This window comes from Platichthys flesus, chromosome 11 (assembly GCF_949316205.1).
Source record: "Platichthys flesus chromosome 11, fPlaFle2.1, whole genome shotgun sequence".
Lineage (NCBI taxonomy): Eukaryota > Metazoa > Chordata > Actinopteri > Pleuronectiformes > Pleuronectidae > Platichthys > Platichthys flesus.
In genome coordinates, this window is record NC_084955.1 from 15,633,826 (window position 1) to 15,922,183 (window position 288,358).

Consider the following 288,358-nt stretch of genomic DNA (forward strand, 5'->3'; position numbering starts at 1 on the left):
CCCTGCTCTGGCCAGCAGCAGTGTTAACAGGATAAAGCTGAAGTGCGTGCATGCGCCCAGCTGTGTGCACAAATGCTCTCGGCAGCATTCCCAATCCAGGGCAGACTTCCTAGCAATTCTACTCAGCATGTAATCTCCTTCTCTTGTGGTAAAGCGGCAAAATGTAGATTCAACACGTTCTGCGTTTACAACTGAGGCCGTTTTAAGCTGCACGCACAGCAATAACATTAACGATTGGGAGGTTAATTTTCCATGAAGCCCTTAACAAAACGCAGCTTTAAAATATACACAGAACAAAGGATTGTAAATTACGCATGTAAAACGGAGGAGACTATTTCTAGAAACTATCTTCAGAACTCATTCAAAAAAGAAGAAAACAAAATGAAAACGAGATGAAAGAGGAGTTAAATGAAAACAATGACATAAATTCAAGACTACAGCTCAAAAGAGATGATGATAATGATAATAATAATAATAACAATAATAAGTTCTCTTCACTGTTAATCTTTTTTCTTTAAAAAAAACAAAAACTGCTTATCGCATTACTACAGGGAAAATCCACAGCTTTTTTCAGTCAATAAAACCAACTGTGACAGTCAATAAAACCAACTGTGACAGTTGGTTTTATGCATTATGTTTTAGAGATTGGAAAACAAATTGCTGAAAAGGAGAAAAACAAATTTGTGTGAATAAAAGAAGAACTTGTTAACATTTACAGCCAACAGTGATTATATTAGCATTTTAAAGACAGAGGTTTATCTCTTGGAGTAACATTGGACTTGTGGACGGATAGTGACTGTGTATTCATTAGCAGCTGGAAACTTTCCAACATGTGTACAGTGTTTATGCAGCGTTTCTTTTTTACTGCTAATCATCACTTACCTGGTCCTCAATCAGTTCACATTTGATTTTACACTGTTCTTCTATGACCCCTGCAGCAAGAATTCACTAACTACTTTTCTGAGAAATTGTTATGCAGTTCAATTTTTGTTGATGTTGTTATTTGTCATTTCCAAAAGCTGCAAGGCTGTGGCAATTTTTTTTCCAAATGGAGCTTGTTGGGAGTAATCCAGATCCTGAAAATATGCTCTTGTGGCAAGACAAGGAAAGGCAGAGACGCAGGTACTGTTTACTGTCGTTTATTCAGTAGCTAGGAAGAACAAGCACATGTTCCCCATACGGGAAGTATATATAGCTACAGCCTCTAACATTACCCATCAACCCACTGGGTGAGAGGACACACCCATGAGTGCACGCCACACAGCCCCCCCCCGAACACCCAGAGGGAAAAAAATGGGACAACAGTCAGTACCTCTCAGGGGGTTTAACGAGGCGGCCACAACGGCTACGCCGACCCCCGTCCGCAAACGCAGGGGTGGAACAGGCAGAAGGGACATCATTCACAACAGGCACAGGATCAGGAGGCACAACTGGAGAAAACAACACAGGGGTCCTAGAAGGGGGGCGACCACGACGGGGAACCCGGGCCGGTAGCACCTCTTCGCCAGCCAACAGATGAGCTGGCTTAAGCCTGTCTAACGAAACGCGCTCCCTGCGTCCGCCCATGTCCAGAATGAAACTTTTAGAACCCGCCTCCAACACTCTAAACGGGCCGTCATACGGGGGCTGGAGGGGAAACCGGTGAGCATCGTGACGCACGAAAACAAACCGAGTGGTCGCGAGATCCGTTGGCACGAAAGACCGAGGAGAAAAATGATGCACGGGCACCGGTGCACAAGCGGCCTGTGACGCAGGACGCGCAACAGGAACCGGAAAGGGGGCCGAGCTCTGAGGCAGAAACTCCCCTGGGACGCGGAGCGGCTGACCGAGCACCAACTCCGCAGGCGAGGCATCCAGGTCAGCCTTAGGAGCCGAGCGCAACCCGAGCATCACCCACGGCAACCGATCCAACCAATTTGCATCTGAGAGCGCAGCCCTCAATGACGCCTTAAGCGACCGGTGAAAACGTTCACACAAACCGTTAGCCTGGGGGTGGTAGGCAGTGGTACGGTGAACCTGTGTGCCCAAAGACTTTGCTAGCGCCGACCAGAGATCCGAAATGAACTGCGGGCCTCTGTCAGAGGTGATATCAGACGGTGCACCAAAACGTGAGACCCAAGCTGAAAGAAAAGCGCGTGCCACGTCCGCAGATGTCGTGGAAGACAGAGGAACCGCCTCTGGCCACCTAGTGGTCCGATCTACCATGGTAAGGAGATGTGTAAAACCCTGGGAAGGGGGAAGAGGCCCCACAAGGTCGATATGCACATGATCAAAACGCTTGGCCGGAATCAAAAATGGCTCGAGGGGCGCCCTAGTGTGCTGGTGAACTTTTGCGCGCTGACACGCCACACATGTGGCCGCCCACTCTTTGACCTCTTTGCGAAGGCCAGGCCACACAAACTTCGAAGACACCAACTTCACCGACGCCCGGACACCCGGATGAGAAAGAGAGTGCACCATATCAAAGACCCGACGGCGCCAAGCAACCGGCACCACCGGGCGGGGGCGGCCCGTGGAGACGTCGCAAAGGAGGGCAGGCCCACCATTTTGCACCACTACCTCCTCCAGCTCCAGACCGGTACTCGCAGCTCTCAGTGCAACGATACCCGGGTCCCCAGGTTGGTCGGCAGCCAGTGCTGAAAAATCAACCCCAAGATGCACAGGGCACACCAGCACCCGTGACAGGCAGTCTGCCACCGGGTTCGCTTTACCCGCCACATGTTGGATGTCTGTTGTGAATTCGGAGATCGCAGCTAGATGGCGCTGCTGGCGAGCAGACCATGGCTCTGTCACCTTCGCCATAGCAAACGTCAATGGTTTGTGGTCAACATAGGCTGTGAAAGGGCGGCCTTCGAGCAGGAAACGGAAATGACGCGTAGCCAGGTACAACGCTAACAGTTCCCGGTCAAACACGCTGTATTTTCGCTCACTGTCTCGCAAACCGCGGCTAAAAAATGCAAGGGGCTGCCACGCACCCGCAACACGCTGTTCAACAACTGCACCTACAGCCACATCCGAAGCATCGGTCGTGAGGGCGATAGGCGCCCGAGACGCGGGGTGCGCCAGAAGCGCCGCGTTAGCCAGGGCAGCCTTAGCCCCCTCAAAAGCCTGGATCCTCACAGGGGTCCAGTCAACCTGGTCCTTAGCTTTCTTAAGCTTCAAAGCACCATACAACGGTTGCAGGAGTTGGGCCGCACGAGGCAAGAAACGATTGTAAAAGTTTACCATGCCCAAAAACTCCTGCAGCGACCTGACCGAGACTGGACGGGGAAAATCCGCAACTGCATGCACCTTCGAGGGCAAAGGAACCGCACCCTGCGACGAAATGCGATGGCCCAAAAAGTCTATGACAGACAGCCCAAACTGGCACTTGGCTGTGTTCACAATGAGACCATGCCCATCAAGGCGCTGGAAAACCTGCCTAAGGTGCGATAAATGCTCATCAACCGACGGGCTGGCCACCAAGATGTCGTCCAAATAGACGAAAACAAACGCGAGGTCACGTAGCACCGAGTCCATCAAGCGCTGAAATGTCTGCGCTGCGCCTTTAAGGCCGAACGGCATTCGCAGGAACTCGAAAAGACCAAACGGTGTAATGACTGCAGTCTTGGGCACGTCCTCTGCCCGCACAGGCACCTGATGATAACCTCGCACCAAATCGATTTTAGAAAAAATTGTCATGCCCGCCAGACGAATTGAAAAATCCTGAACATGCGGAATGGGATAACGGTCATGGGCCGTAATGTTATTTAAACGGCGGAAGTCACCGCACGGCCGCCAAGACCCGTCCGCCTTGGGCACCATGTGGAGCGGCGAAGCCCACGGGCTGTTGGACCGCCTAACGATCCCCAAACGCTCCATGGTAGCAAACTCCTCCTTCGCGGTGGCTAACTTCACGGTGTCGAGGCGACGCGAACGTGCGAAAACGGGCGTACCCGCAGTGGGAATGAAATGTTCCACGCCGTGTTTAGTAACCGCGGCAGAAAATGCGGGCGTTGTCAGCGAAGGAAATTCCGCCAGTAAGCGCTGGAAGACATCCTTTGACGCCGCGAAATTAGCATGTGTTAACGGCCCGGGCCCCCCTGTCTGACACGGAAAAGACGCAAAAGATACAGCATCAATGAGCCTGCGATTAGTTACATCCACTAACAACCCATTAGTGCACAGAAAATCTGCTCCGATAATAGGAACCGTAATGGAGGCTACAACAAAGTCACACAGAAATTTGCGTCCATTGAAACACACAGTCACAGACTTGGTACCAAACGTCTCTATAGCCGAACCGTTAGCCGCTGTCAGACGCGGACCACTGCCACAGGCCGAGAGGTCCGTAGCAACCGGAGGGAGAAGGCTCTTCTGCGAGCCGGAGTCCACCAGGAACTGATTACCTGATATGGAGTCATAAACGAACAGCAACTCCTCTTGATCGCCAGCGCCCACGGCTGCTACCGAGCGCCGGCTCTTCCGTTTCCCGGTGCCTCGAACGCGCACGGAGGAACACAGCGGCGCGCCTTGCTGCCGAAGCGCTGATGGAAGAAACACAGCTGTCCGCGCTGTCTGCGGGTGGAAACTGCAGCCGTCAATGCCGGAACCTCGTTCTCCAACGTCGGCTGCGAGGACTCCACGGCCACACTCTGCACGGAGACGTTCCTCGAAGTCAGCAGGATCCGGTCCGCCTGCTCAGCCAATCCACGGAAGTCGCCGGCCGCCAAGCAAGAAGAGTTGGCGAGGGCTGCGCGCACCTGCAGCGGGAGCTGGCGCAGAAAGATGTGCGGGAACAGGAAACCATCATCCTCGGAGCCCAGCAACGACAGCATCTCGTCCATCAGGTCCACTGCCGAACCATCGCCCAAACCGGGAAGCGACAGTAGCTTGTCCGCTCTCTCCGCGGCTGACAAGCTGTAGCGCCGGAGGAGAAGCTGCTTGAGGGCGGAGTACTTTCCGCGCTGCGGCGGGGCTCGCAGGAGCTGCATCACGCGCCGGGTGGACTGCTGGTCCAAAGCCGCAACCACCAAAAAATACCTGGAGTCGTCTGCCGTTACTCCTCGCAGATGGAAAAGAGCCTCGACGTGCAGAAACCACGGCGCCGGGTCGTTCTGCCAAAACTCCGGCAGTTTAACGTGCTCCGCGGAGCTGGTCGGTCGCGGAAGCTGCGGCGCCATGGACGTTGAGGAGACACGGTCCGCGGGCGCCGGGGAAGAAAATACGTCCTCCCCCGATGAGGAAGGGACACCATCCTCCTCTACCTCGAACATGTTCAAAAAACGGGGTCACCAATGTGGCAAGACAAGGAAAGGCAGAGACGCAGGTACTGTTTACTGTCGTTTATTCAGTAGCTAGGAAGAACAAGCACATGTTCCCCATACGGGAAGTATATATAGCTACAGCCTCTAACATTACCCATCAACCCACTGGGTGAGAGGACACACCCATGAGTGCACGCCACACTCTGACTGAATTAGTCCCATAGACTGTGGCTGGCTGCCAGGATGTTGGAATGTTGATGACGAGGACCACTGGTTAAACCTGGGTTTGTGATAATCCTTCTGGATTAGATCATTTTATGTAGAAAAAGGTGGTGATTGAGAAGAGACGCCAGGATTCTTTCAATTTGATATTATTTGCATTCTGTTTTAGAGTTGATGCATAACCACTGCCTCTTAAAGACACAGGGTGTATTGAAACACTCTATTGGAGATTCCAGAAATCCCTGTCTGTCTGCCTGTCTGTCTGTCTGTATGTGGGTCACATATCTCAAGAACTGTTCATTTTATCAGCTCCACACTTCACATACTGTTGAGGCGGCTGGGACTCATCATCATAAGGGAAGATGTCGTTCACAATATCAACACATTCACAGGAGCCTGTTCTCGGCATTGACAACTGATTCTCTAGTTCTGGCTTCTTTGCTTCACCAAACTTTGAATAAACAGGTGAACAGCTTTATGTTAAACAGCCCATTCCAAACAGACAGGTTTTCTAATGAACTACAAATTGAAGTTAACAACAAGCTTAACTATATGTGTATGTCTGTTAATGTTTGGTAATCCCTCTCTTACTTAGAAATATAAAATACTGATAATGTAGGGAAAGCTGTGAATTGCAGGTTTTCTAGATGCAGGCCATTTCATATACATGAGTTTGACAGTTTGGGCAAAAACTACTGTTTTTCAAGTAATTGCAAGAATTTCATAATTGTGTCAATCGTGCAACCTGATATACGCAGCTGCAATGTAATGCAGTGGAAAACCTAAGAGAGCCATTAATGTAACACACCTTCAATCGTCTCCAAAGATAAAACAGTCTAATTCATGAGAAGGAAACATCTAGAGAACCCATAATCACATACCTGGCAAGCTAAGTGTGCTGAGTCACTGCAGGAGAGTAAAGTATCCACTGCTTCAGCCTCCTTTCACAGGAGAGCGACACTTTTCATTTCACTGCGAACACAGTGCCATTAAAATGACTTCCCAACAAATGGAGACACCTGCTATCTCCAGCTGTCCTTCACAAGACGGTCAGCAGCATCATGCAACCTGCGTGTTAGCAGCCTCGCTCCTCATTAAACCTGTTATTTAACACTTCTTGTCCCGAACAAGTGGTTTGGTCTGTGGGATCACATATCAAAAATAATGGACACTCAACAGCCTATTGGCTGCCGCAAAGTGCCCAATCAATCACCGGCAAAATCTAAATATACAGATACTACTCAACTTACACACACAACAATATAACATTAACTGATGTAATGACAAGCACACCCACATACATACATACACTCACACAAGCTTTCTAACAAAGCTAACACTGTCAATATTTAATTTAAGCAGCTCCGTCAAAACCTTGATAGCCTTGAGACAGAGACAGAGACAGAGACAGAGACAGAGACACACACACACACACACACACACACACACACACACACACACACACACACACACACACACACACACACACACACACACACACACACACACACACACACACACACACACACACACACACACACACACACACACACAAATGTTCAGCAATAACTTCATCTTAAATGACTGCAGGTGAAATCCACAATGATCCACCCGCATGACTAATCTGGCCATCCTCTTTCCAATCTAGTCACACGTTTTTTTCTTCTCTATTTCTATCACTGTGGCTCTAAATATCATATTGTAATAGAACTAGGTCCACACAGTTTTAGATGCCCACGTTTGATATGTTGACCACATATATTTCTGAGCGTGCAGGCAAAAAGGTATGCATGACTAAAATAACCAAAGCACAGGGTGGCTCGTTTCCTTTTGCATTGTTGTGAAATCTTTTTTAAGTCCACCTACAGTAAGTACAGAGGGCAGTATCCTGATGTTGTCTCTCCCTGCAGAGATGCAGCCACACTGACCCACATTCCAAATTCTGGGAGATTACACCGCAGCACATACAACACACGCATAAACACACACACACATCCCATAAACCCAGTGCACCTGACATTTGTGGCTCATAGAAATGCAATTTCTAATGGCTTAGCGCACACACACAGACAGACACAGACAATGGGGTCTGTTGTTCTGCAGTCCATCAGCTAGTGGTAATCCTCGATATGTTTATCAGTGTGACTGGGGACTAACAACTGCACTCGAGGAGTCACACAAACAAAGAAGCAGAAACATGCTCAGACACTTAGAGAGGCTGCCTGGTTGCAGATAAGAGCCAGAGGTGGACGAGTGTGTGTCTGTGCGCCCTCAGTGGAGCGCTGCACCTTCAGCACTCGGGCTGAGCCTGGGGCAGATGGGTTGCTCTGTCACACATCACACATCTGCCAGAGCAACGGAATGTCTTCACTGTTGTAAAGAACAAGGAGTGGAGAGAGCTGAAAATAAACACTATGGATTGAGACAATATATATGAATATAGAAGACTAATTGTGCACATTGATTGTTAAATAGAGATGACACAAACACACACGATTTGAACCATGAGGGTTACTGACTTATTTTTCTCAGCACCTTTTCTTGACCACTTGACCCCTTCACTTGACAAGCCACAATCACCTTACACGCAAAAATGAAAGTAATAAACCAACAATGCCTGCTGCTCCGGAAGAGTAAGGTTGAGACTACATCCATAACAATACGTTTTTGTTTTAAAGCTGCGTTCGAAAACGAAGGACTGAATCAGTAACTTTGCATTTTGCACTGTTGGATCTTAGGAAGGTTCTAAGTAGAGCTTCAAAATGCAAAAAGAAGAAATGGGAACAAGAGACCAAAAGTTGTGAGCAGGCAATTTATTGAAAACAACAATTTAACTCTAATAGGCTGTTATCAGCTGATCAAAAGTTTAAGACCACAGCCTTTAAAAGCCAAAATCTGTGCAAAAATGTGGATTCCATGTCATTTCCTGTCAAGTAATCACACTGTGAAGATCTCTTGAAGGCAAAGGCAAAAAAGCTCACCGTCTTTGAAAGTGGTAGGATTGTTGAACTGCATAAACAAGGCCTCTCACAACGTGCCATCGCTGTCATTTTGCATTTCTTAAAAGATCCTCAGGGTTATGGAACAAAAAGTGGTAGACCAAAAAAAATCTCACCGGCGCTGAGCCGGAGGATCCGAATGGCTGTCCGTCAAGGATGGATGGCAAGGGAAGTTTACAAAAATGGATTTCAGTTCCAGACAGTGGATGCCCTTCGTGAAGCCATCTTCACCACTTGGCGCAACATTCGCACTAGCCTTTTGGAAACACTTGCATCAAGCATGCCAAAACAAATTTTTGAAGTGATCAACAATAATGGTGGAGCTAATCATTACTGAGTCAGTTTTTGACACTTTAATTTCAGTTTTAGGAGGGTTTTTTTTATTTTTTTATCTGTGGTCTTAAACTTTTGATCAGCTGATGAGCAGCCGACTTCAGTTAAATTGTTGTTTTCAATAAATTGCCTGCTCACAACTTTTGGGCTCTTGTTCCCATTTCTTCTTTTTGCATTTTGAAACTCTACTTAGAACCTTCCTAAGATTCAACAGTGCAAAATGCAAATTCATGCATTTTTTTAACTGGTCTTAAGATTTTGATCAGGAGTGTATTACTACAGCATTCACTTGGAGCAGTTTCTCTTCTTTGCAGTTGGTTACATAGTAAGTTGTGACAGTTGTAACTATAAGTACCAATCATAAAGCAAAGGCAGACTGTTCATCTAAAATGGGACCAGTAGAGTTTCCAAACTTGTGTGGACGACAGGTGTAAACATAGCAGTCATGATGCCTTTTAAAGCTAAAATATAGTAGTGTTGAAGTATCCTGCCTTTAACTGACAGGAACTGCATAAAGTATTCTTTTTTAGAAACCAGCAGCAAAGAAAATTCCCATGACATAAAATTGTCACAAAACAAACAGGTGTAGCAGCTGGATGGAGAAGCCAGCGTACACTCTCAGAGTGGAACACATTAAAAAAGACCACAAAAACAATCAGGCCAGAGTAAGGAGAAACATCTGTGTTTAAGTGTGTCACACAATTGTTTCGCTATGAGTCAGCAGAAATTGGACATATTCCACTTCCTCCTATGGTGGTTGAGAGGGGTGGGGTGGACAAGGAGCACGGCTGTCACCATGGAAACTATGCCTTTTCCTGTCGAGTCATATCTCAGACACAGACAGATGCTGTGAGCAACATAGGGATGGATCAGCAGCACAGATAATCGTTGGAGTGAAGCTTAACACTATATAGAGTTACACAATGATACCACGGGAGCTGTATTCAGGTGTTCAAGGTGACTCTTAGCGCATCTGTTTATGAAGTAAACCATGTATTACAATAGCTTGCAGTCCAATTGGCCCAAGACTTATAGACATGCAACTTCAAGTCAGTTCAAATTTCAGATCTAATTTGATTTTGTTCAAGCTAAGAAACTTATATTGACAATTCTAGGTGTAAAAGAATTGTTGGGAATGGGATTTGCTTGTTATCATGGCAAGACAAATTAAATCCACTAGAGCCATTTTAATGAGTCTTCAACAGTTTCGATTGCCAGGAGTTAATACTATGCACATACTGTCAATAAATCAACCTGAATTTAAATAAGATTTTTTTAAGGTGCCTCATAATGACATTGCTTTTACTTCATGAATGGACCCACCATACAACCAGTGATCCCCACGTGACGGGCCATTGGCTCCCCGATCCCAATTAATTGGTCATCCTCAAAGCAAATCATTGGTCTACTGGTCAAGTAAAACAAAACAGTGTCCTCCCCCTCTCTGGGATGATCAGCTTCTCACCTCCTTCAAGGGTCAAAACAATTACAAACACTCAGATATGGTTGAACAACAATTCCGAAGAAATCATTCTAATTTTATCCCCATGGTGTTGATCTCTCTCTTCCTCTCTCGCAATGGGGGCAAAAGGTTTGATATCCAGGAACAAAAACTGGATAGCAGGCAGGCAAAGAACACAACATGTCCTCTCTGTGTGTCTGTGATCCCTGCTCCATTTCAGTAGCCTAACAGCAGGAGACCTACACACAACAACCGGTGCAGTCAGAGTTCAGTGTGTGTGTGTGTGTGTGGGTTTGTGTGTGTGTGTGTCTGTGTGTGAACATGTGTATCACTGGATTACTGTTACATATAACCAGCAAATAAGGGATATATTTAGGAGATGCAGATGTGAGACTATAGCAGGATAAATTAAAAGTAATACTGATTTAATACATTATTGTTTGGACATTGGGCTATCAGGGGTAGCTCTGACTATCGTCAATCACCAGGATCATTTATTGGCACAACCCTGACCCGACTGTTGCTGAATACTGTTGCCAAATCTGATTTCCTTATCATTCAGTGAGCAAAAAAACAATGTATATCCAGCTGAGACACACTGGGGGCTAGAGGCTCTGAATCATCTGTAGCGGCACTGTGAGCAGTATAAACATCCTGAGAAATGTAGCTCTTATTCCTTTAGATTTACAATATATCTGTCTCCAGTAAATCTGTTTACGAGGAGTCAAAGTACAGTTAAGTAAACATGTAGTGTCAATAAATGACAGACCACAAAAGAGAAAATCACAGTCTTTACACATCACCTGTGTATATGCACACACATGAATAGTAAATACTCACAAACAATCTATACAAATATACTGAAAATATGCACACAGCCAAGGTTTATGTGTTGGTGTTGGCCTTTGGTTGCTTCGAGCCCTGGAGGGAGCAGGGATCTGGCAAGACTCCCTGGTGGCACTGACTGACCCACTTCTATGGCGCTCTATCCCTAATGTGACCCGTTGGAGAGCAAGAACGCAAGAACACACACACACACACACACACACACACACACACACACACACACACACACACACACACACACACACACACACACACACACACACACACACACACACACACACACACACACACACACACACACACACACACACACACACACACACACACACACACACACACACACAACTGCTTAACTACAAACCCGAAATGACTAAGACTCTGAGAGGGGGAAAACCTCCAAGTACTGCTTTTGCTATCTCCCGCCCTCTCTCTCTTTCTCTTGCTCGCTCATCTCTCTCTGTTTTCTGATTCTCTCACTTTGTCTGAAGATCAACCATTTAGGTCACAGCTATCTGATCCTGCTAAAATGGCTACAACATCCGGAGTGATTATCCATAGGATCTCTGATAAAACTAGGCTGCAACAAACCCAAGCTTTTTTCAAATTCAGTTAGTTATAAATGAAGCCAATAAATAGAAGTAATATAGAGTCACTGGTTTGAGTCCAACAAAGTCCAACAGCCCAGATAACAACACAAATTGATGCAAAGCGTAGAGATAAGTCCAGTATTTCTGCCAGGGTAGAGTGTGCCTCTGTGTGTGAGTGTGTGTGTGTTGAGGGGGGGGGGGCTATTTCATCTGGATTTATCCCAGTATGGCGGGGAATTTGGTGGTGCGCATGTGTCGTACAGCAGCAGTTGCAGTGAATGTCAATAGGTCATTAAGATCTATGTAACTTTTAACTGCTAGCTAGTAAAATTGACCTTTCTGTCTCCTCTCTTTCTCTATCGCTCCCTCACTCTATCTCCCATCTTGCAGAGATGAAACACTGTACGTGAGTCTGATACGGTTTGTTTTGCTTCCGTGTGAAAGGAAGATTTCATTAAAAAGACAAACGCCGGAGTGAACAAAGTCAAACTGATATTTCACCGGCATGAACATATATGGCAAGGTGTAATCTCTCTCTAGTGTTCAGTCGGGTAATATGAATCCATTTCACAGAGCTTTAAATGACATTTGAGGTCACAGGTCTTCATGCTAGGTTGTTGTGCTTTGAAAGCAGATTGTTTTATTATCAATTAATGATTTTTTGATTAATAAGTTAATTGTTTGCTGGAGTCCAAGGTGACATTGTCCAATTTCTTGTTTTGTCTGACCTACAACCTAAACTCAGTTTGCCAAGATGCTTGACAAAGCACTAAAATGATTAAGTGCTTCTCAAATTTGCAGTTAATTATTTTTCCGTCAATGAATTAACTGATTAATTGACCAATTTGTCTCAGCAGTTATGACAACTTCTCAATCCCTTCACATGCTTGTTAACGCTGAGGCAGGTTGCTAATCATCAGCTGAGATAAATAACATAACAAAGCATGGAACTACAGTAAATACAGCTATTGACTGTGCTTTGAAGCTAAATAGAAAAACCAAACAACTCAGACAAGTATATCGTCAGAGGGTGCACCAACCTGATGGTACACTGTCTATTTACGTAAGCAGTGACAACATAGCAAAACAGGGTGACTGAACTTTTTAGGGTCAGTAAAGTAGGTATGAGCTCCTCATGCATATTGTGCACTAATCGTGTGTATATGCATGTGCCCGTTTGTGTGCATGTGTGTGTTTGCATGTGTATCTGATCCGGCCATAGTCTGGAAGGAGGAACAATGGCATTCCTGTGCTCTGAGCTCCAGGTGGCTGTGGAAACCCAATCCCAAACCAAGCCTCGCTGGCACACAGAGTGCCGGGAACGCCGAACGCTGCTGCCTCTCTCCGGAGACAGGGGCCAGAATAGAGCTATTGTTCCAGACCAGCTCGGAGAGCAGCACATGCACTGCAGCCACCCTCAATGACAAACACAGACGAGCACAAATACTAATACACACATGCAGTGGATATCTTCACTTTCATTTTTACTGATGTAAAACTTAATTATGGGGCTGGGGACATATCTAATTTATGACCATGATTAAAAAGATGTAACAGTAAAACATCTAGGTTGCATTTGGGCACTTTTGACTGGGATTTTAGCAAAGATCAAACAAAACATATTCCAAAGCATGCTGTTACCTGAACCACCTGTATTACCATTACATAGAGGAGGCATACAGCTCATTACTTACACATACCCTCCATATAAGCTACAGCCACATTGATGCATCTACACTACACACATTTATATCTCATACATGTTGATGGATATGATTGATGCCATTCAATTCATTCGTCGGATTTTATCATAATCCAAATGCTTATCTCTGATATAATGATCCTCACTAGGCCAAAATGTTCCCAATTTGCTAAAAAACGGTAATAAACCCTGACAAAAATAAATGGGACACGTATACCAAAGCAGGCACAGCTGCTGAGGCCTGAACACACAGTTAACACACACAGGGCAGGAAACGCATCACACAGACTCCACGGCCTTGAAATGAGGAACATGATTCATTTCCTTTCGGTTCGAGACAGTCAAACCCTAGCACAGCAATGAATTCAGATACACAACTCTCAGGCAAGGTCCGAAACATGACACTTACAACAACCCAGTTCAGGAAACCGTTCATGTTCCGTTCAAGGCACCAAGAGCCGATGCTACAGGTAGCACAAAGGTTCAGCAGCTTCCCTCCAGCGACGCAGCACATTCTCCATCTGCACGTGCACAATCAACAGCACACACACTCACCAGGGATTAATAATACATGGTTCCCTTTTCTCCCCCTTTGAGGAACATGACAGATTAATTTAAGCGGTTCTCTGTCAATCCCAATTCTTCATCTGCTCTGCTCCACAGCTGCTGCTTCTTGCAGGATTGATACTGAATCCATTTTCTTATCTCGCCAGATAATTACAGCATTGTTAATGCTCACTCGCTCATGCATTCTCTCCTCTGTCACTCACTCAGGGTGTCTCTTCCGCTCACACACAGATAGACTCACACACAGATAGACTCACACACCGTCATCCGGCACATGCTTCAACCAGGTGACTGAATTACAGGAAATGTGATTACCCTAGTTTAACATGGGAGGACCCTCTAAATCTACAGCCCAAAAAGCAAAAGGGAACAGATCGATTGAGGTCCCTCGCTTATCTCTCCCCATTTGTATAAAGGCAAGTCCAAGTCCTCTGATCGTGGATAACGCCTGCAAGTATCTAGTCCAGATTCACATAATTCCACTTTTCTGTGAAAACCAGGATTGTGATGACTGGGAGTCTTCACAGGCATCATGCTAAGCGGAATCACCTGACCTCTATCAGGACACAGGGGACACACCAAGCTGTGTGCAGGGGTTAAATTCCGAGTGCACAGCTCATCTTTCCAGGCTGTGATGCAACACTGGAGCTCTGAAATGTCCAGGGGACAAACACAGATGAGGAAGAGCGTACCTCCACTGTGCACGTCCACCACGATGGTCCATTTAAAGCACGAGCTACGGTATGATACAGTGCACGGATGCAGGCTGTATGTTAACGGTCTCCACACACACACACGCACACGCCATTCGAACTGTCAGGGAAACTGACTGCAGGCATATGCGGCAAGTGTGAGATCATATTATTCTGGCAGTGGCCCATTCTCCACACATCGACATTTTATCGAGTGTAAAAGTATTTATGAGCCTCGCTATCGACGAGATGTGTTTTATTCCTGAAAGCACGATTCTGACCCTGTGCGGAGGAACTGGTGCTGACCCATTACCGAGCCAGTAAAGTGACCATTTGTGTGTTTTAGCGGTGAGTCGCATCACATCTCGGTTGCTTGGCTGCTTCTGTCAACAAGAGCCGCTCCGCTGTAGGGGCGCCAGCCCGCTGCCGCTAGATAACCTCACCGCTCCGCCGACCAGAAACAAGGCTGCGGCGGTTGGCGAAAAAGAACACAGACGACAACACAATGGCTCCCGCACGCTTTGCTCGCTTACCCGGGGTGACGGGGCTCCTCGGGTCCGCCTCCGAAGAGAAGAGACGACGGGCAGAAGGCAGCCGCGGTTACAAAGTATCGCAGCTAAGTTAGCGGGCTAGCTAGCTTAGCCGGCTAACGGTGATGGTAGAGGGAGGAGGGAGCTGTGTGGTCCTCTCTCCCCGCGTCGACGAGACAAACCTCGGCGGGGGAAAAAAATAGCCGGGGTGTTTCTCAAGGCGAACGCGACCACCGTGTCAAAAAGTCGGCGGAGGAGGAGACATCCATCGGGGAGGGAAGCGAGACTGGGAGTGCGGGTTCAGACGGCGGCAGCAGCGCTATGCGGTGTGAGCTCCCCCTCTCTACGGACGGACGTGCTGCCTCTGCCTGGGTCTGTCTCACCTACTGAGGGAGAGGAGAGGAGCTCGGCTGCTGATGTGCGAGGCGAACCCGGGCAGCATCACCGCTCATCCCTCCCTCCACCAACCCGGAAGAAATACTACAACAGATCCCATCCTGTTTTACCAAAAAAAGTGCTACAGCTGCATTCGAATGTTTGCACCGTGCAGGATTTAGTCTGGACAAGAGGTTTGGACCAAATGACTGAGGGAGGAGCAACAGATCTCAATATATAGACGATATACTGAATAATAAATGCATGTATTTGACATAAAAGCCATATAAATTAGATAATGTCGCCTTGTAGAGATTAACTGCATAGGTACGTAATTATTATTAATATGGGCTCGTAATTTAACTCGAATCAGACCGAGGAGTGAGTCATAATAAAGAAGAATTCATCAAAGTCAAAGGGCAAACAGTCAGACAGTCTTTGCCTTAGAACGATAATTATACATCACACATTATAATTCACCAGAGGGTAAATCTTTTACACTGCAGCCGTATATTAACCCTCAGGGAAACTGCGGCTGCCTCACATTCACAAGACAGGAATTTTAATTAGCACCCTCTGTACTTTAGCTGATTGTTTCATATGAGAGAAGATTATGTTGAATAAGCTGTTCAAAATGAAAGGGGAAACGCTCATGTTGTTAAACTCCATTGGTAACCGAGAAATGTCTTCATTTAAGACCAATCAATTATCAGTCAAAATGGATTTTGTATAGCCCATATTCACAATTTGTCAATTTGGTACGACATCCTCTGCCCTCAACCCTCAGCAAGAGTGAGGAAAAACTACCAAAAACCCTTAATAAACGTTAATAAAATGACAATTATTTACAACATCCATGAGTAAAGACAGTGTCCAATATGAATGGATGTGTGTTAAGTATTTATGCAAAAGAAACTGTCTGACAGAGATTGAGGGAGCATCAAGACAAATAATGATATACTCATCCATTTTTATCCAAGTCAAGAGCCTTACCATCAGCGGTGTGAGGTTTTAGTGAATAACTCCATGGGAAAAAGCTCCTGGCCGAAAGGCATCCATTATCCTGGTTTAACCAAACAGCGACACTTTGACCCTTAGGGAAGTGACTGCTCTTCCTGCAGAAAACCAGAATTTCAACTCACAAACTACAAATTAAATAGAAAACGCAGACAGTATTGAGGCCAATCGTCATTAAAACTTGCCCTCTGGTGCTGCTGTCGCCTTCATCAAGTGGTGTCACTTTTTTGCCTCTGTTTTTGAACAAGCCATGGAAGTGAAGGCTTCTTTTTTTTTAGGTTTGAAGGCATTCAGACTCAAGTTTTTAGTATTTCACTGCCTTCAAAAACAGGATATGAAACTGGCTCCTGTATTCAACATCCCTGTCCTCTTTTTCTATTTTTAGTGATCCAGCAATCTGTTTCCTGAACTTATCCGACTGTATTCATCAAAGCTGCTTTGTGTTCCCAGATGCTTATCAGGTCAATTGATGCAATTCTAAATGATGAGACAGTTATCTGCAAAACATTATTTAAAACAAAACATTTGCTTTTTTTCTGTCAAAGAGGAAAAACGGCTGATCCTTGACGAGTTTAATTTACCGTGAAATATACCTGCGGCATGCTCAATAAACTGGTTAGGTCAGTTTGACAGGGGGCCATAACTTCTGCCTGCTTTCATTGGCCACCACTTTCAAACATACCATCCATCCTGAATGACCTCAGATCCATTTAAGGACTTGTCATTTAACGCTTAGAACAGAGAGGAAAAAGACAAAAATGTTGAGAAAAGAGAGTGGCGAAGAAAATTGTCTCCTCTTTTCCACCACGAGCAAACGGCGAAATCTTTACGGCAAATGGGAGACTCTCGGCTACAGGAGGCTATAAACAAGATGTCAACAGTATTGCTCACTATTACCTGTTCCATCAGGGGAGTGTTTAAATGTCTTCACTGCGGGCATAACCTTTTTTTCATCACGATTTATTACCAGAATAAGAGAAGCACTTGGGAGTGCTCAGGCTATTGCCATTGCCAGGCAGAGCGTAGCTGCCTGACTCAGTGAGTTCATTTTCTTCACTTGATACTAATTTATTGACTGCTCATTCACAGGGAAGGTAAATTCTGTTTTTGATTGGCGGTGCAGTCCAGGGGGCAACTCTGAGAAAGATTCACTGAGGCCAAAATGTGAGGAGCACGATACGGCGTCCCTCTACTATCTTAGAGAAGCACATGCAAATTGGCTGGTGTCCGCGTCACTGCCAAACTCCTGTTGCACAAAATGAATTCAGCCCGGAGCCATGTATCATTTTTATGACTCAACGTTCTACCTGCACAGACAAAAACCACTGTGCCGACTTGATGAGATGTGAATAGCAATACAGCTGCACTTCTAGGTCAGGTCGGGCTGAACGTATTCAGGAAGCAAGAAACGCCACAGTGAAAGATTGAATATGTGATACACACACAGCCTATTTGCATTCTCCCCTGACAAGCTTGCCTTCTTGTATTAGTCATTATACATCTGCAAAAGGCTTTCACAACCTTGGCTTTCTTTTCTTTTTTTTTACTTATTACTTTTTCTACTTACAGTCTGTAATTATATCGTTGGAGGAGAAAATCCACTGTAGCTTCACCAAATCCACTTTAAAGCTGTGAAGGATTGGATTTGATAAAGCAGTATGCTCCCTGTTATTCTTTTTAAAATAAATAAATAATAAATATATCCTTTGTGCAACATGCTGGTAGAATAGAGAAGCAGGCCTGGGACTTTGAGTTGTAGTTTAGGGAGGCCAATACTTCACAGATACACCCTTGAGCAAGGCATCACTGTACAAATTTGTTTAACAGTGGCGTAAGGCTAAAGTGAATGACACCAGGTTCGCTCAGTTATCTGTCTATAGATTTTCTTTCTGCTTTGACGTATAGAGTTTGCACATGCTTTAAATGTTTCAAATTCTTTGACTACTACGAGTGAAATGCCCTCACATGCATCTCTCTCTTACCACACACACTAATACATATTCAAGTAATCTTTCTATCAATTTAAAAGGTCCTCACACTTGGCCTTGCACATGCATGCACTCGCACACGTGAGATATCCATTCCCATCAAAAACATTGACACATATCCAACACCAGTCTATGGTTCGCTGACAACGATCAATAAAGTGTTGCTGGGGGCTGTGCCGGGCTTACATGTTTGGTTCGACTCCTACCCCGGAGTCATTAGAGCAGAAGACTCCACCAACTGGCTCACATAATGTGCTTTTAAATGACACCCCTAAGAGCATGTATGCATATGTGTGTGTCGGGTTGAAAATCCGCTGCCGAGAGCAGCTTCCCCTCGTTTGACAGATGAGCTGTGTGTAGCAGCCAGATGTGTTTAGACTATAAGTTGCTGTACAGGTGGTTGAAAAACTCTTACTTTGATGTCACTGGTCCCAGCCGGCTGTCGGCCTCGTACAGTAAAGGATGTGTTCATAAGGAAGGGGGTGTGTGGGTCCGGTGCCTCACAGTTACCGCTCATGGTTTAACTTCACCCATAAAACATTCATATCTGTTTGCAATTGAGCTCGCACACAGTCTCTAGATATACTTTATTCATGGAGCTGGCAGCGGCGGTAGGCCAGTGCTGAAATATAAATGAGACATTTGGAGAGACCTTCCTCTGAATCAGCATTTCCCCCAGCAAGTGTGGTCCTCTAGTCACCATCAGACACGACAAGGACAGTAAAGATGCCGTAAAGTGACTGTGTGTGTGGCTCTCAAACGCACACCAAACACCAGCATCCTCGGTTCACCAAGGTCTCCACAGCAGCAGCAGCCGCAGCAGGAACAGCTCAGAGGGCACCGTGTTGAATTTGAATGTGGTACATCTTTGTTGTGTGGAGATGTGTGGATGCTGACAGGGCCCTCCCTGGTGGGCCAGTGCAGATTGATGGATATGCTAGAGGCGCGCTCCCCTTTAAGGTGTTTGTGCGAAAACCTGTGACTGAGAGACAAGAGAATTACCATGTACCTCCCAAGGCCTGGGATTCTACTCTAATCAAAGAGCAGATAACCGGAGGCCACTTCAGCCTGCAGTGACGCTGACAGGAGAGCGTGTTCAACTTCACCTGAACTACTTTATAGATCCCTGTCATGGACGCTTTTTCACATTCAATGATTCACACGAGGTCCTAGCAAGTTCCGTTGTTGTTATAAATGTATTTAAATAGTAAATATTTGGCCGTACAGTGTTCTGCTTCAGGATATCACAACCTGTGGGGTTGCAGGGATCAAGGAATTTATCTGAACTGGATAAGGACTAAGAGACTTCTCCCTCTTTTGACTATGGCAACTTTCAGATTCAGAAGAAATAATATGTGTGTAAATTAAATTAAGACTGGACCTATAATCTTTAGAGTAACAGGTTTCAAGCTGTTGGATGATGCGCCAATATCATTACACTCTGAATGGAGAATACATTTATTATTTAAAACACCTGACGTGCTCCTGGATCACAATGCAGGTCATCTGAAGAAGCTCTTCTGCACTTCAACATCTCTATGTCTGTGTGATCTACTGAGCGGGCCACATGGCTTTCATAGTGCTGCCACAGATAGAAATATTTTCAGGGAGCAAAACTCCATCATGAAGTAGAACTTCAGATTCTTTGAGAAGAAGCATATTATTCTAAAAAAAATTGGTTTCAAGTATTGGAAAGGTTGTGTAATCCCATGGGTGAGATTGGAAAAATAGTTTATTTTTAAAAAAAAATTATCCCGGTCCTAATTGTGATATTTACTGTATATTTAGGATAAAACATATAAAAAGGCACATAAATTAGAAGAATGAGATTCAAAAAGGATATGGGCTCCATGGAAAAATTTTAAGATCATAATTAATCAAAAAGCGATCAATAAGAGGCTGTAGGCACAGAAGTAAGATACAATCAATGTTGAGTATGAAGAAAAAGTCCACCCTGTGCAACTTTAGCGGACGGTGAAGCAGCTTTATCATCAGCATATCAAGTCCCACGAGGAACTAAAAAAGTAATTGTCTTTACCTCAATTATATGATCCTCCTTTTTTCAGTTTGCATAGCTCTCTGGGTGCAGAACCTCCCCTGAAGCACGAGGTGGCAGTAGCACTCCACTAACAGTCATGCCTGAGCCTGCAGGTTGTACTTGCTTTACAGATGACAGAGACTCAGGTTAGGGTTAGTTTAAGTTCCCAGGAACAAATATGTGGAGTCCCTGAAAGTGTGTTGTGTGCAACATATAACAGTGTAATATAGTTACATCACTGACATGTTTATTAGAGACCTGATATGCACCTGATGGTCGAAAGAACATTAATTTGTCTTTCTGCGCATTTTCAATAGCCTTAACATGCCATAAACAAACAAATATAACTAAACCCCAATAACAATACACACACAAGCAAAAACAATTTAAAAAATAATTTAATTCAAATAGATCTAAATAAAGAACACTACATTCACTATTTTCTTGACCTTTAGCAACTGACCACAAAAAGATGCATGTTCCGATGATTATATAAAATATGGCTCCATTATTAAATTCACATATGAATGTATCCTTGCCTGCATGCTGCAATGATGTAGCCTTAAGGTATGAAACATGGAATAAAGAAATAATGGTCTAAAATAAGATAATGATCTTGAAATCAAGAAATCTAATACATTGCCCAAATAGATCCTATATTCCTCGTGGACAAGTGCAATGTACTGTTTTCTAGAATGAGTTGACTATATCTAATTAGAATTTCCCCATGGGATCAATAAATCATATTAAGAAATCAAAATTAATTTGTATATTATGTTTTACATTAATAATTTGCATTGGCAAATAACTAAAGTGATTGCGTAAAATCGCATCTGAAATTATATCGTAATGTAAGTGTAAAGTTTAAATAGTATTTAAAAAGTACAGGAAATGTATGACCTGGTGTTTGTAAGTCTCCTTATATTAAATAAATAAAAACGTCTGTATTGGTTAAAAAGTGGTGTCAGGTGCTTTATGTCCAGCGTTGTGAAAAGATAAATCTCTTTGTCAACGTTGCTGTTAAAATGTAATCGATCTCTAAATTTAATCTCTAAGAGAATGAATAAGCTCTGACTGACGAGTGAAGGAAACACATCACAAATGCGTTCAAAAAAACAGAAAGTCATGCCACACATATATGACGAATTGAACCACTGGATTGGTTAAGGATTAGAACGTCATCAATTTGCTGACAAGAAAGATATTCTTACTTTTTTAATGCAGTGTTTTTATTTTTTAAGTAATTCTGGAAATCTTTCACTTGACCCAAACATCCAGCAGCAGGGATTGCCTCCTCACCGACCAATGAGGATTGCCAGAGAGCAGGGCAGCTCACCTGCATGTGGATATAAACCCAGGATCTTGGAGAAGTCCTGTCATCGACTCGATCAAACAGCAACCATGAGGTCTCTGGTCTTCGTTCTGCTCATCGGAGCTGCTTGTAAGTGTCCAATTGACTTGCTTTCTAATAGAAGCCAATTCTTCTCCTTATAGTAAGAACAGCCTTGGAGGACGACAAGATCGTCGGAGGGTATGAGTGCACGCCTTATTCCCAGGCCCATACGATGTCTCTGAACTCTGGCTACCACTTCTGTGGAGGCTGCCTGGTCAACGAGAGCTGGTTGTGTCTGCTGCTCACTGCTACAAGTCATAAGTTTCTCCTTGATGCTATGAAGACAACATTTTTCATGCAGGAATCATTGTGTTTACACAGTATCATGAAACTTGCATTTAAAACCCTCATCTCTCTCCTTTGCAGACGTGTGGAGGTGCATATAGGTGAGCACCTGTCAGGGTCAATCAGGGAACCAAGCAGTATGTCAGCTCCTCCCGTGTCACAGGCCTACCCAGCTACGACTCCTGGAACATCGACAACGACATCATGCTGTTCAAGCTGAGCAAGCCCGCCACCCTCAACCAGTACGTGAAGACTGTGGCACTGGCCAGCAGCTGTGCCCCTGCTGGCACCATGTGCAAAGTCTCTGGATGGGGCAACACCATGAGCTCCAGTGAGTAATATTCCTGCATTGTTCTTTCAATGTCTGCAGTGCAACTCCTTCTAAATCTGTCTTGTTTTTCAGCCGCTAACGGCGACAAGCTGCAGTGCCTGGACATCAACATCCTGTCTTTTAGCGACTGCAATAACGCCTACCCTGGCATGATCACCAATTCCATGTTCTGCGCTGGATACCTGGAGGGAGGAAAGGACTCTTGCCAGGTGTGAAATATAATGGTCAGGCAGAATGACTATATGTATACTTGGAATTACATAATAAACTGAATCCTCTTAATCTCTGCTTGTGTCCGGGTGACTCTGGTGGCCCTGTCGTGTGCAACGGTGAGCTGCAGGGTGTTGTGTCCTGGGGCTACGGATGTGCTGAGATGGGTAATCCTGGTGTCTACGCCAAGGTAACTTTCCAAAGAGAAAGATATTTAATCCACAGTGAGACACTGTTGAGCTGATCTAACTCTGATTCTTCTTCTTCATCAGGTCTGCCTCTTCAACGACTGGCTGGAGACCACCATGGTTGAGCTACTACTACAAAGTTCAGTAGAGCAGCTCAACATCATTTGCTGTGCTCCTTCTTTTGCAATTGACAAATAAAATCTTTCAAAGCTGAATATTGAGTCTTGTTTGAAATTCTTGAAATGTTCTTCAGAAAATAGTTGTTGAACACATCCTTGTTAAAAATGTATTGTAAATCAGTGCAATTACAGAAGAGTCAAACACACTGAAGTTAGAGATGAATGTCTGGTTCCTTTGAAAAAATAAATAAAGAATTACTATCATTGGAAAAGTATAGGAAATGTATGACCTGGCGTTTTTAAGTCTCTTTACATTATATTTATCAAGAATTATTGACAAACATCACATAATTCAAAAGCAAAGCTAATAGACAAATAAAAACCAAGCCCAGAAACAGTTTTCTAAAACTGTTAACCAATAACCTGGAATAAATGATGAGGAAAATATAAAAGTGGTGTCATCCCTTTCCATTTTCTAAAATATTGTTTTATAATTTTTTCCAGCAAACATCGGCCGCTCAGAACAGCTGACGTTGCAAAACAGATCCAAAATATATTTTTTATAAATCAACAATCAATCGAAATTAAACTCCATAACATCCAAGGTATCTATGGATCTGTATCATATTAAAGGGAAACTTTTATAATAAAACAAAATAAAACAAAATAGAACAAATATCTCCCGGTGAAAAGGTGGCGACACACGCAACACAGCAACGTGGATGACGTTGCTGTGGATGACGACACATGTGAAAGGCAAACTCCTTACATATACAAAGGCACAAACACATTAATAAAATGAATATATATTCTGTCATATAATAGACATATTCTTTTATATAATAGACATCAGAGAGCCAACAGCATAAAAGGATGAAAACCCACTGTAGAGGTGTAAAGCACCTTGCAACACCAGTAACCAACTAGAGTCTACTCTAATTGAGTAGACTCTAGTTGGTTACTGGTGTTGAAAACAAAGTCTTGTCGGTTACTGGTGTTAAAAACAAAGTCTTGTCCACACTAAAACCTGAGGTATCATCAGAAGACACAAGCAAATCTACAGTGATGACTTCACATAATTTCAGAAGCTATAGTCTTCAGGACACTGAGAAGGCAATTAATAAGAGACCTTTTCAGGAATCTCACTCGGACCTGGCAGAGGTAAATGTGTTTCTTAAGATACTAAAAGATATAAACAACTCGTACAAGACACACCTACAGATTTAGAATTGAAATGACAACAATCTGAAAATGTATAAATTATGAAAAAGTTTATAAAACAAATAATTAATGAGAAAATTATTATGTTTTGTTAATTTTGTCGAGTTTGTTCCGCTACACAAGCAGACGAGTAAAATAAACATGTTAAGGATTTGATAAATAACAACTTTACAAATGTTCTTCAAGAATGAACATGAATGAACAACCAACTAATTATAAGTTTACGTTTCAGGCTTCGCTGAGCTCGCCAGACTCTCCTCTTCAGGACATTATGAATGAAAGTGAAAAGGGAATTTTGAATGAGACTGAAGAGGAACGTGAGGAGGAGATTGCATATGAATCTGAGGAGGACATCGAAGAGGAACGTGAGGAGGAGATTGCATATGAATCTGAGGAGGACATCGAAGAGGATCTTGAGGGGGAGATTGCATATGAATCTGAGGAGGACATCAAAGAGGATCTTGAGGGGGAGATTGCATATGAATCTGAGGAGGACATCGAAGAGGATCATGAGGGGGAGATTGCATATGAATCTGAGGAGGAGATCCAAGAGGAATTTGAGGGGGAGATTGCGTATGAATATGAGGAGGAGATCAAAGTGGAACTTGAGGGGGAGACTGCAGATGAATCTGAGGAGGAGATTGAAGAGGATCTTGAGAGGGAGATTGCATATGAATCTGAGGAGGAGATCAAAGAGGAACTTAAGGGGGGGATTGCATATGAATCTGAGGAGGAGATCAAAGAGGAACTTGATGGGGAAACTTTGCAGGAATATGACTATCCCTCTGACTTCGAGGAGGTAAGCTTGTGACATCAGATACAAAAAGATTTAACAACTCCTACACAAGAGTGTAGAAAATGTAAATTTGAATTAATTATTAATTCCTTAACAAATAATTAATGAGCAAATTATTATCTTTTCTTAATAACAATCCGTTTTCCTTATATGTGTATCTCTTCTCATTGCATTCAATGTATTATTCATTCAAATTCAATAATTTTGTGTTGTCTGTATCATTTACCTGTAATCTTGTCAAGTTTGTTCAGCTACACAAGCAGACGAGTAAAATCAACATGTTAATGATAAATGATAAATAACAACTTTACAAATGTTCTTCAAGAATGAACATGAATGAACAACAAACTAATTATTAGTTTACGTTTCAGGCTCCGCTGAGCTCGCTAGACTCTGCTCTTCAGAACCTTACGAATGAAATTGAAAAGGGAATTGTGAAGGAGACTGAAGAACGTGAGGAGGAGACTGAAGATGAACCTGAGGAGGAGATCCTAGAGGAGTTTGAGGGGGACACTGCAGATGAATCTGAGGAGGAGAACAAAGAGGAACTTGATGGGGAAACTTTGCAGGAATATGACCATCCCTCTGACTTCGAGGAGGTAAGTCTGTGACATCAGATACAAAAAGATTTAACAACTACTTCACAACAGTGAAGAAAATGTAAATGTGAATTATTTATTAATTCATTTAACAAATAATTAATGAGCAAATTATTATCTTTTGTTAATAAAAATCAGTTTTCCTTAGACGTGTAACTCTTCTCATTGCATTCAATATTATTCTTTCAAATTCAATAATTCTGTGTTGTCTGTCTCATTTACCTGAAAATCTGTAGAGTTGGAATGTTTACATTACAGTATATTACATTTCATTTATCTGATGCTTTTATCCAAAGCAATTTACAATAAGTGCATTCCACCATGAGGGTACAAACCCAGAACAACCTATAATTTTGTCGAGTTTGTTCAGCTACACAAGCAGACGAGTCAAATCAACCTGTTAATGATTTGATAAATATGCTAATTTAACAAATCTTCTTCAAGAATGAACATGAATGAACAACAAACTAATAATAGTTTTATATTTCACAGTTCACTGAATCGGAGCCATCAAATAAAATTGATCTCCAAAAAGACCTCCTGAAAGAAGGAGGCGCCAGAACTGCTCTTGAAGTGAACGTGAACAGTGTAAAACGAGTTCGATCTCAATTGGAAGATCACCTAAAGAAGGTGGAAAGGGCTGATAGCAGGTCAGGGGAAGACCACCAGCATCATGAAGATCAACAGCTGACTTCTGAGAGCAAGACGCCAAGAAGCAGACTTGAAGATGCCCTAAACCAGCAGCAGAAGGATGCAGACAAACTGGACAATCTGACCCAGGAAAACCAACAGCTGGCCTCTAAGAACAAGAGGCTACAAGGTGAACTGGAGGATGCTCTAAGAGAGATGAAGCTCGCTGGTGACGTTGCCTTATCGGAGCAATTGGTGACCAGAGATAAACTAGACTCTCTGATGCGTGAAAATCAACAAGTTGCCTCTGTGAACAAAAAGCTACGAAGTGAACTTGCCGATGCTGTACGTGAGAGACATGTGGCCGACATCCCCAAGCAGCGTGAACTGGACGATCTGACTGAGAAAAATCATCACCTGGCTTCCAAGAGCAAGACGGTACAAGGTGAACTTGAGGATGCTCTAAAAAATATAAGAGTTGCTAGTGAAGCTGCAATGATCAAGCACCAGGAGTACTCAGCTAAACTGGAAAATGTGAAGATGGAGAAAAAACAAGTTGTCTCTGAGAACAAGAGGCTACAAGCTGAACAGAAGGATGCCGTACAGCAGCACCAGGAAGACAGAGAAGCTTGCAGCAGACTTGAGGAACAAGTGAAGAAGGAGAAAGCCAGGTCCTTGCAACTAAAAAAGAAATTAGAGAGGCTAAAGAGAGGCTCAGCGGACATAGAGTCCCTGAAGTATGACAAGGAAACACAATGCCTGCAGAACAACGATATCACGGTTAAACTCGAGGCCATGGAAGCAAAATATAAAGAAACTATGTCGCAGAAAGATGAAATTAGATTTAAGAATCAAGCCATCATTGTTAAAAACCAACAGCTGGCTTCTGAGAACAAGAGGCTACAAGCTGAACAGAAGGATGCTGTACGGCAGCACCAGGAAGACAGAGAAGCTTGCAGCAGACTTGAGGAACAAGTAAAGAAGGAGAAAGCCAGGTTCTTGCAACTAAATAAGAAATTAGAGAGGCTAAAGAGAGGCTCAGCGGACATAGAGTCACTGAAGTACGACAAGGAAACACTATGCCTGCAGAACAACGATATCGCGGGTAAACTCGAGGCCATGGAAGCAAAATATAAAGAAACTGTGTCGCAGAATAATAACATTTTCTCTAAGAATCAAGCCATCATTGTGAAAAACCAACAGCTGGCTTCTGAGAACAAGAGGCTACAAGGTGAACTGGAGGAACATGTGAAGAAGGAGAAAGCCAGTCTCTTGCAACTAAATAAAAAACATTTATATAATATAGCGAGGCTAGAGAGAGGCCCAGCAGACACAGAGGAACTGATGTATGACAAGGAAACACACAGGATGGAGAACAAGTATATCACGGTTAAGTTAGAGGCCATGGAGGCCAAATATGAGCTATTAGTTGAAAGAGACAGAGCTCACTCTCGGCGGAATGAAGAACTCCTTGCACAGAAATACGATGTCCTCTCAAAGAATCAAGCCATCAAGCTCCAATATATAGTCGATGAGCTCAGGACACAACAGTCAGAGAGCAAGAAGAAATAGGCCCAGCTCGAAGACACCAAACGTCAGGAGCAGATACAAAGGGCCGTCTTGGAGGAGAGACTTAGTAACACCACCTCCACTCTTGAAATAGAAAAGAAGAAAACCATTCAGTTTGCCTATGCTCTTAAAACAGAAAGGGCCAAAAGTAAGAGATACAGTTTTGAGCTCACGGAAGCCAAGATCAATCAAGTAAAATTGCAGGAGCGGCAGCATTTGAGTCCATCCCTCCACAACCTCTGACAACCTGCACAAGAAACATCTTCCCCTACGAATTGGGACTGCCCTTCAAGAAACCTGCCACGTCAGTAGTGGTCATTGTAAACAGATGAGTCAAACGTTTTGCCTTGAATGTCATTGTAATAAAAATGGTTGAGATCTTATATAAACCTATGTTATGTTTTGAAGTTACTAGAGTCACAAATCAATAATTTCCAAATAAAATCTTTGCAAATGCAGGTGAATCAATAACATTTGAAACTGAAAAGTTTGGCTGCTCGGCCTTATTTCACGTCTGAATCAACAGCTCACAGCTTCAGGCTGCGAGCAGTGGTCTGTAGAGAACATGCTTTGTTATTAGCGGAGCAGTTAGGTTCAGTTCCTTGCTGCTATACGCTGGTTCTATCAAGTGCATCATGAGTCTTCCAAGAGGGCTGGTGCGATATGAAATTATGTGAAAATACGGGATTATAATGCAAATAAAAAAGATCGCTAGCATGCTAAAATTTGCGCATCGCAACCTTTTGTTTTAAGGTTGTTGGGAAATTACCATAATACATTGAAATGATATCAAACTTAAGACATTATATTCAACCTTATTAATGGAGGAAATACTACACTTGTGGGTACCTCTCCCAGCTTGCCGGTGATTTACGAGGCATTGTGGGTACCCCTGGGTTTGAAGTGAGGGTCACAAAAATATCAGTTCTAACGCCTCAGTCCCAACAGGTATTGGGACAACCTACCCATTCACCTTAACACAGGAATACGAAGGGGAAGGGCTAAGGGGTGAAATGCGATTGGGCCTTAAGAAGATGTTTTTTTTTAGTCTATTGCCTTTTTAAATGAACTTGTCTTCCATATCATGACTGACAACAACGGAATTTCCCTGTTGTGTGGAACAGTAAACTTTTATCTAATTGTGTCTTATCTTGAATTAATTTTGGATCACCTGAAAGAAATTGCTTGAAAACAAGTTTCAGCCACGTCACACCGACTCAATGTTTGATTCTAAAGCTTTAAAGCTCTTCATGATTATATTTTAGATCTTATAAAACTGAATGAGCTTTTAACTCCTCGACCTCCGTCATGACCGGATGAAAGTGCATCCTCACTATTGATGAAGAAAACGTGATATTTACTCTTTAAACAATAAATCCAGGTCTGAATCTGGGTAATAGACTGGTAGGAATCTGATAAATCTGGGTTAATACCAAGAATATCGCTGTATTGAAGTCAGAGAAGCGATGGTTTGAAGCATCAATCAACTAACTTATGTCGAAATAAACAATTTGTTTTACAGAATAGTCACAAATCTGCATAAGAGCCTGAATAGCAGGGATTTTATTTTTGATAAATATGAGTAAAATATGTCTAACACGATATATTTGTTTACAAAAAGGCAAAGATTCCGAAGATGAAAGTGTTCAGTTACCCATAAACTTAATTTTAAATAAATATTCATGAAATACAACTAACATACAAGCAAAGACATTTTAGTTAAATCTACAATATAAATAAATAAACATTAAATTAATACAAATATATAATTAAATTATATCCAAGTATGCCTTCCAGTTGCTGCTTTCCGTTACAACAGTCTATAAGAAAACTTAGGAGGGATATAAGATGAGATGAGCCCAAACCTAAGCCTTTAATTTCAGCTGCTAAATCAGTAAGATTGGCTCCCACTGTTAGCAGACATGCTACATGCTCTGACTTACTAAAGGCATGCACGTATCAGTATGCAAGATACAACAGCAAAATCCTTCTGACAATTAAAGCCAAGCAAGACAATCTCCTTGTTAACAAAGTGGAAGCTATTTCTGCAAGCTAGTATGACCAGACAGGCAGCTGTCGAAATAGCCACTCTTAAATTGCCACGCGAGGATGAAAAACCTCAATCAGAACTTGCAGCTTTCCAAATAACTAAGGGAATAGTCATTACTCCAGACGTTTTCATATTGTAGCTTGTTCAAGCTATGTCCTATGTGCAATGTGGGAAAACGAGTTCAGGTCAAGTCTGCTGGATGCCTACAACGTGCCAGGGTTTATCAATGCAAGGCAGTGCAGCGCTGCTGTCCAAACCGGGACAGTTAAAATAGGATGCTGTATATAATATACATATTATAGTCCTATTATACATTTATGAGTACACTGAAATAATGTTTTGTTTTGTTTGTCTATTTTTGTAAATCAATATAATCAAAATATAATGAAAATGATTTTAAATTTTAAAACATTATTATTATTGTGACGCTCTCTTATCCGGAAGTGAATTGATTGCACATCCGGTTGAAGTGTTGTTTACATCCGGATGGTGGACGCTGAAGTCTGAAGTGTTTTAGTGAGAAAACTGGATTCACATCGAGGAGATCCGCAGTTTTGATGTGTTATCGGTACAAATGGCTTCTCAGATCCCCATAACCGTCAGAGCCCAGCCGGCAGCCGCCTCCTCTGCCGCTCTCCGGGGGAAGAAACGTCCCGGCAGCCCTGCGGTCTCAGCCGCTCCACAGGCCCCCGGGTGCGGCAGCAAGAAGAAGAAAGCCCCGCTGATAGTGACACCGACCGCACCGACACAGGTACAACACCCACTACCACCAAAGAAAGAAGCGAGAAAAAAGACTGAACCTGAATATGTTCGTGTTATCGTCTAAAACACGTCGTATTCGTCATGAAGGCAGTCACAGAAGGCACAAGAAGTCAATAGTCCTCACTTTTAAGTCAGTTTGTTTCAATGCGATTATTGTATTTCGATAAATTATCATTTGTTTAATTTCTCCAGTAATATTTAAATTTATAATATTTGGAGATATATGTACAGAGAGGGTAATAATATGATAAGTCTATGACTATTGTAGTATGGTAAACTGCAGTATAACTATCGAGTATTGCATCGAACTCAGAATAACAATATTGATAAAATAAAAACTTAGGGTTAGGGTTACATTTTGTATTGTTGCATGGTTTGGAAACCAATATGTATGCTATAAGAATAGTAGACCTGTTAAAATGACCAGAAATACTCCCTTTGACTGGGCTAAACAATAAACACCTTGGGAAACACAGTGCATATTTAAAACAAGGCTCAACAGTACACACCATTTACATTATAAACATTTAGTACACATCTTAACCCGATTCAAGAATAGGCAGATACAAACAAAAAAATGTTCTATTTTACTTTTCTATATCTTGTTGATGTTTTGTGAAAGTCATGCCAATGTTATGACATTTTTTATTATAATATGATCATTTGTAGACAGTTCCTAAAGAGGGTCAGGACAGTGCAGACCACTCACTCCTGGCTCCAGACACTCCTGAGTCTAATTCAGGGATTCATAGGCTTAATTTTTGTTTTATCAGTATCATTATTGAGAAGCATAACTTTGGATGCATTCTCTGCAAACCTTGTTTATTTGCACAGATTTTTTTTTGCGTTAGTGTTTGGTTGTTTATTTTCCGTGTGTACTAAATTCTGATTAGAGCTTTGCACAAGTCTGTAAAACAACAATATTGAAATACTTCTAAATAACCTTATTCTCTTATCCCCAAATGTGACTGTAAAGCACCGTTCATGCAATACAATATACATTAAATTGAATCTTTAGGTTTCAGCTTACACTGTGTGCAGCCCAGCTTTGGCTTTGTTTACCTTGAAAACACGTGGATGAAGAGCAATGTCAGATCAAATGTGTGAGGATCTGCTGTCTCATGTTTCATCAGATCACCGTAGTAGAGACGGTGCCAGAGGTGAAGGCAGCGGCATCAGTCGACAGTGTTCCGCCACCCGCCACGGAGCCCACTGTAAAGCCTCCTCCATTCAAAGACCCCTCGTTCACGGTCAGTGTCTACGTCCATCTTGGTGTAGGATTACCTGCTTCTATTGCTTCTCAGTCAGTTTATGTTCTCTTGTTCTCTGTCTCTATCTTGGCAGCACTCAGGTATAGGTGGAGCAGCAGCAGGCAAAAAGAATCGGACCTGGAAGAATCTCAAACAGATTCTGGCTTTAGAGCGGACTCTACCCTGGAAGCTCGATGATCCCAGCTGTGAGTGATTATATCCTAGCTGCTACATGTTGTTTATATAGTATGGAAGAATTTAAAAGTAATGCCGACAAACAAATCCATTCAATTAGTTGTAATCAAAGTAAGATTGTTTTAAAATTTTGATTTAAAATCATCTTTTGGTCAGTTGCGGGTTCTGTGTATTGGATTTGAGTGGCATCTAGTGGTAAACAAGCATATTGCGACCAACCCCATGCGTCCCCTACCTGCTGTTACATTACAGGTAACATGAAAGGCCCTCTCTAGTGCCAGTTGTTCTGGGCTACATGGTTGACAACTATGGAGGAACCTGCTCCTGAGGTAGACATAATGGGCTCATTCTAAGGCAGTGAAAACACAATGATACTCAGTTTCAGGTGATTAGACACTTGAAAGCTTAATTATGAGAATTATATTCAATTTCTTCCAATTGACCCTTAAATCTTAGATACTGGACTTTTAAATATGAGACTCGGCCCATAATTGTGTTTTTGTCTGTATACAAAGTATTTCAATGGATGATCCTTTTGTACTTACAGACTACAGCATAGATGCCCCTCCCTCCTTGAAGCCAGCCAAAAAATACTCTGACATCTCTGGACTTCCTGTGAGTATAGTGGTAAAACTGTGATTTAACAATGAACATTATTATTTGAGCCAAGTCGTGAAATGTCTCGTCTTTCCTTAGGCAAACTACGCGGACCCACAGACAAAACTACGCTTCACATCCTGTGAGGAGTTCTCGTACATCCGCCTCCTCCCCACTGACGTCGTCACAGGCTACCTGGCCCTTCGAAAGGCATCGTGCATCGTACCCTGACGGCAGAGTGAGCCCTGAACCCGAATCCAACCAGAGCTGAACTCTGTCATTTGAGGCAGCTGTCAGGGAGGCCGGCAGACTCTGAGAGCTCACAGAGGGGAAATCCTCCGCTGAGAGATCCACTGGAAAGATTGTTTCTCACAGTCACAAGTTGAACATCTGCATTGCTGTCGTGAAAAAAGCAGCTTGAGTCATAATTGTTTCTGTGTGACAAGATACACATAAGACAAATGTGTATTTTTTTTCAATTAAGAAAAAAAATAATTGAGTGTTGCTGATTGCTGGAGGTTATAATGTCCCTCGATCAGAAAATGTCCAGTGAACTGGACAAAACCTTACAGGGACAGAAAGTTAATTCTTATTTTTTAAGTTAATTGAAAACACAGCAGTAGGCAATTCCTTTGCATATTGGTTCAAACATATTTCTCGCTTTTCAGGATATTTTTAATTAAGTGATCCTACAAACCCTGCAGCCTGTTAGGGACCGTCTCATTCATTGTGGAGTAGACTGTTGTTTCTCAGGTTCCTAATAGAAGAGTCACTTGTAAGGATTCTGTGTTTCCTCTTGTGGTAGAATATCTGCTTCCAGTGGTGTAAGTGAGTTTTTTCCCTTTCAGAAACAATGTGACTACTCTCATTGGAAATTAATCTGATTGGTTTGGAGAAGAGTCTTTGTCCTTTTTTTTCATTTCGGTTTATTTTGTATGTAAAATTTCATAATAAAGACAACTTGATTTTTCGGTATGTTTCTTTTTCTGTTTCTGTTTCTTTTACAGATCGAAATTGAAAAAAATTCTGTTTTAACAAGTCTCCACTTTCTATTTTGATTCTATGACATTTTGTAAGAACGAATGTTGAACACTGATATTAAACGATTCTCTTGATAACAGAAAACCTCCACATCTGCTACAGCGCTCAGCGTTATCTTGGACCGTCTGTTTAATGCAGCAGCCTGTCTGTATGCAAGCTATGCAAATGTGCCGGTCTCCTTTTATAAGATACACCAAGCAGGCCTTATTTTACATGTGTATGTTAATGTAAAATTGGTTCCACACGGTTTTTAATTCCACTGCTGCATTTGATGTATGATTTGCTCTCCAACTGGTAGAGTGAGGACGTCTCATTAATCACTGGTGGCAGGCGTCCAGGATCCTTTCCATGGTATATTTAATGCTATTCTTCACAAATTTGATGAATGAGGCCCAATGTCTTTCGTATGTGAATGGTCCATATTATGCAAATGCTGACAATAAAGGCACCTGCACGTCCCCTGAGGGATCGACAAGCGTGCAACCTTCTCAAATCCACTGCTCTAAGTGCTGAGCTGTGAGTCCTTACCTGTTGAGATGGTAAGACTTACTTATCGATCAAATCACTTTTGCTCGATTCATTCTTGATATGTTGTGAATACACATTGCCCAATAGTCTGTGTTGGCACCAATCCCTCTGATCTTTAGAGGCTCCCTCCTGGGAAAATCAAGTTTATAAACATGTTGAACATGCCTGTGCCTTTAATATATTAAGAGACAGTTTGAGCGGATTAAGCAGTCAACACCATGGCTCAGTATTCTCACCTCAAGTGCACGGTCACACTAACGTGAATGCAAAGCAAATATGTCAGGTCAAATTTCACCAAATTTCACCAAAGTGAAGACACACTGATATGCTTCGCCACAGGAAGCAGATGCTTTATTCGCCTCCTCACTCGCACAGATTGGATGTGAACTGGAGGCGAAGGTTCGGCACTGAAACATTCACATATGTTAGACAATGCCCTCATTCAGTCCCCGGTCTGAGTGGCTGGAAAATACTTCACAACTGCAGGTGGTGCTGTGAGGGGAATGGGGAGCAGGGTCTGGGTTATATCAGCAAACTCACAGGTAGTTGGAAGGTTAGATTTAAGCCATTTTAAGACCACAGGGAACGTTGTTCAAAACAAACCTCTTAAATATATAATTTTGAGGAACAAAGAAGAGTTTACGGGGCTGTAACAAGCTACTGGAGTGAGATGTTAAGTGGAATACAAGCAGTAGATCAGCTGTGCTTGGTATTTATAAAGGATGCTAAGGGATGTGTCAGCATTAAAGCTCAAAGCTGTTATATTTGGTCTGATACATGTTACTCCTTATATGACCTCCTGATTGACACTGTTGCACTGGGCAGCAAGTTCCACAACTATTCTCATTTGTGCAGATGGCTGCTCTTACTCATGCCTGAATATAACTTCTCTCAGCTCTGGACTCTGGTGAAGCTGATGGAGGCAGTATAGTATATCTATGAGAGTCACAGCAGCATTTCCATTCCTGCTGTGGCATCAAAACCTCAACATAGTGATTAATGAACGGCGCCGGGGCTTTCTGCTACACAAGCACACCATCCAGTATAGTGTGTCTGTGTGTGCGTGCGTGCATGTGTAGGTGCTTTCGCAGTTTTTTGGAAATCTCTGCACTGAAAAAGAGAAAGGCAAAAAGAAGTGGGTTTATCTGTTTGTTTAGGGTTCGTACAGAGTTCGATAGATGAGCAGTGAAAACTTGCGGCCCACACGTCCTGCAGCGCCACCTGTCTCTGCAGTCACACGTTACCGCCACCTGGGTGCACCAGAGTTCTGCTCACTCTGATATCCAACCTCCCTGAGTGTGTTCGGTGTCCTGCTGTGAATCAGTAACATCGCAGATTCGAGTCCATCGCTGAACAAAGCCGAGGATGCATCCACCTGTACTGAGGATGGAGAGTCTGTATCCGCTCCGTCACAGGTCTGCCTGCCGTCCTCAAATTAGTGCTGTGGGATAAACACTGCCAACTAGTACAAGGCTGCCATAACAAGTCAAGAGAACACAGACGATTCATGTAATTGACTGCATTAATATTAATATGACTGCTACTGTTGCAGTGAAGCCGACAAACACACATTCACAAAAGTGACGGTGCACACCGACAGTAAAATTCATGATACAATATAAAAAAACATGAGCACACTGATTCAAACAGGCTGATGACAATCATTACTAATTCCAAAGTGGGCATGGAAATGGATGCAAGTAATTTGGCTACTCTACAGCTCAACCATATAATAACCATCATTAAGAATTTGATTAGGGGGGGGAGTAAAATGACTCATCTATCTTTGATGGAAGCCTTGGCACCTGCAGCACCGCACAGGATGTGTTTTCAGAGAGTGAGAAAACCAATCAGCGAGTGGCTCCTCTGTCGGTTTTGTTTTCATGTTTATACTTTGCTGAACTTCTGCGGGCAACTTTCTGCTCCACCAGGGAGACACACTCTGTGAACTAATGTCATCTGGGTGCTCATTTAGGTGCTGTCTGCCCTCGGGTTTTTGTCACTGTCACATTTTGGTGATGATGGAGGTGGCGTGGTGTGCTGTATTATGCCTACAGACAGTAATTATAGAGCTTCTCTCACTTTCCCAGTGCAGTGCATGCAGGTTTTTCCCTGGATTACTTTCTACCAATGTCATTGGACAAATTAAAGTTTTGCAGAAGTATGTGGGGGACACGCAGGTCACACTTGATGCACCTTTGGCTCAGTGAACCATCGCAACCAGGGAGAAGCTTTTCCACTCACAACAAGTTGGGGAAAAGCTGTTGATGGAAGCCGTCTTGCATTACTCATCCGACATGTCTTACTCCTTAAAATATATGAGAAAAATGAGAGCTATTGCAAAATCTGAGAAATGGACTCCACCACCAGCTCTGGTAAACTGATCGATAGAGCAGCTCCAGTGCCTGCTGAGCCAGCAGGGGAACTTTCATATTTATGGTTTTGACCTATTGGAAAAGGCGAACTACAGAAGTGAACTTCTTTACTGCCCGTTAACACAGATATAACATTCTGGATCTGTTAGACGCTTCTTCACCACATAAATAATTTTGCTCCAGCAGCTGAGGCACAATATATGGTGGTTGTCAGATCTGCAGTAGCTTCCGTTTAACTCTGAACACCAAGTCACAGACAGGGATCAGAGTTAAACACATGTAGAATGATTTTATTTCACAAAGATTATTCCTGAGCTCACAGACGTGCATCTCCAGGCGAATGTTCCCGGGGAATCCATCAGTGACGAGCTGTTTGCACAGTTGAGGTCTGAAAAACTTCCTGAAACCAACTGTCACGACAGTCACATTCACTTTTTGCAGCAAAAGCCAGTGTGCAGGTATTTGTGACAAGAGGGTGAAGAGCTATCCAGCAGTCTCCACAGACCTCACATAACCTCTGTGTTAGCGATGGGATGGAGTGCAGCTATAATCTGAATCAACTTCATTAAAGCAGCCGGGACAGATCCGCCTCGAGATGAGGGAGGGACCCTCCCGGCGAACCCTTACTCCATGTCTCCCAATTGCATCTGTGGACTCTGCCTGTAAAATAAATATTTTAACGTCTGCAGTGTGTTTATGGATCTCTTGTACCGAGAACCACTTCCACTTTAGAATTCACTTTGCTAGAATTTTGTTCAGAGTACATTTACTATGATTCAGTGTAACAGCATAGACAGCCTCTCCCCTCGAGTGGAGATTTATTGGGCTACAGGCTGGTGTAACAGGCTCCACAATCCCTCCATCTCTCATGCCTCCAGTGTTCGATGCTCACGTATCATTTTCAATGTTTGCATCGATAATTAGTCTTTTATACAATGTAGGAAGGTTGATGTCTGAGTTGTATAGTGAAGGCTTGATAAACTTCATGATTTGTAATAGGATGTAATTTGAATTTTTTTTGCTTATTATTTTAATTTTTGTATCTTTGTATTAATTTATTATGTTTTTTATGCAATCCTGGTTTTATCCATGGACGATGTACTTCTCCCCAATATCCCAGAATGAAGACATTGAATACAATCGTTCCATCTTGGCCCAAAATCATCATCTGGAGCCAGAGTTAGTGGAGAAGTGATCAGGGGATGGAGCTGTGGTACAAGGGTCCTGTCTATCTATGTGCTCGACCCATCAAACTGCAGTCTCAGCTGTCAATCATCCTATTTCTATAGCATCATAAAACGAATTAAAACCAAACTTGCTGGACAAAATTTGCACTCTCATGTAGAGGAGGAAGGACGTATGACCTGTACTGCAGCCAGCCACCAGGGGGCAATCAAGATGCTTTGGCTTCACTTTTGGGGGAGCAGTCATGTCGTCCATGTCTATTTACAATCTATGGTTTTATCCGGCTGTGCAACTAAACTCTGAATACATTTCATGTGGTTTTCAATCTTCATCTGTATGGACTTCAAATTATTTTATTTTAGGATTAGAAGATTTACCTCCTCCTTTTCAATATTATAATATTCAATACTGTCAAGAAAGATGACAAATAGTCTGGTTCATTACACCTAAAAACCAAAGCTTCTCTGAGGATTAAACCAACATATACCATGATTAGCTGAGCTTTAAAGTTGCTTGTATGTGGATTTTGTTACAAATAGATCCCTCTAGCCGTTTCCCCCCATTTCCAGTCTTCATGCTAAGCTAAGCCAACCAGCTCCTAGTTAATCTAACCAGCTACATCTAACTCTCAGCGAGGAAGCACATATGTCTGATCCAAAACTATAAAAGTATCCCTTTAACGTTTTATCCCTTCTTGTGGTTTATCATGTGGTCAACACCAGCAGTGCTTTTAAGCTGTGATTTGCCACCAAACCCTCTTTTTCCCCTCAACATCATCTCAATTTCTTTGTGTGTCGATAATCGCTGCTTGAAGCTATATTTGTTCTTGTATTCTTTCCTTCTTGGGAAACCTTTGCCCTTGGCCGCCTTCATGTGCGCACTTTGTCACCACTTGTGAGATATGTCACTCTCTTAACAGGGACAAACCACACTGGTTTTTAACCATAACGGATCACGGCGCGGCTGCCCACACAATAATACAGTTACACGGTTCATTTAGCTTGGGAAAATGAATAATACAGAAATGCTGATCGCTGCCTCAAGGAGGTTGAATATTCGTTTGTTTCTCTCCTCCCTACTTTAAATGCAGCCTGAGAGAATGTGATGAGATACCAGTTGTTCTTGGGCTGTTGAGGTCAAACAGCAAAGTGTCATCAGATAGCTAATCAACTCATTCAGATATCATTACACTGGGCTAAATCCCTGTTAATCCCACTGAAGATTCAATCAGTGTTCCCTTACAGGTCAGTGTGTTCCTGTGTGTGTGTGTGTGTGTGTGTGTGTGGGTGCACTCATGTGAAGGCATAAGGGACGGAGAGAAAGGTAATTCTTCATGTTGATGGACAATGATTGTCCTTCAATGGGCCACGTTCACCGTCTCCTCTCTGTCCTTCTCCTCTCTCGTGTTTCCTGTCCCGTCCAATCCTATCTCCTGTCTCCTCTCCTTACCTGTCTCCTCTCTCCTCAACCCGCTCCTGTCTCTGTTGGTCAAGGGATCATTGCTCTGCTTTGGTGTTTGACTGATGAATCTTATGCTTATGACACTTTTGTATAATGCTGTGTTTTCCAAAATACCATGCCTCTGCCACAAACGTTATCATTATGGCTCTGAGAATACACAGGATTTTTTATTTTGGTGTCACTCTCGGGGGTAAGGAAACAGAGATTGTATTTTGATTGAAGACCTCGCGTTTCTTCTTTTAATATAAAAAAGCAACTTGTTTTCAAATCTGTGCTTGCCATGCATAGCTCTGCCCGGAAGGTTTTAAATCTAACACAAATAAATAAACTGTTTGTATTTATACTATTGCCTTTCTTGGCCAGGTCGCCCTTGAAGAAGTATTTCTTTATCTCAATGTGACTTTTTCTGGATAACTAAAGGTTAGATGAATCAGTATTTCTGAAAGCACGTGTAACCTGAGGCTTATACCCTGCTGCCCTCAGGGAACTACATTTATTTTAAATATGTAGAGTAATTAAATTGCCAGTTCAAATACTTTTGCAAGTATTTTTATTAACCACATTAAAACAAGACATATTTATTAGATGAATCTTTCAGAAAAGGTCAGAAAAGTAATCTTGCCACCTTCTGCAGTGATGCAACATTAAACTGCCAGGTTTATGAATAGAGTCTGGTCTGAAATCTTCTCCCTATAACACTGAGTGGAACTGTGTAAGATTTATTCAACTACCTACTTGGACTTTTAGCAGAGCATCACTTTGTTTTATCCTTGAATTTCATATCATTATTTGAGTATAAAAGTGTGTATGGGCGACAGGGGATGTTGTTACTTTTAAAAGTAAAAACTCAAGACCAGATTTTTGGGTCTTAAGCTTTAACATTGATTTTATTTATCCGTGTATTTGTTCCTGTATCTTAGACCTTTACCACTATTTATATTTTTAAACATCCTTTTTTCATTATTTTATCTTCATCATTTCATCCTTATCTGCCTTTTGTGTTTCCTCATTGAAAATTAACGAGATTTTCTCACCCATTCTTCAGTCCCTGTTATTATTGCTTTGCTCTGTGTGTGAATCAGGGTGCGTATTATCTTTTATTGCTTCTATTCTATAAAGCGGTTAACATTACATTGTTTGTTTGAAGCGGGCTAAGTGTACAAATTTCTATTTTTTTCTGATAAAATTGTTTAATCACCAAACAAAGGAGCCCTTGAAACCATGTTAAATAAAAAAAACTCCCTCCATCTATCTATCTATCTATCCATCCATATATCCATCCATCCATCTATCTATCTATCTATCTATCTATCTATCTATCTATCTATCTATCTATCTATCTATCTATCTATCTATCTATCTATCTATCTATCTATCTATCTATCTATCTATCTATCTATCTATCTATCTATCTATGTTGCTGGGATTAAATCCATCCAGTGTTGAGCTCCATTCACGTGAATAAAGTGTCATCGGACAGACAGAGAGGTAATAGGAGGGATGTGACCCCACAACCTTTTCCACATCAGATGGAACCAATCTCTCCAGTCGGAGACAGACCATCTATTCATACCTGCCCACCTACCATGGTGTGTTTGTGTCTAATGATAGTGCCCATCCATTCACACTGCTGCTAGTGATGCAACTGGATGCCTCACTGTGCTTTAAAGCTATTACATGTCAGGCCTGGATTTGTGTGCTCTTAGTTGTGTGTTTGTATTTGTGTGTATCTTTGGGCCTGTGTCTCAGACCCAAGGTTTTATCACAAGCTTGGCTCCAAAAGCCAATTTATAGTCTGATGGCCGTAATCACCGACTGGAAAAATAATCTTGGACGACTTTGAATGAACTTGTATATGTTCAGTTTCCTTCAGGTGTGTATAATACCGATTTTAAAACCTTGACATTTCACGTATATCAACACATTAATACATAAGCAGGTGTGTCATTACTTCCATATTTTAATATCTATATAAATATACACAAATAAAGTGTTTTTGAAAAACTGAAACTAAAAGGCAATGCCTCACTGTAAATTCCTCCACCCTGTAGCTATGAGCTTCATACTGCAGAGGCAGAACTCCTAACTCCCCCTTCTCTCCCACACACACACACACACACACACACACACACGCACACACACACACACACACACACTTACACACTCTCTCTCTCTCTATCTCACACAGACACACACACAAACATAGATACACACACACACAGACACACACACACAGACACACAGACACACACACACACACACACACACACACACACACACACACACACACACACGCACACACACTCACACACTTCTCTGTGTTCCCCATATTCATACACCGGATACACCTCAGAGAGAGCAAAGAGGTAATTGCATTGACTTCAGAAGTAAAACAACAGTTACAGGCTTAGTGTGCACGAGTGTGTGCGCGTGTGTGTTTGTTCAGTGTGTGTTTAAACCTTTCATCCATCCCTATCACTGTGCATAAGAGCTCTGGTCCATTCCCATTCCGCCTTATGCTCTGCTTGCCCTTGGAGAACAACACAACACCCATTGACTCCAGCAGATATACGCTGGTGTTTTGCACACTATCATTTACCTGTTAGGCATGTGTGCACACGCTGGCTGTCTGTGTGTGTGCATGTGTCGCAGAAAGTGCGAGACAAAGAGTGCATATATAAACAGAAAGAATGACCCCAAGCGCACACACACACATTCTCACTCTGATGCACAGTTAGTGTTTTTGGAGAGTGTGAAGGTAAATGAAGTGTGAAATGAAGAGTCAGGGAACGTTCCTTCCCCAGGGAACCTCCACAGCGGACTGACACAGACCTGGCCGAGATAGATCAGGACAGCCAGATCCAAACCTTCAATCTCACTGAATCAGCATGTCCCCTGGTGGGAAGAGCACGGTGTTTTCCAAACCTAGTTCTGTGTAACTGTGACTTTTTTAAATTCTATATGTAAAAACGTTTTAAATTTGAGATTCACATAGAAATAGCTGTGATAATCAGACTGATTTCCAGTTTCTCTTCATAAATTTAATCTGACATCATGTCTTTAGTAGCTATTGTCTGTTTGGGCATGTTTTTATTTTAAAGATATGGTATGTGATAATTCCTCAGTCACTTTATTCTTCATTCAAATGTCTATGACTACACGTATGTTTTATATTTTGTTGACATGTCCCCTTAGCCTACATTATCCAAATGTATTCAACTATGTTCACACCCCAAAGTTTGTTCAAGGTAACAGGATTTTTTTTCTAGTGGCTGAAGTCCATATTGTAAATTTAACAACAATATGTAGCTGCATTGATTTTGTACATGCTTGTTCCATTTCCATTGTAATATGTCTTGTACTGCTATTTTTCTGGCTCTGTTACACAAATATAATGTCCCTTTTCTTGATGAAATTAAATGATGTGTATGCAACAGAGCCCTCTAGTGACCATGGTGATTATGACAGGGGCAAAGGCAGAAGTTTGCTGATATTTTTAAGGTGTGTTCAGATGTTATGGTGTATTCAGTACATGTACCGAATGTCAATGCTTATAGGCTTTAGTGAAACAATGTCACACAAACTTTTCGCTCAAGTTGGAGCATTTTCAACTCGTAAGCACACATTTGCATCTATTTGCATCGCAGAGAATTGACAGCCTGCGTCTTTGAATTGACTTTGCATTTAAAATCCCACTTCTGGATAAATTTGCCATGCATGCTGTCTGACCACACAAAACAAATTCTGCATAGGTAGAAGGTTGGGGTGAATGAAAGGGTCAATAAATCACTGAACTCAAACAATAATCTTTGGCACACCTCTTGCTGCCAATAGGCGCTAATACAGGATATGCTCCTATGGGTCATATCGGGAAAAAAGGATCTTTATGAACGTTTAGGTTGGAAGACCTGTTTATTTCTTTTAAAATTTGTCTGAAGCAAATGATGATGCTAAAGACAGAAATAATTTAAGAAACATTTTTCCACCGGGGGAATTGCGTAAGGAGTCTTGAGTCAAGCAGGCAGTCACAGGCATCCAACGTTAGCCACTTTAGTTATACCACTTTGCTAAATGAGCTTGTCGTCGACCTTCAATACCAAGCACTTGTTGAGAATCTTTGCCTCTTTGAGGAGTAACATTCACTAACACAGATCTCAGCTATATGAGTGACACATCCCACGTTTAAGTAGGTTGTATTCTCCTTTAAAGGCAGTTAACATAACGGCTGTAGTCGCAGGTCACCTAATTGTACTGCATGACGGCAGCTTCAGCTTTTCTCTCCTCCACCACGCAGAGTCCATTACAATCGGGTCTTATCTCCTCTAATATGCTTGGCTGTTAATGAACAATCAGTCCCGTTAATGTCCTGCTAATTAATGGCCCATCAGCCTCTTCAGAGTGGTAATTAAGTGCCAGTTGAGGCGTCTAATTGGCACGGTTCGGACTGGATCGAGTCATGCTCGACCGTCTGGGACACAGGAAGTAAATTATAGCACCGTCATCGTGGCAGAGAGGACTTTTGCGGAGACTGCTGACTTGCTTGTTTAAGAAATAGAATTATCTTGTTAACCTGCGCAGAAGCGAAGTGAATGACAGTTTCACTCCGGTGACTCTGTCAGAGGACAAACTGTCAAATCTGAATTAAACAGCAATCAGTGGTGGAAGACAGTTTCCTAAATTACTGATCGAGAGCTGTCACAGACGTGTTTAGTAATAAATAAAATCAGCTCTCAGGGTCACACACTACCACTCAATTTCTTAAACAGGCATAAGGAGACACAATCTATTTCAATATTACAGCTGTATTGTTAAACTTGCAACAATTGTTTTTTGGAGAATTCGGGTCAGTGCAACAAGCTGTAAACAAAAAGTAGTTATAAACCAGCTCCTTAAGTTTATATGGTCAACATGTTTGCTTTGTGTTATCTCTGATTTTGTTCTCCACCAACTCCTGAGGGAAATTATCGTTACTCTGATAGTATTTGGTCAACTGTGTTCATAAAGTCTGAACAACGAGCTGAAAGATGCTTAGATGCTCTGTAAAGCTGAAGCCAACTGCAGAATCATTTGATTCATTATCTGTAGATTTGTCTCTATGAGTGAGTCATTTCACTTCATGTGAATGTATAAATATTGATCATAGCAAGTTTAAGAGAATAAAAAATGATTAAATGTTATAATGAGGGACAGGAGAGAGCTTTGGATGGATATCACCGTTTCAGTACAAACTGGGCTATCGAACAAGCTTCACACATGGCTGCTGTGCTCTTTCACTAATTAGTTACAGTTAGGCGAGAGAGAAAAAAACACAATAGGAGATGTTTTTACGCAGAAACAAGTTCAAAACCAGCTTGAGACGTGAGGTGGGTTCACATATGGCTGGATGCCGGCTGTGAGCTGCTCGGTTAATTAGTTTGACTGTTAAAAAGAACAGAAATAGCCAAAGGTTTAGGGCAGAGTTTAAGGCAACGAGCGGACTCGATATAATACAAACTAACAGTGTGAGGTGGCAGTTTTCACTCACATATGGCTGACTGGTTGCTTCAAGCTGTTGGATAATGAGTGGGGGAAAGGTAAAGAGAAACAGGGAGGGAGTGATTGAGGGGTAGAGAGAGAGAGGCGGTTGGGAGGAGAGGGGGAAGGAGAGAAAGAGAAGAGGTGGGGAGGAGAGAGAAAGAGGGGAGAGATGGGAGTGAGGTGGTTTTTATAATGAGGGGACAGAGGAGACGAACACCTGAGTAGAGAATGAGAGGGAGAAGGTTGGAGGCAAATAAAGACTCCATTTGGCAGCTAGTGCGGACGCGCACACACACACACACACACACACAGACGCGTGCGGTGATGCACAGAGTATACTGGTTGCTCGGAGCAGCTTGGGATAATAAGAAACACAATAAGGTGGTTTTTATAATGAGAAACAACAGCTGAACCACCAATGGCAGAGCGGAGAGTGAAGAGGGTTGCAGGCCATGGACAGCTCCACTTACTGTACAGAACAAGGCTCGGCACGGAAATACAAAGTTGCTGCGATGCCAACGCTCACTGGAGAAAACTTAGTGGAGATGGAGATCATTTAACAGACTAAAAACATACACCTCATGAGAAATTACTGATGGATCATTTTAACAAACCTCAGTGGCAGGTGGAGAGGTTAACCAGATGAAGACATACTGTGAGACAATGGAAATCACTTCGTCATTGGAGCACCGCATTGGAAACTCCGAGTTATTAACAAGTTATGTTTACAGTCACAGGACCAATGACCATTAAGATCAAACACATTTGAGGAGTTTACATTAAATCCATCTCTCCATTTTTTAGATCACTTATCCTTAGAGTGCAGGAGCCAATCCCAGCTGAGAGTAGGCGAGAGACAGGGTACACCCTGGACGGGTCCCCACCGTGTCACAGGTCCGACATACAGAGACAAACACGATAAATTTAGAATCCCCAATTAACCCAGCCCACAATCTTCATGTGTTTGGACTGTGGGAGGAAGCTGGAGCACAGGAACATGGACCCAAGCCAACCTGGGATTCAAAACAGGAAGCTCCGTGCTGTAAAGTGGGACAGTGCTAACCAATCAATCGGAGTGTATATATTTTTTACCCCAAAAGGTGATGAACCTGTCAATGCTTTGGGAAGCTCTCTCTGCCACCGTGCTTATTACTGTCCTTCATGTAACATGTAACCTGATCAGTTTGTTTTTGAATTTATACACCAAAATATGAGCAAGTGTCAATAGAAAAAAATATGATCTACATTTGTTTCTGTCGGTATTGCTGTCATCTGTAAACTGTTAAACTGTAAGATAAGAAAATAAAATAAATGGTAAAAAATAAAGAAAAAGTTGGACGAGTAGAGAAATGGTGAAATGTCAAGTAGGAAGAGAGTGTGACACTGAGCCAGTACGCACAAAACCAGGATCCTGAAAGTGAAGCCGATTACTGGAACCCTGCTGTGACACGTCTAAATGTCTGAATGTGATTTTGTAATGGATCTCTGTCGAAATCATTAGAAATGTTTTAACTGTACAAAGCCATTGTGTTGTTGACGTCACAGCAGCAACACACAGCGCCCACGGATTATGTCTCTATACAGTGAGACGATGACACATTACTGTACATGTGTGAGCTGCGGAGACACAATGATGAAGATATTTTGAGGCATTCAAACAAGGTGAATGCACACGCTAAGAGGCTTGTTTCCTCTTTATGTGTGTGCATGTGAGCCTATACACTGAATACTGAGGTGTGTATATGTGTGTGTGAGTGTGTGTGTGCATGTCTGTGTGTGTGTGTGATCAGAGAGCTATACTGCCTTCTTCTTTTTTCTCCTGGATAAGCACTTTGTTGTCCTTGGGAGACTGCTGGTGCTTGGCTTCTCGTGCACAGTCGCCAGGCGCTGTTCCACTGAGCCGTGCACGTGAGGTGACCTTCCTTTGCCTCTGGCAGAGTCACGCTTCTGCGCACGCACACACGCACGCACGCACACACAAATCAAACACACCCACACACACACACACACACACCTATATGCGGCCTCAGGATAACACATTGTGTCCCCTGCTATGTTTCAAACTGACAGACATCCTGTGTTGCTCATTTTAATGGACCAATAGAAACCCAAATGACCACATTCACACACATGAACCACTGCACATTACCCTCCCCCACCTTAAACACACACATACACACACACACACACACACACACACACACGCAAAGAGCATGATAATTGTAGATGTCAGTAATGTAAGATGTAAGTTTCTGTCCCCTAGAAATTAGGTTTTTAAAAGATGTTTTTGAGGATCTCTCTGATGAATGTATCTGTGAACTTGATCAATGTTTGTAATGAAAGACTCATTAAACACTCTGTGACAAAACATTTCATTTGTTTCACTCACTACAATAATCAGGTTTCCCTCCAAATCAACAGCAAATTAACTGAGCTTTCAAGAAAGAGTCCAATTGAATGTGTATTTCCATCCTGTTGCATTATGGGAATACCAGGAGTTAGCATAGTGATAAACATCTGAACAATTCTTCAGCTGGATGACATCACACCATTGGAGAAAAGATGGCACAACCATTGACTGCATATAAAGATGTATGACGTAAAGAGTTGTGTGTGCTAATTTTTCCCTGTTAGTTTAGTTGTATTTAGTAATTTGATGCTATAAAAATGGGCAGATACGTTGTGATTGACAGCTGAGACTGACTTACGATTGGTTGGATGTATCAGCGGGACCTCAAACGCAAGATGGCAGCGTTCGTATTCGGGATATTTTGGCTTCATTTCTGGATAGTGGGAGGATGTGGACAGCGTCGCCCATCTTTATTCACAATCTATGGGCAGAACAAGATGACGTAAAGAAAATATATTCTAACACTGAATTTAAGTGACACACAGTTAGGCCACTGGTTGTAAGGTGAAACGTGCAGGATCCAAACTCCTATGATTTGTAAGGCTAAATCCTCTTTGTGCAACTTTTGTGTGATGCAACAACACACTCGTACACTTCCCATTAGCAGTTACCACAACCCATAACCCTTCCTGAAAACTTTAGTATAAGTCTCCCTTCCAGGAGCCACAGTTGCTGCAGAGGTTTTGTGGGTTCTAGCTGTGTTACGACAACATTTTTAACGACAGCACATAAAAGTGTTGCAGGATGTGAGGCTTGTTCTTTCCGCCCAGATGTTGACCTCGCTGTCGAAGCCTCGGAGCTGCCGTGAGCGCGGGGCAGAGAACCACCCCGGGTGTTACCATGGTTATCAGCTCCGCACTGACAGATGCTCATTAGAACAAACAAGCACCTAACGCCGAGCCAATAAGTTGATGGTCTCTCCTCACTTGAGCAGTTCGGCCTTCTCGCTGTCTTTGAGGGTCAGACCTCTCGAAGCGCTTCAGAGGAGAGAGGAGGATCATTTTCCCTTTTGAAACGCGATTCATTCACGATTTGAAACTCCCTAGAAAATAGTCAAATGTGATGTATTTTAACAAAATGCGACGTGGACAGCTTTGTTTGGTTTTATGAGACTCATTACGGGGGAATTTACAACTAATAATCAGGCGGGGGGTTGGGGAGCACCACCTCTTTGACACACACGCACACCTCGGAATTACAGCTCCCACAACAATGAATATAATGTGACACATGTTGTTTGTTTGCCGCATCGTTAACTCAGTCTTTCATACTTTCCATTCACACTTTTCTGTGACACGCCTCCTGATGACATTGTTGCTCGTGACTGTGATTTTAATGTGAATTAAATACGCCCCCTAGGAATAATTTGTTTATTTTCCACGTCCTTTTCTTTTGTTATACGTGATCACGTTTGTTACTGTGGGTGCTGCTATGACCCAGGGTTTCTCCACCGAAATGATACAAGTTTAAGCTTCATCTTCCTCTCCTCTCCCCAACTCATTTTCCCTTCTCTCTCCTTCTTTCTCCTCATCTTCCCCTCCTCTCCTTTTTCTTTTCTTCTTCCTCTTCCTCTTCCACCTCTCTCCTCTACATAACTTTCCCCATCTTCTCCTTCTTTCTCTTAATCTTCCTCTCCTCTCCCTCTTCCCATCTTCTCATTTCCTCTCCTCCACCTCACTTTCCACATCTTCTCCTGCTTTCTCTTTATCTTCCTGTCCTCTCCTGTTTTCTCCCTCTCATCTCCACATCTCACCCTCTTCCCTTCTCCTTCATCTCCTTGCCATGTCTCCTCTATCCTTCTTTTTCGACTCTCCTCTCAATCTCCCCTTCCCTCCTCCTTCGCTTCTCCTCTTTCCCTTCTTTTCCTCTCTTATCCTCTTTTCCTCTCCTCTTCTCCCCCCCCACATAACACAACTTTTAGTTCAGCACTCACTGGAAACACAAGCTGTGTCTATACAAGGTCTTTACAGTACAGTAGCAATGGAGGAGGACATGAGCATTATTCTCCACAGACATATTTATTCATAGATTCACTTCATCAATCTTTGATGTGATAAGGATTTTTTGGCCATTATCCAACGACATGAGTGTGACTGGAAATATTCCTCAGACTTTTTGATCCTGTCTGTGCATCTTCACAATACACCTGAGTTTCATTATTCTCCATTTAAAAGCTACCAGCGGGTCATAAATGTACAGCAGATTAGCATACAGAGGTGGGTAGGAGCAGGCAGACAGGTGTTAATGATCCTCCGAGGACTCCCTTATTTATTCATGGATTCACTCCAGCCTAATCCTGTTCATATATCTGAATGCAGCGTGATGGCCCAGCCAATTCTCCCTGTGTTTTGATGTGGCTTTACTGTACATTGGGCCCAGTATAATCAGATAGAAAGTGTCATATTTAATCGTCATCATCGTTTTACATTGGCAGCTGCTTGGGCTTTATTGTACAGCTGTATTCACAAACAGAAAAACAATAAAGACCCAACTAACTCCTGAACAAAATGTTTGAGTCCATTCATGGGTTTTAACTTTTAATTGTGCAATTTCAATATCTTCACCTTGCTTTCATTATGTATTTATGTGACATAACCCTAACCCTTACCACAACCCTGTGAGTTATTAAACTTCAAATAATTAAAAATTACACTTAAAATTACTATATAATTATATCTATCTATGTTTGAAGACAGAGAGCACAAGGAAAGAACAACTTGTGTCTGAATTTTAAGTGCTTATTCAATCAAACATTTTTTATCCTAAGTAAAACCCTTGGGTATATTTTTTAAACTGAGAGCTTGTCTTCTTCAGGGATTCTTTAATGTTTTAATGTATTCTCTTTGAATTAATCAGAGGTTAAAGCACTTTTGGTAAACAGAAAATTCACTGTAGATATAATAATAAATTGTTTAGTTTATGCATCTTCTATTTTTTTGTATTAAATCCACAAAGAGACAAAAGAGACACAGGGATGTTTAGTTTGACTTATATTTATCTATTAATTCATTCAATGAGAATAAAAGGACTAAAATGTATCAATAGAGTAGAAGAGAGGACACTTTTCAGTGATTTTTATTGGTGGATACCTTCTTTGTACAGTAGGAACAGTAAGCAGACAGACGGCTGTAATCCTCTGCGGCCTCTGATTTTTTATTCATAGATTCAGTTTACTCTAATTTTGCCGGCTCATTGTTGTGTCTGTTGCAGGCCCCTCCCTGGCGGCGGCCTAGCTCATGAATATTAATGAGGCAAATCTGCATAATTAGATGCGGTGTTATCATAATAATAAAGGCCTACAGTATATTGTATCTCTAAAAGGATCCTAGATGCTCAGATCAAATCTTTGAGCTTTGACCCAGAAAAGAACAAAGATGACTGCATTGCCAAGATCCGTCTTTTTGGATCCGCAGCAGAGGGCGACCAGGGGCACAGCCGCACGGAACTTTATTGTCTCGGTACGAGGGACACAGAGTTTAGTTTGAGCTCAGCTTTTCTTCATCAACATGAAATATACTGTGTGTAGTGTATTACACACAAGTTTTTTTGCTGTTTTATACATATAGTCTTTCTTTCTTTCTCCTTTGAGCCATCTTGATCTCACAAACACACAGACACACACACTGATTATAATTTGCCAAAAAGGGGCAGTCACAAGATTTCAATCTGGTTTCAGATTTCATATTGAAAGCAACACGTGCAACAGAACCTGTACACAGGTCTCAGTCAAGCACAGATTCACCATTGAAAAACAAACATACCTGTATACACACATGGAACTACACAAGCAAACATGCACACAAGCTATATATACACACACGCACAATACATACATGTACAAATAATCCCCTTTACCCTCCACCCTACTGTGTCTCTCTCTCTTTCTCTCTCTCTCTCTGACTCTCTAAAACACACACACACACACACACACACACACACACACACACACAAACACACACACACACACTCACATACACACACAGAGGCTGGCTGTGTCCTGTGGTCTGTGTGTGCTGATAAGGGTTTAATCCTGATTGGAGCCTCAGTAAAAGGCTTTGTTATGAAGACTAAATAGACTGGCCCTCGGCGAGCACACTGGGACACTGCTGATAACATATACACATGTGCACGGACACACGCAAAATGGATGTAAACAAATACACATATATGCACCTTTACATACAGTGTATAAGCACAACACGCAGTTATGAAAGTGCTATAAATGCATGCCTTCAGACACACACGCCATCTCTCCATAAAATCGTGTGCACCCTTTTGTGTCTGTATGTAAATGTGTGTGTGTATGTGTGTGTGTGTGTGTGAGGAGTTTATCAGTGGCTTGATAAAGCTCTGGAGAGAGGTAAGTGTTGGCAGACTCCAGACTGAATACGCTGTAAATAGACTACTAATAGAGAGAGAGATTAGAGGAGAGGAGGAGAGGACAGTAGAGGAGAGATATGAAAGAGAAAAGGAGGAAGAAGGAGATGAGAGAGGAATAACAATGTCAGCAGAGCCACGTTTTACCTGCGCATTCGACCCAAGGAGGCGCCGCCGCCATGTCACACCTGTGGCAGCAAAGTTGCCTCACCGAACGTACCGCGGCTTACAGGAGAGTGATGGATAAGCCTTTTCATTCGTCTTTTTTTGTCACTGCACCTGAAAGCTGCCCTGCTCACAGGTCCAAAGCACAGAGCTGGCAAACATCTCACGGCAGTTTATTTTTGTCTGAATACTTTTATCCCCGGCCTGCAGCATCTATCCCTAAATCCCTCCTCAAAAGCACCCGACAGGCTGAATTACATTTTGTTGTCCTAGATATGTAAGTATCATGATGTTTTAAGAACAAGGACAAAACAAACTGTATGCACAGTAATAGATGGAACAATATGATAAAAACGTAATTGAAATAAAACCTCAAAGAATAAAGAGGAAAAGAAAGAGTCTATATTACTAGTATATATTGGTCGCACTGTGGTGACTAGGGTTCAGCCGGAAAACAAAATGTCTCTGTGACTTCATACCAGAGTAGGACTAACAAAACATGCTGTTGGGGGGCACTGGAGCCAATCCCAGCTGACTTTGGGTGAGAGGTGTATCACATGACCAACAGACAGAGACAAGCAACCATTCACACCTACGTTCAGTTTAGAGTCTTCAAACAACTTGACTCCAGTCTTCACAACATCGGGCGCGTTCACAACAATAGCAATGATGACTGATTCTCCAGTTCCAGGCTCTGCACAGTGCACACTGAGACTTAAACAAATCTTTAAATAAACAGGTGAACAGCTCTTTGAGCAGCAGCGGTGGCTTCATGATTCTGTGGTTGTAGTCCTTCAGCTGGTCTTTGCTTGCCGTGGCTCAATTACTGCAGGTTCATACACTTTCAGCAACAAAGCTGGAAACAGCATCAACACAGGGCTCAAAAACAGCCCCTTCCAAACAGACAGGTTTAGAACTGGCACTGCACTGTATGCTCTACTGTTGGAGACACCAAAGTCTATTTCAAACAGAAAAGGTACAGTGTGGCTGAGCTTTAATCAGACCTGTAACAGATCCTCAGTGTTCTCGTTCCTCTGCTTCTTCTCTTCCTCCCGATTGACTGTCCAGTCAGTTAATCAGTAGATCCAGCCCCTTCCTGAGGTCACCGTGGCTGGGGGACATCTGCTCTTGACCTTTCATCAGTGACCTCTCCTCTGCCCAGGGGTCATTAGATGTATCCCAGTATCATTACAATTGTCCAGAGAGGTGAAACCTGAGGTCAAGGTTGCTCCTGGAGGTCAGAGGTGAGAGGTCACTGCTCTGTCATCAATAACAAAGAGAGCCTATTGTTGTCTACAAGTCGTGACAGGTATAGATGGAGGGGTCTGGTCCCACAGGGGGCACATCGGTGGGAACAGGACTGGAGCTCAGCCTCTGTTTGTTTGTGTGGGACTGTTTTAAAAAATGCAGAATACATTACGCACCACAGCTCCACTATGTTTTGCCCTTTTGCTGTTGAATTCACTCGCTTAAGATGAATGTTCACCTTGTGGTGCTCAGTCAGATGTGGGAGGCTTTGCAGATTCAAGCCACAGGTTTCTTGTTTTGCGCCAGTTCACCCAAACACACACGTACAGTCTATAGCCTGGTAAATACACATCTTTACTGTCTGGATCACTTGCTTTCACTGCCTCGCGTCCTACATGAATAATCGTGCCGTCCTTGGAGCACAAATCTTTTCAAAACTGTTCCTCAAATTGAATAATTCTGAGAGAGCTGATTTTGCTTCTTTTTTCTCTATTACACGAACAGAGAAACAGGGTTTTTCAAATATGCTGATGTATGAGTGTCATTTAATCTGAGGTGACTGATTTCTCATGTGATTCACACTCCGGCCAAACATCCAAAATGGCTCTCAGGCGCAGTCTGCTCTTCATGTTTGCTCTATAAGCAACGAACAAAGCTTCAGAAAGGGCAGGGAGCTGCTTGCCTTCAAATGGCGTACACACCCAAACAAAGAAGAGTGTTTATCTGCTGTTTTAGAAGTTTCATAGTAGAAGACAAACTTTTCCTGAGGGGAAAAAAACGAAAACTGCTTGTGTGGATTGAAAACTTTTGAGTGGCGTTTTCAAATTGTGGACATGGCCTCCATCACCTCACTGCTTGTCACCATCCCTGACAATTGCTTTGTTTGTTGCTCTTTTCTTTCTTATTCAATTGATTTACTCGGTTTCATTCTCACCTTCATTTCCCCATCCCCTTTTGCCGCCTGCGATTCTGACCCCCCCGCCTACCCCCTCGCATCTCACCCCTCCCTCTGTGTAACCTTGCAGGGTAAAGCTTCACTGACATCTGCTTCATAAGTATTCAGGACTCCGCGCCTTTGACATTAATCAGCCTACAGTACATTATCTCCCCCACTCCTCTCCTGTCCCCCTCTCCCCCTTTTATACCTCCTGCTCTTCCTCTCGTCCCTATCTCCCCTCTTTCACCTCTCTTTTCTCCCCTCCACCGCCCGTCTTTACCCCTCCTTTCCCTCCTCGCCTGTTCTTCCTCCCCTCGTATCAACCCTCTCAGCTTCCCGACCACTGTTTTCTTATCGTGGTGTGATAACCAGAAGAGAAAAAGGGCATTACTAAGTACGTATGTTGCCTACCTGAATGTCTGGCTATCGAGATACAGCACATTATCTGTGTGCCTGTCGGTCTTTAGAGTTAGACAGCAACTTTAATACAGGACTCACAATACAGTAAGATTGGAAAAAAAGATTGTTTTTGACCAGACGCAGGGCAAGGAAACGAGCGGGATTCCAGAAAAGCAAATATTTATCTTCATATTGGTTTGACTGGACTGAGACATCTCTACTTTGTCTTAATCTCCAGCTGCCAGACGGGCATGTGTCCATGTGATGAACTGTAATAGTTTGGTTCAGCCTGCATCTTGCTCAGCAAATGGTGGGATAGACACCAGACCCCCTCAACCCTGAGCAGGATAAGTGAGAACAGAAAATGGTTGGATGGTGGATGGATGGATGGATGGATGGATAGATGGATAGATGAATGGATGGTTTGATGGATGAAAGAGTGGATGCATGGATCGTGGATAGATGGATTAATGGATGGATCTTTATATTACATCTTTGCTGCATCATACAGGGAATAATGTTTGACAAAACCTGTTATCATTTTTCTACAGATGCAACCTTATGGGTTGTTGAATTTTTGCCAGACTTGGTCAAATTAACAGTACCGTCTACTTTACAGATGATAATCACTTAACAGGTAGCAAGCGTTTTGCTCGAGGCAGATGTAACACGGCAAATAACACAACCAACCAAAGAGACTGTCCCACATCTGTGCCATACAAAAATGTAAGCGGCTTTGATAAAATCAAAGGAGTCAGTCTGAGTGAAAGATAAATGAGTTTGAGGCCTTATCAGAAATAAACTTGTGTGCAGTTAAAGGATTCAACAACCCTGGAAGTTTATCACAACAACCTTTCAATGTAGAATTCCCAGCTCTTAACATCATGATACAGGGCCATGTACTATATTGTGTGGATTTAGACATGTCGACATGTTGCCCCACACATTTTCGGAAGTGTTTCCTGCAAGCCCCCTATAGTCAAACATGTATGAGAAACTTGGGAGTGAAAACCCTGTGATTTCCCCACAGAAGTCATGTCCTGCCTCTTGTATGCTATACCCGGAGGCCACCCCTCACCAGAATGTTAATGTATCTGCTGTGAATGCGTCCGAACCTGGATCTCCTGCTATGTTCTTCACACAGGAAATAAAGCTCTGCAAAATGTATGTACCCAAGAGTTCATTTCTCAAAAGAGAGGAGAGAGCTTAACAGAGCCAATGTCTTTTTAAACACAGCTGAACAGTGGTTTTAATCCAAAGCACAGTGGCTAATAGCTTGTGTGAGGTAGTGTGGAAACTGAACAGCTAGCCAGCCACCTCTGGATGTAGAAGATCATCATATACATTTTCTTAGCTGGTACCCATGTTGTGATATGATCTTTTCCCTATGCTTGAGTTTCATAAAGTCCCAGTAGTAAGTACTCACATCATTAAATTGTTCACTAGTCTTTCCCACAGTAAAACGCTGCCCAACAATGCCAGAGTCTCATCGGACATATTATCTCCATGCAGGAAAACCTGGTGGGAACTCATTGTCATCCATTCTGCCATTAGGCTTATGCTGCTAGAGAAAGCGGAAAACGGCTCGTTCAATTGGACAAAATGGCCTTGACCTGTGTAATGGGGAACCTGCTCCAACTGTGGATTTAGTAGAAGAGACTTTGACAACAACAGAGGAGAGAATTGAGTGTGAACAGAGGAAATAACCGTAGATTTACTGAGTCACACTTCCATTTTCCAGATTCAAGAAACTCTGAAGGCTACAAAACATAACATCAAGCGGATATTACGCCTATAAAAGCTTTTGACCCCTCTGGCAAGCAAGAAACACTGTCGAGACAAACATTTACACTTTAGAGTTACGGCACGATCATTTTGCAGTTTGCTTTTGACTGAAAGGAGATGGTCCTGACAACAACAGTGGTGTGTACGCTTCATCACTAAAGTAGCTGATAAAGCTACTATCTGAGAGGGAGTAGATTATGGGGGTAGATGAGGACAAGGCGAGGTGTCTAACTGTCACACAGCGCTCAGATCAGCTCGGAGGTGTGATGTATGCCTCCGCTGCGAGCTAACAAGGGATTATAAAGCTCCACATAATCCTGGATGGGCGGGCTGGCTCAGGACTCTCACTGTTACTGCATTAGCATTAAGCATTAATGGTGCCCTAGCATTAGTGTTAGCAGCTAATAGTGTCCCAGAATACATTAACAGCTAATAATGCGATGCTGCAAGATTAGCATTAAGTTATAATAATGCCATAGCTTGCATTATGGGTGTGTGATTGTGTGCGTGTGTGTCAGTGGTGTGTGTGGGGGCATGCATTAGCAGACGATATATAACGTTTACTGACACAGACAATAGAAGGTTACAAGAGACACTGAAGGAGGGAGGACGGAGGCTGTACTAGGTGAGGGGTTTAACAGAGTGTGTAGCAGCATGCATTAGTTACAGCTGGAACTGATGCATCTATTACACACACACCCACACACACACACACAATTGCAAGGTCATCTCGCAAAGAACATATCATTATCTAAATAGAGGAAAATCTTCAGAATTGAGGACATTAACATGGTGGCCGCATATCATCGTCCTTTGTCATTGCCTTCAACAACTGTTGTATACGAGCATTATATGATTTTGACATGATTTTTTGTATCTGCTACCACTGGGATTCCATCAGGTGTTTGATGAATTTAACTTGTCCATAATACTTGTTGTGTGGCCACATGATGTAAAAGTTGTTCAAGTAACGGCATCAACGCACAGTGTCTGGCTTTCTTCAAAGCATTTTATCATGTTGCACTTGTTTGTCCACATGAAAGGTGACACAGGACCGTGAAAACTAGCTGTATGAAAACTGAAAGCCGAACAGCATTTGCCGACCTTGTTTGGTGAAGAGGAAGTGACTACAATCACTGGGATGAAGTTAGACACAAAATACTGTCGTTCACCTCTTAAAGATGAACGACAGCTCCACCAATGAGAAGCCAAAGTATCTCGATAGACGTCCAGCGGCTGGCTGCAGTAAAGGTCATATAAACAGCCACCTGCATGTTAGTAGCTGGGACATGGATCAAACTAAAAAGATCACAGTAGGTTTCTGGAATCTAAGTAGTTCACCCATCACGCTGATGTATGGTCAAGTGTTCATGTTGTTGTTTAGTTTGGCATGAATTTGTGATTTGATGCTATCAAAATGGAGCGAGACATCATGATTGACAGCTGTGATGGACTCACAATTAGGCAATGTGTGTATCGATGGGACCTCAATACCATGGCTCCTCCCCCAAATGCTACTGCTCAGCTCCATATGTTGAAAATGGCAGCGTTCATATCTGGGACATGTTGCCTTTATTTCTGGATAGTGGGAGGAACTGAATACGTGTGGTCTATATTTATATACATCGAAGTATTACAATTTCAGGCATCATTTCAACAAGTGACTTTGTGTAAAAAAAATAAAATCTATCCATACTTGCCTCCACACCATGAATTTTTGTCGCTCTATAATAAATTCATAGCATTTGAACTCCTTCAGCATCTGCATTTAGCACAATGGTGGAGAAATACAAATAGAAAAGATCCGGTGAAGTTTGAGGGTAATGAACTCTAGACCTGTCGATAAGGAGGAGGAGGGGCGCGTATACAGATGGTAAAAAAAGAGGCAGAGGCAACAGAGAAAAGGAGAAAATGATAAGAATAAAAGCATGAAGAGAAAATTAGACAAAGAGGGGCAATGCAGACAAAAATGCAGAAGGGGGGGAAAGAGACAAACATCTCACAGAAAGAGGTATAATCATGCTGCAATTCAGCGGAGCCATTATCGGGCTGCAGGTTGTTCGGATCTTTACAGAATAACAGCAGGGGTTCAGAGGAGCTTCTAAACCACCCACTGTTAACGTACCGAGAAGGGTCCTTCCAGCTACAGTACTATCTATAGCTGCAATTTTTAAGTGGCACACCACTCAATCTCAGATTTTCTTCCTATGACCCAGGGAAGTAGAATCAGGATTTATGAGTTTGCAGATTAAACTGTATATTCCTGAGGAGGCGTTGAGCTGCTGAGGAGGTGGGTGTTGATGCTGAAGTCTTAAATTCTTAAATGATTAAAGCAGAAACAGGCAGAGAGAGACAGAGACAGACTGGTTCATTTTTGGGTATCAGATGTTCATGGATAACATATGTTAATTACCGCTGTTAATGACGCCATTGATTACCACAATAGATGACCAGGAAGAACCACAGCTGAGACAAGGGGCAAGTATGTGTGTGTGTGTGTGTGTGTATGTGTGTGTGTGTGTGTGTGTGGGGGGGGGGGGGTCACGGTCACCTCCCAAGGTGCTTGGAATCACGGTGCTATTCGAAACGATGTAAGTATATGTGTGTGCGTCTGTGTGTATGAAAAATCCAGTGTAATTGCCCTGTCTATCCATATCCGCCCACAGCTCCATGTGGGACCCCGGCTAAAGTGGCTGCCACAGCTTCAGAAATAGCTGTTTAAATGGCTGGAGGGAGTTGTAAAATACCCCATTGTCTCAATGGTCACATAGCTCGGCCTTCAGGGACCTATTTACTCACTCACTCCAACAAATAGAAGCCATAGAAATTCTCCCTTTTGTGCACATTTGTTGGATTTTCACAGAAAAGCATTGTGGAGAGTTGTAGTCGGAAGTTTTTGGAACTACATGATTAGAGTTCCATGTCTGCAGAGTACAGCCTCTGTGCCGTCTAATCCCCTTAAATCCAAAATGTCTGGTCTGCTGAACAGGACTTGTACAATTTGATTGCATCTACCTTGTTAAAGGGAAATCGTGGCATTGTCAATCAAAGACGGTCACTTTCATTCACAGGGAACAACGAGAGGAATGTTTCAACAGTGGAGTCTAACTAAATATTTCAAGATGTTTCCTGTTGCTTATACTATGAAAAGTATGCCCGTCGCCAAGTTCTTGGTTATTAGAACAAAAACATTGATGACTTTTGAACTAATTTAGTTTCTTTATCAATCATTTGCTTTCATCAGCTAGACACATCAACTCTTCTCTAAACAATATAATAAGGTTTCTTTCCACCTGTGCCACTTCTCATGACTTAAATCAGCCCTATAGGAGCCCGGAGGCGTTTAGCCTATAGCTGTAACAACATACGCCATCAACAAATATGAGTGGCAACAAGCTTCTAATCTCATAAGCTGCTTTCAGACGTGCACTTAAGTCTGGACATGTGAGCCCATGTGAGAATACAGCATGAAAGTGTCCACAAAATTTCCCAGTGAGCAGCTGGGCGTGTTCATAACGTTTGTAACATATGAGGAATGTGAAACTGAAAAAAAACGACAACAACAAGAAGATTACAAACATCTCAGGAGGACAAAGAAGTGACACGAACCTAGAAGACACAGACGAAGATGTCAACTTCGAATGACAAAGAGATTCTCTTTGTCCTTTCAATTTTCTTTCGATGGCCAATGCCAGGGTCAATGTGCTGTAGACAAAAATACAGTTTCCTGCTCTACGTCAGGTTTATACATCATATCCTTCCTCCTGCATGCTCTACCCAGAGGCCGTCCCTCGCCTGAATGTTCCAGATATTCCCCTATTGTTGTGAACACGTTCCGTGACCGGGACAATCTCCCGCTGCGTTCTTTATATGTGGGAAGCGAACTCGTGAAAATGTCTGAACCCAGAGTTCATGTCTGAAAACAGCTTTGGAAAGACAGAAAAAAATATTTCTCCCAAACCTTTGAAGTATTTGTTTGAAATACCAACTATACCCTTTCCTCTCATTAGTTTAAAGATGTAGTCACAGTACCTCCTCTTCCTCTCTCTCAGTCTGCTCTCTCACCGTCGTCGAATACAGCCGTCTTCACATTATGCTATTCTTTTTCTTCCTGTTTTTTTCCCACCTCTTTCCCTGGAGACAAAATGAACCAGTATAACTAAACACTAAAATGCAAAGAAACACTTGTTTAATGAGTAAATCCTCACTGCGACTCTCACAGCAGGTTTGTGTATTGGGATATTTGCATTTGAGCAGAGGGTTAGCGTGTCTTTGACTATAAATGTGGATCATTATGCATTTCGTTGTACATCAGCACACACTCACCCTCTATCAGGAGTAATTAATCAAATCCTGTCACCAATCTGTAATCATTTACATCTCCGCTACTTACTCAAATATGTCTGTCTGGCAGTTTGAACGTGTGTGTGTGTGTGTGTGTGTGTTTGTGTCTGTGTGGGAGTCACCTGCACCATCTGGAGTATAGGAGTGTGTGTGCACGAGCATGTTGCTACACAGAGGGGGTCCTCCAAAAACACACAGACGCATTCTAACATCCCCCTCGAGCTGCAACACACACATGCGCGTGGATTTATGTGTTCATTACGAACCGTAATCACAGCCTACATCTCACACCTGTGTTCTCGTCTCTGTTACATGCTTGGAGGTGTGTGTGTTTGTGTGTGTGTGGGAGTTCACTTGTGTGCGTCCGTGTGTGTGTATGTGTGTTTGTAAGTGAGACTGATACTGCGTAAGGAGCGCCTCGTCGCTAACGTGTTCTTATTGGTCTATCTTCTTTCAAGGCTTTGATTTTATTGTAAAGCACTTTGAGCTGCATTTTATGTATGACAAAGGCTGTATAAATAAAATGTAAAATTATTATTACTATTATTATTATTATTATCATTGTTGTTTGAGAAACACAAACACTCAGATTTTTTGTCTTTTGACACACAACTGGTGAATCAATGTGGCCTTTCATAAAGAGTTGAAAGATGACTTTGACCGCTAGACCACAGAGACACACGTGAAGAATCCATTGTAATCTATTTATATGTTATATAATAATAATGTAATAATATATTTAATTTTTTTTCCGCTTTCCTAGGCTGTAGAAATGATTTTAACATCACAATTCCTTTATTACATAAATGTTCCTTTTAATTCATAACTCCATCTGAATGTGAATATTTTTGTTGCTCATTATACATGTTTGTAGATAGTCCTGATGTAAGCCTCTTGCATGTGATCAGTGCTCATGTCTTCCATCATAGGCAGTATGTACAATACCTGCACATGACATGAGCCAAATTGCCTCTTTCCCTTCTGCCAGTCAAATGTTTGCACACCTAAATAGGTCATTTTGGTGACCTAGCTGGAAAAGTGATAAAATTACTTTTCTCTGATGATAAGAACAAGAGCATTCACATACTGGTAGGAGCATATATCCATCCTCCTAAAAATACAGGGACATATCCTCACCATCCACATGCAAACCTACGCCCATGAATCACACACTGAGTTTTCTTTCCACCTGGCCCTTTGACAACAGTATCTGCAAAGACAAACAAAAAGTTAGGGGATGTCTGGCAGTATGTGTAGGAGTATGAACAAAAATGTTTTAATTCACAGGAGCTGTACAGACACTGAAAGTTTGCACATTGGTGCTCACAGAGATCTGTCTTGAAAGAGATATCAGCATGCCTTTAATTTAGTGAAGTCCCAAGGCAAGAGAGGGCTCAGCTTAGAGAAGGATGCAGTCGGAGGCAGCATACACACTCAAGGACAATAACCTTGATCACGGGAGCACTTCAGAATTCATCACTGCTAGCAAGTGTGATTTATGTCTGAAAGGAGACTTTTCAGGGTGCACAGAGGGACACAGGAGGACGCACCAGCCACAGCCTGGAGGCAGGGGTTCCCTTGTACACTTTCCTCAGAGTAATGACATTACTATAATCCAGAGACTTGTTCAGGAGCCGCTTCTAAAGAAAGAGCTGCAGCTGGGATGTTTCCTCCTATAATCAACACAGCAGAGGAAAGAACCTCTGAAGACGAGAGATCTGTTACACTGGGAAGTGAGGCAGATGCCTCGACTGTGCATGTCGTAAAATGTGAAATGTGCTTAAAAACGGCGATGAGTGAGATGACAGTGATGAGAGTGGGATCCACACAGAAGGAAAGACAACTACATGTCTATGTTCAGTGTATGAATACAGTGGCAGAGGAGATAATCAAAAAATGCAAACAGATCTAATGAGTCTTGATTGTTTTTCATCAGTAGTAGATGAATAACGCAACACTCTCCTCTCTGCTCTTTGGCATTGTGTGTGTGTTTCTGTGAGTGTGTGTGTGGGGAGGGGCCTTTCATCATCTGCATGAGAATAAGAGGGGCTCCACATTGTTCCCCCTGAAAACACACACACACACACACGCACACGCACACAGATGGCTTTTAATTTCTCTGCGAGCTGTGTTTGTGCGTATATAAATACGTACACACATACATACTTGTGTATGCTCTTGTGTAAATGTGTCATTTTCCACACTGTTGTTTACATGTTAATCCCCCTATTTCCATTAAAACCTCCTTATAGCTCCACGTGGGTTGTGTGTGTTTGTGCGTATGTGTGTGTATCTGTGTGTGTGTGTGTGTGCGTGCGTGTGCGCGCGTTTATATGTGTGTGTGGCTCAGTGCAGACGGTGTCTTGCCATTGTGTGTGACCCCCTGTAGTCTTTCAATTATATAGGTGACCCTGCTGAAGGCAATGCACTCATTTAAATACAATGAAACAGATATTAGAGACATCACAATCCAGTTAGTCGTTCATGTGTTGTTAGGAAACAAAGGCAGTATATCACACACTAAATGTCTTTTTCTAGATGAAGTCCTTCCTGCTATGGCTTTTATTCCTTTTATTCATATATTATTAGTGCTAGCTGTTGTGAGCCATTATAAACCTCTTATGGTTTCCCTGTCAACTTTGTATCTTTATGTAGATGATCTGTAAATATTTGTACCAGAGTGCTTTAACTTTATTTGTATAATAATATGAGGTTTCTATTTAACTGTGATTTAAAACCTAAGGATTTCTTATGGTTTCAAAACTGTCTTCATCTTTCATCACAGTAATATATGTGATATGATTAATTGCTATGGGCGCACAAATCTTCCAATCCTATAATCTGTAATTGGACAACAAACCGTATCTCAAACGGTTTAGAAGAAATTACAGTTTTATTGTTTATCGGCAAATGCAATAATGTAGAAAGATGTTTATGTTACAGAATCAAACTATAATAGCTGTTTACCAATAAAACTTTACAAAGCTACAAAGTGTTAGACACTAACACGCATTATTTTGATGAGTGACAAATAAACTGAACCTCATACTTCCACACACATCCAGTGTTTGCCCAGTAATATTGTACAGTGACTCCACAGACTGCTTTTCTTTATGTATACATGATGCATATGAATGCAGATTTCTTTCCATGTCAGCATCTCGTGTAATCCTGTCCTTCTATGCTTTTCAGGTTCAAACAAAGTTCAGCCAAGCTCTTGTTCAACAGCCATAGTATCATTACCCGGTGTGAAGACATGGCTGTAGCTGTGAACGTAAACAACAGATGTAACCAGTCATTTTTAGTCAAATGACTTTGTGATCAGATGACCTGTAGCATGCCGTGTGCAGGGCCTTTGTTTTGTTTAAGTCATTCGAACAGGTTCAATGAATGTGACAAATTCAGGGATCTGTTAGACGAACTCTGAGATGGAACAAAGCTGATTTAACCTAAATGACTCGGTGCAGGTCCAAGCTTGTCACAGGCTTTTAAACTCTTGTATCCCACTTACAATTTCTCTCCTCATCAACTCAACTTCAGTGCACTGAAAATGTAAAGGGGAAATGCCTTATATAATGTGTGGATCAAACATATTACTTTTACGGGCGACAATGGATACCACTGTGGCTTTCTATCATCCTAAAGCTCACAAGAGCTTTCAGCTGAGTAGTAAAGGGATATTACATTGACAATATATGGTGTCAGTGCAGGAAGCACTTTTTGTTTGTAATGATTCAGCAGCTTCTTCCAACAATTTCGTGCACATGAGCCAGATAATCTTTCTCATGTTTTGAGCTTAAAAACAATTCAAGAATCACATTAATGTAATGAAGTGCTAATCGACCCTTCCTCTGTCAAAGGCTGACATTTGTCCTCTCATGGCTCGATGCAAATACAAAGACCTAAGTCTTTGTATGTCAAGGACCTATCATTGGAAACCCCTCACATCTTAACTGGACTCTTAATTAGAGGTAATACATGTAGGGGAACTGAAGAGGTCAATTACAGCATAATAGACAGGAGCAGTATCAGTAGATGATTATTCACAATGCTTAAGTGCTTTGTTCAGTCTTAGTCAAATAATATTTTTGTTTAAATATACAAGTTAACACTCATCTACAATGTCAGTTGCAACAGTAGCTTATAATCTGACCTGCGGTTTCTGCCTTTCAATACACTAACATTTACACCAATTCAAACCCTGACTAACATGGGAGCTGACTCACCGCCAGAGTGTCATGTAGTTGTTGTTTTTGTGACACAAACTTGACACAGAGAACCAGTTTTTCAGTACCAACAGCGAGTGATGTTATTATATCACATCCACGGTGCCTTTCTGTTCCAGTGCCATAAAATCAAGTATACAGAGTGTGAAAAATAAACGTGATGCAGATAAAGGAGGAGAATAGATTTTCCAGCTGCGAAGAAAGGAGAAGGGAGAGGAAAATCAAAGAGCATTAGCATAGCTGTTCTTTGTCTCCAGTCTGTCTCTTTACCCTCTGAATCTAATGAGTAACCAATGGTCTGCCAGACAGAGATAAGGTGTGTGTGTGTGTGTGTGTGTGTGTGTGTGTGTCTGGTCCCAGCGTTAGCCTGTCTCTCCCTGTGGACCACAGTGTGACAGCGAGATGGATGTTCCCCTCAAACACCAGCTGATTACTACACATGCAGTCAAAACATACGACGGCTGAGCAGAGCCGAAAGACCATGTGTCAGGACATGTGGTGCAGATTCATTGTTGTGTAATCTCCAGTGTAAACTAACATATACAGTGGATGACAATGTAAAGCTGTCTGCTGTGAACCTGGCCGGGTCTGACATTTGTCAATAGCTCTACAAATCAGATCTGCAGAGCGGGGACGTTTTTATTCCAGGGATGGAGGAGATGTGCGACTGGGGAACTATATTTTCTGGACCATATCAGTACGCTGGGCTCACTTAGGATCCTTAAAGCTTCTGAAAATCCTGACTCAACCTCATCACTGAATACCCTGACCTGTGGGCACATTTGAAGAGGGAAAATGGTGGAAAAGCACAGTGTAAAGTATATATTTGTTCCAACACATTGAAGCTACCACAGGTATTATTAAACTCTTAAATATTTGCAATTCTTTGCCAGAAGAAACAGTGAGACTTGTAATCAGGATTATGGATCCAGAGGGAGTGGAACTCCAATGAGCATTTGTTGTTATTGTTGCTTATTTCTTTTGAGTTTAAATGTACAATGACCTTTTTGTCGTTATCTATTTTTGTAATGTTATTACCCTATGTTAAGTCAAGGTCCATGAATGATTCCCTGGGACATTAATGAAAATCTCTAGAAGACAGTGACAGTGAAAAAGATATCTGGATCCATCCCTTTGTATGGATCCCTGCCAAATTTCAATTGGTTCTTTCTTGGCCCATGTTCCAACCTTCTACCTATTTTTGTGGCACTCCGTTCAGTAGTTTTTGCATAATCCAGCTGACAAAATAAACAAACCAGCCAACCAACAAACAAACAGACATGGGATGAAAACACAAGCTCCTTGACCCGAGCCCGACGATCTCCTATCAGGGAATAAAGACTTCAAATGATGAACTGTCCACTTGTAACTCAACTTTCTGCATGTTGTTGACGACTATAATTACAACAAAAAAGCTTCTCCACACCAAGAAGGATTTCTTCCTCTACATATGGTGGCTCCATCTGGAGACTGGGATATGGGAGACAGCTTGTTATGTAGCTCTCCGAATCATCCTACTGTTGTTTACTGAATGTGCAACTTTACAAAGTTTATACAGCACTTTCTTTTTATTAACTTCAGTGTATATGTAACCTGCTGCACACCACTTCATGTCAGTACTATGACTCTATTTATTATTCTCTTTCTTTGCTCTTTCCTAATTACGTTTTCTCCGGCCGCAGTAAATTAGTGTCCCATAGGAACGACTTGGTGCATACAGCAATTATAAACATCAGAATATAATTATCAAATGATTTGTGATACCTCGGTGTGTGACTGAAATCCTCCCAGTCGCCGTCTCATAAGGTAGGCGAAGGAAATCCTTTAATCAGTGGGTTTTTCTTTCTGTCTCACCGAGAAGATAAAACGTGTTTTCTGTGACTTTTTAAACAGTCCACTAAATGGAATATAGAACATTTTTCAATTTATCTTATTACATTTTTTTATTACATTTCTATACTGGGAAACATTCCTTCTCGTAAAGCTGTTGTGTGGTTTGAAGAAATGTGAAAACAGAGCATTTAAAATAATTTGTCTATATTTTGTATAAAAGGAATTTCTTTCAATCACTTTAAATACTGATTCAGAGATTAAATAAAACTCTTTAAACGTTTATCTCTTTAACATCAATTTCTCTGGCTGCTCATTATCAGATAAGAACCCTCTCTTCTTAGATTTGCATGGCAGAACACCAGAGTCAGAACAGACAACCTTTGTAACTTTAAAGTTTGGGCAATAATTGTCATATTTGGGAGCTATTGATGAAGCTTTATTTATGGGAAAGCCACTATGTAATCATATAAAAGTGCAGAAAGACTTGTGAAGGTGTCACAGGAAAGTTCTGTCACGTTTTCTCATGATGACATGATTCGTAAAGGTTTCCCATCTTCTGGCTTTGGAGGAAAATCAGTTGTGTAATCACACGAGTAGCAGCGAGATAACGTGTGCAAATTATTTTTCAACTGGATGAAATTCTAGCAAAACTCTACAGTAGTTTAGATTAATAGCCATGTGCAGCCGAGCAGGCGGCACGGCTCAGAGCCAACTGTCCCTTCTGCTCATATGAGGTCGGGGCCAACAGCCAGTTAAAGCCCTTGTTCGGCTCTACGGCCAATTAGAGCCGCCGGTCAGAGCGCTGGGCAAGTATGAAGCACTGGTCAGCGCTTTTAGCCAAAAGTCCTGATGGAGTGGAGGACTTAACGTGGTTATTCTGCTCATTATCACATCAGTGAATCAGCACCTATTGCCTTCTGCTTTGAGCTCATGATTAAATATAAAATCTGGAAAAAAAAAAAACGAACCCTTCCTTTATAGTTAATACATTTATTTCGAATTGTGGCATGATGTGACATTTAGCACACCAACGATTCTGAAGAATTAATTTAATCAATAGCAACCCATAAAAGGAGCATTAGAATTAAATCAGCTGATCACAGCCTCCCATATGTACCAACTGCTCATTGACTGGGAGTGTGTGTACCTGATGGTTGTGTTGAGCTGCCCCTGCTGGATCCTCCGGCCACGGTCCTGTGGTGGACAGGCTCAGGTCGAGGCTTCTCGCCAGCAGAGGAGAGGGCAACCATCAGTCAGCAGCGTGAGCCAATGAGACCCTCTGCTCTGCAGCCGCAGCCAGACACAGAGGTCAGCGCGGGGTCAGCTGGTCAAGAACAGGGTCTAATGTCAACAGACTCCCCCAGTGACCAGCACTGATAAGAAGCTGCGCACACACTCACACACTCACACACACATACACACTCTCTCTATAATGACTGGCAACCCCATCTAACAATGACCAGGGACTTTGACTAATTCTCCCTTCTGCTTCATTTATCACATGATCTGAATGAGCAGCTAGAAACAAAGCTCCACACGTCTCAACAATGAACTCAGCTCCAGTGCATAAACGCCACGGAAGGAGTGATTGATGCATGATGGAAGTGCACACTCACGGAAATCAACAGATAAAAAAAAATAAAGATAATTGCTGACGTGACGTAAAGACGGGAGGAGAGGGTTCGATGCTAATCTCTTTCCCCCTCCTTCAGGTGGCCTCTCTCGATAACACATCAACCGATTCAAGCTGCATAAAAGAGCAATCACAGAACAATTTAGCCTCTCCTGCGTCTGCGCTCCCACCCTGAGCGTGTGCGACGCCCCGGCAGAGGTGGCGGTAGTAACTGCCAATTCACTCGACGGATTTCTCACAAATGATAACTTTGGGGCCTCCTGGCGATAAAGTAATTTCTCCATCTCTCCTGTCGGGGGGCTTGGGGGACAACAGAGGCCTGTGATAATCCTATAAACAGAAGCTGTGTAGATATGGGCCATCTATTATGACCGGGAACAGTAGCGTAGATAGCAGCATTTATTATCTGAGACAGCAGACAATACATTCTCATTCTGTGATACTACTGCTGACAGACACGGAGTGATCCATCTTCGCCGAGCGAGTGAAGTGAGAGGAGGGAAGAGAGAGGCAGCGACAGATGGGGAGTGAGAGAGGTAGGGGGACTGTGAGAGGGGAAGGAGAGAGAAAGAGAGAGAGAGAGCGAGAGAGAGAGGTGGGTGGGTGAGGGGCTTAAGTTAGTGAGTGTATAGAGAGAGATGTGAAGACGGGGAGAGTATGTAGAGGAGAGTTATTATCGCTGTGTTCTGCATTGGCTGTGCTTTCTGTCTGTTGTAGGCATAAACAATCAGCCTGAACGCAAGCAGACACACAGACACACACACTCGATGGGGCTGCTCCACTGGTTGATGTAGCTGACTGTGGACCAGTTTGCTGTTGCCCGAGGCTGCAGCTTAATAAATAAATAGGTAGTTACAGCGGTTTTATAGCCAGGCTGTTATTTTACTGCTAATACTAATAATTCAGTATAAACCAACTGCCCACCAGGCTCCTGTCTGCGCTCCTTTCCCACTGTTTTCCTCGACGGGAGCAGCTGTATCTGAAGTGGTACTAGAAAAGCATTGGAGGAAATGTGCTCACAATATGTTTAAACTTTTTATTTCAACTTAATGTAATGATATATTTGCAGGACGATCACATGAAATGTGACTTTTAAAGATTCTGCAACCAGACTAGGTCAAATTAAATTTTTCTAGTAGCAGAACATACAACTTGACATAAACAAACCTGCTTTCAATGTATCACAAAGCTCTGTGAATGAAGCGCTAACTCCCTGTAATCATATGAGGAGTCGAAAATCCAGGGAAATGCATAGAGTGACGTTGTTTATGAGAATCCAATTCTGATGCAACTATTTAACCTTGAGGTCTCTCTTATCTGGTCGTGACCTTCGGGGAATATTCTCGTTCTCTTTCTTTCTGGAAGTTAAATGAGAAGATTGATATTTGATTGATATGGAGCTTAGCTGAGCCTTGAAACAGGGTTTGAACATTTTGTTCTGTATACAGTTAAAACCAATCTGCCCACAAGCACATACAGTTTACTGATAAAAACGTTGTAACTTACTAATAATACGATAACACTTCAGTCAAGGAGGTTATGATATCGCCCCGGCAATTAAATTAATTGTGGCACGGATTCAGACCAACAGGCAGATCCAGGGTTCTTCTTCACTTCCTCTAATATTCTGAATCATCACGCCTTTATAAAAGGGACTGACTGCAATTTGGTGCAAAGATCTGGATCTAGAGGATTTAGATGGGGTTTCCTAATGGGGCTGTTGGACCTTGGTCGAGGTTCACATTCTACTGAGTGCAGTAGAATTTATTTATTCTATTTATTTTTGTAATCAAACAGATTTGTAAAAGTGACAACTGGTGCTTTCAGTTTATACAAATACAAAATATACATTTTGGAAAGATCCATTCTTAATTCTAAGCAAAGCTACTATCTCAAGACACCTGCTAAGAACAACAGATGTAAACAGTATATGAAGCAGTTTGCATTGCGATGTTTTCCCTCAGTTACACATCGACTAGTAAAGACTACACCTTCATTCACCTGGCATCACTTAGCGATGATGTTGGAAAAATACACTATGAGGAGCGAGACACAGGAGCTGATGAGACGAGAGCAGAGGTGATATTTTTATTTGTTTCTCACAATCTCTTTTCATCAGCTCAGAGGTTTGAGCACGGTGGACTGGAAAGAGCAGCACTAAACACAGAGAGAGCTGTGGCTTATTACCAGTGTTTAATGACAGATGAGAAGAGACGCAATTAGAATGAGCCATATGGATGATCATATGGTCACTTTATAATTAGCACTATTTTAAAATAGAAAGTGGGCTTACATAAAACGAGAAAAGACAAAGTATTGGTGGAGTCACAAATAACACAAATAAGAGACGGTCATTTGATTCATTTAAAAACAATGCAGATGAGGAATTTTTTGTGGAAATTGACTTCCTGTTTAGGACTTGATACAAATAACAACTCACCTGGAAAGTTTTCAGACGTCTTCTTTAATTGGATAGTTTTTCACGAGTCGTCCAACCCAACAGTTACCGTCTGCATTTGCATCTTAAGCATCAACCAAGTCACTTGTTGAGTAAGTATCCAGTATACAGTGGCTGTATGCCTGAGTGTATGTGCCTGTGTTGGTCGTGTGCCTGTTTTTAATCCCCTCCATGAATCAATCAATCAAATTTGATTTGTATAGCCCATATTCACAAATCTTAACTTGTCTCATAGGACTTTAACATGGTGTGACATCCTCTGTCCTTAACCCTCTATCACACCATGTTTTCTGCTTTGGAGCCAAATAGGCCAAAAAAAGGAAAAGACAGAATCTGAAGTTGGTGCAGGAGTCGAGCCTCCATATGTGAAGTGTGGATGCAGCCGCGGATACTGTTCCGACCTGGACCTTTATCGCAGGTCTTTCCCATTCGCACTCCCCACTTCAAAATATACTTACATTACATGACATTACATTACATTTCATTTAGCTGACGCTTTTATCCAAGACCCAGTACAGACCCAGGACAACAAGATCCTTGAAAAAGTGCTATAAGTAAGTGCCATTTAAGTGCTACTAAATTGTTAGTTTTCAAAAACGTCCTTTTTTATTAGCAAATTGTCACTCCAGTCATTCGTCACATTTACTCACACCTAGAATAAACACTACATCTATCAGTGAAACAAATTACCTTTTTAATTTTAATTACCTCCTGAAGGAAAATGTGAAACAGCCAATTCAGGAGAGTTCACATTCTTCCCAGCATGTTCCTCAACAGAATGTACTAGCTCTAGTGTGTTGCTCCTCCAGCATCTATGCGATCCATAAAGGTCAGTGCCACACAAAACGCACTGCAGCGGCGACATTTTCACATAACACTCTCCAAACACTGGAGGGAGAACCCTGGAGACAAAGCCGACTGCCTGCGTCCCAGAATTAGAAACAGTCAAGTCCTCACTCGACGCTCACCTTTATAGTTCACCTTCTCATAGCTTGTCCCACCTTATTTATGTAAATGCCTTTTTTTTTCTTTCTCTGACATCTCTTAGCTGTCAGGTCACGTCATTCCCGAGGTTGTAACAGAGGATTACACGACTGTATGTCATGTTTTTTGTTTTGAAACTTAAATCAAATCCACAGTGGAGTTAAATACGGCGATGCAGAGGATTGTGCGGCCTCAGAGGACTCGCACACACACGCTCCTCCACTGTTTCACAGAGCAAAGATATCATCAAAATAATCTCAGAAAATGGTGTTTTAAAAAAAACATAATATGAAAATAAAAATAAAATAGGATCATGGAATGGGTTCATCCAAAGTTCATTTCATTTCTTCATAACAGAAGTGCGTTTGTAAACCGTTTGCCCTGTGGGGGCAAATAAACTTGATTTAGCAGTATTGACAAAACATTAGAACATTTGAACAGTGGTGTGTTGGAATAGTAATGTGTTGTCCTGCTGATGGAACATCAGGCGGCTACTGATGCTACAGCACCGCCTCAGGGGTACACACCGTGCGCGAGTGTGTGTTTGAGAGTGAACTGGTGTCGTGTGCGCGCCCTGCAGGGTGGTGTATGTGTATCTGTAATCATGTGAGCATGTTTATCTGTGTGTGTGAACATGTGTGTATGACTGACTGTGTGTGTCTGAGAGACAGATTGCCTGTGTGTTTGTGAGAGATGAAAAAAGTATCTGAAGAGGGCGATGATGGTGTGGATGAAATAAAAAGAATGAAACCTCTGATGATATTGGAAACAGTTGGAGATGAAGAGGAGGAGGAGGAGGAGGGAGGGGAGGAAGAGTCAGTATATCTGCTGAGGACTTTTCTGCACAATGCTGGCTTCTTCTTCTACAGACAAATATCTGATTCTACTAACTAGACCAAGAGCTGTGCATGGTTTATTGTTTGATGCATCGAGTGGAGGAAGTCGAAATTATGCTACATCAAATTGCAGGATTCCTTTTTTCAGTGGTGTTTTGTATTAGTGTGCCCTGCAGGATTCTTGGGGACAAAAAAACAGCTGAGAACAAATCACTGACATATCATCACATAATGTCTAGATACAGCAACATAATTATCTATTTATAGAGCTATTACAGCACTAGTCTTTATTTTCTTTTTTGTTTGTTGTTTGGTTTGTTTGTAAGCAAGATTACACAAAAACAACTCGAAACTTAGTGGAATAATGTGGTACGGATCAGGGAAAATCACTTTGGATGTGGATCTGGGATTTTAGTTTTTTTGCAAGATGGGGCATTTTTGACATCCCCCCCATTTTCTCTGAGAAGAATTCATGGATCTTAATGGGGAAAAAAACACATTGAGGGAATTGATATCTTTGAGTGTGTAATATTTGGTGTAGCTTGTTTGAAATGTAATTGATTGAATTCATTAAAGACTGTTTGGCAGAGGTGCAATCGCTGCACCGATCTAATTTGTTGTTTGTTTGTGAATGAATTTTTTACACTCCTCTTGTTCTCCGCCAGCTCCTGAGGGAAATATCTTGCTCTTTGGCTAATAAGTGCTCCACTGTGTTCTCCAGCTAGTCTCTAACTGTGTTTGTCTGCAGTTTGGACAGTAGGTTATCATCTGCTTGTGGCATTTGAAACGTTATAAGAGCAACTGAATCAGAACAGTACATTCGCACTCTGTGTAACCTAAACAATTAACTGCAGGAATAAAGAGAACCTGCAGAGTCAGATGATGATCCTCTCAATTTAAGACACTCATGTAGAAAAATTGATCCAATTTTAAATCTACAAAACATTAACTATAGAGGATTTAAGTTCATTTGAAGCCTATTTTTATTTCCTGTGAATCTGGAGCGACTGACAGATCCGCCCTGGTTTGACACATCTCGATGGCTTCAGCACAAACTCCCTCATGCTGTGTGATCATGTGATCCAGTCCCGTCACAAACAAATCCTAGAAACATCAACCTGATGCTGCGGTGACTGCCTTTGTAATGTACATGAATGCAAACTAAATAAGTCATGTCAGTTTCAAAGCCAGAGCTTCGCATTTGCATACACTGCTCAGACACATGTGTGTGTGTGTGTGCTTGTGTGTGTGCTGGTTTAATGTGCTTCCAAATGTTGGATCATTTGTTTGATATGCTTGATCTCGCCATTTAATTGGTTTACACAATCAGAGTGGACAGAAAAATAATATGAATTTGATTCTGTGGTATGTCGTTGATTGTTTCTGACATGTCTCAAACATGTACTCTCCCTCATCATGGCTGACGTGGGGGAGATTGAGGATCAAGACGTAGCACGTTTCCACTTCCCTGACATTATTTCACTTTATCACTGTATCGCACTGTATCGATCATTTCTCTGTTCTATCCCCCAAAGTCAATGAATAAATGGCCGAATCTGTAAAACAAATAAAAATGTAACCTGGAACGTTTTCACCACTCTTTTACTTGACACATTGCTCCATCTCTCAGCCCTCCTCTCATTTTTTTCCCCTCCTCAACTCTTCCGTTCTCTGCGTCCTCCGACATATGTCTCTCTTTATCACATGTGACACGGCAGGATGGGCCTGTCCGAGGCAGGTAATGATTTTTTTTGTTCTTATTTCTGTGTTGAGAGGGATCAGAGTGGTGCTGGTTATCGGGCCATTTATTACCCTGCCAGCTCGCCACTCAGCTGTCGGGGCAAATGCAATCCCTCCTGATTCACACAATTACCCCAAGATAGAGAAATATCTCCCACAACACAGCATTGTGGGTCAGAGAGAGTTTAAGGAAATACACGAAGAACGAGGACAAGGCTGCTTTGTTGTTTCTTTCCAAGCAGACCGGCAGTTTGTTTGGTGCACGAGGGCTGTTAGTTTGGATCGTGTGAATATGTGTGGAGTAAATGTCAAAGGCATTAATCTACACTCTACTTTGCAGACTGTGAAATCTCCTGTTATGGATTCATTATGAACACGATACAGTTGCATGATACTTTCTTAACTAACGCTCATCAATCCTTGACTTCTTCCAGATTCATTAGTCTACATCGAGTCGCTTTATCCTTGTCCAATGGTCTTTGAGAACAGACTGTGAAGAGCAGCTCTGTGTGTGTGTGTGTGTGTGTGTGTGTGTGTGTGTCTCGCAGTGAGTAATGCTGCACGCTCTCTGAACCAATGACAGCAATTAACTGTGGTGGATGAGAAAATTAATTTGTATGCATACTGATCAGACATGATTTCCATGGTATGGAACAAATTTGCCTCTTGTTGTTTTATTTAATTACATGGAGTTAAGATATTGTAAATTGGTTTAGAGTCACGATCAAAACAAAAACTATTAATTTTCTTTCCCTCTTTATTCAAGAACCTGGTCTTTCGTTTGTGATCTATTTGAATTATTTGCCTCAAAACTTTGCCCTTTTAAAAAGTGCAGATTTGCTTTGCTGCTCCTCAGAACATCTTATCTTGTCTCAGATTCACTCTTGCTGCCGTTGGCTTTAGTTTGAGTCTTTCTCCTAACGCTCATCAAATTCTAAAAAAACAACATGCCAGGTGGAAATGAAATGAAGAAACGACTTTCTCTCAATTAAAGACCTCGTGCGGTTTCTGATTGAGCTTGACTGTTCTTTACTGCTGATCCTGAAGATGACAAAAACAGTCTGGACTTAAAATCCACAGAGCTGCTTTTCTTAATCATTTGTGAAGAGTCCTGCTACAGTCACATACTCGATTTAAACTATTGTTTCCAAAGCTCAATGATCAGAAGTTAATAACTCATCTTTTAAGTCGACGTGGACAAAAAGTCTTCAAATTTATCACAGTAACAAAAACTTTGAATGTAAAGGCAGCGTGAATTTTGTCTCTCCTCTCCTCCCTCTCCTCTCCTCTCCTCTCCTCTCCTCTCCTCTCCTCTCCTCTCCTCTCCTCTCCTCTCCGCTCCACTGTTTTGGGACACACTCTCCTGTGCTAACGTACGCTGCTTCTGTTTCACCAGTACAGCGGGAGTCATCAAAAACTGCAAAGAAACAGGCCACATTTCTCCCCTAGCCCAGCACTTCTGCATGTGTCTGCAAGTGTGTGTGTGTGTATGTGTGTGTGTGTGTGTGTGTGTGTGTGTCTGATGAGAAGAGCTGCTCAGCAATATTTAGTGTTACTGCGACAGAGCAGCTTTAGGACGGAACAGAACAAGGCTCACCTTCAGAAAAGACGAAATGAGAAGCAAAGAATGAGACAGAGGGGAAAGAGAGTACCGGATACATTTGGACTTACTGATGCTCGTCAATGAAATGTTTTGCTTCGAGTAAGAGGGAAGAATCTCAGAGGCAAACGTTAAAGGCAACAACGTTTCCTCTCACGTGTCCTTACCCCTGAGAGAGGGAGAGACAGCAGGTGAGAAAACTGTTGTAACCTTCTGTGGGGAAACAGCAAAAGAAACACTAAAATGAACAACAACCTCAGAGTCTGCATCATGTAAATTTACACTAATGAGTCCTTTAAGTCTGTGCATATAAAGATGATTAACTATGAGGGGCTACTATGCTGTGTGTGTGTGTGTGTGTATGTGTGTGAGAGTTGGGGTCAGGGATGATGTATAATAATGAGTCACAACACGAAAAGCATAACGTGTTATTTCAGTGGACTAGTAGGCATTAGCGTGTATATGAATACATGTGTGTTTGTATTGGGGCATAAGACAAAAGGTCCAAAAGCAGCTGCCCGCTTGTCACATGCATCACACTCCATATACACACCCACATCCACCTACACACACACACACATGCTCGCACAGACCTGCACACACCAGCTGGGCAGCGGCTCCGTGTTTTGTGTTGGCCTTCAACAGGAGCCGCATCAATTAAGCCAAGCAGGACATCGATCACAGCTAACCTCATGCAACATCTGACACACACACACACACACACACACACACACACACACACACACAAAGAGTGAAAGCACATTAACATGTTTCTTCCACATTCCTCATAAAAATGATATCAAGTCAAGTTTTAAATGACCCCAAAATAGCAAATTACAATTTTTTTCTCAGAGGGTTTTTCCCTCTACACTCAGACATTCTCTCAGATACAGAACCCCCCTTTATTAGTGATAAAAATGGAAGAACCCACATAAAGGGCAAAAGATGAGGGATCTCTCTCCACATAGAAAGTGCATCCCTCCACTTTCTACTCACATAAAGTATTATTTAAAAAGGGATAATGTCATATCTTTTGATTTATATCTTCCTTTTCAATTCAATTTAAGAGATCAGTTTGATGATGATGAAAAAAGTAGACGTGATTTTGTCTCTTCATATTTAGTAGAAAATACTAAAAACGGTAAATAATTGATCGTGTAGAGGTTCGTCAGGTTTACGTTAAAGCAACACATGTATATAAAAACATGTTTCCTGCTGTATTTGACTCAAACACTGACCAGCTGACTGAATTAAATATAACACTGGTTGCAAATCTGTCTTTTTGGGGGTTTGCTCTCGAGGTCTGCTGACAAAATAGAAAAAACTCCAGTTTCTCCCCAAAATAAAGTGTGGTGCTGTTTATTTGAAGTGTGAGGTTGACACCAACGTGAGAACACCCAGAGCTTTCCTCTTTTGGCTGCAATTCACACTCATATTGCTCCAGTAAAAAAATTGTTCCCTCAAAAATTACTCAGACACAGACACAGAGGGCGACCCGCTGTCTCTTCGCTTCTTCTTTGTTGGTAAAATATGCCGTAGATCTAACTTTGAAATTACCAGAGGTCAGTGATGAGAAACATCCCATGTCCTTGTTTAGATATCTGTGTGTACGTGTCGGCCTGTGTGTGTATGGGTGTCCTACGACATGTTCACGTCCATGTATACGAGCCTGCCTGTTTATTTCTGTCTGTGTCTCATTGTTAGGTTGCATGTGTGTGTCCACATGGCCTCTAATGATGATGAAATGTGTTGTTAATGTTGTAGGTTATTTCAGTCAACTGACAGTTGTTGTAGAGGTGGGTGTGTATCATGTACTTTGTGTACTTTGTGTGTGTGTGTGTTTAATTGGACCTCCCTGAGCCAGTCTCCAGGTGACGGGACTCGTCTGCTCTTCCCCTGATTAAGGACAACAGATGGACTGGTAGCTACACACACACACACACACACGCACAAACACACACACACTGCATCGTCAAATACACTGAACATACTCATATTGTACAAATCACGTGGCCTGTAATCAATACCTAATACACACTATCCATATCTCATAGAGATCATGATAACCATGGATCATACACAGATTACCAAGATGCCTCGGTTTGTTCAATCTTCATCATTATTGCCTCTCTCATCATCATGGTCAGCTACACAGGAAAACTCTGAATCACCCTCATCCTTCTGCAAATCATCCACATGCTGTCTCTTTAACTTGACATCTCCGCTGTCCTCCTCCATCTGTCGGATATTGTGAGTTAATTTATTCAGTGAGGCCAAAAACAACAAAAAGTTAAATCTGAGTCAGGTAAAATGTGAGGGAGAACCAATGATGTGAGCTGCTGTGAGATGTGCTTCCTTTTCTGCCAAACGAGTCAAATTTAACAATATCGGTTACTCTTTAAATATTAGTTAAATACTTGATTTGTGAATAATTTTCCTCAGAAAAAGACAAGAGAACAGAACACACAAACCTAAAACCTCTTACTTAATGCACACAAGCTACAAAAGCGCCATGAACTTAATGGTAATTTTGCAAAGACAAATTAAAAGGAGACAAATTAAAGACAAATAAACCAAAAGTTATTTCTTCTTCTTCTCTCTTTACTTGATTTTACGATGCAGACAATTGCATGCTTATGCATGTTTATATGATTATATGCAACACAATGGAACTCTCTAGCAAACGGATGGAGTGATAAACAAAGGAAATACAGTAAGTACGTTTAAATATAGAATATAAACATGAAAAATTATAAAGACACTAATGATGGGATTCAAACTTTAATAACTTTGAGGTTATTTATGACGCCGTTCACAGCTGAATCCATAATTAATGCGTTTTGTTTCTTTGTTTTATTTTGTTATTTCCCCATATTGTCTACTTTTCACAGATGCTGAATCATTACCCAGGTAAAATGCATGGCCGTCAACAAAGCAGCTAATTGAGACCGAGCTTGTGCAGCTCCAGACTCTATTAGCTCCAGAAAACTTCAGCGCCAGAGTTTGATCCGTCATCTTCTCCCATTAGTGTGAATACTTGATCTTTAAGTGGTTCCTCTGTAGATCGGACTCATCCTCCGAGCCTCCGGTAACCTTTAACAGATGTTCAGCAACTTTCCAACCAACCTGAGTCAGTGTCCTGCCTCATTAAAACACAGCAACAGCATTTAAATAGTGTAACAACACAAACTCAGTAATGTGCACTGCACACACACTGGGACTAATTAAAACATATTTATAAATGGTCACTCTGGCTCTCAAACTGAAAAAGATATCAAGATGGTGCATGACTTTTACACTTTAGTAACCTCCACCAAGGAGGATATGTTTGCACCCCCGTCTGTTTATTTTGCAAGATTACACAAAAACAACTGACAAGGTTGAAGGATGTAGTACTGATCAGGGAGGAACCTCTCACCTCTAACTTTTAGAGCAGGTCACAGAACGGCTCATTTTATCAGTATTGATCATGGCCTGAGGAAGTACAGTCACACACACAATATTAATAATAATACAAATTTAAGAAACAGGCGACCAGTGTGCCCTCAGTCTACGTTGAACATGTCTTCTCCTTTGTCCTCAGATAAACAGAAGAGGACGACAACTGGGTCAAACCGCAGGTCAACATTGCTGACAGATAATTTTGAGTTGCAAGTGCTGATCTCTGTCTGGCAATATTCTTAAACTAGATATCTTCAAGGTGAATGCACATTTATTTTTAAAAGTTTTGAAATGGATCTGAAGATTGTGTTGATTGATTAACAGAGCTCTGATGTAATGTGTTGAAAAAACAACAGCTGATCAGTCACTAACTCAAACCTATATAAATACACACAATTAAATAATAATGAATCACAATCAGTTTCATTTTATACATACATTTGACTATAAAATCTTGATTGCAGATAAACCAGGTAGGATGAACAGAGAGTTGTTTTAATTCACTCTACTTGATAATTGATAAAAAAGCTCGCCCAGCTCACAAATAACAAAAAGTCTCAGTATATTGTAGAAAACCGTTCGAGGAGGATTCAAAGAACAGCCCGTTACAAACAGGCAGGTTTAGAACGGCACCGCACTAAAGTCCCTGTAATGATCAGTGTTGTTGTTACATAATCTACAGAAACTTGGGAGTGAACCTGGTGTGACCCAGGAACAGATAGGACTCTTTCTCTCATATTAATCCTCCGTGCAGTCGCTGTAAAACACTCCATTTGGTCTACATCCATCTGCCTCCGAGGCCACATTAATGATAATTACGAGGCTCTCAGCATGCTAGTTAATATCCCCCATAAAACCCGTGTCATCGAGCAGAAAAGCTCAGATAGAAAACGCTTAGCAGGTGATAAAAAGAAGAGAAGAGAAAACAAAAAGAAAAGTAGACCCCCTCCTCCCAAATAATAAAAAACCATGCTCACAATGAGACAATATTTAAATCCACGTTACACGCTGTGAAAGCTGAATCAAATCGATGAGTGCTTAAAGAAACCATAACAATAATTTCCATTCTTATCTCCCCAAAACATGGCGCCTGGCCTCACACACACACACACACACACACACACACACACACACACACACACACACAAAAACACACACACACACGCACACACCCACACACATACACACACTCTCTCTCAACAAATGAGGAGAAAGGGAGGAAGGAGGGAGAAGGAGAATGAAAGAGAGAGAAAGAAAGAAAAAGAAGAGAGAGAGAGAGAGAGAGAGAGGGGGGGGGGGGGGTGATAACAGCTTCAATAAATCATCCGGGCCAGTCGCGGCTCCCCGGGGATGTGGGATGGATTAAATTAAGCACTCCCTCTACCCGTGTGTCTATCCATCTCTCTCTCTCTCTCTCTCTCTCCCTCTCTCTCTCTCTCTCTCTCTCTCTCTCTCGCTCGGTATAAATGGCAACAGCTGATCGCGAGACGGCACACTCACGGGAGCACCTCGCGGAAGCTGCAGAAAGAGAGCGAGAGAGAGAGGGAAACAGATAAAGAGAGAGAGAGGATGCTGATGATCCCCACTCGGCCAAGCGGAGTCTTTTTTTTGCTATTGAAGGGAATTAAATAAGGACTATTTCGCAAAGAAGAAAGGACGAGGTGGCCGACAATTATTTTGAAAAGCTTCCAAAACCTTTTTTTACATCCCCTTTCTTATTTTCTTCGCATCCCTCCTCCTCCTCCTCTTCCTCCTCCACCTTCCTCCTCTTCTCCTGAGAGGCCCGCGAGCTTTCTCACGCTGCAGGGGTTTCCTTCCACCACCTCTTATTTACTTTTATTTATTTATTGTTAATACTGTTTTTGTTGTTTGACTGCTCGCGAGCCTCTGTCTGCCGGTGCACGAGAGCGCAGAGAGAGAGAGGGAGAGAAAGAGAGAGCGAGAGACCCCCCGGAGGGAGCTGTCCGGTGCTGAAGTTGCATTTCTCCTCTTTCTCGTGCACGAGAACCAGACAGAAGACGAGCAGAGAAGAAAGGAAGACATTTAAATAAAAGAAAGAGGTGAAGACTCTCCATCGGATCAGTGCAAGACTCTCTTCCTCAGTCCACTGCGTGTGTGCGTGCGTGTGTGCGCGTGTGTGTGTGTAACGGATTGAAACCACCAGCACGCTGGCCAGGCCGTCGTGGATCGGCTGTGTTGTTTGTGAGTGTGTGTCGTTGTGTTGAGTCGGTGTCGCACCATGCCAAGGTCCTTCCTGGTGAAAAAGGTGAAACTAGATGATTTCTCCACGGCGGACCTGGAGAGCGTCTACCGGCACAGGACAGACCTCAGCCTGCGGCTCCATGACAAAGGTAGGTCAGGCTGAACTGCGCACACAACCAAGCACTAACAGGTGTCTCACCACTAACACAAGTCGTTCTGTGAGAGGAAGAGGAGGAGGAGGAGGAGAGAGAGATGAGGTGTAAGTGTACTGCAGGGGAACATGATAAGAGTGAAGAGGTGCAGTTCAACACCACACAACTCTTTATTTACTGCGAGTGTGAAGTCTGCAGCCGGTTTGACTCGAAGCCGTTGCTCGAGTTGTGTGAGCCGAGCTGCCACTGAAGCGGAAAGGTCACTTGAGAAATCAACTAAATCCAGCGCATCCCATGTTACATTGATTCTGGCTCATCGTCAGCAGGGAGTTTGCCCCCCCCCCCCCCCCCCCCCTCCCTCCCCTCCCATGCCCTACGCAGGCTTAGTCAGGTTAAAAGAGATAAAGATGGGATGGAGGTTATTTAGATCTGCTTCACCGTCACTGGGTGTTTGAGATGATGCATGGGACCTACAGTCCTGTATCCTGTAGCCTGGGTGTCTCATACAGGGAGTGAGCTGACTAACTCTAACCCTAACCCACTTGAAGTGATTCAATGGTCCAAACTGCAGCTGCAGCACAGACGAGAAGCAGCTGTGATCAGACACATTGCCACCAGTGAGTGCACAGTTGTTTTCCTGGTTTGTTCTTCTTGGTTGCATTTTAAGTCCGCTCCTTCACAGGCTTGAATTCCACTGTCTCTATAGAGAGGGTTTAATCTGTGCTCTGTACCAAGGTGTGCATGTCCTGTTTTCGCAGAGTTAAGACATTTTTCTGCACAACGATTTCTCCCCTGGAGATAAAAAAAAAAAAAAAACGCACCTCCCTCTGTGCTACACTTACAACAGCAGCCTGTTGTATTCATTATCACATAAAGAGAAGAGGAGGAGACCCTGACCACACTTATCTCATTTCACAGTCACTGATGAACTGTTGAATACTATTGAGCTGTTGAATATCACAGTAGATTCCTAAGCTGAAAAACATTTCTATCCAAAAAGATTAATTATTTCAAACAGTTTGGGTTTAAATGTTGAATATAAACAGTATTTTACTCTATTTATTTGTTGAGATGTACTATTTAGGCACACTATTTAAGGCAGCCCTCATTGCAGTTAGCCTCCAGCAGGAGTAAGCAGTGTTATTCATTGTTTTCGAGCTGCCCTCTGCTCCTGTGAAGCTGTGAACTTCCTCGCTCCCTTGCGACTGTGTGCGTCACATCTCACATGAAAAGCCAGAGATGTCCTTGCCATGTAAATGAAGCCACTGCGCTGCTTCCACCCCAATGTCATCGACACATTGATGCATCTCAGCATGTTTATTCTGCACGCGAGCCCTCTCTGTTATTTCTCCACTCATAAAGCAAAAAAGCTGTCAGCGGTGTGTATTTGTAATGTCGAGGTTAACCAGCCCTGCTCGGCTTGACACGCGATCTGCTGCCTCAGCAGCGCCGCGCCACACACTGCCTACACCGGCCACCTTTTGTCTCCATCCCTAACATCAGATGGTGACAGCTTAATGCAGCTTCTACATACAGTACAATACGAGCTCTACCCACACAGCGCTATGAACAACTTTCTGCTTGAACGAACCAGCTTTGGGAATAATTTATGTCTCCCTGCGTGGTTCCTGTGTGGTGTGTGAGATGGGAGTGTGTGTTCAGACAGGACGAATCAGCAGATATGAAGAAGCTGTTGAGCCTATGTAGACGTTTATAGGAGGGGTGTCACCTCGACCTTGTTGCTTCTGCCGCTTATTTAAAAAAATCACCAGACTGGATGGATGATAATATTTAAAGGGGTTTAAAAAAAAAACTAATCTTTGCGAATGACTTGTCTATCTCTACTTGAACTTCAAACAGACAGATATCGGCCATGTCGAATTGATCACACTCAAGTTTTTATTTTGGGCATTTCAAGCTGATATTTAAATTAGATAGACAATAAATACAAACAATCTTAATCTTAATAAATAAACCTTAAGTCTTGTTTTCTTTTTTGCTTACCTGTGGCTAGTGTGTTCTTTTTTGGCTCGATGGAAATAAACATCTAAGTATGAGAAGGTTTACATTAATTAAATGCAAGTCACACTGTGCAGATTGATGCATATAATTACACTTTTGTGTATTTAGCCAGTTATGTGGACAAATCCATATATTCATGATGACTATGAGAAAACACACAACAACTTGAGAAATAAAAGAGCATCTTCTTCAGATATGAATGTATCAAGAGGGAGGGTGGCATGATCCGACCTGCTATAATAATCTATATAATCTATAGCGCTGTACAATGAATTTAAGTATATTTGTGTGTAAACCCTGCTGTTAGTCTTTGACTCTCTGCTCTGTAAGTCAACACCTTCCTGTTGAACTGAGGGAGTCTTTCTCTCTCTCTGTTACTGTGCCATCGACGGCTCTGCACTGGATCTGTCCGTGGTGCTGATGCTCGTTCTCACACTAAATCAGCTTTCTCAAGTTCAGGGTCAGTGTGTGTGCCATTTATCTTTCACAGAGGAACTGTGTTAACTGTAACCTTTGAGGCTGAGGGGAATTTTATAACTGAAATATTAACTGGACCAACACTGGAGGCTTTTTTCACACTGGCAACAGGTGTGCGGGAGAATCAATATGTCACTTCAGTGTTTCACGTATTAGTTGTTTAAAGCGTTAACAGTTACTGCTGCAGCACTGAGGGTGAAGCGACAAGCGTCTCTTGCTCCATATGCAGAGTAATAGCAGGGGATGGATGATCACTATGGGATAGATATGTATATGAATATATATTATATTGTATGTACTTATCAGTACATTTAGAGTGAAGTCCGACCATAACACTCGGCTCCTCTTAGAATCATCTAAACTGATTTTCTTCTATATTGTACCTCACATAACAACACATGATCTTGTGGTTGTTGTACAGGCATATACATGAAAAATGTGCTGACTGACCTTGGATCAGATCTAATTGGAACCTTCAGTTTCACCCACTGTGTTACCTTGTTTGGTTTTCTGCTCTTTCAGTGTCAAGAAACACAGCATCTGGTTTTCTCATCTATTACAGCGCCGCCTGTCATGTCAGCAGTTATGTCCATCCACAGCAGTCAGTGAGCGGCTTAATGAGGTTACTACATACAGCATGCTACAGAACCTCTAACATGTTACATGCAGGAACATGTTGTAACCGAGTTCCTGGTTGAATACTTATGTTAACCATGCCCCAGTGATGTGTGTTTTATTATGAATGGACACGAACAGGGATGCAGGTGCAGAAAATAAACACCACTCTATTTTATAAGAGCAGATGTGCGTTACTAAAGGTGTAATGCTCACTAATAGAGTTGTTAACTTGAATGAGGAGGCACTTCTTCAGTTCCACCACTTCCGAGGGTGTAATGCTCCTCGGTACACGGTGTCTCTGTGAAGAAAGATAAAGCTGAGAAAAGACGAGTATCTGGTTTCATTCTGCTGCTTTTGTTTAGCTCCGCAACAGCGGTCGAATAATGTCAATACAAACTTTGGCCTCCTGTTGTGTCCGTTTAGGTACACAATTGTATTGAATGTCCATTGCAATTGTTAGCAGTATTTGAAGGCTCTCTGGTGTGGAGGGTGGAAATCTTTGCCACTGTTCCCCTCTGTGATTCTTATTCTGATAGAAGAAATTTGTCTTCTTTACTACCGATCAAATTACGCAATAGCTGCTTCGGGGACAAATAATGGTCTTATCTCTTTAAACCAAATGTCTGATTCTTGCTCTATTTTTCATTATAACATCCACTACCATGTGTTTTAACCTAAATACTGTTTTTTCCCCCCAGCTGGTTACATCAGTGACTACATCAGCCCTGTTGTGTACGATGCTGAGAGTGACAGCGGGATCAAGGTGCCGTCTCCCGACCCGCTCTACGACGGCATCCACAGCGACTATGGGGCCCCGGACTCTGAGTCGCCCGACAGCCCCAGTTCGGAGATCACCGATGGCTACATCAACGGAGATTCTGCAGTGAGTGAGGGTTACTCAGTCGATGCCTTCTACATCACCGACGGCCGCTCGAGGAGGAAAGCTATCAGCAGCCCCCGGACCATTCAGAGGCACACCTGCAACGAGTGCGGCAAAACCTACGCCACGTCCTCGAACCTGAGCCGGCACAAACAGACACACCGCTCACTGGACAGCAAGCTGGCAAAGACATGTCCGACCTGCGGGAAGGTGTACGTGTCCATGCCCGCCATGGCCATGCACCTGCTCACCCACGACCTCAAGCACAAGTGTGACGTGTGCGGGAAGGCGTTCAGTCGACCTTGGCTCTTGCAGGGCCACATGCGCTCTCACACGGGTGAGAAGCCGTTCGGGTGTGCCCACTGCGGGAAGGCCTTCGCGGACCGCTCCAACCTGCGCGCTCACATGCAGACCCACTCGGCCTTCAAGCACTTCAAGTGCAAACGCTGCGACAAGACCTTCGCGCTCAAGAGTTACCTGAACAAGCACTACGAGTCCGCCTGCTTCAAAGGCCCTTTCTCCCCTCTCGGCCCCTTAGATGCATGACCCCCCGCAGAGATGAGACAAATGGACTAAACTGCAGAAATAAGTTGCCATTATCCTTAAAGACTGAACTGCAGACACAAACAATCTATTTTTGGTCAGAGTATGACCTTGCTCCCCCTCCTCCCTCTCTCTCTCACTTCCCCCTCACCTCGCTTTCCCTTGGAGCCTATTCATGATGATGACGACGATGAAGATAGCACAATTTTTTCTCCTTGAGATTTGCCCACTTAAGGATTTAACTGATCTACGCATGCACTTCCTCAAAAACTCTTCACCTCCTCTTCCTCTGTCTGTTCCAGATAGACAATAATACTGACACGGCTTCCTTCTGGCATCTAAATACAGTATGACACCGTATATTTTGGGACAGTGATGATGAGGATGACGAGGAAGACGATAGTTACTGCGTTCCTCCCTGCACTGAAACACAGTGAAAGAGTTATCCTTCTTATTTTCTCTTTTTGCGGGGAGTAATAATAATAATAATAGTAATAATAACGATAATAATAATGTTCTGCTGCACCAAGTGACCATAATCTCTCCACCACTGAGGTAACATATTATTTATATATTTATTAATTTATTTATATATAGGTTTTTTTTCAATTCTTTTTTATTTATTGTAAGTTTATACTTGATTTGTTGCACTTTAATTTCGTATGTAGGATATTTGCTAACCTCTTTTTATCACTACAGGCCAAAGCATATGTCACTTTTTTGAGTACAATTCTTTTCTTATTATGTTTTTTTCTTTTCTTATTACCGTTATTGCATGCAAAAAAAAATAATCTATGCCAACGTCATAAAAAGCTTATGATTTTTTTGCCAAAATCCAATAGATAGAACCTGAGGGCAATATTTTTTCGTGGAGCCTCCGTAGGACTCTTCAAAATGCAATAATCACCTAATGCATGGTATTTTATGATGAAGTTATGAAGTATTACCTACTACTGTATAGCAGTTTAAAAATCAGGTAAGTTTTACTTCACCTAGAGTCATAAACAGATAAAAACGAATATTACAGACATCAGGGAACATGCCAATGTAGTGTTAGAGTAACAAAAAGTCCTGTCTTTCCTCTCTTGTTATGCACTGCCTGCCTCTTAGTGAGTAGAGCTAATGTAGGATGTAGGCTAGAGAGGCTGGGATCAGCTGCCTGCTGGGTATGAGGCCTATTGTAGGATAACTAGCACCCTGACAGACCTGCACCAGGCTAACTCTGGCATCACATAAGCAGGAGAAGTCTACGGTCGGATCAGGCCACACAACATTTTACTCAGATCGGATCCCTGACCATTCATGAGAGGTTTCTGTGATGTAAACGATTACATTCAGAGGTTCTGAAAACACCTTTCATGTTTTATGCAGCAACAGGTCTTCACATATTCATAATGTAAAGAGGCATCTTATCTCTCTTTTCATACAAACTAAACTGGAACAAACTTTTAGCAATCAGACTGGAGAAGCATGCAATGAAAAGTGCAGCGACCCAGTATGAGACATGGCATTTTGTAAAATCTGAGAATATCTTCAATAGAAAAGCACAAAGCCAAAGTTTGGTGCATTGTTGAAGTTGGACAGAGGTCAATGCATTATTCAACTTCCCTTCCAGAGCACTTCCAGACCATACAGTAACAGTGTGCATTCTTAAACCACAGAGAAAAGCAATGCACTTTAGCTGGATGGTCTGAATGCAGCTTCTCTGTTAGAGTCCTGATTATTCTGCAGTAGGCCCCATCCATCCCTCACAGGCCGAGCATAGGCAAACTCTTTGAGTGAATTATTATTCCCACAGGCAGGCCCGACTCTAATCATCCAGAACCCATAGACGTTTATCATTCAAACTAACTGGCCAATATACCAGTGTTGCTGAACCCAGTTCTCTGCAGCTCAGAAACCTTTTTCTTCAGATCCATGGAGCTTCCTGAGAGACAGACTGAGGGACACACACATCTGCACAAAACAACAAAGCGCTTGTTTGTGTTCACACGTCATCCTGTACGTCCTCGTCGTAACTCTGCATAGACACTCTCCCACTTGGCCGCACACGTGGGAACACGATACCTGCTGATGAGCTGTTTGGGGCGACGAAATCTATTTACAGTCAAACTTTCAACAACTGAAAAGAAACAGGTTTAATGATGACATGCGGGTTTATAACAGAGACGTTCTGATAATTGCTTCCTCGTGCATGAGCTTCCTCACTTACAGCCTGGGTCAATTTATCGAGGGACAAAAGTCGACATTCTATTATAAATGTTGCGTTGCATAACCAGTCAATTAGAGGGAGGCAGTTTTCTGTTGTGACTGGAGCGATCAGTATGTGAGTCAGCAAACTGCAGGTCGTGTCTCTCTTCCCAGTGTGTGAACCAGATTCGAGCTGCAATTTCTTGAATTGTTTCCGACGGTAAGTCGTAGAGCTCCGTCTTGTTAGGGCTCACATTTTAGTTTTTGTCTTTTTTAACTGTGATTTTTAAGTACCGGCCGCAAATAAATCTACATGGCTGAGTAAACATGCAAAATAGGTAAAAACATTAGATTAGGAGCTCAAACTAAAATACTAGTCAAAAACAGCTGAATGTGAAAATGACAGAGTGTGACACAGAGCCCATATATGCAAAGTAAACAAAAGCATTACCCTCATTTTTCTTTACACATCTCGGAGACATCGGAACCCTGGGAGAGATAGAAAACAACAATATGCTATTACTCTAACCGCTAACTCTAAAATCTGGTTTCTTTCCTCTCTGTGTGAATGAGAATGTGAGCAGTAAAATCACTGCTGCTACTGTAGTGACTGATGACAGCGTGACGGGCACAAAGATGTTAAAAATCCCGATAACAGTATTTCAGGCTGCAACGTCTCCAGTTGTTGTTTACGCGTCACAGATTGTTCACTTGTGTATTCAAACTTGTTGCACATTTGCACTGCGGTCGAAACATCTTAAGGTTATTCGGATGAAATCGTTGTCGTCCTGCTGGTGACCGGTGTTAAGGAGTTTGTGCGTCTGTCTCTGGGTGAGCTCCAGGTCTGATCTCTCTAAGCACTTCCATTCTAGTCATTTCCACCTTAAAGAAAGTAGCACAATGAAACTAACTAGAATTCAGGTAGAGAAGAATTAAAAACCTTGTACTAGCTTGACCTCTCTTCTTTTTTTGTATTTCCAAGTTAAACAATGATGATAACCTAAATAATCATTTATTGCAAGAGGGTTTGTAAAGAATCCTTTGGATTGATACATTTTTACTGCTGTAATAGCGATTATCTGACACACCTTATCTCGGGAGGTCTGCATCTCTGTTGCAGAGAGACGGCCTCCTGGGTTTTTTTGAGCCAGTATTCAAACAATGTAAGCACAATGAGCACAAAGCATTTTGTGGCACTTCATAATAAAGAATAATCTTAACAAGCCCAGGCAGCATGTTGCACTTTTGTGTCTTGTCTTCTGTTGTGATAAACACACACACACTTCATTGAAATGTCATTTAATTTAAACCCATTTGTCCGTAGAATTCCTCCTTTGTTTAAGTAGCTTTTAACACAATCCATGCTCATAGAGTTAAGTTTACCTTTGAGCTAGAAGAGTGCTGAGTTCATTTGCATAGAACAACACTCACTCTGGACTTAAGAGCCCATACTTTGCATCAGCTTTGTCAATATTGTATGTGTAAAGAGGGACTGGGTTAACACTGGTGCACAGTGAGCTCATTAGCACTCTTTAGGCTGGGAGCTATCTACCAGTAATGGGCTGCCTGGATGGCTAAATACAGCAGTTTGCTCATTCTGTATTTGGACATTTAAAAGGGCCCATGCAATCCAAACCCTCTGAATTTATTTCTTATGTATTTGTCTAAAATCTTTAATTGTGGAACAAGTGTAATGAAAGTTTAATAGACAGTGTGCTGGTGACACTTTAAATAAGCCATTAACCATCATCATGTTTTGATCCATAATGATTAATTCCTGAGCATGAACACATACTTGTCATATAAACCGAGTAAATAAAGAGCTGAGGCACCATGTACATTTTTAACCCCTTAAGATCCACAGTAATTATAGTAAAGAGGCTTGAAAAGGTATTTAAGCCCTGAAACGTTATATTCTGTTGTTCAGGAAACTGATGCAGCAACAATGACTCGTCCAACAGTTAGCAGGTAACAAAAGATCACATGTTGATGTGAGTGACACAACGGGTGAGTTGTTCTTTATCATGTAACAAGCAAGAAGCTTCTGAACTCCTGCATCAGGATCCTCAGAGTTATTCAAATAAATGGAAACATTTTAAACCCATTCTAGGCCATTTGTAACAAATTCAAGATTAAAACTCTTAAAAACACGTCCTGACCAATAAATGATAATACGACACATTAAACTACAGATATAGTCCCATATCCACATACCACAGAATCTGCTGCTCACTGGTGGACGGAAACAAATTGGGATAACACAGAATCGTTACTGTAATTTGTGGAGACACAAATCCTCCTCAATTTGAGAAAAGTCGAATTTTTAAGTGTTGAATAGAGCAGATACACAATGCTATACAACTGATACAACAAGATGGAAATGAAACATATTATATCAAACACTGAACAAGACTTGCTACACGTACTCAGAAGGACCTGATGGTGTTCCTGTGAGCTGGCAGAGGGTCGTGTTGTATCTGTGACATAATGGGAAACTGACCAACTAACCTTTATCCTGCAGTGACTTTGAAACAGAGGTGACCTGTTCAGGCTCCGCTTCAGCTGGAAAACACCTCAAAGCAACGACTTCTGCAGTGAAACGGCAAATCACAGCAGAAACTATATCAGTGGCTACAGGGCGTTGGACTATCTGACAAGTTTCTGTGCAGGTGCAAACGCTAAATTGAATCTTGTTTCTGTTCTTTCCCTCTTTCTTTTCATTTCACCGTCTCCAAGTGTTGCCATTCATATTTAGTGTATTAGATTATGTGTGTGTGTGATCACCTGTTACATCACATTACACCGAGCACAGTGGATCCTCCAGTGAAGTTGCAGTCCGATCTTGCCGTCGGCCCCAAGTAAGCACTGACAGTCCAAATCTATTGTTGCTATGCCAACACTTGAGGTATCCAAGGCAATAAAGCATCTACAGTAGCCATAGTAGTAAACTATCTGAACTGCCTCAACAAAGACACAATGCAGCACTCTGCAGTTTTATGAAGTACAGTATGTCTCCCGACCCAGACCTGAAAACTGGTTTCACAGCAGTTGCAAGAAGTCTGAAAAGTGACTGCCCACGCCTATGAATCACCTTCAACTCCCTCCCTCCCTCCCGTCCTCCCTCAGAGCTCCACCTTTCTGTGTGGTGCTCTCTCCTCTCATCTCCCCTCCGTCTCCAACCACCTGCTCAATTCTTCCCTCCATCCCTCCGTCCTCTGCGTGCTCTCACCCACCCCTAGTTTTCCCTCCAGCTACCTCTTCCCTCTCTCTCCCTCCCCTGCCAAGTCAAACCAGGCCATCAGGCCTTTGAGGACCTGAAAGTCATTTAACTCCTGGTAGATAATAAGTCTTAGAATATAGCTCCTCTCAGATAATAAGCTTTATCACTTGATTGCTCTGCACGCTCCCAACTGTCTTTAGATTCATGTCCAGGGAACTACTCAAGCGCATCACACTTTTTCCTCCCTGGCAAGTCAAATTAACGCTGTGTGTGTGTGAATGGCTGTAAGTGTGCGTGTGTGTGTGTGTGTGTGTGTGTGTGTGTGTGTGTGTGTGTGTATGCGACTTCGCATAATAAGGGGATGAGCGAGAGCTGAGGTTGCAAAATCAAATTAAAACAGCAAAGGTTACTTTCCAACGGTTAACAGGTGTAATTGTTGGAAATATGTAGTTAAGTGTCCACTCGTGTGACATTGACCTCTTTACATAACCTCATGCTGACTTTCATTTTGTCTAGCTTTGATAGTCTCACAGAAACGCGTCTCTTCACCTGTCCTCTGTCCCTTCCTGCTCTTTACCTTTCGCCTCCTCCGTCTCTCAAGCCTCCTCTGTCATCCCCTGCGTAATCAGAATTTTTCTTAATCACGAGCCACCACTTGTTGATACATGCTATGAAGAGAGGAGTAGATCAGGATTAACATGACACAGCTTTACAAAATGATGTCTCTATGCTCAGTGAAAGCTGGTGTAACAGTGAGATTTTAAACATCTTTAATGATAGTTTTCAGAATTAGTTTCTCAGATTAGAAAAAACCTGGACGGCTTACATTTATGAGACTTGTCTGCATGCGGATCAGATGTTTAAGTGAAATAACAGAGGATTATGATGAGATTTTTATTCACACATTATGAAAGAATTGTGAATATTGTAAATCTCATCTCTCTGAGTTAGAGGGAGCAAATCTCTGACACTCAACCAGATCATTCAGGTTTCACTGTCACATTGAGCTTCCTGCAGAAGGGCGTCAGAGGGCCAGGAGGTAGTGATGTCATTGTTCATAAAGATGACCTTGGATTTGTCTGTGATCAGCTGTGGGAAATGTTTTGCAGGTACAGTATATGAAAATGGGAAAATTAATGAGCAGAGCAGTTTTCTTCTCTCTCTCTCCTCCTCTTCCCTCCTTTCTCATTGTGTCTCTTCTCCTTCATGTCACTCCTCTTCCATCCAACATCTGTTATATAGCAGATTATAGCATTAAAATATAATAAGTTTGACCTCCTCTGGGTTTTACGAAGTCCTTTGTTGAAGCAGGTCCCACCATGTTCTTTATGAATGGAGTTTTGCTGTGCTTGGATAACAGATCATTTCAGATAAAGCTTTAAATAATGAACATGTTTAAATTAAATATAAAACATTTATCATGTATATATTTTTACAGATAACATCAACAAATTAACAGCTAGAATGCCAATGTCAAATAAAAATCCTTATTTCTAACCTTGCCAATGTCTTGACTATATTTTCTATTAATTTTGCAACCCATTTGATAAATAAAAGTGTGAGTTTTCATGGAAAACACGAAATTGTCTGGGTGACCCCAAACTTTTGAACGGTAGTGTATATATATGATCTATAGCATATGTGGTATTTTCACACAGCAAAACTTGTGTCTTAACTGAAGCCAAACCAACTCTGTTGAATGAGACACATTGATAATTAAAGTATAAATACACAATCTATAAAACAAGTAAATACCCACTTGTCATCAGTATAAATACCACAGAGCCTGGTAGGGGAAGTTTTACAGCTAACAACAGTTGCATATAGCAAATAAACAAACATGAATATTCTTCTGTATTCTTGCAAAAAGCTTGAGGACTTAAAAGCAATAGAGGCAGAATATTTCATACACTCAGTGGCCACTTCATTAGGTATATGTGACATTTATGGGGAGGGTTTGTAAAGAAGCGTTTGTAAGAAGCTCAGTTCGTAAGTTGCTGCTGTTCTAGACTTCATTACAAGGAAATGTCTGTCCCTTTGTCCATCCGTCCATCCTGTTTATCCTGGATCGCTGGGGACACAAGAGCGAATCCCAGCTGACATTGGGCAAGAGGTGGGGTAGACCCTGAACAGGTCACCTGTGGGTCACATTACCAGACATACAGAGAAGAAACCACTCACACTCAAATATGCATGTGTTTGGACTGTGGCAGGAAGTCATAAGAGAACCCTAAGGAAACCAATGGAAACACAGGGAGGACATGCAAAGACACAGGCCAAGCTGGGAATCAAACCCTGGAACAGCCTTGCTTTCAGGCACCAATGCACCAACATGACCACCATTGAAATGTGTCCTTCCTATTTGCATACTGTGTAATAGCAGGATATTTCCCAGACCTCTGGACATGTCACAATCCAGTACAACACCATCACTACCACAGTGCTGGAATATATATCTGTGTTTCTCAGAAGGTGGATTTGCTCTGAACCCATGTGGACATGGGTAAATGAACAGTAAGAGTCTATCCCTCTTTGTCTGCTACATAACCACGAACTGTAACATACTTTATCCGTATCGGTGCAGCCACGTCTTCTACTCTCACTCCAGAGAGGCATGATGTTGGGAGCGGAGACGTGTAGGACAGGGCTGTGAATGTTCTCACCATATCCCAGGCTATTTGCAGAGATGGCAGCTGTCATCAGAAACATCATCAGGCAGGAGACAAGTGCTGTTCACAACTCTGGTAGGTGGAGGTGTGGAACGAGGAGGAGTGATGTGGAGCCAGGAGATAACCGCTCCAGTGTCGCAGTAATCGCCCTTTCAATTAACAATTCATCCTTGTGTGATTAAAGAATTGTAAAGCTGCAAAATGCATTTGTTTGGTGCCGTGAAGTCAATATGCAACATGCACGACAAGGCACCATATTGATCGCTACAATAACAAGATGGTGAGGTTTAACTTTTTCCAATTAGCATGAACGTGAACTGTGCCGTTACCCTCAGACACTTATCCCAGTGATACTTGTTGTCAGAAACAACAACATTCACAAACAAATATCAACAGAGGATCATTTGCAGGAGGAAATATCTGCACAGCTGCAGCATAGAAAGCTGCCTAACAGCTGAATGCATTCAAACGATGTCAAAGCAGTTTGCACCATGTCTCACCTTAAAAATAGCAGCCACCAGAGCTTGTGCAGCAGCAGACGGATCATGGTGGAGCTGTTAAACTGGTTCCTATGGCTGCTGGCATGATGAAAGGTCCTGCTACAAGAAATCTGTATGAACACCCAACTTAAATAGATGCGTCCAAACTTGTGTGTGTATGCTGTGTGCATGCAATCATGTTTGTTCACTACTACTGCTGAGAGGCTGCAGGGCCAAGAAACAAGTGTCAAACTAGATATTTAACTACTCAGAAAAATGGATAAAGGATCAAAATAAAGGATTGACAAAATAATAGAGACGCCTGTGTGGGAAAACGTGGGAAAGAGCACTGGCCTTCTGTTCTTTCAATGCCGTTCAGTTTAAAGCAGGAAAAAATAATTATGGTAAAATCTGATTCTATGAAAGGATTCATGTCCTGTTGCAGTTCACAATCTTGAAAATGACTGAAAGAGACAGACTGAACTGAATTTGCAATTATAAACACCAATAAGCACAAGGGATTTGACTTAACTCTGCTTCTTTAGAGGTAACAGCAGTGGAGATTTTTCCTTCACCAGGGAGAGAGGCTTCAGCCGAGCCATTTTAGACTTTTTAGTTTGGCCTTGTCCCGGCTGAGGTCCATATTAGCTCTGCAGTGGTGACAGGAGGTGGGCTCACACGAGCTGGTGGACCGCTGGGTACTGGACAAAGACCCCCACCCTCCAGGACTGACACAGGCTCAGCAGGAGGGGGTCACAGGAATTGGTGGAGGAGTAGTGCCTGCTGACTCCAGACAAGCCTCCTGATTCACGTGTTCAGCAGGGGTGGTTGCACTCTCTGTGATATCCACCACATCAGCTGGCTGAGTGCAGCCCAAGCCTGTGCTTGCACAGACAGACACTTTTGTGGAAATGTGGCTGAATCAGCTCAGAGATTTTCTTTGCTGTGACATTTTTGATTATTGAGGATATTCTTTAATTTGTGAGTGTAGTGGTACAGTAGGCAGCAGAGGATAAAGGCATTCAGATGACAGCTCCTTTCTTGTCCAATGGAAAGTCATTGAGGTGAAAGCTCATCAGTGATTTAGAACTAATTAAAATATTTCTAAACTTGAGGATCTGGATTAAAATAGTGGGAAATGAAGTCAGTGCAAGAAAAGTATTTCAAGTGTCACATAATGACTTGTTACTATTACCATAGTATTTTTACATTTTTGCTACAGGATGTATTCAGAAGATTTGTGTTTGAAAGCTCTGGAAGAAGAACAGGCAAATTCTCTATCTGCACACGCAGCACTTCTCTCTCATAGGGGGTTGGAGCAATGGTAGAATTGGCAAATAGGAAGGAAGAGGGGGCCTTTTGGTAATTTGGGTTTAAGGAAGATGACCCCCTCTAATGTCTTTTTGCCTGATTACAATTCTTTAAAAAAAATCCATATCATCATCACTATAACCATCAACTTACACAGACATTGTAACTCCATCGGTTTGTATAGTATACAAACATACAACTGACACTTGTTAAACAGGTAGTGGCCATTTAAAGTGACACACACACAAACACACACAAAGACATACACACACACATATAACAGAAATTATTCATCACGTCTCTCAAAAATTTATGGGCATCTTTATTTGACTTGGACACGGGATAAGAGCGCAGGCCTGCCTCAGAGCTCCGTAGCTGAGCAAACATTCCCTCAGAGAGGGGGAGAGAGAATGAGAGTGAGAGACAGACAAAGAAAGAGAGGAAGTGAGCGAGAGAGAGAGAGAGAGAGAGAGAGAGAGAGAGGGAGAGAGAGAGAGAGAGAGAGAGAGAGAGAGAGAGAGACAGAAATAGTGAAAAGCTAAAGCAAGAGAGAGGGGGAAGACACAGGGAGAGCACATAGGGAGTTGCACTGAAGGAAAGAAACAGAACGCGAGGGGGCAAGCAAGAGAAAGAGAGAGAGAGAGGGAGAAACGAGAGGAGGAGGAGGAGAGGATAGAGGGATAGAGGTAGCTCAGGGAGGAGAGGAGGGAGACTTGACCCAGATTGGGAGCCTAACAGCGGCAGCAGCAGCAGCAGCTGAGTGAGCCGGTGAATGTTTAATAGCGCCAACCACTTGCACGCACACACACACACTCACACATGTTGTTAGTACACACACATACACACGCTGAACACACACACATCCTCCCCCACACGCAGAATCACACAGACACTGTTGACTGGGACTCTTGTTGCTGGAGTTTAGCTCAGGCCTGTTGAATAACTGTGGTGATGATGCGATAATCTGTGAGAGCGGAAGGAAAACCGAGGTTTCTCAGATGAATCTGCCACCTGTGTTTCCTTTAAACAGTTTGATCGGTGGTCTCTATGAGGGACGAGGAGATGAGCCAATCAGATGATCCAAGACCTCAAGGCATCTTCCCTGTAGGCAGCTAAAATGGCTTCTTAGTTCTATCAGGTGACCGAAAAAGACGATAAATGCACAAGTTACAAAGTGGGAAAGACAATGGAAACCTCTAATAACTCAATCAGCTGCCGTAACGTAGACATTGCGATGGATGCAACCGCTTGGCAGAATATGAAACAAAATATCAGCCAAGTGACGGGATTCATACACCTTGAACACAAGCCATCATCTAATATGGGAGACAAAGGGTTCAGATACTCTGATGCACGCTGCACTCATCCACGTCATGAATATTTCACTAATGTATGTCTGCTGCAGTCATACCAAACATTGTACACACATGTTGAGAGCCAGAGAACCACATCCGAGCTTTAACCTCGTCTTCTTGATAAAAAAACAGCAGAGGCCGTTCGTCCAACAGATTCTGCGACACTTGATGTGAGCAGCTCTACATCATCTATATCGATATAGTCCTCGTTTCAAGGTGAGAAAACACTTCATTCACACATTCCACAGAGAGAGAGAGAGAGAGAGAGAGAGAGAGAGAGTGAGAGAGAGAGAGTATTATAGAGCAGGTGACAAAGGAGGGGAACGAGTGTTGAACATGTTTCAATCTATATAAATTGAAAATCTTTAATTTTGACATCACCAGTAGGCTTCCCAATTCATATTCAACTATATAGCTTTGGTTTAATTCACTGATATAAGGACCTATTGTTTAAATAATGTCAAATGAATACAATGCTCTTTAAATGTGACTGCATTTGCATAAGCATTTGGAGTTAAGCATAACCTATGAAATGCAGAAATGATAATAGAATGTTTGAAGTGTCCCTTCAGGTGAACTGCAGGGATCAATAAAGAGTTACTGATTCCTCTAAAATAAAGTTGGTGATTGGGGATCAGCCCCAACAATCCTGAGCAGAACAATGCTAAAGAAAACATATTGTGGGTTTCGTTATCTCTGGATTTTGTATTATATTTAATGGTGCTTATTTTGTTTATGGCCAAGGACATCCTGCCTGATTTTAAAGATTTAAACAACTATAAACCAGTAAGCTTTATACTCACACATACTTATTTTTTCCTGTAATGTTAGGCTTAGTTGCTTTTTCATGCTTGTTTGTTTATCATTTTCTTAATGCTTCTGGGCTTCCCTTGGTACCCTCTGTTTAACGTCTCAAAGCAGGGAACTGTGGGTAACTCCCTGAGGCCAAGTCAAACACAAAGTGAGTGTAAATGGTTCAAATATCTACCAGACAGTCCGCATGCACTCAGTGATTTGACAGAGACGTCCTCAGCCTGTCAGTGTTGACATTGGGATTGGGCGTCACATCCAGAAATCCAACATTCAAATAAAATGGCAAAGGGTAATAGTGAACTTAATACTAATTAAAGCTGTTTGGGACAGAGGCAAGTGTCTTTATCAAACCAGCTCCTGTAAACCATGACAGTGTGAGAGGGGACCAGTGTGAACACCAGCACCCAAATACTGAGGCAGCTGAGTGGGATTAAGCATAAATATGTTTTACACATGTCATTCCTAATGCATCGTATCAAAATGTGAGTGAACAAGGTCTATTTAACGTCATGCTCAACACTAAATTCCTGTTCTACCCGATCCATCGATGGGGATTCCAACTTTTTGTTTATATTATGTAACTATATCTATTTGAGCATCAACAGGATGGTCAGAGAGTTGAAGGTTGAGTGAGGGCTGTTCTCTCCATAGCCGACAGGCAGACAGACAAACGAGAGGCCTATACAACCTGCCTTGTAATCTCTACTGCCTCAGAGACAAAGGTCACAAGTTACGGCTACTCTACCTACCTGGACCTGTATAGTATGTTATATAACTTTCATACAACTCGTCATAACCATGCTTTTTATTGTTGTGGCAAAGATAGAAGAATACCAAACATGGATTGGAGGGAAGCATTCAAGAGACTACATCGCCCAGGCCCCAAGACTCAAACTACACACACACACAAATATACACAGTATTACTGAATCTCTGTGAGCAATTTGAGCAGGAATGAGTCTAGAGTCAGAGCTGCGATCTCCTTTCTCTATCTGGTTCTGGCTCTTTCTGTTTCCCTTGTTTCAGAAGTCAGCATTCTTGTTCATGTTTTCAGCTCAAATGAGTCACCCTTCTGTATCTCTCTCTCTCTCTCGCTCTCTCTGTTTCTCTCTCTCTCTCTCTCTCTTGCACTCTCTCTCGCTCTCTCTCTCGCTCGCTCTCTCTCTCTCTCTGAGTGTGTGTGTGTGTGTGTGTGTGTGTGTGTGTGTGTATGTGTTCTGCTGCTATTTCAGCACTTTCCAGTGCTATCGATTCAAACCAGCCTGCAGGGGAGAAAACAGGCCCCTTACAGCAATACACACACACACACACACACACACACACACACAATCACACAAGCACACACAAACTAACACACACACACACACACAAGCACACACACACACACACACACACACTATCGCTATAGCCACAGAATTGGAAGGATAGGCAAATAACAATATATGTCCATTTGTAAGTTCAGAGATAGTGTGTGCATGCATGTGTGGATACAGTTCATGTAAAGGTTCATATGATTCTGTGACCTTCACCTACAGTACTATGGACCCAGCAGGGAAGAGAAGAGATGAGAGGAGTTACGCATACGCAGCCTGATGACTCAGTGCTATACTAAAGCTCTACCGTGTGTGTGTGTGTGTGTGTGTGTGTGTCAGAGAGAGACAGAGAGAGAGAGAAAGAGAATATGCGGGGTCGATTTACAAGGTTGAACAATTTTGGTATATCTGTTTACATATGTGCTTGATGAGGTGTGGAAGCACGTGTACCGTTATTTGCATGTGTTAATGGGTGAGATATGAGTTCTGTGTGTGTGCGTGTGTGTTTGGGGTCAGTTTAACAAATGACATGTGTCTCAAACAGTGTGATAGCATCAAGAGTATTGGTGTGTTTGTGTGTCGAAGAGAACAAAAAACAGATGTTTGTTCCCAGTGAGGCTGGGCTGTGTTTGTACACACTCCCAGTCAAGGTCATACAAACACACACACACACACACACACACACACACACACACACACACACACACACACACACACACACACACACACACACACACACACACACACACACACACACACACACACACACACACACACACACACACGCACACACGATAACAGTTACCTGTTTGTAGACATGTTGCATATATGCATGCATACCCGCCCCACCACCACCACACACACTCAACCTCTGGTGCTCGAGTGAAGGATACGCAGCAGGTGTGGGTCAAACCGACAGAGCCACATCACACCTCTCGGCGTGCGGTACTCCTCCGCCACTGACCTCGGTTGAAAATAGAACCAGGAAGTAGTTATTTCAGGATCTCATTTCCACCCACACCAGGGGTAGACCACAATTAGCACAATAGCTCTGTCTCTTTGACTGCCTCCTACTGACACTCCACTGCCTTCCTCACCTTGCCATTCACACTGACTCCAGCTCTGTGGAGTGTGATGAAGAAATGAAACGTTGGCACATTTTCTGCCCTGAAACAAGCTTCATATTGTTGTTTAGGTTGGATCATCACAAATGCTGTACAAATGTGCGTGCCAAACACAGCAGAATCTTTCAGTTTTTGCCATCATTTCCTGCACAGAGGTCACAAGGAGGGGACTTTGACAACAGAGTCTAGGGTTTGTGTGGTTGAGGGGTCAGTGTGCTTCAAACCAACCAGCCGATGGATGGATGGTCAAATACTGTATAAAGTGTTTATAACTTTCTGAAAAAGGGAAATCTGGAGAGCAAACTAACTTCACATATAGATTTCCCAAGTCTGTGAAATTGACCAAATCTAAACTTTTCAATCTCTTGTCCTCCGATCTTCACACTGCTCCCTCCATCACTTTGATTACAACAACAAGCCTCTCTGAGGAGAGACAACTGGACACTGTGCACACCCCTGTGCATTGGCAGCACAACACATTGTTCAAACTTGTTCGCTTCAATCATATCCTGGCCCTCGAGGCAACTGAAACGTTATTATCTGATATGAAGTGACTTACAGTGGGCTCCAAAAGTCTAAGACCACATTCCTGTCTATTGAATGGGATATGACATTATGGTCCTATCACACAGCTTTAATCATATGTTGTGCTTTTCTGTTCGAAATCAAAAAGCAAATTAACTTTAATTGAATTGAATTGAATCAATGCATCAATATGAATTGAATCAATGCATCAATATGAATACAAACGTAGTACTACTGTAAGTCGCTGTCCTTGCAGTCACATCAGATTTTATTTGCTAATTCTCATCTATTATGTTGTCTCAGTCTAAATCATCCTTTCTCTCTATTTCTCTATTCCTCACACTATTTCAGTCTCTGTACACAGTTCCCCTGGATTTAGCTCTGTCTTTGCTATTTTCTGTTTTTTTCTTTTCTTTTCCTTTTCATCAAGCGTTTTTGTACTTTTCTTCCCCTGCCTGTTTTTTTTGTCAGGACTTGGCAGGGGTTCTTTCTTTTCCTGCAGTCTGTGTGTGCAAGTGCGAGCCGACAGTCTCTGTGTATATATTCAACTGGGCGCTTACTGTATGCTTGTGGGAATTCAGGCACATCTGAATAAGCGCTGGCCCAAAATGCAGAAATTAAACTTTCCTACTGGTTTTTACAAGTTCGATTTGAACTACATCAGCTATTGCCACCAATATTCTCATTCTTTTAAGTCTGACACTGACACAGGTTTTCACCATCTCTTTAGAACGGCCTCAACAGATCAAACTCAGAGCATAGACTCTGCTTGTGAGGCTGTGGATATCCCTCCTGGTTCCGTTGCTTGTGGACACTGGAGACACTCATGACTTCAGTCTGGTTACGTTACACAACTTTTAGTTTCTATTAGTTAATTCAAACCCTTTTATCCCCACTCTTATGAAGTCTTCTTTCTGCTACTGTAATGGTAGAACATGCATGCCAGTGAGTGGAGACTTATATATTATCAAAATGTCCAAAAACACATTTGTATTTGGCCTGCAGTTTAACATTTTGAAAGTATGATGTATGTAGTTTTACTTCCTTGATTCGATATGTCATGTTACATGTGAGATTGTTCTGGTTCAACACAAAAGAGAGGAGTATAAGCTGTCAGCTTTACTTTAACAGTAAAGGCGTATTTGTAACCTTAATGTTGCAAGGCTCCAGCAAATCACCTGGTTTAACAGGTTTTGCTGCCACAGAGTGTTTAATGTACTGAGACGAAACAGAAACTCTGTCTAACAGCCAAGAATTACATCTGTCAGACGCTGAGCTCCGAAAGACGGAAGCCTGCAAAATGTTTGGCGTCTGAGAAAATAATTATGCGAATAGAATGAGAGTGCAGGAGGAATCGACACTGGGACAGAGACCTGTCTATAGACGTCCAGCTGAACAACGATTTTGTACAGCAGCCAAATGCCGTTTTATTGTCAGATGGTTATTGGAGGAAGAGACGAACTGCAGATTAAATCCATTCACGTTTTCTCTTATTTTACCAATGTTTGTTATGGTGCAATGTGATAACAGGTCATAACTTCATCAATGAGGCGTTCACTTTTCTCCCTCCTAATGTCTGAGAATGACTGTTGCAGGCGACAACCTATATTTAAAAATAAATATTGCATTGATAATGCCCCCCTCTGTCTAAGCCTTCAGGAAACTGTATTTATAATGCATGGCTGTGCAGTGTACAGCTGTTGTAAGATGGGATCACAGAATAGATGGCTGCCTGCTAATCTGAGCTTTAGCTGCATTAATTTGTCTCATCCCCTTACTGTCTCTGTTTAAGGAAGCCGTGTACACACAGTAACTATTAAACACACACACATACACACAAAATAAAAACACACTGGCACAACAGAATGCATAGTCTAAACAAACACACACACACATGCACACACACAAAATGAAAACACACTGGCGCAGCAGAATGCATAGTCTAAACACAAACACACACACACACACACACACACACACACACACACAAACACACACACACACACACACACACACACACACACACACACACACACACACACACACACACACACACACACGGCTCCTACTCTTCATTAATCTTCACAGTGCAGTCTTTGGACTGCAGAGGGAAATAGTGTAACAGTCAGCCAGAGTTCCTGTATTGAACAACTTCCAGTATTCAGTGTAAACTGATGCATCACCATCTTGGAGACAGCAACATCACTGGAGACACATCTAATTGTTTTCTTTATCACCCTTGTTTTGGGCTAATCATAAAACAATTCAAATCCATTTTCTCATTTCCTTGCTTATGGAAAGCTGCAGAAAAAATAGAATGCGTAAATTCTGTTTTTGTTATTGGATTGAGTCACTTGCCAAACTCATTATTTCCACGAGTGCACGGTACAAAGCTCCTGATAAAACACTGACTAGCTGTGACAAATGTTTTCACATTTCCCCATTTTATGCTGACGCAAGGATCTTTTTGTCAAGCATCTATTGATTATCGCAGACTGTGGTGATATACAGGTAAACACAACAGATTTCAGATTGTGTCCCTCTTTGTTAGTTTGCATCTTTCACTCCGGGACAACACTGTCCACTCGCAGTGATTAGCATGCTTTGGTTCCCCACCAGTAACAGAGTTGTTCTTTTGAAGCCAATCAGGTCTGTTTCTCTCACTGAGCTGTAACCTCCCGTCTCCATGGACTCAATTAACCCATGGACTGATTCTACATGGCTGTTGTCTCCCCTATCCTTTGAAAGATAACTGCATCCAAGAGCAGGAAACCAGAGACAGCAGTTAATAAAAGTTTTCCTGTTTATATTTTCTGCAAAACCCTTGATCCTGAATTTCTGTTCAGAATCCAATTAAGCAAACTTGGCCACTGGAAAAAAAACGTTTTCGACTCCAGGTGGATGCTGCAGCTGTTCAGGAGCTTTCAATAAAACAACATGAGCTTCGTCAGCTGATGAAGGATGTACAGCTGTCATGGAGAAGAAGATCCTCCAGTGTCCATTTGTTTGACCACTTTAAACTCTCAAGATCTCTCTGGACTTGACTTTGCAGAGAGCAGCGATGCGCCAGAGTCAGTTAACTGGACAGTTCTTTCAAACAGGTGCTTTTAACTTACTTGAAAGGTGAATGACTCCTGATCAGTTGTTTAAGAAGCTCCTTACATGTCAGTTATCCTTGTTTTTCTCGATTTCATTACATATTATTTTCCCAGAGCCCTTAGCATGTCTCTCATTAATCCGTTCCCTCACCTCAACCTTACTGGAAACTAAACTTCCCATCACCATCGCCCCTCAAAACGTTGGCCTGGAGACGACACACGCAGACACGGCTACATATAAAAAGCTCTCTTACAGCCTCCAGGCTTCTTGCTGTGGTTGTCACTGTTTGTCTGTTATTTGTTTGGATACACAGCGCGCTCTGAGATTTCAGTTTTGAGAGGAGACGGGGAAGAGCAAGTTCAACTCTTGTATATATCCTTTGTTCCTGTCTGTCGGTTTGCCACCCACTGGCTCCTCAGCATCTCTCTGTATTTATCTCATTTATATCTCTCCTACAGAGGGGTGGAGATCATTTCCTGTTCCCCTCCACCTTTCTGCCTCTTGCTTTAGGACAGAGATAATTAATCTCTCATGAAACTCTGAGCCCTTCTCTATGCTTACATATCCTGTGACAGTGTGTATGTGTGTGTGTATATATATGAGCGTCTCTCTATTTGCATGCATGCATCTAAAATTGTGTGCGTGTGTGTGTGCGACATGCTAATTTGATTAACTGGTGTAAACAGTTATGCTAGCGGTAATGACTACCAAGCAGTCTCCTTATCATCATGAAGATAAAGCCATGGATCAGGAAGTGTGCGTCTGTGTGTGTCCCTGCACTGTGAGCCCAATGGGCAATGTGCCTTTGTGTGCTGTCTGAATAAGTTTGCGAGTGTGTTTGCAAGTGTGTGTACATACTGTTTGTTGTATGTGTGTTGGCTAATTTCTGAATGTCCATGTTTGTCGGACCAGTGCTAAAGGCTTTGTGGCCATTTTCAATGCCTGTTTGTGCCGATGGACAAATATTTAGTTCAAATCCACTGATCACTTGATGCTCATGATGATAATTTCTCCAAATTTTCTCAGAGGTGTAAATGTTTTTGTGGAAAATAAACACCTTTTTAATCTAGCGTCTCTGGACAGGAGGGCTTTATATTAGTGAAATCAACTAATTTGGGATATCATGTAAAATGGGGAAAAAGAAGGTTAATATCTTGGGCTTTAAATATTACCAGAAACGTGTTTTTGCTTAGCAGCTACATATTTCCTTTTCATTGGTCTGAGGTTACTAGGATGAGCGGAGCAAAGGCTGCTCCAACAACTCTCATGGACACATGTCCCATGTCCTACACAGTAGATCCAGTCCTCTGTGGCTTCTGGCGTCACCTTTTATCTCCATCAGACATTTTGCAGGATTTGCAGGAATTCTTGTTTGTTTTTTTGTCCAGTGAAAGAGTTTTCCCTTGAGTATAACTAAGAGTATTAGTATGTGCAATTAATGAGCTATGTGCTGGTGAGTTGGGGGGAAGGGGGGGTTTAACCGGCTTTTTGATCCCTCTCTGTCTCTTGGGTATTTGAATGAGATCCTTGAATGACATCAGTGGCACAGTCATCCAGAGATCTTATCTCCTGTTGGTAAATTGGTCCGAGCAATAAGTTTTAACATCGTCCTCAATAAGGAACTCAACTCATTTCTGTTCCTCCGATTTCATTTTGAATCAAATTTCTTTTCAATTCAATTCAATTTAGTGATAACTAACTGAATTTTAGCTGTTGAAGAACTGGTTTGCATCAATAACCTACTTATACAGTTTAATCTGCAGCGGAGTTGTATTCAATTCCACGATGTGCTCCTCTGTTCCCCTCACGGCTCTCTGCTCAGTGTTTAGGTTCACACCACTCACACACACACACACACACACACTCACACTTGTACATGCTACACTCACAAACATAGGCATTAAAGCTCACAAGCAGAAACGCTAATAAACAGGGAACACACAAACACGCCGGCACTCACACAGTGGCAGAATGCAACTGGGAGGCTGCTCCCTTTCCTTGCCTGGAGAGGGAGAAGCTTATTATGGAGCCTTATTGAAGGCTTCAAAGAGTTTAAATTAGGGTGGAGAGGAGGGATTAGGAGACGAGCAAGAGAAAGAGGAGGGGAGAGGCAGAGGAAGATGGGGTAAGTGAGAAGACAGGACAAAGACAGAGGGAGGGAGAAGTGAGGAAGAAGAGAGGTGCAATATAGAGAGGATAAGATGTGGGGCGGTTGGAGAGGGGAGAGAGAAGGGATGGAGAGGGCAGGGGGGGAGGAGATAGACAAATGGGAGGAGGTGAGTCAAAGGGTTTGCTGGCTCATGCTGATCTTACACTAGACGACGTTTGAAGTGATTTCAGAGTTTATTTCCTAGTGGGAGTCTCAGCACTCGCTTGGAGTCAAACTCAGCCACAGCAGCCTTAATACAGCCTCTGCTCATAATGACTGTTCTGACAGAATAAAGCACAGCAGTGCTCGGTGGGAAATGGCTTCAGGTGCGAGGGCCAAAAGAGTCTGTGTTCATCTCATGATACAAACTACAACACATGCAACCTTGACGGAACATAAAAAGGAAGCATGCTGCAGTTGCCTTAGAAACAACCACAGAAGTCAAATGTTCCATTGCAATGTGATACAGTGAACCGACACTCCCAGTGTCTATCAATATCACTCGGCTTAGGGATGCTTTTCAGTGGGTTTTATTGTTTCTTCTGTGCCTTCAGGTAAATGATTCAACCTGTGCATTGCTGGTATAAAAACGCATGGATGATCATGCTTCTGCTATAGTTGAATATTTCTCCAGAGAAAACAAAAAGATTTGGAGGCTTGATGAAGAATGAGTACAACGATTCAATACAATGCGACAGCCTGAATAGACTCACAAACAAAGGACTAAAATTAACATGCAATGTGTCAAAGATTTTGGGGACACAAACAATTAAAATTTTTCAATTTCTTCTACGTTCAAACATAATATCTGAATCTTGTGCCAATCTTAGCCCTGGAAACATTATGAGACATTGTATTCTAACTAAATGCACTTATTGGAAACATAATTATATATGGGTCACTTCTTGAAAAGGTTTACATGCGCTAATGTTCAGAAAACACATCGGTTTCCTCAAACTGCTCATTGCTGCAGCCCCTCTTGTTAGCATCTGTCTGAAACACTTAGATTTAACTCCTGGTTCTTTAAGGGCCCCCTCCTGGTCTGTTCTGATGGGCCAGCTGGTCCACTCTGCTGTGGCTATTTCCTGTATGTGAAAATATACAAGGCAATAAAAAGAATTCTGATTCTGATTCTGATTCTGATTCTGGTCAACTTTACCAGGCTTTGCTGGGGACATGCCAGACAAGACGCTAGGTGTATAATGCAACCGTATTGTTATGATGTCAAGTGACATCACAATGATGCAGGAGTATTAAAAATAGTAGATGACTAACAAGGTGTTTCAGGAGCTTCAGGATCTGTATTGTATTTAAATGAGAAGAGTTCCCTTTAACATGGACTTTTTTACTCTGCAGACATTTTACATCCCCAAAAAACTTTATAACAGAAATATAAGAAAAAGTGAAAAAGCATTTTATATTAAATATGGTTACGCATCAGTGTGCAGCGTCACCCTGTGGAGTTCAGCAGGTTAATTTAAGCACATACAGTATTTTGACCAATACTGACACAATCCACTGGACTTGTATTAGTTTGTATCTGACATTAACACTGAGGTTAACTGTTAGTTGTAAAACGGGGGAAAAGAAGGAGAGTTGGAAACACGAGGGGAGGAAGAATAGATGAAGAGAAAGAAAAAGAGTGAAGTCATTGAGATGAAGGAGAGGAATGAGAGAGAGACAAGAGGACAGAGGGTGAGCAGAGACGATTTGTCCTAGAGGGATGGAAAAAGGCTGTCAAGGTTGCTGAACATGGCGCAAAGAGAAAAGACCGGGACAAGAGCAAGAACAGAGAGTAGAGGAGATCAGAGGGAGAGGGAAAGAGAGAGAGGGGGGAGAGAGAGAAAAAGACATTAAAGAAAAATAGTGGGGTAAGAAGGAACAGAGAAGGAGGGGGGGGTAGTGCGACTCAGAGGGACAGAGAAAGGCTGTCAAGGTCGCTAAACAAGCAGCAGGGAGAAGGACCTGGAGGGATTGGCTTCAGTGCTGAACAGCAGCGACCTGTTAGTCATGGTCACACACAAACAAACACAAACAAACACAAACAAGAGGAGATAAAATAAAAATAATCAGAGTGGCAGACGACATAGATACAAAGGGATGGAAGTAGACGGGGAGTAAAAAAGCTTAGGAAAAAAACTAAAACGGTGATTGTTAATGTGGTTCGGCTTAATTTGAATTACAAGCTTATTTAAAAAGGTGGCATCAGACCTCTTTATCTATCGAGCATTTTTTTCGGACCTTAACCTTGTCAACCTTTTCAGCAAATGAGTAAATTAGATCAAATTAACCGGTACACTCACTTCCTCTTACAAGCTAAAACCAATATTGGCCAATTGTGCTTGAAAATGTTGTGTATTTTCTTAAATGTGCCACGGAACACCATAGGATACATTTAGAAAGGACCATAAAGAGTTGAAGGACACACAGGAAACTGCAAAGCGGAGCTGGATGCTGTGTCTGTGTGAGTCTGTGTCCTGTGCTCTGTGATTGCCCTCGGGAGAACAACATGGCAGAAAGCAATAGTCACCTGGGTGTGTGTGTATGCGTGTGTGTGTGTGCGTGTGTGTGTGTGTGTGTGTCTGTTTGCCTTAGGGTAAACAAAGCACTGTAGCAAAATCAGCCACAGACTTTAGAATACATTTACACAACCGAGCACTCAAAATATAACATATACTTGCACCTGACACACAGAAACACACACACACACACACACACAGAAACACACACACACACACACACAGACACACACACAAAGCGGAGGTACACTTTTTAAACGAATGTGCATGTGTATGGTACTTTTATACAGAAATGTCGCTCGTAACACCCACTGATGCGTTTATTAACATACAACCAAACAGGTCTGCTGTATCTGTTGTCTCAGATCAGAGTGAGTGTGAAAACCTGATTCAGTTCAGGCTCACACATGCAACAGCCATGATTCAAATCTGAAAATAACAACACTCAGCCAACAGAATCCATGGCAAGTCACTGAGGCCAGTGTGAGGTGTAGTACCCTGCAAAGAGTGATGAGTAATAAACGGATGATGGATTGATAGATGTTGGTTGAGGCCATATTTAAATGACTACCCAACATAAACATAATAGGAAGCTAGTGGTTTATTTCACTATCAAATGCATATTGATGGGATCTTATATCAAGTACATGTATTTACGCTTCATTGCAGAGATATTAGGCCTTAAAGAGGCCTGACAGGTCTCTCAGCGTATCTTTAGAAGGGATAGCTTCTGTTTGCACAGCCTAAGTGCTGGTATGGCAGCAGGCAGTAAACATACTTTAACTAAAAGCTGCGCAAATAATTTGTATATACATTAACAATGGGTTAATAAATAAATAAACATGTCAAATATCACTTGTACTTTACTGTACACAACCCACTCAACAACAAATAAGAAACACAAATTATCTATGACTACCTCAAGAATAAAATTGAGCATTTAGCAGTTTATGAACCACATGAGTTGGTGGAGACCAAAACAGAGCTAACAGCCATCAAAGGGATAGAAGCTGCAAATAAAAGCTCATGTTATGAGTGACAATACAAACTTCCTCTACGTTTTTCTAAACATAAGTGTTTCACACTGATGTCCAGAAACTACATTTTAGAAATGCTACAGTGTTGGTATAAAAACAAATGCCACAAATTGCTGTGTATGTCGAATTACTGCTGATGCATCTTATACTAAAATGTTACACTGCAGTACTCACAGTATTCATATTAGAGGTCTCCTGCACTTGCAGAACACATCTGCAATATTATCTCCTTCTTGCGATTTGGTTTCTGAATTGATGGAAATGTACTGTCCTTGTTTGGTTTTCCACCCAAATGAGCTCCATTTCACAACAACACCAGCAGCTCTGAACTGGCAAATGGGCCCGTAGCCTCGGAAAGTGTGTTTTATTCCAGGCACTGTACGTCTGATTGATGTATTTACACTAAAAAAGCAGTTGCCAATTTCAGCTGAATGTTTCATGCTGTGTCCTCTGTAGTCTGTTCTTTGAGGACTTGGCAGCAATATCAACTTTCTTATCAATGTCCCTGTTGGCAGAATAAATCAGTATATGAATCAGAATCCTGTTATGAAACAGGACTGGCACACAGCTCAGGGATGACAAGAAATAAGAGTGTGACTTTGAGCAAGACCGTGCAAGCAAACAATTATTGATGGAAATGGAACTATATACAGTATACATATATTTATTTAGTGTATTAATGACAAATACTCCAGCGGATTCTTTGTCTTTCGTCATCTTTCTTTATCCGCTTCTCTTTGTCACTTACATGCGAAAGACACTTGCGCACTCAAACACAGATTTCAGTGCGACTATCAGAGGCGTTATCTCTGCATTGCAGACTATTAAACATTGATGTGTTTTTATTGTAACAGCGGCAATCTGGATCATCCAGACTGGATGACCCAATATGGAAACTCTTTGGATTGCCACATCGCGGATTGTCTGATAAACAACTGTTTTGTCTGCAGTGAACAATTAAAGCGAGCTTTGCTGCTGGGACCCATTTCGGTGCGAGATAATCTTTCCAGAAACTGGTTTCTATTAGCCCTATGGGAAGCTCAAACAAGATGAACTGTAAATATGACCAAAGAACTACTCGACTACTCTCACAGTTCCTTCTCTGTTTGTGATTTATCGGGACAATCTGAAAATCAAACAATATAATTGGAGTGCCTTCCTTTCCCACTGTCTGTTTTTCATCATCAGTACGTCACGGGACCTAGTTCATGATTAATTAACACTCTTCTGCAAACCACTCTCCCTCAGCCCTGGTCTAGTACAGTACTTCAGCCCTTGTAGTTTGTGAACAAACCCTACATTTCCCAGAATGCATTCTGGAACTCCTTAAGAAAGCAATTTTATGAACGAAAGGAAAAAGAGAATGAGAAAGTAAGAGAAAGGGTTAGGGTTTTACATATCATAAAGGAACCCTGGTTTGATGTGTCTATTTAGCAGCTAAATGTTAAATGAGAGATGCTGTCAAGTTGCGTGGAGAGACAAGCAGGATCCAGAGTTTTTGGCTGATACTGAAGACTAAAGCAAACTATATCTCAGCCTCTGCAGCAGTGAGCAGTTGAGCCATTCTTTTTCTTTCTTTCTTAAAGCCCCCGTTCAATATGCTCTTGATCTTCCAGGAAAACAGTGTTGACTTCAACATTTGACCTCATGCGGCACCATAGGTGTAATTAAAAAAATCTAATCAATAAAGCAACTCTGCTGTTTTGCCTGTAAGGATTATTCCCCCCGCTGTCCTGTCTGAGCAGCACGCTCAGAATCATTCATGGTGTTGCACGCGAGAGTAGAGACGGAAGTTGCTGTGTGATGAATAAAAAGAGAAAGGGCTTAAAGGGAAGTTTAAAACCTGCTTACTGTGTCAATTCAATTCTGACCTTGGAAATATGTTGTGGGAGAGGTTTACAGTTAAACAATCTTCTCCGTTCATTTCCTTTCTTCCACAGGTGTCCTCACGGCTCAGGGCGACCGGCAAGCAAAGCCGAGACTCGACAAATACATTCAAGTCAAAGAAAATGTGTGAATGTCTCTTTAGTGGTAATAAGGAATTACTGGTTCCCAGGGTGACTAATACACAGACAGAAAAGGTTGGTTTAATTCAGACGAGACTCGTGCCCTTTCCCTCTCTCCGGCTCTCATTCTCTCTCTCTCCTCCTCTCAATGTGTGTGTGTCAGCAGCTCACTCAAGCAGGATAATTCAGCTCTCACTCTGCGGATAAGGACTTCTATCCAGCTTTAGTCTGTCACAACATTTGTTCCACATTTAAATTAGACTGCTGCAGTTGGATGATTGCATATAGATTTGCAGTGGAGGAGAGGGGAGGAAAGAAGGGAGGGATGGGGCAAAAAGGAAAAGAGAGGAGGAGAGGAAACACAAGGGAGGAGAGGCGAGAGGGAGGGGGGAGGTAAAGGAGGAGAGATGGCAGAGGAAAAAGGAGGGAAGGGAGAAGACACAAAGGAACAGGACTACTTTTCTCTGCCAGAAACACTCTGTACAATCAACTGTTGTTGTTTCACCATCAGTCAGGTCCCCATGACAACTGTCCTGGATTCTGATGCATGCATTTCATAAAAACACACATCTATTATAAATAGGCTGGAAATAAGATACCACTAGTAAAACTAAAACTATGCAAATCTACTTGTAAGTGCACTACTTGTGTGAATACTTCACATTCAGTCGATGGGCAGCACCAGTGGAGGAGTTATCAAGTTACCAGTTCAATTTCAGACATTTACCAACCATCTATAGACTCAGACAAAGCTTCAATAAGCGATGTAAGTTGTTTAAATCAGTGCTGCTCGCGTCCATACATCATCATGGCTGTTCCTGTGAAGTTGGAAGATAAAAACACAAATATCAGTCAGGTGCATTGTGGGGGATCATTTCCAATCCACCTAGTACAGTACACTTTGTGTTAAATCTGAGGTTGAATTGTATATTTAGTTTAATAGAGTTAAAGTTAGGGTTAGGGTTAGGTTAAAGGATGTCTCAATTAAAAGGTACTATAGGAAAAGTAAACTTAAAGTAGTAAAGGTAGTAAGTGCTCATTACACAGAAGATGGCCCCAGGTAATGCTATAATATTATATATATTAATAGATCAATAAATCTTTTTTGCCATTTAGATTTGTGACGGTGGAACTATTCTGAGCTCATTTAAGCTCTGTAGGATAAAATAATCTTTAATAATGCATTTATTCTCATTCTTATTATATCTTTTATATGTATCTTAAATACAGAGGAGCAAATTTGGTGTGAAATGAATAAGATTTGCTTAAATTTTAAAGGAGAATAAATAAGTAAAAGTATCTAAAAAATAAAGTATTTGTGGAAATGTACTGTTACATTCCAGCCAGGTGAAGAATGGTGAAATTCAAAGTGTTTCTTCCTCTGTCTGATAAACTCCAGTGAACATGCAGTGACGTCAAAGTTATACCAAGTTGAACACAGTGACTAACAGCCGGACAACAGCACAACAGGAGACACACACATACGTTTATAGTCAGTGCTTCTCTCTCCGCTTCTTGCTCTATGTGCTACATGTGAGTTTGCAGCAGCACTTCAAACATTTCGAAAACATACCAGTATTTGTTCACATCAATCAAAGATGCTAAATGATGGAGGCCCATCCCTCTGGTCACAATACACCGCCTTCAGTCTGTATTTACAACTGCTATTACAACATGTCACATTACAGAGTATGGAACACAGACTCCCCTACAACTAACAGGCTTGATGTGTGTTGGCTGACACTGGCTGGTTCAGGAACAGCGGGTGGATACACTGATGTCAAGTTGTAGAAGCTCTATACAAATGTGGGAGCTTCCTGTTTTGACTGTTGGATGTATTCCTACTGAATACATTATAAAACCAATCACTGTTCATTCCACAGTCTGAAGTGAAGTGGTAAGCGTGTGTGTGCGTTTGTGTACGTGTAGGTATCTGCCATATCAAGCAAGGGAATCTTTGCACCATCTCTCCCCCCCCCCTCCCCCCCACGCTCCCTCTGTGTCTCCCTCCCTCCACCTCTCTAACCGATGGTGACAGTTGTTCTTTTTAAAGCAGAGTGGTTCAGGATGCGGGCGGAGCGGCTGTTAATTATGGATAGACTGTTTATCCTCGCAGGAGCATCCAGGGAGGGAAAACATCCATTCAAACTTTGCGAGCTAACGCCTCATCCGTGCTAATACGACAGGAATCCAGACGCTGATTCCGCCGGCTAACGGCTCAAAGAAGCAGCTCCTCTAACCTCTGTGTAACACAACACACACAATTTTAACTCAACAATCATACAACACTAAGGAGGAGTGGTCATTTTCCGTCAACCCTGTTGCTCCCTATGGCGAAGCTTTCAAGTTTTAGATGGACAATTTCAAAGGACAAAAGGAACAACTAACAACAATATCACGTAGGGTAACGTTTGTGTTAATGTGTTGATTGTTTTTCAGGACTCATTTTTCCAGAGGGTGGCATCTAACCCGCTTGCTCTGTCCACCCGTTTCTCCACGGACAAAAACATAATCTGCATATCACCTCATTTCAAAGTGAATTCCAATCCCTTAAAAAGACCTTGGGATGAAAAGCTCAAAAAGACAACAAGTGAACCTTGAGTTTTGTTTTGTTTTATCACAGATGTGTGTTTCGGAGGTGAGGATTGAATCTCCAAACTTTCAATAATTTCAACAATGTAGGAAAGGAAAACAAATGTTCATATTCTTTCACATATTTCCGAATTTGTTCTGCATGAAAGACTTTAATGAGGGATTGTTTATGAATAATTTACTGTTTATTAAACTATCTGATCATTTGAGAAAAGATTTCAGCATTCCTACATTATATTGTGCATTATGGTGTAAGTCTCTTCTTCCGTTTTCCTCTGTTGGGTTGCAACAAGAAACTTTTCACTACATAAAATAATTTAGCATCAGTCTGAGGACGTGTCCATGTCAAATGAGCACTGGAGAGAATAAACTCTATTTCTGTAGCAGTGGATGATTTAGTTTGCTTACAAAATCAATCTATGAGCAAATTGGAGTTTTACAAGAGAGGAGACAGCATTGTCGATATTTGGTGCAACTTTGATCCCATTCCACAATGCAGCTCAGCAATATAGAGATTGGGAGTTTGACAGAATAGGACTGAATCAAATCAAATGTAGAACTTATTATCAAATATATTCCCGTTTTACATTTGAAGATTATGAATAACATCTTGAGCAATAATATTTTCAATTACGGCAATAACACCTAAAAATCTGATGGGCAGCCAAGTGCAGACCATGTGCTGCAGAGATTTTTTTAAAATGGGCAAATTGGTTCTTAATCAGTAAACTAGTGACGGACAATAAACGTGTAAACAGTAACTCCATCTGCAGTTTGAGAAGGTAGACGACACACGCCATGTTCACACTTTGTTATTCACCTCTTATTGAGCTTCACTGAAAACCTCTCTACATTGTTGACTTGCTTTGATTATGTTAAAAAGCGAAAGACTGTCGCCTGGGCATCAGAAGTGAAATCAAAACATGCTGGAAGTTAGAGTATTTTAGTTTTTAGGAGGAAATGTTTGGCTGAAAAAAAAAGCGGTTTCATTAGACTTAAGCAGTAGACAGCATTTTCATAAGCAGAACAGTGAAAGAGAAAGACACACACACAGACACATGTACATAGAAGGGCGTTTTACATGTGTGCTTTTTAGTCGAGTAGTGTGGCTTTATGTATTTTAACGGCCTCACATACTCACACACTCACACACACTCACAGACTCACACCATTGGCGGAGGCGAGCTGTCAGGTTGAAGAACGATGCCTTTCTGACTTGTCTTGACCCCAGGATGTCCTGAAACACCTAATATCAATGGAGGGACGTGTTGGGGGGGAACGCCCCACTTAGCATGCCGCCACCGAGACGTCGAGATGAGCAGAGGTAAATGGGGGGGAAATGCTGCAAAAAACCCTGCAGCTTTTTTTCTGTGCATTTGGTAAGCTGCTACAATTGCATGGATGGAAATCTTAACCACGTACTATGCAGGGCCTTGCCGGAGTACTTGTAGATCGAGAAGAAGCAAAGCTTTCAACGGCTCTTCAACCTTAAAGGGATCGTTCATGATGACACCACAGGAGCTTTATGGAGAGATTAATGTTTTTTTTGTTGTTTTTCTATACTTTTGAAGAAGTGGTCATTATTAACTTCAATTGATTTGTATTTGCCTGCAACGATGTTTACCCCTGAAATTCCAAAAGTGTTTTGTGGACTCAAACACTTGGTGGACGCATGTGAAACTGTGGAAAAACACATCCAGACAAATTAACAGCTACAGTGAGAGTATCTGCAACTGAGTTTATATCATGGTCTCTCAGTTAACCCTAACCCTAACCCTAACCCTAACCCTAGCTGAGATTCAGACACCTTGGTAAGAATATCACTGTGTATTCTTTTTTTTTTTAAGAATGTTGAGCCAGGCGGTGAAGTCTTGCTCAGGGTTTTGAGATGAGTGTGTTCCTCCCTATCTCGCCCTCAAAGCCCCAAACCAATCACTCAACCCTCTGATGACTGAGGCTCATTTAGCTCTCCCCTGATTGGCTCCAAAGGCAAGAAAAGAGTTGGGATTGCCCCAGTGGGAGGTTGGGAATTGGAGTTTTGAAGTTCTTTATGTGTTTCTCTTAATGTCCCCAAACTCTTTAATGCCTGTCTATATTTAGTGTGTGTGTAGGCTAATTCCTGCAAGTGTGTATGCAGTCGACTGGGTAAGAGAGTGTAATCAAGAGTGTTTGTACGAAGCCTGTGTGCAAGTGTATGGAAAAAAGTGGCTAATTAGCGAATGCTGCAATGCACAGTGGCAATATGTGCTCCACAGAAAACCAGATGTTTATTGTTTTTAATAGTTCAACAACGAAGATCTCTGCAAGTGCTGCATGGTGGAAAGTGTTGCCTACTGTGTCTGCAGTCTTTACCATCTTAGTGAGAATCACATTAAATACAAAGATGTTTGTGTTTAAATGTTTTTAAAGGGCCCATCAGTAAAATGTCACAGTGGAAGTAAACTACATCAGAATAAGAAATCACATGTTTTTCTCCGCGCGCAAGCTCTGGATTGTGAACATAATAACACTGTTCAGAGCCTCCTCCCAGCATGACTGCGTTTTACTCCCGGCACGTATTCATGTCAACACAAATTGACTTCAGTGAGCTGAAGAGATTGAGCTGCGAATAAGAGCTATTCTACATTTTACATTCTTTGATAAACTATAAATTGTTATGGCTGGGGAGAATTATCAAGTAACACAACACGAAACCCTAAGCCGTAAATCATTATTTTTTTGCTCAAAATATATATTAATACGACGCTGATGATCATTGAATATGAATACGGCAACTTGTTGTTGTGTGTGAGAGGCTGTTTGCATGATATATTTGGTGCACGCATCAGCCATTGGGAGAGTGGAGAGCCGTGTTGTGCATCTGGTGAAATTAGAACAGCAGCACAGGAAGTCGAAACATGGACGAGGGGATGAGAAACAAGAAGAGCTGTGAAGCAAAGAGGCGGCGGTTTAGTGTCTAAATGTAGAAATGCATCAAACTGCAGAAATGAAGATTAAATATGATGTTAAATCTGAGCAAACACACAACACTTTTAATTGTATCAGTGTTTTGATTGAACATGGATTTATTTACTTTGGGTCACAATGTCAGCAGAAGAGAGTAAATAGAAATAAAATAATGGGAATGAATCTGTTGAAGCGATGTGCTAAATGTTATGTCCTCTCCTTTCGTTTTGAAAATGTTGAATATTGGTGTATGCTAGGTTTTATTTATTTTTAATTTAACCAGGAGAAACACTGCTGTGCTTGAGGAGATTCACCTTTATAAGAAACAGGTTGGTCTGCAGGAGGTTGATTCATGAGACACATCTTTAGAATATACTCAGACATTGACACTTTCATAACAACAGTGCAGCAGAGCCTTGGACATCCTTACTTCTCTCTCTCCCTCTCTCTCTCTCTAACATGGTCAAGCTCTTAAATCACTGGGTTCGACAGTTCCCATAATTCAGCTCAGTAACATCTTGTGTAAAAACCTCCTTGCTGGTAAATGCCAAGTCTGTCATACTCCACCTCAGTATATCCGTTAAAAATGCAAAGATACCCATGCACGTGATGTCACATATGAATCTTTCTCTACTTCAACCAGGGTCTCTGCAGAGTTCATCATGTAAAATTCAAGACCTTCTACTACCTTTTAGTGTGTGTTTTACCCTCATACAGGCCAAGGTACATTGATTAAATGGCGGAAAAATGTAATATTTACCAATCAAATGTTTTTATTACCTCTAAGGAGTTTACATTCCTACAATCTCTCCATGTCCAGTCTCATTACTCTGCTTTTCTGTTTAAGGTATTTTTGTCTCCTTCCTCTTTTACCTGCCAACTAGTAACTTCACACAAACACACACACACACACACACACACTCAGACACAAAAGGAAGAGTCCAGGAAGTAGTCAAAAGCATTGGCCAATCAGTGTAGGAAGATCCCTCTAGACCAGCCCACCACAGATTTATAAAAAAATTCAAGTGCATGCACCTTTGCACACACACACGCACACACACACACACACATACACACACACACACCTGTCCATTGACACACACACAAATGCTCTTCTATAGGTTGGGTTACCATAATGCCTAGGGAGGAGCACCAATACAGAGAGGACACTGGGAAGGACTGCAGACACACACACATACGTATAGCAGCTCCCTCACACACATACACTGGGGAGCTGGATAAAAATACTGTGCTGACAAGTCAATTAATCAGATGTGAAGGTGCTGAGCAGAACAATCCCTTACAAGGAAGCAGTTCAAAAACACTGTGTGTGTGTGTGTGTGTGTGTATACTTGCGTGTGCGTGTGTGAGAGAGAGAGATACACTTACATTTCTGTGCTTAATAACCTGTGCCATAAACTGTTGATTTGAACATTTGAAGAAATATGTAACAACAGCTTCACTCTCATTGTGTTGCTCATTGTGACGTTTGACTCTATTTTGGTCCCAGTTTTTGCTCCTACATGAAAACAGCATTACACTGGATCAGCACAGTAGGTGTGTCACATGGAGTGAATCATTGCACAATAAAACCCTTAAAACATTGTGTTCAAGGCATTGTGTTGCAGTCGGTGCACTGTGTACCCACAAAGGAGTCTTTCACATTCATCAACTGCCCGTCTGTTAAATATCTATAGCTACTGTTCAATTAAAAGTATAATTGAGAACTCCACAGGCAGCGACAATAAAAATTATATTTTTAAGTTGTTGTCATCAAGAGGAGACAATCTCATAAACGAACGCTGTGATGTAAATTATTATAGAAGTTATTTTACTGCAGTCAGTTTAGTCTAATGCCCGCCCCCCCGTACACAGTATGCAAATAATTATGTGTACATTCAAATGAACTAAATTAACAGAACAAGCTCAGTCTATAACTCTGAGTCAGTAGGGAGTTCTGCAACCACATCTGAAAGACTTAAAGCTAGGGTTGGTAATCCTGGAAGAACTAGCATGCGCAGGCTTCAGATACATTAGGGCTGGGAGATGTCAAATAATTAGCATATGACCACATGTATAGGGGCGGTGTGGCCTAGGGGGTAAAGTGGGCGTTCTCCAACAAGAAGGCTGCCGGTTCAATTCCCACTCTTCCCCATCTGCATGCCGAAGTGTCCTTGGCAAGATACTGAACCCCTAAATGGCCCCTCATAAATGTTGAGTGTACTAGAATGTAAGTTGCTTTGGACAAGAGCGTCAGCTAAATGACATGTAATGTCCTGTATGCAGTGAAACAGAAAATGCCAATGGAGGGCTGGGGGTTGTCTTAACATTTTTTCTGCAGACACACAAACATACAAATACAGTGTCATCGAATTACAGAATTTGTTGACAGATCTTAGGCAATATGCTGGATCAGATGTGTGCCTCTGCAGCTTGTGAAGACTCCGGTAATGCGCAATGGGACCCGGTCGGTTATTAACAGATATGAACTCTCGCCAATTATTTCATTCAGGCCTTATGAAATGATTGATTGTTTTTATTACCGTCCTATGAGGGTCACAAACACCATCTTTTTTTTCCGGCGATTTTATTTTTTGGATGGCTGGACATTTGAGGATTTAATAAAATAAGATTAATAGAAAGGGTTGCAGAAACAAATTACTAACCCTTACTTTTATCTCTACCAATATGTGTCTGTGAAGGGCGAACAATTATGTTGCACTATTAAGAATTATTGATATGGTTTGTAAAGCACATTTTTAGAATATATCAGCAGAAAAATAGCTAAAGGAAGCACGTCTAACTCATTCTTTTTCTGATGAACTCTTGTCATAGCATTTGGTTTTAACCAAGGCACAAGATTTATTGACTTTTTGTGCTCCACCTCACTGCACCCTGCTGAAACCGCTGGAAATCCAGACTCCACAGGTAGGTCAATAACTTCGTGGAGTAAAACAGTGTTAATGAAAACGGACTTCATAACTCATCAGTGGCCGGACGGCGCTGTCAGCAGCACTCAAGTGTGTTGAATCTGGCTTGAAATCAACAGTGTGACTGACTGGCTGACATCTCCTGAGCGGAGCTGAAAGCAGTCAATCAGCACTGGGTACTGCAGTAATGACAGGGATGTGTGCGCTCCCTCAGGAAGAGCTGTCAGGTCACTGGATCAGTGCCACTCTGAGAGAGAGAGACACATGCACAAACACACACCCACACACCCACACAGACACACACACGCTTCTAAAATATGCTGCCATTTTGCCTGTGCACACAGAGTAAAACACGTAAACAGTTCAGTGTTGACAGACTCTTGTGCTTCCTCTGTCCTGTCATTCATTATGGATTCCTCCCAAGGGACTGACCTGCACAAGTACTTCTTTGCATCAATAGATCAGGATTATAACCAGCATTGTATTTGAATAGTAGTAGTTAAAGGTGGAGGATGTACCACACAAAGAGCACAGTCTGTACAACATGGCTACAAACAGCAGCAGAGAATGATCCGAGTTTTGCTGCCTGATGGATGCTTCCTAATCCTGTTTGTTCCAGGATATTTTCTCTGGCCTGTGTCTCAGGCTGAGCAACTACATTTTCTCAGTTTGGATCCCTGCGCGACAAGAGCACTAATATGTTTTAAATTGGCCTGAGCCCTCGGGTAAGAAACTACACTCCCTCCTTTTGGGTTCCTGTGTGACAGAGGAGCAATTGTAATATAATGGACCTTGAACACGGACTCATTCTCTCATCAGAGGTGAAGGGCGAATGTGTTTTCTGGTTCCAACCTTCAGTTGTTTGTAAAGATTTGTACAGTAAAAATTTACAAGAATAAAATTAAAAAGTCTAGATTTGAAATTAATTTAAGAACAATTCAAATCACTCCAATCATCAGCTAAGAATTGCAAGGAGACATTCTGCTCATATTAAGGTTAATAATTCTTATTTTGGTTACTATTTGAAAAGGCTTACATGCTCTAATGTAAACCTTTCCTCGTACTGCCCATTGCTGAAGCTCCTCTTTCCAACCTCTGTCTAAAATGCACTTGGTTTTAGCAAGGGCTTTTTTCACTTTACAGTTATTTTACATACACCGAAACACAAGAGTAAAGAAAAGCTGAAAAAGCACATATCTCCTTTAACTTTGCTACATTGATGGATACCCATACCCATCATCAGGCAGTCTGAGACAACATGGCTAAGGTGAAGACGTATCAAAAAAAAAAACCACCTCAACATCTGGAGCATTGTGCAATATATTTACATCACATAGTTTTGGAGCCAATGTTTGAATTTGTAAAACACTTCCGTTACATTTCAAAGTTCTCATTTCCGGAAACCTGCGACTCAAACTCTTGGCCGCTGAGCTCCCTCTGTGTCCATCCATCCCTCAGCCTCACCTCCACGCCCGCTTGGTTTAACAGCAGCGGAGTGACTTTTTGACTTTGGTCTAAGTCACCAGCATTAATTCATTGCCATCCATAGTTTTTTCAACTCAGTCCTCACATCAGAGGCTCTCCCATATCTACCCTCTACATAACTCCCCCCCCCCCGAAACGAGGTAGAAAAAGTCAAACGGTCGAGCTTTGCACTCGCTATGGGGACAACTCAGGGAAATCAGTTTGCTTCTCTGCCTGTTAATACCCTCATCTCTGGACCTATCATTTATATGTAAATGAAACGTGTTTGTTGAACGGCTCAGAGAGGTGCAGACAGTTCAGACAGAGTAGACGGACTAGTAGACAGGTTGTTCTAATGACCTTTCATATCATGCAGTGACACAGTTGTTTACAAACAAACAGAAAGCGGTCCGACCTGTTTACCAATTAAACAGTTGTGACAGATGTGTTTACCTTCCACAAACACCGCCAGCCTCGGATGATTTTAATATTCATAACTAGGTTCTCCTGAAAAACTCAGTCATACAGGAGCGAAATGCAATTTGAATTAAAAATAAGGTGAATACGTTTTTAACCCTTAGGAGGAAAGGGAAAAATGAGCATGATGTCTCAACACATTTTAAAAAGTTTAGTGTAAAGTGTGTTCCTGTTTGCAAAAAATACTTAACTTGAATAAGTCAACTTACACTGCAGGGCACGGCGTTACTCATTTCACTTTTACAAAATATCCAACTGAAGAAAGATATCACATTTCACAGAATCGTACAAACTGAGCATTATGTAGTTGCAGTTTCTTAATAATATTTGTGCCGAGCAGAATGAACAAAGGGAGCCGTCCCGCTTGGTAACGTTCGACCATTGAACCCATCAAACAGCATGAGGGATTAAGGTGGTTTCTGTGGCACAGCTCTCTCCAGAGAGATGACTCCAGAATACTTCTGCAGGACTATTGCCTCTGACTTGTGGATTTGCCTTGATTTATTGCTTTTGTTTTCATCATTCTCAGCAGTGCTGCTGACTACAGGTGTAGCTGTGCGTATAGAAATTATTCATAATTTATTTCATGTTTACAGCTTTTTCTCAACTGGTGCGGACAGGTGTGTGTGGGGGGGGTGCGGAGCGCAAAGAGAGGGCGAGACGGAGGGAGAGAAACATTGAGACAGAGACAAACAAGTTAGAGAGAGGTAAGAGGAAGAGAAAGATGTAGAGTGGATAAAGAGGGTTAGAGAGGCAGACAAGAGGCAGAGAATGATAGAAAGATAAAAGAGAATATATCAAATATTTTGATGGAGACTAATCCCTGGATTTAACAGGTGCATTATCATGTACATGTTCTTCTCATGATGTGTGATTATTTACTCATGCAAGAGAGTAGATGTTCAATTTAGACAAAAATGCTACTTAACTATGGATTAAGGACAATGTGTCTTCACTTCCTCAGATTGTACAAAACTGAAGCTATCCTGGATATATCCCTTTGTATATTTCTACTACTACGGAGGACATTAGTCAAGCGGAATGAAATGTCAGATCCCTGTTACATTTAACTACAATATATCTACTTGTTAGGAATAAATGATCTGGATCATTCCGCCATCATTTTGATTTCACTGAGTGCACTAGATTAATGATTTGCCTACAGATCTGATTTTAGCTGTTATATCTTTTACCAAGGAATTCAACATTTCTTCAATATTAGATATGCGCTATTTAGAAATGTACAAAGAGAATACTTGGAGGAGACCAAGCACAGTGCATGCACCGATAAAACTGTCCTTTCTGTTTCTGTTTCTGTTTCTTCTTTGTCTCTGTAGAGAGATATATTTCTTTTTTACCCGATAAAGAATGAAACTTTAGCACAGAGTGATAAAAACAATTTTCTCCACTTCCAAACTATCATCTTTCATATCAGGTATCACTGCAAGTATAAATGAGCCATATGCCAAGATGGGAAGTGATTTTAACTCACTGGTTTGAAATTGTTTAGTTTTTTCGGCTTATCAAGCTGTAAAGACAATGAGTACTGCTGCTATGCAGAACACATTCACACTCACATACACACACACACACACACACAGTTCTGCTGCAGGGGATCATATGACCTCAAACGCCCCATGTGACCCCTCAGAGCGACATGATAAGCAGACAGAAGGTCAGTCGTTATGGGCACTAAACGCTGCCTTCTGCAGCTGAACATGGTCCAAATTCATTCACGCTGGCACAACTACAGCCCCCCCCTCCCCCCTTCAGGGAGAGTCTTTCTCTCATTCACTTCAGAGTTAATCAATACTTTGAATTAACAACTGCAAAACAAACCAAACAGACAACTTCACGGAGGAAAAAGTGCAATAAGTATAAAAAGTAAACTATATCTTCAATTTAAATGCAAAACCGTGTCCCTCAGTGTCGGGGTGTGTGTTTGCACACTGACTAAAGTATGTTTGTCAGTTGGAGTGGTTATTTTTCTCTGCAGCATACGCCTCAATGGGCTGTCTGTCTTTTTGGATGGAGCTGGGCAAGATAAATTGACAGCTTCACACGCAGACACACACACACACCCACACACACACACACACGTGTAAAAATATACACAAGCTTTGCGTGTGTGAGGCGCCACAACGCGCCAATCTGCGCAGACAACTCTCCAAACTCTACCGCATGATCACGCACACATATGCAGAAACACAAGAGGCAGTCATACATCTGCTGATGAACTGAGTGACAGTTTTTTCGAGATGTAAATGGACAGAAGAATAGACTTGATGCTTTGAGGCGAAGGTAGCAGAGTAAGCAGAATAATATGAGCCGTGCTCACATGCTCAAGGGTGAAAAGATCCCACATTACTACACACACACCCACACACACACACACACACACACACACAGTGGCCTTTGTCGCTTTCTTGCAACTGTCTGTCCACATTGGATTCAATGACCATTACTGACAGATCTGCTGAGAAAGCTGCAGTAAGCCAGATAACAAAAGGAGGATATAGATACGTAGATTCTTTGTCACCCACACGTCTCTTTAATCAATCCTGCAGCAGATTTAGCAAAAAGGATTAATCTCCAAAGCTACACAGGGATACAGCATTGCACATAACTGGATCCATTGTAATAAATAACTCCTCTCTCTCATACAGTCGGATGTCGGACCCCTCCTGGATAGAAAATGTAAAATAGGAAAGAAAAATTGCAAATCTTTCACAAATCTCTATTGAGCAATGCAGCACAGCAAAAAGAACCGGTGACTTTGATGAGAGCTCGGGTTTTAAAGTGATCGTTTCGAATCAGCAGCTGCTGAGGCAATCGTGTGTTTAATTAGGACGAGTACGTTCTGCAACATTTTCCATTTTGCGAGCACGAATAACATGACATAATGTGAAAAGAGAGAGAAACGAAAAGGCCACGAGAAGAGCTGACTTTGGAGATTTTACCTTCCAGTAGTCTAACGTTACACAGCAAGAGAGGAGGAGGAGGAGGAGGAGGAGGAGGAGCGAGAAGCAGCGAGGAGGAAAAGTAGAGGAGAGAGGTGAGGTCACAGGGAGGAGGGATTTTACACCCTTCACCTCCTGCACAGGTCTTTTTTTGCCCGTTTTAACGTGTGACATGTTGCTTTTTCTCTCTGGTTTGTCCTCAGGCTACACATCACATACATTTCTCCTATGTTTCTCCTCTACACTCTTCCCAATCCTTCCCACATGACTTTCTCCCACTCTTCCACCTCCCTCCTGTGACCAGATGTCCTCCACACTTTTGTCCTCATCTCCTCTCTCCTCTCCTCTCACTTTTGTTTTTTGTCGCCATCCCCCTCCTCCAGCCTCTCCTCCCTATATGTGACAGATTTCAGTCCCTGCGTCGCTCTCATCCTCCCTCTTTCCCCCTCTCTCTTCCCCACATCCACTCTTGCAGTTTCCCCCCCTCGTCCTCTCCTCTTCTCCCCAATTCTTCCACATACATCACTTCCTCCCCTCTCTTCTCCCCCCACTGCTGTCCTCTGCCTCAGCTCTCTTCCTCCTATTCACTCTCTCCTATTGTCTCCTCCCACAACCTCCCCACTCGTTCCCGGTCCCAGGGCTCGTTAAACAATGTCCACACTCACCTGACATCATCTGCAGAGAGCCGCCTACAAAGGTGACAGTGTGTGTGTTTGTGTGTGTGTGTGTGTGTGTGTGTGTGTGTGTGTGTGTGTGTGCGCGCACTGTGGACTAAACCTTAAGAGTGAGAGCGTGCATGTGTTGCTTTGGGAGGAAATAATGAGAGCTTATTCAAGCATTGACATAATGAAGCGGTCCAGGAAAAGTATCTTTCACACGGAAAAGGAAACTGAAGTCAAAGTCAGAGGAGAACCGGTGACAACCACAGAGTCAGAGATGAAGAGACGTATTTTGTAACTGGAAGTTTTGGAAGTTTTGCAGTCGACTTTAATTGCTGCAGAACAATTGGTATTCAACAGCGTAAAGCACACAAGCTGTTGGTGTAGAGACAAGTGCCCAACCCTCTGTCACACCCACCCGCCTCTCACCCTTCCTCCGCCTTTTCCCTGTCCGACTTTGTCTGTTATCACTCACACCTCACCTCTCTGTCCACCCGTCTGTCCACATTTTCCCTTTTTCTTCAGTCTTACCCTCATGCCATTTTATTTTGTGGGACTCCAGATCTGCCTTTGCCCCTCTTCTCTCCCTCTCTCAGTTACTTCCCTGCTTCCTGGACCCTTTGAAGTCGGCTCATACCTGCTGTCACATACCACCTGTTCAGTTCTCAGCCGGACAGGACTGCATTAAAGTGAACTACACTAACCCTGATGGGACAGCACTGAGCTGCACCAGCCTGGATGGGAATGGACAGATCCAGAACTGAGGGGGGGAAAACGAAGTCTGGATCGCACAGAGGTGAATACAGTTGTTTTCAACTTTGGTGGCCCAGGTCAGTGCAAACATACTGTGGACATGATAATGTAAAGCAGTTTTTTGCATTTAATTATTATTGATTATTTGTTTTTATACTAATGTTTTGGACTGTAAGTTGTCTAATTGTTCTGTGAATTACTATTTGTACAAATGGGACAATTTTTTGTTGTACACCATGACAATAAAGGCACTGAATTGAATTTTGGTTTTATAATTATTTTTCTACAATAATATTTAAAAAATACTATATTTAAAAAAATATGTTTTTCTTTTTTTCTACTTATTTAACGATAAAAGATGAGGAAAGAATAAACCCTTGGGATGTTGCATAAATTGTTTTCAGCATCACAAATACTTAAATTGTAAAAATAATACTTTTCTGTTTCTCTTTTCTCCACAGAAACAAAAACAATACATCATAACAAACTAAAACTACAAATACACAGATACAAACAGAGACAGTTTGCTCACCAACTCCTACACCCTAACCCCCCCAGTCCTCAGATGTTGTAAAAGAAAAATTAGATACAACGACCTGGATAATAAATCCATTACATCAGCATAAAGAGCAATTGAAGTAGTTTGTCTTCTGTCTATTTTTAACACTGGTGATTGTAAATACACATAAATTAAACAGGCGTTTTAAGATTCTGCAGGTGTCCTGCAGCAGCAGAAAGACGTAGCACATTTCAAAGAAGGAGGAGGAATAATCCAGTCGGATGGATTTGAACATGACACCCTACTTCTTTGAAAATTCTAGTTTCAAAAAGGTTGTATATAAAGATTTACACGGAAGGAAAAGAATTTCAAAAAGAAAATTAAACCTATATGAAGATGAACTGATAAAACTGGTAACAATGAGGGTTGGCAATTTGGTGCCATTTGATTGACTTCAACCCTCAGGAGTCTCATATCACTGAGATATGATCACGTATATTCGATGTTTAATAAAAATCCTACTCAATCTAAGTGAGTTAATTCAACCAAATTAAGTCAATTCAAATGACTTAATTCAAAGACACAGATTCAATTGATGATGATGAAAACCTTTGTGGAGACTTTTACTTCCTGTAGGAGCTGCAGGACTACATCTGAGTACAGTTCCACGTGGGCTTTAACATTGAGCAATGCTTTTTGCCATTTGATTTATTTCAGTGACAGTTGGCTCTGATCTTTATCACGGTCATTTCAGTTCAATTCAGAAGAACTCATTTCCGTTTTAATCTGTCCTGTCTGACATTGTTCTGCTTTGCTCTTTGAGTTTCGGCTCTTTTCCTCCGTCTCGCTCCTCTTTGATCCGGAGCAATAAGGTAAGTTGAAAGGTTGTTCTCTGACCACGACTACTCTGAAATCCTGAACAGTGACATGAGCATCTCTACAAACTCAAGGAGAGAGGATGAACATGTGTGTGTGTGTGTGTGTGTGTGTGTGTGTGTGTGTGTGTGTGTGTGTGTGTGTGTGTACGTGCTCCCAGGTGACGGAGCATGGACGAGAGAGATACTCGTTTGATCCCTGGAACAAAGAGGGAAGGGAGGGCAAAGGAGAGAGCAGCAGCAAGACAGTAGGAGGGCAACAGAGAGAGAGACAGGCAGAGAGAGAGGGGTGAGTGAGAGAGACACAGCTGAAGGATGAGAGAGAGAGAGAGAGGGGGGGAGGTTAGGGGGTTCAGGCCTCACGAGAACAGAGCTCTGTTGAAGGGGGTCTGAAGATCAGGGAGAGCTTTGTCAAACAGGGTGAGAAGAGGAGGAGAAATGTTGTGTCCAAAAACTGTTTAGTTAAAACAAACTATTCATTTTATCATCTGTGCTGTTTACTCATCTACACACAGTAACTCATCTACTCAAGAAGCTAGTCTGATTTTGAGATTTCCATCTCTGAAAGATGAAGGTAAACAGAGTCTAAAGTTTGCATTTTAGGCATGTTAATGTTAAAACAGTAAAATTTCTTACTATAAATAACGTCCCTGTTGAAATTAGACTTGACATACATTACATCATCGGCCTCATGGGTCCACATTGACCATGCGCGTTCAACCAGAGATGTATAGGCTGCTGTACGGACGGACAATTGCACCTTTCAGTAATCATTCCTTTAGAACGTGATGACGAAAAGAATGTTTTAATGCTGATAGCGTCATAAAGAAACCTGGACATCTCACATAAACAAAGTAAACACAGGTAACAACAAAGATTGATTCAGAAACGCTAGAGGTAAGTGAGAAAATACTTTTTTTTAATCCTTTTTTTGGGTAATTTGATTTTAGCCTTTAACTCTTTCTTTAACATAGCATGTATGAATAGGGTGTTCATGGGACTGTGGTTCTCTGTGGCTGGAGCGCTCCATCATCAGTCATGCTTTATGCACAGTGCAGTGAATTCGTTGCCTATGCAATCAGTCCCAGAAAACAGCCGACACTACCTGCATGACATTTTACTGATGTCAGAGAAAAGAAATTGCACAGGAAATCATTTTACATTCAGTGTGGTCATCAAGGCTCCGTATCAGCAGGTAGTGAAAAAGGTTTGACGTGCTGAAACAACTAGAAGGAGTCGGACGGAGGAGACGGGGAGAAGAAGACAGAGTTACACCCGTTTAAAAAAGGTGTTTAACGCTTTACAGTACAACTTGGTTATTTTATTTATTTTTATGGCTACGCTGGGTTTGTCGTCAAAGTTAATTATACATATTTACAAATGGTTTTACAATATATTCTTTCATCTGTAGATAAATAAGAAACATTGTGTGATGTTTCTCATCCAATTAAATTTTAATCTGGTCTATATACATGTATGTATTCTCTCCAAGGCCATTGCATACATTATAATGGGACTGGATCACCTTCATGCACATGTGCACACTATATTATTATGTACACAGTAAAACACCCCCCTCAGTCTCTCTCTCCTTCAACCCTCCATTTCTTCACCTCCACCAAAAACATTTCACTGCGGCATTAAACTGTTTATTCAAGTGGTTTTGCATGATGAGAAAAAGAAAAAAAAAACATTACGAAGGCTCATATATTCCTGCCTGTGCCGATAAGTAAATACTGCAGTTGTTGGCTGCATCGTATAAAAACACTATTCTATAGAAATGCTCTGTGTGAATCGTATAAGAATACATTTCTCATTATACAATCTGGAAAGTTTCTGTTGACATTAACAAAGAAATGCAAGGTGACATTATGTTAGCAGAGGTAAGACATGCCTGAGCAATGTTTTTTGCTAAAGGGCTAGCTGTTATTTGCAGTTGTGAGTTTGTATGTTTAAAGAAACTGCATACCTTACAACAAAAAGCAGAAAGAAAAGATGAAATCATTGATACAAAACGCCTTCACCCAAGATGGTGATACTCAAGAGTGATCACAGTGCCAGACTCTCCTGAAATACTGACTATACTGAAAAGAGATTTGATCAAGAGAGCCTTAAAATACCAGGAAAGCGAAGTGTACATCTTTCGTGTGGATGTGCCCGGTGGGAATTGAAGCAAAGGCACAAAATGTGTTTTTTCTTTCTGTAAAACAAGTTAGAACGCACAGCATCTAACAACCCAGCCCCCACATCCCAACCCACATCTACCTTTTCATTCCTCTCACAGACACTTTTATAATGATCCTCCAAACATGCCCAAGAGACAAGTGAGTCACTTAAAGACACAGACTTGTTACTCTACAAGTTATTAATTTGATCTGAATGTTTCGGGGTTCTGTCCTAAATATAGTCATCTGTCAGATTTTTGCAACTTGAACTGAAATGTCTTTTTGTGTTTGAAGGCTGCTTATGTGTGTGCGTGTGTCAGTTTGTTTCAATGTCAATGAATGTATATACACAAACGCACACACACTACAGTCTGATCATGTGTAGAACTCTTGTGAATTTATTTTAGTTCAAGATTTACAGTCACTGAATTTGTGGTGTGTTCATGTGTCTGTTCGGCTAAACGAGAATATCAGAGAGTGGATAAAACTGTGAGTTGGAGAGTATAAGAATTTTGAGTCTAATTTCTCAGATATGTCCAACTGAATAGAAAACTATCACAATAATGATGATTTCTCTGGACTCATCATTCAGCAAGTTCAAAACACAAACTATGTTTATCACATCTAGGCCGGGTTGATGCAGTAAATATAAAGTGAGAACCCTCACACAAGGTTTTAAAAAACCCCATAGACAATTTCTCTCTAACTTTTACCTAATATTTATTAAGCTTTAACTCAACCAGACCTCAAGATCCGAGAGGACCATTGGAAAATAGTAGACCCAGTCCTTTTTGGATGCAAGGACAAACAGAATACTTTGACCATTTATGCTGTGTTCTTAATTAAAGACTTGAGATAGAGCACTTTGATGTACAAGGTGTACACACATATACACAGATTACTATAACTTCCTTCTTTTCGGTCTCCCTCACAAATACCTTCATACAGTTCAACAAGTCCAGAACTATTTTGTTTTCCTTGCGGCCAACTTACATAATGTTTTATTCACTGGTATTTTTATTGATCTTTATGATAAAGTTTTTTTTATTGTTCTGTTTTCATCTCTGCCTTGTATAAGGTGACCTTGAGTACTGCCTATAAATAAAATATATTATTATTGTTATTATTATAGTATTTTCCCATGATGTGCTGTGTGAATTCCAACTGAGAGGTCTTGTCCCAAACACGGCAGTTGTTTGCTCACAGGAAATGAAGGTTGCAACACGTGACCACAAATGTCGTCCACCTAAATATCTGCTCTCTGCTTTGCTCAATTAACTTGTTTTATATATTTTCTTTTCCTCTGTTTTGCAAATGAAAATTGGCACCAACGACATGTCTCCCTTTCTTGGCCGCCATTTTCACAAGTTTCAAAATACGTTGGTGGTTTCTCCTCTGCTGCCAGGTAACCAGGACGGCGACCAATGAAGGGGAGAAATGTAAAGTTTACATGCAAACTTTTTTGATGCACATTGCATCTAAAATAACACAAGTTTAGAAACACACAAACTGCACCCCAGGATATGTTTATTGTACTTGTTGGCATGAGGTGAATAATTCGGTGAGTGTCTTTGTCGGCCGATGATTCCTTGTACCGCTGATCATGTGTTTGGGAAGCAGGACAGTGAAGATGGTATTTTTGGGATAATTCAGCGATGGCCTCTCCCTCTGTTTTCTCTTCCACCAACATTGCACAGTGTTGAATCTAAGCTGCTCGCCCCGCTCTCTCTCTCTCTCTCTCTTTCTCTCCGTCTGTCTCCCTGTCAGACAAGAGCAGTAGAGAGTGCTGAATATGAGCTGGTAGCATGGTGAGTCAGCCAGCAGCTTTACATTTAACACATGCCAACGCTACCAGGACTGAAAAGGAACGCAGTGGGGGTGCTTTCTCTCCCTCTGTCTTGGTCTCAGTCGGTGGCTCTCTTCCTATTCATCGCCCTCTGTTCCTCTCTTCTCTTTCTTTCTATCTCATCTCTCCTTCCATCCTCCTCTCCCTCTTGCCATCCATTACCCATTGTCTCCCTTTCATTTTCTCTATTTTTGCCCTCCCCCTCTCACTGTCATCCCCTCCTTCTCCATCTCCCTCCCTCTCTGTAGTCTCCCAGTGGTCTTGCTGAGGGGCATATGCTGTTGCAGGGAGAAGGGGATGTCAGCTTGGATTTCAACACTGTCACAACAGGGGAACACACACATACACACACACATGCACATAGACACATACGCAGGTAGCAGGCACAGGAAGCAAATGGCTACTTATAAAATATGCCCCCACACACACACACATACAGTACGTGCACAGGCCTAGTCCTGTGCACATACACACACATGTAAAAATGAGTCAAATGGCCACTTGTATAATATGTACGCACACACAGACACACAAACAGAGTGAAAATAGTCTCACCAGGGTAGAAAACAGTGCTTGTCTGCAAACTGCCTGACAGGCAGAAAATAGCCCTGTCTAAGGAGAGGCGAGGAGAAGGGAAGAGAGGGAGAAGAGAGGAAAAGAGAAGGGAAGAGAGGAAGAGGAAGAGCAAGAGGAAGGGGAAGAAGAGGAGCTGTTTTTTTAAACAGGGGGAAAGGAAGAGTTCGAGAAAAGGAAGTGGAGGAAGAAGAGACGTTGAAAGTAGTGGTGGAAAAACAGAAGGATAGAGAAGACAAGAAGAAAATGTGTGTAATGGATAACACCTGAGGGTTAACCGACACCAATAGCATACAACTAAGTGAATGACAGTTTGTTCCTTTCATCCCTCTCTCCTTACCATCCTTTTCCTGCCACCCTGCTCTTTTGTTTTCCTCTCTCCTCCATCCAGCTGTTCTCCCTCCTCCCCTCAGATTCTCTCACTCTCTCAGCTCCTGATATGGTATCTATGACCTTAGCTTAGTACAGCATGGTCACACTGGCCTGACCAGAATCCCATTACTGACACCCTTCATGTGTAACATAACGGCACGGTGTGTGTGTGTGTGTGTGAGAGAGAGCCTGTATACATGCGTGACATTGCCCTTTCCATAGCAACAACAATATTATGTGTGGTGTGTTGCAGACAGACACAAGCTGACACACACATAAACACCACGACACCGACAACCATGCATACACTGGAGGACACAGAGACGTAGATGAATACCAAACTGAACGCAGTTAGTCACAAAAACGTTACAGCACTCATCTAACCACAAACCCACACACACTTTCCAGAATTATTTCATCCTTATTATTACAGCTCCCTTCTCTGAAGTTATTAATCCCCAAAATTGTTTTTTTTTTCTGGAAACATTTCCGTCTGGGAGCCAAGCTCATTAAAACAGCACTCATGTGGGTACGGACCGGAAAAAAATCTCTCTGAAACAATCTGTGACTTGACGCTTAGTTTAAAGCAGCAGAGAAGTTTACACAAAACATTTATTTCCCTCTCACATTACACAGAAGTTTTTTAAATCCATCGCTTAAACATTTATCCAACATCCTTTGCTGTAGTTTAACACATTTGCTCGATTGCAGATGAAGGTTGCGGGGTGGATTTAAATCAATAGCAAAGTTTGCTAATAGAAAAAATATTCATAAAACAAGGCTGGGTTAAATTACCTTAAACGGCTATGATTTAAAATTGATGTTTAGTTTAACAGTGCTATACTGTATATTGGGAATTTCCATAAAGTTGTTTAATTAGATTAAGATTAAGATTTAGATGCATTTATTAGTCCCAAACACATGCACAGACATGCAAAGGCAAACTCATGCAGGTAGGGAAATTTAACCTCTGCTTTTGATACAAAAACTAATTTTTCTAAGACAAGAATTATCAATTCACATTTTCATGGCCCCATCATTCAGTCACAGAGCTTAAGACAACAGCAGCCATCTACAAGTTCTATCTGAAACTTGATTTCACAATCAGGGGCAGCACAAATATTTCCAGGTAAAACTAGAATGAGTCAAGCCTTGCTTCAAAACCATGGTATATCTTCAAAAAAGTAAAATAATTCCCAGTGAGGTATTCTTAAAAACTGCTTTGAAAGGTTGAAAGAATACTATTATAAGTTGCCTTTAGGACACAAAGACTCCCATGTGGTGAAAGACCCTCTGAAGGCCCATACTCATAGACTACAGGAGTAATTAGAGTTGACTTTAATGGGAGAATGATTTAGATTTCACTGGGTGCTTTTGAAATTGCTGATTCAGCTCCATTGTGGCCATATTGTTTCTGTTATAAGGATGTAACTGGCAGCCATAATGCATTTTGTCAAAACACTCTGGGCCAAGTTTAGGGATCACATTTACAGAATGTTGTATAAAACACGTTCGGACCTGATGCTCAGTAAAACAATACATCGTGGTTTATGCGTCCTTAGAAAAGACTTTGGGGAATTGTTGCCCTAATAAATAATGGAACAATGAAATTTGAATGCAGCCACAAATGCATAGATTTGAATAAAACTCACAATAGAGAGTTATCAACATGCAATACTGCAGAAAGCGCCCCATGGGTCACACTCAAAGCTTCTTATCTGACCATATATTATGTTCCAGCATACAGATCCAATATGGTGGCTGTCAAATTCCACAAGGTTGGCTGATTTTTCTGCAAATTATTTCCAATGATTAATGGTCTTATTACTATCGCCGCCCGTCCCTGCTCCTCAAACGCACACGAGAGAGATACAAGTGTATGATTAGAGGGCTAGAAATGAGAGGAAAGAGAAGCAGGGCAGAAAATGGAGGGAGACAGAAGATGAAGAAGCAGAATGAGGAGACGAACACTGACTGACAAAACTAACATGAAAGTGATCTTACAGTGAATGGGGGAACTCTTGCGTAGTTATACTGATTGATTCATTTTCTAACTGTCTTACAGCAGCTCTGGGGTCTTTTACTTTTAGGCCAAATTAATGAGGAACAAGGTTTTTTCGCCCCGAATACTGAAACAAAACAAGAATGAAAAACCATGTGAATCAAGGTTTTTGCAAAAAAGGATGAATTAGAAGGAGAACAGATCAAAATGTGCATATTACTGCCAAAGTAGCTGTGATAACCACAACTGCATTAGCGCTGCTTTAGTTCTTGAACTTTCCTTTTGGCAGGTGGTAAATAACTAGTTTAAACAATAGACCACAGGACCAAAATAAAGAAATAAATAAACAACAGAGACGTACTCCGAGCAGAGTTTGGCATTTAAATGTTCTACATAATACAGTGTTCAGTGGGAAATAGCCATCGTTGAAGAAGTAGGTTCAGAAAATGAACAAATTTACTCCATTTGTGTGCATTTCATTGTATGTGTGAGGAGACGTGTCTCCAGGTGTGTGTATTCATCTGTGCTTGTGTGCGTCAGGCAGCATGCTCCGTTAGATCGTGTCTGCGTGTCAACTTTTCATGTTGTTCAAACACCTGTAAGGTTTTGCAGAGAAGCTCAACGTGCTGAATTCTTGACTGGAAAAAAAAAAAATTCTTTATATTTTTTTTACCTTCAGACACTTGTCAAAAACCCGTTTTGTGTTGCAGAGATCAACTGACTCCTGCTCCCGAAGGGAGGGGTTCATTTAGGGTAACCTAACATCTGCTCCCTCTGTTTGCATGATGTGATATGGCATTTTCATGGTTTGCTGAGCACAAACTTCCTTGTAATTGGTTTGCTTTCCTCTTAGCGAAATGCAATGACCCCTGTTGTTGGTGATTGCCTACAAATAAGAGTGTGGAGAGATGCTGCTATTTCCAAAGCAGTTAATCTACATTTGCTTTCGATAGATGGAAATGGTGCTGTAGAGGATTTGTTTCCTTCAAACATAACCACAAACACACAGGACATTGATATGCAACCTCAATTGTCTTAAAACACAACTAAATTATACTAAATAATCCTTTATTGTATTCTGACAAAGTAAATTTTGTGTGTTTTCTCATCACCGCTCTGAACTTTGCAGTTGAACGAACACTAGTAAGATGATCATTTATATCATCACATTTAGAAAAGGAACTCACTGTTTCATGTTCATACTTAGTGTTATATCGTCTTCTTGCTCAATTAACACTTTCACTTCATAAACATGTTTATTTCATTTCTTTGCAGATACAGAATCTAGAATATTTGCAAATATAAAAATATACAAAATGTAAAGCTCCTCTTCGGAACCGTGGTTTATATTGTTGTCTAAGTCCTGTTTTGTGAGAGTAAGTGTGGAGGGATATGGAAAGTGGATTCCTGCTGTGCTGAACAGACGCTCAGTCTTCAGCAGAGCAGAGAAGCAGAACCTAGCAGGACAAGTAAAAGTGAATAACTGGCCTCACTATTGCAGGATTACAAATCTAAGGAATTAGATGAACAACACAAAGTGCTTAAACAAGCAACTCTGTCTTTCTGCATTACTGCAGCACAGCACTGAGCTTAGAACTGCAACAAACTCTTGGCCTGAGTTTAATGTAACCAGTTGTGTTTCAGTTTTTCTCCCTGTGCACCTGTAAACTGCTCCCATACAACTCTCTTAACACAACTGCAAAGGTTATTAAGGTGGAAACTTAACTTAACTCTCCAAAACTTAACAATTTGACTTAATCGTAGTTCATGATGGTCAAAGACACTGTTTCAGGGGCAGGTTTTCTTTTATAAACAAGAACAAATCCAGTAGTTTAAATCTTGGAAACACCATGCTATTTTTCCTAAGGTCTTAGCACTTGGGATGGAACATTACACAAAATTGTTATTTAGAAACACAAAACATTAAACTGCTTTTTAAAAAACTGAACAGTAGTCTATCTAATAGAATGTCACTGTTATTCAGTCTGTAACGCAGCTGCAACTGGCTGCAATCTACTGATAGAGCAACAATTTAAAAAACTACTTTCAACATGTCTTTATAACTTGTTTTCTTGATACCAAGTACATGCTGTCATAGAAGCACAGGTGGTATTTGTTACAGTTTTTTTCCAGGTCTGTATTGTTAGCAAGAGGCAGCTCAAATCCCATGAGGAGCTTGGTTTGCAAGTTTCAAATTGTGTTTTGCCCACATGTGCAGTGGCTGCATTTGTTTGGTACACATGCCGAAGTTAAGGGCCTACACTGGAGATTGTCGCTACATGTACCGTTACACCCCTACAAATGCGGCACCATAGTTCTCAGATAATGCAATATGCAAAATTCTTCCTGACTGGTACAAGTCGTCTGGTGAGATGTCGCATCGTACAAATCTTACATGTATGTTTGTTTCCAGAGGTGTGAGGTCGACTGCTTTTCCCAAATTCCAGTTCAACCAGAGTTGTTTCAGGTACTGGTCTTACTAGAATTAGCTTTTTGACACAAAATTAAAATCATAAAATAAACCTTGTTAGAACTGTTAGCAGTGTCAATAGAGAATTATGCTTAGCTTTCATTATGACAACTTATTTTGGGCCGCCTGTGAGGACTTAGTCTTTGAAAAAAAAAAAGAAGCGGTTGTGGAGAAAATAATGCAGCCATGAGATTGTGTTAGTGCTGAGACCTCTGCTCTCTGTCTCCCAGTCTGACAGCCTCCTAGATGAATGCTCTGTGCTTTCTGCAGCTGACTTTGTTGTTTTCTCAGGCAGCCATGTGCAACTAGGCTAATGAGTACATTTAGCTGGAAAATGCTGAGGTAACACTTTCATCACACTATGCGTGCGTGTTTGAGAATGTGTATGTGTGTGTGTGTGTGTGTGTGTGCGCGCACGCAGCCATGGATATGTGTATGTATGTGTGAGTCTATATCATCTGTTTATTAAGGTCAGTGAGTTATTGAAGTTTGAGCTGAAAAAAAATAATTAGAGATTCCTCCTGCTCCTTGCATCACACCTTTCTACTCATAGTCATCTGTTCTTCAATTCATTCCACTGTCTCTGCCTCACCCCACTCCCTCTTTACCTCACCCTCTGTCTCCCTTTGTCATTGACTGGCTGACTCCTTCTTCTTCTCCCTTTGCCTCCCTGCCATCCTCTTTTCACATATAATAATTTTTTCTCCTAAAGTAAAGTGTATTTTCGTTGTACTTACATCATTCCTGTGTGATCTACATGAAAAATATATCTCAGTCATTAACACACACACACACACAATCTAATTAGCAGTGATTGCGTGAATGTCATTATCAGACCCCTTGACTGAGAAATGTAATTGAGGCTTGATAATTTACAGTTTTGCCGTAAACTTCAGTAGAAACACAAAAGCAACTGATTATAAAGTTAAATGTAAACAAATGTACAGAGTTATGTCTGTGAAAGGCTTATATCGACCATCTGTTCAATCAGCTTTGTAGATCTCAGTAGTTTTAAAATTCACGTAATTGTTGCAAACAACAGTTATTTTGTTGCTGTCAAACCTCAAACGTTAGATTTTTCTGTCCATAGTACTCTCTGACATTAGAGTTGGAGTGTTACAAGAAAGGAAGACTCCAGCATTTTCTATGTACTACATCTACAATAGACGACCCAATCAAATTCGATGTGTCAGGTTTCAGTCTCTGTCCATCCTTCTAGAGACACGAGCGGCTGGAACCAATTCCAGTGCACACCGTGTGAAAAGCAAGTCAGTGACAGGTCTAACATGCAAACAGACAGACAAGCCCTCACATCTGCACACAGGAGTCTCAAAGGCAATTGACCTCTCAATAAAAAAAAGAGAAAATAGAATACCCAAAGAGTAACTGTGAGAAAATATAAAAAAATCTGTACCTGTTCAGGACCTGTTCCTGTGAGGTGACAGAATCAACCACTGATCCACCGAACCATCCGTCCCTTATTTAAAGTGTAGCAAAGAAATATCCACTGACAGGGAGAGGAATGAGTTACCTGATCTGCGTCATCATAGTGCTGAGAAAACTTTTATTTATGTTTTTATCATGTGATGCACTCTCACTCATGCTGCAAGATATAATTGTATCAATTCACAGGTACATTCTGTGTTCTGTATAAATGGCAGATCGCTGCATCTCTTACTTACCAAAGGCAAACTGAGGAGCACAGCCCTTTCAAACTGCCGTCTGTATTTAGTGAAATGTTGGACTGTCTCCCGCACTCAGTTCCAACAGTGCTGTTCTTCTGTGGCAGCGAAGACCAGACGACCATCTGATTCCGAGGCCGAGCTTCTGGCAGGATCTGCTGGGCAAGAGGGGTTCGTAAGTGTTTCTGATTGTGTGTATTCTGGTCTCACATGAGGCTTCAGGCTAATGTTTGAGGTCAGGAAACTTGTGGTTTCGATGGGACAGAGAGCAGTGATGGACACAAGCAGAGGGAGGAGAGAGAGACTGAGTACTGTCAGTCTGTGAATTGAGTCCTTGGCAAACTTTCTCCCCTTTAAAACCTAAACTAAAGGCTGAGGCTAGGTGGGCATCAGGAGTCTCGACCACGCTTGCTCACTCGACAGGTGGACGTTATCCAAGAGGTTGAATCAGGCGTGTACACGGTCATATGTTTAGCTTATTAACTAAAGACACCCTGGATACAATTAGAACTTAGTGGAACACAAGCCATCTCAAAAAGGAGGCGGACTTTACTGTGGGACCTCTCAACCTCCGAGTTGTGATCAGTCACTTTGTGCACGTCACAACTGACTCCATCTTGATTCAGCACCAGTGATCCAATCACCGACACATCACCCCCTTAAGGGCATGTAACACATAAATTCACAAGATGAGATACATAAAATCAAAGTACACAATTAATTACACAATTATTGCAAATCAATCGTAAATACTTGGTCTTGCCGTGATTAAAACATTGACACAATTGAAACTTGGTGGAGGGATGTGGGTCAGAGAAGAACCCATTACATCTTGGTGTGGTTCATGATCAGGAGTCAGATCCAGAATTTTGTTTCACTTTCTTTAACATTATGAGAGAGTTTCTCAGCATTTTCAACACTTTCCCAGGGAACAATTCATGAATCTTGATGGGGAAATAAAATCTGGGACCTTAAGGGGACTAATATCTACGAGTCTGTGAAATTTGGTGCAGCTTGATTGAATTTAACCGTTTCAACAAAATTGAAATGAATCTTATTAAATAGACTGTATTCTGGAAATACACCTTTTTAAGTAAGTAAAAATGAATAAATTAAAGAATCTGTATTTATGACATTGGGATGAAGTGGTAAAAGAAATGCCTTCAACTGCTTTTTACTAAAAATGTTAAAGCAACAGTGCATTAGTAGAGTTTTTAGGTTTTTAGAATCGTTGGCTGTTGATCATTTAGTGTCATGATTTAAAAATGTTACAAGTTTAAAGTTTAAATGGCACCATTCATATCTACTGTTTAGTCATCCAGTATAAATCAAACATTTTAAACAGGCTTTTCAAAGTGATTTGACTGAGGTGTACAATATATGTATTGGCATAGAATTTAACTTTCATTAAACACAATTGCTAGATATGAAGTAAAGATTATGAAAATGTCTGGTCGATTTTAAACAAAACTGTTGAGCTACATAAACATTTTCACCCTCAGCAGTAATTAACTGGTTCGTGGTGAACTATGTGGCCAAATCCCAGGTGTATAAAATAATTGAGGCGTTCAGAGGTCACAGTCATTATTTATATTCACAACCAAACACAGTAATTATTCCAAAAGGTGTATTTACATATTTTAAGAATAAGAGGGTTTAGGCATTAGCACTACTGAAAATGTGGGATATGTATTAAGGCCGTATTACTGCTTCCATTGCCAAGTCTTGATTGTTTGAAATATAACCGTCACGCTGATACACCATAAACAGACAGTGGGTGGGATTCGTTTTCCAGTCTCAGTGTGATGTGATTTAAAGGTGAATGCTTTTTGATTATGAATGAGAAATATATTTATTTACGTTATGATTGAGAAACGCGGTATATTAATTGAGACCCAGTGGTGTTGCGATAATTGCAGAGTTCAATTTATTCATATTCATTACTCCATAATGTGCTGTATATATAATCTGTGAGAGCCGAGCTGGAGATGCAAACAAGCTCCCAGTGAAATGTTTTAATTGGCCTGTTCTATTTCCATTTCAATGGGATATCCCCTCCCCTCCTCCCCTCCTTTGTCCCCTCCACTTCTCTCAAGTTGTCCTGTCTGATATTTGACATGTTGCCGCTCTCCCTGCTTCCTGTTAATGGATCGTTTAACTCCACAATTTGGAGCCGTACGGTGCGCGGGGAGATAAAGATGAGTGATTGTGAATAAGGGAGTTTGTGTGCCACTGGATGCAGCAGGACAGGGCTAGTGCCGGAAGTTGAAAGAGGAGGAGATGGCAAAATGAAAGGAGAGACATGAAAGGAGTTGAGGAAAAAGTTGAGATTTCATGAATACCGCAAGTGGAGCTCTGGCAACTGAGATGAGATGTGCTTGTGATCAGATATCATTCCAGACTGACGCCATCCAAACTGTAATCCAAATGGATTCTCAGCAAGGCCGTCTTATCGCTACTGCAATTCAAACATCAAGGCAGGTTGGAGTTTAAGGGTTTTAAAACCTTGTTAAAATTTAAAGCTATTTTAGACTAGTGTGATGTATAATTTGGGAGAGTATTTATTCACACTGAGTCATATCGAAAGATTTTCACAGTCGCTCTCGTTAACTGTGAGCAAATTGTGAATCGTGAATACATTTGGGAAATGCAGATAAAACCTGAACCTGAAACACAGGAACAGCATAATCATCCAGTATGATGTAAATCAAGTGATCTGAGAGAAAACTAGGCTCCTGCACTTCCTCCAGGCTCTGTTTACAGCCTTGGGGAAATCTGGCTCATGACGGGAGACTTTGACCAATTACAGGGCCATTCAGAAAGAGGGCACTTCTATTGGCTGTTAAACTGAGCAGCTGCATGTGCATGTCTCTGGATTGGAACCCCTGCACTGAATCAATGGCAGATAATCTAGCAGGAGAGGTCACTATTCCAGAATTGGCAACAACTGTCTGAACTTCAAAGCAACCCAAAATGAAATGAAATAAAACTTTGGTTATTTGTCACATATGTGAAGTGCATGTATCTGCTTGTCTATTGGAAGCACCATCACAAATTCTTATTTCTTCATATCCTGGGGATGAGAATCAAATATTTTTCTATAGCGATGCCACCTCCTGCAACTTTATTAATGTGTAAACCTGAGCCAGGAAATAAAAACATTGTTACTGCTCATATTTAATTGAAACTTCAACCTTGGAAAGTGATAACTTAAAGCATAAAAAAAAAAAAATACTAATAAAAGTATTTCATGGATGGGATAATTAAAATGGTGGGGGCTGAATTCTAAATGCAAACAAAGACTGCTATCTGTGAGTTTTCATTTAAGATATAGCAAGAACTACTAAAATGCTGTAAACAAAACCAAAGAAATTGTTTTAAAATACAAATGCAGATGAAGAGGAAAGGGGGGGGGGGGCATATTGAAAAGAAGGAGAGATAGATTAAAGTGAACAAGGTGGTGAAGGAAGATAACCTTGTCATGTCTCCTGATGCAAAACTCCTATTCCATAACTTCCCCTGCTTTTGTTTAATATCTTTTTCTCCTTTATGCATTTCACTACTTTACTACTACTACTTTTCCTTTATTCCATCAATCTATACACTGTTCCCCTGTTTTCTATCCTTCCCGGCCTCTTGCTGAACCCTTTAACCCTCATATTTCTCGCTCCAGCTTTCTCCCCTCATTTTTCCCTCCTTACTGCGATGGATTCCCTCATTTCTCTCTTTTTTTTAACCCTCTGCCCCCTTTGTCATCCCTCTTTCTCCTTCCACCTCGGCTTCTCATCATCCGTTACCCCCTCTCTGTGTTCTTCTGTGTGTGCCCTGCCATTCAGCGTGCTGCCCCGGGCTCAGACATATGGTGCTCTGCTCTCTGCTATTGTCATCCATTAACACAGTTGTCAGTGGAATTACAGGCACATAGCGCAACATGCCAGGCTGTGTTTTGGATTCTGATGCCGGAGACAAAACGAGGCAGCGAAAAGACGTCAGGTGTCCTACAGGCAGAGAAGAGAAATTCGGTGTACTGCAGTTTAAACATTAACCCGTACAAGACATAACTAAATATAAATAATGTTGCTTTTAGTTCATTCACTAGCTATTTAAACAATGAAGACCAAGTTAATGAAAATCTTCAACTTCCCTTTACTGTGATAAAATAATATGCCACATCCAATTGGTATATCAAATGTTTTAATATCTTCTGCGCTAAGCAACAACTACAATGACTAAACACACAAATAAAAGACAGGTACACTTTTGGCATCCCAGAAAGAGGGTCACAGTGTTTGAGTGACACTCTGATAAACTGTCCAATACTCAACACCCGATGGTCGAGGGTGACAAGGTCTGGTCCTTAACAGAGGACGACAGCTGCTGTCAGCTTAGATTCTAAAAAGCTGCAGTTTTATCGCAAATTCAACATATGCCAGAGTAATGACAACATTGATCAGGTCTCTAACGATGTTAAAAACCATAAAGAAAACAAATATCTCCCGGTGAAAAGCGGAGTCAAACACATAGAAGAAACCGACAAAGATGTCAAGAGAGGTTGTGGTGGTAAGAGCCAACAACAACAAAACGAATGATCTCTGCAGCTGTGTTATTACGTCACTGTCTGCTGCACCCGGCGGCTCCACCTCTCGTTAAAAAATAGATTTCTCATTCATAATCAAAAAGGATTCACCGTGATGTCACTTCCCACTGAGACTGAAAACGACACCAAACTTGTGCTGTGCAACTTAACCCACTAGTGACCAGGACGTTAAGGCAACCTTTGAAATTGTTTCTTCATGGCCGGCTAGCTACAGTACACTGTTTTATTGGCATCCCTTTTCACAAATGTAAAAACTAAGGTTTAAGGTCGATGGCTGTTTCTAGTTTAGCAACAGATCCTGTGATTTCACATTTGAGGTTTCGTACAGAACAGGACCGGAGGCCCATCCACTTTCAACTGCACCAGCTGGTAGTTCTGTAGGTATTGATTTCCCAGGGGACTCGCCCAATTTCTGGCTTGTTACAAAAAGAGAAAACAAACAAAATAGTTCCTGAAAGCTCTATGAACCTCTGCTCTATGCTCACTGACTGGAAATGACGTCAACACTTGTGCTTTTCTTTCCACATTCAACACCAATCGTTTCACTGCAGCGTCACAGCACAGTGAACCCAGCTGCTGCTCAGAACATTTTTCTTGGCCTAAGTTTGATTCAGGTGTGCCAGTCAGCGAGCAATGGAAATGCCACTAATGAATTCAGCTAACTTGCTCATTAGATCTCCCTTACACACACACACACACACACACACACAGAGACCATTGTAATGTAACTGTTAGTAAAGCTGCTTTAAGCATGATAAACAGATGTATAGCGATATGATTAAAAGCTTCTTCAAAGTTTGCTTTTACAACATAAGTGTACAAAAGGTGTATTTGATCTCGTACATCCTGGATTGGTGCTTGAAAGAAATCAGGATGTGGGCTTTGTGTACAACATAAAAAACAAGATGTGGCCATTCTGATTAGACGCCTCTGTCAGACGTAAAAGTAAAGTTTGCGTCTTTTCTGTCAGCAACAGCCTTGATTACCGTCAGCCTGATTAGACTGGATAGAAAATCACAGCACTCACACTCACACACCCAGACAAACACACACATGCACGCACAAACTCGCACTCACACACACTTCTAAGAAGTTCTAATTAAAGTGGTTGTGATGACAGAGCTCTGGGTGTGATGTACAGTATTGCACAGCAGACAGTATCACAACTGTGTGTGCGCGTGTGTCTTTGTGTGTGTGTGTGTGTGTGTGTGTTTTAGGGTGTGTGTGAGTGTGTTCAATTTTCATATTGCTCATGTTGTGGGGACCTCAATCTTTCACACTACGGGGACCTTTTTCTCTTTGGCTTCAAAAATCAAGTTCTCTTTTTCCAAATCATTACATTTTAAGTTGAATACATGCTTTAATTGTGGAGTGAGTAGAAGTCATGGTTAAGGTTGGAGCACGTCTGCAGAAAATGAATGTAAGTCAATGAAATGTCCTCTCAAGTCATGGAGACCTGAGTATGAAATACAGGCACAAAGAGAGGGAGTGTGAGATAACGGCTCTATAATAATGTGTCCATAGGGAACAGAGGAGCAGAGAGCTGTGACAGCTTGTCCGCCAGCAAACTGTCAGTTACACAAACACACTCATCCACACAGACACACAGGCACCGAACGATTCTAATCAAACCTTACAGTCGTTACATCTGATCCGATGTCAAAGTCCTGTTTAATGATATTTTTACTTTGTTATGTGGTATGCGGCTGAGATGTGGGAATTGTGGTTGTTTGTGAGATAATATGAAGCAGCCGAGTGGGAAACAGGTTTTTAATGACAACTTGACAGCTGATCTGCAGCTCAAGAGCACCAATCGGCTGCAGCTGCTGCAACAGCAGTGATGCAGGATAGATGCCACTTTATGAAAACAGGTAGATGATAAAGTGAGAGGTAGGCAGACAGACAGACAGACAGTCAGGTAGGAAGATAGAGAGACAGACAGACATACAGGCAGACGGACAGGCAGACAGGGCCCGGGGGGGGGGGGGGGGGGGGGGCGTGTTTGCATCTCTCCTTCATCGTCTGCAGGTTTTGATTCTGTTTGAAGTTTTCCTTTCCTGCGATGGGTTTTGTTAAGTCTTGTCAGATTGTTCCCTTGCTTCGTTTCCCTGAGATGTCAGGACAAGTAGTCTTTAATCTTCCCTATCTACCATATCTGCAAAGAAAAGACAAATACAGCTCTTTTCCTTTTTTCCGCTCACAATAAGATGACACCCACCGGCTGTGTCCATGTTCCAACAATCCGAGGCTCCCTTTGATACCATAGTTGTTAGGGCGGATGTTAAAGAAAGTGACATTTCAGATCTTTAATTGTATGAGCAGACAGGAGGTATGTGGAGGAGAAAATTAAATCATTATTTTTGTCTTTACATTATCTCACTCTCAGCTGGGAATTAAATCACACGCAGGCTTTTTGAAAAATGACACATTAAACAAAACAAAGCAGTAGACTGTCCAGTTTGCATATCTAAAGTAAGGTTATATTGTTAAGCAAGAGATTTCCGTATCATATAATACATACTTTGCATATAACAACTGTTAAGTTCTTTGTCATGAGTGAAAAATGTAACTAATATCATATTGCAGAACATAATATTACTCTTCAAAAAGTCTGTAGAAATAATCATGTTTCTTAGTTTAATACAAAAGAGTGTTTCAATGGAATACTAAAGTAAATATACTTTCAGCTGCTGTAAACAACAGTTTAATGAGCACACGTATAAACTAGAATGACCCTCAGTAGAGAGCATACCGCTGCCAAGGCCCAATAGTCTCCTTAAATTCAATCAAGCTGCACCAAATTACACAAACATAAAGAAATCAGTGAAAATATCCCCCAAAAAATGCCATCGAACAATCTTCAACGTACTAAAAAGAGTTTTAAACTTTTGCGACCTACAGTAAAGGAGACAATCAGAGAGAAAATTGTTGATACGACCTTGCCAGAACCACCGGTGATGTCAGACAAAACCATTTACAGCAGGGTAAGTGTATGAACGGTACCCAAACTAAATTTGAATGTTGTCATGTTAAAGTAATCAATCATACAGAAACAAAAAGATGCATTAGCTCATCGCAATGCATCTTTCGATCAGGCATGTGTCTTTTTTACACTCGTTCCAAAACCAGATTGAGGTTTTAATGACTGGAGACATTGGAAACACTATTGATTTAATCCACAGAGGTGCCAATATCAACGGAAATGAAAAAGTCCTATTTCTAATGGGTTCTAATCTCGTGTTACTAACAAACAAATAGGGATGAAAACATAATCTCGGTTGGCGAAGGTAACTGTTCAATTTTGGTCATCCTTCAAGGTTGTCAAATTGTAGGAGGATGTATTACAGCTGTCAACTGGATGGACAATACATCATATCATGTTTATATTTGGTTATTTAGTAGTGGACAGTAGAGGAGAGAAAACCGTATGGGGCTCAACTGAAGTGGAAACTACGCAAGTGCAGAGCAGAGAAAAGCGTCATTGAACATCCTAATCTTCAGTGACTTTGTAGGAAAGATCTGGAATCCTTGACCGTTAAAGTTAATCTCATCATAATATGGGTCTATTTTCCAGCTCACAGTTTGCTGACAGAGGAAATCATCATGCTGAGGAGAAACCAAGCGTTCACACTTCAAATTACTGGTGACCCCGAAGCACACACACACACCAGCCCACACACACACACACACACTCAATACAAAGACAAGTGCACAATCGCACGCCCACACATTAACAGAGAAAGAGATACAGTAAATGAACAGATGTACAAAGAGCCCATGCTGACATGCATATGCAATCATGCAGTCATGAACATGCACATATGGACACAAAACACACAAACACACACTTATGTCAATACCAAAAAACACTACCCTGCAGTTTAGTGCATTTATTATTAGTAAACCTAAAAAGAGTAATATGCCCTTCATGTTTATTTGAAGGTTTCAGAGTTGACCTTGTGCAGCACGATCAACAAAGGCAGGGTTTCCTTAAAGATACTACCAAGAGTATCTTTATTCACCTACATGTATCTAGCAACCCCTAAACAATTAATATGATAATACTATAAACAGAACAGCTTGTAGATGTTGACATGCTACAATCGAATTATTTCCTTATATTCATCGTGTAATCCTTACATGTCCACACTGCCGGCTCACATGCGTAGGAATGTAAATAACCTGACTTATAGCTTGCTTTAGGAACAGTCAATATGTGCCAGGGTGTTGCAGAACAATGAAACAGAGCACCACACTCCAGTGTCTGCTAAATGTTTTTGAAGACCTTGTGCAGTCAAGGAGGGATTTTGATTTTCCTTTCTAGCAATAAGAAGAGCAGTTCTCTTGGAAAGTTTTCTTGGTCTTAGGGACCTCAACTTGACCTCCAGCATCCCTGTTATCTGCCATTTCTTCTTTACATTACAATCTGAGCAAGCAGCCCCCTGAAAATGGTTTGCTATCTCCTTCTATTCTTCTCCTACTTTGTGGGAATCAGTTATGTTATTTTTGTGCTGGGCAGCTGCTTAGATGAGCCCGTTGCTGCCGAATGCTGGGACCAGATTCAGAGTATTTATAAAGCGTTGCATCACTATGTCTTTCCAAGTGATGATTGTCAACAAGTCATGGTCTTACCAGGCTAGTTAAGGTGTGAGACCTTGGTAAAGGTTTTCTGACAGCTCCAATCTAATGCTGTGCCCAACCTTCTGCATGGTGCACCTTTTCGTTTTCAAAACAAAAACAATACATTATCCTATAATCTAATATTGAAAATAATTACTTTAAGCCTTTTGAAGATCTGTTCATTTTCAACTCACTTAGCTATTCACAGATATTTTTTACTTGGTATGCCCAAACTCTCTCATGCCCCTGTCGACACAGACACAGTATAAGCCTCACACACAGGGGCCGGGCCACTGTAGGAGAGAATGTGGCAAAACAGGCGAATTCAGAGGGAAGCAGAGTGCTCTGAAAATCCCTGACAATATGGAGAGCTACTTAGTCAAGGTTATTATTGTACACAGTCTGTGCCTGTGTGTGTGAATGTTCCTATGTGCTTATGTATGTGTGTGTGTCTCGTGCAAACAATAGGCCAGATATGTTCAGTTATACCAGAGTACAACCATTAGGTGTATGATAGAAGTGATGACCGGAGATCACAGCGGCTCCAAACCTCTGCCTGGCTTGGCTCAACACCACTCTATGTTATTTTCTACACTTGTGAATGCAGCAATGTAAACCTACATCAAGCACTTACTTATTCCAGTCAATATTCCAGAGTAGAAACATGCATAGTGCTGCCACACATTGATAATGGGGAAGGTGTCCTTGAGCTGATCTAAAATTAACACACAGCTAATACATGTCTGAATTTGCATGTTATTTTGAAGAAGAGAACAGAGTGTGTTGCTGTATATAGTTTGTGTTCACATCTTCAATACAACAATGGCATTCAGAGAGACCATTCCTCCAGCAAAGCCCAACAGTTCCCTTGTGAAACCACATTTAAATTCAATCAATTCAGAGTTGTATTTGCCTCTGCACTAAATTGCACAACCTCATACATATCATTCCCCCAAACACGACCTAAACACAATGGAAATGTTGAAAGAACCCACATATCTCACAATGTAAAGACAGTCGAGAAAAATAAAATCTGGATCCACCACTTGATCCAGTTTCACACCCAAACAATTTTGGGGATTTTTCCTTGGATAATAAGTATTTTTTGGGCAATCCTTTCATATATCAAACCAACAAACGCAATCCTATTTGAGATTTTTAATTGAAAAATTGTGTTTCTTGCTAGATGTGATGGGATGAGAGATTATAGGCCCTACACCTGCCTGGAAATCGTTCACGTGACATTATGTATGAATAAAGCTGCAAATTCAAATTATTTCTAGTAAATCATATTCTTTAAAAAACACACATGACTATAAGAGCGTATGCCCTGAAGTAAAAAGTCAAATTTTGGGGACTGTAATGACATTCTGTCCATATGTTCAACATTATCAAAAGAGTTAATTTTCATAATGGCCAACATCCTGTTTTGAAAAACAACTCTTGTGGTCTCCCAGCTTCCCTCCAAATAAACATGTATTGAATATATAATAACCTGCCATAAACTGTGACTATGAATGATGAATACACCCGTGCAATCATTTACAACACAACAGAAGCTCCCTTTAATGCGTTTCTGCTCTGCACTGTAGTACGATTAAATCATAACTCAAGTGTAACAAAACCACTGGAGACGGGGATTCCTTACAGCCTGAGTAAAGACAGGAGTGGCTCTGTGCTAATGGTTTGGATGCACAGTCTACAAATCCCCGCCTGGCGATTTCCTGTTGGCGATCAAATGCTAGAGAGATGATTGATCTCAAGTTCACTCCAACAGCTACGCCGGGAGCAAGCGAGGGGAGGAAAGAGAGCGAGACAAAAGGCTGTGTGGAGAGAGAGAGAGAGAGCGAGAGAGAGGGTGAGAATGCAGTTGGGGTCGAGAAAGAGAGAGATAAGCAGCATGTGTGAGCCTCTAACCACCAGCTGACACTCTTCATCTGTTGTGTTGTGTCTGCACGGCTGTTTCACCATCGTCGCACTGTGGGTTTGTCTGAATACATCAAAACAGCCAGAAAGAACAGAGAGGGAGAGGGAGACAGAGGGAGAACGAAAGAGCGTATTCTTAGAGAGACGCCGCCATCAGCTTTCTGTCTCACTTTCTCCTTCTTTCATTTCACTCTGTGTAATATAATTTTCACACTCTGTCCTGCTTTTATCCTCAACCCGCATCCATTCGCACTTTCTCTCTCCGTCTCTCTCGCAGCGTCTCCTCTCAGAAGTAGAGTTGGGAGTTGGGAGCAAAAGGCAGGAGACAGACAAGATAAAAGCTGTTTCCTGATTCTTCAGCTCCCAGCTTCTCTGCTGTCAAGCGAGAAGACAGCTAGTCAAGACAGAGAATTTCCTGCTAGATGTAAGCCTGCACAGTGGCTGTCGCTAACAGGCAGACAGGCGGCGTGGGGGGGGGGGGGGGGGAGAAAAGAGGAGGAGAAGGACAGACAGGAGGACAGATAAGAGGCAGAAAGTCTGGTAAGCAGATATGTAGATGGGGTAATGAGTCAGACTGAGGAGGCTCCAGCTCCATGACCCCTTTTCTAAAGCGCAGGCTGGTTTGTCTTTCATATTGAACAAAGATAAACATAAAGATTTCTCAGGTGGAAAACAAAGATAAAACGTGTGTAAAACAAACAACAATAATATTCTGATCTGGTGTCAGGGTCATCAATGCTGATATACATAGGGATGCATTGATGTAAGAGGGACACAAGATCAGGAAAAACACTCTCAAAGACAAACACAAAAACATTTGAATAGTCATCATGATAGACATCAGGTTAATGCTTCCTTTATGTGATAGTGTCTGTCTTTGTCTGTGGCTTGTGTACTGTATGTGTACCCACACACACACACAATGGCATACGCACACAGACAAACATTTCTACCCTGACTATCTTTCAAAGCGCTGGCCTGAAGCTTGTTGTCTTGTTGCAATTTGTTTGCTTTGTCTGTGGGGGCAGTGTCTCCAACTCTCCAAGTGGATACACAGTCGATGAAGTGGAAGCACGGAGATGTTTACAAGCTCACAGAGCAGACTGGTGGTCTAATGACAGTCTTGCTGCACAAACTTAACTTTAATACCTGCGATGAATGCCCCGGGAAGAAAATATCTTGCTTGATGGAAACATTTCATGACATGGCAATTTAATCTATTACTGTGACTTTTCATCAAATGCCATATTAATGGCGTGGCATCACAGATTTCTCTGTGTTTTCCCTGATTTCAGATTATTATTGTTTTAAATTTGTATTCAACTTTACTGAAAATGAAGTGTTGACAGTTCTAGTTGCTTCCGCCAGTGAGTCGTCTAAATGCTCTTGTCGTGATGCAGCTGCAGGAAGTACTGACTTAATCAGGGGGCAATGACTCTTTGTTCCAGAAAATGTGTGACAGATTTGAGCCAAGTGGTGACCCAATGTGACGTCCCCCATTTGGTTTGTGAACTACCTTTCAGAAGCCTTGATGTTTCGGTATTTTGTCCAGCACCATCTTGGTTTTTCGAAGGATTGGAGGGGCAGGGGGTGAGCCTGACTGAGAGCTCGATGCCAGTGCACTCCCACCCACACCTGTGACCTGCACACGTTGGACGGTACAAGCTGTTAAATCACAGAGTATCCACAACCCAATGCATAGCATGCAGAGCCTCAGCCTGTTTTATTGGCTATTCTCTAAATGCAAAGTCTGTTTCTTTGTGTAATGAGCACCAGACACAACAACAACAGTGGCTACGAGATTCCTCTCTCTCCGCGTTTGGTGACCACTGCCACTAAAGGGCTAAAAACAAGAATTCTCAGGGATCTGCCTCGCCCGATGTTACTTGGACCACAGCGTTTTTAAACTTTTTGTACTTAGTTACTATTGTCACCTACTTGCCCTACATGCTTGTTTAACCATCAACAGTCCTTTTTGTGTTCTCGTACAGATATATGAAGGTTCTGTGGACAGAGATTTCTTTCAAAAGGGAGATATATTCCGTCAAAAACAATATTACTAGTGTAGACAAGGCAGAAAAGGGTGGAGGCAACAGATATTGTTGCATTTTGGATTATTACTTAAATACTTGAATTTCTTCAACGACTTTTGCTCTGCGCTTACTGTTGTATAGAAACTGTCAGAGAAACGAGACAGAGGCAGAGTGGATTTATTCAGCCTGATGAACATTCAACACTTGTTTCACAATTATTGCATTTCACGTCCCATCCGTTGCTGCTTCTCTCTCAGTGCTTGCCTTACATAAGGATGCATTTTAGCACTGCCACTCTGTTTGATGAGTACACACCTGAGTACACATGTACATGCCGCCTCTGTCACACACAAACAAACACACACATTAAGAGCGAGTCTCACGCTCCTGCTAGCAGATGCCACACAAATACACATCAGTCACGCTGTTCACTTCAATCTCACATGTTCCGCCTTAATTATTCAATAACAATTTCTCAGTTTGGTCATGTGTGGTGACATTGATGGTTTTCTAAAGCACTGCAGAGAAGAAAAGCCTACTAAGTGATTTATCTTGTATTCTCTGCCATGGAGATTGTGTCGAGACACTTAAATTCACATTACAGCGTCGCACACGCCATTATCTGCAAATTTCCGAGCCTCGCAGGACAAACAAGACCACACAAGTTTGTCACAGCATGATACGTGTCTACACATTCTCTGCCTCATAATGATTTAAATAAGGTTTGAATGATGCCAAACAGTCAAACCAAGAAGTATGACACATTTCGTGTAAGCCAGGTGCGGTGGCAAAAGCCGGTCCACATGGTGAGATTACCTGCTGAGGCTGCTGGCCTGTATTACTCATGCATTAACCTTTCGCGTTTGTCCATGTCGGTCAATGGTCTGACCTCTCTCATCACGAGAGGAGGCCACAGTCATTTGTTCTTGTTTTAAAATGTTCTTTGACTTTCTGGTGCACAAGCTGCCTGCAGCTACTATACATGAAGACGCTCCTGTAAAACTGAGACAGATATTCTCTCACTGGCCCAAGTATCAGAAAATGGTAGGGCCAAGAAATGCTTATCCTTAACTTTTTTACCAGACAGGACAGCCGGGCATGTCCCGAGCACAGCTTTCCATTCTTTTATGATTTGCCTCACTTGACACTAGTGCATTTTGTTCTGACACTGTGTGAGCTACAGTTGTCGTCATGGAAGAACAGTCTCCCATTAGACCTTGCGGGTCTCTCTCAGTGGAGCTTGTATCATTTTTGTCATCCCCTCTCTTGTGTCTGTCCTTTATATTATGATTTTCTGACTGTGACCTGTCCCTCTCCATCTCTAAACTCTCTGCCTTCAGGATGTGGGCCCTTGTTTATTGTGTCTCTCTGTGCGCGCGTGTGCGTGCATGCATAGCTTTGTGTGTGCATGTATGTCATGTATGTGTATCTCCTCTAGCCCAGTAGGGGCTTGTATACGAGTCTGGCCCTCTCTGCCTGCCATTGTTATTCCAGCTTGGTGCCTTTGAGCAGCTGTGTGTGTGTGTTTGTGTTTTGAATCTGTGTATGTCTATAACCGGTGCATATGCAAGTGTGTATGAGCCTTTGCACCTTATGTGCATTTGCATACCGTATGTGTATACATGTTTATTGTGTGTGTGTGAGTGTGTGTGTCTCCTCTCTGCCAACAACCAGCTCCTCTCTGTGTCTGTCCATTGTGTATTGTGTTGTGTTCAGTGGCTCGGGGCATTTGGCTGCTATAGAGGACAATGCAGAACGGACAATGGTCGGACAATAGAAGGGATACTCTGTGGGGCAGCGGGATGTGGCACCTATCATGTACTTACAGCATCACGAGTTTGAGTGCTCAGACGTGTTCTCACGAACCGTCACGCCAAACCTCCCTGCCATTCTCTCTTGTGTATCAGATTAAATGTTCAAAACATGGCATGTCATGATACGTCATTAATTATGCAGCACACTGCAGTGAATAAAAAACACCCAGTCCAATGGTGACTGGCAGCCTATGCTAGGAGCTATTTGGCCACCTAGCCCCCATGCCCCACACCCCTCCCTCCCTCCTCCTCCAATGAACTACTTGGTCCAGCAGCAGCAGAAGCCAACCAGCATCCTGTATCTAGGATCTATTAGTCAATCTATCTCCATCACTCCATCCATCTCCCTGTCTCAATAAGCCATCAGTGGTTTTGGTTCTGATCCAAATCAATCCTGCTCTGACACTGACCCGAATCATTCATCTCTCCCTGCTGTCTCGCTCTATCTCTCCGCCTCTCTAACAGTAGGAGTGTGTAGCCGGCTGCCAGCTAGCATCAGTCATGTTGTCAGGGTCTGGCTCTGGGGCTGCTGTTGGCTGTGAGGGCAAGCTCTCCAACGAGTTTCTCTTCGACTCCTTCCCTAAGCAGCAATGATGCACTGACAGCATTTAGCAGAGTTGGCCTTGTCACATGGTTTTGGAGTGTGAAAGCAAAAAGTATCATGGTATAGGGTTATAATTAGATGAACTTAAACATGTATTTGAAAGAAACATCAAGAGCAAATGATTTACATTAGCTCTGGTTTGTTCACTGATTTTTTTCATAGATATTGTTGTAAAGGGTTTATACAAACAAGATTTAATACAGGAGTCAGATATAGCGGCGAAGTGGTACCATCAGCAAAGAAAATGAAGTCAGTTTGGGTTTCGCATTTATGCTAATTCACGTACATGTTATGTACATATATGATATGTCTTGTTCGAGAATGCAGTGTTTGTGTCTGTGTGTAAGCTCGCAAAGACGCTGACACAGTTTTTTGCAGGTTAAACATTTCATAATGCTTGGTTTTGCTCTCTTTGCTGGTCCCGAGAAATACTATCTTGCAAAATATATAATACACTGTATATATTAAGCATGTTTAAATAAAAATGGTGAAATCTGAATTTCAAATACGACTTTACTGTCTCTATGTTGTGTTTTAAGTTGATTGCTTTAAAAAAGGGATAATTTCATATTTCACAAATGTGCAATTGTCAATTAGGATTCTGGAGTTTATAATACAAAACATGAGGATTGTTACTTACTGATGATATATGTTTATCAAACCTTGTTGAATAGATAGAGGCACTTAACCTTTCGCAGTACTTCTCTACTTGAGTCTTTTTGTTATTCAAGTGGTTGGTTAAGTTTCCCTGCTCGCAGGAAAACTCTTTTTGCTGATGTGGCTGCTATGGTAATGCACAGCGTGAACAGCTGTTTCAGGTTCATAAAGGCACAGACAGTGATATCGCACTGAAAATAAGCTGAGCTTCCTCTTAGAGTCTGGCTGCCTCATACATTATTTTGAGAGGTTAGTGTTTTGTTTTTTCAACATAACGTTGAATCACATAAGTGCATCGTCTTGACCCGTGCATCAAGCTGTGCGCTTAGTGAAACAGCTGTCAAACTTCTCCGATTCAGAGCCAGAGGGAACATCTGCTTCTTCAACACAATGTTTAGCTAAGTATCCAAACTAACACCGTGTTCGCCGCTCCACAGATCAGAGTCACATTCACTTAGAATTAGATTTAGACTCTGTATAAGCAGCTACATTGTGTAGTTATGAGATTAATATTTTTCCTTTGCTCTGGATAATCCTTTTCCTCTCAAGCAGCAGACGGGTTTTACCTGCTGTCTACTCTTCAGGGAATCCAAAAAAAGACAAAAATTAAGGAAGGATGTCGTCTCTCTCTTTCACATTCGTCCTCTCCATCTCACTTCAGACCTCCACGCTTTCCTATTTTCTTCCTCCCTCCTCCCTTTGCTCTTCAAATACAATATCTACTCAGCACGACGAGCAGTTTACAGCTCTTGCAGGCCTTCAAGATGAACAAAAATGCAAAACTATCCTGCTCTCTTAGACGTATTTTCCACCAAAGCTTACCGTCTCCTCCAGATTTAATTGGCCCTATAAATAAACCGTTCTGCTGCAGAAGTCGTTTAGAGGGAGAGATATGGTCGGGAACACACTCACACACACACACACACACACACACACACACACACAGAGGGATGGTGCGATACGGAGACCTAAAGACAGACAAAGAGTGAGGGTGAGAATTACCACAGTAGATGAAGGCAATTCTCTAAGTCTTGCCTGAGCAAAGATCCGAGAAGTGACATAGGATGCAGGCTGACAGTGACGGCTTCATCAGAGCAGCTGAGAGAGCAAGGATCTGTGTGTGTGTGGCTCAAGGAGACGGAGGTGACGGAGAAAAACAGATGCAAAGTGAGGAAAAGACCAACTTGTGGAAAAAAGAGCAAGAGGAAGTCAAATGAATCGAAGAAAAAAATGGAAGTTTTGTTTGTATTTTGTTGCGCCTACCAAAAATGAATCAAGTTCAGCTTGTATGGTCAACAGTTTGTGTTTTTTCCATGCTGGGTTGGGTTGTACTCCACAACGAGCCAATATAGTGGCAACCATAGAAAATCTTGTCCAATCAGTGATAGTCGAAAAAGTCAAAAATGAAAACCCATTCAATATGCAGTCTTCGTTCCAATCCAACAAACCCCCACTGCTCCAGCATACAAAGATTTCGACTTTTCGTGTTTCCAGTTTATTTGTTTGTTTATACTCTTTTTGAGAAATTATTAAATTAATGTCGCTAGGGTGGTAAAACTGTGAAGCGCAGGTATAAAGAAATCTGTGCACAAATGACTCATTAAGTAGAAAACCAATAAGCAGAATTTGTGAGCTTTGATGGAGGGTTGAGTAAATAACATAAGGTATCTTACACACAATGCTAGATATATAGCTGCCTGAATTGCTCCCGCATCACTAACAATCATGAAATACTCCTGTAATGTAGGAAAAGGAAATGCTAAAGGTCATTAGTCAAACAATACATAATAAAGTAGTGTGTATGCATGAATTTATCAGTTTATCTGCTCGAGACATCTGTGTATTTGCATGCATGTGTATATGTAGAAGAAAAATCTGAAAGACAGAGGGAATGACTGTGAGACCTGTGCATGTTTGTGAGTGTGTGAGACAGAAACAGAGAGAAGTCATTGTCGTGCAGCGTGTTGACTCTTCAGGGATGTGCAGGAACACGCCGTCTAATTAACAGTGTCCTCTCCGTGTTGAGGCTGGTTCCCACCGCCCCAGCAGCCATGATTAAAAGAGACGCTCTCAAAGGACAGGGAGCTCTTCCAATTCACTCCAGATACTTTCGGGACGCCGTCCACACACAATCAACCATCTCATCTTGACCGGGACGGACGCTCTTTTAACTCTGCGTCTCAATCTGTTGCTGGGTCCTTCTCAAGTACACACAAACACACACACACACACGTATACGATTTTTCTCTCATCTGACTTTCTCGCTCGGTCCCTTCATCTGTGTGCCGCTTTATTTATTTTTTCTTGCCGGTTCCTCGTTTCCTACAAACACTCCTTCCCTTCCCTCCCCTCTCACTTCTCTCACCCTCGCTGCCTGCCAAGGCTTCACATCAAAGCCGATGATTGGTTTCTAACTGTTCAGCAGGCTGTATTTTATCCTGCTTTGTGTGAAGAGACCAAAATAATCAGCATGAATATGGAAAAACCTGCTTCTATGGTAATATCCAGCCCAGTAATATCCATATCAGTCAAACTAACTTGGCTTAATTTGACTTACACACAAACGGATGGCAGTACTTTACTCCAAAGTCCCCTTGGCTTGGAGTCACATTGTAAACACTGCCTTTGACTTGTGTGTATAAATATAGCAACTTGTCAAGGTTGTTGGCTCCATGTTGACACTGACTCTCGTACAGAAAGCAACAATTTTCTTCATTCCTGGTAGCACCTCCACCTCCTCGTGTAAAGTCTGTTGAGGCTCTTCACCTTGGATTTGACTCCTCTGTGCACCGACACTACCTCAAGGTTGTTGGCTAAGTGTTGCAAGGCTGTTATAACAAGTTTCTTCAGCAAGGTCCCCAAATGCAATTTAATAGTTACGTTGAATTAAATTAGTCTTTTGTCCTTGGGCTCAGGTTTTCTGAAAATATGCTCATTTAGGACAAGATATCAAGATTTACATGCTGAGCTTTAGAATCTCTGTCCTTGTATCAGTGCTTTAATGAACCCTATTGATGTCAACAGGGCTGATTCACATTTCTGAATAGAGTGGATGATGACAAACATTGACTGTTACACTTAAAAGTAATTATTGTGAAAAAGTGTTGAAATGGTAGCTGTTAGTTACCATCTAGCTCACTTGGTTAATAACGATAATATTATTCACCGCACTTTACTCTATGGATGGATCTGCTAGTCTAAGCAATTATATCAAATTGAATGAATCACCCTGATAAAGAGTATTTATACATATTATACAGGTGTGAGGATGGAGGGTAAGGGGGGTGGAGGGGGTGGGAAGGGGTTAAGGGGTCAGGGAGTCAGGGGAGTCTGGATGAGGAGGGGGTTGAGGTACAGGAAGATGAGAATGGAGATTAGGACGAGCTCCGTCATTTAAAACAAAAACATGAAAACATCTTCCCAACTTCTTCTTCTCCTCCTTCTTCTCTCTCTTCTTCAGTTTTTTCCTCTCCTCCTTCTCCTTCTTCTTTCTCTCCTGTTGCTCTTTCTTTTCCTGCTTTTCCTGGTTCTTCTTCTCCCTACTCCTTCTTGACCTTCTCTCTGTACTCATTGGTCTTCAAGGTAAATCTCTGAAAAGACAGATACAACATAAGTTTCAGCATTTTCTTCTTCAAAGTCTGCACATGAAACCAATCAATCTGTATAATTCAAACCTAAAATGATCTGATGTAACGTACCTGAAGCTCAATGTTCTGCAGAATCAGTAGTTTAATTGCCTCATCCGTCTTTCTCTCTTTTTCCACCTGCTCAAGGACGCTGCACCTCAGCTTCTCCTCATAGTTCTGCTGCAAATCTTTAAACTTCTCCTGCCACTCGTGTCTCGCTCTCACCTTGTCCTGGTCCTGGAGCCGAAGATCAACGCTCAGGGAAAAGTTTTCTTTCTCCTTCACTTTTAGCGTCGTCTTAAGATCTTCAAGCTTCTTCTCCAACCCTTTCTCTCTGATTCTTGCTGTGTCCACAGACTTCACAATCTTGAACAAGTCCTCTCCGGCCTGATTCAGCTGAAAGGCAGTAGAGAATATCCTCCTCAGAGTTGCATTCTTAGCAGTTAGCTCTTTCTTCAGAGCATGTCTGTCTGCGGCTAGATCAGCGTTTACTCCAGCCAGGTTTTCCAGAATAGCTTTCTCTGCCACATGCTCCTTTATAACTGTGTTCGCAGCAATCAGCTTCTTCTTCAGTGTAATGTTTTCTTCAACCAGATTTACGTTATATACAGCCTGTTTCTTCAGAGCGGTGTTCTCTGCATCCAGCCGCCTCTTCAGAAAGCTGTTTTCTGCACCTCCGTTTCCGGCACGAGGGCCATATGTTTGACAACCCTGCTCTAGAATTAGCCTAATATATTCAAATACTTCATATTTACATCAGGAGCAGGTCCTCTACACTGTATTCCAAACTGGAACAACTAAACACCTTTTGAGTTTTTATGACAACTGAAGGTTACCACAGGTTATATTTCATGTTTGTAAGGGGAAGATGAGCTGAGGGTTATTTAGATGCAAAATTGCAACTTCCTCCCTAGATTTCACTAAATCCTACACGCTTAACCTTTAACTTGAGCAAAAGCAGGAAACCCCATTAGCTACTGCTCTGAATTGTTAATTAAAATGTTAATCAAAGGCAAATCCCACCCATAGATTTCAACAAAAAGATGGCAAACCGTTGAAGCACTAACAGAAGTGTGTAAAGCACTTTACAGACGTTGGCCTGTAAAAAGTGTTGCTACCTGTTACTGTGCTGAATAAAGCAGCTGCTGACACTTCACATCTGCCACCTGCAGCGTGTCACAGAAGCCTCAGATTAGCAGCAACAGATGACGCATTTCAGTAAATTGCTTTCAGTGTGCCTGGGCTTTAACTTCAATCAAAGTCTCCTGCAAACCTTGGCCTCACTGTTAAGCTATACCCTGGTTTCATAAATTCTATGGGGGAGATGACAAACTGTCGGAAAGGAAGGGAAGGTACCTGCCATTTGGGGTCTTCATTCCAAGAAATAATAAGTTCTGAGTAAGCACATTTAGATACTGCAGTATTAGGAGGAATCCCTATGGCTCAGTGGATTAGGTCTTGTGACATGATGTGAATCCTCCCAATCTTTTTCACATTGTCCCTTTTTCCTGTTGCTCCGTGAAATGAATTAAGCAGAAATGCTTGTGTGTAGTGGAAAATACAGGACTCGAACAGATTGAGGGAGAAATGGGGAGGTTGGAAAGAGATATTTCTCCCTCAAAGATTGATAAAAGAGAGATATTTCTGTAACTCCGGGCTAATTCAATGAGTGGAGCCAGATCTCACTGGGGGATTTGCAGCCCAGGCTTCAAAACAATTAGCTGGAGAATGGCAGCCGTTTAAAAGACGGGGAGACGAGGAAATCTTAATACAGCTGTGGGTATTTCCCCATGGAGGAGTCATTTTTACAACCCCCTTACAGAGTGTCTCTTTCTCTCTACCCGAATACAGCGAGCCAATCTCCTCTGTCTCGATTCACACAGAACACAACTTTCTGAAAGCTGCTGTAGGGAAAGGGGAAGGGGGGAGAGAGGAAGAGAAAAGAACACTGGTGTCGACAGAAAGTGAGGAGGAATACAAAAAAAGAAGAAAAAAAAGTGAGATATGAGAGTGTGGGGTCTAAGATCCTGTTAGAGAGAGACGAACGGAGAAAGTTATAGAGACAGAAAGAGGAAGAGAGAGAGAGAGAGAGAGATAACAACATGATTGGAGGAAGGGAGTATGGAGACAAGGGAGGCAGCGGGGTGGGAGGTTGGGGAGGCGAGCTTAAACAGTTAGACAAACACGAATGAAAAGAGAGAGAGAAAGCAACACACCCGTGGAAATAGATAAGGCTCAGCAGAAGTTAGCTTGTTGTTGTCCGGGGAGCTGGAAGATTGAACATCCCTCTCGCTTTATGAGGACTTCCTGCTTACTGGCCTCTGTGCGCCGAGAGCCAATCAGTGAGTGCATCTGTCCGTAGGGGCCCCAGTCAGTCAGAGCGCAGAAGAACTAAGTCAGCATGTCCTTGTCGACACAGGTAATCAAAGACACTGTTAAACCTTGACCACTTTTCACATGGTCTTAAGCTGCAGGGTTATTCATGGAGCCCTCACAGAGGAGGATGCCTCGGGGTCGTTTAGCCTCATTTTACACGGCTGTAGTAGATGTGGGCTGAGTTACTGTACTGTATACCCCTGGACTTCACTAAGGGCCAGCGGCTGCGTTCACGTCGATAAAACTGTACAGTTCACATTAAGAATCCAGTTAATGTGTTAACAGCTTGGCAATGAATAATATAGAGGCATCTTAAAAAGGGTGAAAATATATGCCTTGAGTAGGACAAATTCAGTCACTCCAGGAAATGAACTGCTCATTAACAGCTTCCCAGGACTTGCAGGGCGCGTTCATACCAGCTTCTTTGGTCCACCCAAAGGAGGCAGCCTTTTTTGAGATAGTGGACTTTTGGATAAACTGCAGTAAGTTAAAGGGATAGTTCACCGAAAAATGGAAATTAACTCATTATCTCCACACAGACTCAAGAGGGGGTGGGGGAAGTGTTTGAGTCCACAAAACACTTTTGGAGTGTTGCAGCCAAATCCAATAAATCTACAGAAAGAAAACATAACATGCCTCCATACTGCTCCTGGGGCATCATCCGAGTGTCCATAAGCCAAAAAATTATAATTAGTCATGAAACGGCATAATTTACAACTGACTGCCCGCTACCGGAGCTAGCAATGCGTACCCTGCATTTGCCCTTGGGAAAGAGCCAGCGAATATGAGTGAATTTTTTTTTTCCGGTGAACTATCCCTTTTATTTGTCCTGCCTTTGTGTTTTGATACATTTTCATGCTTATTATAATTATTATCAATATTTCTCAGAAACAAATGTGTTTTCTGCAAATCCTTCCAGCAGTATACACACACAGCGGTTTAGTTCTGTGTGGTGCAGCAGCCCATGTCATCAGACGACTCCCACTCACACCTCCTCCTCCTCTCAGTATGATAAATGGACTCCTCTATGGAGAGTAAACAATAAAGTCATCCAACCTCAACCCTACCAGTCACTGTCACTTTCAGGGATACACAGTCGCAGGGTTACATGTAGCAGATGCACACTTATTAGACATTTAGAAAAATTGAGGTGAAAACATGTGACAATGTCAAACCCCGAAGGTGACAATGACCTGGGGCTGACTCCTGAACTGCAGATAAAAAAAAGTCCTTTTAAATGCATAGCTGACATTTATTTAGACAGCTCACAATGCACAAAAGCTTTTAACAGTTTCTGCTGTAAGAATCTGAATCTTCTTGGTTGTGAAAGAAACATATTTATAGGCTAGATATAAAGCATATTTATAGGCTAGTTAGGGATTATCTGATGATAGATAGACCCATCATGTGGCCCCCTGGTGGCTAGCTGCAGTATAGGTAGTAAATACCGCCTCGTCTTTGTTGGTGGATGGGACATGGACCAAATTAAGTCAAATAACAGTTCAAATACATTTGCCCCAAAGACGGTTGCTGTTACTTTAGGTGGTGCTTTCACACTGATAATTTAAACAATTTAAAATTATTATCTGATGCTATAAAACTGGCATGAAATATAATGATTGACAGCTGAGACGGACTTGCTTTTAGTTGAGCATGTGCACCGGCGAGACCTTTGACCGAGGCTCCCTCCAACAATCACTACTGCACAGACTCAAATGCACAAGATGGCAGTGTTCATATCCAGAATATTGTAATTTATTTTCTGGATAGTTTGAGGAGGTGAGATGCGTCGTCATACATCGTACATCACCTTAAATACTGAACTTGAGAATTTCTGTTAACGTGCAAACAAATTGAAGTGAGAGTACCACCGCTGTCAGACAACCACTTGTATTCTCACTGTGTATTCTGCATCTAATTCAGGCTTGCTGAAGTATTTGCATGTTTAGGTGTCTCTTTCACTGAGGACCAATTAAATGATAAAGCAGTGCTGTTACAGGTTTATGTAAATCCACAGTGCAAGAGGCTTGTATTGAAAATTGGTGTGGAATTACAGAACAGCAAATACCTGCGGGTGATGTACATTATTTTCCCTTTTTTTATTATTGATAAGGTAGCAGAGGAAAATTTAGTGTCTTAAAGTGAACAGCAAGTGTTTCTCAAGAGGTGTTATTTTTAAAGAGAAAATAAGGGAGGACAATGAGAGAAGTACAGAGGGGAGGAGTGAGAGGAAGGAGAGGAAGGAGAGGGAGAAGCACATACACTCTAAACTAATGCAGTGCCGCAACAGCTTGTTCTGCTCAGGACACACGTGGAAAATGGAGGCTCTTATTGTGGCAGCCAACATCATTAAAGCTGCATTAAGAAATATTTTTTACATTAACACTGGATCACATGGCTCCCTGAATCAACGACCCAGTCTGCTCCGCCGCTTTCAGACGCTTTTTCAGCTCAGTCTCTCGCGCTGTCGACCAACTGAACCAAAACACTCCTGGGTCCTGGTATTACATCAGGGACAGATGCTCTCAGCTCAAGAGCTCCCGGGAAGAAGATTCAACATTTAGCAACAAACCAACTTTCTAAGAGGTGGTGAACCAAACCTGTTGATGTCAACATCAGCCAAAAGTAATAATGATAATCTATAATATCTAAAACTGGTATATTAACAACAGTAGTTAGATTACCAATATAAAAAAAATCTGTCAAATTCATCATTAATTTTCTTTATTGTGTATTATTATTTATTAAGCCAATTATTGAGTCAACCAGATATTTACTGCAGCAGCAAGAAATGGAAATTATTCAAGATGCATTGGATTATTTACTCAATATTTGCATTATTGAAATTGTGAAATCAAGTAATCAAAAAAAGACATCAAATGACAAATATCCTCGTCAGTACCAGTATAACAGAACACATCTAATGTCAGGAATATATACTAATGTTATCTGGGAAGGAAATGAAAGTAACAATATGAATGTCACAAAATGATACAGATTAAATAAATAGTTCTTAATGTTACTTAATGGAAAATTACAATCACTCAAAGCTACATTATCTTACTCACGAATAGGTTCTTCCTAAATAACAAGAGCTGATTCATACCAAAGCATCTGGAAGTTTCTCTGAAGTGTCATCCACTTAGAGAAGACTGACAAGTACTGCGACAGGCAGACAAACCAAAACATACACACACACGCACATGAACACACACAGTCAGCCATGAGTCAGAAAGGCCCCTTGATGTTCTCATCAAGACTCAGCAGGGACTGACGATTCACTGTCAAGAGACAAATCAGCACACACAAATACTCTATACACACACACAACACACACACAACAGACCCACACACTGATGCAGGACGGGGAGTGTGATGTCTAAACATTTCCCCCTGAGAGCAGCGATTCTTTCATGGAGAAGTTAACTGTTTGTGATTCCGTGAGATACGAGTGTGAACTCTTTTGTGTCAGTGCAGAAGCAGACAGCGATTGTCTTCTTGCTTCTTCATCCGTTTCACATCATTGGAAAGTTTATCAATGACAAAACTATTTGAGGGACAGAAAAGGCTGAGCTGTAATCACTGAGTAATCAGTCAACGTTTGTTGTTTAACAAGGATGAAACAAGTCTATAACACAGGACTGGTTGAGTGCTTTCATAAGTGCTGTAAACTTCACAGATTTGCGTTATCGTTCCTGTAACAGTAAATCTTCGGCATCCACACTGACTGCTTCAACAGCTCCTCAGAGGCAAAATCACTTATAAGTCTGCAAGACACGTTGGCTCTGAGCCCGCAGCCGGGGCCATACATCAGTCTTGGTTATCTCTGAAGGTCTCAGCGTTACTTAATGTCTTACGTCTTTCCTGCTGTATTTTATGACGTTGGTGCAGTTTAGCTGCAACCTGGATCAGACAATCACAGAAGGAACTGTCAAGACCCATCTACAAAACCACCACTGGTTTCAGAAGTAAATGCTGCAGCAGTTTCCCACATTTAAATGTTCAACACAGAACAGAATATGTAATTAATGAGTCAGATTGTCAAAGTAAAATAATCCTCGAAATTTCAATGTAGCAAAGATGCTGCTAAAGAAAGACCACAGGAAAATAATGAGTGCTTTAATGGCACTTCCACCCCTTCCTTGTTGGGGGTGGATTTAAGAGTGAATCATTTATCGCCAGACAACTCAGTTGTTTGGAATTTGCCACAGTGTGTCCACGACGAGACAACAATCACAGCATAACACATAACAACAAAAACAAAAGCAAAACCCATAACCCCCTCCCCATAAAAACATTACATACATCTGTTGTTGATGTCAAAGAAAGAATCAAATTAAATACAGTAAAAACTAGTATGTCTGGTCCTTAGAAATACACAAAAATACACAAAGCAATACAATTCAGTAGTAAAGTTTTTATTGCTTTGCATTTGTAAAGTCCTGATGCAGGACTGAGGAGCCATTTAGTGATTTGATGGTTCTACAGTAGGTTCGGTTGAGGAAAGGGGAAGTCTTAGTTTTGATGGCCCTGAGTCTTTTCCCTGAGGGGAGAGTTATCAAGAGGAGGTTGGCAGGGAGCGTAGAGTCCTGTAGTATTTTTAGACCCCTAAGCTGAGTAGAAGGTTCGTATACGTCAGAGATGGGGGTGAGTTGGCAATTGATGATTTTTGAGGTAGTGCAAACGATTCTATCAATGTAGACACAACCTATGTACATGTCGGTGATGGCGAAGAGACCACAAATGTCACACAAAAGCCTGACATGCGCTTCCTCAATTGCAAGGTGAAACCAAAACTCACCTGATCAAATGTTATCAGTGTAACAGAGATGAACCCGGGTCTTTTCAAAGAACAAGGTATGTCACAGGACAAAAATCACAGGTGTGATTCCCATTAGCGACCTCACCATCGTGGCTCACTGCAACACTTTAATAGAACGCCACCGGTGCTAATAGTCAAAGTGGCAGGTTTGGAAAAGGCAGATATTTTCTGCGTTAGGAATCGTTTTGAAAACCTGAAGCCTGTATATTGTTTAGAGCCTGCTCTCGCTTTACCTTTAATGGTGTATCTGTCATCAGGAGAGAACATCAACGTGCATTACCAGCCTCTGCACTCAGAGAACCTTAGAGATAACAACCTAAGCATTGACTTAACTCCTCCATGATAGGAAACCTCCGCGTTCACCTCTTGTGCTTGAAGTATTTTCACACAGTTGTGTTTGTGATATTAAAAACGATAAAAAGCTTAAAGCTTCAGCGATGCTGCAGGTCAGCTCCTCCATTCATCCCTTCTCTTCATTTCCCACAATGTTTATACAGCGTGAGCGTGCAATTGCCTGTGTTTCAGGACTAGTCATAGTGAATGCCTGTGTCATTATTAAGTGCTGTTATCGTAGTGCTTACAGTAAGAGCAGACTCTGTTTTCACTGTGTACATATCGATGTGATCAGAATCTGCCTGTTAGTACAATAGGATCTTCAATAATGCCCCAAATACCTGTATCACTCTTTTCTAACGACTTTAAAATAGTGTCCACTTCAATCACAAGTTGGCATCCATATATATTTTAAGAATACTTACATTAGAATATGTTTAATGTTACCATAATAACAATTTGGTTGATTAAAAGTGAGATGATTTCACGTTATCTGACTGATAAGACCTCCCCCCAGGAAAATTTCAACATCTCCCCTACTACATTATTGTTATTGGTAAATGGAGTTTGGAGAACTGCCCACTTTCAACCTGAGAAGAGGTCCAACCAGGTCTGACCAATTCAATTTTCCATATGAAAAAGAGGATCAAACAGTTCTTGTTTGTCAGAACAAGTAAAGATTAAGATTTAGAAGCTTTATTTTCAAATTTCCCAGTTTTTTTTAAATGTTAGACAGAAAAAATAGATGAATAATAAATCTGAAAGTTTTAGAAAGAGTCTTCTGCTGCCTGGTGGGGTCTAAGTGTCTCACTTAACTCCCATATGATTGGCTGACAGTTGCTATAATGCTTTATGTATCTTTATATCATGGTTATTGGCAATTGGCAGCTTTGTGCAGTGTAATTTTGTTGAAGTGGATGAGGCCTCATGCACCACTGACCTGGAGGGTGACTCCTGTAGACTTTGTCTCAGACCAAACAGTTATAAAGTATATTGTCTGTGACGCTCTTGTCAGAGTGCTCTCTACACAGGTGGGCATTTTTTCCGCACCAGCTCAGGGAGGGCAGCATGAACTTTTGACTTTCATCTTTCCAGCTTGTGAACTGTGAACGTGTGAGTTCCCGTTTCTCTTTCAAGTCCTTTTTGAAGAACAAATGAGGAGAATAATTTTTCTTCTGATAACTCCAATCTCTAGAGTTCGCCCGATAAACCTCTCAGCCTTTCTAAGATATATGGATATCAGCTTTTACGTTTGCCATTATGCCGAAATGGAAGTTCTCTTATACTGAATAAAGAATTCAGACGTGTGTTTTACATATTATTTGTATAAAATTTGTATTTTATTTATAACTATTTGTAATAAAGTTTATTATTAAACTATAAAAATGTAAGCCTCAATTACAATTCATTTGAGATTCAGAAAACAACATTGTAGGGATCATTGTCAATCTTTTTAAAGATAAAATATGTAACAATTCTTAATTTTAATGTCTCAAACTGACCAAACCCATTACATCCAAAATGGTTCCAACGATATTCAAACCCAGACAAATCCACAATTTTAGGAAACGGGACGTTTCATTGCAGGCTTTGCTTGTCTCTCTCTAACTTCCCAGAAAAAGGATATTTGGTGAAGGATAGACTAACTGCCAGACAGCTGCTTATCACTTCCACTGTTTTTATTAGTCGCTCGTAATGGATCACTATTATTTATCACCATTTGCTGTGGAACGTGAATAAACTTTAATACATTACCTCATCCATAAACTGAACCTATCACTAGTGCCCAGGTCACGTCATATAGTCCCCTGATCCCACGCTGCTTCACTACGTCATCAAACTAGGTCCTCGCAGCAAAAGCATATAATATATAATTGGTTGATGCACAGAATAAGAAATGTTTTACTCCCAAAAAATGGAATCCTTATCACCCCATAAAATCCATAGACAGTATCTGTCGGGTTCACTAAACTCTGGTTTCGGATCATTTATGCAGCCATGGCTACAGAACGGTGCTGCAACAAAATGAGTCAAGGGGTGAGACCGTCTTCAGACTGACAGCAGATGTGGATGAGATGATGCTCTGTGGATTTGTTATCATCGGCTTGTTTATTATGGGGAAGTTCTTAAAACTTTCACAAAGATGAACCAAAAAGTAAGAAATTGTATTTTCATTAAGATTTTAAAGTAGCCATACCATGATTTCATCTTATATTCATATTTATCAGGACTGCAGGACAAAATGATCAGTGTAAGTGGCCGTACTGTTTTATACTGCCTTAGTTAGAAACTCCTGTAGTGAGTAATGGGTACAGAAAAGTGGGTTTCAAACACCGTTTTGCCCAGGGCATCACCATGAGCGCACGCATCGCATGGCAGTGAGAGTGATAGAGGAGGCAATTGATGAAGATGGGGAAGGAGTTCTTCATCAGATAGAACATTCAGAGGAAACATTTGAAGGTGAGAGTTTGTGCGTTCAGTGAATAAAGCGTTCAGTGAATAAATGTCTCCATTCAAACGCAGACTCACAGTTAAACTGTAAAATCATATCATTTCTCTACACTCCTTCATAAGTCATTCATTTATTCAGCAGGTCTGTTCTGCTTCCACAAAACTGAATCTTATCATTAATTGTCGCTTTTGAAAATGACGAAGCATTGAGTGAAAATCTTCACATGCTTTTGGTCACATCTCGTGTTCTACATCAGCAGACAGGGTTTACTCTGTAGTCATGGAGATGGCTCAGATAATATAAGATGATTCTGTACTTTTGTTCTACGTTTTTTTCTATCCACTTTCATGTACTTTTGTTTTGCCTTGTTCCTCCATTTACTGTATATGAAGCACACTCTTGTCTAGAAATGTGTTATACAAACACTGTCTGGCTCAGGTTGACTAAAGGTGAAACAGGTCGCACTCTTTACATTTTAGACAGTCGTTTGTGTGCGTGTGCGTGTGTGTGTGTGTGTGTGTGTGTATGTGCGTGGATGTCTAGCTAAGGAGGAAACTCAGGGAGACAGTTGCCACCACCATTTCAGCACCCAGCAGTAAAGTATTGATCTCTTGTTTCAGCAGCCCTCTCTTTTTCCATCTCCCCCTCATCATTCTTTCTGCTCCTGTCTTCCATCCCTCCCCTCACTCTCTCTTTCAAACATTTAATTGCCACAGTGTTTTATTTAATTTCCTTTTTACTGTTCTTTCCATTTCAATATATTTTACCTTTCACCTTGCCCTGACAGTCCATGAAAATCCCTCTTCTTCAATCATCTCACTTCATCCTGTTCTCGTTTCACTTTTTCAAAGCCTCCCCAGTTCTTTCCCATCCGCTCCTCATTCTATTTTTCCTCTGCTTTCATCCCTTTCTTTCTAATTCCTACAGATGTTAACCTTGTAGCACAGCTTCCTCAGGTTGGAGCCAGAGAACGACAGAAGCAATGCAGAGCTCAATACCTCCACCCTCAGGTGACAGAGTGAACTATTTTCCTCACAGCTTGAGTGTAATAAAATCAAACCTTGATGATTCATGTATTTTTACAGCAATGCTGTAGAGGGCTGTAAATCATTTTTAAGATACCTTCCTCGTAAACCATGGCATGGAATCATCATTCCTATGCAGACAGAGATGTATAGCATCGGGACGCCACTTTCATGAGTCTCTGTTGAACACCTGAAGACGTTGAAGAGACCCTAAAACCCTTTTTATACAAGCTATTATTTTCAATATAGAGATGAAATACAATGCTGTAATCTCCCTGCTGCACAGATTTAAAACTGAAAGCATTTTCTTTTTTTGGTGACAGAGACAGAATAATGAAAAGCAACCTGTTAAATAAAAGCAAAAAAGGAAGAGTGATACAGAAGTCTTCCTTTAGAGAAGACGCTCAGCGCTCAATGGTCTGTAAAGGCAAATATGCAGTTTTTGAGTATTCTTTAGTAGAGTACGATTCAGGGTGTGTTTTATCATTTAATATGCACTGTGTTTTCCATAAAACAGGTTAATGCACTGCCTTGAATATAAATAAGTAAAAATGAACATAAATTTAAGGCCTATTTTAAATTGCCTGTTCAAGGCCGGGAAGTTGCATATTTACTCCACCTCATCATTCTGATTGAACGTAAGGACACAGAATCGGGGGTTTGTTGTTCCCCCTCTATGCCGGCAGCAGAGGCGCAGTCAGAGCAGGATCCACGCCTGCAAGGTGGCATGTTGGGACAGACGTCAACATGGTTCTATTACATGTAACACCTCTGTTTTCGGAATGCCTGCATGCTATCTAAGATCACACACTGGGAATGCAATGTGTCGGCTTAAACGCTTCAGCGTGAACAACTGAAGACAGAATAATGAGGGGTTCTCTGCGGTATCCTCTGGAGTGAGGAATTAAACATCACACAGATAACTGCAGCCGAGTGACTGATTGAGACAGAAACAGCAGCACTATTAGAACCCACTTTGAATGATTAATTATTTTGGAACCACCAGAAAAGTTTGGTGAGATCAGTGTTGTAGACCATAAACCCCTCGCTGGTGTAGCATTAATGCTGGTTTATTTGTCTCAAATTAGGGTCAGAGATTTATTGTACAGGTTTACAATGGTTGATTTACGACCACAAACTGTGGAATCATTTGTGTACAACACAAGGCTTACAGTCCTATTGACCCTATCTATGGGGGTAAAGGAGGAGGAGAGGGAAAAGTCAGAGGGGTTAGAGAGTGCAGAGAAATGAGAGGCAGTAATGGGAATGGACAGGAGGAGGATTTAGAGGAGACAGAGTGAGAATGGAGTTAAAGGGAAGAGTGTTGTGGGGAAGAGGAGGAAGGGGGAGAAAGTGTGTGTTGTCGGTCTCGTTGCAGTTTCTGTTCCTTCACTGTCAGCCTCCACCATTTGAAATGGCGAAACTGGCATTTCCCTGGGATAACACATGCATGCACAGGCACACACAGACACACACACACACAAATTTTGTGTGCTTCCAGACACATGCACACAGAGCGAACTTCTCCCTCTATGCCACTCGGTACAGTAAGTGTGAAAGGAGGAGTAAACCTGAAGTGAAGTGAAAAGCCTGAAAATGCTGCAGATGGAAGAGCTCGACATTCAACATTGTCGAGCTCTTCATTGAGCCCTTGACGATATCATAGTGGTGCCAGTTGTGTGTTCTGTTTCAGGAATAACCAGTAAAGCAAAGCTACAAATAAGCAGTGCAAATCCCTGCCATTTCAAAACAATGTAGAAAATGTGCTTGGATGTACATTCAGATGATGACGTTTTTTAAACTTAACATAAAATAAAGGGTAGAAATAAAGCTATAAGCAAAGTTTCATTGTTCACATAAAATTTGAGAGAGACGCTCTATTCTCACTGCAATAAATTCGAGGATTTACATTTTACAACCCTCATCATTGTCTGACTCTACATGGACATGGAGTCAGACTCTGCTGTCTGCCAACCTCCCGTCAGCTAAATGATTCAGGTCACGTACAGTAGAGCAGCAAATGTCCATATATATCACAATTTACCTTTGCTCAGTTTATAAAGTCTGTATTCAGAGATACGGAAATCAAAGTTGGTTCACATTTAAACAGATATTTCAGTAAAAGAAAGCTAGCAAGACTTAGCAGTGAGCCACAAAATTCTCTACAATAAAATGACCTTTCATAAAGAAATAATCCTCTCTACTTCAAATAGCTAGTATACATAACCACACAGACACACTAAATCACGGATAAATACACACGCAATTATAGATACACATTGGCATACAAAGGGATAAACAAACACACACACATAAGTGGTAGAACACACACCTCCACATGGCAGCACATCAAGGGAAGAACCCGTTGTGTGTGCAAGTGTGTGAATTCATCGGTGTATTGTGTGTGTTGAGCCTGTGTTTGTGTAGCAAGTAAAAAAGAACAGCTTCTCGGACAAATCCCGTCGAAATAATCATCCCACCCTGGCCGTCCAGATACCAACACTGTGTCCCATGTGGCTTCATTACTGTTGCTGCTAATTAAACAGCTCCACATAAACACCATCTTCTCCATTCAAAACACAGCAGCATCATCGTCACATGTTAAAACTTGATGCATTTGTTGATGCCGACAAGCAGAAGCATGGCGATACATTATACGCGGTTGATAGTGCATAATATTATGTTAAGCTGGGTACATGCAGTAGATTTGTGTTGTGACAAAGGGAAGTATGATGTGTTTCAAGATCTAGGAAAATCACTTATTATTGACCTACTGATGATAAATAATTTAATCTTTACAAATACTTATATTTTGAACACAAATCATTACCTGGAGACTAGCTGTCATTCATTCTTCCATTAAGTCATTATCATGTGTGCTGATGGAAGATTTAACTTCCATCAGCACACTGTTGAATTATCAATAATTCACTGAAATGATTATAATATAATACATAATAATATAACTTGAATTTCCAATGTTTCTCTAAAACAACCATAACAAAATAATATAAATCATTAACAAGAAGACAGTGGCCTGTGTGTGTTGTACAGCCCACCAGGAAGAAAACAAAACAATCGGTGCATGTTGATTCATGATGAACCTTCCACGTGTTTATTCTATAGATCTGTGTTTACTTGCATATTCCTATCAACTGATCATGTTTGCTGTAGCGTTATTGTACCACAGCATCATTGTCTCAGTACAAATGATGTTCCTGAATAAACACTCCTTATTTATTTGTTAATATACCTGGTGCATCCTTATCAGGTAAAGCTTCTTGCTTATATTTTATTTATTGACCTGGATATGAAACAACCGGAGCAGAAGCATTATATAGTGGTAGTTGCTAAAAAGATAAGACTGAGCCCTCTCCTCTCCTCGGGTGAAAAAACATTGCAGCAGCGCGGGTCATATTTCAGCAGCAGCGTAACACTGTTACTGTCAGGTGCAAATAGGGGAAACCCTGCAATATTTCACAGCGCTATTTTTAATAATGAAAAACAGGTACAGGTCCAACAAAGAACAAATGGAGATAAATCCATAGTAACGTCCTCAACCCCCACATGTCCGCGGTTATGTAAGGTGCTTGAACTTTGCCTACATCACTGACTCATATTGAAGCTGCTTATACCCTTGATATTAACATAATGCCCACCTCGTTGTGTAGATAATAGGAGACTCACAATACATCCACCGCCCCAGCTGCACCAGTGGAGACCCCTGGATGGGGATAGATCAGATAAAACAAACAGATCTGCTTTAATTCATTTGAGTCAAAGTGTGTAATTACACAAAGGCTGAGCGTGAAGAAATCATTGAATCAGGGTTAATTACAAGCAAAATGCTTCACAGTGCTTTTACGGACAGGACACGCATGCTTTTAACATCTGTATCTGGCTACATTTGTTTGTGATGGTGCATGTAAATACTGCACATGTCTGCCTGATTCACACATTATGTCTACACAGCAGTGGGTTTGTATGTGTATGAAATAATGAGCAGGAGATAAAACATAATTGTATGCCGAGATTTTGTGCACTTCAATTTATTCCTCCATTACAGCTCAGAGTTCAACACAGTGCAGGGAGAGGGAAGCCTTTGATTATAAAGCTGTTAAAAACTAGAACACAATGTAAACAACGGCAGACCGCCAGACTGAACTTGTACGTTTTTCTTTCATCAAAACCGAATTGATCCCACGATTTGCATACAAAGACATTTGGCTACAAAATGCCTGGAATGTGCAAATGTTTGAGGCGTTTGTCTGAAGACTGCAGTGTTGCAGTTTCTTCACAGAGTTCGGCTTTCACAACGTGTGAGGTTGATAATGTCAGTGGGAGCTGCAGACTCAGAGGAAAGTCGTGATAAAATGCTTCATAACCCCGTGACTAAAAGGACATCTCGCCTCTCTTCTTGTAGCCCTTCAAAATCTCCACCCTTCCCCAGATTTCCCATTTCCGAGCGTTTACCCTTGGGCACCCTCTGAGGTACGAACACTGTTGTATCACTATCCTGTTTGGAGAAGTCACAGAAGACCAGAGTGTGCTGGAGATAAACGGGGAGAGATTATCTGCTCTTGCTGATGAGGTGAACACGAGCATCTCGGCCTCACGTGTTGAACATTCAGTTTCAAACCGAAATAATTCAGGATATTAGAAGCGTTGGATATTCTGAGTTACACAAGCAAACAAATTAGCATCTTGTGCAGAATTTTGCAGTTTTAATGAGTGCTGATTTTTCAGTGACAATTATATGGAGCTGACAAGTTGATTGGAGTGTTGTTTGTTCCCCTCGTAGAGTTGATTTGAAGCTCTGCTCTGGAGGAAATGTTCAAAACTACATCATGGCCTTAAATGAACTCTAAATGGTATTTGAAGTAAACCTTGCGATTAAATCAACATTTCGATGAGCCAGTTGGCGGATATGAGCTAAATTATATGCGCATGACATTCATTTGAGTTCCTTTTCTCCACCAAGCTTCTTGAAACTTCTAGAAATGTCAAAAAGATATCTTGTCATTTTGAAATTTCATTCTCTTTTTCATCACCTCACACTTGTCACTTGGAGAATATATTTTTTTTCAGTTGCCTAGTTTAATTCATTAGTTCATTCATTGTATGTTCATGCACACATAGGAGGCACTGGACTTGACAGGGTTTTACATAGGATTGAATGCAATTTAATCAAAATCTGTGCGTCAAAATGAACAGAAAACAGGAGGAAAAAGGTAATGGAAATTAGTTTTTGCTTTTTTGTTTGAATTTCTTCAAAAAAGAAGACGTGATGACATCATATTGTGACACCCCCACTGAAAACTGAGTGTGAATTAACGAGTGTCAATGGTGTCACTTCCAGCAGATCAGCATAATGACATGTTTCTGGAGTTTTCTGTGTGTGTGGGGAGAATATTATTCCCTCATTAACAATAGTAAAGTGACTGATGCTGCCACACAGCACAAAGCTGACCTGCTACTGGTTCTATCAAATCCAAATGACTTCGATCATGTGGTCACAAGATGTAGATTAGGATATATTGGAAATTTGCTTAGGTATTTTAAATACATTTTAAAAGGAATTATTAAACGGGTCTAATCCAGTGTTTAAAGGAATATTACATTTCTACTCATCAGATTTCTTTACCATAACAATTCTCAACATCACAACAACCAATGGGGTGATTTGAAAAACATGCTTTTTTGGGGTTAACAACACAAATTCCTGACCTCGCTCTGAATGTGTGTGAAGGTTAATCTAAATCAGTCACAGTCACTGCTGTAACGTGGCCAAAACAACCCCGGGAGCGTTTCCTCATCCCCTCCCATGGTGCCGGACTTCATCAGTATTTTACAACCCCCCCCACAAAAAATTCATCCTCACTAAACCTTCACGCAGCTTTTAATATTCCTCCAGCGAAACCAGATCTGATGGAATCCTTTTAGGTGACGACACCAAATTCACCTATTTCATGGGAGGAGAAACACTGAGGCTGCATATGAAACAGCTAAACTGCTTCTGCGTTCGAAAATCCCTTCCCCTCCACATCACTACTCGTACAGCGAGTGGTGAATGACATTTCCCCAGGCCAGCTGTTAAACATGGTCTGCTTCACATACACAGGCGCACACGCACATACAAAATGCATGCGTATAACAACAAACTGTCTTGTCCCTCTCAGCTTCGTCTGTCCAACTCCCACTTGTGCCCTTTAACAATCTGAAGCAAGTCAAACTACTTTAGCTGGCATTAAACTCTGCCTGCTGCTCGAATATCTCCAATGTACATGACAACAGGGGTAAACTGCTCGGAGAGTAACCTTCCACATGATATGATTATAACGGAGCTTGAGTTCAATATTTGGTCATGTTTTCTCTAAACTGCGAGGCTGAATGACAGAGGGACGAGAGTCAGAGGTTTAGAGTCAATGTGACATGTGACAGAACGTGATTCATACTCAAGCTGACAACATTGTCAACATGAAGCATGTGCTCACAGGCTGTGAGACACAGGTATTAACAATCAAAGAGAGCACTGGAAGACATCCTACACCGGGGCTTGGCCCAAGGACATATCCACGAGTAAGGATAAACTATCCATTCTTATGTTACTTTCCCAACGTTTGTCCAAATTCAATAAATACCAAACTGTAGATATGGTAACTGACTGAGGATTTGATGTAAATGAGGGAGTTGTCCTGAATAGTCTGATTGGACAAAACACTTATTGCTTATCAATATTGCGGTCATGAATAGGTGTATGTGCATATACTGTATGTGGATATGTGATTTTTAGCCTTGTGTGGGCTGGTGTATGTATATGTGTACATTCTGTTGAGTAATATTGCTTTATGAGGTCAAGACAATCAACGTTATAGTCCAATTCTAATATTTTGTGATAGTTTTAATAGGGCACACATCAGGTGAAAAGAAAATAATTTGATTATAACATCATTTTAACTATAGTTCTCAACACTTAAGGCTCTTTAGCCAAAACTGATTAAAATCAACCCTTTTTATATAACATTTCTATGTCCCTACAATGATAATATGTACACTAGGAAGAAAAGAGGCACCGAAACATAAGCTGAGGAGAAAAGGTCAATGTTTTCAAACCCGACAGAAGGGACTCCAGAGAGTGGCGTGACTCAGCTATGGGGTTATTTAAAGGATAAGCTTTCAGATATGTCGGAAAACAGGAGGTTACACTATAGTTCTGACAACCATGAGAAGGTTATTCCCCAATTAGAAAGGCCTGTGGAGGAGTACAGCTCATTCCTCTATAGGGAAAGATGAGTCTAGTAATACAGCGTGTTGCATTACCCAGAACACAAGTACCATGATCTGATGACATGAGGCTGTAGCTCCCCTAACAGCTGTACAAGCAGATTCTTTTACCAGGGTCCTTGACATTTGGAAGTTTGGTATCATTTATTGCCTTATCCCCTCTTTTCCCATTCTCTCCCGGACTTCAGTCATCTAGAAGGCAGTACATCCTTCCCTCTTTCTCCTCCTCTCTCCCTCAGACGCGTGGAGATGGATGGACAGTGTGTGCAGGAGTCCTTGGCTGAACTGTAGAAGTGCTGACAGGGCGCCAAGCCCTCTAACAGCGCGATGACGCCTCTATCTGTCTCTCCATGATGCACTCTCTCGCTAACACGTGCACATACACGCACGTATACACAACACCATCACAGGTGCATGTCTAAATAGGTACTTGCACATATTAATGTATGGCTGAACATATACACAGAAAGTGCATACTTGGCGTGCCTTATATCTGCACATAGATTTATGTTTATGTGAATCCACATGAGAAGGCGCTATAGTGTGTGCACAAACACACGTGCATGCATGTGCACGGTAGCAGCAAAACGTGAACCACCTCAACCTATCTAGCGATACCTTTATCGCCCCGTCCACTCCCCTATATAATCAGCATCAGTCTCTACTGTCAGACACACACACGCACATAGATACACCCACACACACATACACCCACACACACAGGTCAGCTGAGTGATGTTTCGAGTGTATTTCTCCTCTGCTTGTGTTAAAGCGAGTCATCTATCCTTCCACAGCTTCATTACAACCTGCAAGGACAAACACTATCTCTCGCTCCCTCTGTCTCTCCAGATGGGGAAGAGAGAGACAGAGATATACAGTAGATAGAAAGTGAAATCCCTCCCCCTCTCTCTCTTTGTACCCCCCACCTTGCTTTTTCTCTCTTGTTCCTCCGTCTCTATATTTATCCTTTGTCTCTTAGATCGCTCACCTATGTTTTCAATCACCTAGCCTGGAGCAAGTGTCAGCATGGTTAAGCACCATGGTTAACCCACTGAAAGATGCAGCAACACACATGCAACAGAGTATAAACAAACAGACAGAAATGTACTAACATAAAGTATCTGGACACGGATAATACAGCCCCCCCCCCACCCGTGTCCAGATACATTATGTTAGAGACATTTCTTCCGGTTTTGTTTTTTTTTACATTAAGAGAAATCTTAATTCAACAACATGGCCACAGACTCTGAAAACCCTTCGACAACCTGTTCCCCTCTGCCCTCCTGTCTCTGTCTTCTATCTCTACCCCCATTTCCCACAGACCTGCCTTTCTCGACTCGCCCACCCCACTCTCCTCCTAAATCCCCCCCCCCCCCCGTGCTCATCCACACACCTGTTCCCTCTTTCCCAATTAGCCCTGTAGCCACTCGATCTCTCTCTGCAACTGCTCCTCGTTCAGAATCAACAGTGCAGCTACTTAAACTGCTTTTAAATGGAACTGGTGAGCTTGCGGTTGTGACACTGGGAAGTCGTGTGCACAGTATGTTTGGCATTAAAGTTGTCCAGTCACGAGAGCACTGCCGGGCAACAGCAACATGGACACTGATGTGAAAATCACTGGTCGCAGGAAATGCAAAGGCTTAATTGCAAAGGGAAAATATTTGAATACGTTTAACTTATCATCCAAGGAAAAACAAAACCTCCATGTCCTCTGTCATTTCTGGAAGAACATCATCAAACACTATACATCTAGAGAAATTGGATTCTTCAGCAGATTCTGGGGTTATTTATACCACTGGCGGGGGGTGCTCATATGGATTGATATGAACATGATCAACATTTGAAGCCAGCATTATTCCAGCCTCATCTCCTCGTCTCTGTCAGATTGTCTGCTTTTGTTCGCAGTGTCCCTTGAGTGAAGAATGCTGTTGTCTGTTCTTATCTGTTTGCCTGTCTGCCTAAACTCATGGTTTAAAACCGGGCTGCCTCTAAACCTGGTTGACTTTCTATATATTCAATGCCTCAGCCTTTTTTTTCGTGTCTACATTTGACAGTGTCCCTGTGCACAAAGCAAGGTCCATAAAGAAATAGTTTTTTTGACCTTTTTGTTGAACAAAACAATTACTGGGCTGCAGAGACCCTTCCACATCCCCCTTGAAAGTTTGTTTCAAGTGGGTTTGTTATAACTGCCCACTGATGACCAGGTTTTGGGGATAACAGTAAATTAATGTCATATACCGGTGTAATGGGTCAGTGGTGGTTAGCACAATCGTGGAGTTTTGGGTTTGCATGTTCTCCCCGTGCCTGTGAAGGGTTTTCTCTGGGTTTCCTCCCACGTTTTCTGGAAGCTGGTGAAAGGAGACCTCAGGCAGCAACTGATGTGTGATGCAGAAGATTTTAATGTAGACTTGTTGCATCAAGGAGACCAGAAGGGGAAACAATATACAAACGCTAAAAGAGCAACATGATAACAATTGTCACCCAAGTCTGAAGATGTCTCCCAAAGCATCACCATTTATCTCCCTCACCCTGCGTCTCCCATTCTAACAGCACATCAATGAATGGCTGGAATTGCGGTCACTCTCTATATTAAATGTAGGTGTTCGCATCCTAGTGAACCATACCACATTGTGTCCTTACTGGTGAAAAACGCAAAATAGTTGAAGTTGGTGAGATTTGAAGTTGGTGCCTCTCTGTCTGGAGTATCTGAATTAGATATGAAAGCGCAGTCGCTACAATGAACTGTTGGTCGGCCCTTTATCTATAACCTGACCTTTGGTACTGTTAAGAGGGAGAAGGGGGCATCTGGGGAATTTAGACACAGCACTTTTCTCCTGTAGAGATATAATGTAATATACAATATACATAATATAGTATACATTATGTATAGTGTAGTGGCATATATAGTGTACATGTGTAGATACACAGATTAATGGAGACATGCTGGGTAAAAAAAAGAGGATTTAAATAAGGAAACAGTCATTTAAAAGGTCATGCTTCTATAGTGAGAGACGGGAGGAAAGACAGAGACATGAAAAAGAAAAGAGAGCTTGTAGAACGCTTCAGTTTTTGAGGCCCTACAGAAATCTTGAATAATACATGGCTAAAACCTCTTATTCTCTAAATTTTAAATGGCTCGCTGTTATCAAAAATAACCTGCTCTGTGGAGCATTAGGAGGCTCGCACGCAACACAGTGTGGCTCCTGCACTTTGTTATTGGAAGGAAGAGGCACAGGTCTGCACAAGTCCAACTTAGAATCAAATTTCATCTCTTTCCCATTAACAAAAAACATAACTTATTAAGATAGAAGAAAACCAGTGAGTTATCTGAAATGTATTTAATGATAATGATAATAAAAATGTTTTGACTCATCATAAGAGCATGAGACGGATGCTTTTACTGATCAGTTGATTTAGGTTCTGACTAAACACACACTCTAACTGGAGCCTCAAATAGAAACACAACATGTGCCTGACTCACCAAAAGGCAGAAGCAGGAGTTAGGCCTTGGACACCCTCTACTGGCTCATACACCGGGCTGATGAAAAGGCTGTTGACACCTTGGGACATTGACCTGTCTCCTCTGTGGAACAGCCTCCCTGAGGAAGATTATTACAAATTGTCAGAAAACAGGCTCCAGCCACATCCTGGAAGTCTAAAAGAGCTATTTAGATTTTTGTAGGGGAAAACATAGGGAAATGTAGCCCATCAAGAAGTTTAGAGTTAAAATAAATAGTCATAAGTTTCCTATTGATCCCTCCCCAAGGTCTCTTATCCCAACAACCGCAGACAGGCTCATTACTCTAAAAGACAAGTGTATAGACAGTCAGGACTGATAAAGCTGGATCAATGCCACTGATCAGATCCCATCTCGGTATGGATAAGCACAGAGGACTGGAAGAGACAGAAAGGGCATTCTCATCGAAGGGAAGCTTTCAAACCGCCTTTTGGCTTGAACACACCAAGAGTGTGATGTGACCGTCCCTTCTGACAGAGTCCCAGGGAAGTGAGTTAAAAGGGAAACCCAAATCCAATCCATTAGTGAATTAATAATCCCTAAAAGTAAAGTCACTTCTTTAGCCATAGAGTTGAAGGAGCTTTGACAAGACTAACTGTCTATATTAGTCACACCCATGGCTGTGTGCGGCTGTAATGCTTATTACACACCATCAAACTATGGATGGATGAAGAAAAATCATACTTTACGCTGGTGGGACAAAATATATGGTGGGTTTTGAGGGTGGAACCCGGAGAAAGGATAAGCTGTTTCCATTTCAATGTGTTTTTTTTGCAGTATGGCCATTGCATCAGATCAAACTCACACTTAACTATATATATACTGTAGCATAGAGCCAACTGTGTTACCGTTTGCTGAATATATTATTTTATTATGATCCAGGTCAATCTGATGAAAAAATGTAAAGATTTTTTTCCCTTCTTCTATGGATTACACACATATAATTGCGGAAACTGTCAGGTTTCTTGTCCTTACTATGTAAAATACCTTGAGATCATGTATATTATGATCATACAAATAAAATGTTATTGAATTATATATGTAATCGTAAAGGCCGTTAAACCTCTCTATTTTGGGGTTGATAGTTCTTGATAGAGTGGAGCTTCCGATTATAACACGTCTTTATCAGCAGATGTTGTTTGCTTCGTCACTTATTTACTTACAATAACTAATTTAAACCACACAATTTAAGAAAACACGGCCAAACACTTCTTAAAGTGTTAAGGTATAGACTGTATGTAAATATGACTCCCACTACACGGCTAAAATACTCCATATACGATTACACTCTGACGTGTAAGTGTGATAAGAACTACCTGAATGACAGAAACAGTATTTCAGAAAAATGTATTTAATGTATTTTGTGACTTCTTAGTTTGATCCAAGTCTGATCCGTTAACATGGAGAAGGTGGGATCTATGACCTATGCTGCAGCCAGCCACCAGGCGGCAACGCAGAAGCTGTGGCTTCACTTTTGAGGAGCTGTCACGTCCTCCATTTAGGCTCAGAGAGAACAAAAAACGATGGAATTTTGAGCTACCTTCTATTCATGGCAACGGAGCAGCTGCTGGCAAAGACCAAGTGACTGAAAACCGATAATAAATGGAACTTGAGGTCAACTATTAATTTCTACTGTTCATTGAATGAGCACGCTACCTCAGGAGAAACACATTCTATTCTACGCACTGCAAATGTAAAAAACCCATGCGACAAAAAGTCACAACACTTGCAAATACAGAAACGTGCTGCAAGTTTGGAAAATGACGTTAGTGTTTCTAGAGGACCCAAAAAAGAGATGAACCTTGTAAAGTTGTTGAATTCTGTTACTCATCAGCGGTGATGGAAATCACAAAGCATTGAACTACAGCCGGTCCATCCCTTTTTCGGATCCCCTGGAAACATTTCTGTTGTAAATTTTGCTGTTGTTATGACTTTTGCATTGCATGTGTCCTCAAATTAATGAAGTTGTTTTATGTTTTGCACATACTTTTCCTTCTTGTGAGTGTTTTCTTACTGTGCAGTGTGTTGAGCTCTCTCAGCCACCATACTAAGGTCAATCCAGGTCAAATCAAACTTTACTTGCATTAACCATTGACTATATATCATCATGTCACTTTACTAGCAGAGCTAAATGATACACATGGATCTATTCACAGTGTGTTGTGTTGTGTTACTGCAGAGCTGAATAAAGAGTCTGTGTGTGAGTCAGCAGTTACACTCCTTTCACCTCATGTGGCTCCACGGAGACACTCCCTCCTCCACGTCAAAGTGCTGCTCACAGGGCGGGCTGTTTGTTTTGGCTTCGCTCCTGCACTTCCCTGTCTTCCAGGCCACAGTGCCACCACCACATCAACAGACATGCCACTACCCGGAGTAAACTGCTGAAGTGAACTCCTCTCCACTTCCTGTCTGTGTGAAACATCATGGGGGACTCGGACGCGGTCGAGCCCCCGCTGTCTCGCCGGAGAAGGGCGACGTTGGTGGCGGGGAGAGGCGCGAGTCTGCAGCCGGTGAACGGGAGGTCTGCGGCGGCCCGTCAGAGCCCGGTGACCGTCGGAGCTGCTGGTGCTGGCGGTGCTAGCATGGTGGACAGCCGCGGTTCGGAGGAGGCGGCGAAGAGCGAGAAGAGGAGTCCGAGGAACGACATGAGTGAACGACTGAGGTCAGTGGAGGAAACTTCCAGAAGAGTTCGAGAAGAGAGACGTTTGTTTGGTGGTGAAGGGGCCTGATGCAGGTGGTGTAGATGGACTTTAGTCCGGGTTAGAGGTCACAGATACGGGTTAAAGAACCTGTTAGTGTTCTTTAAGTTTCAGTGTTCCTCATTCAGTCCTACTTTCACTCAGGTAGATCATTCAAAAACTTCAACACTGAAACATAATATTCATGGCTAATCTGAGATGTCTGTTTTTGGAAAAGCAGGACGAAATTGGCTTTGATGTTGATCAGGGGCGAATCTAATGGGGGCCACGTAAACTGGAGTGAAATGTGGACCGACAAGCTTCTGCTCTTAATGTTTCTGTGTTTCTCTTTCATTCATACTTTCTATCATGTAAAAAGTTTTAAAGCTTCTACGCTGAAAAATAAAGCATTTCTGGCAAACCTACTATTTTGCTCAGGGTGTTCTTCATTTAGGCTTGTTTCTGATCAGGGGCCTATCTCTGTTTTTACTCTTTAATTCAACTACGTACTTCTAAAAACTTTAGTAATTCATCTTTGTGGCTAACTCAATGATACGTCTGCATAGTTCAGGTAGGGCCTGTTTGTTATTGATCAGGGGGCGTATCTTATAAGGGCCCCATTAACTGGAGTGAAATGTGGGCCGACAAGTTTAATCTCCTGAGGCCAGCACTTTGTCCCACTTAACACAGCACAGTTTAAGTTGTGAGTGTATGTTTATGCAGTCCTATTTGAAGTTAAAGAAGTGAGTCTACTATATTTTAATTATTAAAAACAATCTGCTAAGGCACTTCCATGTTCAGTATAAATTAATACAGGGGTTAGGGTTAGCTGTTGTAAGCACAGTGAAGAGGTATGAAACTTAATGGATCTTATCTAGTGTTTGTCATTCTGCCCATAAAGAAAACCACAACCTTCAGTGAGACGCAAAAATCCGTCTTTAATCTTAAAAGACATTATGATGTGACATTTCTCTTTATAATTGTCAATGTGAACTTATCTGAATATTTGTATTGCCATGTCACCAAGCCCTAACCACAACTCCTACAATTGAGTAAATATGATTCTCCATTATTTACTTTATATGTAGTTTAAGCATTTTTTAAGGTGAAGGTCAGTGTTGGGTTTAAAGTCTCCCACCGGCTAAATATGGCCTTGCAAACATAGCAAATTTTGGCCCTCACAAATGCCCCCATCCCCCTTTATGACATCTTCCCATTTATAGTTATGAAAATGTTGGCAGAATATAATGAATGTAATAATAAATAAATCTCCTTTGAGTCACTATCTTGCGGCCTATGTAAATCCCAATAGCATTGTAGCAGCTAATAATATGAATAATTTACGTCTCATACACAAACAGGCTTACAGAAGGGGTCTGCTGATTTAGAACAAAAAGAAAGACGCATCCTTATTGACAATAACATGCCTGTTATTCCACCCTAAATGAAATGGGTGACTTTTAAACACGTGGATCACCTGTCACTTCCATATCAAGTCACTTGTGCAACACAAAGAATGCATTTTACATATCAGTATTTCTGGCCTAATGCTCAGGGATATTCGCTGCTTTGCTTACTAGTGGATAAATGACTTGGCTTTTGATAAAATCCTAAAAATAACTGTTTTTGAATATTGTTATTGCCAACAGAAATAAAGCATTAAAAAGTAAGTTTAAAAAAACAGCAAACGGAGTAGGTTGGCCCCTTTCTGATCAATAATGAAAGAAGTGCCCCATCGCTGAACCTAATTATTGAATTATCTTCTTCTTCTTCTTCTTCTTCTTCTTCTTCTTCTTCTTCTTCTTCATCTTCATCTTCTTCTTCTTCTTCTTACTAGAGCTGACAGCAGTCAGTTAAGATAGACAAATGTTAACAACCCCTTCTTTTTTCTCATATTAATCCTTCAATGTGCAAACGTTATATTCCATGTGTCAAATATAAATTAAAAATAAGATCATATTACCCTTGAATGAGCCATGCCTCTGTCTATTGTAGTGGCTGTCACAAGACACAGGAGTCGTTGCTGAGTTCAGCCAGTGGTTACAACAACTACAGAGGAATCCTCAATTGGTGTGTGGTGATGCTGGTAAGACACACGTGTGTGCACACAAAAACACACATACTCACTCACAAAAAACTTGCAAGGATCTATTTTTGAATTGTTTGAAAACACCTCTTGAACGATGTACTCTCAGCCTCATGTGGTAGTCTGAACACATAAGGTGATTTATATATTGGGGCACACGTTGTAAGATTTGCATGTCATTCCAGTTCTCTGTGGTTTTAAAATATGTTTGCATCTCACCTCCTCACAAATAGTTGTTGTCTATTTTTAATAGATCTACAACCACCATGTACAACATAGTGATCGTTTTACTGCAGCAGCACAGGCTTTACCATGATTCTTATTCAGCAGGTTGCACTACTGTGTTTATCTGTTACTGGTTTAGATCTTCATATGAAAATTACACCTGCTAAGGTGTTGTATTTGATATAGACTTGTTTTCTGACCTTGTTCTAAAATGCTTCCAATCAGAGGTACTGTAGAGGTAGATCATTCGGGAAAAGGAAAAAAGTTTGTTTCATGAGGTGATTAAAATAAAACAATTAGTTGTTCAATTTTTTTTGTTTTTGAGAAATCTCGTCAAAACCCTTTGGTTCAATCTGTATTATCTTAAAATCTGTGCTCTTCTTGTCTGTGCTGCCTCTGTCGCCTCACACAGCAACGCTCAGCTCACTAGTGGCCACCATTTTTTGGGCAAACAACTGAACATCACAACCTGAGTTATCTGATAGGTCACTGATGCAGGTCAGAGGTCAGGCAGATAATAAAGTTGTAAAGTGCCCTCTGCTGGATTTGAAGGAAACCTACTTCATACAAATTGCTTTGCCAATAGGCTCTGAATTGTGAATTCTTACAGGTCATTACATCTTTTCCCTCACATTCAAACAGATGTTTGATTTTCAAATAAAAAGTGACAGCGCTAATGATTAGCAAGTGTAATGTATGTTAAACTCAACATCTAGTGGGGCGCTCGCTCCTCTGTGCTCGGGAGAAGTGACAGAATATAAGAGAATAGGAGAGCAGAGGAGGCTAGCAAAGCCTTTTGTTAATCCAGGCTTTGAACACCGATTTTTTTTAGTGTTCATCGCAGGAGGTTTTGCTTCTTTCTCACTGAACTTCTGTCCCATGCCCAGGCAAAGAGCCTTTGTGCTGGGTAATGAGATATTACAATCCATATAGAGGGAAGGAGAGTGAGGGGGAGAGATACAAAAAAAAGAAGAATGGTGGGAGAAGGAGGATGAAGAGGGGGAAAAGTGGGGTGAGCAGAGAAAAGAATGGGATGTACAGTGTGGAGGGAGAGAGAAAAGCCTAGACAAGGAGAGGACTGATGTGGAAGGACAAGTTCATTGAATTAGGAGGGAAGAAGTGACAGTGAAGAATGAAAGAAACATAAAATGAGAACATGGAGTATTTATTGTGTGAAAAACAAACATATTGAAGTTTAACAGGGATATCGCTAACCTTTGTGTGTTATTCTAGGTGCTGAGTAATGCTCGCCTCTTCTTAGAAAACCTTTTGAGGTGAGTACATCTGGAGTCTTTCTCTCTTCTTTTTCACATAAATTATTACCACTTATTTCAAGAGGCTTCCTGCGCTGCTTAATACCCAGTGTGTCATTCTCAGACAGTGATTACAATGATGTTATGAAATGAAATATGCCATGAAACGGGAAATTTGTACCAGGGTTGTAAAAATGTTAAAAACTTCTTCCGCCTCTTACAGTCTCCTTTTTTGAGAAGACCTCTATTCTGACAGTCTCCTTTATTCATTGTAGATATTTTGACAAGTCATAATTAATCCAAGATCTGCATGCATTTCACTCAGGCTCATTGAAATTACTTCCTGGGTCTCTTAGGAGAGCAGAGACATTGTTAATGTTTCTAGATACTTGGGTTTTGTTCCTGCTATGACAAGTGTCTGATTTAAGAAAAAGTCCATATGGATAATATCTATATCTGCTGTCACTTATAAGCAACTGACCGAATTCAAATTGTCCCTCAGACAAACTACCTCAATATTATCTTTTAAAACTCTTTGTAAAACCCATTTTTATATTAAGCTATTGGCTTTAAATATCAGTTTCTCAATCCCAACTTCTTGCTCATACATCTTCATTTAGATTTCTCCTTTTTTAAATGTGCTGTTTCTCTTTTTCTTAATTTTTTATTTGTTTGTTTGTCAGATACGGTGTACTGGTGGACCCTATTGAGGTGATTTCCTTGTTTCTGAAGGACCCCTACAGCTGGCCAGCAGCATGCCTGGTAATTGGTAGGTAAAATTATCCCAAATATCCACACTATGGAAAGCAGACAACGAGTATATTCCTTTTTGAAATATTTCAGTTAATAATTAATATGAATGATTATCTGATAATGATCAGTTTAGCAAGGGTGGAGGACTCACTTCAAAATGTCATCTCTGGTGCAGAGCTGCAGCTTGAAAGGAAGAAAAGACTGAAATGATTTCTCAAACTGGAACAACCAACTGCAGCAGCAGCCTCAATAAATGATAGGAGAGGCGTGGGAGTCATATGCAGCTTTGTGGAACTGAGTACCAATATGTCTGACAGTGCCCCTAAACAAACCATTTCAAGTGATGTATACCATTGGGCTGATTTTAAAGCAGTAAAAACTTTTTCCCCCACGTATAGCACAGACGGTGGGATCTGCCTCATTTCAGTCGATGCCTTGTTTTAGGACACACAGGGGCACATGCTATATTCAAAGTTCTTCCAGTGTTTATTTTTACTGCATGTTGCAGTGAAAGTCTGCAGTGGTGCAGCTCACAGTGTCTCCAGAGGGACAATCACCTGCTCTATATACTGCATGCTGGTACCGTGCTGCAGAGAGGGGTGGTGAGATAAAAAAAAGAGAGGGAGAGGGATCGTTGGGGCGTTGAGGGGGGGGCATGTGGAGGCAGAGTTATGGAAGAGAAAATTAAGTGGGTGATTGTGAACAGGGACGGTTGGAGAGAGGGTGAAGAAGCCAGGAATGAAAAGAGAAGGAGAGGGATGAGAAAGAGAATTGATATAAAGTGATGCATTGACACAAGGCAGGAGAAAAGAGACAGAGGGCTGGGGGAGTTAGGGTGAATGACAGGTAGGAGTGAGAGCCTGTTAAAGGTGACATGGGGAGTGAAGGACCTCATTCCCAGAGGCCACTCATTACTCATATTCATGCCTGAACGATATGTAGCAAATCTTCATTCAAACTTAAATGACTAGACCTTTGTTAAATAGGTTCCACTGTTTGTATGGGTCCGTCACTCGTAAAAGATCATGATTATTCATTGCCCTTTAACGTTAATACAAATTTAAGACATTACCTCATATGTGAACATGATTTGCTGCTGAGTCACATCAGGTAGGTTTTCACCTGCAATAGTGGTGAAGACAACAGCTCCCATGATCCCACGCAGCTTTGACGACATTAAACCAGTTCTTATGGTGTGGGATCCTTAGGGGCCGAAGTTACTGATGTCTTAAAACTAACTTAAAACAAAAACATATCCCGGACCACTCACTCAGCTGACTTCCTCTGACCCGCTACAGTTTAACAATGAACCACAAATATTTTTAAAATTCTACATGTTTCCCAGAGGTCATATTGATTTGTCTGTGGCCACAATATCAACATTGACTGCCACACATTGATTTTCATTTTTTTTTTTTTTTACTATTTCAAATGAGTAAAATCTTATTTCACTGTATAGCTGAGCACAGCATATTGATTCACTCAGCCTCATGTTGCTCTCTCTTTCTCTCAAACACACTGAGATCAGACCCGTCTGTCATAGTCAGATGGGCTAAAAGCAAGAAAGATTTGGTCTTTGCAAAAAGAAAAGATGAATGTGTTTTATTTTCATATAAAGCGAGGAAGTGAGATCAGATCACAAGTGATCCCGAGAGACGCATGTTGATGCCAGCTGCAGAACAGGGCCTATGATCGAGTGGGTATCATTTGCACAGGAAACTTGCCTGTGAATGACCATTCGACTAAATGTATTATACTCTAATGTAAGGTTTTACTCTACATCATAAGTGTGCTGCTTATAAATTTCCGCCAAAAGCTCCTCTGCCGATACCTAGTGTACAGTTTATGGGCATCGAACAGGTGCTAAATGGTGCTGTTTGTTTCAGTTTGATGCATGAGTAGCTAAAGTAGCTGGTGTTTGTCAAAGATGCTGAGCAGGCATGTTTCCAAAAGAGATTTAAAAAGCACATTAGAAATAGCACGCTGTGAAATTCTTCTCATCGCTGTGCTTTAGTGAGTTGAGTCTTTGTGTCTGATTAACACAGCCACCGCCCACCCCCCTCCATACTGGACGACAAGGTAAGACCACTCCCCTAAAACTTGTGTCAAAGATTAAATGAAATAACATTTAGTAAAATTATTTTGTTTTACTATTTGCACCATATTTTCAATGGAGGAGCGAGTGACACAATCTTAAGCAGAAACAGTTTAATATTTCCTGATGCTCCAAATTGAATATTCATGTAATATACACCTTTGTCCCTGTGTTAAAAGCCACGTGGATAATATAATATAATAATATCTTTATAATAACAACTTCATTTGTATGGCACTTATCTAAACAAAGTTACAAAGTGTTTCACACACAAAAAAGTATAGGAAGCTGATCCCCTAACTGTATGGGAGTTTTTATCATAAGGTGCTAAGGGTAATGTAAAAAGTTATTTTTGCCTCAATACAGAATCTCATTTAACTATATTGAGAATCTTTTCAGAAAACAAATGAGAAAAACTAACTAATTGTAAATGATGACTGGTTGAATAAGATTCTTTTCACTTGTGTGCATGATGAGCCAGTTTAGTGCACTGTCACCAAAAGGTGTTGGATCTTTGAGGCCTTTGACTGAACCATTAAAGACTTTGATTTGGAATCATAATGCTACTGGGTAGTTTCATTCATGACAGGATAATGTGCACGAATCAAAAACCTTGTCAGTTTACACATCTGTGCTCTCTACATTAGATGGATTGACATGCTAATGCTCTGATTAGTGTCTTAAAATGGAACAATTGCTGCAATTATGTGAGGCTCAGTCTAGTCTAGTCAGGGTAATGAGCAGTTGACATATCAGTGGATTCTTCAAGTTCGTTCAGCAATGAGTTTCCCTGTAATTTAACCTGATACTGCTTTCAAATTTACACCTCACTGAATCAGGGATGTGGCCACAACTGATGCATAATAAAGTGTATATTGAAGAAAGAAACTTGGAGGTACAAAACTTGTTGAACAATTTTTTGGCCAATAGAAACCGCTGCTTTGTTGATATTGTAGCTGATAGTAACAAAACAAGTTCTCCCCTCACTCTCTGCTTGGGTGTTGCGAAAAAGGCAGTTGAAAAGCCAAAACCAGTGCTGCAGGTTCATGACTAAACAAGTTGAATTATGTGGAGCTCCAGTCTTTTGCAGTAATGATTCTAAATGTCTATCAATTCATAATCTAACTAGGAAGGAACTCAGTAGAGTCTATACCTCTGCAAAGGCCTAACAGTCCCTTTATGATACCACATTTAAATTCCATAGATCAAAATCTTCTGGATCTTCACCAAAATCCACACAGTCTCCTAAACTTTAAAGAAAGTGAAAACGAATTCCTGGAGCCGCTCCCCCTCGTTCAGATTCACAGCTAAATTCTGTGGGTTCTCCCTTGGGTCATGCCCCCCCCCCCCTCCACAGCTACCATACCGGTTGAGTAGTTCTTGGAAATGCATACGACAACATAACCTCCTTGACTATTTCTATATTCATACGAAAAGCTTGTCATTATTGCTTTGTGATATGTACATTTAAATGTAATAATGTTCGACATGTGGAGGAAAAAGAACAGTTTGGAGACCAAAGAGGAACAACACACAACATAGTGTTGCTGCAATCACAGTTGTCCCAGGAAATGAAATTCAGCTCTTGTCTCAACTGTTACATTTCCGACTAGACCCTTTTTTTACCTCAATTTCATAATTTAGTGGCAATTTTATCGGCCCAGCAGGTAGAGCGGGTCTTTGGGCAAAACAGTGAACACTAAATCGCCCGTCTGACTGTACCAACAGTCTGTGAGTGATGTGTGATAGAGAAAGAGCTACAGATTGATGCACTGTATAAAACTGTCAATGGCTTTAAGTAGTCATCAAGATGCGGAGAAAAGCTCTATATACATGCAGAGGACTTACCATAAACTATTTTACACACACTAAAAAACATGAGTAGTATTAAGACTGATGTAGTCCTCCTAAAGAAAAAGTTTCAGTGTCTGTCATCCCACTGGAATCCAACAGAAGTGACCCTGTACAAAGAAATGAAGTGTTTTTGATGAAGTGACCCAAGCCTCTGTTTGTGTTTCTGACAGTCTCCAACGTGTTCATTCTGGTGGCTCTGTACACCGAGCGGCAGCTGTCGAAGGTGAGTGGAGAAACCCTTGTTGCACTTAAATACCAAAGCGCTGTGGATTTGGACAGAACTGTTGAATTCAGAGCTTTCCACCGACACCCAGGAGGGATTATGTCTCTAAAACTAACTGACCTTTCCCCGACTGCATCTGCATATGTTAAATGGGAAATTAGTTTCACCATCTGTATTTAGGACATATTACGTTATGCTCTGTCTGCTTGGCATGCGCATGGAACATTATGAGCCTTTAAAACTTTACTAGGCCACCGTAACTCTAAATGTAGATCTGTTTTACTCCAGTTCTCAAAGGCCGGGTAAACAAATGCTTGAAAGTGTTTTATGTTTTGCTGATGTATTCTAAAGCAGGACATCTGACATGTTTTTAAGATTTAACATAAAACCTCCTGCTGCCCACTCTCTCATTTTCTACTCAGAGTTCATTCAGTGAACCTGTGGGATTTCTGGTCCACTGCATTAACATGGCAGTCATTCTAACATTCCCCGCTGCAGTGATCCTGCTGGTCCCCTCCGTGACCCCAGGTAAAGTGTTTCTCGCTGTTATTAAAATACCGCCTCTGACTGCTCGCTGCAAACGACTCTGCACAACCAAGACGGTGACTGTGACCGTAGCACCTATTATGCAGCTGCGCCATTATCTATTCATTGGTGGTTTACAATGTACCCATGGGTATAAAACAGAAAATAATGTGATTGTAATGAAGATTAAGAGCACGTTCACGTCCCTGCCCTTCAGAGAAACAGTTGACCAGTTAGTGCGGTAAAAAACACGTCTTGTACAGAGACATAATTGGAATCGGTTAGTGGTAATGGAGCAGTTGGTCATGACTGGATTATTTCCAGCTGGCTCATATGAGAGGAGAGAGGGGAGAGGAGAGAGGGGAGAGGAGAGAGGAGAGAGGAGAGAGGAGAGAGGAGAGAGGAGAGAGGAGAGAGGAAAGAGGAGAGGCTCATTCAAAGGTCACCTTCTTCTGTCCTCATCAGGCTACAGGACAACACAAAGTATGGCCGCCTCCACAAACCATGCTTTTCACTAAGATACTGTACACTACATGATTACCTCCACCATGAATGTTCTGTTTCCATCCCTTTTGTTTATTGAGCAGCGACCAAACGGCGTGGGGAAAAAAACATTTCATTTTGGTGTAGATTCAGATTATGGGTCGGATCCAAGAATTTCTTCACACTTTCTTTAACATGGAGAAATAGAGCTATTACACCATTTGCCTTGATTTATCTGAAAATGATTCATGGATGTTGATGAAATGAATCTCTGAGTGTGAGAAATTTGGTGCAGATCAAGATAAGTGAATTGAAATGTGGGTTTATAAGGAGACAGTTTCCTTTTAGTTCAATATATAATGACTTATAAAAAATACTCTGAGGCACTTACTCAGAACATTAAAGTTCCCGACTCCCTTTTAAACTACTTGAGAGATCTTTCTTTGCCAGTGTCATGCTAAAAGCGATTTTACACCCCCTTATGTCCTCACTTGTAAACTTTAACACAATCATAAGACAGATATTGATTTACAGGTGTGATCAGGAACATATTTTAGTGTTAATTTAGAGAGATCTTCAATTTGGGTAAACTCTCCTCCTCCTTTACGTCTCCTCCTCTCTCCTCTCATATGTTCTCTCGCCGGGGGTGAAGGAGTAAAGGAGTCAGTCCATCTGTTTGTCTGTTCTCTCTGCGCTGCTGTTCACACAGGAAGGGCAGTTACAGAGGGCAGGTGTGTGTATGCACAGGTGTGTGTGGGTGTGGGAACATTCCCTAAGTATGTGACTAGTATTCATACATAGTATATATGAAGCAGAGATACAGGACCTGATATAAAAGTTCATTTTAAATCATGTTACATTTCTTTTGGGAAACACTGTAGTGGTGAAGCAGAACTGTTCTCTGTTTCCATTATTTCATTATTTCCTCTTTGCTGTTTCTTCATGGGGCAAGTCTGGTGCACGGAATGTGTTTCGCAAGACTAGGTAAAACACACTGTAACGCTCTGTTCATTGGACATTAGCTGTATCCTTAGAGGTAACATATGAAGACACTGACTTAGAGAGCAACAATTCACAATGAAGGAAAGTATTTGGAGGACAGGGATGGACTCAGCACTTTTTATGCATTCGCACTGACAGTGGAGGAGGCTTTGCGTTTTCATCTGTTCATCCCAGTCTGAACACGATATCTCAAATGCTCAGTTCAACTCAAGGATGAACTGACTGTCTATGGTCGGTCCAAGGTCAAAGTCCCGGTGACATGAACATTATAGATTCAATGAGAATTATCAGTCAGTGCAAATGTCATTTGAATTTCTCATCTTAAATTCCAAACTGGTAACTCCTCGATATTGTACAGATGAGGTGTGAGGTGTTAGCTTGGCATCTGAGGTATGTTCAGTAGGAAGCATGTTGCCACATGGAGCTGAGCCTGGTTGGTCTGACAGTGGAACCACTTTGAACCAACTCCCCCAAAGAGGACAGACATGTCTTTTAGTAGAAAATGAAGCGTGTTGATTTTAAATCAGTTAATCATCATTACAGTCACAATACAAAAAAACACAAAGTCAACCAAGCAGAATAAACAAAAAAGAGAATTGACTCATTCCCTGACAAACTGAACATTGTGGTGGATGATTATTGGCTCTTGTGTGTTTATTATCACTGTGTTCAGTAACTGTCTGGTGGCCACATTGAGCCAAAGAGACAGATGGTTAATGGACGAGATCTGCTGTGGAGTTTGATCTGCACCTCACCCTGTAGGCAACCGTTTTTTACTCATGTGTGCAGTTTGTTCACAGGTATTATTTTGTTAGTGCATGTATGATGGTGTGTGTTTTTTTCTATGCTCAGCATGATCCACATGATTCGTTTGGAGGGAAACTACTCAGTTGGAGTGTGTGTATGTGTGTGTGTGTATGTGCTCAAGATTCTCAAAATATATGCTTATTAATCTCCTTCTAATCAGTTTTCCCTTATCAACCAATAAACACTGGCACACACACACAAACACACAGTGGTAAACCACTAGTTCTCACTGCCCTCTTACTTTGAGTTGAGTTCATTTATTTTACTGGGCTTGTCGAGCTGTTTGTCTAAGATCAAATGACGACCTCTCTTTCCCTCCATTTTCCATTTTTTGAATCCTCCTTTCTCTCCATTTGTTTTTCTCTTGCTTTCCATCGTGCCCCAGTCTCTCCCATCATCCTTCATCTCTTATTGTTTCTTCACTTTCTTTTTCTCTTTCCATCTATCCCTTCCTCTGGACTATTTTTTGCCCTCCATTGTCTTTCCCCTTATTTCTTTCCCTCATCTCTTTGTACATCCTCGCAGTGTAACCCCTGATTGCATGTTTCTGCTCTACATACTCATCCATAACACAATTTAAATATGAATTCCACTCTCCACTCTCCCCTCAGTTGGCGGCGCGTTCGCACTGGGTGTTTACACCATTCTCTTCCTGAAGCTCTACTCCTACAAGGACGTCAACATGTGGTGCAGAGAGTTGAGTTCTGTCAAGGCCAAGAAGCTGACCAGGTCGATGTCTTGTAAGTCGCACAAACACACACACAGACACACAGACACACCGTAGCTTCTGTGAATCTCCCTCATCCAGAGGATCCTCCATGTTCCCATCATGCTTTTACAGTGACATCTTATGGCAGAATTGTGTAACAGCAGCCCTAAATTATTGTTGTTCTCGCAAACAATTCAATTGAAATTTTAATAGAATAAGATTTTAGATAAATTGACAGCTAACTACATTTTATTTCTAATTAATAATTTAAAGGTCAGGTTTTCTCTCTATTTGTATGTAATGAGCCATGAAATGGAATATTACATAACACGTTATTTTAAGTGTCACTACATGAAGCCTATGTGTGTATGTATGAATTCATCCCACAGGCCCCACACCGCAGCATTTCAACAGAGGTGACTCACTGGTGTGTTATCCTGGCAACCTCACCATCAGAGGTACTGCAGCTTTCTAGCTTTCTTTTTCACAGCAATTGTTCTGACCTGAAATAGTTTGTAGCACAGGGATTACCTGTTGTTTAATGTCAAACTGGCGGCTGTCATGAAGGTCATAGGTCGTATTTCTGCCATGTATCACTGCCTCTATGTTGTGTTTCATTTTGCCACATTTATCATCACACTGACCTCCTCCCTGTCTCTCCAGACATGTATTATTTCGTCTTTGCTCCGACTCTGTGCTACGAGCTCAACTTCCCTCGCTCTCCGACGATTCGCATGGTTTTCTTGCTGAGGAGATTGTCTGAAATGGTGAGGAAATGTCTCAAATCAGCAACATCCCCCAAAAACCACCACATTCACTGAAGCGTTATGTTCAAGGCAAAAAAAGAACGACATTAGTGCTTAGGAGCGACAGTCTCACAAGCATATTCAAAAAACACGATTTATAAGCTGTACATAGCTTAACATTTGCTTGAAAGGATTGTGATTAGGTAAATCATTATTTTCCAAATGATAATGATAACTGAGATTTTGGGGACAACTAGATAATAAAGACCAACTCTGTCTCATGTTATATACGCTTCTCTGTTTTTTTACCAGATTTTGTTGTTGACAATTTATCTGTGAAAATGTTTTACTCCCCTTACGAATGTGTCTTTCCCCCCAGCTGTTCTTCACCCAGATGTTAGTTGGTCTCACGCAGCAGGTACAGTCAAACCAAAACTGATGTATCATGATATAGTGTGAATTAAACCACCATGGACGATAACATCTGATAAAAACATTGCATTGTTTATTTTTTCTTCTTTCTCTCTTTCAGTGGATGATTCCCGTCATTACAAGCTCCATGAAACCACTGGAGGTGAGACTGGACAGAGTACTATGGGATGGGGTTGTTTTCAGATGCAAAGTGCTGCTGTGCATCATTTGTTAACCTTTTGGTCTCTCCTCTCCTTTCCTCTTTTCTCCACCAGGACATGGATCTGTCCAGAATGACTGAGAGACTCCTGCGATTAGCTGTGAATAAACACCCAACACATGCATCGACATTACCACAACCTTTGTTCATTTTGTTTGTTTGAATTTAAATTCATTTCCTGTGGAAGATCAGGTTAAGACATGATAAAAGCTACTTCACAGTCACATTCTTTCCGAAATGAAGGATTACATTGGGTACACACTGCATCCCGCACACAACCATGTATATGATGACTGTGTGAGAATGTGGGGAAGAACATTTTAGCATTAGGCTTTTATTTGTACTTTTATCCTCTCTTAAATGTCTCTCAGTCACAGTTTTATATTCTCATACACCCTCCAGGTTCCTAATCACCTGCTGTGGCTCATGTTTTTCTACTGGTTCTTCCACTCGTCTATGAACTTCAGTGCCGAGCTGCTGTGCTTTGGAGACAGAGAGTTTTACAGGGACTGGTGGTACGTTTGTGCGACTATGTTTGTGAGGTGTGCTGCCTGGGTTTGTTCTGCTCAGGGTCACTGCACGCACTGTTTATTGCTTGTAAATGGCAAATGTCTCTATATATATATATATATATATATATAGTGCTTTTCAAGTCTTGGTGACCACTTAAAGGGCTTTACAGTGTAGTTGTTCCATTTACCCAGTCATACATTGCAGCACTTTATCACTCAGACTGTGCAGTAGAGGAATGTGCATGCAGACAATTCAGTAACTAAATGTTTTGTAAAAGTTTAAATGAAATAATTTCAGCAAAAGATTAAATGTTTTATGCATCCTTTTATTATTGTAAATTTGCTAATTAAAGCAAATTTCCTCACTTAGTGTACTTGAGGATAATTTCCTCTTTTCCCATGTGACAAAACAGTTTTTAGAACTTTTCATATCCATCAACATTAATCAAACAGCCACTGACCCGTTATTTAGACCCTGTAGTGCTTCATCACTCTTATTTGCTGACTCCTCTTTCAGGAACTCTGAGACTGTGACATATTTCTGGCAAAACTGGAACATCCCTGTACACAAGTGGTGTCTACGGTGGGTTACTCGCACACTAACACATCGAGTGAAATTTATCAAAGCGAACGCAGGAGGTTTGATGCAGGCAGAAAAGACTTAAGCAGTCAGGGCTGATGTATGTGGGGGGATCGATTCATCAGGCTCAAGAGCAAATGGAAGTTATAAATACAGTGTTCACAGCCAGGCACATAAGTAAATAAAAGGCTTTTTAAGGAACTACTTACTTTGACTTCCTGTCAGTTAAGAAGACGCTTCAATATTTTAGACGGCAGTATTACTTATTTTTTTCTGCCCATATTTGAGTGTGGATAGTTGACCTAAGCCAGGCAGATGTCAGAACAACATGTTTAAACTATAGTTGGCTAGGATGATTTTTGAAATCTTTCCGATCCCTTTTTAATGACCCCCAATGTCAAGACCCCAGGGGGTGATCTATATTATATACGCCCCCTTTCAGCCTTGACAACATAACGAGGGGGCTGAGTGCCAAAATAAATTCTCATTTATACCACATCACTTGTTTTTCTTATTGTGTATGGCAGTACATTTTGTTCATTCTTTATAGTTAGTTTGATAAAAATAAATATATGTTGGATTTGGGTCAGACTCAGTTAGTTTCCACTCGGGCTTGAACAAGCTGCGCTCTAGTCCACATTCCCATTTTGAGTTGCTTCTCAAAATTATATTCATGATTGATCATTCTGCCAAGTATTTTCTTGACAAATCATTTCGTCAATAATATGAAGGGTAGTAAAATAAAACATCAAATAAGTGTCATACATGATAGGAAAGTGAATATCAGAGTATTTTGGTGAAACAGAAATCTTGAAAAATAAACTTATCGAGAGGTAGATTTATAATTTTAGTTCTTCACTGTGCATCAAAGTGTTTGATAATCCGTCTCTCTGCCTGTGTTTCAGCCACTTCTACAAGCCTCTGCTGAGGAGAGGATTTAGTAAAATGATCAGCCAATCAGCTGTCTTCTTCTTGTCGGCTTTCTTCCACGAGGTAAGAGCTGAGGAACATAACATCTTTCAGTGATGATCTACTGTAGACTAGTCTCAGACATTAGTAACCTCTACCTGATATTAGACCTAAGTCTCCCCCTCGGTCAGATCTCTAAAAGGCCCCTGTTCTGTTTTCTGTCTGTGTCTGTGTCTGTGTGTCAGTACCTGGTGAGTGTTCCTCTCAGGATGTTCCGACTCTGGGCCTTCATGGGCATGATGGTGCAGGTAAGAGCCAACACCTCATTTAGCTGATGTTTAACTTACAGAGCAAACCTTTAAAGGACATTAAATTTAAAAGTGTTTTCTTGTTTCTGATATTACTTTTTAACATCTGAAAAGGTTAAAGTAGGTATAGATGGGCTGGCAGTAGTGAGACACTGATTAAATAGTTCATTAGTGCAGCTCATTCATATGTGTTGTGGATGATGTTCCTGTGGGATACTTTAAAAGGTGTTCTCAGTGTTTGGCCTTGGCTCCACTATCATTAAGGTAATTAATGGCCTCAGTGGCAGTGCAGGGCATGTTTGATGTATCGTGGGGGAATATGGTGGAACAATGGGTAATACTGTGTAAGTGCCTCTTGCTCTTTTGCTGACTGTGTTAGTTTTTTAATCACGTGTGCTGAGTCACACACCTCAGACAAGAGGAATCTGGATACTCCGACTGTAATTAGTCATTAAGAGAAACACAATCACCCACTGTGTTTATTTAATTAGCTTTTCTTTATTGACTCATCAGCTTCCATTCGCCTGGTTCGTCGGGCGCTTCCTGCGCGGTAACTACGGCAACGCTGCAGTGTGGATATCCATCATCCTCGGTCAGCCGTTCGCCGTCTTGATGTACGTCCATGACTATTATGTCATGCAGCACAGTCAGGAGGCTAACTGATGCACACACACACACACACACATGCACACACAAACCACAAACTCACTCTACTTCTGCCTGTATCCCATAAATACAACTTGTCTGCTGTACAGAAAATGAATACTGTCGCCTGCATGTCAGGATGAGCTGATCATGATGACAGCATGTTTACATTAGACCCCTTGGCTTTGGTTTCTCCCTGCTGGGAACAAACGCTCTTGGGAAGTGGACTGTGTAGAGAACTGTGTACCTGGAACACTATTGTACAGTAACAACATAAAACTGCAGCTTGTTACTCAGTTGACTTCTCTTCCAGAGCCTTGTTAAGTTGCCAGTTTGAGGCTGTAATGTTAGTTTATTGGATAATTGATTTCATTTGATTCTGCAACAATAGCGACGTGCAGGATTATTTATTGACCGTTAATGTGTCTTCCCTTTAGGGCTCTTTGGTGACTATCACTGAATTTGATAAAAAATGTAAAGCTCACAACATTTTGCAAGTGCCTTGTTGGAAGTTATTTCCTAGATTTATGAAACCACTGTGACTTTATTTCTTTGATAGCCAAATTGTCCTAATCTGTCTATTCTGCTAGAAGAACATTACAAAGAACAATGAATGTAAGTTGAATTTATTTGATTATTTTAATTTTCTGTTTTACTCTGTCAATTATGAAAAACAGCCAGCATTACTGTACTTCTGTTTTGTTTTGTGTGTTTTATACCTGATGTGCCATGACAATAATACAACTCATATGGAATCACTTCTACACTTTATGGATTTTTTTTTAAGTCTAAAAAACAGATCATATGCTAAATAAATGAACTTGTGTTTCATTTCAATTACCTTTTGTGTCTCCTGTTATCAGAATCAAGTCTGTGTTGATGGAGGCTCTGAATCCCACAGCAGGCACTGATTCAGCTCCACACCTTTCTACATAATAATCCCATCCTGTGAAATTAATTTAAAACATTTTTACCTCTTAACTTCTGCCAAACCCTGACTCGCATTTAATCACCTAAATGATCTCAGAGTGTCTTTTTGGCTTTTACATCTGGTAAAAGCCAAAATCATAAACACACCACGTGAATGACATTTCACACGTCTCTGTGTCGTCTCCACACACGGTCACTGCTCATTCTCTGATGCTCCGTGGTTCAGTCAAACATGCAGGACAACAGGTCTTAAATCATTAGTCTCTGAATGTGGGCTGAAAATCTAACTGAAGACGTTGGGATGTTCACACTCTATCTACTGGACATCCAGGGTCACGTAATCATGTCACAGACGTGTCGGTGTGACTGTGCGAGGAGATCCGTCACCGCGACAGGACTGTGAACCTGTATCTTATCAGGTTGACAGTGAATTAAACAGCGAGTCGGAGGCAAATCACACTTTTTGTGTAGGCGTGTGTGTACCTGCTCTCGAAGTGTGACATTCGGTTAAACAATCGTCTGGGGGGGATTACAGTGTAGATGGGAAAGGAGACGTCGATTTGCAGGATACACAGAACGATATAAGAGGCGTCCCTCTCTCTTAAAGTGTAAGAATTACAGATGTTGTTTTTTTACATCTGTCTTTTTTTCTAATCCAAAAAGGGCTTTAAACACTAGTTGTGTTCTGTGTGTCAAAGCAGTTTGGGACCATGGACTGAATCTAAAAATGGATTTAGCCTCTTGGACCGGATAGTGAAGCCAACGTGAAATTGCCTGAAACCTATGTTTTCTCAATAAGTCAGTTTCTATAAAAATTAGACAATTAAGTAACTTCTCTCTCAGTTTGTAACGTCAGTAAACATTTTTATAGTTTCAAAACAGCATGATGTTAATTTAATAAACGATGGCTCCATTAAGAGTCAGAAATAAACAATAAATACTGTGATTGACAGCTACTAGCGTCCAATGGGTGCAGGACACGGGTGTAGGTGGGCGTACAGTGTCCTCAAGCTCTCACCTCCACCCCCTGCTCCTCCAAATAAGGATACTTCAAAAAACCAAGATGGGGCCGACCAAGACGCAGTTCACAAACCAATGGGTGACGTTAGGACAGGGTCGTACATTAACTGTAAGTGAATTAATAAGGCGATTTATTTTGCACCTGTAGATGTGATGCACCTGAAGTGATGTTCTCCGGTCTCACTCTGCTGAACTTAAATACTCTGAAGTGGTTGGTCGATGCTTTACAAAGAGAAGTGGAGGACGTGCATCTCAATAAGTGCGTTACTCTCCGTACAAGCGTTCAATTCATCTGAATCTCCCAACACTCCTATCTCAAGCTGAAGAAAGTAGCCGCTGCCAGAACGCACTGCTTTTCCTGCGGGACGACCATAAATCTACCTCCATCCCTCCTTCTCTTTCCAGACAAGTAAACCACGAGAGGACAAAAAGAGACGAAACCCTGTCGTGTCTCATCCGTCATCGACATTCAGACTGTTCCCGACATAAACAAAGCTTTCCAGTTCCCCTGCTTGGACTGAGTCACAAACTGATTCATCGTCTTTGTTCTCACACACACACACACACACACACAAACATGTCACACAATGTTCCATGCATCACTTTGACACCTATACATACAGACACTCTGTCTCCATACATTCTCTTATCTAATTGTTGCTTTCACACCTCCCCCACTCGCTCTCTCCCCTCTCCTCTAAGTCCTCATCCTGCTCCTCCTCTTTGAGCGTCGTCCTCCTCGGTAACAGGTTGATCCATGGCTCTCCTCCTGACATCCGTTATTCCGGATCTCTCTGAGGAGCGCTGACAGCCTGTGAGTGATGATGATCCTCCACACAGGAAACCGGGAGACACAGGCCCGTCTCATTCTGCAAAGACGGATGAAGCGTAGGGCCCAGAGACGCCTTATAAAGAGACAGACTCCCCCCCGCTGTGCATTTGAAAACAACATTCAGTCAGGTGCGTGTGCGTATTTACACAGATGTGTTAAACGAATACACAAAGCATATTCTGAAGAGCACTTTAAAGGAGACAAATTACTGGTGTTTAGCATTGGAGTTGGATTTACAAGCGCACACTTAACACATAAGGATATAAATCTATATCCAGAACACATTTGTGTTTATTTGCTTTTCAAGATTAGTAAAATAACCACACTATGAACATTTCTGTGTGTCTGAGGTGCCCGGCAGCAGGAATCATTTTTCTTTAAAGTAATAATTTCTTGTTCTGCCAATTCGTCCACAATGGAAATAACTCCAGTGTTACCAGAGTAATCAGATTACTTTTCCTCATCTTCCTCAGTCTGTGTTTTTTCTGCAGAGCTCAGGCAGCCAACAGGATTTTACTCCAGCAGCCTGAAGGAAGTTTAATCAAGTTGAGGGAAGTGATTACCCACCCACCCCCATTAAGACCATGTTGCCTGTCTTGATTTGTTTTCCACTTCTAGCAGGAACAAGTGTCGGATGAAGAGAACATCTGATCACTTGTTAAACCTGACGTCGGGCCGGGCAGAGTGAGATGAAAAGCTCTGGTCGGGTTCAAGATTTTGTGTTTCGAGTTTATTTTTGATTTATCACCACAGTTTTCAAATTTATTTATTTACTTTTTTTTGCTTTGCTGGTTTATGATTAGGTTTGTAGAAATATGAGTTGTTTCAGTGTGAAGACTCGCGTGTCACAGGCTGTGAGTGATGTTGTTTTAAAGCCGGCACACCAACGCTTTGTGTCTTCATCTTCCAGTTCAATTTCACATATCAATCTTCATTCATATCCACATTTATAATAAGAAACAGACCAAACCCGTCCTTTATTGAAGCACCAACAACACTGTTAGTTAATCTTTACAAATAATTTAAGGATTCATTTATTCTTCATCATTTAAACAAAAAAAAATAAAAAATGGTGTTAGGTGCTTGTGAGAGATAGATTGGTACAAGTTCATATTCAAATCTGCTATTTGGAGATGTGTGTGATGACGTCAGTGACTCATGGACCAAAATGTGTTTTGTTCCCACTTGAGATGGTGGTCACAGGAATTTTCCCAGTGGAACAAATTGTTCCTATTATTTTGACAGCAGGTGAATGCATCATGAGAAGGTATTGATGTTCAGAGAGAATAGATAGATAGATAGATAGATAGATCAACAGACGATTGAATAGATAAAATATATATAAATATAAAATATGTCCGTCCATCTTAACCTAGATTCACTTGCACACTTGATCTATTGAACATCTTCACTGTCATGTCTCATGTCCATCATTTGTGTTTAGCAATGGTCTTTAAAATTAATAATAAATTAAGAATTTCGTATTTTAGTGAAGGAACTGCACTGAAGATCACTACTACATTTCATGAACGAGTTGTGCTTCTGATGTTGTGTCCCTGTGTGTATTTGGTATTTGGATCTATTTATTGCGTGTGTACTCCAACATTGGTGTGTGTTCATACTGTACGTGTGTGTCTGTGTGTCACAGCAGAATGTAAACACATCCTTAGACTTCCTGTCTCAAGCCCAAACTGAGGGAATATTCAGAGAGAGAGGGAGGGGAAGCAGAACGAGAGTCATTGAAAGGAGAGTGAGACCAAAAATGATGCTTAAGGGGGGAGAAAGAGAAGGAGAGAAGAAGGAGGAGGACAAAGACACACTGAGACCTGCAACGACAGAAGAAGATACATCTGAGGGAGTTTGAGAAATCCAACGAGAAACAGAACGCTGAGTGAGACAAAGTGACAGAAATGACAGGGAGAGCTCTGGATGCACAGATCTGAAGAAGAAGAGGAGTTGATTTCTACATCAAACTGATATGACTGAAGGAGAACCTGAAAGAGGAGACATGACTGACACCCTAACGAGGGAGAAGGAAGTCAGACAGGGGAGCCACTGATGTACCTGGATGTTCGGAGGTGATGGCAGGGTGCAAAGGTCACTGAGGTCTGAAGCGTCCACTTGGAGAAGAAAGATGCAGCGTCACCTGGCCCGGACACTGAAAGAGGATTTGTAGACTGGGACGGATGATACAGACACAGCAACTATATCCAAGTCCACAGTTTATCTACTGGTTTGACTAATTTTCTCCAGAGGTAAGTTGTCTTCCACACTGGATGAATGGTGGCGACAAAGTGTTTTTAAAAGAAAGGAAAATAAATCAAGTCTCACATTCATGTTTCATCCCAGAAACCAGACTAATCAGAAGGTTAAATACAAAACATAAGTGTACATGAGAGTAGATTTCATCCTATAAGTGAATGTTAGAGAAAGTTCCCCGGCTGCCCTCCGGACCGTGAGATATATTTCACACCAGAGCAAAAGGAACGGCTCCTCTCAACTGTAAATGCAAGTACAACTATCCCTAATTTTAGAGTTGCAGCAACAGCTACATTTTCCATCTGCCTCCAGGGGTTCTGTGAAAAGCTATAATTTGATGCAGGACAGCGTGAGATCTATGAACCAGTGTCCCATCCTGTCTCTCTCTCTTTATACATGTCTCCGTCTTTCGTACAATCCGAGGCACACAAACACACACACGCACACAAACAGGGCTCCCACGCCGCTGGAATTTATTTGGACAGTGTTATTTGTGATCTGCCTGCGGGCCCTCTGCTCTCCTTTCAGTCTCCCTTTATAACTATTACATCACCACTGGCTTTGATGCTGGAGGAGCAACAATAGGGAAGAAGCAGTGATGCGTTAGATTATCAAACAACTGAGGTTATATAAAACCTGTTTTCTCCTTATCTGCTTTTTTAATTAGTGCCTCTGCTCAGAGTTTATTCAAGGATTTACTGCAAATTTAAAGATTTCCCTTTAAAAGCTTGAATTATTGTGTTTTGTCGTTGGATATGGGAAAAAGGATTTCAGTTACAAAGAGACAAGGCAGGTTCAATGGTTCATAGATTAAAAATCACCAAGCCTATATTTTCCTGTAATTTGGTTTTATCATATTAACTCGAAGAGATTTTCAGGTCATCGCTTCAGCTAAATTATCAACTTTTTAAAAAAAGTTATGGAAGAATGATTCTCCACTCTCTCTTTTTACGCTACTTCATGAATGAAGGTTTTGCTTTGGCACAGTATCGTCTTAAAATGATGAAGATGGACAATATGACTGCTCCCAAAAGGGAAGCCAAAGCTTCTTGATCGCCTCCTGGTGGCTAGCTGCAGTATGAACCATAAAACCCATCAATTCTGTTAAATACATCTTCCTCAAGAAAATATGTTTTTTTGTAATTTCATGCTGAATAAAAACAATGGACCTCATGGTGAAGCCGGGGGAAAGATAAGTGACCACCAAGCTATTAAAATTTGATCTGAAGTCGAGGGTCATAACTGTACAGACCTTTATGATTATCCATCTAATAATGATGGATATATGTCAGTCACAACCACAGACATCTGCCTCATGGTGGCACAAGAGTAAAGGACAGGGGATCACCAGAGATATTCTGATAAAACTTAGGGCTAAGAAGAATACAGTCTGTAGCTTTATCTATTTAGGTCAGCGTATAAAATACATCAATGAAAAGAAGTGAAATCCATTACTTGTCCTTATCATTTGATTCTCAGCACATGAAATAAGTGGTTTAATACACAATTCCCTCGGAGCAGCGCTCATAACACTCGTTAGCGTCGTTAATGATGATGAACTGGCTCACACTGAATAATATCAGGGGATATTACTGTGAAAACAGCCATTTATTTTCTTCAGTGGTCTTAATGTTGTGTGGCCAGACTGGTCGTGGTAATGCAGATGAATCACATTATTCACGCCTCAGCCTCAGCTGAGCAAGTGATTCTCATTAGCCTGAATAGACGACATTTTTCATCAGCCCCATGATTATTTTGCTGCGAGAGATTAGCCGTGAATCATGAGTATAAACACAACACAATATGCTCGGCTTCTTCTCAGACCTTTTCAATCTGGGACTCACACAAGCAATTAAACTACAGTCCAGCACAATGTTGCTGTTTACACTCACCTGAACACTTTTTTATATTCATTCCAAATGTTGTTTTTTTTTGGCATCTCCTCAGAGTTTTCAAATGATTCTGTTCCTTATGTGAGTCCTTAGGTCAACTCATCTTAAATTAAACCAATGAAGTAAAACCAATGATCTGTATCTATAAAAACCTATAAACCATACTGGTACCAACAGGTAAAATCAGTAGGAAAATGTATCTATATATATAATATTATACATATTATAGCACATTTAAACATACACTAAGAGAACACATAATGTGAAAAATACAACCCCAAAAAACATAGACTGGCATTAAAATTAAAATAATATTTATTTTTTTATCCAAGTATTTGTATATGTATAGCTTTTCTTTTTTGAAATTCTAATCTAGTAATTCTTCATTCAACATAAAGGCTCTGTCCTAATATGACAGCTGATGAGGAGACACCTCAATGGACAAGATGCATTTCATATGAGCTATATGTATAATATCTTTTCTCTGACCAAATTCCCATGAGTCACATGCAGTGACTGACTGCCCCCTGCTGTATATAAGTAGTGAAATCTGATTCATATTTGCACCTCTCTCTCTCCCCCCCCCCCCCCCCCCACACACAGCTGAAAACACCATAGGGATCAGGTCAGATACTCAAGTGTCTGAATGTGTGATGTCTCATAACAGCAGGATTCTGATTGTGCGCTGTACGACACAATCACCAAACTGTAAAAAAAAACACGACACTTGAAGAAATGTTGTGAAGTGAAACATCATGGGAAACATCCCCAAAATACCAGTTCCACTTTGTTTATATCCAATTACCAGAAGAATTCACCATCTTTCTCAGAGGTAAATAAACACATCTCAGGCCATCTCTGAGATCAGAATGGAGTCGCACAGACACTGTAGGCATGACTAAACAATTAGATCACAATTAAACAGTGTAAATAAATCAGATACTGGAAAAACTAGGCTCTGTCATGGTGGCCGAGCCAACAGCAACAACCACAGTGTGGTCAGAGACTGGAGCGGGAGAGAGGACGACAGGGCAGGACAGTGAAAGAATGGCACATTTATTTTTAAAGCAAATTTTACAGTAAAAAATATATATGTAGCTGATAATATAAATATATGGTTTACATGACTTCCACAGCTGATTGCAGTAGGTGCAGGAGCATATGTGGCAATGTGAAGAACGTTGTGTGATGTGTTACCCTAATGCTAGCTGGGATAGCCTCCAACCCCTGCAATAAAATGCAAACTTCTATTGTACATAACAGCCATCCATCCATTTTCTATACCACTTATTCTTTGAGGGTCGAGGGGGGAGCTGGACCGATCCCAGCTGAGATTGGATGAAGGACGGGATAGAGACCATGCAGGGAGATGCATGGGGATCAGGCAAACTCCTCCTTCCTGTGAGGCCGCAGTGCTACCCCCCACACCACCGTGCCACCGTTAGCAAACAACATGGTCAAGTACATTTTTAATGTAATAAAACCCTGTTTCATTTTGTCTGACAGTTTATGCACCATCATCATCTCCATTATCACCTATGTGCATCATCGTCAGCATCATCATCATCAGCATCATCATCTGCATCATCCCCATAATGATGGACCACAACAGCACTGAGTCCTGGGTGTTGGTCAACACTTCATTCCCCCTCCTGCCTGTCATAGCCAGTCCCACTAACAGGAGTGGCATGGAGCCATATCTTCATTTAGACGAGGGCCTCTACAACGACTTCTACGGCTTCTGGGTCACACTCATTGTCATAAACTCTCTCATATTCCTGGTAGGAAAGGTTATATATTAAGTATCATTGGTTTTATACATACTCATCCACATGGGCCACTTTAGGTTCACATCCAGTTAACATCTTGCGAAAAGCCCCAGATTTGTTTTGGGATATTTGGGCCGCAGTTGCTGTTGATGTTTGGGCCACACGAAGGACGGATGTGTTGCATCAGTGTCCCACATCTGTCTCTCTCCTGTTCATCTGTCCTCTCGTCTCCAGGTAGGCATGGTGCTCAACGTGGTGGCACTGTATGTGTTCTGTTTCCGCACCAAGCAGAGGACCACCTCCGTGATCTACACCATCAACCTGGCGGTGACGGACCTCCTGGTGAATCTCTCCCTGCCCACTCGCATCCTGCTCTACTACAGCGGAGGAGCCTGTCTCACCTGCTCCTACCTGCACGTCTTCAGCTACTTCGTCAACATGTACTGCAGCATCTTGTTTCTCACCTGCATATGTGTCGACCGCTACCTTGCCATCGTGCAGGTGGGTTCTGTGTGAATGTTGTGTTTATCCTCTCTTTCCAGGAAATCCAAAAGTACTTCATTTCTTGTGACCTTGCAGGTTGAAGCCTCCCGTCGGTGGAGGAACACCGGCGTGGCCAAATGCGTGTGTCTCTCTGTGTGGCTCTTTGCCATCGTGGTCACCTACTCCTTCCTCTCCAGCGTTTTCCAGCACACGGGCTGCTGCCTGTCCAAGCTCCTCTTTCTCACCATCACGGAGTTCTTCCTACCCCTCGTCATCATCGTGGTGTTCACCGTGAGGATCATGTGGGCCCTGGCCGACCGTCGTCTGATGCAGCAGAGCAGGTACACACGCTGTTAGGGAAAGGAATGAAGAAGAATATCAGAATTTGTATTGTCCTGTATTTGCCTGTATTAGCTGCTTTTGATTTAATGGCAGACTAATCAATGTACTCGAGGGAACTCAACCAAATACAGCTGACGGGACGTTGTGGTGGTGGTTTTAACTGTTTGGTCAGGGAGAGGAGGAAGAGGGCCGTCCAGCTGCTGACCACAGTGCTGATCATCTTCACCGTGTGCTTCACACCCTTTCACGTCAGACAGGTGGGTGAGCAACAGGTATCACACATTGTTACTTCTGCCCCAGGAGGATGTTCGGCCTTGATTTCTCAGTTCGTAGAATTACGCAAAAACTACTTCCATTGAAACTTGGTGGAGAGATCTGAGCATATATGTCAGGGAGGAGAAAAAACCTTATCTTCAATTTCCCAGGGAATAATTCGTTGATCTTGATAGAACTAAATCAGGCATCCTATGGGACTCCTATTAAAGAGTGTGTGCAATTTGCTGCAGATCCAAACAAGAACCTGGATCAAGTGAATTTTTATGTGGTTTCATAAGCTGGGCCTTAGTGGAGGTATATGTGCTGTCTGAGGCATCATCAATCATCATGTGGCCTTTTAATTCTGCAACGCTTTGAAATGAACATTATTGTCAAGTGTAATTTTGTGTGTTGTAGGTGGTTGTGTACTTCTACCCCGACATGCCTCATCATGTCATCGTCTATCACTTGACCGTCACTCTCAGTAGTTTGAATAGCTGCATGGATCCTGTCGTCTACTGCTTCGTTACAAATAACTTCCAGGTAAGACCGTCGCTCCTTCTCATCCTTCCTCTCTTCCACCTGCTCCATCCATCCTTGCCTGTATCCCTCCATCACGCACCTATTCCTTTAATTACTTAATCGATTCCCTGAATGATGATCATGGCCCTTTTCTCCGACCAGTCCACGATGAGACAGCTTTTCCGTCGTGCAGAGCCCGAGCACACCAGCGGCGACATCATCAGCATGCAGCACAGCTCCAAGGCCTCGGGAGCGACGGCCAACGCCATCGCTAACAACATGATCATGATGACCAGGATCCCGGCTCCGCTACAGAGTGACACTGAGGGGAAGAAACACACCGTGTAAATCCCCTTTCACGTGGGGTGAGGAAAGAACTGATGATAAGAGATGCCCCAGTCGATGGCTGATAAGGCTGGACTCTGCACGGACTGGCCAGTGATAACAGTATAATGGTAACATGGTATCAAAGTGCAAGTGAGAGCTCAGGATTTGGAACGGCACTTGCATATCCCTAGAAGGGGAGATAGGGCCTACACTGCAACAGAGCTGGTTCTACAACCTCTTTACTTTATCAACTACACAAAACATGTTATTGACAAGAGACAAATTTAGTCTGTAACTCATCGTCGTGTCAGTAAAATGTCTCCTTTACTTTACAGTTGTGAGTCTAAAACTAAACTAAAGCTGACTTATGTGTGTTGTTATTTGTACGAAGCATTCATGTGACTGAACGGTCCAGGCATGACGTAAAATGAATCTGCAGTTGTACATGTTGTATAATAAAAATGTCACTATAGGAAGGTATTTTGTGATTTCATCGTCTTTCGTGTACAGATGCAAATAAATGCTGATGATATCTAAATACTGTCTCGTCCATCTGTGTATAGCAGTCAGTTAAAGCAGATGTAAGTTTATACTGAGTTCTCTGCAAAGGTAAAAAGTTTGGGCTGCAGGAATATTTGTTGGTGAACTGTCTCTATTCATATCATTCTTGTCTTCGTCCTCTTTTTTTAAAGGAAAAGTTCCACATCACAAACTGTCCTCCTCCTTTTCTACTCCTAATGTCAAACAGAAATACTGGCAACTTCAAATTAGAGACATTTATTTTGTACACAAAGAAAGAAACATTCAGAATTAAAGACACAACATTTTCAAAACAATGCTCACAGCATTTACAGTTTCCAGGTCATATTTGATATTTGAATATCTCACATAAGAGTGGAGCATGTATAATTATCGCATATCAATAAATAAAATGAATAATAAATATTTCTTTAACCGTTAAAGAAATTAGGTTTAAGTCGGGGTTAGGGTAGGGGTTTGGTTGCATATGTGTGTGTGTGTGTGTGTGTGTGTGTGTGTTTGTGTGTGTGTGTGTGTGTGTGTTTGTAGATTAATGAGTAGAAAGCAGGTAGTTCTGCAGACGAGGTGGTAGAGGCAGTTTGTGAGTTTGATTCTGCCTCTGTTCCCCTAAAAACTGACGAATGGACAGTCCACATAGAGCCATCAGGGCAGGAGGGTCACCTGAGAATGGAAGAAAAGGAAACATTTTACAGGATGAGTTTCGTAAGAACCAAGTTACACCATGATTGTGTCTCTGTTGTTGCTGTAGTAACTGTTTTTATGATGACTGGACTCACGTGTGGCCCCGTTCAGGTAGCGCAGTCGTATGCTGGCCCCCCCTCTCACGCTGCTCACCGCTGGGAACAGCTCAACCCCACGAGGAAGGTCTTTAAACGCCTCGCCGAGGAAGATGCCATCCACAACGAACCCCAGGGTCCGGGCATCGGTGTCCAGGACCAGCAGGACCCGCTCCGGGATGGGGAGAGGGGCCACCACCGGATCTTCTTTGTCGGAAGTGTGTGGCTTCAAATCAGAGGGACACCTCCTCATCTTCTCTGGGTAAAGTCCCACACTGTGTCCACCATGCCAGAGCTGATTGGTTTTGAGTTCCCAGCCCCAGGACAGTTCATCCCCACCCACCAGGACGTTGTACCCCGCGGCCTGCAGAGGACAGTCCCGCCTGGAGACGCCCATGACGGCGTGACTCCCTCTGTGGTCCGGGTTCCACAGCACCTCCCAGACGTGGAGGCCGCCTGTCACCCCCACCTCCGCTCTCACCCCGTCGCTGCTCAGCTCCACGGGCCAACGCGTGACCTGCTGCTTGCAGGCGGAGAGCCAGAGGTGAGGAGAGCGGTGGACTGAGCTCCAGTGGGAGCGGCTGTCTCCCGGGAGGACGGGGGAAAAGGTCAGGGTGATGGCGAGGCGAGACGAGGTGGGGACGGAGAGGGGAGGGAAGGCTGAGGAAGAGGAGGGCGGGCTGTGAGTTGCTCTGCTGCACAGCAGAGCAGACAGGGAGAGACCCATCGGTGCAAAGAGTCGACAGAGACGGAGGATTACTGCTGAGTGTTGGCAGGGAAGAACTGGGGAGAAACCAAACATTAATTTATAAACAAAAAATTCAAATCCCTTCTATAAAAGTTCTGTTGGTGAACTTATTTTAGTTTGATTTATTTATGGTAACCAAATTGTGCTGGATTGGTGCTAAAATAACTTTAAAACATTCAAATTCAAAAGTCTGACATCTGCTAAGTGATCATTTTATTCATACATGTAAAGATAAAGTACAGAAGAGTTTCACCTAAAATCGAGTTAGAGAGTGGAGTGCAGCAGAGTAGTGGGAGGTGGGGTAGAGTCAAAATGACTGAAAACCAGTGGAAAGTATATTGTGGTGGTGTGGTAGAATCAGGTTGAATAGAGAAAAACATGTAGGAATCAAATAAGAGTGGTGGGAAATAACCAGTACGAAGAAGTAGAGTTGAAAGAATTAGGAACTCATTGACCATAATTGACCTTAATTAACTTTTAACGTTTGAACAAAAATGTACATTCATAATGAAATATTTCTTCCAACCGATTATTGATTTAATTCATATGGGCCAGTAAAACAGGTCCTCATATCTTTTACTTAAGAAACAGCACTTATATCACTCTGTCGTAATTCTTCATTAAAGGTTTTATGTGGAAAAAAATGATACAAAATCCACTGTTCAGAAAAAAACAAATCAATGCTCTTTGTGGATTACAAATGTTTTAGCATCAAAGCAGTATTTAAAAATTCAATGTATTTTATGTATCTTTATATACACAGGTTTAAATCTACAGGTCTTTAAATCACAATAAAGTTATCCCTCTGTGTTAAATGATCTCTACTGAGATGAGCTAGAATAGAGAAATGTATCAATAAGTCAGAATAGACATCAGGTCATTAAAGAAACAATAAAAGGTTTATAAATCTGTTTCCTCGTGTCTCACCTGCCGATCAGATGAATCCTTCCCTGCGGTGCTTTGAGAGGAGCTGACATCTTCTCTCTGTGAGGATCAGAGTTATTAGACTCTTATCATCAGGCTCTTACTTCTTATCTGTGCTCGGTAACGCCACCATGCGGGGTGACGACCTCCGTGACGGGGACAGCTCAGTCCATCACTCCAGACTGACGCCATCCAGAGACGCGGACACAAGGACGACAGGTTCCATGACGCGTTACAGTGTACATAAACAAATGGAGGTTCCATCCAGAATCTGTCTCTATCTCATCTCGGTCTTCACTCTCCGCTCGTTCCACTCTTATCGCGTTCTGCAGTGAACAAAAACAAAAATGGCGAAACACAAGAAGAGAATCAAACTCGGGCTTTTTATCAGTAAGAAGATGAAAACACAGTAGAACCCGAAGCGGCTCATTATTCCACAGAGCGCATGCGCCGCAGGAGAAGCCCTGCACCATGACTGACAGGCAACATTAAAGGGATAGTTCACCCAAATACTGACAATTCACTCATCAGCCAGTCACCACTGTGCCAATGGAGGGGTTGGTGAAGGGTTCACAAAACACTGCTGGAGCTTTAGGGGTAAACAGCGTTCCAGCCAAATCCAATACAATTTAAGTAAATGGTTTTTCAAATGAAAAAAAAAAAAAACAACAGAAAGAAACATAAAATGCTCCTGTGGTGTCATCTAAGCGCTGTTAGCCCCGACAGTCATACACGACTAGAAACATTGTCATTTACACCAGGTTTTTAACCTAAATGCCGCGTGTGGATCACAGCCCTCGTTTTTTCTGGTAGATTGGATTTAATTAGTTGATGCTAAGATTGACTCATGAGCGGATGTATTTGAAGGATGTGTGTGTCCCCTGATCTCTACTGCACAGACCCCAAATGTGCAAGATGGTGGTGTTCATCTCCAGGATGTGTTGATTTAATTTCTTAATAGTATTGAGAAACTAAATACCCAATAGCTGACCCAGAAGGAAACATGAAACATATTTCTGACAAGTTTAAATAAAGACATGTTCTGTCAATCAGTTAATTGAATAATTTAATTTAGTTTCAGTTAAAAAATGTGTTTATTCAAACTTGAATTAAAGACAGAGGCTTAAGGTGTGCTCAAAAGCTGATTTATTTATTAATTTGGGGCCTCATGGTGGCCAAGAGGTTATAAACAATATGATCCCAGTTACGAAGCACTGACAGTAATTCTTTAACTGGCACCCTCCCATATCTGTAACATTAAAACCTGTGAACCTCCACAGAGCACATGATATGAGCACAATCACAGTCGGTCCCTGTTAAGAAATTAAATTAGTGTAAGGAAACAAGTCTGTGTGACATTGAAGACAACCCATGCAACCCTCAAGATAAGATATTCCACCTTCCCTATTTATTTTGCTAATGCGTATTAAACAAGGCTAATGCATCCAATCTGTTTTGTCTTGTTGAGGCCACAGTACTGCAGCACTCTCTTCTTGCCTGTAAGACAGTCCTAAGGGCCTCAAAATTTGATATAGTAGAAAGTGGGTCAAATCATGTTGTATTTTGCAGGGAGGTACAGAGAAATCAGTGATTTGAATTTGGTCTGGCTTTTTAATCTTTAAACTACTCAGTTGTATTAATTTCACAGTCATACGTGGGGAATATTAGATTATATTAGGATTTTAAAAATCAACACACCCAGACACATTCACTTCATTCACTGGATTGAATCAGACTTCTTTTGACTTCTTGAATCTGCTTTGTATTTTAAACCTGATGGACGAGTTGACTGTTGAGGCAGATACTTGACGTTATGTCACAAATGCTTCACATACTCTTAGGGTTGTTTAATGTCAACACATACTTTAACTCGTTGGCACTTCCAGGTGACTTGGAATTCAACCCTCCCCAGTCTGGGTTTACAAGATGCCAGCCATTCATAGCAAGTAGAATCACTTCCTCAAACCTTTCAAACCATTTTTAAACTATAACATTTGTGAATCACAAGCAAATTCAAGTGAATGACAATAAATGGCCTTCCTCAGTTAAGTCATACCATTGAATCATCGTGATTTGTATAGTGCAAAAGAAAAACTTAATATTTTCCACTTCCCCCAAATTTCACAGAAAAACTATCCTAAAAGCTTATTTTCTGATACATTGATATCAAAATACAACTACTCCCGAAGATTTACAACAAGTCACTCACTGCTTAAATCTTGTTTACCCAAAGAACTGAGTGATTTACTCCACATGACCTCGTTTCCTCTGTGCCATTTTGATTATGAATACAAATATTTCAGCTGACAGATGTAATCTTAACCCGTTGGCACCAACTCCCGACCTGGAGTAAAAACAGAAAACACAGACTCAGATATTACCGACTTTAAAACACAATTATTTGTTAACTGGTAGACTTTTGCAATAACGAGTAGCAAGTTTGACTTGAATTAAGATTTTAAAAGAATGAAAGTATTTTTTTACTGATACGCACAATATGTATGATATGTTTGTTACTCCCTAACAAATATTAGTTCTTAAACCAACCCAAAATCACTCTGGTCACAGATTTCAACATTTATCTCTACACAGTTTTTGTCCTCGCTGCTGATATTGAATATTCTTTATACATTTCTTGTTCATTCAGTGCTGTCTCTCACCAGTAGCGTTCCTCTTGTAGTAAATCCCCCCAGCAATTAAAACAACAAGACCCAGCAGCAGCCCTGCAGTCCCAACAGCGAACTTTTTCTTCTCGGACTCAGAAATGGGGTCTGAAAACACATTTCCCACAAACACACATTTACAGTCTGTACAAGCCTTATACATTGAATGTATTTGTTTTTGGTCATTCATAATGTTGAAGACGTTTTGCTCTGGGGACATTAAAGTTAGTCCAATCCTCCCCTGCCTCTCTCTTACCCCAGTCATAAAGTTGTGGATCCTTAAAGCTGGCGTGCTCCACCATACAGGTGATTTTCTCTCCCAGTCTGGGCGTATACTCCAGATAGGAGTGAATGTGGTAGAGCCAGTTCCCGTTGGCCAACTCGTCAGTGGACGTCACATCAGATGTTGTCTTCTTTCCGTCCCTCAGCCATGTCACTCGGATATGTTTGGGATAAAAGTTGTACACGTTGCAGACAAGGACTCTTGGATGTCTGCCGCTGTCTGCCTCAACTGAACTCAGTCTGACATAGGGCTTGACTGAAGGAAACACCCACAGATCTTTAATCAATCGTCTCGTTATGCAGGGAAGAGCAGGGTAACACATTGGGATTCAGGGTTGAACTAATTACTGTGTTAGTTAGAACATAAAGAACATTGTTAAATAGTTACTGGTTAATGTCTTAGAGAAAATACATAATTTTCAAGTTAAGTTATTAACTAATCCCTGATCCACAATTAGTGCAAAATTGTGATTGAAATACAATTCGACATTGAAATTATAATTTTTGTGTCTTATTCTTCACACTAAATAGGTCACATAGGAGCAGGTTAACATCACTACTGCTGAGCAGGTCGTGTTTTTTAGAGATAAAGCTAAAAACAGCTGTCAATGAAAACCTTAATAGTCAGATTGCGAGATGGAAAGGCCACCAAATGAGCTCAAAAAAACTCCTTAAGGCTAAAAAACTCCTGAGGATTAACTGCCATTTCAGCTGATGTGGAAATACCAAGAATATTTCTGCTTTTATAGTTTCTCCTTTTTATGTGTGCACAATGAAAGTCAAAGCGCTGCATTTATTGTAGTATTTAGTGAGGTTATCATAAGTAGACACTTCCCCTTCTGTCTGAATACGATTTACTCTGATGCACAGCTATTTCTAACATGCACTCAGGTCACGAAAAAAAACAACAACTTTATTTTACAAAAAAGTTCACATTTTGTGCCTCTAAGTGTCACTGCTGTTTGTAGAATTGATTCTTGAAACACAAAGTTGTTATTCTCAAATTACCTGGTTTTGAAAGTAATTCCAGTTTTGGTAAGTGGCTTCTGCATTTCTCAATATCCTTTTTCTTTTGTTCCAAAGAAGGTCGGTCGTTAAGGTATTCTACAACTTCCTTCGCGTATTCAACGTAGCTGGTATATTTTCCAAAGGAGCTGTTGTACTGGGCAATAAGCCTCTTATTAAAGTAGAATTGTTCCAGATACACACATTCATGCTTGGATATAGGTTGGCAGCGAATTAACCCATACATGAAGAAAGCATCTGCAACATAAAGGCAGTAATCATTAGATAAGGCAGAGAGTTACTTGTTCTATATCAAAGACCGAAATTGCCAAATTAATCATAAATAAATAAAACAACAAATGAAACAAAATATAAAGTTGGGTGAGGGTAAGTGTAATTTAGCCTATGTATTGCTATATGTAGTTGTCAATGTTACTCCACATTTAATTATTCCTCACTAACATAAAATTAAAGAAATACATAAATGAGTAAATGTAAAAATAAAGAAATGAGTGTAAAATAACAAATTATTACACAAATGCAGAAATACATAAAAAACTTTTTGGGGGATTATTTTACTCAAAGAAATGGTACATGTTACATGTTTAATTATTTATTATTTATTTTTTAAATTTTGGCAATTTCGGTCCTACACAGGTCTCGTCCCTGACACATTCTTGCAGACAGTGTTTTGTAATTCATAACAAAACAATAATAAGAATAATCTTTTAAAATTGTATTGCTGTTTAGAACAGTTTCATACATTTTTAAGAAACCTGACAGTGGTGGAAATGAACAAGTTGGCCAGGAACGGGTGGTCAGGTACTGAATTTAAGATGATTCCCAGGTATAGTTGAACTTTACTTTAGTGTTTTAATTTTATTCTTTACTTTATCTGTAAACTACAGTTGTAAAGTCGTGCAGACTTTGATGCATTCACGGGCTTTGAAGTCTGAGTGGGAAAAAAACCTGGACGTCGTCAGGAACCCGATTCTTCTGAGACCCCGTTAACTCAAAAATAATACTGGAGTGATCCGGTACGTGATTCGGTTTAATCTATTATAAGTCCAGGTTTTTATTGTGTTAAATAATACTATTAGTACCTAAGTTCAAAAGCTTAATAACCTGCAATAAACAGGAAGTTCAACTACCTGCTGGAGCCAATTCAATATAATTAGGTCACTTTCAGGTAATTTCCCTGAACACCTTTCAGCAGTTCAGGATTCGTATCAAAATTCAGCTTTGAACTACAACAACATAACTAAACCTTGATAGAATCAATGTTACTCACCTGCAATCGGAAACAACAGGAGTACGCACAGAAGTGAAGAGAAGCTGCGAGCATGCATGATATCAAGTCATAAAGAAGTTGAAAGTAAATCTAGTCTCATACTAGAAACATGAGGAAGTGAAATTGCTGCACTGGGACCGCCCAGTTTTGTATATTTACTGTCAACAGGTGTGGTGCAAATGGAGCCACCTGTTATTATGTATCTATGGTAATCTTGACCTTTGTATTGATAGATTAGTCAAATAATTCTGAAAGTGAGAATGGACATTTTTGAATGTTTTGTCAGAATCTGTTCATGACTTTTTTTAAGCTTTTGCCAAATATAAAAAAGTACATACAGTGGATATTACTGTTTCATAACCCGCAAGAATTCCCCACAATGAACCTGGTGAAGGATCATTTGTGTTGAAAGTGAAAAATAGAAGTGTGAAATTTTTTGCATTGTAAATAGGAACATTAGTGAAAAGACCAATCTGCAGTCAAGCCCAGATAATTTATTACTGTCCCACAGCACCTATTGTGTGTTTTTGATCATTTCCTTCCCTCTCGTTGAACCATGTCCACATCTACGTGTCGTTCAGGTCCAGAGAACCGACAACTTCTGTTAATTTACACTTCGGTCTTCCTCATTTGAACTTATAGAGTGTTTCGTAACTGAATTTGGAATTGTGTGGAGGAACAAACGGTCTGAGCAAATTAATAAAAACTCGCATAATCACATACAGTGTCAAGTTTATTGGAATCGCAAATACATTTTCAAATATTGCAATTACACACTCACTCACTTTCAATGCCATTAAAAATGTTAAACAATATAAATTCAAGCGACGGGATTCAAACTCAAGTTTTTATGTAGTTTTGCCTGTTGAGAAGTTCTACTTTTAACATAAAGGATAAAAATGCAGTTTCTGGTGACCTACAGTATATTTCTGCATTTGGACCTGTATGAACTGACTCAATATTTTGTAGCTAGTCTAGGACAAATTAAATTAAACTTATGAGTTCATCATATATTTGCATGTAGAGTTTAAGATGTAAAGTAATCAAGTTATCAGATAAATGTTTTGGTGTAAAATTCGTAATATTCCGCTCTGAAATATACAGAAGTAGAGATATACAGTGAGAAAAAAATACAGTATCTTTGAAGAATGAGAAATTAGTATCCATGATGTCCTTTGACAAACAGAAATGTACCAGCTGCTACCCCCAATAAGCCAAGAGTCAGGCCGACTCCACAGAAAACATCTGCGCCATGACTTTGATGACTAGAATCAGCTTCTGTAAAGGAAAGTGAGAAAATATTCATCATTTCAGACACAAGAAAGTAATTTCGAGCAAATAATTGAATCACTTTTATACAAGATTGCACAGTCACCCCAGATTCTTGTTTTAGGCCTCTTGAGAGCCGAGTGCTCCACAGTGCAACTGTAAATGTCCCCCTCGCTCGGTGTGAAGGTCAAGGTGGAGAACATGTGGAAGGTCTGATCACTGTTAGGGTAATATCGACTGAGTGACACCCCCTCCGACACCGGATGATCATTTTTAGTCCAGCTGACTTCGATGTAAGGTGGAAAAAAATTATTCACGAAGCAGATGAGGCTGTTTTCAGCTCCTAACTGAACGTCCTCCGCAGGGTAGATGATACTCTCAGGGGGATCTTAAGTGGGTTCAAAACAAATCAAATCAGCAGTTTTCTGGATCACTTCATTACAAAAATCAATGTTAATTTTTTTTTTTTTTCAACCAGTAAATCCCTTACCTTTCTCTTCTGATGGATTTTTCTCCCCTGCTATGCAGAATGCAAGAACTACTTTACACGCATTCCGTCCTCTGCTGATAATTTTAGGATTAAGTAAGTCAATAATTAATTCTGTTGGGTCCGGCACAATAAATGTGGGCACGGTGTATACAAACTCCTTTCTGTCAAAATCTATGTACACAATCTCTTCACCATCAAATTCTTCATGAATCTGAGTGCTACCATTTTCAAAGCAGCCCACAACAGTGACAGCTTCATGGGCAACTGAAAAAGAAAGTGAGAAAGAGGAAAAGTATTGCTATAAAGTTACACTTAGGAAAAAGCTCCAGTGTAGATTCTGTTTAAAGTGGCTTCTTCTTTAAAGGCATTTTTATTTGCAACAAAAGTTTAAAGTAAAACCTCAGCAATTAATGTTTCCACAACTCTACTATTAATCTTGTAAGATAAGAACAGAGGAGTAAATTCGTTCTTACTTTGTGAACAGGTGCAGAAGTTGTTGAGCCTCAGGATTATAACAGCAGAGCAGAGAGCAGAGAGGGAGAACGCCATCGTTGAAGACTCTCGGCAAGAAACGACTTTCAATCTTTATTCCTGTTTCCTGTAAGCGCCTTCCAACACAATAATATGTAGCAGATCACGTGATAAACAAAGTTGCCAGAGGAAGTAATTGAGTGCTGGTGGCCAAATAGGGAGGCCGGTGCCCAAAGGTAGGCTGGTCTACCAAGAGACTACCCCTTTTACAGACAGGTGTGTCTAACAAGCACATCCCTTGTTAAAGGGATAGTTCATCGAATAATGAAAACTTGAAACTTGGTCATTAACACCAGGTTTCTAGCCTAAATGTCCTAAATGTATATATTAAGGCTAAAAACATGGTGAAAAGGACACCACAGGAACAGTATGGCTTCAACACTGTTTACCCCTGAAACTCCAAAATTGTGTGTGGACTCAAACACATTCACCCAACCCTCCATCGGCATAGAGGTGAGTAGATAATGATTGAATTTACATTTTTGGGTGAACTGTCCCTTTAAGACCTGGCCATGCTGGTATGTGTCTGCTGTGGCTACACGTGACAGAGAATCCCAAATCTAAAAGAGTGCATTGTTGTTTTGTGTGTAGCCTTTACAATTTGCGATCAAGGAGATCCTTAGAAATACCAACATGTAAACAAAACAGTCGATTCAAAATCCTTTTTTTTATTACTGTTACAATGTTGGTAGAAAAAAATCTTTTTTAAAGAAAACAGAAACTGACTGGCCTATGACTGAAAAAAATAACCCAAATCTCTGTGTCAAGATTGTGGATCTGTGGTGAATCAACACAAACCTAAAGTTGTTCAAAATCTTCAATATTTTTTATATTTCCTTACATTTAAGTATTATTATCCTTACACATTGCATGTTACTTATTATTACTTACTGATGTTTATTTTTGACTGTTGCTGCTGTAATAGTGCAATTTTCCCCATTGAGGGACTAATACATAAATCATTATCTTATCTTATTTTATCAAAATGATTTGACAATTAAACAATATATCAACTCTCAGTGCCCTTAAGTCCCGATTTATTATTATTATTATTTATTATAATAATATAAAACAATCATCAAGTGCATGGGCTCCTTCCTTGTGTGTTGACTATATAAATTAAAAGTTGAAAGAAACTGTCCTCTGGCCGGCAGGTGGCGCTGAGGGTCCGCGGATGTCAGCGGTGCTGCGTGTGGAGGAAGCCGCCTGTTGGTGCTGTTTCTCTGGCCTGAGGCTCAGAGGAGCGGGGCCGTCCTCCTCCATGACTCTGGACAGTCGATGAAAAAATCAACCGAGCGGCCAAAGGGCTAGTGATGCACGACAGCACCGAGCACACTGCGCTCTTCCCCGGCGTGAAACACCCAGGAAAGCTGCGGCTGCCGGACATGGGGCGGGACCTTCTTTGTGGAATTAACCGTGTGTGCGCCCATGTGTCCGGTCAGTGACTTTGGAAAAAGCCGGAGATTTGGTTTCTACTTAGTTTTTTTCATTTAACCTGCGTTCACACACATCTGCAGCGATGCGGGCTGCGGACCGGAGCCGCGCCGGAGCCGCGCTGGTTCTCTGCCTTGTGGGATACCTCGCCTCCCAAGCAGCCGCCAAAACGCTACCGGAGGACTCGGCCACCGAAGGTAAAAGTGTGTTTTCACACGTTGCCCTGGAAAAGGCTGTTAGCGGCGGCTAATGGTGCCGCTAGCTGCTGGGATGCTGATGTGACCTGAACGTAGCTTAGCGTTAGCGGGTTAGCCCCACACACACACATACAGACAGAGGGAACAGGAGGACGTACCACCTCTCAAGGGTTTGTATTAAAACCTGTCTTCATACACCTGGACAATATTTCAAAACCAATAGGGGCTGTTGGTTTAGTTACTGTAGTTCAACGTGTTGTTAGTGAGTGAGCACATCCTGGTGTCGAGGAGCAGCTGCTGGGATTTGTCTTCTTTTTAGCTGTTGTGTTTCAGTAAACACACTTTCTCTCTCTCTCTATCCAACAAGCATCACTGGTCAACATCTACAGGACATGTGAACTGCATCTGGTCTGCAGAGCTTGCACTGTTTATCATGTTGGCCTGATGCATTTGGGATTCAAGGTGTTTTTTATAATAATAATAATATAACAATAAGTTTGTTTATATGGCACTTATTTTGACAGCAAAGCCAGAAAATTAAGGATGAGAGAAATAACAATCAGCAGGAAGCAAAGTGACAAGGAGGCCAGGCAACCACGTTTAGGTGGTGTTCAAATCAGCAGTAATATGACAGTAAAAATAAATGAGACAAAGTAAAATGAAAAGGTGAAAAAACCTAACCCTAACCAGGTAGGTTGTTTCAATACCAATAAGTAGTCCAATATATGTTTGATATATTGCTTAAACATTGTGAAACGTGAGGATGAATAACACATAATTTGATCTACCTCAGATTTGAAAAATAAAATGTTTTTAATTAAAGAAAAGTTGAAAAGCTCAACCTTCTCTATGGAGCAAATGGAGACTTTACACTGATAATAAACAATAATGGGACCTTTAATGACTCATACAATTTCTATCTTGTTCAAATTTGTGAGGATTATAAGTGGTACTTAAATTATTGTTTTCCATCATCTTTAATTTGGGGTATTGATCATCTGATTTATAAGAAGTCATTGTATAGTTACCAATGCGTTTTGGGGTTCCTGATGTTTTATATACCATATAGACTTTTGAGGGACAAACAATCCCAACAAAAAGTAATGGCTTCTAAAAATAAGTTGCAACCACAAAATGCACTAAACATGACAACTTAAGTTAGAAATAAAGTACGATGACAAGGGCGTTGTGATGAAAACAGAGATGTGATAAGTGAGCATGTTGTCTTCCCCTCGGTGAGGTCTGCACACCAACTTTTTGAAGATCTGAGCGGGTCTGTTTTCAGAGGGTATCCTGTCACCGCAGCAGCAGACACATGCAGCGTTTCATAGCCACCACGAATCAGGATAATCTGCAGGAATCTCCTTCGGTCAATCGCTTGAAAGACGCCTCTGTCGAGAGGAGCTGCTGAAGTGGAACCACATCTGTTTTATCCATCACTATATCTCTCAGTCACAAGCTCTCATACTCTGCCGTCTGTCTTCGCCTTCATTTTTGGCCGACCCACATTTTGTCCTCGCGCCCGCAACTGTGTTTACAGTGGGAGTATGAATGTAAACATGGAGTAACTGTCTCTGTAAATTGGCCAGAGTTGGAAAATACAACAATGAGCACCTATTGTCTCTAAAGTTAACTTGGCTACTTAGTCCCTTACTTAGTTTTATCATTTATAAGAAGTTCATGACTTTTTGAAGCAGTTAATGTCTTGAGGCTTGTCATCAGGCATGATAATCAGCTAGATACACTAGAACCTCTGTGTAATGTTGAAAAAACCAAACAAGGTATAATTTCTGGAGAATCCATGAGATTGCAATGTTTTGAAGTCCGTCTGCCTGCTCCCTATTTTCCATTTCTTTCTCTCCACTCCCCTAGTCTGCCCCAGAGTGACCTTCACTTGTTCCCAAGAGAAGGGGGGGGGGGGGTGTTCGGGTCGATACTGAGGATTTCTCCTGGTCTGTCCAGCAGACTGTATGGATGACTGGAGCCAGACAGACAATCTACCCGCAGATATAGATCTCACTCGCATTACTGCTGCCCATAATAGGCATGGCGTTGCCTCTCCAACAGGCAAACATTTGCTGAAGCTGTGCAAGGGCTGCCGGGAAGCAGACCAATCAAATCACATTGTCATCAGCTAGCCTGGCTTAATTTTAATCATGAGATGCTGGTGTAAAGGGCCAGCGGCAGCCCACTTTGACCAGGATCCAGCAGGTCACGAGAAGGCACTGAGTTTAGGGGCCGTGTCCACTTGCTCCTTAGCCCAAGAGCCGAACAGCAGAACCACTAATGTTAAACAGAGCGGTATATAGACTGGAGTTAACTGAGGTAAGATGGAGAGCGTCCACTTGTTCTTAAGCCTGGTGATGTAACCTAATTGCCGACTCCCCTGCTGAGTTAATGGAATTGACCACTGCTATCTAATCTTGCTTTTAATCCAGGTGAGGGAAAATAGCAGGCCGAGCGCCTATTGATAGCTTTTGATAGCTATTGATATTGTTTGTGATTGGCAGCGCTTTAACAAACAGTTGTGCGTCCTCTTTTCTGTTGCCTCATTTTGCCTATGCAACTGTTTCTTGCTGTGACACGTTCAGGAGTCCCGTCCCTTGTTCCTGCCGATGATTCATACTATGCCTGTTCACATCTATTTTTATCCGTCAGACCGTCACATTGCAAATCAGACGTTTGATAGTCATATGAATGGTAAACAAATGGCTCCAGTCATTGGGTTTTTTCTTCTGCTGCGGCTGAACGAGTTATTAAATCCAGAAGCATAAACAACAGACTGTTGGCGCCTTAGGTTTATAAGGCATGCGTGATTGTAGTTCTCGCAACGCTGAACTGGATGGCTTTGTTTTTGTGGTGCTCAAAATGATGAATTGATTGTTTGCTCGACAGCAGGGATGGATCATGTTGTCTTTAAGTGCCCGACCCATTCTTCCATCATAGGGCCAACCCTTACACCAATTGTACTTTATATGCTGTGTGTACATAAATAATTTTAGATAAGGGAAATAATGGGCTTGTCTTTAACTTTCCAATAATGTATTTCACAAACAACGCAGCAATTAACCGTGAAGACATTGCTTGAGTCTGCACCACTGTCTGCTCTGTGATGTGTTCTCTGCTCCATGTGCTGCAAGCAGTGCTGACAGTATTGTAAACAGTGGGGTCTGAGCGTGTGCTGCTAGATAAACTATATGAGGATGCTATTGCTAAATGACCCCAAGCACGTTCTTCTACATTGTAAGGTTTGTGTTGGACAACATGTGTCAATAAATCTGTGATGGTCCGATACCGGCTAGCGGACACTGGTTGATCTAATCTTGTGAAATTGCAGTTTGTGGGATGGTAAAATACAGAAAATGCTTTGTTTATCGTTTTCTAATTGATTTACTTCATTACTCAAACAACTATCTAGTGTTATTTTATTCCAGACTCCCCCAGTGCAGTGTGTCTGTTTCTTTGTCACATGATTTCTGGCTCCTCTCGTGCTCAACCTTGTGTTTCGGCCTCAGATGGTGTACTCTGAATCGTAATCACAATATCCTAAAACTAAACTGGTACTCAGTTGTAGATCACTGGGATATTCTCCACGACGGCGCATGCAATGTATTTCTAATGATCAAATCTTGGGAGTAACTGCTGATTCGAGGAAATTTAATAGCATTCAGTGTTTTGTTCATCATCAGTTTTAAATTTAAAACAAAGGGATTTTTAATCCAATTAAAAATGAAAGCAGTTAGTTAAATCAATATGCTGCTTAAAAGTGAAAGCTAGTATAAAAAAGTATTTACATAATAAGAAGCAGATTTCTAATGTTGAACTGTTCAAAGTGAAGAAGACTTGAAATTAGGACTTGAAATTGTTTTTGTAAGTATTTCTCAGAAACTCCATGTCAGTTTATTTCATATTTTCACTTTTCCCAACTTCTTAAAAACTCTGTAGATACAAGAAACTCAATAACTGTAGCAACTGACACTTTCTCTGTTTCCCTTATTATCAGCTCCTGACTGAACAGGCTGTTCTTGGACATATCTGTGTAATTCAGAGCTAATACCTGCTACTATTTGGCTAGACTGCAACAGCGAGGTCATCCCCTGAAATGCAAATGCTAGTGGCCGAGTGATGGAGTTACACCACTGTTTGGCCAGCTGAGTTATGGAGTTCCCTCATTGGCTATAATGATATTGCCTACTTTACATAAAAACTGACATTTTTAGCTGTTTACTTTAGAGTTGTTTCAGATTCTTGTGCCACATTAGTAATCTGCTCTGGGACAAGTGGACCTCTTGGAACAGTTCTACTTTCTCTGATGATAGAAACTCTTCCTGGTTCACAAATTCTCCTTCTGTGTAAGTGTATGAGCTATCACATATAACATAATATAGTTAGCATATGATGGTAGAATTTAAATCGTCTAGGAATCATAAAACACCTTTTCTTCTTTTACAGCTTGTAAACTGTGTGTTTGATTAATTTCATTATATCATATTTTCACTGGCATCACTTTCACCTCCATTAACTTGCTACTGATTTTAATGAGCAGCAAGCACTAGTGGAACTACACCTTTAATGCTCAGTGTTGTGTATAAGCAAGATTTCCACTTAGCCTTGTGTGCAGAAAGCATCTGTCTCTCCCCCCCCCCCCCCCCCCCTGTTTGGAAGAACACCAAAGCCCTTCACACACCCAGTGGAGGCCGGCCATTCCATGCATTTCCAGTTTATCACAGCTCACTTTCACGAGGGTAGAAATGCTTCTTCTCCGTCTAGCTTCTGATTTATACATGACCATGACTTAACTCAGGTTGAAGTGGGGCTGATAAACAGACACACACCGGTCCTTTTTCCTCACTGCTTCCTCCTCTCATGTATTTCCACTCTCATACAAACACACCAGCACCCTGCTGCTTTGACTGCTGTTGTCCGAGATAATTGGTCTGAGATTGCAGCGTCGGTCAGGCTGAACTCTCTTTGATGCCGTTATCCTCCATATGGTACTTCTACTCACAAAAAAATTCTGAGAAGCAGCTATGGAGTTACTGGTTTAGCTGCAGAATCAAAGTCTTTCCTCATTATTCAGGCCAACCATCTTCTCCCCAGTGGGTCGGAGCACAGAGAAGACTCTGAGCTTGTTTAACAATGATGTCACCACAGTACTGATTTATTGGATGAGGACTGGGAGGGGACTGTTGCATTTGAGTGTGCATGTCTGGAGTCTCCCAGGGGAGATCTTCTAAAGTGAGCACAGCTGGTACCCCTAAGAACATATCAGTGGGAGTGGGACAGGAAGTGAGGTCAGGGTCTCTCAAGCGCACACACACCAGCTCCTCATGCAGTGGGGAGTTTCTGTCAAGGGGAAATCCAGCTTTAGTTTTCTCTGCTATGACAGTAATAAAGAGGAGGAATGAAGTGAAGGGTCAGAGTGCATCTTTACACCAGACCTTTTAGGGTAATGATGTGTTTCGTTTGCGGCCGACACGTCGCTTCGCCAAACCTCACTGCCTACAGAACACAACATAACATCCTGCCAGGCAAACGTATCATTTTGTGCAACGCTCAGTTTTTTAGGTGGAGCCTGCACTCGGGCTGAACTCTTACCAGATATTGTCAGAGTGGTTCCTCGCTTACCGCAGGATCTCTGTGTGGGGGGAAGGGGATTAGCCTTGCCAGCGGTATGTATGTGTTAGCGCGTGTGTCACGGAGGGTGGGGTTACACGAAAGAGGTACAACCAAATTCAGTGAGTATGGGGGAGGTGGGTATGTTTAGGTCAAGGGAGATGGAGGTGACTACTCTTTCAGCCTTAATTGATAGGTTACCATGGGTCAGTCGGCAGTCAATCATAAACGGGGAGCACAAATGTCATGCGTCCAGGAACAGAAGCGGCATGGGCCTTGGTTGTTCTTGAATAATAATGTTTTTGTACCAGGTTTGTTTTTTTCATACCTTGGGGATATGAGGCAGAAATAGATGGCTTGTTTGTTTTTCAGCTTGTGATGATCATCGGCAGCGCCAGTGAGCTGCCAGTTTCTTTACAAAACTACTTTTGGCTTCGCAGGGTGGTTAGTAGGGTTAGGATTAGTAGATGCATTGTTTGGCACTGCAATGTTAGGAAGTCTCAAACAAAAGCTATTCTGAGAGAAATGTAGTGAAATATTTGGATGGATGACAGTGGATTTTGAGTTTTAGTGATTCAAGATACCTGAAATCCCTAATAGTGTCTGAAATTGAGGACCAAATTCTCCCAGATTGATTCCTTCGACACCCCATGTAAAAAAACTACAAACAAATCAGACTCTGAAATTAAATTAAGCAGATTACACAAAGTAGTGTAAACATTTTATCTAAAAACAGCATGTCAGCCTTCTTTTCCTTGGGTTCAGCTATTGTATTGAACCATATTCTGTGACCAGTGTAAAGTCTGGCTCTGTCTTTTTGTTGGTCTCCTGTCTTTTAAGAAAAGTGAGAGGAAGGCCAAGTGCCGTTTATAAATTCCAAGGTGAAGATCAACAGAAGCAGAATGAAGGTCAACATTTTTGCTGACCCGGGCCTTAAATACACACCTTGAAATTATTTTTGAAATTCCACATAAATATGCAGCCGTGTTTTCTATTAATTACCCTAGTGTGTCCTATTTCATAATGGACCTACACAACTTTATTTACACTTAAAAATAGACCTAATGTATTGTTTTAGCCCCATAGCTTTCCTGTTGGTCTGCGTGCAGCAGACGAGTTGTGCAATTCGAAGATATGAGTTGATGACATGTTATGTTTTTTTTTACTTCAGCTAGAACTACCTATTCTATTTGTGTTTTGTCCAAAATGTTAGAAAACTGTTTAAAAGGCCCAAATATATTTTTACTAGTATATTTTACCAGTTTGCTGTCACATGACAAAGAAAGCAGCAACTCCTCACTCTTGTAAAATAACTAAGCCAACTTATGATCCAAACAGTTACAGGTTAATTTTCTGTTGATTGACTTATACATATACATTTATAGTCATAGTTAGTATTTGATTAGCTCTGTTTAAATCATAGCATTATACTGCGTTTGTTGCACTTCTAACAAACAATTTGTTAAACTTTTTGTTTATTAGACCCTTTTGAGTAACCTGTAATTAACGTAGTCCACCGCTCCTCTATGGGCCTTTCTTCAATCAACAGGCAGTCTGAGTAAGACTTTATTTTCCTCATCTCCATTAGAGAAAGTGTCCTGACGCACGGTTGTTTTTCCTCTCTGGTCCAAGGCTTCTTTGACAGAGGGAAATGGTCCATTGTTTTAGAGGGGAAATGCCATGGGCAAGAGTCCAGGAAATGGTCAGATGGCCGTCTATTTGTGATTGGCCGGGATTCGGAATGTCATATCTGTGGATTTAGAGGCAAAGGGCCTGGCACCAAAACAAACCCAGTGAAATAGATGACTGTAATTACAACACCGCTGTGTTTTATGTCTAAACATCACTCCCTGTCATGGTGGCTCTGAATTTATCTGCAGTGTTTTTCCCTCTCCTCGCCAGAACAAACAGATTCTGTGTACGTGGCTCAGTAAACGCTCTGTTTGTTCACAGAGGTGACTCTGAAGGTTCACCTGAGCGATGCCAGCACTCACCAGCCCCTGGGAGGAGCCGCTATCCAGCTCTTCGCCAACCACACGTCTGTAACCACGGAGACCTCATCAGCTGATGGCAACACCTACCTGCGCTTCCCCTACCGCCTCGGGACACCGTTGGTCGTCACTGCAACTAAACAGGGATATGTGCCAAACTCTGTACCCTGGACTCCCTCTAGATTACCTGGTATGTTTGTGTCTGTGTGTTAATGTTTTTCTACGTTTGCGAATGAGAGAGGGATTGCTGGATATTTTAGGACAGATACAGACGGGATGTTATGAAATACCCACATTTAGAATGGCCTTGCTGGCTGGCAGGTTATTGATTTCCATGTGTTCTGTCCTCTCTGTGTGAGTGTATATGTGTGTGTACGAATGAAAGTGAAATAAAAATTGTGCGACTTTGTGCCAGGTGTTGGAGCTAATGATAAGTGGACTGCTCCATTACTAATTTATAACAATAGATGCCAAAGCCCAGCAAGGGGGATGCTTAAGCCTCCCTTTCAGGAACACACACTCTCGTATACAAAGCACCTCCCGTGAGGCTAGAGTACAGTGTGTCTGTGTGTCTGGGAGTGTGTGCCTGTGTGTATGTTGCTGTCGGTGGGGGCACTCAAGTAGGGTGGTTATCATAAGCCAACGGAACGGCGGCCAATTGGATTAACACGCTTACCAGCTCTGAACAATGGAGGAGTGAAAGGAAGGAAGGGAGAGGAAAGAAATGCAGTTTGCTGGGTCAGACTTGTGTCCCGCACAGCGGACAGGATGAAAGCTGGACTATTAAAAATGCATAAAGATTGTTTAATGACTTGTTATGTTGGATAGTGGTCTCTCTCTCTGAAGTGGCCAGGTAGATAACAAATATGTTTCTTATCTGATTGTGAATGTTTGTTGTCAGTTGATGCAGTGTGTACATGTGTGTTAAGTGTGTGGTTCTGTTTGTGTTCCAGTGTTTTCCTCCATCAGCCTGGACCTGCTCCCAGAAAGAGCTGCTACTCTGATGGTGTATGAAGATGTGGTGGAGATTGTGTCAGGCCTACAAGGTAAATACAGCGTTTACTTGAGATACCAACTAGCCACAATATTTAAAACCTTTGTGTGTGTGTGCACGTGCGTATACACACAGGCTTGGACTACTTTCCCATTCACCATCATGTCAACATGCTATTTTAAAGCTGTTTCCAGACATGAACTCCAGAAAATGTCTGGAAAGTTAGGTCATTTTCTGGAGTTTGCCTTTCACGTATGAGGAAGAAAATTGTACTTTCTTGTTTCGTGTTGTTCTGGGTTTGTATCCTCATGGTTGAATGCACTTATTTGTCAGCTAAATATAATGTAATGTAATGGACGTAGCAGGAATTTTTCCGGGTCAAATGAGTTCACGAAAACAGCAACATTCAGGCTATAAGTAACATCTGGGTAGAGCCTGTTGGAGGCAGAACATTGCGTACACATTGAGCTACGATATTCAAATTTACAGCATATTGACATGAGTACAATCTCCTGCAGCTTTCCTCATATGTGCAAGGCAAACTGGAAAAGGTCTAGATCCAATTTCCTGGTGTTTGACTTCATGTAGGTGAACGTCTTTTATTCACAGCACAAACAAACCGGTGTCGGATCTCTTTTTCAATGCATGTCTGAAGGCAGCTTATGATCAGATATACTGAGATGGCAAACATTAAACCTGGCTAATATCTGCATTTAAATTTGACTTTAGACTCTAAGTATTTTGCCCAACAATCAGAATGAATACTGATAAACAGTTTTTTAATTAAAAAAAGTTGAGATAATTAAACTCTGTATTATATAGCCTTTTGTTACGTGAGATCTCATTGATTAGATTCTCTCCTCTTTCTAAACACCACACATAAAAATATACATTCAGAGTCTGTCTTTGTTAGTCAGACTCTTTGTTAAGGTAATTATATTAGATAAGGCTTTCTCACTCAGGCAAAATCAATTTGGTTGTTTCATCTGCTCGGTCTTTTGTGTGTCTCGGGAGTAATTTAACACGTCAGCTGTGCTGTCTTACAAAGAAACATCGGACACAATACATAAAAACACAGACGCCATTAACATGTAAAATCTCCTGCCTACAGTAAATGCCTGAGCGGAGCATTACGTGTGCTCTCTGTTCGACACACGCTGTTTGTCATGATGTTGTGAACTGAGGCGCCCAGGGGGGTCATAAACTTGGCGTGTGGCACGAGGAGAGAGAATAAAAGCGGGGCGTTGAACGGGAGGAGGATGATACAGTATGTGCTGGGAAGTGAGGTTGTGGGTGGAGTAGTTGGAGAGAATAGGGGTGAAAGGGAGAAAGGGGGATGGGCTGCACAGTGTCCAACAGAAGGAGGAACAGATGAGGTGAAAGAAAAGTGGAGGGAAAGAAGCAGAGAGGAGTTGAGGAAGCGATCATACAAAGAACAGAAACTTGGTCATTTTCTTTCACCAACACACCCACAGAGGAAGAATTACACCTGAATTTGAAGAACAAGAACAAACACCAAAGTTAAAAGATCCGGTCGTGCTGCAGAACCAGACTTCATGTAGAGTTTGAACTAGAAACACAAACACTGCGAACATTCATATACAGCTGGATCTGTGTCTCACTGCTCAGGAATGTGTGCTCGGCACAGTCGGACCACAATGACATCACCTTGCTGAGTCCAGCTACATGCAGATTTGACTGTTTATTGCTCTTCATCCATCGTTTGTTAATGGCGAACAGAGACTGGTCTCATGCAGGGATGTAGAAAAATGAAAAAAGAAACATTTAATGGCTTGGCAAAATATCAAATGGAGGCATCACAGTGGCTGAGAGAACAACACATTATATTTACTGCATTGATCCAGAGTTACGTCCATTAAGCCTGATTTGATAGTACATTTCTGAAAACACATTTGGCAAAGACGAGGAGTAGAGAAATGCTGTGTAATGTGTTTACTGTTTATGGGAAGTTTGGGGATTTGAGTTCAGATTTCTCCATTAAATTTAACAGGGACACTGAAATGGAAAGTTAAGTTTGCAGAGGCTGTAGCTCAGGAGGAACGTCCTCGGGCAAGAAACGGACGGCTGTGCTGGCAGTGTGTGAATTGTGTGTGATAGAGTTCTATATATAGAAGCCCTGTATGATTGTGTGTGTGAAAGGGGGACTATATATTGTAAAATAAAACTGGACTAGAATAAAGTTACACAATAGCCAGCAAGAAAAGTGATAAATCACTCTTCAATATCTTGCACACCAAACAGTTTAGAGAAGTAACTATTGTTAGTTATTTACAATCCAAAGAACATCTGTTTAGTATGTATATAATAGTGTGTATATATATAATTTTACACCATCACATATGGTAACAAGCTCTGGGTAGTGAACGAAAGAACAAGGTTGCGAATACAAGCGGTCGAAATTAGTGTTCTCTGTCGGCTGGGCTCTGGGTGAGGAGTTCCGACATCTGGGGGGATCTCAGAGGGAAAAGGGACGGTTGAGGTGGTTCAGGCCTCTAGGTAGGATAAATCCTGCCTGCCTTCCTTCTGAGGTTTTCCGGGCACGCCCAACCAAGGAAGAGTTATTTCTGGGATACCGTACTTAGCCAGCTACATCCATGATCCGAGCCCAGATAAGCAGAAGATGATAGAGGGATGGACATATTTTTTAGAGGAAATTGTATACCTACATTAGAGAGCGCTTAGAAGAGATGACAGAAAAAAATAAAGCTGTGGTCTTCCTAGGTCAGCAGAGCTATGTGTCAAACATAAAAAGACAAATTGAAGAATAAGTGATTGTAGTTTTGGTCTAAGATGCAAAATAATGAATTGCCATGCTCCGTGTTTGTTTTCGACACGTTACTTTTGTTCATGTCCTCTTTGTTTAGGTTTAAAAATTGAACACCATAAATTAAAGATGTCAATGGATTTCTGATATCTGTGTTTCTTTGACTCCACAGGTTTTAGACGTCAGCCCAACGTTCATTTCCCCCGCAGAGCCCTGAGTCTTCCTGCCAACACTTCCTATGCCAACCTGACCGCTCTGCTCACCGTGGCCAGCACCCCTTCACACATCCAGCACTTCCCCCACCTGCAGGTCCTCGGCGGCAACGGCACAGGTGAGGCTGCAACTGGCAAACAGCACAAAGCAGTTTTAAGACTCCACATTAGTCGGGCATTGTTTACAGTGGGGAGAAGACTACTGGGAAGGGATGTGGAGTGAAGAGTAGAAGCAGAGGTACATCAGAGAGACGCTACCCTGGAGAGGCCTCTATTTCTGACCTCCTGAAACACAATAACCCCTGTGTGTGCTCACTGTTATAACACAAGACCCCTGTCTGCATGCTTTCAAGCATCCACGTTTTTGGTGCATCTTTGTATGTGTGTCGTATGATTTTGTGTGTCCTTCAGCTTGAATACCTCTCAAAAGCTCCACCTCCCCACAGCGTGCGTCTTCTCTCATCTCCCTCCAGGCAGCACCGACATACTTGCTCTGCTTTGTGACACTTTCCAACCTTGGTCACTCTCTTTTTTCACTCAGCAGCACACTTCCTTCTATCCTGTCTGTCCTTTGTTTTCTTTCCTGTCTGTCTTTCCCCTGACAACTCTCCTTTATCTAAGCTGTTTTATGTTGCTCCCCCCCCTCCTGCTGCCAACTTCGTATCCCTGCTCCCCCTCCTGTGCACCTTACTCCCACTCGGGCTCCTTTTTGGTACATGCTTCTCCCTCTTATACTCTCCCTACTTCTCTCACAGGAGCTGAGAACAAGTTTGAGTTGACTCCAGTGGCAGCCATCTCTGTTCATCTACTGGCCAGTGACGGTGTGGAGCTGCAGGTGAATGAGCCAATCACGGTGTCTGTGCCCCTGCCGGCTGACAGCGGCCTGAAGGAAAATGATCACATCCCTGCTTGGAGATTTGACCCGCGCTTGGGTATGTACTGACACAAACACCGAAGCTTCTTCTGACTTTCTGAGCACTAAATACTTACTCCTCTACATTTGAGTTTGTATCACTCTTTATGAAGAACAAAGTGAACTGTTGTGAGCCTGCAATGCAGTCAATGATTAACTACAGTGATGAGGCTTGCTTTCCATTGGTAAATGTTTTGTGAAAATTGGGAAAAATAGGAGCATTAACTCGAACCACGAGAACATTAACAGAGTAAATGAATTTATTCATAAGGTTTTTTTTCCGAAATATCGCACCACATTAATCTGCAAATTAAAACAAGAGTACTGCTAGACATCACAAGATTGGACCGTGGATGCCTAATCTTCTCAAACACAGTTTAATATGGAGAGCGTACAAATTTGTAGTCTTATAGCCGAGCCCCTTCAAGCCTCTCTGGACCCAAAGCTTTATTTCAACAGTCCTAAATCTGTGTTGTCAGACATCCTGCACCCCGACACGCCCAGCTCCTATTGGACAGGCCGAGCTGAAAGACAGCGATTAGATCATCAGTCCAGTCAGATGTGTCTGCAGTACAAAGCCCCGCGCTCTGTGTACATTAGTGTTACATTCCCCCATCTACTGTTTCCCCACTTTACAGTCGTGCTGTTCGAGTGCAGGGCCTATTAAAATTCTTCTGGGGAAACAAAAAAAGTACTGAGTTCTTTGATCTAGAGTGGACAAGATTAGTCGTGTAATCGTCTTGTAGTTCAAAAGCTAAATGTGGAGCAATTTTGGTAGTCATATTTTTTTTTTTTTTAAACCTGCAGCAGGTCATTTTTGGGGACATTTGGGGCAGAACTATTGACAACTTTGTTGTGAAGCAGTTTTTTTTGTATTAAATGGCAGCTATGGAGCATAAATAAGCAGTCATACGTACACACAGTAAGATGTGGGTCGGGACCAATGTCCAATCTTCTATTAGCTCTGGTTTTGGTCACTACCAGGTTGTGAAGTAAATATTAACTTTTTTCTGTCTACCAGTCTGACAAATATACTATACTATGCTATAAAATATATCACTTTTTACATGGAACAATTCAAAATATGATGTCTTCAAGTTGAGGGGAGCTGAATGAGGCAGAGAACAGTTGTAGCAGAGTGGACTGAAGTATACCCCTGCATGCCTCATAAATGTCTTCCACTTTAAACATGTTTAATCCCCGACATGTAACTCTCCAAATATCCCCTTATAATATTCCTGCTAAGAAAGCAAAGCTTTATTGGGCCAATGGTTTGTTTAAAATCTCAACCAGGGTTTCTCTTGTGATGGTTTTTAAGGATTCCAGGGCTAAGTTTAAAACGTAAGAACTTTCAGAGCTTATAAAAGGGGCTTTGATAAAATCTGAATGAAGACACACACACACACACACACACAAACACACACAAACACTTGTATTTCCACAACAGAAGCTATCTCTGGACCCCTCTCCTGGCCACAACTCATGTTCCTTAGCAACCCACCAAATAAGTTACACAACAGAAAGACCTGACGCCTGATTGAGTGGTATTGGGTGTGTGTGTGTTATATTTGTTAAAACTGAGGATAAAACACACACAAAAAGAAGAAACTTTAATATCTGTCTGGTGCCCTTTTGGAGGAAAACCTCAGGCTGATAAAAGCTTCCTCACAAAGAAGCCAGTTTTGTTTACAAAGTGCACACATGGACCACACACACGCACACAAAAACCAGTCTCTCTTGTATAACTGACAACTTCTCAGACATCAGGTGAGCTTTGGGCTGAATGATGTCATATTTAGAGAGATCAAGTTCTTATGTGTTATTCATAAACAGACACACCTTCATGCTGAGAGGAGTCTGACGATGATGCAAACGAGGGAAGAGCCGATGGCGATCTATGAATGATGCAAGCGCTGAAGTAAAAAGTCCCATCGTCAGCTGTGTTGACTTTGCATGAATGGCCTTGAAGCAGAAGTCATATGCAAACTATATTCACATTATAGATGTTTGCATTGTGTCTGAGCAGTTGTTAGACTGTCAGCGCTGTATTGTATCGAGGCGTGGGAACAGAGTCATTAAATGTCGTGATTAAACAGGTCAGTCTCACAGAGATGGGGCCCCCCCTGTGGAAAAGACAGAACCAGAATGACACTGGGAAGTGCTGGGCAGAGCTGGGCTGTGTGTGTCTGTGCGTGCAGGCCTGCGATGCTGAGTCACACAGCTTCTCTAGTTTCTCTCTGCCTCTGTTTCTGTTGCCTGTTCCCTTATCTCTCCTTCCACTTGTCAACTCTTGCTTCCTTGTTTTTCCCCCCTCTTCCCTTTCCTTACGTATTTCTCTTTCTTTGAATATCCTCTCCTTATTGTTTTGTTTCCTCCCTCTTGAAGATTGATGCTGACTCTTGACTTCTTCTTGTGCAACTACAAATAAACATAGGAACAAAGTAGCTGTCACCGTGCTAACCCTGAGACTTTAAGAGGAGGGGCAGGGTAAAGACACAACTGAATGCTTCCTCTTGGTGCAGATTTACTGTGAACCATCCGTCAGTGATTTTGGCTTTGTTGTTGTTTTTGTCACTGGCATGGTTGGAGCTGCCATTGTGTTCCTGTTCATTGGCTCCCAGTGATATTTGATAGAAAGCGCTGCCTCCCTGTGGAAAGGTACTGCCACAACACTCTCTCCTCTCTAACATTCATGAGCTTGAATCAGCGGTTTCCCAGATACATATCAGGGTATCTCCAGGTTTTGTCTAAAATTGTGTCTGAAAAAGCATTAACTTCAGTTTCAGCAAAAATAAGGCTGTAGAAGATCTGGCTCTAGGCTATAATGCTAGTTGCATAAATTGTGTTATTGTAACAAATTATGGGCTGTTGGGGGAAGTTATAGAGTACAAGTGGGATTGTTTTAGTTTTTTTGGTGTATGGGTGTGGTGGTGGGAGATGGGGAGCAGTTCAGTTAGCACCACCACAAGACCTGTAGCATGGAAGGAAGCTCATATTCTTGAAATGGGCTGTCAGGAAAAACCTAATTAAATTAGATGGATTAATCATTTAATCTATTTTCAAATGCTTAACTGGATTCATGTTGCATTAATTTGGTTAATTAAATTACAATGAATGATATTTGGCTGGGTATTTAGTTGCAGATATTATGCATACTAGTTACCTCCACAAGGGAAGTATGGTTTTCGTTGTATATTTGTAAGTTAGCAGAATTGGGCAAAAACTTCAAGCGAATTTCTTTGGAATTTTGTGGAGGGATGAGCCATGATGTAAGTGAACCCATTTCAGATCTGAGTCAGAGGGACGGGCCAAGATTTTTTTCATTCGGTCCAATAACTGCGTGTATAAGAGCTCTCGGGTTATGATGTGCTGGGAAGAATTGGGCCATGGAACAGGATGTGTTGTAGTTGTTGTTATGGATGAAACATGGTGTGAACATTTCAAAGGGTTTAGTAACAGTACCAGAGACAGAAAATTTGACACAATATTTTTGTTTTGCCATAATCACCACGACAATATTTTTCCATTCAACTTTGTTGGGTCTGATAATAAAACTGTTTTTTAATATAGATATATATTTTAATATAGTGTTAAATGTCATTCTGTGTGGTGATCTAAGTGTGTTTTTGTTTTTTAAGTGTTAGATTGAACCCACCCTGCGTTGACCCTGTTAATTGAGTTTACCTCTGTCACATTATTGAATAGTTTGGCCTTAAACGTAACTAGTTTACGTAGATGAATGGAGTAAAGTGGAGAGCTGCTTTGTCTTTATTGAGTTACTGAGAGTCAGGCGGGATGTTCGTGCAGGTCATGTCAGTTGTCTTCACACAGTGAACCTGGCGCTGACAAAGAATAAATGTTGAGAATTTGATTTCAAGCTCTGATAGTTCATGTCTGTGTGTGTTTGCAGGCGCCTGGATAAAGAGCAGTTGGGGTCATGTGCAGAAGGAAGGCAACCAGCTCAGTCTGACCTACATTGCTCCTCAGCTAGGATATTGGGTGGCCGCCATGTCGCCACTGCACTCAGGTGATAAACCACTTTGACACTGATTTTATTTGAAGTAGTAACTGTAAGAAAAAACATAAATGAAATCAAACATACCTTGGCATGAGCTAACGATGTATACTGTGAGTAGTCAGTCTTGCAAACACTTTCATATTCTCCTTCTTACAGATCCGTTGGTTGCAAAGGATATCAGCACATACCACACTGTGTTTCTACTGGCCATACTGGGAGGCATGGCTCTCATTCTGCTTTGCCTGCTGTGCCTTCTGTTGTACTACTGCAGGTTTGCAAAACAACCTTTCTACAGAAATATGTTGGATCTTTAAGACTGTCAGAGATTCATCAGATTTGTCCCTAAATGGAGGATATTTACTATTTGGAAAGTTTCAAGACTGAACAATAATGTTTTGAATCACTTGTTTCTGCAAAATAAAAAACAAACATTAACATAATGAAAAGGTTTAAACTCTCAGGTTCATTCCTTTTTATAAATTTCGTATTCTTCATCAGGATACCATTGGAAATCGAAGTTGTGAATAGTATGTCATGCTGCTGTTTGTTCTGGTTGCAGCACAAATGGTGTAATGCAGATTTTAGCTCACTTAAAGCAGACTGGTACTTTGTTAGTTTGGTAACTTTGCTGTTCTGCAACTATAAGCACTCAAGGAAGGTTTCATCTGATTGTTTTCAATTTATAAAAGCTCATTTTTTAATTAATTGTTAAAAGTTTGTTTATGTAAGAAGCTGATTCCTCTTATTTATTCGTAAACCTCTGCTCTTATTCTGTGTTGTGCAGGCGTCGTTGTTTGAAGCCTCGAGGGTCTCGACACAAGTTCACATTGTCCTCCAGTCTGGACAGTAGTAAGAGGGACCAAGCCACCTCCATGTCCCACCTCAACCTCATCAGCAATGAGGTCTGTCTGTCATTCAGATAACAGTTCATTCACTAATGTTTAATGTAGATATTAAATGGAGGAAGTACCTTTTAGAATTGAGACCTGGATGGCCTGGTTCAAACTCCTTATGTTGCCGCATGTGTGTCAAGAAGAGTGACAATATCCCACTTAGTTCCAGGGAAGTGCTGTATTGACTCTGGATTTTCCACAAGCCTTTGGTTGGCAGATGAAGCCCCTATGGATATTTCAAAAATCTGTCTCTCTGTTCCTTCCCTGTGATTAAATTAAACTTTCCTTAATTTGAATAAACAATATTTTCTTACTGTTTTTTAGGTGCAGCTGGAGCTTGTTTCTACAGCAACTGAGCCTGACATGACCACCCCGATGCTGAAGCCTTTCTCATACGAGCACCAAGACAATCAGCGTCAGCACAGCTTAATACATCACAGCAAACACAGCCGCTCCTCTCTCGGCAACAGCCACCAAGGCTCATCTCTTGGCAACCTGACGCCTCGCAGCAGAGACTACCGGCAGTCTGTGGAGACGTTCCAATTAAAGGCCGGGACAGACCGGGGCTACCGCCAATCATACACCTCCGTCTGCTCGTCCAGCAACCCGATTTCAGAGGCCTTTTCGTCAACACATCATGGTCAGGTGTCAACTAACCAGCTGAGCAATATTGGGATGGTTGATTGTATCTCCCCTTCCTCTCCTCCCCACTCCCCCATTAGAGTGGAAGGAGTTGAGTGCAGGGCTCCTGACTACCTTCTGTCCCGGTCTGTGGACCACCTGGAGCGCCCGAGCCCTCCTTTGCTCTCCCGTCCAGGTCAGCTGCTCTGCTGTGGATCTGTGGACCTCCTGAGTGGGGGAGAAGGATACCCGCGGGTGCGCCCCACACTGGTGATCCCCGCACACTACATGCGCCTTCCTGGGGAGCACCCACTATCCGGTCAGGCCCTCTTGTTGCAGTCGGACCAACAGAGTGACCTGGAGAGCATCCAGGCAGAGCTCAATGCCTCACATTCCCAGCAGCCCCTGGGGCAAGCCTCCACAGACTGCACGCCAGGTCCCAGCCAGCAGGGTGACCAAGGGGGGCGTGGCCTAACTGAGTCTCTGTCTATTCCAGGAGCTCTAGGCGAAACATCTCTCGTGGAAATAAACAGTGAGGACACCTTGTGGGCTGAAAAGACTTTAATGGAGCTCAGAGGAGGAAAGCCTCTTCTTCACCCAAGAGCCTGGTTTGTCTCACTGGATGGACGCTCCAATGCTCACATTCGCCACTCCTACATCGACCTCCAGCGGGCGGGGTGCCCAAACAACATGCCAGTGTCAGGAGGTCAGCAAGGCAGGAGACATGGCAACGGCAACGATGCCAGTCTTGACTCTGGCGTGGACCTGAATGAGCCGAGGGCGGGGCGCAGGGGGAGAGACGTAGTGCGGAAGGAAAGAAGGATTGAGAAAGACAGGTCGAAGAGCACAACACCGGCCATGACCTACACTCAGCTGGTGTATGTGGATGATCTGGATCGAGGAGGCAGCGAGGAGGAGACATCCAGCTGCAGCCCTCAGGACATGAATGCAGGACCTGTCCTGTCAGACAAAGCAGAGGGTCAAACAGGAGAACTGGGTCAGGGGGATGTGGAGGGTAAAGGAGTAGAGGGGGTACGAATACAGGAGCAACCCCCATCACTTTCCTCTTCTTCTCCTTCTTCTCCTTCTTCTCCTCCTTCTCCTCCTTCTCCTCCTCCTGCTTCTCCTCCTGCTTCTCCTCCTCCTCCTCTGCCAAAACCAGAGGGAGTGACTTTCCAGTCTGAACACACACTGATGTCAGTATCTCCAGATGATGATGTACCACAGGAAGACGGCGAGCAGGAGAAGAAGAGTCCATGGCAGAAGAGAGAGGAGCGACCCCTGCTGTCCTTCAACCTGAAATGATCCACAGAAGGCCCCTTAAAGGACAGGTTCACATGCTTTTAAGTTTTTAAATAACCCACATGCCCAACACGAAAGTTGGTTGAGAGGATGATATAACTTTCCATTCCGGCTCTGACGAAATCCTAATCTACAATGACAATCCAAAGTCCTGGTTCTTTCTAATTCTGAAATTCAGTACTTTATTATTCTCAATAGGAAACGGATGGGTTAAAAGATACACATAATTTAAAAAAACTAATTACACAAGGCAGACGTCTAATAAAACTAATTTGCTTGAACTTAAACTAGGGCAATACTCTATTTACAATTCCAAACAGTGAGGAATATCTCATAAAACATTTTATTGAAGTGAACCTGTCCTTAGACCACAACTCCCCCTCGTCCCAGACCACAACGTGAAAGACATGACCATTTTCAAAATGAAACTCTTTGTCCTTTCTAATAGCACTGAGAGAATATTTCAGCACTGGGATCCCCTCTGGACCTGAAGGGGGCGTCTTGATCCTTCATGAACTTCCATCTACCCTTCAGGAAGTGACCACTGTCCACTTTGTCATTTCTCGCCACACACTACATAGACAGTCCACTTTTCAAGCTTGATGTACACACAACCCGAGAAGGGCAAATAGACTTTGATGGCAAGAAATGAGAATATTTTATGCACAACAAAATATGCCTTTCTTTTTTTATAAATAGCCGCGAGTGTAAATGACCTGTAGAAACAAATGATGGGTGGTTCTCACAAAGACTACAGGAACCTTCTTTTTTTTTTCTTGAGCCATATTGGCGTCGGTCCACTGGTAAAACCTGGGAACACACTACTCCCATTGAAATCAAGATTATAGCCCATGTTTAGAAATCATTCGGACTGATTTTTCGAAATGTGGAGCTGTTCTTCATAGTTTGTTTGGAAATGAACTTGTCTTGATGATTTCCTGGGATGAGTGCGAGCAGCTGCTGTTGGATGCACCTGCACAATGATCAGCCCTGAAATCCTGTACTTTAAATGGTTTGGAATATGTCGCTAGAATTGAATCTAGTTAAAGAAATCTGTACGGGTTTTTACATGATCTCCACAGGGGGATGACGTTTTTGGACTGCAGAAATGAAACCACTATCCTGCTTCTACAGCGTAATCAGATAATGTGACACACCACTATGCCGGTGGGTGCGGATCTAAGACCACTAGGAAACTGTAGCTCTACCCAGAGTGATTGTGAGGAGTATTAATATGAAGGGTTTTTTGTATTTAGTGAACCACTGACTGGCATTTTTTTTTTTTTTTTTGCTCTGATGGCTATGCATCACTTTTATACATCTGCTTGAGATGCCTTTTTTGTCATTTTAATCACTATGGTTTTAATTGCCAACATGAAGTATTTATCCAAAAATAGGCTTTATTGTTTAATCTTCAAATATTTTAAGGGCTTTTATTCTTCACCTGCCTTATTGTTGGTTACAAAAACAGACACACACACACTAGTATGTACCTTTGACCTGAAACCAAACAGTTTTCCGCTTAATTTCACCTTAATTTGTACCATTTCCTGATGTTCCAAGTGCCTTTTGAACAACCTGTTTCGAACTTATTCATTTCTCACCTTTTTTTGCCTTCAGCTTTCCTCCACTACCTCAGCCCTCCCTTTCTCTCCCTCTTGTGAAAGAAAGCATGCAGTAAAACTTTCCTCCGCACTACAAGCTACACTGCAGACATCTCAGTAAAATGTCTACCAGCCGCTGCAACAGTAAAAATCCTCTACAGCAATCAACGAGGCAGCGATTTCTCTTTTTCAGCATAGCACAAGATACATAAAGCTTAGTGTGACTGGTCGTGAAGCTAATCTGCAGGTGATTTCGATGCATTTTCTTTATTTTTGTGTTCCTGGAGGGTGTGAATGTTTTATGTGTGTGGTGGTAGCGTCCATCTGGGATGCTGCCGGCTGTGAGTTTGTGTTGTCGGAATGCGTGTTCAAGTGAGAGTGCTAACAAATAATAAACAGACATCCACTCAAGAATCATACAGTCATAGCAATCAGAGAGTGTATAGTTCTTTCCTTTCCTCTACCCGGTCAAAATGTTGCGTGAGTCAATGTTGTGAATGAACTCTTCTCTCCCAAGGCAACCTCCGTGCCGAGGGTGGAGTTGCAGGACAGCAATCATGAGTGTGTAAATCGGTTGCTTGCATTATATTTGAAGCCTATTATTCTGAATAAACCGCCAAACTGGAAGATTCTGTGTGTCTGTGTTTCTATACTTAAATATGTTGGAGTCATCTTCAGGCTGAGGATGAATACCTCGTTACAAAAAACCACATAAATGTAAGGGACTGTGAAGATGAGAAATGTCCACAGCGGTGTCAGAGTGATGATTGGATGTTTACAAACAGGCACAAAACGACCACAAGGAGACCAAACCACAACAAACAATGCAGGCGATGTGTAAGAGGTAATGGGGGCTATACTGTTAAAGGGATAGTTCACCCAAAAATTAACATTCAATCATTATCTACTCACCTCTGTGCGGATGGAGGTGTGGGGAGAATCCAATACAATTACAGTAAGTGGACGGATTCTTTAACGTCCTCTGATATCCATCCGCATTAAAGCATTGGATCATAGTGAAGATTTAAGCTAAAAATCTGGTGTAAATGACCTTGTTTCGAGTTGATTTTGAATGTCGGGGTTTACAGACACTTGGATGACACCACAGTAGCAGTTTTGAGGCATTTTTTTTCTTTTTTCACATAACGTTTGAAGAAGTGTTAACCAGTTACTTGAATTGTAGATGTAGATGCTTTTTACCCCTGAAACTCCAAAAGTTTTCTGTGGTCTCAAACGCTTCACCCACCCCTCCATCCCCATAGTGGTGAGGAGAAAATTATTGAATTGTCATTTTTGGGTGGGAGGCAAACTACACTTTTTTTTTTTCTTCCCGGTTTTATATCACACTTGTATATTAAAGAATACATTATTATTATTTGAAGCTAAAATAAAAGAACCGTGGATACCCATCACCTAAAAAAAGTGGGAGTGTGAATGTGTCACACCTCCGCTGGCCTGTAGGCAGCGCTGTTTCCCTCGGTGGTGTCTTTGTTTTTCCTCTCGTCTGCTGCCCTCTCTCCATCACACGGCCGCTCGCTGTTTTTTTTTTTAAAAGACATTTTTGTGTGATGGCGGAGGACAGCGAGTCCGCGGCCAGTCAGCAGAGCCTGGAGCTGGACGACCAGGACACCTGCGGGATAGACGGAGACAACGAGGAGGAGAATGAACATCTGCAGGGGTGAGGACGGCCTGTTCCCTCCGCCCGGGAGACGCACTGTTCCCGGCTGCCTGTTTGTGCGCTCCCTGTTTATACGTATATAGATATATATATGTGTGTGTGTGTGTGTGGATGGCTAGCGAGCGCAGTTAGCATTCAGCGTTAGCCGACGCAAAAACACCCAGGCGGTTTGCCTCAGGGCCGTCCCCTCCAGCCCGCACATGTGTTGTTGTGAGACCCGCGAGGTGTCGTCAGCGACGGGTTGATAAACACGTTAAACCGTCAGGGTGTGAATGAGTCCAGCGCCCGGGCTGAGTGACATCATGACAGCTAGCCGCTAACACGACCCGTTAGCTCGCTAACGTTAGGCTAGCTCCGCTGTCAGTCGTTGCTATGGTAGCTAACGTTAGCTGCTGCTGGGGTGTGTGTGTGTGTGTGTTTTTGTTTGTGTGTGTGTGTGGGGGGGGGGCTCCTGTGCTTATAGCTTTGTGAGGATGTTAAGCATGGACCCTACAGAGTGAGGACATATTTGCAAAGTGGGGACATTTTAACCGGTCCTCACTTGGTTTAAGGATTAAGTTAGGTTAGGGTTTGGCATTTAGTTGGGATGGTTAGGGTAAGGGGCTAGGGAATGCATTATGCTAATGAGTGTCCTCACTAAGATAGAAGTACAAATGTGTGTGTGTGGTCCAGGTATTACTCGTGTTGGGATTTAAATCTGTTTACACAGTCACATTGTAGGTACTTGCATTCTGTATGGGGACAAAAATCAAGTCCCCATAATGTAAATCATTTAAGTTAAAGGTGAAAATTATTTTAAGGTTAAGTTACGGTTTCAGTCAAAGTTAGGTTAATCTCAACTCTCCAACAAATCAATTACTTACATTGACTATAATGTACGTAATGTCCTCTGAAGTCTGAGACATGACTGTGTGTGTGTCTGTGAGGGATAAAGTTATCTCATTGGGACTTTTTCTGGTTTATAGACCTACTTCGCTACTTTGTTGTGACCAGTGGGCCTTGGCAATTTATCATTTCTTAGGTCGTGATTCAAGTTAGGGGTAAAGGGGATTTGAAATTGGGGTTAGTGTATTGATGTTTAACAGATGTTGGGTGTGTTTGACATCTGCAGGAGTCCAGGGGGAGATTTGGGGGCCAAGAGGAAGAAGAAGAAGCAGAAGAGGAAGAAAGAGAAGCCAAGCTCGGGGGGAGCCAAGTCTGACTCTGCCTCTGACTCTCAGGAGATTAAGGTGACCAGTCTGAAATATGCATACATAAATCCAAAATACACAACCCAGTTACTTGTAGTAGGTGAGATGATGGCTGAATTATAGTCCTTAAGCACATAATCAACAAGCCAAGAAAACCCTGTTTAATCTCCATCATTGTGAATGGATCAATAAGGGTCATTGAGCCTTGGCTTTATACACTGCTCATGACCTACAGTATGTTCTGCTGATGGGATGATTCAGCCAAATGCTAAGTGGTCTGATAAATGATAGTGACTGAAGAATAAACAATTCCCAGGATTCATTCAAGATTGAAGAGCGACCAGTAAAAATAATCCAATAATCAGGTGTTTTGGTCACATTTTAATTACTCAAGACATGCTGTTATGGGCAGTTTGATACTGTACACACTCAGGGATGTGTTTGTGTTGTCTTCAAACCTAAGGGCCACGCCCAAGACACATCATCATCTCATGTGTATGTGTCCCTTGTTCTACATGTAGAACCCTGGTTTACCCATTCAGAAGTTGCAGGACATCCAAAGAGCCATGGAGCTGCTGTCCTGCCAGGGTCCTGCAAAGAGCATCGACGAGGCAGCCAAGCACAAGTACCAGTTTTGGGACACTCAGCCTGTGCCAAAGCTAAGTAAGTACTGCTAGAGCCTTGTTTGTTTATTATTGGAATTAATTTTATTTGAAATATGCTGCAAGAATAAAGTTATGTTTAAAGCTTTTTTTGTCATTTGATGAGCTCTTAATGGTCCAGTGATCATTAATCGTATACAGAATTAGTGCAGTCATCATCTGGGAGAGCGTGGCCTAGGGGATAGAGCGGGTGCTCTGCAACAAGAAGGTCGCCGGTTCGAATCCCACTCTATCCCATCTGCATGCCTAAGTGTCCTTGGCAAGATACTGAACCCCTAGATGGCCCCTCATAAAAATGATGAGTGTTCTTAAAATGTAAGTCGCTTTGGATAAAAGCGTCAGCTAAATGACATGTAATGTAATGTAATCTATGAGGGGCCATTTAGGGGTTCAGTATCTTGCCCAAGGACACTTCGACATGCAGGTGTGGATGACTGAGGATCAAACCACCGACCTTCTGGTTTGAGGACGACCGTTCTGCACCAGCCGCCCTTTTTATATCACTTGTCAACAAACGGTTGCATATCAGCATTTAATAGGATGTATCAGGTTTAACAGCGTTTTTATGCACTTGTGCCAACACCAGGTTTTGGCTTGTCATATTCTTTGCTCTGTAAAGCCATTGTCCCAAAAACCTGTCAGTTGTGAAGTACAGTGGGGGTCCAGGCATTTTTAGTGATACCATATTGAACTGTTACCATGACAACTATTGGTCAAAGAGTCAGGTCTATGCAGGAGATTTATGATGAAGCTTGGTCAACATGAGCTCAACAGAAGACATTTTTTATAAATGTCTGAGAGATGCTGTCATTTTAATGTATTATAAAAACATACTTGTTTTTGGTGTTGACTCATGATCAGTGCTGCATTTGCCTTAAGTATCTACAATAAATTATTCCATTGGAATCGTGGTTGCTGGGAAAGTAGTTTGATATCCCTCTGTGCTATTTTTGCAGATGAAGTTGTGACGAGTCATGGGCCGATTGAAGCTGACAAAGACAACATCAGACAGGAGCCATATTCCTTACCTCAAGGCTTCATGTGGGACACTCTGGATCTCAGCAATGCAGATGTGGTGAGTACAGTGTTTGTCTCAGACACTCAAACATAAATGTATTTTTGGCAGAAGTGATGCACAAAATGAAATAACTGACTGGCTGTGTGTTTTCCAGCTGAAAGAGCTGTACACACTGTTAAATGAAAACTATGTGGAGGATGATGACAACATGTTTAGATTTGATTACTCACCAAACTTTCTCAAATGGTAAGCTTTCCCCTCAGTTGTTCTAATGAGCTGCTCAAATACATACAAGTGATGAATATGCACAGTGTTCAACTGACTGCATGTCTTCCCCTCTCAGGGCTCTGCGTCCACCTGGCTGGTTACCACAGTGGCATTGTGGAGTGAGAGTGTCCTCCAATAAGAAGCTTGTTGGCTTCATTAGTGCCATCCCTGCGGATATACGTATCTATGACACGTGAGCAACTGATCATACACATTGCGGAGCCCTCTGCATTGAAAAAGTCAAAGAAAACTCTTCTACACTAATGCACAAACCATCTCTGTGTTCCTCCAGGCTGAAAAGGATGGTAGAAATCAACTTCCTGTGTGTCCATAAGAAGCTGCGCTCAAAGCGTGTGGCTCCTGTGCTCATCAGAGAGATCACACGGAGAGTGAACTTGGAGGGGATATTTCAGGCAGTATACACAGCAGGAGTTGTACTCCCGAAACCTGTGTCCACATGCAGGTAAACTGCAGGATTCAGACATAAAACACCCAGGACTTGGTGTGAAAAAGTAATTTATGAAGCTAATACTCTTTAATTCCTTTTTCTCTGTACAGGTATTGGCATCGTTCTTTGAACCCCAGAAAACTTGTGGAAGTTAAATTCTCCCATCTGAGCAGAAACATGACCCTGCAAAGAACCATGAAACTCTACAGACTACCAGATGTAAACACACTACACACCGTCACTCAGGGATTTCTCTTTATAACTCTTATGAATGGCAGGAACTTGTATCGACCCTTTCCTCTCACTCTCACGCTCCTCATACAGAGCATCAAAACCCCAGGTCTGCGGCTGATGGAGAGACGTGACATCCGCCAAGTCACCGAGCTGCTGCAGAAATACCTTCAACGTTTCCAGCTTGCACCTTCTTTGGGGGAAGAGGAGGTCACTCACTGGCTTTTGCCGCAGGACAACATAATTGACACTTACGTAGTAGAGGTATTTGGAATCAGTTCAGTCAAGCCGACTCAGTGTTCATCTGTTGATTCCACTGTGTTTAAACAGCTTCTGTGTCTGCCTCTCTTCTCAGGGTGCTGGTGGTGTTCTGACAGATTTCACTAGCTTCTACACTCTGCCCTCGACGGTGATGCATCATCCTCTCCATAGGACCCTGAAGGCAGCTTATTCTTTTTACAATGTTCATACACAAACTCCGCTACTGGACCTAATGAATGATGCACTGATCTTGGCCAAACTGGTAATGCTACTTAATATTAATGCTTTTCTTCTCAGCTGTTGCTATAGAATTGTTTTTAGAGTTAAAGTGTGATCTAGATGTTTACAAATATTGTCTTGCTGCAGAGTGATTCGTTATAACGTTGGGTTTGTGATGTCTTCTTCTGTGTGTTTAACAGAAAGGTTTTGATGTGTTCAATGCCTTGGATTTAATGGAGAATAAGGGGTTCCTGGAGAAGCTCAAGTTTGGCATAGGAGATGGAAATCTGCAGTATTACCTCTACAATTGGAAGTGTCCACCTATGGACCCTGATAAGGTCAGTTACATGGTTTGTCAACGATTGTCACCACATCAGGGATCAGTTGGCACTTTCAGTTTTATAGACCTAAATGCTAATACTGCATAAAATTTAGGTTATTTTTTCAAACCCACAAAAGCTTGTTTGTGAATAATCATGTACAGAAAATGGACAATATGAGGGGGGTTGATTTAGGAGTATTATATTAGTAATGCATACGTGTATTTCATGTTGTATTTGTTTAATTTCTCATTCATTTGTACTGGGTTACATCAGCTATTAGAATATATTAAGTATAAATATTTCTCTTAGTTTCTGGTTTGAATCTCTCCTTTGTTCTCAGGAACTTGTATCTAGTTTCAGACCAGAGACTCGGTTTCCGCCATTAAACATAACAATTGTAAAGTAATGTGTCAATCTGCTGTCCAATAACTCTGCTGGGGATAAATATCTGATCAAACTAACCTTACGACAGTACTTGTGAAATCGGGGTGAAGAGTAAAGTAGTTTCCTTTTTGGCCCATCATGTTTTAATTTAGTGATGTAGAAGATTTTCCTTTGGCCGATGTAACCAGATCAAAACTGTTTCTATTCTTTTTGTCAAGACTGCTGAACCTCTTGTGTTTCAGGTTGGCCTCGTCCTTCAGTAGCACGTGTCCTCACAGCGGCTACAAAAAATACGGATTGAGAGGTTTTCTGGGACCTCTGGCTACTCCTTACCTGGACATACAGGTAGCCCAAGCTAGACAATGAAAACTACAACAGTCAAACCAACCTGGTGACCGGGCGGCGGTGCACCCGGCACTTGTGTCATCGAGAACATTCTCAGTTCCCCCGGAGCTGAAAACTCTTAAATCATCAACATCCTGAATGTGAAGTCATGCTATGCCTGAGATACTCACACAGTACAACGCTCCCATTTCAAAACACATCAGTTTGACATTCAAGAGGATGCCTTGATATTCATGAGTCTTTGTTTAGCTCTTCCTCAGCAGACCCTTTGTTACAAGGTACGGACGGGTTGTTTCATTTCATTGAGGGAAACCGTGTAAATCAGGGATGGGGAACCTTTTTTCTACCAGGGGCCATTTTAGTTTTTAAAACATCCTTACACAGTAAATTATTGTTTATTATTGACACATTTATCGCACCAGGGCTCCTGACTAAGTTTTGGTTGCACTGGTGTGCCTAACTTTTTCCTTTAGGTGCACCCAACATTTTCACTGCGCCCTTTGGTACCACAATAATACACCTTTTAAACCTTCTCTTGGCAGTTCAGATACACATTTAATATCTGAACTGGGTAGTGCCACTGATCTCCCAAATCGATTGGATATTCAATCACAAGGTCTCGATTTGATTCGATTATGTAACTGTGTAAGGAAACCTCTAACTTTATTGACTTTAGAATTTGTTGTATTAAGGTTAGTATACCAGCGTTTCCTTGACGACTGGGAGTGTGTGTGTGTGTGTTTGCGCGAGTCGCTCTTCACAACAAACAGTTATGTGAGTGTGTGATTTTAAACTCGGCCTCACTCCCTAATTCGGAGGATAAGACTCGATCAAATACACAGACGCACCAGCTAAATGTTAGTGCGACCAAGGACCCCATTGTTAAATCGCCCTTCACCGATTTTTTTCATGTATATATATGAATTGCCTCGCAGGCCGCACGTTCCCCACCCCTGATGTAAATGATAATCCGCAAGTAAACAAACTTTTCTAATTGGGTTCAAGTCCAAACAATTAGTTATTGCATACCAACAGCAGCTGAACATTTGTTCTCATATCAGTGTGGTCGGAAGGATCTCTGCTGGTTGTGTCATGGCCTCAGTAGAGTTGTTTCTTTGATAAGAGAAACATCTGTCACCTTTTTTCACCTCAAACATTCATACCTTTAAATCACAAATGTAGAGAACAAGGAAGGACTTATCCAGCTGGTGCATTAATCGACATGTTTTTGTTCAAAATATATAGTCACCTGTACATTTAGAGTCAGATCATATTAATCCTGTAGAGTGCTTTTGGGGTGTGGGAGGGCTGATCCAAAGTATTTTTCCTCTTAAGTAGTGTAGATGTCACTGGGTTTGTTCGGTCAATTAAGGTTTAAGGGGTTTTCATGAAGAATGTATTGCATCAATGAAGCACAATTTTTCAGTTCTTAAACCAGAAGGAGGTTCCTTTAAGGGTCAGGGTGCCCAGATTTCGAAACTGATGAGTTGCAGAACAGAGTGTCAACTTTGTTATTTCATTTGATTTAAGCTGCTTTCACATTATAAACCTGTTTCTAGAGATTCCATTTTTAAAACAACACTCTTACAATACGTTATCTAGTTATTATATCTGATGTGCTCATGCAGATGTTAGAATCGATTGCATGTCAGTGGTGGGATGTCCAGTTAGCAAGGCTGCTGAATAAGTAACTTTTTATACACAAACTGAGAGGTGCTCAGCAGTGCAGTAAAACACTGGGCAGGAAACACACATAACTAGAATGGCATTCAGTAAGCCAAAGACCTCCCCCAAGGCCCAACAGTTCCCTTATAAAGCCACATTTAAATTCCCTAAATCCAGTCATTATCTGGAACTGCACAATAACCCCTACCTATAAATATGCCTGAGTTTTTCCATCCGGGTCCATGTGCTAGTTCCTGAGAAATTAATGAAAATGTTTTTGTTTTTTTAAGTACTTTCTTTAAACGTTACAGAAAATCCTGGACCTGCCACAAAATGCAAAGGGTTCTTTCTTTGCTCCCGTCCCATCCTTTCAAAAAGTTGTGTGGAAATTTGTTCGGTAATAAAATATAGTATAATAAATAAAGAGGCAAAAACAGAACCGCATTGGCAGAGGAAAACACCAGTTTAACAACATTCAAGTGATATTGACTTTTCAAGTTCTACTAAAACATTTTCAAAAATGGTCACTTTCTCTCTCTAGAGGCAGTTTTATATTGTGGGAATTGTGCATGTGCTTTGACATAGTGCATGTTCTCAGCTAAGTCCCATTTAAAACTGTCAGTTTTATTTTTAGTCATTGTCGCACAGGCCGCTTGCAAAGCATTTATCACTTCCTACTTTAAATAGCCTGTTGCAAAGCAAAAACAAACTAGTCCCTGTAAAATTGCAGAACACTACGGTCGTAAGCATTTCTGAACCGATTCTCGTTCAAACTCTGGAGAATTTAGCACAACTCTCAAACGGTCTGAAGCAATTTCCAACAGCATGCTGAATCCACTGAAGCCTGTGTCAGTAACCGCGTCAATTTGAAATGTGAGCATTTCCTGGTTTTCCAGTCTGCATTCTTATTGACTTCTCTCTCAGATTTGTTTTTAATGGTACTGTATTTTGTGTGTCTGAAAAATATACTGTAGGTTATTTTTTTAGTGTGTTGTGCAGCTACTTGCGTGAAACAGTTCTGATATTTATAATTGTACTTTGCAAAAGTGTCTTAAGACATCATTCTTCTTTTTCTTTCCAGTATTTCCCTAAGAATTCCAGTGAAACGGTTGATTTCAGATGTGTCCCTCCACTCACGCTGTGGTGGTTTCCTCAAAAAGGGTTTAAATGTTAAACAGTCTTTTCTTTGTCCCTTTTGTTCGATGTTCCTGTTCCCGTGGCTCTGTGTAACTGAAGAGGTAAAGGCTGCTGCAATCTTCGTCATTGATTTTTCTCTGTGATGTAGTTTCCTTCTCATCCCTTTATAAATTAGCAAGAAAAGAACGACTGATGAACAGTGTTCAACGATTTTTTCTTTTGACCATTGAAAGGTTGAACGAGTTACTTTCACAAAGAGGGAAGCTACCAGGTTTACTGAAACACTGAAACCAGTTGCAGAGTGGACAGTGTGCCTCATGGATGTTGGTTGTCACGGATGTGTTGCCTGCAGCTGTTTGAATGAACTTGGAGCATGTCAGTTTTGCTGCCGTGTTGATTTTAGAGATGATGTTACTTAGCTACACCCTTTAGTGAGAACTCAACCTGAAGTACCTGCCTTATTTAAAAAACAATGATTTGTTTATTTTTTATTTTAAGTTTTGGGGATGGGCTGGGGGGGGCGGGTATGTACTTTTGAACCGACATACAGCTTTCTCTAACTTAAGAACAACATTTTTATTCAGATCCATCGTAAGCTGTGATAAAGCTGAAGAACTTGTACCAGCATCATATAAGACATGACCCCATGCAAATAACAATCTGTTCCAACACGCGTCGGCTATACCAGCATGGATGTTTGATTGAATAAACACACTTTGAAAAAGGTACACGCCTGTGGTTTATTATGGTCTGTTCATTACAAACACTGCAAATTCTGTTTTTGTCACATTCATCAAAAAGCCAAACAACACATTGCCAGTTATTTAAATCAATAATTACCAACACTTAGATTTGTTTGTTCTATGTTTTGTCTGTTAAATATCACATTTTGACAAAAACTAAATTCAAAAGGGACCATTAAACTTTTTAACTAAGTCACTGATTCATATAAACTGCAGTTCATCCTCAAAACCATAGTGTATGAGAGTTTTTCTTGCCATCAGTCCATCCTGCTACGGGTCTCCATTCATGTCAGTGCAGCAAGAATATTGTTTTACTTGTTCATTAAAGGATCCAAAAACTCATGGAGAAGCTGTAATAGACGATATTTGGCCAAGCAAGTTTCTGGTGAGTTGATTTACAAAATATATTCAGGGATTATAAACTAACTGCTGAATGGTTGAAATGGTGGAAAACAACAGTGAATCTCAACACATGGGAGTCAGCAGGATTCCCAAGATTAATCTAATGAATAACAACATGGTAACATAATAAAACACTGGATATCCCCCACCTCTCAAAATCTCTAAAAGTTCTTAAAACTAAATAATAAATCCATCCCATATCCAGGAACTAACCTGTGACCAGACGTCACCAGGACGAAAACGTTGGGAGCCTCCGGGCTATAACATGAAATAACACAGGAGTGGTCCAACAACATTCAGCCAGACATTCTCTTTAGTTTGACAGTCTACTTTTTTTTCTTTTTCTTTGCAGGATTAGCAACTACTCTCTTCACTATGAGCCGCTGCAGAGTCCAGGAGGAGGGAGACTCTGTCACCGCCTCAGTCTCACTCTCCAGTTTTCTTTTCTGGCCTCCCTTCTCTCCAGCCGGCGCCTCATCCTCCATGTCTGCAGGGTCGTCAGGAGTCACAGCGGCTGCACCACCGGGTGGAGCTGCACCCGGTAGCCATGCAATGTTCAGTGAAGGCACTCTGGGTTTTATGGCCTCAACGGTGTCGGTGAAGATGTCCTTGTCACGGGAGGCACAGCGTCTGAATCCCAGTGCCAGGACACTTTTCAGCCCCAGCGGCTCCGACACGCTCTGGCTCAGCCGGGGAACCTGGCACGCCGGCACTCCTCGCGTTGCACTCAGAGGGATCAGGTGACTTGTCATGTGATTGGGTTTGACGGACTTACACACCAACACCAATCTGAGCTCATTTCTCTCCAGAGCCTTGGTGACCTCGTTGATGCCAATGGCCAGCTGTCGTCGGGCCGCCACATCTGTCCAGCCGTTTTTAGAAGAATCCTGCACCTGGGCGACGGGCTCCGGTGTTTCAGCGGCAGCAGCAGCGACGAGCTCCGGTGTTGCGGCGGCGGCAGCAGCAGCAGCAGCAGATTCCTGCTCCTTCTTCTTCTTCCTCCATGGGCGAAATATTTTCACCTCTTTCTTCTCAAGGCCCATGGAGAACAGCTTGTCCTTCAGGGTCAGCAGGATGAACTGCATGTCCTCTTGGGGGAGTGGGCTCCATGTTGGGTTGAAGGGTGAGGCGAGGGAGGTCTTACCTGGAGGCGGCCTTTTGAGTTCCTTTTTCCCCAGCTTCTTTTGAGTGGCCATTTCTGCTTCGACAAACAAAATCAGCTGGTGAACAAAAATGAAGAGAAAGCACAGTGTCAAGATTTATTTTTCTTTATTTATTGATTTCTTCCAGAAGCACTGACAATTTGTGTTGTGATTCAGTACCTTCATCAACAGAAGTACAATTTCGAGGTACTGTTATGTACAGTATGTATTTCCCTGAGTTGTTACACAACATTTGACATTTTCAGATAATCAATGAAGGATGTTTTATTTCATTAGAAGGAGAATCAGCCCCATATTAACCAGCTGAAACGTTTAAGTGATATTGTGATCAATCTAATACACATATCTCAGATATTAATGAATCAAACTTTATTTTTAAAGCACATTCAGGCTAGTGAAGTTCAAAGTGCTTCACATTTGACTGATGAGCCGATAAAAGACCAAACATTAAAAATACGTGATACTACTTAAATACTACAACTTAGTCAGTCAGTGTACAATTCATCCTTTGACATTTGCTATTTTAAATATAATTAAATATATTTTAGACTATAAGAAATGTAAATATATGTAAAAACTGTTGAATGTTGTACGTACTTCAACGTTTCAATGTAAAGAGAAACATCTGCGTGCTTCTGCTGATCACAGTTTATCCACAATAAACACTGTCAACTCGTAATGTTTCCATCCACTGATCAACCACGTGGCACCATGAAAACACGAAGACCACAGGACGTTACTTTACCTGGATGTTAACGCAGAGGAATCCCTGTTAAACAGAATCACGTCTTCACCAGCGACAACATGGGAGAACCACTGCGCGCCGCCATGTTGTTTGAATCAAAATAACTTTATTTACAAAGAACAGAGAGCGGCGACTAGCGTTCAAACTGCAGTACTACATTTAAACATTCACAGTTAGAAACATCTCTGGCAGCCGGCAGCAGCAGCACACCTACTGATGCCGCAGCGGGCGCCGGTCGTGGAGGGGTCCGCTGTGTTTCCACCGTGTGGCGGGCGGCGCTGAAGGGAGAGCCGTGACATTGAGAGGGCTGTCAGGTGAGTGGTGCATTCGCCTTATGGCCTGGGCTAGGCTAGGCTAGTTTTCTACAAGTGTTTGCACGTGACGCAGTTCAAGACAATAACAATTAGCTCTAAAGATACGAAGACATTGTAACTCAAATGTTTTGGCTTCATTCTCGAGCAGATCACGAGAGTTCAGTGTTGCTAACTGGGAACTGCAGTCATCAGGTTGAATCTGACCTGTCAGACAGACATAGCTAACATTTGTTTTTGCTTTTGATATTTACCAACAATAAAAAAAAACAAAAAGAAACAAAGCAGATCTGCTAAACAAGCACAATTCAATGTGTTGTCATTCATCAAGTCATGATGAAACAGCTTTACTCCTATTTTCTGTGGTTAGTGATGTTTATGTTAAAACAGGACTTACAAACAACAACAGGAGGACACTTTTCAAATTAAACATATCGTAATGTAAACAATGATGGAGCAAGACACAAACTCAATGATAACTGAAAGTAATAGGCTGACATTCAAATGCAAAATACTAATATTGTTATTCCTGGCCGGCCCCGGGTCTGATATTACCAGGCAACAATTTAAGCCTCTAACCCTGTTAAAATACTTTCTTCTTCCAGGGTGGGTTATGGGTCCTTAAAAAGTCTTTAATTAAATATTGAAATAAAAAGCTTTAAAGTAATAAATTGTCTAACGTTCAGATCGGATGAGTCTTAATTATTTACTCTCTAGCCAGCCTGCTAGCTAGTTTACGAACATGGGGATTCAAGCTTGACTACCACGTGTACTCGTGGTGGTTAAAGTCAGTGGCTGGAAGTGCTTTTAAAGAAAGATATAGTTGGGTTAAAAGATTCTCAAAGTTGGGACACTGGGGAGATCAAGTTTTAAAGTTGTTGTAAAACAAATCTCAAACAATTTATTTTTCTTTTCTACAAGGTAGAAGATCCTGGAATTGAGAGACTCCACCTGCAGGTCGGCTGGTGGAGAGGATGATGACAGTGTAAAGCAAAGACAGACACATCGCAGAAAAGGGGACAGAGGCTTGAGAAGCAGTGGGTGGTGGATGAGGACAATGAGGGTTCTGGATTGGTCAGTAGGGACCCACCTATCACACCTGCAGTGGATAAACAAGAGGATTACCTTCTCTTTTTATCTGCCCAAGTTGATCCTCCCACGAGGGGATGAAGCAGCCACTCACCTCTCTGTTGAATGTCCACGGAGGATACTTTGATTACAAAGACTGGCCATTTATAATATGAGTCTGTGCGTGTGGGTTATCTGCTGAATGCCACAAGAACCACACATCAAGGCATAGCATGAGAGATGGATGGAGTTGATGGGCTAATAGTCCAATAAAACCAAGTTTACTTCCTGTCAGCTTCTCTCTTTAGCAATGTGCAATATTGAATTAGCTTGGACCACTAAAGAATGTTTGTATTAAACTATGAAATGGTCTCAATCTCCTTATTCACCTTCCTTCAATGTTTCTCCTCCCTCTCCCTCTCTCAGCAGCAAAATGACAGCAACCCAAGTCGCAAACAGAACCTGTCCCGTTGGCTGTCGGAGTACGGCCCTGGCGAGTTAAACTGGCATATGCCGTTCCACTCGACGCCGCTGGATGCACAAAAACAGAAAAACAAACCTTAACAAAACAACCTCACAACAGTTCCTCATAGCAGCATGATGCATACAAAGAGAAATATAAAAACTAATTTTGGCAGCATAGTAGGGACAATTGCTGATGTCACCACCCGTGGCTCCGTGGACAGGCAAGCCAGTATCTAAAACCTCCTCCTGGATGGCTCCCTGTGTGAACAGTCAGGCGGCGGCTCGCACAGAATTTGCGTTTCTGCCTCAGGTGTGTGTCCCTGACGTACACGCTGCGGTGATAGACTGCGGTTAGAGTCAAAGATGAATAAAAAAAAGATGAAATTATCAGGTGCACAATTCAGAAAGCACCGCAAAGTAGAGGAGGAGAAGAAAGAACAATATAGAGGTATCACCCCGATTGTGGACATCATTAATGTTTATTTGTGTCGACATGACATGATATATCAGTAAGGCTTAAATCAGAATCTTTTTATAATTTTTATTATATATTTTTATTGTTTTTTATAGTTTACAATTTTGTCTGCCCGTGTGTGCATCTCTATACAGTCCAAAAGCTCTTGGGGATGCATGACAGTTTGCGTGTGTATGTTTGGGGGTGGCAATTTGTTATCTCACCTAGGGTGCCAACATTCCCAGGGCCAGCCATGGTCTACCGTTATGTTTTAAAACAATTACTTGTAAGTTTTTCCTTACAAGAACAATAACCATGGGTCCTAATCAATCAATCAATCAATCAATGTTTATTTGTATAGCCCATACAAATCACAATTTGTCTCATTGGGATTTAACAAGGTATTACATTATATCTGTACAGGAGAAAAGTGTCTAAATTCCACAGATGCTCCTTTCTCCTTCTTAACAGTACCAAAGGTCAGGTTATAGATAAAGGAGCAACCAACAGTTCATTGTAGCGTCTATGCTTAGGGACTTTCATATCTAACTCAAATACTCCAGACAGAGGGGAAACAGCATGATCAAGGTTACATTGTATGAGATTTGATCATGATCAATCAGAGGGGAAATAAACATGATGATATTGTGGTCAAATGTTATATTTCCCTTACAGTTTGTATGTTGTTTCACCTTCAGGTCTCCTTGATGCATCAAGTCTCCATTAAAACCTTCTGCATAAGACATCTGCTTCTGCCTGAGTTCTAACTTCCTTAAGAATCACAATTTGTGCACAGTAGTAAACTTCAAAAGACTTTACAGATGACTGAGAATTGATATAATGTAATATAAAATAATATAATATCACAATGAATAAGAATCATTTGCTGCTACTACTAAATACAAGTAAAAACAAAGCCATCGATAAGTATAAGTGGAAATATCCCCTTAAAAAGAAAAACTGTATCCTTAAGTGTCACATCCACGTTATAACTGGATTATTTTGGGATATTACTCATAAATCAAGCATTTTAATAGAGTGTTGAAAAATGTAGACAGGATACTGGTTGGAAGCTAATGTCAGATCAAGCTAGACAGCTGCACCCGAGAGACACGTGCTGTATGTGGGCTGTGTGTCAGGGTCACTGATATGAGTGTGTGTGTGTGTGAGTTAGTTACTGGGACAGTGTGTGAGTGAGGGGGACAGGCAGCCAATCAGCTGCTGCGCTGCTCCCGGCTCCCTCCTCCTCTGCTGCTCTGCAACCACAGCTGCGTCGAGCTTCAACAACCGAACACGTTCATCTCATCCAGCTCCTGCAACAGCGATCATGTCTAACCAGGTAATTTATTCCTTCTGCAACTATCACCGTATCAGAGCGATCGGATTCATTGTCTGCGCTGGGGGAGGAGAAGCGGTTGTAACGGTCGGGTGTTCTCGCCCTCTGCTGTGTATGCTGTCATCCATCTTTGAATGTGTGTCAAAAACCAGCTCCTAACAGCTTCCTCCTCTAGAGCTGAGTCTGTTTGGTGCAACTGAACAAAAAGGAGAAAGGATTAGATCATATTGGGATGCAGGATTAGGAATCTGAGAGAATCTGGCTCTAACTGATGAAGAATACTTAACCAACTCCTGAAATATCCATCCTGACTAATAGTTTAGGTTTAGCTCTTTGCTTCAGAAATAACATTCACATGCAGGAGGTGCACAGGGTTGAGAGGTGTCCCTCCTGTTCAAAGTCCAGAACGATCTGTTGTGCAAGGGCAATTCGATTATTCAAACAGGCACAAAGCCCTGGACTGTTAATAAAAGCCCATTGTTTGTCTCCAGCTTGTGCAACAATACGTCTCCCCGGCTCCACACACCATGAATAGAAAACCAGGCTCGGATTTCTTAATCACTTTGTAACTAATTAATATGCACATTCTCATATTCTGTGAATACTATACACTCACACTGCAGCAAATAACTAAAAGACTGGGTCAGAAACAGCAGAAACTCTGTTTAAATTCTCATCAGGTTATCAGAATCTCTGAGAAATACAAAGAGTGACTTGTCTGTGTCTCTTGTGACCGTCTGTGACCCGCAGGCTGAGTTTGAGCAGATGGCCGAGGACGTGAAGAAGGTGAAGACGAAGCCCTCCGACCAGGAGCTGCTGGAGCTGTATGGGCTTTATAAGCAGTCGACGGTTGGAGACGTTAACATCGGTATGACCTGCTGCACTAAAACAGAATCACCTTCATGCGACATGCTCCCTGAATTCTGAAAGTTTCCTCCTCTCTGTGTGATTTCACCACGTTGTAGATCAACCAGGGATGTTTGACATGAAAGGAAAAGCCAAGTGGAACGCCTGGAACTCCAGGAAAGGTAAAAAGTTAAAGTTGTTACTGGGAATAACTGTGTTATTGTGTTAGATAAACTGTTTTTTTTAACCTGAATAGATTTCATTTGATTTATTTAATATTTAAAAGTGCCATACCCATTATAAACCTACCTGCATGCTGGGGATGGGCTGTTTTCTTGGCCTGTGGGGATGCTGGTTGCCGCTTTCCTTCTGAAACTGCAAAGGTGACCTGAGGTAATGAACCGAAGGAAGTAAGGCCAGGCTGAAAGACTTTCTCAGCAGGAACCTGAAGCCACACTACTGCTGCTGCACAAAGAGCTGTTCCCCAATCATTAGTTAAGTGAAGCCTGACGCACAAACTGGAGAATCAGTTGTCGTTGTTGTCAGGAAGACGCTGTTTATGAGTTAATGCAAAATGTTGCACATTTTCAAATTCATCAAACGGTTGTTGAGACATTCAATTTCTGCACCAAATTATGTTCCAATCCGTCCATTGGAAGTTGAGATATTTCCTAGACTCAATTAACCTTGACCCACTGGTTGCGCCAAAGGAAAAGTTGGCACCACCAACATCTGTACCAGATTTTATGGCAGTCAATGTTGCAGCCATAGACTTTATGTAAAGATGGACCATTAGTCTCCACTTCCTCCTTTTGAGCCCAAATATCCTGGATACGGGTGCAGCCATCTTGCACTTTTGATGTATTTTGGAATCTGAAGAGTAGTTATCCTGGAGCTGCCGGCTAAAAAGTGATACTCTGAGTTTGTAATATATCTGTATTTACTCACTCTTTCAGGAATGTCCAAGGACGATGCCATGTCAGCCTACATCACCATCGCAAAGGGAATCATCAGCAAATAAGGGATGTAAAACTGAAGAGGCAGAACTAATGCAGACAACAAATACTAACTCCAATACTAAAACAATACTGATGCCTACAAAACAAGTAACCTTCTGCAGTCAGAGGCCATCTTCATACAGGATAATGTGAAATTTTAGATATTTTCTTTTATTTTCATCTTGCCATGTTGTTTGTGTTTATTTAGGTTAACTAAAAAACATCTATGCATCCTCTGAGAATAAAACGTTAACATTTCTTATCACAATTGCTGTTTTATCTACGTTATGTTGTTTACACCTATAATCCACATGTGCATGGCAATATTTGGCAAACTTGTGCACTTTGATATGTAGCTTGATAACACCAAAAGCTGTGACGTGTCAACATTGTTAACTGCACAAGTTTGTAAATTAAATCTCTTTCTCCACTGTTTAGATTTCTGTTCTTTGTTCTTTTCTGTTGGGAATCTGTCTGTCCTTTATAAAATGTGAAAATACCTTCGGCCCATATGGGAATGTCGACCCTCTCATTCCAAACTTTGAGTATTAATCTGTTTCTGTAGCAGCAGCTGATTAACTTGAAAGGCTTACACAACATTATGACCCTGGCTGCAGAGATAAGCTCTAAATCAACCACATCAGGCCCACTGAAGGACTCATGTCATTGAAAATATTTTGTTTGTAATGTAATTACATGTGGGCCTATAAGTATTATTTTAACACACACTAATATATTTCAAATTTGTTATTGACCATAAAATGGATATGGATACGATAATGGATAGATAGTTAGATAGATAGATCACTTTATTGCTGTGTTAGAGTAGCAATAACATATCACACAAACATACATAGATAGATTGATAGATAAATAAATAGATAGATTGATAGATTGATTGATTGATAGATGAGAGATAGAGAGATGGATAGATGGATAGATATATAGATAGATAAGGAGATAGAGAGATGGATAGATAGATAGATTGATAACTGAGTTTATAACTGTGTTAAGTGTAGCAATATCATGTATACATATAACATATATCACACAAACATAGATAGATAGATAGAGAGATGGATAGATAGATAGATAGATAAGTAGAGAGAGAGATAGATAGAGAGAGAGATAGAGAGATGGATAGATTGATAGATTGATAGATAGATAGATAGATAGATAGATAGATAGATAGATAGATAGATAGATAGATAGATAGATAGATAGATTGATTGATTGATAACTGACTTTATTGCTGTGTTACGAGCAATCCCATTTATCACACAAACATGAACATACAGGCACAGGTAATAGATACAGTGTATATTAATAGTATAATTATATCTATAAATGTAAAGTCTAATTGTAATATATGAGTTATTAACAGTGACAGTGATCACAATGACATTTCTCAGTCCCTGCACACTGACCTCGTGGTTTCCGTCACAACGCCGGGGCAGTCCTCCGCCCATGCGCAGTGCTCGTGGCGTGCTGGCAGCGGGACAGAGGTTCACTGGGGGAAAGGTGAAACTTGCTGGTCCGGGGAACAACACCAGTAGCTTGTGCTGGGAGTCGATGCTGGGAGCTGCAGGCAGCGGGACCTGGACGAGGTAAGCTGCGTCCGACGGACAGACATGTCGTTAAAACAACTCAAACACGCACGTATCGTGTTGATGTTGTTGTTGTGGTAGCATTAGCCATTAGCCGCAGCTTACATACAGCAACATCCTTGACGTGAGCTAACTCGATGGTTATGATGTTCTGAGGTAACGAGAGGATGAAAACAGTTAACAGACAGTTTGGTTGCGTGTGTGTTTATCTGTTAAACTGAGCACGGATCAGACAAGTTTAACCAACAGTTTAGAGAGTTTTCTGGTCTTAACTACGAGTTAATAATTAGATATATGACCAATTTCAATTTGCACAATATAACAGATTCTAAAACAGTGTCGGTGTTTATTCACATGCTAAACAAACAGGGTGGACACGGTTAAATCCAGGCTCTTCACTGCTCCTGCTCCTGTTTCCTCTGTGGGATCATCCCAACCTCAGAGAAAATAGCTTTAGCTTTAGCATTGCTCGTGTTTTAGGTTTTAAAGGAGCTGCAGCTATCAGTGGTCATCAGTCCGGAGTCATCTGTCAGTTGTTGTGCTATTAGAATGTGTCAAATCCTTTGTTTGGTCAGGAATCTCTGTTAAACGCCACCAGAAGCCAACGTCAAGTCTGTAACTTGCTAGTTTTTGTTTCACTCAAATGTTTTGAACCAGCAGGTGTCACATGTTCTGAGATATAAAAAACAAACAGAAGCAGCTTCTCCTCATATTTAAGAGACTGAAACCAGTGAAAGTGACATCAACTGACCATTTGATTTACAAATGAACATAAAGGTCAATCATTGGCTCGTTCCAGCTTCACAGATTTACAGCTTCCCTTTATGGTTCATAAAAGGAAACTGTGTATTGATTCCAAAGAGGAAACACACCAAGGCGTGCTTGCTGTAGGAACATTTAAAAGCCTTCATTAGTGTGGCTAATGCATGAATGATCAGGGTGACTAACTACATAAGCATTACATAGCCCTGGTGATAAAAGCTTTTACATTTCTCCACAGCAAAAGTGCTTTGGTTTATTTCCTTTTTGTGGGATTTTTTGAATCATGTAATTACAAACAGATTTTCTCCCCTTTTGCCTTTCTACAGAAAACTGAATATATACAGTGCGTTTTTTGGAGTCTCTTGGTGTAACCAATCATAGCCAATTGCATCCATATTCTCAGAATTTACACTTACACGTGATCCATTTTAAAATGTTAATTAAACAGTATTAAATACACACTCTTTGTTCATGTACAAAGACATTTTCAGAATAATGTCTGAAGAATTCTCTGAGATCAAATTAAGAGCCTGCAAACAGCCACTGAGTCACACTCTGTCAAACCAGTGAGACAAACTAATGTCAAACTGATGTTTCAGCTTCACACAGTCAACATTGATTTGTATTACAGGGAGAAGAAATGGCTAATCTGTTGTCAGAGTCTCAGGCGGAGCGGACCTTCCAGTACCAGAGCGTCCTGCCTCCCCTGCCTGTACCAACACTAGAGAGCAGCCTTTCCATGTACCTGGATGCTGGTAGGTTTGTAGCTTGGTGCAAGGGGCGGGGCCTCAGTAACAACTTACAAAACAAACTATTAACTCAAATGATTTCTGCACGTAAAGAGCCAAGAAACTGGGCTGTGGTTTTGATTTGTTGGTGGCTGTGCTCATTGGTTGGTATTACTTTCATAAGCAGAAAAGTGCTACATTAACATGATTGGTTAAATGGTAGTCATTATTCAATTCACCCAAGATTTGTATCGGTCGACAATGGTAATTATTTCTTCATCTTGAAGTAGATATATCTTAATCATTTTCTTTTTAATGAAAAGCATAAATTATGAATATTCTTACTTTGCCCCCTAGCCTTGAAAACCGTATCTTATCTTTGAACTCACCCCTAACGATAAAGACCAATTGGTATGACAACATTTTGTTTTCACCAACTCTGAACTCTTCTGGACATTAGTGCAAAACAAGATCTTGTATCTTGTCGAATTGGCGCTTTAATGTTTTAATTAAAATGTAACATGGTATTTATCAATATACCGTTCCTCAGCTCTTTGGGTCTGTCTCCCTAGAATTATATTTCTCCACATAATCCAAATTTCATAGTAGTTTAACTCTCATTCTATAATTATCATCATATGCAAGTGTCATTTGGTGTTATAATTAACATATATGACCACAAGTTGTTTGTTGACTGAATCACTGACTGGTTTCTGTTGCCAACAGTTCATCCATTTGCCTCTGAGAAAGAGTTTAAGGCGACCGTGGACATTGTGAGGAAATTCCAAGAGGGTGTTGGTAAAGAGCTGCACCAGAAACTACTGCAGAGAGCCAGGACGAAGAAGAACTGGGTACGTGCATCAACTGTAAAGGTCTTGGTCATACACATGTCCTCTTTTATCCTATTTAGCTGACTATGTTTTTATTCACCAGTTGGAAGAATGGTGGTTAGACGCAGCGTACCTGGAGGTCCGCATCCCCTCTCAGCTGAATGTGAACTTTGGAGGCCCGGCGCCGTACCTCGAGCACTGGTGGCCTCCTGCAGAGGGAGTTTACCTGCAGAGGGCCAGTATAAGCACATGGCACGCACTACAGTACTGGGACCTGATCCGCACGTAAGACAGCCTCACACTTCAACAAGCCGTGTTTTTGTGGTGTGCTCTACATGACTACATGTCGTCATGTAAATATGTCATTTTGATTTCTTTTCTCTCTTCTGCATATTTCAGCGAGAAGCTGGCTCCTCAGAAAGTTGGAAAAACGGCATTAGATATGGATCAGTTCCGAATGCTGTTCTGCACCTGCAAAGTGCCCGGAGAAAAGAAGGACACCATCCGTAACTACTTCAAGACAGGTACAATAAACATGGCCGTTATCTTTAACCATTAGTACACCTGCATAACCATATTTAAATACCACATTTCTTCAGCTAACATATTTCTGTTGTGTAATGGTCATTTTTTGTTGTGTCACAGAGCGTGAGGGTCCGTGCCCCTCCCACTTAGTTGTGATGTGTCGTGGACGGATCTTCACATTTGATGCACTGTCTGATGGACAAATCCTCACTCCTCCAGAACTTTTCAGGTAGTTAGTACACAATTGTGTAGTTAATACACAAGAACAAGAACACAACCCAAATATGATACCTAGTACACAAATATGAAATCTGGTACCCAAGAGAACAAACTTAAACTAACTAATTAGACAACTAAAGATGCAAACCTTACAGTCGCTCTAGGAGGAAAACAATGCAAGCCTCATATTCTGGTAACATCTCTTTTCACACTCGTATCTCCACACGTCTTGGCTCCTTCTTATAGGACATTTAAATAAATATGTAAATTACAGATGTTTTATTTTCTTGCTCGCTCCAGCGTCATGAGAGCAGTTGCTCATAACAGCTTGCTGGTGTCTGTGACTCTTAACTATTATTGTTAACATGCAAAAAATCTATTCAAAAGATCGTAAAGAGTGTTGAATGTAATTTGAGAGCAGGACAAGGAGGATAATTATCATAACTGTACTAACTAACTATCATAACCTGTGCAGGCAGCTGAGATATGTGAAGGAGCGCTGTGAGGGAGAGCCAGAGGGAGACGGAGTCGCTGTTCTCACCTCAGAGGAGAGGACTCGCTGGGCGAAGGTGAGGCTCCTTCAGAGACATCTTGGTCAATAAGGTGTATCACAGAGTGTAAACAATCTAAAAGTAAAGAACAGCTCTGTCAACATGTATCTGTTGACTGTCTCCACAGGCCAGAGAGCATCTAATAAGCATTGATCCTCACAATAACACCATCCTGGAAACCATTCAGAGCAGCCTGTTCATCATATCTCTGGACGAGACCAAACCCTACTCCACTCCAGAGAACTACACAAATGTACTGGCTGCACACATGTTGAATTATTTATAACTCCACCACGTGACCTTGTTTAAATCATGTTCTGTCCACAGGAATAAAGCAGTGTGTCTTATTTTTGTGACTTTTAAATCCTGAACACAGATGACCCAGGAAGCACTTAAAGGAGACCCCACAATCCGCTGGGGAGACAAGTCGTACAATTCAATCTGCTTCTCAGACGGCACTTTTGGATCCACCTGTGATGTGAGTTTGTATGTGTAATGGTTGGAGAGATTGTAGACTAAATTGGATTACTAGTACAGTGAGGGGTAAAGCTGATAATGCTGCTTTTGGTCCCTCTATCGTGACGTGAAATGAACAATAGCTCAAATGAAATTGTTTTGCAGCATGCCCCATATGATGCCATGGTCCTGGTGTCTCTGTGTTGGTATGTGGACCAACAAATCAAAGCCACAGAAGGCGAATGGAAGGTGAACTCCTCCATTTATTTCTTTTGTTTCCGAACATAGAGTTAAATATTTTAATTTTAAATGTATTCTCTCACTTCTCACTCATTGATTATGTCTTATGCTTTGAAGGGGTCAGACTCAGTCAGGTCCATGCCCCTTCCTGAGGAGATGGTTTTTACTGTGGACGAGAAAGTCCTCAGTGACATCAGCCAGGCCAAGCAGCAGTACCTGGAGACTGTGGGTTAATAGTAAAATGACTTTTGCATAGTTAGAGGTGTTTGTGTACTGTCTCACTCACTGTCTCACTGTCACTGGTTTTATAGGCACAGGACCTGCAGATTGTGTGTTACGCCTTCACTGCATTTGGAAAAGCAGCCATCAAACAGAGGAAGCTGCATCCTGACACCTTTGTTCAACTGGCGATGCAGTTGGCCTATTACAGAATGCACAAAAGGTGTGGACTCTGTAATTTGCGTGTGCTTTTAGTGATATTTAAAGTGGAGTAAGTAAGAACACGTCTCTTCTTCGCCCTCTCAGGCCCGGTAGCTGCTATGAGACAGCAATGACCCGCAAGTTCTACCACGGCAGGACGGAGACGATGAGACCCTGCACCCAGGAGGCTGTGAACTGGTGTCGAGCCATGATCGACCCCTCATGTGATGTGAGTCAGTGTGTGTGTGTTTGTGTGTCTGGCAAAATCTCACAAAGTACACAGGTGGACTCAGTCATTTCTTAATTGACATCATCGTTTCTCCCTCAGGTTATTAGCAATAGGAAAGCCATGCTGCTGGCCTTCGATCGACACAACAAGCTAATGGCGGAGGCCCAGAATGGAAATGGTCAGTTTTTGTGACATGAGCTTTCAGAGCAGGTCTCAAAATGATTTTGTGTGAATTCAAATGATGGTGATTACAAATCAGAAAATAATTAGAAAGAAGAGTGCAGGCAAAGGAAAGATCACAAGTGCAGTAAAACTGGATTCACAGATGATGGATTACAGCATCTTGTCTAATTAGGTGTTGTATAATATCCCTCATACAGGAAGTATCACCAGTGAATGAATCATTTATTCTGAACACTAGCAGCTCCATAGAGCAAACTTTTTACTTGTTGGTTTTTAATATCAGCCCTTTTTATATTTCTTGACATTGTTTCCAGGTTTCGACAGGCATCTGCTCGGCCTGTATCTTATTGCTAAAGAGGAGGGAGGTCCCATCCCAGAGCTCTTCATGGATCCCCTCTACACAACGAGGTACAGTCTCTTCTCTGTGCCCTGCTCAAGACCCCCCACTACATTTTAGCTGTGACATTAGATGACAGATGTAGAAGCACAAAGATCACAACTCTTTTAGATATACTGTATGGTGATAAAGATCGTTAGGTCTCTGCTGGTCTGTAACTGGGTTGTGTTCGTGTCTGCAGTGGTGGTGGTGGTAACTTTGTGCTGTCGTCCAGTCTGGTGGGCTACACCACAATTCTGGGGGCTGTGGCTCCCATGGTGCACCAGGGCTACGGCTTCTTTTACCGCATTAGAGACGACAGGTGAGCAGACAGGACATCAACATGTTTTCATTAAACGCTTCCTTTGTGTGGAAATTTAAGTTGATGAAATTACGATGATCTTTTTCGTTGTCAGCTCAAATAAATGCTTCACAAAGCAGTAACTTTTTTATTATTCTGCTGATCTTTTTATTGAAGTTTGGCTACGGTATTGGTAGTGGTAATTACTCTTGATATCAGTATCAGCATTAGCCCCCCCAAAAATCTATATCTGTTGGGCTCTAGCTCTTTTTACTTGTTGGATGAAGACAATATCTCTGCAGCTGTGATTTAATCCACGCTCTCTCTCTTCCCTGAAGGATTGTGATCTCCATCTCAGCGTGGAACTCTTACCGCCCGACAGACGCTTCGACCCTTTTTAACCACTTCACCAGCTACCTGCACCAGATGCTTCACCTGGCCACCACATCTCAGCTTTAAAGACACATAAGTGCTGAGCTGAAGCTGATTTACACATTTGCCTTTTACCTCTGTGTCTCAGTGTGAGCGTCAATGCACATTCGGTTCACAAACCTTCAGCTAATCACCAGATAGCAAGCAGATCAATGCAAAGACACGGAATCACTGAATCACTAGTTACCTTTAGGGGATATTTACTAATATCTCAAGTTATGTTTTCTATTTCATTTTGGGTGAGTAATCTGGTGAAAATGTTCTTCCAGGTGTAAATATATTTTAGTATTATTCTTGTACATTTTAGATTATTTAAATGTTGTTTAATCCATTGTAAAACCAAGCTGATGATGGTTGCACTCAGTGGTGAAAGAAACTGAAGCTCCTCTACACAGAACTGTGAAAAATAACTGCTGCTACTCTTAGGCCTTGGAATCTGCTGTAATAATGATGTACTAAAAGGCATTCCAATTAAACCAATAAAAAAGAAATATGAAAGAAATTTAAACAAAACAATTGTTTAAGGTTCGTCTGTTTAGTTAGGATTAGTCTTCCAATGGAAATCTACAGAAAAATGTAACAAATCCTCTATTAAACAAGGGACTAAAATGATCAGAAATTTACAGATATCCTTTATTTTGCCCCCCAGTGGTAATTTGGAGGCATATCATTTTGTTTTCAGCTAAAGAAGTCCATACCAGACTTTAATTGATGTAGCATCTGTGTAGGCAGACTGTAAAATATATTTTGTCACTGTAGTATCTCAATTTATCATCAGAATATGTACTGTAGGTTTTGTCTGTCTATTTGAAACATTTTAGACGAGGGCCACTTTCTTTGATATTCTGTTTTAGTCCATTTCTTGATAAACTGTAACTATGCAACAACTCTACTGTACAGTGCTTTGAGTGCTCATCAGAAAAGAGACCATTAAACACAGACCATTGGCCGGAGTTTCAACATATTTTGCTTTAATTAAGAAGTGGAAATAATTCACATTTCACTTTAGCTTTTCGAAAACTAAAATTTGTGTTCATTCCACTGATCAGTTAGAAATTATATATTAATTATTATAACTGTTGACTAAGCGTTTGTAAATGGTAAAGTGTGAAAAAGAAAAATCTAGAAATAAATAATAAAGAGAATTTGAATGGTCGATGCTATTAAACTAATATATAAGAATATCCTTCATAAAGGTTAGTAATTCTGTGCATTTGTGCGACATTACATTCTTTGAGTGAGTGTATGAGAATCCACTTCTGCTTCTTGCTTGTCTTCAGCTGCGCAGGCCCTTCTGACCACGTCTTTAAACAAATCTTCTCAAATACATAAACAGGAGAACACACCGTGATGATTGCCAGTGTCAGGTCGATCCGATGTAATATGATACTGCATAAATCCAGTGCATTGCTTGCTTGAATCACTTCATATTTGTCATTTTGGTCACATTAGGTGGAACCAAATAATATCTGATAGTTTGTTAAAAGAGACTGAAATGATTCCCAGTGATCAACAAACAAGAATAAAGAAAGCGTGTGAGGATACAGTACAGTAATATTCCTTTTTCATAGCACACATTTACACTTGTCAAAAGGTGTTAAATAACATCCAAGTGTCCGAGTAAAGTGAGGCCTGAACAACACCAGCCCTGTGAAACTGATGCAGCTAAATAGAATTCAATCATTGAGTTTATGATTTATACCAATCTTTTGCTACTGTGTAAAAAAGTTTTCTGTAAAAAATATGTATAAATGTGGCAACAATTGAACAGTGGCAACGACGTGGCCTCTTAAAACTACCACACTCTATGAGCCAGTGTGTTACTTCCACAAGACTCTGGAGGCTTGGAGGTCCCAACTCCCAAAAGGCCTGGACACAGTCAGCACATCCGACCCCTCACTGACGCTGTGAGGCCGGGAGCTGGTGATAAGAGGCTCCCGGCCTCACAGAGAGTTGAATCCAGCCCTATGGATAGTGTAATGTAGAGATGATAAATAATCTGTCTGGTACTGCTCTCCCTGTTCTCTCAATGCCTCCCGTGGCCCATCTGTGTGGTGACCAGCATGTGGTAGACTCCCCTCTTGGCCAGCAGCTGCTGGTGCGTGCCTTGCTCGACCACGACTCCCCCCTGCAAGACGGCTATGCGGTCTGCGTTTTGGATGGTGGACAGACGGTGCGCCACGATAATGCACGTCCTGCCCTTGCTTGCCTGGTCCAACGCCTCCTGCACCACCTGCAGAGAGGGCAGAGCGACCACAGTGAGAACCAGGGGGCTTCCGACACTGAAATAACTTGGTTAAAAGACTTTGTTTGTGGAGGGAGGAAGTGAGTGAGAGATGAGGCAGAACAACATTCAGGATGAAGCTCAACAGATCACTGGTTTGCAAAGAGTCACTCACCTTCTCGCTTTCAGTGTCGAGTGCGGACGTGGCCTCGTCCAGCAGCAGCAGCATTGGGTTGCGGAGGATGGCTCGGGCTATGGCTATTCTCTGCTTCTGTCCTCCTGACAGCTGCGTTCCCTTGTCACCTGCTTGAGTATCGTACTTCTGCTCATTCAATCAGAGAGAGAGAGAGAGAGAGAGGCCACATGATGGTGTTACTGTAGATCACTAACATGATGACATGTGAATCCTGTAATCCACACCATGTTCCTTGTCATACTTTCTACAGGAGAATTGTTGTGTTACAGGTCTGTTCTTTTCTGGTATTATTTCAAATAAAATGTCCTGGAGAGAAACATATAATCGGTGCAATTTGAAGGTACCGGTCTCATTAAATCTTAGTCCAAGTTAATATTTATATTTTATTAATCCATCATTAGAAACTTTATTGAAATGTATGTTGAATTGTAGGCATGGTTGATATTTTTGACCTGCTGTGGACCCACTTTAACTAATTGGTTAGAAATGTACCCATTAGAAAAACGTCTTTACTAGCAATACATTATAAAAAATTTGCTTCGAGAGAACTTCCAACACAATGAATATGAAGCTCTTTTTATACGGTGTTTCTAACCCTAACCATGAACGGGAAGTTAACCGTTCTAAAAGAGGACGATGACTGTTGGACTCTATTCACCCCAGCAAGCGATTCACTTTCACCTGCATGTGTGTGTGTGTGTGTGTGTGTGATCCTCACATGTCAAAATGTCCTCTGCGAAAATACCAACAGTCAGAAACCCTTAGTCACATTTGTTGCTGTTGTATAATCCCTTGCACATTAACAGACATATCACAGTTGTAACTATTTATCTCTGTGACAAAAGAGAACTTTGAGATGTACAGATAGCTGCTTGTTGGCGAATGTGTGTGTGTGTGGGGGGGGAATCAGGCAGCCTGTTTATATTCCGTTACCTCCGGCAGCTCCTGAATGAAGCTGTGGATGTTGGCCGCTTTAGCAGCCGCCACTATCTCGTCCATGGTTGCGATGCGACTGTTGTCTCCGTAGGCAATGTTCTGGGCCAAGGTGCAGTCGAACAGCGTGGGCTCCTGGGACACGATGCCCATCTGGGATCTCAGCCAGTGGATATTCAGCTGTTTGGTGTTTACATTGTCCAGCACCTGAAGGGGGAAAATGGCAGAAGAGCAACATTGCTTAGCATCAGCGTAAATATGGACTTGTGCTTGAAGACATTGTCTTACAGCTTGCTTAAAACCGGCAAACCTGAGGGCGATTAGAGCTTTAATACAGAAACCAACCAGTCAAGTTGTTGGAAGTTGTTGGCTGGAAAACCAAAACAATGATCTGAAAGATAATAAAAGGCCTGTAGAAATGATGTGAGACCCAGAGGGTTATTATCTGAGGTTGTGAAGAGAAGTCTTAATGGAAGAATTCCTGAATCCTGAGCAGCAGGAACAGTCTGACCTGTCATATATATGTAAATATGAACAGAGCAGCGTATCACAGCACAAACTACATTAAAAGATGCTCAGTCAATATGTTTTTTACCTAAAAGTCTTTATACTAAGTGTCATATAATATGTAATCATTTTCCACCGGCATACGTTCTGTAGTTCACACTCATTGGTTTCAGTCCCTTAAGCACATCTGTTTTTTGATGTAGATCTTTGCAGCATTTCTCGCAAAACAAGTCACAAAAATCTTGTAATGGTAATGAAGATTCAAAATCCTGCTCCCACAACAAAAGTGAATGGGCCGATACTCCTCCCTTCCACCAAGTTTGAAATAAATTATGTTTAGTAGTTTTGGTGTATTATTCTGTCAATAGACAAATAGCCAAAGCTATGAAAACCTAACCTTCTTAGTAGAGGTAATAATAAAATCATCATTCTAAAAGTCAGCAAATCACAGTGAGCAGGGATCCACCACTTCAAAACATCCCATTAAGCGTCTAGACTCTAGAAGCTTAATCGGATCTAGAGGAACAGAAGAAAACCACAGTGACTAATTATATTCTCCAGTGTCTCACAGGTGTGTCAGCAACCGCATTGATCCCATCAAGATAAAACCAGCTGCTTATTACCATCTGGATAGCTACACACGCTACACAGGCCTCATAATGTCCCAGTATCATCAGTGCAGTGCTGTAAAGTCGCCATAAACTCTCCTCCCAGCTAAACATTAGCCAAAGGACAGTAGGTGAAGAGGCATGAGCGTGTGTTTGTCCACTCACCACGCTGCCCTCTCTGGGGTCGTAGAACCGCTCCAGCAGCTGGATGATGGTGCTCTTCCCACAGCCGCTGCTCCCCACCAGGGCCAGCGTCTCCCCCCGCTTCACCTCCAGATCCAGGCCCTGGAGGACGGGCAGGTTGGGCCGCGAGGGGTAGTTGAACCTGACATTCTCAAAGTGCACGTTGCCATCAAACCTGTCCTGGAGATCGGAGGAGATAAGAGACGTGTTCAGCATGTGTGTTGAAGAGCAAGGGTCTCATCGGCCGTGTGAGAAAATATAAACGCTCACGCACCGGTGTCTCTCCTTCCTGTGAAAGATTGTCAATGGCAGGCTCCAGATTCATCAGCATCATGAGGTGCGAAGCCGACATTTTGGCTTTAGCGTAGTTTGGCGCGAAGGAGTTGGCCTCTCCGATCGCCATGGCGCCGTACAGAACTGCCGAAATCACACTGGGAGAGGAATTCAAATCGATTAAAGACATAAACACCCATTTTACTTTTTTAAATTTCAGTGGATGAAATCTAGTTTTTTTTTTACTTTTCCAATTAAATACTGTATCTCAGTATCATCTGCTATAGATTGGCACAAAATCTGATGCAGACATTCACGGTTCCCATCGAATTTATCTTGTTTCCACACAAAAAAAATGTCTTATCATATACTATAATCTATATTTTTATGATTGCATGCCAACACCAGATATAAATCTCAAGGTTATGTGTTGACATAAAACGTTTCATAAGAGTGGGTGGTAATAACAACAAGTTTTATAGTTTTAACGTCCTTCAAATGATTGTCTTCGTGTAGCGGCTCTTTGTAGTATTAAATAAATGAGGGAGGCTCCTCCCAGCCATGACAGTGAATTACATGACCATCCTATAACTCGTGTGTGTGTGTGTGTGTCTGTGATCCAGCAGCAAAGGTAAAGTTCTCACATGCCTCAGTGCAGGTTAATGATTAAAAGGCAAATAAACACTCACTTCTCTCAGCAGGAAAGCTTTGGTCTGACATAACAGGCTGTCATCGACCAGCGTTTTAACCTTTATCTGAAACTAATACTTCTCCAGTTGACAAAAAAACATTTACTCACAGGAAAACGCCCTGAACATCCATCCTTCCTTCTTCAATAAGCCAAGCTCCAAATCGGAAACAGCCTGCATAAGCAAAGTAGATCATGGCCTGGGAGAAGGCGAAGGTGGCACCGTACACGTGGGCCTTTTTTGTGGAGTTCCTGCACAGAGAGGGAGAGAAATGTGCGAGGACAAATTTATAAAATGTGATTGAATTACATATAGGATTTTGTGTAATTGGTGGATCCGTCACTTCTCCTACTTATATGGCACTTCAAGGTTTTTGTGATACAAAGACTCAAACTTGGGTTCTCTGGTGAGAGAGGCCACAGTTCGGATATTCTCTATGGCTTCTGTAGAAATCTGGAGACACACAGTACACGAATGTTACGTGTACAGTACATCACTGGCACCTCTCCTTAGAGTGCCAATTAACTGAAAAAAGGACATTTCTGTGGATATCTTGCCTTTCCAGCCTTCTCTAACTCCTTCTTGTCCTCGACAGCGTGGCCAGTGAGCAACTTCATCTCCACAGCTCCAGCCAACACCATGGCGGGCACCACAGCCAGGATGAGGAGGGTCAGCTCCCAGCCGTAAATAAAGGAGATGATCACACTGGTGCCCAAGTTGGCAAAGTTCTGAGCCAGTGTGGCCATGCGTACCCCTGTGGCCTGAGCAGAGAGATCACGGGAGCACAGCAGACGACATGATCAGTGGATGTATCAGGCGTTTTTTGTTGGTCTTCTGTGACTAATTCGTTTTATTCGTTTAATGGGAGTGTGACCGTCGTTGAGACTTACCCCTTGTACTTGTGCAGCATCCGTGGCCAGTCTCGTGGTGAGCGCCCCCACACTGTTTTTCGGGTTGTCAAACCAGCTAAGATCCTATAAACGAAAAACAACAGTGTTCATGGCAATACAAATAAGTAATTGTATAGAACCATTATTTCCATATAACATTGAATATTATTACTAAATAATCAACAATTTAAACTGAAGGCATTTATTTATCAAGCCTTAAAGGACCCATCGTATGCCCATTTTACCACAGTTGATATGGTTCCTTGGGGTCTTCGTGAAATGTGAACATATTTTGGTCAAAAGACCGCGGAGACACTCTCCCCCGGGAGACGCACTCTCTACGGTTGAGCGCGCTAGCTTGCCATCATCACCATCATCTCACCGGCTCGCGAGCTAACGCCGGAGCTAACAGGTTCCCCGGGGGCTCCGGGGGCTAATGCCAGAGCCCCCGTGATGGTGGTGATGATGGTGATGATGGTCCAAGGCTCTGTAGCGAGACTCCCTACATGGGCATGGTTGGAAAATACGAATTTTCGGGTCGTAATCCCATTGGACACACTCTAGCATATCGTTTCTGACATAGAGTAACCACAAACATAGTTTTTTGGACGGTAGACATGCCAGATACCCAAATTAACGTGCAGAAGCACTACAAAAGTGCAATTTCCATAATATGTCCCCTTTAAAGATTGAGAGCATGGGATTTGGTTTGATTTTACTGATAGTGCTGGGAAAATAAGCAGATTCAAATGTTGGTAAACTCAAGCAAATACACCCCACATAATTCATCATTGACCCTCTGGTTTCTACATTGAGGAAGTAACGTATGGGTCGTCACTAGGTCTCAGGTCTCTCAGGTCTCTCAGGTCAGGTTAGTGCACTCACCTGTCTCATCATGGCCTTGAAAGCCCCGAGTCTCAGTTTGAGGGTCAGAATCTCCCCGGATTTACCAAAACAGAAACCCTGTAAAGACCATTTAGAGAGAGGGGACGTCAGCACAGCTGGACAAAGGGTTTATCCTGCAACAGTGTCGTCTGTAAACAGCCTGTGTGATGGTGCAGGTCACACTTGAACAGTGTGAGGATTGGGATGCATTTTCTGAATATTATAGCACGTAAACCATTTCAACTAGCAACCCACAAACTGAACATGAGCATTATATCTTTCCTTTAAAGACATTATGGAATATATATTGACGCTTATATGGTTATAGTTACAGTTTCTCTTTAGCTGTGAGTTAGATGGAGAGATTGACTCTGTCTGTCTCTTCTGGACAGATGTCTGATCTGAATGTCAATCTATTTGGAAGCCACTGAACACAATTGAGAAACATATGTACATCAACAGGTGTGCGCATAAACATGCATACCTGTAGAAACATGGTGACAAATGATACACCTCCGATCACAGCAAACATGAGGGAAAACAATGTTGCTCTCTGTCTGACGAGCTCTTGATCCTTCTCTGCAAACACCTGAGAGGAGAAGAAAACATCTCATTTGTAGCATTTTAGCGGACACGAGACACGGAACAACCTCTGTGGTGCGCAGACACTGAGAGGAACCTACGGTGATGATCTTGGAGAAGATGATGGCGAACACTGGCTGCATCGCGCCGTTGATGATGGCACAGACGGTCCCCACCAACATGTACGGCCACTCGGGAAGGTTGAGACGCAGCACTTTGAGGAAGGACACGGGGGGCACGTTCTCATCCTGCAGGAAGAGAGGGAGAGAAGAGCTGAGTCACATTTTCTTTTTTCATCTGCCTCATCATTTGATTTATTTGGAAAGAATCACGACCAATCGAACTACACAGAGAAATAGTCATGGGTTCCACAGCAAGGACAAATAAACAAGGGGAGGGTGATGCTGGGTCTCTAAAATCCTTTTTGCTGTGCTGAGATGTTCCACCAAATCTCACCTCCTCAGTCTCATCCTTGTCAGACTCTGTCTTCTCTTTCCCTCCCTCTGACGCACTCATAGAGGAGCCTCTTGTGGTCTTCCTCCTGTACGGAGTGCACTCGCTGAGGGAATCGGCCAATGGGCTCTTCTCGTCCACAGACAGCTCCTCCTCTGCTTCCTTCGCCTCCTCGACGTCCTGAAACGTCTGCGGACGGGAGAGATGATACACAGTCAATATGAAGGACAGACCACTTTGAATTTGGTTTTGAGACCAGACTAATGTCAATGCATGTGTTACTGCGTGTGTATGTGTGTGTGCGTGCATATGGTGTGCGTGTGTGTGTTACCTGTGTGGTGACCAGTCTTTGGTAGATTCCCTTTTTCTCCATCAGCTGGCTGTGAGTCCCCACCTCTGCAACTTGACCATCCTGGAACCCAGCGATGACGTCAGCATTTCTGATGGTCGAGAGGCGATGGGCCACGACGATGGTGGTGCGACCCATTCGGACCTGAGTGCAAGGATTCGATTTACAAGAAGGAGCTGACATTTTGATTTGTGTTCAACATGTGAGGTGAGGCCTTGTGAGATTACAGCAGGAAAAAGTCCAGGACATTCACAGCGGGTGAGTGGAAATATTTCCCCGACAGCTTAGAGTCAGCATCCATACTAGTGGCTCTGTGATGTTGTTTGTAGTAGTAGTAGCCTAATTTATGTTTTTAAATTGCATTTCTTATAAATGGCGCCCCTGATTGTGTGTCTGCACCTTGTCGAGTGCAGCCTGCACAATGGTCTCACTCTCTGCATCCAGAGCAGATGTGGCCTCGTCCAGCAGAAGGATCTTCGGGTTGCGGACGAGAGCACGGGCGATCGCGACCCTCTGCTTCTGTCCGCCGCTCATCTGGGTCCCTCGGTCTCCGACCAGCGTCTCAAACTTCTGCTCAGTGGTCAAATTCTCAGCGTTAGCAAGTGGTGCATAAAGTGTCTAATATGCACAGACGACAGGGAGTCTTGGAAATGTTCTCACATCGGGAAGCTTAATGATGAAGTCGTAAGCGTTGGCCTCCTTGGCGGCTTGTTCGATCTCCTGGTCCGTCACGTCCAGACGGCCGTACCTGATGTTCTCAGAGATGGTGGTGGCGAAGAGGATGGGCTCCTGACTCACCACGCCGATCATCTCCCTCAGGTAGCGGACGTTGAGAGAACGGATGTCGTGACCATCAACAAACACCTACCATGAAGGAGCGAGATGCAAAATCTATTGGATGGATTTGACCAAATGAAAAAGGAAAAGCTTTGGAGACATCACTCACGGCTCCGTCCTGAGGATCGTAGAACCTCTGCAGCAGCTGGACCGTGGTGCTTTTACCACAGCCACTGCTGCCCACTAACGCCATGGTCTGCCCACTCTTCACACTTAGAGACATGTTCTTTAATATCTATAAATGATATAAACAATATTAGAGATCAGATACAGAGTGATGTAATTTAATGTCAGGAGGTGTCAGCAGGGGAACATACTTGGACATCCGGCCTTGTGGGGTAGCTGAAGTGAATGTTCTTAAACTCGATGTTTCCTTTGATGGAGTCAGGCTTGAAGCCGGCCTCCGAATAGCTGTCGATGGTCGGATTCTGTTGAGAGACACAAATATTTTCATTCACGTCTCCTTTCTGGTTGTGGGACCTGATTATTATCATAACTTCTAACAGACAATAGGAGGAAGGTTGCCCCCCCCCCTCCCCCTCCAGGTTAGGGTGAATGTATTGAATGAAGCAATTGTTTATTTTCATTGCTCTTTGTCTCTGTGCACTAACTCTGACACGCACACACACATACACAAACAGAAACACACACTCTGGATCAGCGCAGGAAATTCGAGTCTGTTTTTACAGATTCTGTGGAGGCATCACCCTGCAGTGTTAGGGTAAAACTTCATAAAAGTTATTCGCAATAAAAGTATAAAGTAAATCACATGAGGGTCACTATATAAATTCCACAGATAAAATGATGGTAAAATGTAATAAATACGGCCGAGTGTTCACAGGGTCCTAAAACCTGGAACATGGATCAAAGAATTCAACTCTTTCAGCCTCCGGGTTTTTTCATTTGTAACAGATGCATTACTCAGCCAATAGTCTGAGTGAGAGAGGAGATGTCAGTTCCAGCACAAGATATCCTCTGTACATGTGTGATAGAGGTGCATAATTTAACTATTTTAATCTGAGGTTAGTCCCACTGCTCAAGTTTGAACTATTGTTTAGTAACCAAGTTGCTTTCGGTTGAGGAAGGAGTTGGAGCCACAGTTGTGCGGTATCAACCAGAATGACCTGCAGTCCCAGCATGGGATCAAATTAGAGCAAAAAGCCAACATCTCATTACTGACTCCAGGTTGTTGGCTGCTTCAAAGCGACGACCCACAGCGCCTGAGTTCAGTCGGGCACGTTCAGTGATAAGAACTGACAAGTGCTCGGCAGCAGAGAGATGAAAAAACTATGATATTTTCTGTGATGTAGATACTTGAAAATGTTTAATTCCTTACGTTGTCAATGATGCTGTACACTTTATGTGCAGCTCCCCGGGCACTGGCAAAAGTCTGGATGTTGGCGGAGGACTGTCCCATGGTGAACGCTCCAATGAGCACCACGAAGAGCACCTGAAGACACACAATCACACATCGACAAACACACACACACACACACGTCAGTCTGAGCTGCACCAGAATCTCCTTTATATTCAATGGGAAAAAATATATAATTCGGTCATTACGTGTCTACTCACAGTAAGTACACTCCCAATGGTGTATTCATTGCTCAGGATGAGAGTACTGCCGTACCAGAAGGCCAGGGCATAGGAGAGGTAGATAACCATGAAGGTGAAGCCCATGGAAATGTTCGCAGACAGAGCCTTCTTTATTCCCATAATCTTAGCATCCTCCAAGTTTTTATGATACCTGTGGTTCAACACATACACACACACACACACACACACACACACACACAAAACCTTTCAGTGAAGAACCTCAATCAGGAGTTTGGTATTACTGATGCGTTACTTATTTGGTGAGTTACTGAGGAATCCAGAGAGAGCTCCTGTCGTGGAAATACTTGCCACTACAGGCTGTATGTAGGCTACACATGTGTGTGTGTGTGTGTGTGTGTGTGTATCCTTTTCATTTTTATCGCTACCCGTCTAATAAGCTCTGGAAGCTCATACGTTCAACTAAGGATCATGTGAGTGTTACTTCTATGTAAAGCAAATTAAGAACACAGATTCATCTTCTATGTGTTTTATTCATCTGCGTCTTTTCATAGCACTTTGACCCTGGACAGACTGGCTGGGTGTGTTAACAGTGTTTTATGAGCTCTGAAAGACATTAGGGAAGAAAGGGAGGCTAATATAGTGTGTCCTGCTCATGTGCGAGTACAGATGCTGTGTAACACAGTGTACACACCTCTTGATCTCTCTGTCCTGACCACTGAAGGCAAACACGGTCCTGATTGCCGCCAGCACCTCCTCTGCCACAGCTCCGGCTTTGGCGTACGCAGCCTGCTCTTTACTCGTGAAGCTCGTCAGCACCTATTCAGGCGAGGAAGAACTCAAGTCATTATTAATAGCAGCGGAAGCCTTGCGATCGACATTTGCATACATGGATAGCAAGAGAAAGCATGAGAGAAGCACTGAGAGATAAGATATGAACTTACTTTACTGAAAAGTGCTGCCGAAAGGCCCAGCGCAGGGCTCACCGCCAGGATGACCAGAGTCAGCTTCCAGCCTTTGGTGAAGCCGATGACGAAGGCCGACAGGAAGGTGGTGTAGGCCTGGATCAGCATCGCCGCCTTGTCACCAATGCCCTCTTGGATCTTATAGACATCACTGAAGCATGGAAATATAAACCACATTACCACTAATGCTCTTCAAAGTACCACATGTGACTGATATGGCACTTAGTGAAGCGCATGTGATCACTTAGGCACAACCGACCCCTTCAAGGTCCAGTGTGTGAGATTTAGGTGAAAGGGATCTATTGGCAGAAATTTTATATAAAATAATCTCGGTGATGTTTTCATGAGTGTGTGTTTCATCTAAATTGTGCGAATTGTTGTTTTCGTTACCCTAGAATGGGCCCTTCATGTTTAAGTGCTTTATATCTACATCGGGAGTGGGGTCCTTTCTGGAAGGGGAGGATGCGTGAGGGATGCTCAGCTGCAACATCAGCTCAGCAGTACATTCAGACTGTGATTAGAACTGTGAGCATGTGGCTCCTGTGGTACCCACTCTATGAGACGCGTGTTGAGCTCTCCAGTCTCGTTGACGTCGAACCAGCCGATGTCCTGTTGCATGATGCGGTGGAAGAACAGCTTGCGGATGCGTTTGACCTGCCGCCCGGCCGCCATGGTCCACAACGACACCTGCAGGTACGCTGCCACCAGCACAGTAGCTCCCATGATGGAGTAGTAGATGGCATAGCTGGGAGATGGGACGCATTGTGACGAATATGACTTTAAAAACATATCAGATCTGCTCAACATACTACTCACAGCAGCATTGAAGTGTATAACCATCAAATGGTTAAAACCAGACCCACCCACATACAATATATGGACCCAAAAAGTATGGGACATCTACCAAATGGAGCAAATCACATATTCATTAAGGCTCCCAAAGTCTATCTTTACTAAACGATGGGGTCCTCTCTCTGCGTTATTAATACAATGAGGGTTACTAAATAACCTCGCTCTGGGCCTCTGGTTGAGCGGTTAAAAGCATATATAGCACCTATGCTACTACATTCTGGAGTGGACAATTACTATTTCTTTATCACTGGTTTTATTTTCATTTGACTTTTTTTTCTTTTTTCTTGTTTCTTTCCTCTTTTTATTTAATAAGTGATGTATGTATCAATCATTTATTCTTATTCTTATCCCCCCTCTTTTTCTCTTGGAGTCAGCACTGTTTGATGTGTGTTGTTTTTTCTATGCATTGCACACTGTACTTGAATACCATGTATAACAATATTGTATACAGTTGAAAAATGGACAAAGAAAGTAACTGTCTGGAAATGCATATTGTTTTGATGAAAACTAAATAAAAAATAAGTAAAAAAAACAAAAACATATCTGATTAGACGTGAAGAAAAGTGTTAATTGTTTGATGGCAACAGAGGATTCATCATAATCCAGGCAAAACAATTTTTCTAGTAAAACTACGTAGGAGACTCTACAAATATAAAGGACACGCTCATCAACTCTAAAACAAAGTCACATCTGACGATTAGGTGACATTTGACAAAGTCTTACCGATTCATGTCCTCTTGTAGGGTGCTGTTTATTGGCAAGCCGGTGAAATCTAAAGACACAGGGAAACAAAAAACGCGGTCAGATGTCTTCTGAATTTATTTTAATCAGCAGAGGTATGTGTGCCCACGATGCCCGTAAACCCAAAACTCACTGGGGTAAATTACTGTGAAGTTGTCCGAGATCTCGCCGGTAGGAAAATTGACCAAGCTGTCAGTCATGTCCCCAAACACGATGCACATGAGAGGAAGCACGACGCCGTTGGCCATGGCCATCACCGTCCCACACAGGATCATGAAAATGTCCAAACTGTCTGCGAATCTGAACTACACTCACATAAAGGAGAGAGTGGAGAGAGAGAGAGAGAGAGAGAGAGAGAGAGAGAGAGAGAGAGAGAGCAGCTGAAATCAGGATCTGGAAGAATTTTGAGTTATCAAAGCAGAAAAGGAAAAAAAACGTTTAACTTTAATCAGCTATTATGTTCTCACAGCAGGGGACTGGTGGAGTCCACCCCAACAACAGGAGGATGTGCCGCACTCCCATCCTCTCTCCCTGCTCCCCCTCTGACGTCACACACACACACACACACACACGCTCAAGTATACCCAGAGACCCTTAGGACTGTTTATTGACTTCCATTCATTGTGGACAACCTAAATAATTCATTTCCCCTAAATTTAACCGAGACCAATAAATGCCTAACCCTAACTTTAACCTAACCACAATTCACAACTTGCCCCTGACCTTAATCAGCAGCTTCGAAATTAGGTTTTGGTTCTCAATGAGGACTGCTGGTCCTGACAAGATCATAGTTTATACTGGAGAAGGTCCTGAAGAGTAACACACACACACACACACACACACACACACACACACACACACACACACACACACACACACACACACACACACACACACACACACACACACACACACACACACACACACACACACACACACACACACACACACACAGTCTTACACAATGCTATTAAATTCGGTCTCTTCCCATTACTGTCTGGCTAACCTGATCTAAATCTTAAATCAATTTGTTCTTGTGTTCTCTCTCTCTCTCTGTGTGTGTGTGTGTGTGTGTGTGTGTGTGTGTGTGTGTGTGTGTGTGTGTGTGTGTGTTCTTACCACATCAATAGGGCCGACCATGGGCAGCTTTGGCGCTTTTTCTTTCTTCTTTTTATTTTCTTTGTCATCTTTACTGCCCTCACTGGAGGAGTCATCAACAAGAACACATGTTCACTTTTTTTTTCACTTTATATTTGACATGTGTCAAATATAAAGACTAAATATACTTTGCTTGCAAGAGAATCACAGAGACTCCTGTTAAATGTTGTATGAATTATATATATTTGTGTGTGTCTGTGTGGCTGTATGTAACAAACAAAAAGTGGTTTAGTTATAAGACATGTAAAAAGCTTATTATGAAATAAATAAAGCCAAGAAGCATATTAAGATGTACAATATTTTTAATTAATTAAATTATTACTGATATATATAAATACTTAAAATTTTATTAAATTAGAGTGTTCCACTTACTGCAAATTAAGAAAACGCTTTCAAATAGAATAGAACAAGTGCAATTGAAAACAACTTCATTCATTTGAAGAAACATTCGCTGTTAAAATTCTCACGTGTTTTTTCTATTTGCGTGCATTTCTAAATTTAAAGCGCGTTAAGCTCTCTCGGCCACCGTACTCATTGGTTGAGCAAATAAACTTAATTTCCGAACAGATTATGTTTTATAAAAACCTTTGACTTACCTTAAATCCCCGTTTAGTTGCAGTTTGTCAGCGGGCTGCTTTTCCTTCTCGCCCTTCCCCTCCATGTCTGGTCCCTGTCACAGGAATACGTAAGTCTGTTTACACTGCTTCATATAAACATTTTACTAAACCACAGAAGTGGAAGAACATGGGATCACATCTGGAAGATAAAACCGCCTGGGGTTTAAAGCTGGTTTGTCTCTCTTAAAGTCTGATTTGATTGATTTAAAAAAGGCATCATTATCCTCACCAGTAAATATGGTCATGAAATACACTAGGAGGTTATTATTCTATCAACAGGCGAAGTCTTATACTTACTCTGTTCCTCTAGATCCCCACACTGTGTCTGAGAAAGAGGCGGAGATCGGTCCAGTATATCAATACTCACCCTCCCACTCTTCCTCCTGACCCTCCTCCTCCTGTCACCCATCCTCACGTGGCTTGATATGGCTGCGTCGACGTCACAGGACGTATTACCTCACCTGCACATTCACCTGCACAAGTGCCTGTGGGTCACAGCTGTAAACGGGAGTCAAACCACCAAAATGACAGCAAAAAAATGATAAATAAAATAAAATAAAAAACTATAATTTATTTGAAATTGAATAAAACAAGGAAGGGACTTTAAATAAACACAAAGAGATACAACATTAAAATCTGTAAACCTGCACAAGTGACTGTGAGTCACAGCTCAGTTCAGAGACCACAGACAAATGTACAATGATCCTACAGAGGATGTAAAGGAAGCAAAATGACAGCAAAAAAAATACCTTATAAATTAGAATATGTAAAACAAAAAGGAAGGAATGAAGGGACACAAAATAAACACAAAAAGATGGAACGTTACAATCTGAACATAAGATGATGATAGAAAGTACAGAGTCCCCAAAACAAAATATAACACAAACCATATGGAGACCTTATAAGTAAATCCTCAGAAAAGAAATCTCTCTGTGACCCTTCAGGGGTTCCGTCAGAGAGACTATGACATCACATCAACATCTGTATGGTCAACGTTAAACAAGCAAATAAATAAACAGGAAAATTTGTTTTGTTTTTTTTTTACCGATGAATCAGCATTTTTTTCTGTTACCTCTAAGTAGTAAAAGACTGTAGACTGTAAAAGAAGTTGGAGGGCGACATGTCATCTCCAGAAAGTGAAGTGTCTTGATCACCCCCTGGTGGCTGGCTGCATTGAAGTAAGTCCTGCTTCTATGCCAGTGGATGGGACGTGGGCCACAATGGAAAGTCAAAGTACACGTTGAATAAATTTTTCTGAAATATTATTTCTGTCATTCAAGATAGTTCATACTTATTACTGGTGTTATTTGTGATTCTGATAAGTTTAATGTTATGTTTCATGGTTAAAGAAGGTATCATGACAGTTGAATTTTATGGACAGCAGTGTTGAGACGTTCATAATTTCACTGCACACTTAGAAGGGAAATTTATTATTGGCAAATCTAAAAGTGATAAAGTTTTCTGAGCTAGAAAGGTTGTAAACCACAGATTCATCTTTAACTATGTTTTGTATTTTAGGAGCTAAGTGCAAAGTTGCCATTTGAATGGTAAGATAGCTGATGTATAAAACACACATGTGGGTGTACGTTCATACAGTAGGGTAGACATTAAATGTAGGTCATTACATCACTGCTGATGTAACACCTCTGTGTTAAAGGCACAGCAGGAACCAAATCACATGACAGACTCCACTTCCATTATTCAACCACCTTTGCTCAGTTGTGGTTGAGGAGTGAAGTAATAGGGGACACTAGATAAGGAAGTGTGGGTGGATGACTAGAAGGTTGGAGTGAGCGGTTTCCTTTGAGACCGATGGGTAACGATCTCCTCCTAAATGATGACTTCATCTCATTAAGGCTTGATGGCCCAATGACCTACGGGTTGGGACAATGGTTGACATAAACGAGGCGAAAGGTGAGTTCGATAAATTAAACTGGTTCAAGCACACAGAGGAAGTAACACCAGGATGATTTCTAGAACACTCACAGAAAATCTCAACAAACAAGAAGCAGAGAACCAAGAGAAACACACAGATAAATCACAGGTGAAGACGAAAGCGGGTGAAGCGATGCAGACAAAGACTGGAAGGAACATGTTCTGAAATGGGAAACACAGTTAAGTATAAAGTAAAAGATGAAGTAATAAACTCAAAGATACATAGTTGAGACCAGGCACGTGCACAGACATTTTGGGGGGCAGGTGCTCAAACCAAAACTAGGGCACCCATCGCCAAAATTGTTTATGAAATTAAAAATAATAATAATAAATATATAAAAAACACAGTAGGATGTTTTCAACTTATATATTTATTTTTGTCAACAAACTAACTCAAATTATCTATTTGAATAAATAAATGAATAACAGGCAAAAACAGACCAAACAAGGCAATATTGAATAGCCAAATAATATGTTGATGTTATGGTTAGTGATGTGATGGGCTCCTCTGGACCAGGTAGGGTTTATTGATTCTCCCTCATCTGTTTTACAAGTTGATGGCCTGATCCAAGATAAAAGAGAGCTGCTAGCCTGAGCTGCTTGCTGCCCATCCCTGTCCTTCTGCTTTTGGAGTCTCTCTTGTCTTGGCATTATGCTGCAAATTTTGTAAATGAGATAAATCAGTGTTGTGCATAATAATCAGGAGTGACTAACATAATCTCTATAAAGCTGACAACACAGTACACACACATTTTTTTTTTGCTGTTTTCTGACAGAGTTGAAGCATAAGCATCATTACACTAGTAATATACCACAATATACCTCACCAGACTGTCATATAGCTCAACTTGAGACCTACCTTTCATTTCAATAATTACGATTTTAAATTAAACAAAACTAGTGAACTAGTCTAATTTGTAGAACATTAAAACTGACTTTAAATTATCTGTCTGTCTGCCTGCCAGCCTGCCTGCCTGCC

General features: G+C 41.7%; 14 protein-coding genes, 1 long non-coding RNA gene and 1 pseudogene across 17 annotated transcripts in view; 10 read left to right on the forward strand and 6 right to left on the reverse strand.

Annotated features, from left to right (window-relative positions):
• Positions 1 to 15,625, reverse strand: part of galnt1 (UDP-N-acetyl-alpha-D-galactosamine:polypeptide N-acetylgalactosaminyltransferase 1) — a 43,695-nt gene extending 28,070 nt beyond the window's left edge. The window contains exon 1 of one of the 2 annotated variants that reach the window (XM_062399644.1): positions 15,190 to 15,625. The gene's annotated coding sequence lies outside the window, so the exon portion shown is untranslated. Of the gene's footprint in view, positions 1 to 13,806; positions 14,185 to 15,189 lie in introns of those variants that run through there. The other variant, XM_062399645.1, reaches the window with a different exon arrangement.
• A 6,739-nt stretch (positions 15,626 to 22,364) lies between these two features.
• Positions 22,365 to 170,172, forward strand: LOC133964755 (trypsin-1-like; annotated as a pseudogene).
• ino80c (INO80 complex subunit C) lies at positions 30,464 to 33,774 on the forward strand. Its single transcript, XM_062400138.1, has 5 exons — positions 30,464 to 30,746; positions 31,891 to 32,007; positions 32,102 to 32,213; positions 32,750 to 32,817; positions 32,899 to 33,774. The coding sequence occupies exons 1-5, from the start codon at positions 30,570 to 30,572 to the stop codon at positions 33,028 to 33,030; spliced, it is 606 nt and encodes a 201-aa protein (XP_062256122.1). The 5' UTR covers positions 30,464 to 30,569; the 3' UTR covers positions 33,031 to 33,774.
• LOC133964404 (transcriptional repressor scratch 1-like) lies at positions 80,871 to 86,219 on the forward strand. Its single transcript, XM_062398459.1, has 2 exons — positions 80,871 to 81,673; positions 85,492 to 86,219. The coding sequence occupies exons 1-2, from the start codon at positions 81,562 to 81,564 to the stop codon at positions 86,217 to 86,219; spliced, it is 840 nt and encodes a 279-aa protein (XP_062254443.1). The 5' UTR covers positions 80,871 to 81,561.
• A 13,103-nt stretch (positions 170,173 to 183,275) lies between the features above and the next one.
• dgat1b (diacylglycerol O-acyltransferase 1b) lies at positions 183,276 to 200,840 on the forward strand. Its single transcript, XM_062399646.1, has 17 exons — positions 183,276 to 183,638; positions 185,650 to 185,740; positions 187,199 to 187,239; positions 187,902 to 187,987; positions 192,091 to 192,143; positions 192,566 to 192,671; positions 195,572 to 195,700; positions 196,059 to 196,127; positions 196,333 to 196,436; positions 196,795 to 196,833; positions 196,948 to 196,989; positions 197,102 to 197,146; positions 197,449 to 197,561; positions 198,076 to 198,141; positions 199,044 to 199,131; positions 199,293 to 199,355; positions 199,869 to 200,840. The coding sequence occupies exons 1-17, from the start codon at positions 183,400 to 183,402 to the stop codon at positions 200,016 to 200,018; spliced, it is 1,524 nt and encodes a 507-aa protein (XP_062255630.1). The 5' UTR covers positions 183,276 to 183,399; the 3' UTR covers positions 200,019 to 200,840.
• Positions 200,841 to 208,445: 7,605 nt separating this feature from the next.
• Positions 208,446 to 211,132, forward strand: gpr20 (G protein-coupled receptor 20). The gene is made up of 6 exons (XM_062398514.1): positions 208,446 to 208,714; positions 208,937 to 209,203; positions 209,282 to 209,526; positions 209,700 to 209,784; positions 210,200 to 210,325; positions 210,467 to 211,132. Exons 1-6 carry the CDS (start codon positions 208,472 to 208,474, stop codon positions 210,650 to 210,652), a joined length of 1,152 nt encoding a protein of 383 aa, XP_062254498.1. The 5' UTR covers positions 208,446 to 208,471; the 3' UTR covers positions 210,653 to 211,132.
• Positions 211,133 to 211,392: 260 nt separating this feature from the next.
• Positions 211,393 to 213,945, reverse strand: si:ch1073-228j22.2 (SPRY domain-containing SOCS box protein 1). Its single transcript, XM_062399289.1, has 3 exons — positions 213,623 to 213,945; positions 211,948 to 212,730; positions 211,393 to 211,831 (listed from the first exon to the last, which is right to left on the reverse strand). The coding sequence occupies exons 2-3, from the start codon at positions 212,672 to 212,674 to the stop codon at positions 211,701 to 211,703; spliced, it is 858 nt and encodes a 285-aa protein (XP_062255273.1). The 5' UTR covers positions 212,675 to 212,730; positions 213,623 to 213,945; the 3' UTR covers positions 211,393 to 211,700.
• An 803-nt stretch (positions 213,946 to 214,748) lies between these two features.
• LOC133964946 (H-2 class II histocompatibility antigen, E-S beta chain-like) lies at positions 214,749 to 218,945 on the reverse strand. The gene is made up of 5 exons (XM_062399290.1): positions 218,861 to 218,945; positions 217,573 to 217,827; positions 216,539 to 216,820; positions 216,280 to 216,390; positions 214,749 to 215,963 (listed from the first exon to the last, which is right to left on the reverse strand). Exons 1-5 carry the CDS (start codon positions 218,916 to 218,918, stop codon positions 215,938 to 215,940), a joined length of 732 nt encoding a protein of 243 aa, XP_062255274.1. The 5' UTR covers positions 218,919 to 218,945; the 3' UTR covers positions 214,749 to 215,937.
• Positions 218,946 to 219,572: 627 nt separating this feature from the next.
• Positions 219,573 to 221,260, reverse strand: LOC133965332 (H-2 class II histocompatibility antigen, A-U alpha chain-like). Its single transcript, XM_062399821.1, has 4 exons — positions 221,093 to 221,260; positions 220,620 to 220,883; positions 220,236 to 220,517; positions 219,573 to 220,138 (listed from the first exon to the last, which is right to left on the reverse strand). The coding sequence occupies exons 1-4, from the start codon at positions 221,166 to 221,168 to the stop codon at positions 220,017 to 220,019; spliced, it is 744 nt and encodes a 247-aa protein (XP_062255805.1). The 5' UTR covers positions 221,169 to 221,260; the 3' UTR covers positions 219,573 to 220,016.
• Positions 221,261 to 222,169: 909 nt separating this feature from the next.
• fam171a1 (family with sequence similarity 171 member A1) lies at positions 222,170 to 244,357 on the forward strand. The gene is made up of 9 exons (XM_062399140.1): positions 222,170 to 222,781; positions 230,351 to 230,578; positions 231,342 to 231,434; positions 234,340 to 234,498; positions 235,135 to 235,311; positions 239,203 to 239,319; positions 239,467 to 239,581; positions 240,095 to 240,212; positions 240,528 to 244,357. Exons 1-9 carry the CDS (start codon positions 222,670 to 222,672, stop codon positions 242,127 to 242,129), a joined length of 2,721 nt encoding a protein of 906 aa, XP_062255124.1. The 5' UTR covers positions 222,170 to 222,669; the 3' UTR covers positions 242,130 to 244,357.
• Positions 244,358 to 245,243: 886 nt separating this feature from the next.
• On the forward strand, positions 245,244 to 254,286 carry nmt2 (N-myristoyltransferase 2). The gene is made up of 12 exons (XM_062399178.1): positions 245,244 to 245,408; positions 246,520 to 246,637; positions 247,120 to 247,261; positions 248,217 to 248,335; positions 248,433 to 248,524; positions 248,622 to 248,738; positions 248,838 to 249,008; positions 249,104 to 249,212; positions 249,318 to 249,488; positions 249,580 to 249,747; positions 249,905 to 250,042; positions 250,654 to 254,286. Exons 1-12 carry the CDS (start codon positions 245,299 to 245,301, stop codon positions 250,672 to 250,674), a joined length of 1,476 nt encoding a protein of 491 aa, XP_062255162.1. The 5' UTR covers positions 245,244 to 245,298; the 3' UTR covers positions 250,675 to 254,286.
• rpp38 (ribonuclease P/MRP 38 subunit) lies at positions 254,280 to 256,721 on the reverse strand. 2 transcript variants are annotated; one of them, XM_062399179.1, is made up of 2 exons: positions 256,612 to 256,721; positions 254,280 to 255,923 (listed from the first exon to the last, which is right to left on the reverse strand). In XM_062399179.1, exon 2 carries the CDS (start codon positions 255,897 to 255,899, stop codon positions 255,030 to 255,032), a length of 870 nt encoding a protein of 289 aa, XP_062255163.1. In that variant the 5' UTR covers positions 255,900 to 255,923; positions 256,612 to 256,721; the 3' UTR covers positions 254,280 to 255,029. The 2 variants fall into 2 exon arrangements, with proteins under 2 accessions (XP_062255163.1, XP_062255164.1); XM_062399180.1 differs by having other exon boundaries at positions 254,280 to 255,901; positions 256,612 to 256,710.
• Positions 256,722 to 256,769: 48 nt separating this feature from the next.
• On the forward strand, positions 256,770 to 259,652 carry LOC133964878 (uncharacterized). Its single transcript, XR_009923829.1, has 2 exons — positions 256,770 to 256,925; positions 257,844 to 259,652. It is a non-coding gene; the product is annotated as an uncharacterized LOC133964878 (long non-coding RNA).
• Positions 259,653 to 260,089: 437 nt separating this feature from the next.
• Positions 260,090 to 262,526, forward strand: acbd7 (acyl-CoA binding domain containing 7). Its single transcript, XM_062399181.1, has 4 exons — positions 260,090 to 260,248; positions 260,996 to 261,113; positions 261,211 to 261,273; positions 262,048 to 262,526. Exons 1-4 carry the CDS (start codon positions 260,237 to 260,239, stop codon positions 262,110 to 262,112), a joined length of 258 nt encoding a protein of 85 aa, XP_062255165.1. The 5' UTR covers positions 260,090 to 260,236; the 3' UTR covers positions 262,113 to 262,526.
• Positions 262,527 to 263,231: 705 nt separating this feature from the next.
• crot (carnitine O-octanoyltransferase) lies at positions 263,232 to 270,464 on the forward strand. Its single transcript, XM_062399177.1, has 17 exons — positions 263,232 to 263,696; positions 265,090 to 265,213; positions 265,913 to 266,037; positions 266,120 to 266,301; positions 266,416 to 266,540; positions 266,662 to 266,770; positions 267,236 to 267,329; positions 267,439 to 267,564; positions 267,688 to 267,789; positions 267,933 to 268,016; positions 268,125 to 268,232; positions 268,319 to 268,449; positions 268,533 to 268,656; positions 268,756 to 268,834; positions 269,154 to 269,247; positions 269,418 to 269,537; positions 269,855 to 270,464. Exons 2-17 carry the CDS (start codon positions 265,099 to 265,101, stop codon positions 269,973 to 269,975), a joined length of 1,839 nt encoding a protein of 612 aa, XP_062255161.1. The 5' UTR covers positions 263,232 to 263,696; positions 265,090 to 265,098; the 3' UTR covers positions 269,976 to 270,464.
• A 433-nt stretch (positions 270,465 to 270,897) lies between these two features.
• On the reverse strand, positions 270,898 to 285,806 carry abcb4 (ATP-binding cassette, sub-family B (MDR/TAP), member 4). The gene is made up of 28 exons (XM_062399175.1): positions 285,742 to 285,806; positions 285,424 to 285,497; positions 284,789 to 284,870; positions 283,803 to 283,974; positions 283,652 to 283,700; positions 282,630 to 282,821; positions 282,056 to 282,227; positions 281,806 to 281,930; positions 281,133 to 281,304; positions 280,894 to 281,007; positions 279,875 to 279,985; positions 279,667 to 279,792; positions 279,381 to 279,584; positions 279,120 to 279,290; positions 278,703 to 278,864; positions 278,375 to 278,560; positions 278,020 to 278,166; positions 277,821 to 277,925; positions 277,337 to 277,414; positions 276,452 to 276,535; positions 276,119 to 276,322; positions 275,914 to 276,014; positions 275,672 to 275,812; positions 274,874 to 275,030; positions 274,582 to 274,779; positions 273,302 to 273,508; positions 272,348 to 272,494; positions 270,898 to 272,181 (listed from the first exon to the last, which is right to left on the reverse strand). Exons 2-28 carry the CDS (start codon positions 285,486 to 285,488, stop codon positions 271,975 to 271,977), a joined length of 3,879 nt encoding a protein of 1,292 aa, XP_062255159.1. The 5' UTR covers positions 285,489 to 285,497; positions 285,742 to 285,806; the 3' UTR covers positions 270,898 to 271,974.
• Between the last annotated feature and the right edge of the window lie 2,552 nt (positions 285,807 to 288,358).

Excerpts from the sequence above, each read along its gene's own strand:
- ino80c (XM_062400138.1), top strand. The coding sequence starts at position 30,570 with ATGGCTTCTCAGATCCCCATAACCGTCAGAGCCCAGCCGGCAGCCGCC. Across the intron at positions 30,747-31,890 it reads CACCGACCGCACCGACACAG|ATCACCGTAGTAGAGACGGT; the intron begins GTACAACACCCA and ends ATGTTTCATCAG. Across the intron at positions 32,214-32,749 it reads GAAGCTCGATGATCCCAGCT|ACTACAGCATAGATGCCCCT; the intron begins GTGAGTGATTAT and ends TTGTACTTACAG.
- dgat1b (XM_062399646.1), top strand. The coding sequence starts at position 183,400 with ATGGGGGACTCGGACGCGGTCGAGCCCCCGCTGTCTCGCCGGAGAAGG. Across the intron at positions 183,639-185,649 it reads GACATGAGTGAACGACTGAG|TGGCTGTCACAAGACACAGG; the intron begins GTCAGTGGAGGA and ends TGTCTATTGTAG. Across the intron at positions 196,990-197,101 it reads GCTCCATGAAACCACTGGAG|GACATGGATCTGTCCAGAAT; the intron begins GTGAGACTGGAC and ends TTTCTCCACCAG.
- acbd7 (XM_062399181.1), top strand. Across the intron at positions 261,114-261,210 it reads GGTTGGAGACGTTAACATCG|ATCAACCAGGGATGTTTGAC; the intron begins GTATGACCTGCT and ends ACCACGTTGTAG. Across the intron at positions 261,274-262,047 it reads CGCCTGGAACTCCAGGAAAG|GAATGTCCAAGGACGATGCC; the intron begins GTAAAAAGTTAA and ends TCACTCTTTCAG.
- crot (XM_062399177.1), top strand. The coding sequence starts at position 265,099 with ATGGCTAATCTGTTGTCAGAGTCTCAGGCGGAGCGGACCTTCCAGTAC. Across the intron at positions 266,038-266,119 it reads CCAGGACGAAGAAGAACTGG|TTGGAAGAATGGTGGTTAGA; the intron begins GTACGTGCATCA and ends TTTATTCACCAG. Across the intron at positions 269,538-269,854 it reads TACCGCATTAGAGACGACAG|GATTGTGATCTCCATCTCAG; the intron begins GTGAGCAGACAG and ends TCTTCCCTGAAG.
- si:ch1073-228j22.2 (XM_062399289.1), bottom strand. The coding sequence starts at position 212,674 with ATGGGTCTCTCCCTGTCTGCTCTGCTGTGCAGCAGAGCAACTCACAGC. Across the intron at positions 211,832-211,947 it reads CTACCTGAACGGGGCCACAC|GTGACCCTCCTGCCCTGATG; the intron begins GTGAGTCCAGTC and ends TTCCATTCTCAG.
- LOC133964404 (XM_062398459.1), top strand. The coding sequence starts at position 81,562 with ATGCCAAGGTCCTTCCTGGTGAAAAAGGTGAAACTAGATGATTTCTCC. Across the intron at positions 81,674-85,491 it reads CCTGCGGCTCCATGACAAAG|CTGGTTACATCAGTGACTAC; the intron begins GTAGGTCAGGCT and ends TTTTCCCCCCAG.
- gpr20 (XM_062398514.1), top strand. The coding sequence starts at position 208,472 with ATGTGCATCATCGTCAGCATCATCATCATCAGCATCATCATCTGCATC. Across the intron at positions 209,204-209,281 it reads GCTACCTTGCCATCGTGCAG|GTTGAAGCCTCCCGTCGGTG; the intron begins GTGGGTTCTGTG and ends GTGACCTTGCAG. Across the intron at positions 209,527-209,699 it reads CGTCTGATGCAGCAGAGCAG|GGAGAGGAGGAAGAGGGCCG; the intron begins GTACACACGCTG and ends CTGTTTGGTCAG.
- abcb4 (XM_062399175.1), bottom strand. The coding sequence starts at position 285,488 with ATGGAGGGGAAGGGCGAGAAGGAAAAGCAGCCCGCTGACAAACTGCAA. Across the intron at positions 283,701-283,802 it reads CTTCACAGTAATTTACCCCA|ATTTCACCGGCTTGCCAATA; the intron begins GTGAGTTTTGGG and ends CTGTGTCTTTAG. Across the intron at positions 281,931-282,055 it reads CGGCAGCACTTTTCAGTAAA|GTGCTGACGAGCTTCACGAG; the intron begins GTAAGTTCATAT and ends TCGCCTGAATAG.
- LOC133965332 (XM_062399821.1), bottom strand. The coding sequence starts at position 221,168 with ATGGCGTTCTCCCTCTCTGCTCTCTGCTCTGCTGTTATAATCCTGAGG. Across the intron at positions 220,884-221,092 it reads CTTCTGCACCTGTTCACAAA|TTGCCCATGAAGCTGTCACT; the intron begins GTAAGAACGAAT and ends TTTCTTTTTCAG. Across the intron at positions 220,518-220,619 it reads AAATCCATCAGAAGAGAAAG|ATCCCCCTGAGAGTATCATC; the intron begins GTAAGGGATTTA and ends AACCCACTTAAG.
- fam171a1 (XM_062399140.1), top strand. The coding sequence starts at position 222,670 with ATGCGGGCTGCGGACCGGAGCCGCGCCGGAGCCGCGCTGGTTCTCTGC. Across the intron at positions 222,782-230,350 it reads GGAGGACTCGGCCACCGAAG|AGGTGACTCTGAAGGTTCAC; the intron begins GTAAAAGTGTGT and ends GTTTGTTCACAG. Across the intron at positions 235,312-239,202 it reads GAGATTTGACCCGCGCTTGG|GCGCCTGGATAAAGAGCAGT; the intron begins GTATGTACTGAC and ends GTGTGTTTGCAG.
- LOC133964946 (XM_062399290.1), bottom strand. The coding sequence starts at position 218,918 with ATGCATGCTCGCAGCTTCTCTTCACTTCTGTGCGTACTCCTGTTGTTT. Across the intron at positions 216,821-217,572 it reads GGAATTACTTTCAAAACCAG|TCAAGCCCTATGTCAGACTG; the intron begins GTAATTTGAGAA and ends TGTTTCCTTCAG. Across the intron at positions 215,964-216,279 it reads CTACAAGAGGAACGCTACTG|GTCGGGAGTTGGTGCCAACG; the intron begins GTGAGAGACAGC and ends TTTTTACTCCAG.
- nmt2 (XM_062399178.1), top strand. The coding sequence starts at position 245,299 with ATGGCGGAGGACAGCGAGTCCGCGGCCAGTCAGCAGAGCCTGGAGCTG. Across the intron at positions 248,336-248,432 it reads ATCTCAGCAATGCAGATGTG|CTGAAAGAGCTGTACACACT; the intron begins GTGAGTACAGTG and ends TGTGTTTTCCAG. Across the intron at positions 249,213-249,317 it reads AACTCTACAGACTACCAGAT|AGCATCAAAACCCCAGGTCT; the intron begins GTAAACACACTA and ends CTCCTCATACAG.
- rpp38 (XM_062399179.1), bottom strand. The coding sequence starts at position 255,899 with ATGGCCACTCAAAAGAAGCTGGGGAAAAAGGAACTCAAAAGGCCGCCT.